The following is a 275,596-nucleotide window of genomic DNA, read 5'->3' on the forward strand; positions in this document are numbered from 1 at the left end:
TACAGAGATGCCATTAGTGTGGGCCAGGCAGTCCCCAGCCATTATCTTAGCAACGCCATCTTGACATAAACATTTTGCAGGCAATAAAAGATTATATGTGTGTGTGTGCGTGCGTGCGCGTGCGTGGCTGTCAAAGAGCAATTACGGTGACAATGTCCTCAACGTGGTTCCGCACGGCTCATTTTCATATCAGAGCAGACCGCGATTTTTCACGATTTGATTAATGTGTTTTCAGAAGGACGCGTGCGGCACGGGGACGTGTTTGCAAAAAAACACACACGCATGACAACACATGTGAAATCACACACAAGCACACAAATGGAGATGAGATGGATGTGAGGCAGCAAATGGCTCTTAATTGATGCACTACATCCTTTGTTTCATTATTTACAGGCTTGCCTCATTATTCTAACATTCCCAACTCTAAGTACTCCGCAGAGCTGCTTCCATGATATAAACAAATAGAAACAGGAGCCAAGAATAGCAGACTCCATCATTATGGGAAGATGTGGCTGTGCGTGTGTGAGAGTGGGGTGACAGAATGTGACGGTTACAATGTGCGGGTTGACCGTAATTGAAAAAGAACGGCTTTTATGCATGAGTGTGTGTGTGTGCATGCTCAGAGGTCAAAGACTATGTTTGCACTAAGCTGTAATATTTCAACAGCACAGATACCTCTACCCTCTAAACTAGTGATTCTCAACCAGGGGCTCAGGGACCATTTGGGGTCCTCGGGAGCTCCACTGGATCCCCAGAAAAATGGAATAGTTCATTTTCACTATTTAAAGGGAAATTTCAGTTTATTTCAACCTGTCTCCTATCGTCCTAAATTTGTTTCAAGTGACTAGTGACATAAAAATAATAGTTAGCATGTTAGCCGTTAGCCTAGATACAGTCGGGGCGCATAGCAGTGTCAGACCTGTTAAAACGTAATTGAACGGGCAACCTTCAAGTGCAAAGTTAGTCCACTAAACAAGCTTTTTTTCCACAAAGACCGCCTCATATCGTTAGGATAAATGTCAGAGAACATATAGAAAACGACATGTAAACATGTTGTCTTACCTTACCGGTGTGCTGCCATGTTTGTTTACCATTTAGCTCTGCTTTCCAAAGCGCGGCTGAAATATCGCGAGAACAAGCAGCGATCTCATACCGTGCCTGAAATCTCGCGAGAACAAGCAGCAACAGCTGGAAGGCAGAACCGGACAGTAGCCTGGAAAGTTCATTCATTTATTTTATGAAAGATTTATAGAATAACGGCTGACTTTTTGCCAGACTTCGACTTTGTGGAGGAGGAATTTGATTTTGCAGAGTTTGAAATTGAAGAACGGAGGAGGAGAGAGAGAGAGAGGCGCAACAGGTAGAGGACGAGAGAGGAGGAATGGCTGCTGCAAGGCTGCGTAGCTCTGGAGATTGGTGGTGTACCTGTGAATGCTGTGCCCCAGTGCCCACAGAAGAGGAATGCCTCTGTTGCAAGGAATGGGACCGGTTGCAGCCTTATTTTCAAGGTCTGGATGTGACCGAGGACGAGACACCTCCACCTGGAGTAGTATCCAGCTGGGCTTTATCTAGAGCTCGCGAGATATATTTCGGCCGCGCTTTGGAAAGCAGAGCTAGATGGTAAACAAACATGGCAGCACACCGGTAAGGTAAGACAACACGTTTACATGTCGTTTTCTATATGTTCTCTGACATTTATCCTAATGATATGAGGCGGTCTTTGTGGAGAAAAAGCTTGTTTAGTGGACTAACTTTGCACTTGAAGGTTGCCTGTTCACTTACGTTTTAACAGGTCTGACGCTACTATGCGCCCTGGCTGTATCTAGGCTAACGGCTAACATGCTAACTATTATTTCTATGTCACTAGTCACTTGAAACAAATTTAGGATGATAGGAGACAGGTTGAAATAAACTGAAATTTCCCTTTAAGCCGCATTTCCACCGAAAACTTTCAACACAGTACTCTGGAACTCTACATAACCCATAAGGACATGTAACTACACCCTAGATCTGTTCAGTGTTTCCACTGCCACTGGACAATAAAGAACAGGCTGGGGTGAGAACCTCTATAGATTGTTTATTTCAAAATAAGGTTTGTGCACTGTGTCCTTGTTGGGCAAGAGCAGGGGTGTAGTGCTGCCGGAGCGTTCTGGAGTGACGCTCTGCCACATTTTTTCTCCAAGTCACAATTTTTTTTTTTTTTTTTTAAAGTTACAATGATCCAATCATCTCTAAAGCATACATCATCCTAGAGAGCCAGTAAAAACGAATGGAATGGTCTGAGTTATATTTAAATGTTTAAATGTTGATACAATCGTGTCGTCAATTCACACACTGAGCAACACGCAAGAAAACATTCCACTTTAAAAGTTGCCAGGAGCCAGCGTTGGGCTTGTTACTCTAAAAATGTAATATATTACTCATTACTCTTACCCCTGCCGACAGTAATTTGTTACTCTACTCATTATGCTTCTACCGTGACCAGTATTTTCCCAAATCTCGACCCAAAAGACGAAAAGACACTCATGGAGCAACATTTTATCCACCACGTATCCAGCCACAAGCTTCATTACCCCTCTGTGTCTGCAGCTGTCTACGAATAAAATCCAGTTTTGGTTGTTTATCCAGTGTAGTGCTACAGCCGACCTCCACAGCCAAAAAGGGCACAGCTTTGGTGGGGTCTATTTCCTGAGCGTCATGTCAGTTGTAGTAGCTGAGGTGTTTCACAGTGGATAGAGTTTTATTACGGCTACCTGCAGCAGCAGTGTTCAAGTCATCGTTCCACCGACAAATATTTCCAGCCGCTAAGGTAAGTGTTTACATTTCCCTAATTGGCTTGCTGCTTTCTGACGTGGCTGTGCAGTGCAGCGGTTACAAAAATCAATCCGCTGATGTGATGGCTGTATTTTGAGTCAGTAGTGACGTGATAACAAAAGTAAACCTTTAACGTTACTGCCCAACACTGCCAGGAGGGGTCCTTGACATGAAAAAGGTTGAGAACCGCTGCTCTAAACTGTTACTACTTTAAAACGAAAGGTGTAAATACGTCTCACAATGCTAATAATGGCTATAATCGGCGTCATTTTCCTGCCAGCAGTCGTCTCGTATAAGTGGCCGTAGATTTTTCCAAATATAAATGTTGCATTGGAAGGAAAAACCTATAAAAACAAATTCAAAGCAAGGTTTTTAAAAAGTGTGCGCTTTTTGTACTGTGTGCGTGATCACATCTGGGCGTGAGTGAGATCACATTGTTCTAACACGAGCCGGTGTGTGTGTGTGACACATCGGGCTTTAATTGAAGCAGGGTGCTGTGCCAGACTGGCCATTATGGGGCTGAATCTTGATCTAATCCGCAGAGTTAGTGGCCTTAAATAGATAATGCTCCTGTACTGGGGTCCTGTCACCAGGGACTCTGAGCATATAGTCAGTGTGTGTGAGAGAGAGAAAGAGAGAGAGAGTGGGTGCATGTGTGTGTGTTCACGTACAGGAGTAGACAGCTGTAACCGAGCCAAAGGCAGAACGGCATGCCTGTAGCATGAGCAGCAAACTTTCCAGAGTAACTGAGACCCCCAGCTGGTCTCTACAGAGCGGTGTAACTTTAACGCCGCTCCGCTCCGCTAACATGAGCTGACACTCTGGATCCAAGAGGAGGAAGGCCTGTGTAGGACCTGAGGAAGATGAGAATAAAGGTAGTGAGAGAGACAGATTGACAGCCAAACAGACTGAGAAACACAGCAGCAGACAGATGAAAACAAAACAAGTGTGAGAAATGCCAAGTGCAAAAAAAAAAAAAAAAAAAAAAAATCAAATGTAGGGAAAAATAGTACCTGCCAGAGAAAACAGAGCGGAAGAAACCCCAGTGTACTCCAAATTGCAGAGCCAGGGCATTAGAGTAGCTTGTCAATCACGACCCCCCTCGACACACACGGAGCAGGTGAGCCGAGGTTTAACTGATACACACACCGACGAGTCAATTACAGACCGGCGAGGCTGAATGTCACGGCCGCCCGGACACTAAACCGACGGCTTAACCTCCTCACACTGCATCAATATGCCTCACCGGAGAGGGAAGGAGGAGGAGGAGGAGGAGTGCCTGGATGCTGCTAAAGACTGAGAGCACGTGCACACCAGGCATTCTTGTTTTAGGCTTCATAACAGAAGAAAGTTCATTTAATTAATAAACAACTTCAACCTGGGCTTTATTTCCCCAACATCAGTTTGGTATCAAAATTTCATCACTTACTTCACTGTAAAAGTTGACGTAGTTCCTGCGAGATGCTGGGAACGCACACACACAGTGTCACTGCCAAGACGTAATTAAAACCTGTCCTCTAAATAGTCACACTGCAGTGGAACCTGACTGATACTTGTGTACACTGGTGCACTACCATGGACCAGTGGTTCTCAAATGGTGTGCCGTGATGCTAATACAGGTGTACAAAAAAATCATGAATGAATTTTTAATTGACTGTATCAGTATGTTGTGTGCACCCATTTCCTAATAAGGAGACATGCCCTAGCTAAAAATGTAATTTAATTTAATTTAAAAAACCTTCTACGGGAACCTGTTTGTCGCCGTTTGTGCATAGGAATTATAAGTGTGCGACACATCAGAAGCCCTGATTGGCAGCCAGTGTGAGGGATGATAACATTTAAAAGCAATGAAAATAAATCCTCTTCTTCCATTGTTTCCGAAATGGCCCAGTCGCCGTCATTAACGCTGACATCCAGTTCAATGACACTGACACTGAACCTAATCTGGGGTTTTGCAGTATCATCCTGTATCAATGTTTTGTTTGGCGAGTGGCTCGTCTGAAATATTACAAGTCCAACAGGAGCAAGCAGAGAGGAAGTGTGAGCTAAAGTATTATCAAAGTGACCCTGAACAGCTGCTTGGAAGTATGTGTTTTAATTGTGTTTCAGAGTTGTCCCTGCCCGTGAGTGTGTGTGTGTGTGAAGAGAGAGAGCAGGCCTCTTGGGAAACCTTGGCCACATAAACCGTTGTAGTGCTGTGATGAATCTTTAAATACACCTGGTATGATATGAATGGGAAAGCACATTGCGAGATTACCAAGGGAGGGGGTGTTTCCGTGATCAGGAAAGTGTGACACTGATATTAAAGTGTTTGCTTCAGGTTTATAAGTAAAACTGTGCTGTTGGACCGAATTAACATATATGCAAGATTCCTTTTTAAAGAGGCTTGATACAAAATTCGGAGCGTATGCGTTGAGTTGAGCCAAGTACTCGGACGAAACGAGTATCCGATACGGGTTATGTGTTATCAAAACAAAATTCTGAAGCTCAATTCCGGGGCTGCTTTGTAAATAGTTTCTGATCAATAACACATATAGCAACTTCTGATCAACCTATAGGAATGTCATGCTTAAAATAAAAACTGCCTATTAGGCCACACCTACTCCAAATTCAAGCCACGCCCACTTTGCAATCAACCCCACCCGTTTCAAGTACAGATATGGAAACATTTAATTTAGTTGACTGCACAGATACAGATAATGGTATACTCACTTATCCCTAGTACGAGTTGTCTGCACATGGTTCTCAACATGGCGGTGGCTGAACTGAGGGCCAACAGCAAACAATGCTATCTCTACAAACAGCGAATGTAGTGACCCGAACTCTGCTGCTGCTGCTTTCTGCCTTCGTTATTTGGATTATTATTGTAAGCAGGGCTGCAACTAATGATTATTTCCACTGTGGACTAATCTGTGGATTATTTCTTCGATTAGTCAACTAATCATTTTATCGAAAATGTGTTAAACTGTTGAAAAATGTCAGTCTGTCTCTCCCAAACTGCAAAATTATGTCATCTAATGTCTTGTTTCGTACTCACACCAAAGGGTTTTAGTTCACCATCATGGGAGAGTGTGTAAAGCTGCCAATATTTGAACATAAGAAGCTGCAGTAAGAGTATTTTTGGGTACGTTTATAGAACTTTTCTATGAAAAATGACTCAAACTGATTAGTCAACTACTAAAATAGTCACCGATTATTTTAATAGTCGATTAGTCATCGATTAGTCGACTAATCGTTGCAGCCCTAATTGTAAGCAATACTTGTATATGCGTATCGCATTACATCGCATCGTATCGTATCGTATCATATCGTAGTGTACCGTACCATATCGTATCGTATCGTATCGTATCCTAAGCCATGGCTACAGGGCTGACAAAGCTAACGGTGTTAGCCAGGGGGGAATGGAGGCTGGATGCTACACTTCTGCAACGTCACTTTCCCGACATCAGTGGTAACTGCCGTGTGAGCACAGCGTAAAGTGGAGGCTGTGAGCGAGCCCGTGTGATATACACTACAACAAAGAAACTTGGGTTACAACTCACATAGAGGTAACAAGATTTCATACTCTGCTCATGACGCCATTACTCTACTTTGTCTTTCCACAACAGTGGTTTGCTGCTCTGAGCGTCTCACACAGAACCTTTAAATCCATTCTCACCGCTGTTTCAACATCTCAGCGCTATGCATTGTGTGTGAGCACAGACTGTAGAGTTGCTAACTTAAGAACAGTGAGTATAAAGGGCTCAAAAAGTCAACCGCAGAGCCCGCAGACACTTGCCAATTTCACAGTGGGACAGCCCTGAGCCCTTCATGGACTTAGCAGGATGACGTGTCAAAGTCATTTGAACTGGGTCAACAAGTCATGTTGTTAGAATGTTACGTTTCTGTAAAACCTGGAAAGAATTACCCCGATAGTCAGTGTTCATATAGAAATACAGGGATTTAACTCGCTGGTGTCCAGCATCAGCGGCGAATAACCACAGCAGCCCGTCCACACACTTCCTGCTGTCAACCGTGCTTAACTGAGTCACATATCTGCTGTCATTGTGCTATGAATCAACACACACACACACACAAAAGAAGACTTGGTATCCATAGGGTTGATGCTCCTCTCTCAAGAGAAGGAACAGCATGTGACTTTCCTTTATGGCCATCCATAGGCCTTCACCCCTCCAGGGTGTCCCTGTATGTCTGTGTTTGTGCCTATGTTTGTGTGTGTGTGTGTGTGTGTGTGTGTGTGTGTGTGCGTGCGTGTCTTTCATGAGTCAAGGCAGCCCAGGGCTTATGTGTGGCCAGACCTTCACCTCTAACAGTAAGGAGTCCGTGTGACTGCCCACACACAATGACGCAACAATGACAACTTTATTCTGCTATAATGCATGAAAACTGGCGTGTTCATGCATGTACGTGTGTGCGTGTGTGTTAGCTAGAATTAAGCAAAACACACAGGGAATCCCCGGCTCCAGCTCCGGCTCACCCCCCACCGCCATCCCCACCCACCCTGTCCTTCTCCCTCTGAAGTGGGGTGGGCTGAGATAAGGCGTGTTATAAAAACACTCTCTCAGAGGGTGGTCAGAGCGAGCAGGTCACATATCTCTGATGTTTACAGGGGAAATCCACGATGTGAGCGTGTCCAAGGAGAGGGAACAGACGTGGGGTTTATTTACTGAACTCTGGCTACATCGTTTTTTTTTATCTATGTTTATTAGGGAAGGAAAGATTGTGGATCACTCAAGGCAACGGTACACTGTGAGCGCAAGGCTGTGCCAGGGAATGTGCATATAAATCAGGGAAGAGGTCAGGCAAGTGCATGTGGGTGACAAGGATCCTGCCCCCTGTAGGAAAAAGTCGGGACTAGCACAAATAACACAAAAGCGAACACTTTGAATTAAACACGAACGATTTAAAACTGTTTTATCTGCAGAGTTTTTATCTACACATTGCGAAAGAGATTGGCAGGCTATGTGTGTGTATGTCACACTCATTTCCTCCCTATCACAGAGCTTATCTGTGGACTGCAAAGAATTGGGGGAGAGGAGTGACAGAATGGAAAGAGGAGAAGGAGGAGTGTGGCGGAGAGAAACAGAGAGACGGAGGGACGGAAAGTCAAGCCGCCGAGTGAGAAGGGCAGGCAGTTGGTATCTTGTGTTTGTGGGAATGTGTGTCGTTGTGGCGGTTCTGCTGTTTCGTCTAGAAAGGGGGCATAATGAAGGGGACGGCACGCTGCAATGACTCGGCAAAAGAAGCTCTCAGCAAACTGCAAAACACTTAGAATGAATAAACAATTACGCACAAAGAAATAACTGGAGACTCCGTCCTGCAGTAAGAACCTCGCATCAAAAAGAAAGGAGAAAACTCCTGCCTGTGTTTTGCTCCTTATCTCCCTCAGGCTGCAGCTCTGTAGTGAACAATTGCCTCAAGAAAATGAGCTCGAGGTGGAATCCAGATGTACAAACTGGTCAAAATGCGCACACGTTTATGGGGAGGCTGGGAGAAGAGAAGCACGAGGAAGCAAGTTTGTCTTCGCTGCAGAAAGCTTCTCAATTAGCCACTAATTGCCTCGACTTAACGAGCAGGACATTTCTTAGCACTAATGAAGCTGGTGGCAGGCGCAGTGTATCTGTGTGTGTGTGTGTGTGTGTGTGTGTGTGTGTGCGTCGCTCCGAGCTACAGTGTGAGGTGCGTGTGTTTTTGAAAGATAGAAAGCCCAGAGACAGAGCGGAGATCTAATGGAGTCGGGTTCGCAGCTCATTTTCAGCGAGCTGTTTGGCATTCTCTGGAAGGAATGCGTGGATGGATTACACTGCTGGCTGCTACAGCGACTTTCCAATGAGGCTCCACTTTGTCTTCACCCTTATCTAATCCACGTCGGAATGACCATCTCTGCAAAATGAAAATGAGGCCGGAAATCAAATGACCTGCCTGTTTGTTGCAGCTGCACGCGCGGACATGTGATGTGAGAAATTAAACTCCACTTGGAACAAAAATGGAGTCGGTGCAAGAACGTGTGAGTTGCATCGCACGCTGGTGTTGATGCACACACGTCAAATGCATCATCCTTTCAAATGTCACCAAAACATAGATATATAGTTCATTAAAGGGCCACTCCACTCATTTTACTTGCCAACGTATTTGTGTTACATAACCAGGCACCAGGAACATTCCACACAAGGAAGTACAAACGAAAGATGCTATTAAGTTGCATCATGGGATCATTAACAGGACACATGGTGTGTTACGTTTAAACTGGGAAGTCGGAATTTACAACTTCCCAGTTGGAAAATTCAACTGAAACGCCCCCTTGAGGTCAGATTTCCAACTTGGAAAGTCAGGGAAACTCTGCCAACCCTGACATCAAAATCCAAGATGGCTGCTCTGCATATCATTAGCAGTAGTAATGTGCTATTTATTAACACTTTTGTCTCATTTGTGTCTCAATAAATCAGTCATAGACACAGTACTGTTCAACTTCTATCTGTTGACATGTTGCTACGGTGTTTGTGGTGCAAAATACAGTGTAATGAAGCCAACATGGAAGTGCCAAAAACTGCAGTTCCTCTAATGGCCACTAGAGGCTGGCTCCAAGAGTGAGTCAATCCCCATAGACCTCCATGTTACACTGCCCAACTTTACAGCAGAAGTAAACGTGTTTACAGCCTGGTACAAGAAGTTTTGGTCCGTATAGCTAATTTCAACGTTCGTGACAACTCTAGCCGGCAACTTGGCCTCACTTTGAAGTTGTTGAAAACTGGTGCCTGATCAGGTGACTTCTGGTGTTAGACATTAACAAAAAGAGACGTCCTTTCATGTTGGCATGGCAGCATCTGGGGAATACACGACGGAAGTCCAAGTAGGACAGGTAGGAGGGGCGGTGGATGCGGGAGGCCGACGTTCACTTCACGTAACATTGTAAAGCTAAACCCTGTTCTTTTTTTCTAAACTCAACCACATGCACCAATTCGCTGTGTTGTACTGACACAGTATGTTTATGCAAACTGTAAATTTCCTGTGACAATAGAAGTGTATTTTGAAAATAGATTGAAGTTGACACGGTGCCCCAGAACGTCAACAACAACCACTCAGTCGTACCTTGCACGTCATATCTCGACATGGAAAGTCCATCACCAAATGTCGATATGGGACGAGGTCAGAGTGAGAATGTTTTGGACGGGGGTCGAATTTGACATTTTTATCAAGTTATACTGAATTAAAGGCGCGCTGCTTTGAGTGACTCAATCAGATCCACCCCTCAATCCTTGACAGCGCCAACCTCTCAGCCAGATATGGTCACTTCTGGCTGGAAAAAAACAAAATTGCGACCGCCAAAGCACTGAACTGGAGGCTTCAAACTGGATTCCACAAATGGGTGACGTCATTGTGGCTACGTCCATTATTTTTACAGTAAACTAGTATTGCTAACAATGGCTTACCTGCTACAACTGGTGTTGTCTTGGTTTTCCGATGCGATCAACTCTGCTGCTAGGATTTTTTATCGTCCTCTTTTCAGTCTCTTTCACAAGTCACCCAACTGTATAGAAAAACAATGTTAAATCACAGGGGTCCCAAATTTTAACTGCCATTATTTTAACTGAGCATTTCTGTTCTGATATTTTCTCAAATCTTAAAGGGCTTGTTTGGAATACTTGTATGGTAAATATGGAGCTACAGCCAGCAGCTGGTTAGCTTAGCTTAGCTTAGACTCCAGGAAGTGACTCCTGGAATAAATGAGATATAATGTGTTAATTGGGGAGCTTTAAACCTGTAATCGCTAATTTTTAGAAAAATAATCAAATATTAATCAAAATTCTGTTGCTGCATTGCCTATTTCACACCTTAGATGTTTTCAGAAACATATTTTAGTGTACTGTTTAGCTGGTACATGAGAAAGTCTGTGACTTTGTGGCCACGTTGAAGACAGCTGAGGCAAAACCAAGCACTGCCCACCAGCCAGAACAGAGCAAACAGTGTCAGGTCTAAACACCCTTAATAATCTTGACCTTTGACCTTTTGACCCATCAGAACAAAATGTCAAAATGTTACAGTAGGTCAAATCTCATACCCTGGGTCATGCTTTTAGGAGATACCCTCATCTTATAGAGAAGCCGATATATCACACGCTGTTTTCAAGCTCTTACAGAAACTAAGCAGTCTCTAATTCCTCTTGGACCCGACTGGGCTCGCTCTTCGCCAAGCAGCCGGGCTAACAGGGACACACGACATATTACCCCATCCTTTCCCTGCCGTTCACAGCAACCCAACACTCCTGACACAAGCTCACCCCAGCACCCCCTGACTGCCAAGCAAAACACCTGGCATCTGTATGAGAAGGGTGCCAATTTCACAGTGACTGCCAGGCGGTCAGCTGAGCCTCTGCCACACACATATTGCTAGCATGTGTGTGAGGGCTGCGGATGTGCTGTGCGTCTGTAAAGACAGCTTGTGTGTGTGTGTGTGAGAGGAGAGCAGGTGTGTGTGTATGTGAGAGACAGAAGTGGAAGCATATGAAAAGTATGTGCCAGAACTTAAAGCAGCTACACTGAGTTTTAAACTGCTTGTGAAACAATCTGATGCCTCTATATGAGCTACATAAGCAAACCAGACCATCACATGACTTTGCTTCTATTAATATTAATAATGTAAATGCCTGTTCTCGGGTCTGATTCCCCATGAAGGAAAGAAAACGAAAAGAACTTGCTAAAGAACAACAACAAAAGAAGGCCCTATACGTCCAATATGACATGCTAACGTACCCTCCTCCGTCACTTTTCGATGTTCAGGGTTGCCGTGTCAATTTCCACTCGTTACATGCATTGTGTCTTTTCAAAACACACTTGCTTTTTCACAGGGAATGCACCTATTGGCAGAACCTTTTTAGGTTAAACAGACCAAGGCGGCCTTCCACAACGGGAGGGGCTGTTGATGACTTGTGGGAGGAGCTGTTGTTGGCGGTGGATAAACAGGAAACAGCTGATAGCAGGAATTAGCGAGCAGCTAGTAGCAAGAGGGAAACACAAACCTGACAGACACTGTAAAGATGAGCAACTGGGGAGACAAGGAATTGCGCGCCCTCCTTGTCCTCGCAAACGAAGAGGCCATTAACCGTCAGATGACGGGGACGGTGAAGAACAGGCCGACTTATGAGAGAATCGCTGAAGGACTGACCAGCCACGGCTTCCCTCCCACGTCACTGTTTACGTCACATGCTGTGCTACACGTTTTGTTACTTGCTCACGCCCCCCATTGCCCCGAAAAAGGCGCATTCTGTATGAACAAAAGTAGGCAGGCGGCATTTTGCTGCACTCCCTGATTTTGTTTTTATACTGCCAATGCTGAAAAAGACTGATTGGGTTTTCCTGCAAATTTGCACAACTCCTATCTAAAAAGGGCTATAGGGAGATACTGGCTATCACTGCATTTGTAGTAGTGACGAAACGGCGAAAACAAACGGCGTTTGAAACATGTGACTTGCTTTATTTTCTAAAACCAGCCACCGACAATTTGACCAGCTGAGTTGCAGGTGACACCATCAGTCTGAGGCGAGCTCAGACCGTCCAGTTCACACCACTGCAACTTTTCTCTCCAACGTTCTAAAATGGTTTCGTCTTGTTGTGTAAGATTGGTCTTTAGATTCATGCAGGGTTTTTCAAAATAAATTTACTACATTAGTAAAGCACTTTGGTTTTATATAGGACTTTATACATATGACATGGCTGGGTCGGAGGGTCTTCCCCCAGGAAATTATGAGCACTCAACACCTAATTTCCTGCCCTTGGTGGATTTTTCTGCACCGATTTACACCTTTTCTGCCTCAATTAATCATCAAAATAAAAGTCCTCTGCTACTTTCATGCTTTTATTGGGGTTGACAAATGCACAAGTTCTTAGTATTGAGGGGGACGTTCCCCCTGCATGCCCCCATCCCTGAAATCCATGCCTATGCATCCTGCAAACAACTGTGTTCAGAAAAGAAAAAAACGAATAAAAATGATGCATCTTGTTTTTCACATGCCAGCCAGATGAACATCTTTACGACACAAGGCGGTGGAAACACTTTTGCTTTGTCCACAGGGGACGTCAAAATCAAGACAAAATGAAAGATCCTTTTAGCTGCTTTAATATACGAGGACATGAGTGTGTGCATGACAGACAGCTCAGTCTGGACTTACACAAAACCGCACTTTGGCAGCGCGAGTCCTCTGGAAACATTTATAACTCTACAGTCACATGCACAACCACAGTGGTGTGCGTTAACTTGCATGCAGATTTGTTCTGTGTGCATGTCAAGTGTTGGACAAAGTGTCTACATATAATTTTATATGGTTCCAGTGTCTCTCTGACAGTGATGCATTTCCCTGTTGCGTGCTTCCATTCCTTGGCTGAAGTTTTGTGTGTGTCAGAGGCCAGGGCTGGTGCTGAAAGCCTGATGGATGGGGTCCAGGGGTCACGGACTTCAGCTGTTGCTGGCCACATCACAACCCAGTGAACCACACTGCTAGCCTTTGGGTTAGCACCAGAGTGCACAGCACTTCTTGGTGTTTTTCATTGTCGGAGCGATGGGAAAGCTGAGAGGGACTGGGGAGATATATAAAGAGAAGGTTTTCGGAGGGCTTGGATGCCGGCAGGGGTGTAAGAGGGTACAGAGGCAGGAGCGAGGCCAGTCCAACAGCTCTGAGCCTCCTCTGCACAGGAAGCAAATAAACAATGCTATTCAGGTGGGAGCCCACGGGGAGCAGGCCGACAAACCATTCAGTGGTCTCAGGCTCATGTTGCATCCACTGGTTTAAAGAAATGTTTAGATTTGACAAGCACCTCAGAAGAAGAGGAAGAAATGCTGTGTGTTACTAAATAAAGGTTTGTATTCATGTTAACTGGCTGCACCACAAGCTCACCACACTCAGCTGAATGCAATGCAGATGGATTCCAGCTGCATGCTCCTCACATGTTACTGGGCACCGGCGTTGTTGCAAAGAACAAAGAGACTTCAGTTGTATTTGATAAAAGATTTTACAGTACATGAGGTTGACCATGCCCCCCGAAAAAAATCCTGCTTTTCTCCATAATGGGATATACGAACCTTTCATTGTTGCCACAACGATGTCATCAGCTCTGAAAGGGGGCTGCTGTGCCAGGAGCGGCGGGCCACGTTGCCATGGCGACACTTGGTGGAAAAGGTTGGTGGTTGGTGGCTTGGCTGTGGTGTGTGGGCAAACGAGAGGCAGCCAGCAAGCCATCATTGCTTTTAGGGTAAATATGGTCTAAATTAACAGCGCTGCCGTATCGACTCGGCACAAGACGAAGAAGAAGAAGAAAAAAGACATTAAGTAAAAATGGATGTCTTAAACACAGCACAAGGTGAAACCAAGCAAGAATATTGCACAGGATATGAAATTATTTCCAATATCAGGCCAACTGTGGAAATTCAATTTCACAGCTCATGAACAATATCAAACAAACATGCTGGCTCAAAGAGCACACTCTAACTTGAGTGATACTGTATCAAAAGGCTACACAGCAGACATAAAAGCGAATGAGATGGGTGAAGGGCAGGCTAACGGGTAACGGTAATCCATAACTCCACCAATCTCCATATTCAGGCCGTTTAAACTGCACATTAGCCACCAGCTATTCCCATGGCCTGTCTCAGACCTGGGAGGGGGGGGCGGCGGCTTTCTAATGAACTGTATAATTAAATGAGAAGCTCTGCTCGGCCCGCTTTGACTACTCTCGATTCCGAGACCATGATGCCATAACGAGGGATGAATTGAAATGAATGGCAGCAGGTGAAGGACAGAAGGACAGCAGGCTAATGCGGTGGAATGTGCCTTTAATGAAGAGGATGAAAGGGGAGGGGGGCGAGAGCAGGCCGAGGTCACTGTGGGCACTCACCCGTACCTTCATTCGGCGGTGCGAGGGCATACAGTCCCCACACACACCCCTCCATCTCTTTCTATCTCTCCGAGCTCTTTTTTTGGGGGAGCTGTGTGGCAGAGAGATAACTGTTTCAGCTCTCCACTTTGCCCTCCCCAGAGCACGGCTTTTGATTGACACATGCTAACAAGCTAAGGTGTTCGACAGGGGCGCCGGCAGAATAGGTAATGCTAAGAGAACATAACCAGGGAATTCTCCCACAACCTGCGATTCATGACAATCGACTGGGGAACAGCCTGTGCTTCTGCATTTTTCTCTTCCTTTTTCGGGAACTGCGACAAGAATTTGGGCTTATGAGGTGTCAAATTAATTCACGCAAAAAAAAACTCATAACACAAGACGAAAGGGTAAGTGAATTTTCAAAAAGAACTGAGCGGAATCGTCAAGGAACTTCAAGAAAAGGCGGATGGGAGTGGAAAATAGACAAATAGCTTTTTAAGGAAGGGTTTGGGCTTCCTGGTGGGAGAGGGAAACTTGCTGATATGAAGCATGAAAATACGTCTGCCAGTGCATCAACAGCCGTGACCGCGTCCAGTCTGAGTGCGTGAGTCATGTGACTCAACTAAAGCATCTAAATGACCATGAACAAAGGGGAGACACTCACAAGACACGCACACACACTGAAAACTACATAAGATGTGTGTTAGAGCCAAGCACTCCTGACAGTGATTTCAAAGCTTTTGTTTAATGGACGTTAAATGCAATTAATTCTTGGATGTTCCGTTTGCTGTTGTTTATTGTCTTTGGCAGCGAACTGACCACAAGCACTTGAAGGAGGCTGTTTACTGCGTAGTTATTCTTTAAAGTACAGTGAATGGCCAGCGAAGCCAGCTTAAGTGCTGTAAGTTGTTTTGCCATCACTGAGAATGAAACAAGACGTGCTCCTTGCTGATCTACAGGAAATACTTTCATATTGTCATTGGTGGAATTCAAGATTCGTCTATAATCGCCTTTACTTTCTGAGTCAAACCTTTTCCCGAGGTCCATTTACTTGCTTATTCTGTAGTTTTATTTTTAAGGAGTTGCTCAATTATCATGTGACTGGAAAAGCCCTACAAAAAGCTAGTAAGTGGACCTTTAGTTACAATTTTTCTATCTTCCTGTTTGTGTGTACGAGGGCCTACCTATTGCTTGTTTTATCGTCTAACAACAGAGATACAGTATAGACTTGAGTCACATGACTTGGACTCAAGTCAGCCCTGAGACATAAATTTGATGACTTTATACTTGACAAAATCAAAAAAGACTTGCAAGCCGATTTGTACTTTAACGCCAATTACTCGTGACTTTACTTGGACTTGAGCCTTTTGACTTGAGAAGACTTGATACCTTCCCCCAAGCCCAAAGATTAAAAAGTATGTTCTTTAGAAAGTGTGCCACAAATAGTTGGAGTGCAAATACTTGGTTTGAAGAAATCTGACAGCAACCAATCGAGTTGCAGGAGAGAAACATTGAGAACTAACATTAGGTTGGTGAGCACCAGGCCCCCAGGAAGAGCGCCAGGTGTTTTATAGTGGCCAAACAGTGTAATTACACCGTCACATGATACCCTGTGGCTCAAAAAGACTTACGTTGCAAAAGTGACGTCTGTAAATCGGTGAATAAATTTTTTTGAGTATCACAACCCCCACAAAATGACTTGTTTCAGTATTGGGATTAATCCAGTCGGTCCGATAACATTTGGAGAGTCTAGAAAAGCTGCATGATTGAATCTTTTGATGCCTATTCAAGGTCACAAAATGCCGAAACCGAAAGTAGCCGGCAGAAGTCTCTTGCGCGCCTGCTCTTTGGGCAACACAGTGTGGAAGCAGTGCCGATAATCCGCGGATCACCTGAGTAATTTCAGACGCTGCAGTCGAACTATTTTGGCTTCATGTGCCACTGAGCGTATCGCAGAAGAATGAACGGGGTCCTGCCTTGGAAGCTGTATCCAGGTCTCTTTATACCTTGCTTAGTCAAGGCTAATGTTAGTGTAGGGCGATAATGCCAAGGGTACAAGAGCCCATTATGACTTGAGGATAGGACTTGAAATTTAAAGACTTAGGAGTTGTCAGTCTTGACTTGGGATTCGATTTTGGACTTGGGTGCAAAGACTTGAGACTCACTTTTGGCTAGCGAAACAATGACTTGGTCCCGACTCTGTCTAGCAAAAGTAATAATTCCCAGCTGATGAAACGTTTCATCAGCTGACACTCAAAGCTGAGATATTAGGAATGTCTTTGAAGGGCACACTAAAGAGTGCTTTTGACATGTTTCATGCTTGCAACTGCATTACCATCACATAATCATGCCATTATCATGGCTTGGTAATGCCTTTGGTGATGGTAAGCCTACGGTACATGTGACTGTTAATGAACTAAAACATGCAGAACGTGACTGAAATAATGGCTCACAGGAACAAAGCTGCAGTGAATGTGTGATGATGGTGAAGTGTTCTGTCATCACAGGATGGCGAGCAGACAGCCGCTGCGTTTCTTCCCTTTACTGTTTATCCAGCTTGTATCTATTCTGGTTTGTTATGCATTACAATGCTGTTTGAAACAATACTATATGAATAGAAATGTGCTGTACGTAATAAGCATTTGTTCGTCAGCCAGAGGGCTCGTGGCTCATCTGAGATAGGTTAGGATCATTGATGTGCTCACTCACTTTATCTGGGAAAGGGTTCATTTTCTTAAAATTGACTGAAACAAAATCACCCGGCCTGTGCTGGCTGATTCGAAAAGTCTATTTGAGCCCAGACAGAAGAGGGTCAAAGTGGTGCACAGACTAGACGGATCAGCAGGGGCCCGGTCCTCGTTGGCCTTGACGTTAATTAAACACTAACTGATAGAAAAAGCCTTCTCCACACTCTAATTATTCCTCATTTCAAGTCTAATTTCACCAATCAGCGCCATCTTTATTTCTGAGAGCAAATTGGGCAGTAATCATTTTCTAGTGGAGTTTTCCCTGTCTCTAATTGTCGAATATGATTTAGTCATTATCAGAGCTCTGGCTACTCTTATCAGTCATCTCACAGGGCAAATTTATCTGGAGATTGTGCTCGGAGAAATTAAGCTGAATATTTTAATGAATTTTTAAAGTGATGACTCACAGTGTTGTCGTAGTTTGACTGAAAATTTTAAATATGCATAGTCTGGATAACTGGTTAAAGGGGACCTATTATGCATTTCCACATTTTGTGTTCTTCATTTAGTTTTACAATTAAGGATGTTTTTATTAGATGTGGCCAAAATTTCACATAATTAAGTAAACATATGTGGAAGAAATCCCTGTGAGCAAAAGCTTAGGTTTCCTACTGCAGTAAATACTTTGTCTTTTCTTCTCTGGCTACAGTATGATGTCATAATGTGCAGGATTTCTTTATAGGGTCATCTGATCCAGGCACGCTATTGCAACTGGTACACTGCTAAATAAAGCTACATGCTAACCTCAGGATAACATGTAACCTTGGTTGCTGATGTTGTAAATTTATCCCTGATTTCAGATCATATTTCTGTTGCAATCGGTTGTGTTTCGAAATTTTTATTGGGGATTTTTCCATGGTGAAAAATGCCGCTATGCTCCGTTACGGTCATTCCTTGGTTGCAAGTACACTGCTACATGTAGCTACATGGTAACATCAGGGACACATGTACACTTTTGTTGCTGATGTTGTAAATTTTTCACGTATTTCAGATCATATTCCTGCTTGAATATATCCAGCTGTGTTTAGAAAAAATCTTGGTGATTTGTTTTGGGTAAAAGTGCCGCCATTCTTGGTTACAGTCATTCTCGAGGTGCTAGTACACTGCTACATACATGTGGCTGCATGCTAACATCATGGAAACATGTAAACTTGGTGTTAATTTCTCGTTTTGTTTCATATTCCTGCTGGAACATGTCCAGTTGTGTTAACAAGCTCATATTGGTGATTTTTCTGGGTAAAAAGTGCCGCCATTTTCGGTTACAGTCATAGTCTGGCTGAAAGTACACTGCTACGTACATGTAGCTTCATGCTAACGCCATGGAAACACATAAACTTGGTTGCTGATGGCGTTAATTTCTCCCTGATTTTGTTTCATATTCCTGCCAGAACATGTCCAATTTAGTTTACAAGCTTATATAGGTGATTTTTCATGGTAAAACGTGCCACCATTCTCAGTTGCAGTCATTCTCTAGCTGCAAGTACACTGCTACATACATGTACCTTCATGCTAATGTCATAGAAACATGTAAACTTGGTTGCTGATGGTGTTGATTTCTCCCTGATTTCATTTTTATATTCCTGTTTCATATGTTCAGTTGTGCTTACAAGCTTATATTGGTGATTTTTCTGGGTAAAAATGGCACTATTTTTGGTTACATTCATTCCCTGGCTGCAAGTATATGGCTACATACATGTAGTTCCATGCTAACGTCAAGGAAACACATAAACTTGGTTGCTGATGGAGAGAGGCTGTTAATTTCTCCCTGGTTTTGTTTCATATTCCTGCTAGAACATGTCCAGTTGTGCTAACAAGCTTATATTGGTGATTATTCTGGGTAAAAAGTGCCGGCATTCTCGGTTACAGTCATTTTCTGGCTGCAAGTACACTGCTACATGTAGCTACATGCTAATGTCATGGAAACATGGAAACTTGATTGCTGATGATGATAATTTCTCCCTGATTTCGTTTCATATTCCTGCTGGAACATGTCCAGTTGTGTTTACAAGCTTATATTGGTGATTTGTCAGGGTAAAAAGTGCCGCCATTTTCGGTTACAGTAATTTTCTGGCTGCAAGTACACTGCTACATACATGTGGCTACATGCTAACATCATAGAAACATATAAACTTGCATGCTGATGGTGTCAATTTCTCCTTGATTTCATTTCATATTCCTGCTGGAACATGTCCAGTTGTGTTTACAAGCTTATATTGGTGATTTTTCAGGGTAAATAGTGCTGCTATTCTCTGTTGGTGACAATGCAGAGACGCAGATATACGGAAGACCAGAAAATGCTAACCAACCAGAGTAGCTTGGGATTTTTTGGCAGGAGGGGGTTAGAAATGGACGGTAAAACTGTATGAGAAAAATAGTACAGGGGAAACAAAGTGTTTTCTGACCATTAAAGCATGTAAACATGTTGAAATGAAAACCTTAAATACAAGTATGAACCTGAAAATGAGCATAATAGGTTAGAAAAAGCATAAAATGATTTGGAGCGGCTCGGAGAGAGAATTCCAAAATATTTAATGCAAAATATTTGTATAAAAAAAATCATGCATTTATTTGACAGCATGTTTGAATCAAACCACCAGTAACACATTTAGTAAGTTTTCAGTGCAGTGATATGTTTAATTAAACCCTTTGTTAGCTCTTTATATACTGTAGCCTGTGTGTGGGTCAAGATTTATACATTTTATTAGAAACACCACAACAATATCACAAACTCACTGCAGTTACACATTTGACAAATGTACAGTAAATGCATCATTCATGTCCACATCCAAATAAAACAAAAGGCAGAAATACAAAAAGTGATAGCAGGATGTAAAGGAAGTTCAAGAGACAAAAACATCAAGGACAAGAGGATACTTTGAAGAGTTACTTCCTGTTTCCTGTTTGTCGACTTCAACTTCCTGTGTCTCCTGGTCTGCCTGGTCAAGGTGATCCCTCTTTATTTCCTTCAGTTTGATCAGCTTGTGCAAAATGCTGGAAAAGACTTCATTCTATACAACAAGTTAACTCTAAATATCTGTGTCATTAATTTAATCAACATTAATTTCAATTCAACAATATAAAATCTATCAAAATAACTTCCTGTTGATATAAACAGCACACTTGTAAATATACACAAGCAAACATGTATAGATATGTACACACACACACGTACACGTACACACACTCACACACACACACAGTCTTTCACGCTTGTTAAATCTGTCTTGGCCTGTGGAGAGAGTTATGACCAGATGGTTCTGTAAATAAGCCTTATTTTAGCCTCCCAGCTTGTCACTTATTGCTTTCAGGGTTCCTGATCAGATAAATTAATATAGCAAAATCTCACTTATTCGCATTGGCAGCTTCGGTGACAGCTGATATTATGTTTCACAAATCTGGAAACACATGAATTTGGAGGTATTTATATTCTTTGTATGACTGACTCGACTTTTGGAGGTGAGATGAGAGGAGTCTGTGACTGAGGAGTACCTTCTACACTGCACCTATCATGGGGTTCTTCCGCCTTGGGTCAGGCTGTCTTTCGTCTCCGTAGCCGTAGCGCTCGGGGCTGGCGTAGCGTTCCCTGGTGTCGGGGTACCTCTCTGGGCTGGTGTAGCGGCCAGGGCTAGCCTGCCGGTAGACGTCCACCCGCCCTCCAGCGGCTTCGTAGTAGTGCCGTCCTCTGCGGCCTGCAGTGGGCGAAGGGGGGACGTCCTGCCTCGCTGCTGCGCGGTGCTGCTGTCCTGCGCCGGGGGATGACGGGTGGTAGCGTTGGTTGCTGGGTGCCTGATAGGATTGTGCGCCCGTCTGGGGGGGTTGCACATGGCCAGGGCGGCTGGAGGCAGGAGGGTCATGGTAGTGGCCGGGGTAGGGGGCTGGTTCTCTTGGCACGGGTCTGGAGTGGGTGGGGTAATCATATGGATCCCTCCTGAAAGACAAAATGGTTGTCAATGAAAAATTAGAAAGTACTGACTGCACCTGATATTAGCCTGGAGCTGGTCTGTGGGACTGTCAGACACCATTAGTGAAGACACACACACATGTACACACACATACATATGTATGCTTGAGAGTACAAAGGAAGACAATATTTAATACTGGTTTAAACTGGTTGGGAGTTCGAGGACGTGCCAGAGATTTGGCCCTCCCTTGCGGTAAGCCTCCTCCTGTTATTCAGTTTACGTGGCGAGGCTGTGGCCTTGGCAAGATCGAGTTGTGGGGGGGACGTGGATGGAGAGATGCCAAGAGATAACAGCAAATGCCTTGGTAAGCATATATGAGGTTGTGTGAGTGTGTTTAGCTGGAGTGTGGTGGAATGTGTGTGTCCCAGGGGTCTGCAGTAACGAGGCAGCCAGCTGGAAGTCTCCGGTTCCCTCCCACTAGCTCTGGGTGATTAGGGGCTAAACCCCTGGGTAAGGCGACACGCGGGCCTCGGGGAGATGGAAGGAGTGAGAGACGGAGAGAGAGAGAAGGAGCTGGAGAGAAAGAGAAAGAGGGGGAAAGAGTGAGAGGAGGAAAGAAAAGGGAGGGCTGCTCACCTTTCACAGGCCCATTCAAATGTTTTCCATCTTATGTGCTGTTTCCAGTGCTGAGTGACACATGTCTCGCTAAAGCAAGTAAGCAAATCTAAAAGTCAGGTCTTCGTCGGCCTAGCTGTAAGGGGAACTCCCCTATTTTTAAAAGTGGTGATCTACAATGAGCCCTGTCAACATCATAAATGATCACTTTTGGCGTTACACTCAGCACCATTACAGTCTAACATAAACCACACCACTGAATCTTTTTGCCATATATGGTAGCAGTTAAGAGTACTTTAAAGCTAAACACACACACCTCAAGGGTCTACATTAGTGAAGGGTTACCAGTGACAACATCAAACACTGGTATGAAACAGGAAGTCCAGTTTGAAGGCTTATCAGACGCTACATAACTCTCCTCTAAGACAGCAATCATATTCATCTTTTCCTGTTCCAAGCTACGAGGCATGCTACGTGTGCAAGTGCACAAACTGGTGTTTGACCACAGCAATGTGTTCCTGGACGACGCTGCTGCACTGTGCTGTGGCAAGGACTGAGACAGGATATACTTACAAAGGATACTTGAGCCCTGTTTCCACAGAGTGGTACGGTACGGTTCAGTTCAGTTCAGTATGCTTTTTTCCCCAAGACAAATCTAGGTATCTCTTATCCCACAACCATTTCAATGCCACATCAATGTAACAAGGTCATTTTTTCTCAACAAGCCTGACAAAAAAATGCCTGAGGTATACTGTCTGCGTAGCTAATATGCCTGTCCTAGGATAGCCAATGCATGATTTACCCTACCCTTCCTCTGATTGACGAGTACTTGTTGCCTTCAGTGGTTGAGTTGGTTCAGATTAGACATCAGGCAGGCCAATTAGAGGCAGAGTAGGGATGGTTATGGCTTCAATATCCTCGGAAACGCAAATTCGTGTCTCAGTCAAGCCCCCAGGAATTGAACCAGGCTTTGAAGACAATTGTCCTAGTGGCCAAACAGTGGTACTGCAATTTTTGGGGTCCATCGTGTGATGCCATTGGACCCAAAAAGACTTACACTTTTGCAAACCTGTGAAAATGACTCGTTCCACTGTCAAGATTTAATCCATTCAGTTTGATAACATTTGGAAAGTCTACCAGAGCTGCAAAATCAAATTATTTGATCCCCATTCAAGCTAGCATTGTGCTAAACTGGAAGTCAGCCGCTCAGCCGGCGGACGTTGGCGGATCAGGCACACTCGCTCCACTGTGCTTGGCAGCTGAAGTCTCTAGTGCACCTGCTCTATGGGCCCAATGATGCAGAAGCGGTGCGCCACTGAGCAGGTTTCATAGGAATAATCGAAGGCCCACCACCAATGCTGTATCTAGTCTGGGTAGCTAGCTAGCTAACGCTACATTGTTATTGCTGATTTGGCCATGACAGTCCCACATTTTGACGTATTTCCATGTTGCATACCCCCCTGCTGATGGTATACGACTCTGAATATAGGTGCAGACCTGCAGGGTAGAGCACAGGTTGCTAATGTTAGCCTACAGAGCAACGCCAGTGGTAATGACGCAGTGTTCTTTTTCCATTTGATCAGTTGAGAGCCAGAAATTTAAGTTGTGAACAAATTGCGAACGCCCATGCTTTTCTACCTCCATCACCTCAATGTCATTTTGACCGTATCATTATTGCCACAGTCACATTTGTTTATGTACTGTTGATGATATACCAGGGTCGAGAAGGGTTTCACCAATTCATTGGGAAACATTTCAACCATTACCCTTGGCACTCTGTTGCAAGGGGTAAAGGGGCACTTGAAGAAGAGGAGTAGGAGTCAAAATAAGAGATGGGATTGGGCCCAAGATAACATTGAAGAAATCATTTAACTGCAGAAAACAACAGGTCATTTAAGTGCAAGTAAACACACATTTGTGATGCTATTGTCGGTCTAAACGCAGCCTGAACAGCAAATGTTAAAGCTGTCGTTAACTTACTACAGTTCATATTCTTATACTGCATCATTCAGCAGCAGACAGCGGCGCACAGATTTAGACGTTTACTTCCCACCCTCCAACAATGGTTCCCACTGTAGTTATTACACAGAAGCCTTGAGCTTAGCCTCTCCCTTGTTCTGCAATCATATCCGTGCGTCTCCTCTGTCCGCTCCCTTGAGTCCAGCTCAGCACCTGTTGACTGGCCAATTAGAATGACTCACTCACCACAGATTAGGTCGCACACAGCTTGTGTTTGTGTGTGTGTGTGCTTGTGCATAAGCGATCTTCCCTTGAGGATATTCGTGGACTGTGGTGATGTGGATTTCTATGTGTGTGTGTGTGTTGCAGATATCAGTAGAGTGTGTTTTCTGTGGGCTGGGAGGCCTGACCACCCAAACAGAGCGGTGGGACAGGATACACAGGTGGCCCCAAGAATGAACAGCACTGCCTTGTCAGTCAGCAGAGCAGGAAAGACGGAGCCGCACACACACACGCACAGATAGACATGCATTGCTACGGCTTAAGATAAGGTAAGGAAGCATTAAAACACACAAAAAAGAGATCTGAGAGGACAGAAAGAGAACAGAGAGAGGGAGAGATTTCATCTGAAATTACAATGTGAGGAGACAGAAGCAGATGTGGAGGGAGTCTGGGTAAGAACAATATATTCAAGCTCGGCGAGGAGTGGAAAGCGCGGGAGAGAGAAAGAGAGACGAAGGTCAGCCTGCTCATTAATCCAGATTAAATGGTGAAGGCCACCAGGGGAGGCAAAGTGGAAAGAAAGAAAGGATGGAGTGATATAGTGGGTAGAGGAGGGGGAACACCTGGGTCCTCGGCCCGATTCAGGGCCACCCAAACAGACAGGAACCTCCGCCGGCTTCCCCGCTCCTCTCTCATCATTCTCCTTAAATTTCCCCCTCTGAGATCTTCAATTTCCACACAGTTTCCACTTGAATATTCATCTTCCTCTCCGTCTCTATCACCTCAGTGACCTCTCCCCTTAATATCTGTTCATCACCCCCTTATGCACCTCTGTTATTTAAATGCCTCTGTCATCTTTGCACTTCCCCTTTCACTCCTTTCTCATTCACAGTGCTATTTTTAGCTTCTCCGAGGTAATAAAGAGGGCAAAGCAGTGGTATGGGCAACAATAAATACACATGTAGAACAATCCTTGAACAGTTTAGTTTAGTTAGTTAGTTTAATCCCTGTAGTGCCATGGTGCACAGGTTCTAGATGACCTTTGACCTTAGCATGACACAGCTTAGTCGCCCAAGTTGCCTTTTGTCTGCTCATATGGGAGTCATTCTGTCTCTTCAGGAAGGTGAGAGTCTGACAGTGTGATATTTTCAAGGGGACCTGAGGGGAGGTTAGAATCTTAAAGCTGGGGTAGGCAGTTTAATTTTGGCGCCATTGGGCAAAAATCCCATTATAACCTGTGAGCATTTTGTAATTCAAGTAGACTGACAGAAAATTAGTCTTCTACACCTCATATTGGCTCTGTTTTCAGGCTTTAGAAAATTTTGCCTGTGACAGCAGACTTTAGCCAATCACAGGTCAGTTCAGAGAAAGGACAATCCTATTGGCTGTGCTTTGGTGAAAGCTTGATTCAATGGCGGAGAATCCCGCAGAGAAAGAAAGTTGCTATTCCATCATTGGCAACAGCTGCCAACACTGCACAACAACCCAAAAAAAGCCAGATGGACTTAGCAAAAAGAGTCTGACAATAAACAAAACTACTAATCGATCGATCTAAACAATTAGCACAGTTTCAAGGTAGACACTAGATTAGTGTCACCAAATCAGTGTCTGAACAAATGTCTCAACTTCTGTTCCTGAGATATGACGTTGAATAATGACCAAAGAAGTGATGTCGCAGTGAATTTGACCTTTGACCTTTTGTATACAAAATGTCGTCACTTCATCATTATATCCTATTCGATATTTGTGTGAAATTTTGCAATAATTAGTGTATGAGTTGCTGAGTTATGGCCAAAAACATGTTTTGAGGTCACAGTGACCTTTGACCACCGAAACCTAATAAGTTTATTGTTGAGTCCAAGTGGACGTTTGCGCTACATTTAAGAAAATTCTCCTTGGACCTACTTGATATATCGCATTGACGAAAATAAGATGGATGCAAGGTCACAGTGACCTTGACCTTTGACCACCAAAATCTAATAAGTTTATTGCTCAGTCTGAGTGGACGTTTGTGCTAAATTTAAGAAAATTCCCTTCAGGCCTACTTGAGATGTCGCATTCACAAGAATGAGATGGGTATAAGGTCACAGTGACCTTGACCTTTGACCCCCAAAATCAAATAAATGTATTGTTGAGTCCAAGTGGACGTTTGTGCTACATTTAAGAAAATTCTTCTTGAACCTACTTGATATATCGCATTGACAAAAATAAGATGGATGCAAGGTCACAGTGACCTTGACCTTTGACCACCAAAATCAAATAAATGTATTGTTGAGTCCAAGTGGACGTTTGTGCTACATTTAAGAAAATTCCCCTCAGGCCTTCTTGAGATATCGCATTCATGAGAATAAGATGGATGCAAGGTCACAGTGACCTTGACCTTTGACCATCAAAATCTAACAAATTTATTGTTGAGTCAAAGTGGATGTTTGTGCTACATTTAAGAAAATTCCCCTTGGACCTACTTGAGATATCGCATTCAAGAGAATAAGATGGGTGAAAGGTCACAGTGACCTTGACCTTTGACCACCAAAACCTAATAAATTAATCTCACCACTAGATTTGGAATTTGTAGTATCTGGTATATCTAAAAAAAACACATTGTATGAAAGCAAACATAAGGGAAGTCCTGACATATTGTGCATTAGAGCCATTGTGTGTCTGTGTGTGTCCGGCCAAGCAGCTGGGGGATTAGGGGGTCCGTGGGCCTCAGTGACACACAGAGAGTTCCCCATCCCTAGGTCACACAGCTGGCTTCAGCCTGGTCGGGAAATAAATGGCTTTACTCTGTGTGTGTGTGTGTGTGAGAGTGTGTTTCTGCGGGTCTTTGCTAACCTGAAATGTCCTCCAACCATAATTTGAATTCTACATAAATTAGGATTTAATGTAGCGGATCCAAATACAACATTTCAAGTGTGTGTGCCTCTGTGAGTGCGTTTGTGTACTCCTAGTGTCAGAATGAGATCTCTTGTTTACTTGTAAACTTGCGTAACTTCATCAGTAAGTTTGTGTGTGAAAGTGGGGAAGCGTGAGAAGGAGGAAGACATATAAACACATAAAAGGAACACACCAAAAAAAAAGGAAGTGCAGATAAAAGAGGCCCAAAAAAGAGAGAGAATAAAGTTCCCCCTCATCATTAACCTACATGTAAAAGATGTGTATTGGTTTACAAGTGAGCTACAGTTTTCCCAAAAACACAACATGCCAAACATGGCAGATTCCTGCCGAAATAAAACACTGGTTGGCGTCGGTGATGACAATTAAAGGAGCTCCGCCAGCACAGCTAATCCGGCTTGAAAAGAGCTTATGACAACAAGAGACACACAGACAGTAGGTGTGTTTTCATTCAGCTGTCAGGCGAGTTCCACGCACACGTTTGACGTGTCAAAATAAAAATAAAAACAGAGAAATCAGATGCAAATGAGATGAATCCATGAGCGATGTTGAGAGGAATAAACAGGTTTGAGTAAATGTCAAAAAAGGAAAGAATGAATTAGTTATTTTTTCTCTGTGTTATTATTTAATGTGCTGGTGATATTGTAATACAGCTATTATTAACACAGCTACTATTACCGCACACAGACACAGACATGGGAGTGACAGCACTAGGAAGAGGCAATTTCCATCCTTATTCACGACTGAATTTCTTAACGTACATTTTTTGGAGCAAATGTTGGAACTTTTTGGTTGAAATTTGCTTACTGAATTCTCATATTTTTACTTGAAGAATGGAGACAAAGAAGAAAAGGGAGTTCCCATGCAGAAAAAGCCGAGCCGTGTTTAGCAGGAGGCAGGCGGAGAGACAGATGCACACACTCGTCTGTCCCTCTGAGGTCTATATAGAGCAGCAGTGCAGGGTGTGATGTGAACCACAGGGACCAACTAGAGTGGAAAGCTGTAATGACACGCCGTGTAATACATCTGACTCACACTTCAAGAACATCAGCACCGTATACCACACTCCCAACCACCCTCTGAGTGTGTGTGTGTGTGTGTGTGTGTGTGTGTGTGTGTGTGTGCGGTGTGGTGAGAGCAAAACGACAGCCTGAATATTACATCCATATTTATATGCGTGTGAATGTGCGTTGGGAGTGTATATGATTACATACTCAACAGTGAAAGGAAAATGTGTGAGTGTGTGTGTCCATCTGGGACTGGGAGAGTGTGTGTTGCCATTATGACAGTGAAGAATTTGTATGGTGGTAACATGGGGAATAGGGGGTGGGGGGGTTACCCTGCACCTGCCCCTAGGAAACGGAAGGAGGAAATTAGTATCCCCCCTCCCCCCCTAAGTCCCAGCTCCTTATTAGAGCATCCTGGTCCCCCAAATACCCCCGGCCCTAAACAGCTGGAAAACAACCATGTGTCTCTGTCAGACTTGAACACAAACACACACGAATACCTCTGTGTGTTCACAGATTTTACATATAGACCTTTAAAACTACGTTAGGTAATGAATATCAGTTAATTATTTTGCTTGTAATGAGCAACATACTGGGTAGAAATGCAGGATGCTACGTCTCATGCACCATGAAAGATTTACATTATTTATATTAAGACAAAAGTGTCCGAGGGTATTCCAATTTTGAGCAGTATAGATTTAAAAGCTTGTAAAAGAGCATTCGTAATATGGAGTCGGAGGTGTAGTAGAGTGCAATAGCCCATCAAGCTATGCAAGTATTCACACCCAAAGATCGCAAATGCTACCTATAAAAAACTTTGACAAATGATGTGTAGACAACGTTAGCAAGTAGCCCGATATTCAGTGGTCAGGTCTACACTAGTAGTTGGAGGAGAAACGTAGCCGGGACACCAGCAGGAACTTTTGTTGCTAATGACGAACTTCACGTTATACGTGTTCATGAACTGAACGTCAAATACCACGACACAAACTCAAGAGTTTTGTGTCTTGAAATCTTAAGTCGTCCCAAGCCAATGACAAGGGCACAAAACCAAAATGTACGAGGCTTTGATTCTAACTGACAAACTAGAAAACTAACGTCAGGAACTAGCTACTATAGTTCAGAGATCAAAGATATAGATGCTATGCCAACATGAATTCTGCTTCTGTTTTACTCTAAAGCCCTATTCGGACGGGATTAGTTTAACGTGGAGACGTGGGGTAAAGTAATTATTACCAGGGATCTTAGTCCTGTCTGAATGCGCCATGTCTGTAATCATTACGGATAATGTCAGTAAAAATTATGGCGGCTTCTACCTTCTGAAAAATGGTCCGGAGAAAATACCTCAGGTAGTATTAATCCCGTGCACACGCGATCCTCTGTAAAAATGCATGTAAATATTTCGTCACGTCCTGTTTACGACGATTTTTTTGCGTTTTTTTGATGATGGAGGCGCTTGAAGAACCATTCGGTGTTGTCGGCAGTCATGATAGCGGACATTCTTCGATTGATTGCATAGCCCTACTTGGGAGACCAATCAAACAGGTCGAGAAGAAAGCACTTTTCAGAGCCCCAAGATGTCCGAACAGTACGTGTCTTCACTCAAGTGGTAGTCAACATGTTTAACAGCTTGCAGACCCTAACAACCGTGATTTAGGTAAAATTAAAGGCTTTCAAGGGACACCTACATGTTCTGTTCGTGTTTTTAACAGCTACTGACGCTGCGAGAACCCATGACGCATTTGGCTTTGTCATGTTAACACAGTCACTTGTTAAACCGAAACTAGCATCCTGGAAAATAAACTGGATGACCTCCGTGCTGCATCACTTTCCAATGGGATTTCAGGGACTGTAATACCCTGTGATTCTGTCTAACAGAGGACTCTGGCGCGAGAGGGAAAGGAGGCGTGTGGTGTGACGGTGGACTTGTGAGCCGCTGTCCTGTTCCTGCTGTGGATCACTGCTATATGCCAGGTAGAGGTGGCTACAATGTGGCGCTGCCTACGTCCAGGAGGAGAGACAATGCGGCTGTCTTGTTGGGGTTTGGGATGTGTGAACAGTTAAATCATTCCACAACCAGGAACCAGAACAATACGGAAACATGGACAATTATTAAGCAGCAAAATAGTACTTTGTTGTGCGAGAGGTATCTTACATGGGCAGAAAAATAAGCAATTAAATGAGACGAAGCACCAATTAGGAGCTTTAACTGCTTCTATCGTACTTCACGTTCTACTGCTAACCTGCTCTGCCTTCTGTTTAAAGTTTAAGAGTGTATGTTTGTCTCCTTTTGTTCACATACATGCATAAACAATAAGTGCAAATGCTTAAACGTTGAACTCATCGCGATTGCATTTGCACATTAATTCATTGATGCCAGAGTGTACAGATGCAATGCAGATGCATATGTAAGCACATCTGCCTGTGATGTGCTCACCTGTTAGTCAACTGACGGGGAACAGACACACGCTGCATGCAAAACGCATTAATTGCTCTGCAGAAAAACAGCTGCTGCGCCTCACTGCCAAACACTCCCACGCACAGACATTCATATGCATGTCCGCACACACTTTACCGGGTAAAATGTTTAATGTGTCATAATTTGTGGAGGTACCAGCAGCGCTGCGGAAAAAAAGTAGCTGGAAATGCCTTCATTTATTCAGCGCAGTGAAACCACTGTCCATGGTCTCTGGATGATAAGTTGCAGCCGGAGCCAAAACAAGTCATCAATTATTGTAAAATTGTTTATTTAAAAGATGTAATATAGTATGTTTAGCAAGTTGACATATTCATTAGTGTGTGATGCATTCTCCAGATTCTCCAAATTCATCCTTGTCCTTACCCCTGCACACACACACACTCACACACTCACATTAAGTCATAGCGTTAATGGTGCTGTGCTAGCTGAGTGCTACAGACACAGAGCAGGCCTGGCTGGCTCCGCAACAGAGGAAACCATTAGCCGCTCTGGCCCCGGCCGCCGAGGCAGCTCTGCTAATCAAACCGGGCTATGTCAACAACAGCGGTGGAAATTGGCTCTCACCTAGACGCATGTGCCTCATCTAAATGGGCCCGTGTTTACACTCTCTGCTACTATATACCGGGCAATGACAAGGAATGTGTAATGCAGCAGTGGCAGGTAGCAGTGGGCCCGGCTGCAGAGTGGGAGCTGTGGGTTAGAAATGAGAAGGTGAGGAGAGACGGGAGGCACCAGGGCAAACAGGCTGTATGTAAACTAAGAATAGGCGCTCTCTCATAAAGCTCATATGAACATTTAATGACTCATTCATCATGTCAGTGATGTCATGCTTCGGACGACTATCAATGACCATTTATTCTACAATATAATCGGTATGTTGTGTAGTAGTAGTGTAAAATCACCTAGAAATAAGAATGGTTGTGTTTTCGTTAGCTTAGAATGAGCCGTTTATATCTACATAGGGAGCAGGTCTTCTTCTATGGAGATCCCTATGTTAGACCACCATGTTTCTACAGTAGCCCAGAGTAGACAAACAAAACACTGGCTCTAGAGAGGGACATTTGCATTTTGCGTCAGCCACCGTAGTTAGTATTTAGTAGTAGTATGTACAAAATGTCTCCCCTTCTGTTCCTGTGATATGACGCTGCGTCATGGCCAGGGAAGTATATTGACCTTTGACCTTTTGGGTGTAAACTGTCATTAATTAATCATATTATCATAGATATAGACATTTGTGTGAAATTTTGTCATAATTATTGAATGAACTCTTGTTTTTTGGGGTCACAGTGACCTTGACCTTTGATCACCAAATTCTAATCAGTTCATCTTTGAGTCCAGGTGGACGTTTGTGCCAAATTTGAGGAAACGAGAATGGGCAAGATGGACAGACAGATGGACAACACAAAAACAAAATGCCTCTGGCCATGGCTATCGCCTGCACAGAGGCATAAAGAGGTTAGCCCACGGTAGCAGGTGCTGGGCTAGTGTGCCAAACAGTGTTGGAGAGACACTGATTTGTAACGTGAAACTGTTTTATTCTGTGTTTTTACTGGTTTAAACCACCAGGTCTGTTTGTTTTGGAGAGGAGGAGACCTCTGTGGATAATTTGGCTCCTGGTAAAAGCTTCCTGAACATTGGGATCCAAAGTAAGGTGAGCACACATCAAGTTATCAGAGGAAAAAGGTGAGTTCTCATTAGCAGGTGCTGGATGTGCAGGCAGTCTGTGGCGTGCCAAACAGTGTTTATTTAGCTTGGAACTGCTTTATTCAGTGTGTTTACCAATTTAAAACACTGGGTCTGTTTTCTTTTGGAGAGGAAGAAACCTCTGTGAATAATTCAGCTCCTGATAAAAACCTCAGAAGAAAAAATTCGGTAGAATGGACTTCGAATCAGTAGAAGTTTCAGCTGGTTGCAATCTGCACTCTCACCACTAGATGCCACTAAATCTCCCTAAATCTGACACACTGTTCCTTTAAGGCATTTAACTGCTGCTCTCATCCAGAATAAATTTAAAAAACTGCAGGAGCACAAAAAGATTTACACTCTCGGGCCACTAAAAGTACATGCAGCCATTACCAAGGAGGTGAAAGGTCAGATTGACTTCTTGGACAGTGCTGGGATAAGTAGAGTAATCATGTAACAGAGACGTGCTGGGGAAAAGCAGTAACAGTTAATGATAGAAGCAGATGGGAAACGCAGAAACTTTCAGGCTCGCCACAGCTCATATTCCATTTCTCAGATTCTTGGTAGTTCAAACTAAGTTCACTGTATGCCTACTCTATTCTACTCTGTGAAAAGAAGAGAACATTTGAATTCCTGCTGACTCCTGCGTCTCCTCCACAGAGCCGCACGTCCATCTGTATTTGCGGACCGAATGTCATGCAGACTTGTACATGACAGTCTCTGTATTTCTCACGGAGCTCATGGAGAGCGCCAACGCCTCAAAGTGTATATCTTTTGTTTTATTTATAAAGCGGTGATTTGGTTTTCCCATACACAGACCTGAGAGACCGTGGGAGAGACGGATGGAAGAGGATGGAGACGAGATAGAAAGAGACGCAAAGAGAGATATAAACAGAAGCGACACAAAAATGCAGACGAAAAGGACTGATGGAATCAGAGGGAAAATGCAGAGAACAGAAAAAGAGGCGTTATTGTAAACAGGTAGAGCCGCTGGTGCCTCAGCTGTGCATGTGGCGGAGCTGGCTAAAGCCTTTTCATTTCCTACTGCTGATTCCATTACATTTTCCCTGTGTCTGAGCACAAATACCGTTAGCTGGACAAACACTGCTGCCTCTGCACACCGGCAGGGCCCGTTCCTTCATAAAGGGCCCGCAAATAAGAAAAGGGTCAGGACACCTCTCGGGAAATCAAACAAAATAATCCACACATTGCTTCAGATGCTCTTATTTAACAATAAAAGACGGGGTCATGTCACCTTTTAAACCAATCACGCAGAGTCCTGGAACGACATCAGCAGCTGTTATGGGACAAATGTAGAAAAACTGTTGCGAAGAAAGACTCTCCAAGACCCGAGAAATTAAATGAGTTACGGAGACAATAACTCTAACTGAGTTGGGTGAGTTTAAAGTGAGTCATTCGACAGCTGGACGGCAGCGGGTGGGGAAACACTTGATCACTTATGAAACTGTGAGAAGCAGGATTGGGTTTTAATAAAGATTGGGCGAGTGCGGCGAAAATATGATTTCTCCCCTGACCTTGAAAAAGCCATCCGGATTCATCGAGAGCTCCAAACTACGAGCCCTAACAATATTACTGCGCTAAAATAATAACAGACCTTTGCAATAAATACAACCATCCAACCGTGCGAGGTAGGAGTGAAATGTTGGGAGCTTATTTCCAGTCGACAAAACCAGACAATGAAGCAGAAATAAATAAGCAAAAATGAGCATTTTAGAGGGGTTTTTCTTTTTTAATATTCCTCTCATCTTTCCTTATTTATTCATCCTATTCTAATCAACAGATTGCTTTCAGTCAGAGGGGGGCTGAGTCATTTATTCTCTTCTATTCGGTGTTGCTAGGTGTGTCCAGTCTGGACATGGCTCATTAGGGGAGACACAGCCCAGGGTGAAAAGGTTCATGTGTCGAGACATGGTGGAGAAAACCAAGTGGCTGTAAGTCTGGGAAGTGCGTGGAAGTGTGTGCACTTTTCAGGAAGGTCAGATGAGAGTCCTTAAGGGACACTTCCCCCACATGCCACAGGATACTCAACATGCTGAGGACAATCAAGATGGTGCCCTCTGTGTTTTTTTTAAGGAGGGGCAGAGAGTGCTTGATATGAGCACTGAGTATTCAGTCACTTCACCTAAGAGGCTTCTCAGAGTGACAGAAAGATGTACGTGTTCTTCAAGAGTCCAAAAGTGGAAGACAGACTGACACTGCCATCTTAAAGAGACGAGATCAGAATGGGACCCCTGGACAGTCAGACCCAGACCAAACAGAAAGGGGTGTCAACACTGGCAGCAGCAAGAAATTGAGAAGCAGCCATGTTTTTCCCGTACTTCCACACTTAAGCTTTATTCTCGTTCATTTTCAGTCACATTGACCCTGAAACATATGTAGATTTTCATGAACTCTTGGAAAGAGGAGATTCTAAGCTTTCTGGGGGGGTAACTCCAATAGGATAGCGAAGGCATGACCCGCCCTAGCCTCCCTCTGATTGGCTTATACTCATCGCCTTCGTTGGATGGGTTTGTTAGGTTTAGGCAAGAGGAATGGGATTGGTTAGGGTTAGGGTAAGAAAGTGTGTGTTTGGCAATCAGAGGTGGAGTAAGGCAGAGTAGAGCCGGACAGGCCTTCGCTATCCTTGGAAACGCAAGGACCCTGCCTTGTTACGATAAGCTTTTCATTCATAATTTCAGGGAGACATACAGAGAAGGAGGGGAAATGGAAAGAAGTATTGAGTAGGATCAGAGTGCAGTTGATGAGTATTTGCTGCTAGCTTGTCATCATGCCTTTACAAGCTTCAAAACTATTTATCGTCTAAATTCGGCGATAAGAGATTCAGATTCTAAAAGCCAAGACTTTGCTTATCTAAAATCAGATGAACCCCCAAATGACCAAAATTGAGATACTGACATAAGTTCATGTTTGTCTAGAAATGAGCCATTGTGTCTTCCAACTGATTTTGATAGAGCACCAGCATATATGGGATCAACCCGATTTGTATCCCATGTCGGGTCTTGTTTACGACGAACCAACACATCTTATGTTCATCTCCATTGTCCAGCTGTGACAAGAGCTTCATGAGGCCAGAATGCTCCTCTGGTTCAAGCCCCACGCTCTCTGACACACCAGCCATCGGCTGCACATTAATCAGCCAATTATCAGCCCCGGCCAGCAACGTTACCTCGCCAACCCGGCCCCCTAATCCAATCACCTTGGGGGAGTGGGTCAGGGGGTGCTCTGATTGGATAACCCGGGGCTGGGTCGTTGCGCCCGTGACCTGCTGCTTTGAATTGGTAATGATGTTAATATTCTCCATATGGCTGCGTGAGTGTGTGTGCGTGCATTTGTGAGAGTCCCCCAAGCATGGAGCCTATCCGCGGGCTGAGCTGCACCCCAGCGTTAATGGCCAAACGGAGAGGGAGGTAAGAGCCAAAGTAGCACTATCACCCTCCCTTGGGCAAACCTCTCGACGCTGCCACTTCCAGCCCTCTTTCCAAATCCTCTTTCCCAGACTTCAGCCTCTCTCGTTGGCTGCTGTGCAGTAGCTCTCGGCACTAAGTCCCAGGCTGAGGTCCATTTTCTTTCCCTGCTACTTTGGCATCCACTCCTTCAGGTCCAAAGAAACTCTTGATTTGAGAGGTGGGAATAGCCAGACAGATCTTGGTATAATAAAAAATTGGGCTGCAGGACTGTGATGAAAAGCGCTTTCCGATAAAATCAAGAAAGTAAGAAGGTAAAGTGGGAACTTTTTTTTGAACTGTGAGAAAAGTGGAATATGCTGTGTTCTTAAAACAACAAAAAGTCCTAACCACTTGAACCTATGGGAGAAAAAAACCCATAACATAAATTTAATAGGCCATACTTGTGTGCCTTCATTATGAGAGCTATAATGTGCATGGACGTTCTGACATTTAGCAACACAACACTAAAAGTGAAATATGTAAAGGTCTGCCTGAATGCCTTGATTCTGCCTCGATTTCATCCTCATCCTTCCGACTCTTACCTCTCCTCTCTCTCCATATGCTCCCATCTGTGAGGTGCTTTGCTACATCTCCTGTACTATCCATGCACACACACACTCACCTCCTTCACTCCCACCCCTCCAGCTGCAGCCCCAGTCGGCTCCACACAAAGGCAGGCCAAATGTATGCTAATGAGAGCCAGGCCAATGGTGGAGCCGCACTCATTTTGAGAGGAAATGGCTTTCAATAATGGCGGCCCCCGGGGGGATTTTGCACAAAGTTCAGCTCCACTTTGAAAAATGCATTCAATTCACTGCTGTGTCTGCTCTCTCTTTGCCTCCTGTTTTTTCCCCCCTCGATGAAAAAAAAAAAAAAAAAATTCCCGGAATATATTTGCGTCCCCTCCTCCTCTCGCCTCCGTATTTATGTAAGGGGAGTCAGAGGAATTTCGGGGACTGAGGACTCGTGATTTATCTTTACAGGAACATCAGAAACAAGAACACAAACATGTGAGTTTGAATAGTGTTCAAACTCTATCTGGCACTTTTTTCTCTGCCTTTTGTTGCTCTTGCCTTTTGCTCTTCTGCTGAGGCAAATGTCCCCAGAAGCATGTTAACTGTACCATATGCATTTCAAACGGATGATATCCTATGGGCCTGGGCCTAAAAATACTTCAAATAGGAGATGAACAACAGTTAAATAACAATGAGAACATTTCTTGAGGTAATGAACATTACTTGAACCTGACTTCTTATCTTCACGTCTAATCATATAAGCCGGAGAATATGATGGCTGCTTATACTTCCTTACTTAAATAAAAAAATTATCTGAACTATCATATATAATATAGTGTAGTTTGGAGAACAATATTCTTATTTGAATTCCTTTTCCTTATCTACCCTCTGGCAGAACTGCAAAGGTGCAGGTCTTAGTAGAAGTTTATTAAAATGCAGGAAGACTCAGTAGGTATTAGAGCAACACTGGAAATACAGCAAGGCTAAAACTAATCATTATTTTCATTATCTACTGATCCGCAGTTTATTTTTCGAGTATTCCTTCTGTCTATAAAACGGCAGAGAATAGAGAGAAATGTTTTTCCCCGAATCCAAGTTCACGTCTTCAAATTTCAACAATGTCAAATCCAATAAGATTCAATCTACATTATACAACAGTTAGTTCAAACCAAGTACTTTTTGGACAGGGGACATCACTAGGACTTTTTACTATGCATGTATCATTCCTTGAAATAAAACACCAGCGACTCAGATTGCTAGGCCATGTCCTAAGAATGGACAAGGAGAGGATACTGAAGGTAGCATTATGATAGACACCACCTGGAGAACGTAAGCCTGGGCGGCCAAAGAATACCTGGCGGAGAACAGCTGAAGGGGAGCTGGAAGAATTGAAGCTTATATGGGGAGAGGCACAGAAAGTAGCACAACACCGAGATGAATGGTGTTGAGTCGTCGAAGCCTTATTTCCCACCCAGGAAGAAGAGGATTAAGTAAGTAGGGCTGCAACTAACGATTATTTTCTTTGTTGACTAATCTGTCGATTATTTCTTCGATTAGTCTACTAATCATTTTATCGAAAAATGTGTTAAAATATTGAAAAATGTTGGTCTGTCTCTCCCAAACCCCAAAATGATGTCATCTAATGTCTTGTTTTGTACTCATGCCAAAGGGTTTTAGTTCACCGTCATGGGAGAGTGTGTAAAGTAGGGCTGTCAATCTTCCCCCAAAATCAGATTTGAATGTTTTTTATGTTAAAAATTCGAATAATATTTGAATTTTTCCTTGGTATGAATAGAGACTGAATAGACTGAAGTGAGACACTACTACAGTTTTTCGCTAACTTAGTAGTTTCATCTTCCAGTCTTTTCGTTGTCTTGGGCGCTCTTCCTTGGGCAACCTGGTTCTTTGGTTAAACTTCCGCCACCGTGCCATCATCCATTAACTAGCTAGCCAGCTACAATATTTCTGTAAAGAATAATTGAGTTAAATTTTGAGCGGTCGTTAGAAGGGAACGAAGGGAAGGAAAGGAGCCAGGGTACTTCACTAACCACAAATGACCAGGCGTGCTCATTTGCCATCAGCCATTCTGTCACCAGCTGTGAACTCCATAGGTGTATTAGGAGAACTGGATATAGCATTGGTAGTGGGGCTCCGTTCATGCCTATGAAAGTTGCTCAGTGGTGCATGAAGCCAAAATAGTTCTATTGCCACATATAAAATTAGTGTCAGTGGCGGTGTCTAACTTCCAGTTTAGCGCTCCAGTAATTTGAATGGGGATAACATGATTAATTCATCCAAATGTTATCAGACAAAATGATTAAATCATTTTGGGGGGGTTGTGACGTTCAAAATATGTATCTACTATTCTACAGATGTCTCTTTCACCATGTTGGTCAATGGGAGTCAATTTTTGGGCAGTAGGGCAACATGCGACGGACCCCGGAAACGGCAGTATCGTCGTTTGGCCTCTCCAAAAAGTGGCTTCAAAGTCAGGCTCACTTCCACACCTACACAAAGTAGCATACATGGTGCTTGTAGGAGTGTTGTATATAACCAATATCACACTGCGGCCTCATGCCCATGATCGAATCACAGTCAGCACGACCTTGGGTTTACTATGGCTTAAATATCAAGCAGCAAATTCTTTCATTCAAGACACTGGAAGAGAGAATGTTCGGTCTGCTCGCTTTAAAATTGATTCAAATGATTAATTGTCAAAATAGTTGTCTGCTAATCATTTCAGCAATAAAATGCAGATTGCAACTTTTATGTCTGCCAGTCTGAATGGCTGGGAAGGTTTCCAATTTTCCGGACTTGCTTCAATATTACTGTGGAGAAAGTTTGGATAAGTGGATGGGCATGAGCTGGAAGTTGTTTTTTTTTTTTTTAATCTGTGTTACTGTACCTAAGTATAGTTTGAGCTGTCAGAGGTCAAGCGAGTCTTCCTTGGTGTGTCTGTCTCCATTTGTGATTGTCTCCACAGTTACAGTTGGCTAATCTCTCTGTCCCTCTTGCTCGGTCATGTCCCTCCTCCTCTATCCTCCTCTCTCCCAGATTCTCCGTGAGTCTCGTCCCCCCTGAGCCGGTGCTGATGTCTGCGCTCCCTGGTGCCTGTCATATCAGGAGGGGCAATAACCCGTGAAATGACTGTTCTCTTTTTCTCACTCTCCTCCTCTCCATCCCGGTGTCCCCCTCTTTTCCTCATTCTCCTCCTCTCACTTTCCTCGCACCGCGCCACTCCACGCTCCACTTAGCTGCCGGGGCCCGCCATCATCACAAAGATGGCGTTTGTTCGGCGTGTGCGTGCACACACTCGCGTGCACGAGTCAGGTAATACTGAGACTGATGTATGTGGGCTGTGGCTCTGCTGGGAAATAGCAGAGGTACACATGTGCCTAATTTGACATGAGAAATTTTAAACACACACAAAGGGACGTGTGCAGTTCAGTTAAACTCACACTAGAGGTTATACATTCTTCATAAGAGCAAACCACCCTCCGTATGTGCGTGTGTGTGTGATCCTCCTCCCTGTGCCCTGCTCTCTGGAGAGCTGAATACTCCTATTCCTGGGATGAGTAGACACTCCCAAGGCAAACACTCCAGATTTAATTATAAGCTCCAAAGAGGATTAGTCTGCTCCGTGCGTGCGTGTGTGTGTTCGTGTGAGTGATGGAGACACAAAGGGAGGGAGTGGCAAGAAGTTATCATCTCATTTCCTGCATTTAGGAATAAAACAAGCACACACACACACACACACACATGCAGGGGTCTCACCTGGGGTGTGTGGGGTATTGTCGGTCCACCTCTTCGTAGCGAGGCGCGGATCGAGATTCAGCACCTCTGGGCACCACCTGTGAGGAGACACGGGACAAGTAATGTCAGTATGTAGACAAGAAATGTCCACGGTTCAGCCACTCAACAGTCAAAATACCCTCAAGCAAAGATCACACTCAGACCTTCCTCAGTGGAAGTCAGTCAGGTAGAGAGATGATGAAAACAAAAATGTGTTAAAGGGTAACTTTAGTATTTTTTAAACTCTTTTCCAATGTTTCTGCGTTTAAGTAATTAATGGGAATAACCATTTTTAAAACTGGTTCAGTACTGAGAGAGACTGCTGCAGCCAACAGCAGTGAAACTGTGTGGCAAATGAAAGGCTCGGACTGTTACTCTAAGTGTCCGACAACATTATGGAAAGGAGCCCTAAGGAGACAGACCCCTTTATCCCTTTGTAAGATCCTTTTTGTTTAACGAGAAACAGCCCTGAAATAGGCATCGTCACAACCAACAAGACTCACAAATACTGCCTTGGCTCCGTTGAAATAAATCCTACATTCACCCAGTTAGATGTGCTGTACGCACTTAAATCACTGTTAATTAAAATTTAAAAGAGTTTGGCGATGCCGATTTTAGGGCTGTTTCTAGTTAAAGGGACAGTGTGTAACATTTTCAGTTGTTTATTGACAAAAATCGATGTCTGCATTCATAAATATGTCATCACTGGTGTACTATTACCTCCACCAATAATCTGACTTATTCTCGTAAAAGGAGAATTTTGGATTTGTTTGTACATTGTGCTGGTAAGTCGTCTGGGGGTTCCATAACGTTTCGTCGTCTTGAGAATACATCCGCCAACAAGGGACATACAGCACTGCCTTCTGCCTTTTCGTTGAGAGCCAGGCCAGCGCTGCGCGACTGAGAAGCCGAAGGAGAGGAGCAAGAGGCCCTTCGCTACTACCCTGGCAAATCTGAAACAAAGTCCCACTCTTTGAGCATAATGCAGGATCATGCATATGCAGCATCACGGGAGACGCAATCCTCATCGCCAAGAAAGCGATGTCTGAGCGATGTCTGAGGTTGACTAGTCAGTTGTCAAAAGACAAGACGTGATTGGTTTGTTTCGATTTACACCCACCCCAACAGTCCTACGTTGTAAACACAGCCAGCACACTCGCGTCGCGTGTGTCAGATGACATGGTTTCATCTGTGTTATCATAGCTTTTTGGTACACAGCGACTACCGTTGTTGCAATACGCGGTTGAAACAGTGAGGCGCTAGAGTGCGTTATCCGTTTGAATGCAAAATATGATTTCAATGTTAGATGGGAGAAATTCCTACACACTGTGGCTTTAAACAAAAATAATCTTACTCTTCGACAAAAAGGTCTATCTCTGTAGGGATCCTTTCATAATGCTGCCTGACACTTAAAATAACAATCGGAGCCTGTGAGTGGCAAAAACACACACTTTAAGTGGATGTGCATTGAAGCTGCTCAATTGCCCCATTGAATTACACTGCAGTCAGTTTTGCTGCTTGCTTGCCTAGCTTAATACCGCACCGATTTCAAATGTTGTTGCTCCGACTAATCACATAGACACAAAAATGTGGGAAAATACATTCCACGTCGGAAAACACTAAAGTTGCCCTTTAAGCTGTTTGTGGATTCAAAGCCTGCTGAAGCAGAACATGCACTGTATCCTCAGGCTATATGTTTAACCTCAGTAATATTTCAAATTCAACTCGCAGCACACAAATTAAGTATTTGCAGCGTGTATGTGTTCGTGGGCAGCCTTGTGGTTTCAGCGGAAACAAAAAACAGGAGAGGGGGGAACTCTGGGAATGCCCCACATGTGGTAACACAAACACACGTACCCACATGTAAGCGGCGTGCCCCTCTGATGAACATGCGTGTTGGCTTCATGCTCAAGAAAAATTACATTTAGAGTAGGTTGCTCATGCTTTCATCCACGCACACTACGAAGTGACTGATTAAAGTGAAGTCCACGCTCAGGCAGGGAAATAAATCTGAAAATGACATTGGTAAACAGAGTCGGGTCATTTTAAAGTAGTGGAGCTAAAGCGTCTTTGCTGTTTTTCTGTCGGCAAACAACTGTGGATTAAAGGTATCATGTGGTAGGGGAGTAGGATGGTTTACTCAGCTTGATCTCAGACCTTCTGATCTTTATGATTACTTACAGATGGGTGACAAATTAAATGAGTGGAGAAACAATGAATGACCGCCATCGCAAAAACACCAAATATGAAAGTGCTGTTTCAGACTTACATAAACTGTTTAAGTAAAGTGCTGAAATGTATGCATCCTTTTTTGGCGTCAAACACACTGGCTCAGTTTGGATCGAAGTCTCGCATGTAGAAAAAAAGATGGAGCGTCAAATTTAGTTGCGCAACTCCAAACATGGTGTGAGGTTACAACAATACACGGGGGTTTGAACAAGGGGTAGACAGAGAGGAGAGAGAGCATACAGTTTCAATTATCCGTAATCTATGGTCCCGGGCTTTGAGTTTCCCCACACAAACACAGGCTGTTTACTCAGCGGACATTTCATTGGTTAAACATACCATACACCACTGCACACACCAGCACGTTGGCCAAACACACCAGAGCAGTCATACATACAATAACTGACATGTGCACATGTGTGCGTAAACACACAATCACAGGTTTGACAGGCGCACACATGGAAATCTAAAGAGGTAAACAGTGTTTGATCCGGGCTATCAACCCCGCGAACGCCCACACGCACTGAATTTAACATCCCAAACACACACACACACACCATAAAGACTCCAAATGACTCCATACAGCAGTTGCTGTGTTTTGCATGTTCGTATGAGTTCAAACTCATCCTGCATGTCAATGCAGCGGCGGCGCATTACCAGATATCATTAGCATGTCTCTGTAATGTAGCGAGCTCTAATGTCTCTGAATGGGAGCCAGGAAGTGAAAGCACATCAGAGGCGAGGCTGGGGCAAGCTCTATTCACTAAAGTGGCTTTGTGCCTGTGTGTGTGTGTGTGTGTGTGTGTGTGTATACGTGTATGGTAATATTGTGGTAGTCGGGGAAGGCGTGTGCGCAGGTTTAATATGATGTCGGGGTGTGAATGCTCCATCTTTGGTGGGGGACATTATGCAAAGAGATGCATAATGTGAGGTAAAGGGGGCATTAGTCTCAGCAAGACGCTGGGACTCAGGTGGAAGACCTTGTGCGTGTGTGTGTGGAACATGGCGTAATACATCTTCTGAGTGTGGAGTGGGGGAGAAGAAAAGATGATGATGAGGGGAGGAAATGTGTGTTTAGATAAAATGAGTGAAATTCTTTGTCCCTTGATTGTATTAACATAACAGCCTGCAGCCATATCTGGGTGATTCCTTTATTAACACACACACACACACACACATGTTATGGATGTCTTATGGATGCCCATTTCCCCAAATTAGACAGCCAGCTTTAGTGCCAGATGATGTGGCGTACACACACACACACACACACACACACACACACAACAAATCTCAGTCTCACCATGGCAACTGGTGAAACAGCAATATGAAAGTCAACCAGGTTTGAGCGAAAATGCAGCGGTCGCGAGCAAAAAGCCTCGTCTTCACAGCTCCACAGGTGGAGAGCGATGACAAGCACTTTGGTGCTCCTGGCACGCAGGTTCACGTCCTCGCCCTGAACCCGGTGACATCATCGACAGCGCTGTGTGTATCTACTGCACGTATGGGGCATGTGTGAGTGGTTATCGGCGGAGAAGTTAATGTCTTGCGCAGACAGTAGCTGACAGAAAGCCAGATTCACTTTGGAGTCCATGCCAGACCACAACACACACACACACACACACACACACACACAACAGGGAATTTCCTATTTCTCATGAGCGTCATGTGGGAAAACTGTAAAGCTGAAAGACTTTGTTAATCTTGGACACGACTGCGGCTGTGTGTAATCTACACCTTCCAATCAGCAGATCTTCAGACTGCTTTTTAAGACTCTGTCATCAGGGACAGCAAACGAGCTTAAATGTATCAGGAACAATCTTTCTTATGAAGTACATCATTGTGTTGAGTCATTGCCGCAATTCACCAGCTGACAAGCGCTCTGGCAGAATGGTTGGCGCGTGTGCGAGTGTGAATGAGCAGAAAGTCACTTTTCCATTTTTCCAAATTAGAAAGCCGTGCCTTGACAGTGCCAGATGATACGCGTTGCAACACACACACACACACACACACACACACACACACACACACCAATCAACTCTAGCAGCACAGCTGTCGCATTCATCACAAAGTATTGCCGGAGCTCAGGAAATGAATTTCTTGGAGCACTTTTGGCTCTGCTGTAAATTTGTGATGCTCATATATACAATAAGCCTCAAATGAGAGTCCAAGTGCTTTGACGCAATGCCTGAGCACGGCTTTCATCCCGTGACTGAGATGCTCAGATTTGCCTTTCCCAAACCGCTTTCCTGCGCCGTCTCTTTTCAAAACGGCATAATTAGCCCCCTGTACTGCCATCTATTTCTCTTCCATCCATCCTTTTCTTCCTCCCTCCATCCATCTCGGGTGCTAATTAAGCATGTGTCTCAGTGTGGAGCCTCTGCCTGGTGCCCCATGCCCACCTCCTGTTGGCAACCTCGCCCCCACGCCCCTCATCCGACTGGCACCATGAGGCGGAACCGTCCTGATATCAACCCTCCCCTCCCTTAAAATCACTATGATGAGATTCTGCTGACTCCCCCATGGGAGGAGAGGGAGGAGATGAGACAGAGGGGGAGACAACTGAGGGAAACTGCAGTTAAAGATTTGGTGTGTGAGCAGGCCAATGCGACACAAGACAGAAGACACAGAGATGTAACCACAGCTGCCACTTGTTGACTGTGAACTGGAAATGCCAAAATACTGGGCTGCCCCTGAAAATGAGTGACTTGTTTTTAAATTTCTCCTGGGGACATTTTGGTGTGGAGTGAGCGCTCTTGACTTTCACGATACTCTTTGGTGCAGACAGCTGCCGACACAATGCAGCAACACAAGACTCTCCAAAATAAGATTATCGTCTCTCTTCTGCTCAGAAGGGGTGAAATTACAGCTCACAGCAACTTTGTACGACAGTCTCCGCCTTTTGTTTCATATCTCGTGTCGACAAAAAATGCTGTTGCGCATTTTGTTAGCACTGTTAGCTTGTTTACTATGTTACCTGAATGCCACTGTCAAACTAAAAGTCCTGCTTAAAAAACGAACTGTCAAATATTCATACTGATTTTAAAGTGCACGAGTTGTCTTGACATATTTATCATCATGAAAATGGCTGAACTGGTGGCTAGCAGCTAATGGTGCTAACTCTATAAACAGGGCTAAACAACAGCAACAGTGCTGACAGAGCTAACTATGCTAACCGGGGGGGAGCGGAGGGTGGGTGCTGTTTCCCAATGACGCCATCTCAATGTCAGCTGTAACCGCTGTAGGAGTGCAGGTGATGAGCTTGCCAGTGGGTTACACATGCACGCGCAACCAGACAGGCTAACCACAACAAACCAAGAAGTCTTCATGCTTGAATAACGTCACTTTTTTCACAGTATTGTGACATAAGGAGGAATATTTATTTTATTGACATGTTAGATTTGTTTCCAGTGAGATATTATTGAGTTTATATCATGACTTTGTTGTTGTAAACATGACTGTTGCTGCCATGGACTGTATAAAACTAAGTGCTGTGTATTTGGAGAAGAAGGGAGAGAGGAAGATGCTGGTAGAGAGATAGAGTGTGTTATTACAGTAGTTACTGTTAGTGCCACTTTTTAAGCTTCTGTGCATTGATAGCTCTTTTTTATTCTGTTTCTGCATTATGTGATGCTCCTCGGTCAGATATATGACTAAATATATTTTCAAATATCATTTGTCATAACCAAAAGCTAAAAAAAAAGTTTTCAATAGGTTGCTTGCTGCTGAAAAAATGTCCATCAACACTTTGTGGTTTTAAAATCCAGCCCAATTGAATTTGTAACTGAATAGCCTTATGACATCACAAATTTGAGTTTTAGCACTTTAGGTTTTTGATGGGAGAGTTCATGTTAAAGGCTCTCTAAGTCTTCCTAAGCTTGAAAAGTTTTTGTCACATACAGCAAACATCTCCTCGCAACACGGTCTTGCGCAAGCACGCACATGTGAGAGGCAGTCAGAGCTACAGGCTACAATGAGGCTAAAAACAGAGTTCATATGACGTCGTTTCAAGCAACTTTTTATGTCGGGGCTTCAGGACACTTGGATCACTACGGACGAGCAGTATGGAGATATTTTGTGGTTTCAATTATGTGTTTTTGGACGTTTGAATCTGGGGCGCTGTAAGCCTCCATTAGGTGGAGTTGTGCTGCTACCCACTCTCCCCTTGGATCTCCACAAGTGATGTGAGGACTCTAAAACTTCACCTGAGCCTCCCTCGGCATATGGGTAAGTAAATAATGGCTGAATTTACATGTTGGGTGCACTATCCCTTGAACAGGTGTGTAAATCCAGGGTAACTAGCAGCTATCACTCGTTGGAGGACCAGGGGCTGACTAAAAGAAGGAGAAAGTAATTAAGCCATTTTCCTACTGTTAAGGACAAATATCTGTATGAAAACTACCTTAAAAATAACAGGCAGGTGGACAGTGTTACCACATTTAAACAGCATTTTCAGACTGACATGGTAAATTAATTACGGTCTAAAAACAGCACAAAATAGCATTTTATAATCAATAATATCCCAGGTACAGGGTCTCCCCCAGGAAAGCTGTTAGCCCTGTTGCGAGCGTCTTTTGACGGAAGCCAGATTTTGATTTTCGTGTTCAGCCATGAGTGTTGAAAACAGCGGGGCAGAACAAGATTTCCCATAGGGACCACCAAAAGCTAGCTGGTGTCGACTGGACAAGACGCTCCTGTCATGGGGGGAAAAGCAGCATGTTGCCAAGGACAACCAGTGATGGAGAGAGCTCGTAGGGGATGTAGAAGAGTAACGTTAAGAAGTTAGTGTTATCATCAGCTAACTCACTGTAAACTTACCATTAGCATCAAACAGTCCGACATTAGGCTGCCTGGCAGACACCCTGAGGTGGCCTCTGGTCTGATTAAGCACCTTCCTCCAACAGAAACTTTCTCCACAAATTTGCAGTATTCCTGTGAAACGGCTTGTTGGCATAGTAACCAACTAATAACCAACCGAATCTGAGAAAGGTCAGTGCACCTCTTTGACGCTAAGCCGTTGGCACAGAGATTATGCTGTATTAGGAGGCTCTGTGTGTGGATCTCAAACAGGAGGCTCACTCGCCCCCTGGTGTACACTAAACACTCCCACACCTGGACCCTGCTCACTCGGAGCTCGTTAGCAGCAGATGGCACACACACACACACACACACGGGGACCAAAGGTTACACACACTCAGACTGGAATGCAGTCTATTTTGGTAATAGGCCAATCTGCTGGTAATTGTCTGCATTGTTAGTGTTTGTTTAGGCCTCAACTCTTGACCTTCGGATGGCTTTTTACATTTACATACAGTTGGCTTCAGACTGACTGTGTGTGTGTGTGTGTGTGTGTGTGTGTGTGTTTGCGGTTTAATCTTCCCATGTGAGGATGCAACAGGTAGTGGGGAAAGACTGTTTAGCTCATTAGCTGCATTAGATAAATAAGAGTTCAGCACACTCTTACTTCCATCATTTGCTACAGCTCCACGCAGACTACTTTATCTGTCCGAATAAATTTGCTCAGGTTTAACCTTTCAAACCGTTTGCATGAACTCTAAATAAATGGTTTGCACGCATCAGCGCACACACTCAAAAGAATGTTTTACACTTTCCCGGAAATGTACTGATGTCACTGGCTCTGAGTGGACAAACAGACACGGGGAAAAAATATGTTTTGCAACCCAAGAGAGTATTTGATTTGTTTAAGTGGCTATTAGCCGCAAACATTTTGCAACTGGGCGATTTATATCACTCCTCAGGATGTCTAAACACGGACTGGGCTGGTCCGTTTCATCGTGGTTACAAGAAGCAGTGACTTCTCAAACTTGCGCAAAAGGGGACCTGCATGTGTGTGCATTTGCAATCAACATGCATCTTAAACCTGTTCCATGTGTGTGTCGGAGTGTGTGTGTGGCCGTGGCAGTGGCCGTGGGGTGTTGTTTATTTACTGGAGCCGTGTCCCTGTTCCTCTACCCCCTCTGTGGGTTTGTTTGCCTCCCCACTGTTCACTGAAATAACATCCAAATACCCCTGTGAGAGTGTGTGTGTGCGTTTTCATTCTTCCCTCTCCAGGTTATGATGCCCCCGAAAGCTATGTCACAGGGTGTGTGAGTAAGAGAAAGGCAGCGCTTGCTTGGTTTATTTTTTATTTACCAAGCTGTGATACAACCGTCGAACAGAGTGTGTGTTTGTGTGAGCCTGGGCACAGCCTTGATGCGCACACACACGAGCTGCAAACACATCTGACAGCTCCCCCTCCGGTTTTGTCGAGTCATGTGTCTGGGTTCTGTGATGCCGCCATCTCCGCGGCGCAGGTGATTCAGTCTTCAGTCGTCCCCTCCTTACAGTCACAGATTTGTGGATGTGGGGGTCGACAGCGCCGCCACCAGTAAGGCTTTGATGACGGACTCCAGCTCTTCATGCCCTCCAATGGCCTGCTGCAAATGTCGTGAGGTCGATGCGTCTGACCTTCTACTTTGATGCAACTCCTGCCAACTCCAGACCCTCCAGATTGAGTGTCATTGGTTTTAAAGGCTCCATTTTCTCCAAATTACCTGCAGTAGTTTGGCTGTCGGAGGCACACAACAAGAAGAAGAGTTTCCTTCTCCGAGTGATGAAGCAGTAGCCTTTCAGTGTAATGGCTCACGGCCTCCAGATGTGTTTTTAAGTATGTAAAAATATTCTGCTGAGATTAATATTTTGTTTAACATGGTTTTCTAACATAAATCTATTTCTCCCTCACTGAGATTTCTGGTTCTGGCCTCCGAAGTGTGGGGATGAGACCAGTGCTACGTTGAGAGGTTTAAGAGTGGTGAGTTAGCATCTTTCAATTGTTTATGTTGTTCGTTAGCTTATTAGCTTGTAACTGTCAGCTGCTGTCGCAGCATTAGTGGTTGTGAAAGACATAATAAAATCTACTAGGGGTGGGAATCACCACAGGCTCCATAATACGATGTATTTTTGGAGCCAGAACTGACCATGTTTGGACGGGAGGGTACGCACAGCTGTAATGCTAGCTGCTAGCTTGGTTAGCACAGTGCATTTATAGCCATGGTTAACTGCGATAATGCTAATAATAATGCTAGTTTTAGCTAGCAAAAAACAAACTTAAAACCATTTACACTAAATGTACCTGTCAGAGAACCTGAATATATAAACCTTATGGTGGGTTCCAGGCAACCCGTAACTCGTGTTTTTACAACCTTCTACTCGTGAAAGTGCACTGGAACGGCAGTCAAACCCGGAACTTATCACCCGTGAACTCGTAGATCGATGTACTCCCAGTTACGCTGTCTGAAGTCACACAGCCCTCTAAACCAATTACTTTACTCCTCTCAGCAGCAAAGGCAGCCCCATGGATGCGGTGTTGATGCAGGTGATACACGGTGAGAAATAGACAAAAAATAACCCTAATGTTAACGCATTATTGGCAGCCGCTCTAACAGCTAGTTTCCAGTGCAAGAATAAATCAATACAAAATACGTTTCCAAACACACAGGTAACGTAAAATAAAAAGTATAATAGCATCTGTGACCTTATGCGCCGTTTCTCCTCCGTTTCGCTCAAATGAGGAAGGAACCGGCATAAAAAAACTTGAACCCCACACGGTCCGCCATGTTTTGACAATTTGGCGTGACTTGCCTGGAACGCTATGAAGTGGTGACTTACGGGCTCAGAAACTTGCCTAGAAGTCCAACCAAAGGCTAGTCAAGACTTTTTTAGGCAACCAAAATGTTACCTTTACCATTAACTTTCGTGAACTCAAGACACACTAAAATAGCGATGCCTACAATTACACCTATACTCTGTGTAGGGCTGGGTGATATGGCCTAAAAAAAAAAATCTCCGATTTTTTCACAACAAATCTGATTCCCGATTTAAATCGATTTTTTCCCCTCCTAGTTAAAAAAAAAAAAATATTTACGGCCTGGTGGCACATACCTGGGGTTGGATCACAACAGAAGTCATTTAAGGTTACCTTTACTATAGAACAGGTCTATACCTTGTCCTTTTATTAAACAAACTAAATAGCCTTATGTTACAGGCTGAGCCTGATGTGTGTGGCTTGTGTGTGTGTGTGTGTGTGTGTGTGTGTGTGTGGAGCTGTGTATATGTGTAGTTGATGTAGGAGGTATGAGACATTAGTGCGCCGGGTGTGGTGTGTGACGTCAGACGGATGCGCCCCAGGAAGAAAGTGAGGCATGTGCTCTGTTGTTTACATTGAGCAGCCACAGTGAAGAAGCTTACGCAGTTCTGCATGCTGTTTTTGAGTTATTTCCCTCTATGTAAAAGTCAGACACTGATGAGAGAGGCTGTGCATCATCCCTGCAGTGCTGAAAATAAAGTGCCGTTCTTTAACACAGAAGAAGTCCCGCTGTTTATGTGTTGTTGCCACAACGAGCTAACATAAGCTAAAGGAGCTAATGGTCTTCGGAGGTCCCTTTACTACGGTTCGGGGGGTCTGCCAGCTTGGCGTTGGTAACACTTATTTATCTTATTTACACAACGGCATGTCATTTCTGTCCCTACACGGTGTGCGCCTAAAATCCTCCTCTGCTGTCTGTGTCGCATGGCGGAGTTCGGCCCTGATGCGCGCACACATACACACACAGGTGAGCACACAAAACTGCTGAAGAACTTGTTCCCTTTCTTGAGAACGAGTTCTTCAGCGCTCGCTGCCATGTTGTCTGTGTATCAAGCGCGCGGGGGTGATGGGTTAGCCCGCACTGAACTACGGGAGCCCAGTGTGGAGCGGCGGTGGCAGATTTAAAATAGAAACTCGATTTTCATTAAAACAAATCGGCCTAAACTACAAATTCGAATTAATCGATAAAATCGATTTATTGCCCAGCCCTAACTCTGTGATGTTTGTTTCTGCTGTAAAGTTGGACATTTTATCATGGGCGTCTATAGGGATTGAGTTGCTTTTGGAGCTAGCCTCAAGTGGCCGTTTGAGGAACTGCAGTTTTCGGCATTTCTGCGTTGACTTTGTTTCACAGCCCCGGATGTTGCTGCTTGGTTTACATCCCAAACCTGTAAACTCTGCCCAAGTCCGCTCTGTACTGAAGGTTTCAGATCTTTTTGCTGGTGATATATCAAAGTCTGTTCCTCTGGCTACACATGTTTCCCAAATTAGAGAGTGGCTGGCTTTCATATAAGTGTCGTACCTAATACATATCATGCACGGATTACGTTCGAGTCTCATTTTAGGAAAATGCACAGACGTTGCTCCCTTCAAACTTTGCGCAGATACAAGCCAGTACGGCAAGGTCAGACAATTTAAATAGTTAAACGTAATTTACATTTTCCATTAGTGCTCCAAAGTGTAAAAAAAAGAAGGGAATTGTAATTTCTTTCCACAACCTTCTTGTATCAAGCATAGGATACTAATGTGTGGTAAAACTGATTCGAACTTGACAGTGTCACTGCAACAAAATGCTCTGTGTATAATTAGCTAAGTAAAATGATTTCGAGCACAAATTCATTTTCTTTTCTTCTTTTGATAAGATGTTTAAGTGTGACCTGAGCAAAGAGACACACACACACTCAGAGCCAACCCCACTGAACCTCCCCTTCTTTAACTCAAACATAGACTGGTGACGAGCTTTGAAGTGAGAGCTGTGCGAGTGAGGAGCAGAATGGGAGATTTCTATCAACTTGCAGACAGATCACACTCTGCAGTTTGCCCGTAGGCCAGAGACAAGCTGTGGGGATAAAGACAGACACCAAATAAGTCCCTGTAGGCCTTTGTTGGCCCAGATGGGGAGGAGGGAGAGGAGGTAGGAAAAAAAATAAAAATCCTCAGCTGGTTGCTGTGCAGCATTGGAATGAAGTGACTTAAAACAAAAGAGAGAGGAGAGAGGTGTGTTGAGCCTCGGGGATGAGCTGGAGAGACAAGGACAGAGAGGAGGAGTCCGTGGACGGAATCGTTCATTGTGACTTTGCAAAGAAAAGAGGGAGAAAGGTGCGAGACGTGTGTGTGAAAACTCTTGATAGCAGTGGGTAGAAACATAATGCCGGAATGAGATGTTCACTCTTGTCTTTGTCTCCCAGGAGTGTGAGCAAAAGTTCAGCTTGTGCCTGAGTCTCCAGTCTTTGTGTGTGTTTGAGGGAGTGAACGGGGAAGTGCTCCTGTGTGTACCAATCAAACGGAGGGGTGATGGCCAGCGGCAAAGAGCAGATGATGTAAAACAACAAAGGTGGTCAGAAAGTATGAAATTATGTCGGAATCAAAGAAATGATTGAACCAAACAACAACCTCTGGGGCTAAAAATGAAGTGAACGTGGAAGTGCTAAAAACTGTAGGTCCTTAAATGGCCACTAGGGGCTGGCTCCAAAAGCGAGGGTTGAATTTTCATACAAGTTACCTGTGTAAATGTTATTAAGGCTTAAACTTGTGTATGATTCAGGGCATGGTAACTTTGAAAGACAAGTGGATGCCAAACTGCGTCCACAGCGTTACCCAAGATTCACAGACTAGCCATAGCTCTCGCTGTTTCAATGTGTTTTCAGTTCATTTAAGTAATTTTATTGTTTTGGTCGCCTAAAAAATGTCTTGTCCAGTGTTTAGTTGCACTAAAAGACCGTCTAAGGAGTCAGATATTTAGTTTCTCTGGTATTACATTTTGTTTTAATTGTTCTAAACCTGGTGTTCATTAGCAAAAACTAGCATTATTACAGTTAACCATAGCCGTAAATGCACCATGCTAATCAAGCTAGCCACTAGCATTGGGGTTAAGTCTGCCTTCTAGTCCAAATATAGCCCAAAAATCCAAGATGACGTCACAACACATTCTCACGCTCAACTTGTCAAATCACAATAGTTGTTAGTGGCCCTACACGTCAAAATATGACGTGCTAGGCAGTGTTGCCAACTCGACAACTTTCTTGCAAGATTAGCGACTTTTTAGACCCTCTTTGTGACTTTAATTCTAACGACAAATTTTGCGATTTATTCAGACCATCAGGGAAAAAGCAAGCAATATATTATGTCGTCAGTCATTTCCATACACGCTGCTCAGAGTAATCTCTGGCTCTTCTGCTGTCATGTGGCTACTGAATCTAATTCGGTAAAGTTTTAATGCTTCCATTGATGCGCAATGACGTCATTAATATGCAGACGACTGCATGATGTCATCTTGCAACTTTTATTGACTTAAGGGGCGAGTGCTAGCTACTTTTATTGGAAGAGTTGGTAACACTGGTGCTAGGTACCCTCCTGCGTCACTTTTGGACACCAAGGGACGGCATCTAAATTTAGACTTAAAATAATCCTTCCTTTTTCACAGGAAATGTACACTTTTGGCTTGTTAAATGCATACAATCTTTTTAAAAATAAACTTAAAAAACAGGTAAAGAACTTCCTTCCGTTCCTTAGGTTTAGGTTACAAAAGTACGTGGTCAGGTTTAGAAAAAACATCATGGTTTGGCTTAAAACAAGTTCGGTTGTTACTAACATCATGTAACATCCATGACTAGCGTAGCATGCTACACATACTAGTATACTACGTTATTATTTAAATACCTCCACTGACTGATTTTTTTTACACAGTCTCTGAAATGAACCTGTGCTCAGTGTCTTTGCCCCTTTTTCTCTACCCTCTTATCTGCAGTCAGTACACAAATGGTGTCAGGTAATTTCACCTGTCTCAAAAGCAATTTTCAGAATATTCACGCAGCATCATATCCAGATAATGTGCCTTTTTCTGGAATGTTTAAAGGTATTAGTGCAAGAAACAATTACATCTGCATTGCAAAACATGGATTATTGCCACCTCGCTGGCAAATACCTTAACCTAAAATTATCTTGCAAGACTGGATATTGGACTAAATGGCTTGTAAAGAGGAACTATCTTTGCAGCTCTGCTTTCATTTCATAATTATCACCTCAACCCCGACATTAACAGAGAGTGGTCTCCTGGAAGCTCTACCTGCTGCCTGCTTTCTTCTCTATCATTTTCCTCCTGTGCAGACGGTTTTCCAGTAGCCGCTCACAGTAGCTTGTTCAGTGTTATTCTGGGGTGTATGATCCAAACACTAACTTGTGGTGGGGGCCTGTGTAATTACACGGGCCAGAATAGCACCGAGCCCGGGCCAGAGAGCCGGGACCAACGGGCAGCCTTTGATCTGCACAGGCTTCGACTGCTGCACTGGGCGAGAGGATCACGAAGAAACCAGGATCAAGAGACGGCATTTCTTGTAATTACTGAATTACGAGATTTTCCTCTAAAAGTTTGCCTGCATGTGCATGTGTGTGTGTGTGTGTGTGCTGCCAGCATGGATTTGGCTGGAGCCTCCTACAGAGAAATGAACTCTGAGAACAGCATTGGTTTGGCCAAAGCTGAGGTTTGCAGCTCTTTGATGGTGACTGTGTGTGTGTGTGTGTGTGTTTTTTATGTGTGTGTGTGCTTGTGTGTATATGTTGCCTTTTCATGGTTGATTGTGGATTGTGTGTTTTTATGTGTTTGTGGTATGTTACCTCTTAAAAGTCTGTTATAAAACGTGTGTGAGCGGGTGTTCAAACTCGTGTGTGTCAGTTTGTGGCCGTGCTTATTCACATGTGGTGTGTATGCATGTGCACGTGCTTTGCGCGTGTGTGTAAAGTCAGTCCAGAATAGAGGCTACATTTCAAAACTTGTGAGCATATTTGTAAAAAATAGAAAGCAGGACTTATTCCAACTTGCTCGGATGCCTCACATGGAGCTTTTCCCACTGGGAGTGTGTGTGTGTGTGTGTGTGAGAAAAAGAAAGAGAGAGAGGGGGGGAAGAAGGTAACACAGACAGAAAGAGAGAGATGTTGAGTGATGGTGTGTGTTAGCCAGTCATCCCTCTCTCTTCCCTCATTAAAATATGGCAGGTGCATCAGTAAAAGCTCAAACCGACACACACACACACATACACACACGGGGCATATGCTAACCTGATTAACACTAACATTAGACTAACATTAGTGCAGCCTCCTTCAGAGAAACACCCCCGGACCAGCTGCTCTCTCTCCCTCACTTTCTTCCATATGCACCAACTAAGCATCTCGGCCCTCCCACGCTCGCTTTCTCCGATTCATCTCCTTTTAGAAATCTACATTTTTAACAGTTTATTTGAGAAAGTTTCTAATTAATTGGACGGCACAGAGTGAAGGAAGGCAGAGACATGAGTTGGAAACAAAAAAAGCTTCCCTAAGGAAGCACAGAAGACGTATTTACAGAATAAATATGTATTCTGCGGCATGTCAGTGGAACTTGAAACTCCCACTAGGAAATTTCCTTTTCTTTTGCACCCTTTTGTAGAGATTTAGGCCACATCCACGATGATACACTTTCATTTTGAAACAGTTTAAAAAAAAAAAAAAAAAAAAAGCATTTTACCACAGTTTCAGAAGTAATCTCCGTTAGAATTAACACACCCCAAAACGCATATCACATGACTATTCATGCACACTGGGCACTGGCATGCTGATGTAAGCAGGAAGCACATTGTCTTCTCTGCGGTTCGTTGCTTAGTTACAGAAAATACTACGGAGATGCTGAAATGTAAGACTAGAGATTTGTTTCCTTGGACAATGAAGAGGTGGAGCTCTTACTGAAAGTAACACATGAGTATAAGGCAGTCAAGGTGGCAAGAGAAAAGATTGAGAGTCATTTTAAAGTCATCCAAATCCAACATTACAGGTGTGAAACCTCCTCTGTACCTCAGTGTGGACCTTGGTTCAACAAAAACAGGTGGTCGCGGTCCAGATCACATTGGACCATGGTTTAGTTCGTTTCTGGTGTGAAAACATTTTTTAGATTGTGAAGACTTCTAAACCAATTGCAGGCAGTTTTGGCAGGTTATCATTGTGTGATAAGAGTCGTGTTGCGCCTTGTGCATAGTGTTTGTGGTCACGCAACGGAGTGAGGGTGATGCTGGCAATCAGAGCAGAGTAAAGTTGTCAAGTGGTGGTAAATGTACACTGCAGGTTTCAGTTTGTCCACGAACAACACAATGTAATAAAATGAGCCACAGCAGCACATGGGAAGAGGCGGAGACAACTTTATAAAGAGCCAGGTAGAAATTAGAATTAATGTTATTATTTCATCATTTTGTTCTCTACTACATGTCATTGTAAGTGTATGATTTTTTTGTTTTTAGAGGTCACAATGACCTTGACCTTTGGCCACCAAAATCTAATCAGTTGATCCTTGAGTCCAAGTGGAAGTTTATGCCAAATTTGAGGAAATTCCCTCAAGGTGTTCTTTGAGATAAAATGTTGAAGAGGATGAAAGGTCACAGTGACCTTGACCGTTGACCACCAAAATCTAATCAGCTCATCGTTAAGCCCAAGTGAACGTTTGCTCAAAATGTGAAGAAATTCACTCAATGTGTTCTCGAGATATATCGTGTTCACAAGAATGAGACAGAAGAGGTCACAGTGACTTTGACCTTTGACCACCAAGACCTAATCATTTCATTGATGAGTCCAAGTCGACATTTGTGCCAAATTTGAGGAAATTCCATTCAGGTGTTCTTGAGGTTTGCATTTACAAGAATTAGAAAGATGCAAGATGACAGTGACCTTGACCTTTGGCCACATCAAGTTCATTATGATAAGAAAAATGCAAGGTATCAATGACCCTGACCTTTGACCACCAAAATTCAATCAGTTCGTCCTTAAGCCAAAATGAACATTTGCTCTAAATTTGAAGAAATTCCCTCAAGGTGTTCTTGGTATATATCTTGTTCACAAAATTGAGACAGAAGAGGTCACAGTGGTCTTGACCTTTGACCACCAAGACCTTATCATTTTATTGTTGAGTCCAAGTCGACATTTGTGCCAATTTGAAGAAATATCCTTAAGGTATTCTTGAGGTTCGCGTTCACAACAATTAAAAAGTGACCACAGTGACCTTGACCTTTGACCATATCATCCTCAGTGGAATAAGGCAGATGCAAGGTCACAATTACCTTGACCTTTGACCACCAAAATTCAATCAGTTCATTAGTGAGTCCAAGTGAATGGTCGTGTCAAATTTGAGGAATTCCCTAAAGGCATTCTTATCATGCAGGGTCACAGTGACCTTGACCTTTAACTACCAAGACCTAATCATTTCATTGATGAGTCCAAGTTGACATTTGTGTCAAATTTGAAGAAATATCCTTAAGATGTTCTTGAGGTTTGCGTTCACATGAATTAGACAGATGCAAGATCACAGTGACCTTGACCTTTGACCACCAAAATGTAATCAGTTCATTCGTGAGTCAAAGTGAATGTTGTGCCAAATTTGAAGAATTACCTCAAGGCCTTCTTGAAATACAGGTTCACAAGAATGAGATGGATGCAAGGTCACAGTGACCTTTGACACTTGCATTCATGAGAACAGAACAGATGGATTGAAGTGGGGCTTACATGGGTAATGATAGCCGGACAAAGGTACGTCATATATAGTTCTTTAATGCACTTTGACTTTCTAGCCTCTAAAATGCAACCGTGGAGTTTTCAAACTAAAACATGGTCAGGTCTCACTAGTTTCAAAGGTCTCGTTTTCAGAGTAGTGTGGACGCGAGGCATAAATGTGGAAATAGATATTAATGGTAAAGATGTGGATGTAGCCTTAATACCATGTTTAAGGACATCCCATGCTTGCTTCAGTCTCAACAACCCCTCTACCACCTGAAACCACCACATCTTTCTCTTCCTCCCCCGCTCCATTCCTTCAGTCGTTTATGTCAATGCCTCCATGTGTCTGTCAGTTCCTCTGTCCCATCTGTCTCCTCCTCGTGCCAATCCAGCTTCTCCCTGCTAGATGTGATATTTCTCATCCGACCAACCATCTTCCCCCTAAGGCGCCTCTTTAAGACTTATTTGCTTTGTCATGTTCTCCCCTCTTCCTGATATCTCCTCTCTCTTCCCCTTTCACTTCCTCTTATTCTGTATTGCTGCCTCACTTCCGCTCCCCTTCCCATTCTCCCTCATTTACTTGCTCCCTCTCTCCCATTCCTCTCCCCAGGGTCCCACCTCTTGTCTTTATAAGCAGCTTTCTGCTGGGCTACAGGGGTTTTTTTGTGGCAGCTTCCCCAACAGTAGGCACACAGCGGGACTAGCCTGCCAGCACATCCATTACACTGCACGCTCTGTGTGAGTGTGTGTCTTCAGGTGAGAGAGACGGGGAGAGCCTGAATTGTTCACAGCAGAAGGTGTGCGGTAAGTGGAGGCACTTGTCGGGTGGAGGCGGTGATGGTCAGTCACTGGGGCACAGTGGGAGCCAACCAATCACACCAGTAAACTAAGCTAAATATCAATGTACCATAAAGGGCCTGCGGACACATTGTGAAATGTGTTACCGCCACATTTGGTTCATAATAACTTCATTTCGAGGACAGTTTCTCCAAAAGTGAGCTCTTAGATCAAGTTCACAGTTGAATACGTGCGCATTCATTAGGACTGTGGGCGCAAAACCCATCGGGGGGCCTTTGCCTGTGGGCATGAGGCGTCCCGCACACATCACCAGCGCCTGTATGTGTGTGTGCGCGCGAGTGTTTGTAGGCCATCTATCACCGTGACAGGCTGGTGCGTGTTTACTTAATGATGTGGGGGTTTATTTATGAAGTGATGGCCGACGTGTGGGAGGGAGAGAGGAGAGTGAGAGAGGGGGAGAGATTGAGACAGCCTGAGGATGTGACATTAAAATATCATCAAGGTGATGGATGTCCACACACACAACATTAGAGGGAAGTACAAAAAACAGCTGCGCAACGGATGACAAGTCCTATCTGGACTTGTGTGAGTGCCTCTCTGTGTGTGTTTTATAATGACTCCGAGTGTGTAGCTGCGCGTGTGGTTTTCTGTGACTTCTGTGTTCATTAAGGTGTCACATGTGCTGCCACTGTTGTTTACGACTCACAGGGTAATGAGTTGAAGATAAGATGCATGAGCTTCTGTGTGTGTGTGTGTGTGTGTGTGTGTGTGTGTGTGTGTGTGTCCTATACCGTGCACCTGTGTGTCTTTATTACAATGGCTAAAGCAGATTCTGGTGCACTGTGGAGTCACATGTTATTCATGGTCAGCTGAAGTGTATGTTAAGTCCATCAACATTATAATAAACATGTCACAGACATGCAGACAGCACTGCAGTGAACACACACACACACACACACACACACGATATGAAGCTTCATAGATGTTGAGCTGTGTCAGAGGGTGGAGGTGAGTCAGAGCATCAGCTGGAGACATCACTGATGTCTGACAATGACCACTAGGGGGCAAATAGGAAGGAAGGAAGGACTAAAGAAAGAAAGAACTAGATGAAGAAATAAAGAATGAAAGAATTATAGAAAGAAAGGAGTAGATAAAGGACAGAAAGAAAGAGGTAAACAAAAGACATGCAGAAAAAGAAAGAACTAGATGAAGAAAGAAACATGCAGAGAAAGAAAGTAGATAAAAAAGTAGAGAAAGAAGTAAAGACAGAAGTAAAGAAAGAAAGAAAGAAAGAAAGAAAGATGCAGAGAAATAAAGTAGATATATAAAGTAAAGAAAGAAGGAAAGAAACAAGGAAACAAAGAAGTGGATAAAGAAAGGAAGAAAGAAGTAAAGAGAGGTAAACAAATAAATAAGTAGAGATAGAAAAAAGAAAAACAGAAAGAAACCAGCAGAGAAAGAATGAAAGAAAGAAAGAAAGAAAGAAAGATAGAAAGATGCAGAGAAGGGAAGTAGATAAAAAAAGTAGAGAAAGAAGGAAAGACAGAAGGAAAGAAACAAGGAAACAAAGAAGTAGATCAAGAAAGAAACGAAGTAAAGAAAGACAAAGAAAGAGGTAAACAAATAAATAAGTAGATAGAAGAAAGAAAGAAAAAAGAAAGAAAGAAAGAAAGAAAGAGGGACAGAAAGAAAGAAAGAAAGAAAGATGCAAAAACAATAAACAAATAAATAAGTAGAGATAGAAAAAAGAAAAACAGAAAGAAACCAGCAGAGAAAGAATGAAAGAAAGACTGAAAGAAAGAAAGAAAGAAAGAAAGAAAGATGCAGAGAAGGAAAGCAGATTAAAAAAGTAGAGAAAGAAGGAAAGAAACAAGGAAACAAAGAAGTAGATCAAGAAAGAAAGAAGTAAAGAAAGACAAAGAAAGAGGTAAACAAATAAGTAGATAGAAGAAAGAAAGAAAGAAAGAAGTAAACAAATAAATAGGTAGAGATAGAAAAAAGAAAGAAAGAAGTAAAGACAGAAAGAAAGAAAGAAACATGCAGAGAAGGAAAGAAACAAGGAAACAAAGAAGTAGATGAAGAAAGAAAGAAAGAAAGAAAGAAAGAAAGAAAGAAAGAAAGATGCAGAGAAGGAAAGTAGATAAAAAAATAGAGAAAGAAGGAAAGACAGAAGGAAAGAAACAAGGAAACAAAGAAGTAGAGCAAGAAAGAAAGAAGTAAAGAAAGACAAAGAAAGAGGTAAACAAATAAATAAGTAGATAGAAAAAAGAAAGAAAGAAGTAAAGACAGAAAGAAAGAAAGAAAGAAAGAACGAAAGACAGAATGAAAGAAACAAGGAAACAAAGACGTAGATAAAGAAAGGAAGAAAGAAGTAAAGACAGAAAAAGAGGAAGAAAAAATATAAGCACAAACAGAGAAAGAAAGAAACAAACAAACAAACAAAAAAAGTAGACAAAGAAAGAACGAAACAAAGAAAGAGAGGAAGAAAGTAAGAAACAAATGAAAGAAGAGAGTTTTCCATCCACCTGACCAGCCCAAGCTAACACAGCAGCAGCAGCAGCAGCAGCTAACATCCAACAGCAGGCTGATAAACAGTCCCTCCATGAGGTGATGTTAGCTGTGTCTGCCTCACTGTGGGCCGACAGGAGGACACCCCCCTCACTTTATTACTATCATTAATTATTATTATTACTATTATTATCATTTAATTGTTGCTAGTAACACAGTAAATGTAGGATTAGTATGAGTATACTTTCTTCTTTCTTTCTCTTTCTTCTCCCCCCATATCTGCCTGCAGAGTGTTGAAGTGAGATCCAGTCACTGAGGTGTGTGTGGAGATTCACTCTAACGCCAGGTGTGAACAGACAAGCCTGTCGCTCGTGGATACCAGGTGTAAATAGGCTCATAAATACCTTTCAGATTTAATGCCAATGAGTTCAGAGACACATTAACGAACTCTTTCTTTAATCAGCCGCACTCACATGACACAAGACACCCTGAACTTTACGGACGTGCTGTATCAAATCACTCACGTATACCTCCATATAATGTCCAGAATAATCCAACTGTTCTTCAGGACTCATTTTACAGAACAAAGAAGTCCCTTTTGTGGCTTAATTGGCCATCAAGACATTACAGAGAGCCCATGATTAGCATATAGAGACAACAGACAGAGAGAGAGAGAGGAGGACAGTGTGATTGTCATAATTACATGTGTGACCTATCCACAGACAGGGAACACGGGGGAAGGGTCAAATTAGAGACAGATAGATAGACAGAGACACAGAAGATGAGGAAGGGACATTAAGTCCTTTCTGAAGACCTGATTTAGCTGCACACACACTTATACGTGGCTTCACACACACACACACACACACACCCACATAGATGGCTCCGCCTCCAGATCATGCAGATAGACGCCCGCTGACAGATAAACACAGACATGAATAGATCGCGTAACCGCAGTCTTTTATCCCGGCTTTTGTTTATGCCAGCTTAGGTTAGCGTGTTACCCAGGATCCTCCAGCTCAGGAGAGCAAATGGACACACACACACACACACACACACACACACACACACACACACACACACCACTCGGAGAGGGAGAATGGTGCTCCTGGCCTTGTGTGGAGAGCTTGGAAGAAAAAAAAAACCTTTTTAACCATTCATGGCTACAGAAATGGCTGAGAATAAAAGAGAAACGCGGCGCTGGTGGTAGTGGCGGCGGCGGCAGCTAAAAGGCTGATCGTACAAGGCCAAAGCCAGTGAGTGAGCGCCCGCTCAAGTGGTCTGCATTTACGCTATTGTCATTCCACAGAGAGAGAGGAAATACATAAATGTGAGGAGTAATGTCCCGGTGAATCGAAAAGGTTGGACACTGTTAACTCCACTTTGTCTACAGCTGAAAGTATTTTATATAGACACTGAGGACACTTCTGTTTCACTATGTCTCACTATAACCTAAATAAAATATTAAGATCAGTTTTAAAGGTCCAGTGTGTCGGATTTAGGGGCATATACTGACGTATAATCAGCTGAAAATAAGAATCACTGTGTTTGTTACCTTAGAATGAGCTGTTTATATCAGCATGTTGCATCCCTACGTTTCTACAGTAGCCCAGAAAGGACAAACCAAACACCAGCCCCTTTCACACAACCTGTTAAAAGCAGAAATTTCACACTCAGTACGTTTACATGCAGATTGAGAAAATGGAATTATTGGCTTAGTCTGACTAAAACCGGACTTTTAAATGCACGTAAACAGCTTAGTCCGACTGAAACTGGACTTTTAAATGCATGTAAACAGCTTAGTCTGACTCAAAGCAGATCTTTAAATGCATGAAAACAGCTTAGTCTGACTCAAAGCAGATCTTTAAATGCATGTAAACAGCTTAGTCTGACTCAAAGCAGATCTTTAAATGCATGTAAACAGCTTAGTCTGACTAAAACCGGACTTTTAAATGCACGTAAACAGCTTAGTCCGACTGAAACTGGACTTTTAAATGCATGTAAACAGCTTAGTCTGACTCAAAGCAGATCTTTAAATGCATGAAAACAGCTTAGTCTGACTCAAAGCAGATCTTTAAATGCATGTAAACAGCTTAGTCTGACTCAAAGCAGATCTTTAAATGCATGTAAACAGCTTAGTCTGACTAAAAATTGACTTTTAAATGCATGTAAACAGCTTAGTCCGACTAAAAATTGACTTTTAAATGCACGTAAACAGCTTAGTCCGACTGAAACTGGACTTTTAAATGCATGTAAACAGCTTAGTCCGACTGAAACTGGACTTTTAAATGCATGTAAACAGCTTAGTCCGACTAAAAATTGACTTTTAAATGCACGTAAACAGCTTAGTCCGACTGAAACTGGACTTTTAAATGCATGTAAACAGCTTAGTCCAACTGAAACTGGACTTTTAAATGCATGTAAACAGCTTAGTCTGACTCAAAGCAGATCTTTAAATGCATGTTAACAGCTTAGTCCGACTAAAAATTGACTTTTAAATGCACGTAAACAGCTTAGTCTGACTGAAACTGGACTTTTAAATGCATGTGGAAACTACATTCATGCTCTGACAGCTAACGGAGCTAAACATTTTGAAGTTTATGGATGGTAAGAAAACGCGAAATGCAGATTTATTTAAAAAAGTTTCTGAAAAAGAACCGCAACTAGTTCAATACGCACAATATCAAAAAGGACACAGCACCGCCCATCAAGGCGGAGTCAGACATACTTGGTCAGAAATTCAATTTTCTTGTCTGCATGTATACTCAGACAAGACAAGAGGTTCGACTTGACTGATTAGCCGAGCTATGAGCTTAGCTCGACCGCTGCGTGCTTGTAAACGTACCAACTGTTAGGCCTGTTTGCTGTTCTGTAAAAAAGGGACAATCATGGAATGGGGGGACAGAGCTGTCAGCCAGCAGGAGTGCGACATTTTGATGACACGTTATGCTTGTGACCCACAGTAGGAGATTTAAAAAGTAGCTGTTAGCAGTTAGCTGCTAACTCAAATTAGAAGAGTGGCCCTAAATGTCTGTGAATGAGGTCCATACTGTTGAAAATCACACACTGGAGCGGCATGATGCTGCCATTGTTCAGTTCTGTGTAAAAATGCAAGGGGCGGCATAAAAAAGGATTCATAGCGGCTCTATAGCGTCATCTCTGTGTAAAAAGGGCAACTGCCTTGAGATAAGGCCATTTGCTTTTTCGTGCTGGTCACTGTAGTTAGCAGCCCCTCCTGCTACTTCGAACCAGGAGAGGTTTCAGCTGGTTGCAATCTGCATCTTCACCACTAGATGCCACTAAATCCCTCTAAATCTTGCACACTGGACCTTTAAATGCGAGGCTCTTCTTAATTTGGTATACATTTCTGTTTATTTTCTTAAAAATCTTGTTTAAGAAACCTCTCGCTCACTGTTATGGTGTGTGTGTGTGTTTAAATACTGCAGACTCAGAGATGAAGGAGCTCCTAGAAAATCTTCAATCTTGTTGGATTAAAATATATATTTTTTTTACAGTAATTTTTCAGCCATCATGTTGTGTTTCCATACAACATTCCATTATCATCTTTTCTTTTCTTTTTTTTTTTTTTTTTTTTACCTCTTGGATGTTCGACTGTTTTAGTGTTTCCATTCTCACTATGTGTGTGATTGTGAGTAGGGTGTTTCATTATCGGGCTCCTCAGGGGAGAAACTCATGGGTGGCTCTCACCGTGGACACCGCTGTCTTTTTTTAGGCTGAACAATAACAAATCAGATCAGAGGTTGCGCCTCACGCTTGCTGCGCTTTAATTGCATCAGCGTTTCGGTACCGAACAAGTCACGGCAAACCGATGGCACAAACACACACTGCACTGGGATGTGTAATGAGTGACGAAGCCCATCGGGCCTCAAAGAAAGCAGCGTGTGTGTGTGTGAGGGCCTAATGAAGACTGGTTCGCTGGGCTCCATCGCTCGATAAACAGACACCACAATAAGCGAGGAAGCGAGCACAGCAGGATGCAGGTTGTGTCAGGTGATTGGGTATCGGCGACGCTGTCAGTAAATCCATCCCATATTTCCCAGATGCCTATGCTCCTTTCTTTGCTCAGTTGTGTCATTTAATGAAAAAGAAATCTAGCTCAGAGGAAATGCCTTCGCAAATTGCCATGGCCAGATTCACTGATTCTGATACGGATCAAAGTGTGATTTTCTGCATCCTTGGGCTCGCTATTAAAAAAATCCCATTTTAAAATGGCTGATAAATGGCTATTGATTTCCATGGCAAGTATGCTGGCTTTGGGAGTGTACGAAGGTAAATGAAATGATTCCTCAGGCTGGATCAATACAAGTTCAGGGACATTTAGCAGTGCAGCTTGGTTGGGAGAGGCAACTACAGTGAGAGATTTCAAGCCTTTGTTGTCCTCGCCAAAATAAGAAAGAGAAAGAAGAGGGAACAAGGACAATAATACCAAGGAGGAAAAGTGGAAAAGCAATAAGAGAGGAGAGGAAGAAAGAGAGAAGGTTGTGGTATAGAGCTGAAAGAAAGGCTGGATGGAAATGTCACCGGTCTAATAGATCTCTCCATAAACTAAATGAGGAGGAGAGCGGGCGCCGCCTCGGTGGCACACAGCACCTCAAAATGTTAACAAGAGAGCTGAAAATAGCCCGAGAAAGTCACTGGGGAAAACAGGCTGAAGTGCTCTGGAGACACATATATTCCTTCATTTAACATTTCAATCTCTTAAACTAGTGTCCAGTGTGGGCGGATGTCTCGCTGTAGAACATGTCATTTCGTGGGGTTTGGATGGATGTTTAGGCCGAGAGGAGGAAAAAGCTCTCACTGCAAACTTATTTCCTGGTGCTAAAAACTGGCTTCCATTTCAGGACTGCACACCAAGAGACATGCACACTCACCCGCTGTGGGTCGTGCTCCAGGACTCTGCGGCGTGCGGCGTCTAGCTCATCATAGCCTGGAGCGGCTCGGGCCTGTTGGTACTCCCTCCGCAGCCCCTGGAGACGCTGATCACTGCAGAGAGACAGAGAGGGAGGTGTAAATGATGGTAGCTGGTTGTCAGAAAGAAACTATTATATAGAAAGGATCCCCATCATGGCCTTAAAGGGTTACTTTGGTATTTTTCAACCAGTGTACACAAGCACAGCGATGCACTCACACAGTTGTAAATCATGCCGTCAAACCCCCTTTTATAGCATCAAATATCTAAATAAAAACAAACACTTGAACAAACACCAGGGCGATAAAAACCAACTAACAACATAGGAACCATCTTTGGGAAAAATATATGACTAGTACTTGAGTTTTTAGTTTGACCCCTGTCCCATCCACTAACATGGAGGGAAGCGAGTTAATGACCTATAATGCAGCCAGCCACCAGGGGGCGATCGAGAGGATTTGGCTTCACCTTTGGGGAGCTGCCATGTCGTACATTTTTTATATACAGTTAGAACAGTGGGGAGACAAATAAAAACTACTGTTTATCTAAATGGAGTCTGTTGGCTTTGGCTTTAGTGATTTCAGGGCTGTTGTGGTTAAACACAAAAGATTCATCTCTGAAAGGATCCTTTCTATACTGTTGTCAGACACTCAGAATAACAATCTGAGCCTGTCAGTGGCAAAATAAGCATTTTCAGTGGACGGAAATTGACAGTGCTCAATTGACCTGACATTGCAGCAAAAAATTGGTGCGATTAGTCCCTTGGATGCAGCTAGAATTACTGCCTTGCATTTGTATGCCTCTGCAAAGCAGCACAAAAGATCTATACAATGAGCACAGTTACAAGGTGGACACACACAATATTAAAGTCACCAATTCAGTATCTGACCAAGTGTCTACCCTTCTGTTCCTGAGATATGATGTTAAGTGATGGCCAGAATAGTGTTTTTGCAGAACATTATGATGTCACAGTGAAGTTAACCTTTGACTTTTCGAATATAAAATGTCACCACGTCATCATTTTATCCTATTAGACATTTGTGTGAACTTTTGTCATAATTAGCCAATGAATTCTTGAGTTTTGGTCAAAAACATGTTTTTTGAGGTCACAGTGACCTTGACCTTTGAACACCAAGTTCCAATCAGTTCATTGTTGACTTTAAGTGGATGTTTGTGTCAAATTTGAAGAGATTCCTGAAAAGTATTCTTCAGATATCATGTTCAAGAATGAGAATGAGACAGAAGAGGTCATAGTGGCCTTGACCTTTGACGACCAAATTCCAATCAGTTCACTGTTGACTTTAAGTGGATGTTTTTGTCAAATCTGAAGAAATTCCCCAAAGGTGAGATATCATGTTCAAGAATGAGAATGAGACAGAAGAGGTCACAGTGACCTTGACCTTTGACCACTAAATTCCAATCAGTAAATTGTTGACTTTAAGTGGATGTTTGTGTCACATTTGAAGAGATTCCTGAAAAGTATTCTTGAGATATCATGTTCAAGAATGAGACAGAAAAGGTCAGAGAGACCTTGAGCTTTGACCACCAAATTCCAATCAGTTCATTGTTGACTTTAAGTGGACGTTTGTGTCACATTTGAAGAAATTCCTGAAAGGTTTTCTTGAGATATCATGTTCACAAGAATGAAAATGAGTCAGAAGAGGTCACAGGGACCTTGACCTTTGACCACCAAATTCCAATCAGTTCACTGTTGACTTTAAGTGGATGTTTGTGTCAAATTTGAAGACATTCACGAAAGATATTCTTGAGGTGTCATGTTCAAGAATGAGACAGAAAAGATCACAGTGACCTTGACCTTTGATCAACAAATTCCAATCAGTAAATTGTTGACATTAAGTGGATGTTTGTGTCACATTTGAAGAAATTCCCCAAAGGTATTCTTGAGATATCATGTCCAAGAATGAGTATGAGACAGAAAAGATCACAGTGACCTTGACCTTTGATCAACAAATTCCAATCAGTAAATTGTTGACATTAAGTGGACGTTTGTGTCACATTTGAAGAAATTCCCCAAAGGTATTCTTGAGATATCATGTCCAAGAATGAGAATGAGACAGAAGAGGTCACAGTGACCTTGACCTATGACTCATGGCCACCAAAATTTAATGAGTTCGTCGTTGAGTCCAAATGGAAGTTAGTGCCAAAGCTGAAGAAACACCCTCAAGGCAATAAATTGTGTGCAGCCACAGTTGTCGCTGGCAGAAGGGCATAAAAACGTAAAAAGAGAGTCCAAGTTTAAAACTACCAATGTCACCCTTCAAAGTCAAATTCTAAGAGGTTTCATTTTCACCACAGTTGAGAATTAAAAAGTGAAGAAAAAGCCAAAAAGCTTTTTTAAATCCACCTGTAGTTTTTTTTTTTTTTTGCTCCGCAGTGACAACCCTTGACAGCACAGGGAGACTGACAGGCAGACAGATAATATCCACAAAGCACTGCCTCCAAGAAGACATCAGGGCCTGCACTGAACTTTCTACAGCTGACAGAGAAAACCAAGGTGGGAAAAAATGGAGCAAAAAAACAGTATAAAAACATTTGATGGATGTGTTCACTTGAAAAGTACAGACAGACACACTGACAAGTGAACACACAAATGGTCGTGCTGACCCTGACCTCAATAAGAAAGTGACCGAAAGGTGAAAAAGAAGCAAAAAACAATAAAAGAAGAAGGAAAAAATTGCGACTGCCAGTGAAGAGATAAGAACTGAGGACAGAATGGGGACAAAACCTAAAGAGAAGCATCATCATGCTCACTGGACCTTAATGCAAGATAAGCTACACACATCTGAGAGTACGGAGGCGAGCGCACATAAACAACGGTATGGACGGACAAAAAATGGCACGACTGACTGAGCACAATCCTTCAGGATGTGCTACCAAAGTACGACATAGTGCTGTCGTTTATCTGTGTTTACTGGCTGCATTGGATACAGGTATCTCATATTGACACTGATATGCTGTTTCGTTTGCTATTTGGTCCTCAGGAGATACACACGGTGAAAAAATATTCAAACAGGGGGATAAAAAAATGTAATACAAGGATAAAAAAAGCAAACTTTCCACCCTTCCTGTGCATCTGTAAAACTCAAATACCTTTAACAGCTACACATGAGGAAGGCCTTTGTCCGACACAAACACCCACACAGCCTTCATCAAACAGGCGTTGTGCCGCACATCCTAATGGTCTGACCCCAAGGCAGATATTGACCGAAATGAAGCGAAGGAGAGAGAGAGCGGGGTGAGAGACACAGAGCAGATAGAGAGCTTCATTAGTGAAGTACATAGCTTACATGTTTAAGTCTCTCTTGTGACCCTGCCTTTAATTAGAAAATCTGGCTGAGACTCGGGAGTGTATGTTTGTGTGTGAAGACAACCTCAGGAATGTATAAACGTGTGTGTTTTTGTGTGGTTAATCCTGGTAATTTAGTATGTGGGACACACTGTGACAGTGTGTTTGTTGCTGCTGATTTAATGCAGCCCTCAGCAGGGACAGAAGGCTGAGTCATACACACCTCTGTGCCAGTATGTTGATAAGGCAAAGTGTCGCTATTATTCTACACAAACCTGTGTGTGTGTGTGTGTGTGTGTGTGTACTCTCACTACAAGACACAAACTCAATCCTGCTGCCACGAGGAGGGAACTGTCCAAACATTTCCGTGCCAAGATGCCTCTTCTTTATAAAGATGGATATCTGAGGCCGTGCTAATTGTTGCTTCTTGAGATTGGTTTAATGGTTGGTTTCAGCACAAAGCTAATCAATACTAATCTCCGCCCCCCCTCTCCAAGTGCTGAGTCCTGCAGACAACCTTGCTGTTAAGATATTCACACTTAATCTCCTGTATTATTCATTTATTCACTTATGACTTGCTTTTTATTACTCTTACTTACCCGCCCACCAGCCTCTCTCCGCACACAAACAAACAAACAAACAGACCCTCAGAGAATTGATGCGCGGAGCCAAGTTGAGAATTTTTTTTTTTTTTTCCACGCCACCCCTCTTCTACCGAACCCATTAGCCAATCCCTGGGCCCGTAATTAGAGCTGCCATTTTGATTGAGCGTGCGTGTCGCTCTCCCAATGAAACAACACTGTAATTATCTCATTATGCCGCGGCCTCCATCACTGACAACGCCAAATATTATCATATTAATAGCTGAAGACAGAAGCTGATTCTGGATAAAACATTAGAGGGGGGTGCACTGGAGGGGGGGGGGGCTGGGTTTGAGGTTTGTTGAGGAACAGTTTGATGGGTTGACAATTCAGCATGCTGCTTTTCGAACAGTGACAGAGGAGGGAGAGGGAGATACATGAGTGTGTATGTGTCTGTGTGAGCAGACACATTTGTCCTGTGTGTGTGTGTGCTTGTACTTGCAAAGTGAGGACCAAAAGACATTTTTAACCAACAGAGTAAGGACACTGGTTCTCAATACTTCAAGGGCCTGTTCGAGGGTTAAGACTAGTGCTGTGTCTCAAATCGCGTACTTCTGTACTCACACTTAATATTTTGAGTGCATAAGTGCGTTCACACTGAGAAGCAGGGAAAAATGCAGTGCACTATGAGTACCAGGATGGTGCACTCAAACGGTCAAGAAGTTGAGTGTGGAACTACGGACACTTCTCACCCTCAATGGTCGCCATCTTGGCTACGTAGCGGAAGGAGAGGGACCACTTTTCAAACTGGAAATGGCGGCCGAGGACTGTGCGACCGTGAACGTCGCTGCATTGTACATTTGTTTTTTGCACTAAGCACCACTATACTGTTGTCGGGTATAAGCCAGCAGTATGTTTACTGGGTTAATTTAGCAGTCTGTGATAATTTGGTACCGCGAACTATAACGCAAATGCTAATGCTAGTTTGCTAACTAGCTAATTTGTGTTTGGTTTGAGACAACACTACCCTGTTGAAATCTGCACACTACGCCAATAAGTACATAGCGCACTTAGTAACTGAAGTAACTGAAGTATGTGATTTGAGACAGTGTTGGTTTAAAAGGTCCAGACACACCAAACTGACTTCAGAGAACTAGTGGCGAAGTTGCACATGAACATAACCCAAAGACTACACCCGACAGCCAACCAGCACATACAGGAATAACTCTCCACACTAGCAGATGGCGGTAGTCTGTAATCGTCATTCAAGAAGGAAAGCCGGAAGATCATTTTGACGCTTGTTAGCCAGTTAGCGCACTGACAAGACAATCCAGTGTTGAAAGAGCGGAGCATATTTGCCTTGCATAAGTGGACAAGAACACAAACCATCATAAAACGTTTCTGCTAAAGGACTCAATGGCTAAAGAAAAAGATTTTTGCCTTATATAACAAGTTTGTTAAGGTCTTTTGGTCTTGTCTGGTCTCTTGACTTTCCTTCTTCCATTTCTCTTCTCCGCCGATGCCGATTCAACATGCTGAATCGGCCAGCTGATGAGGGGCAATGGTGTGGGACACGCCTCACGAACAAGGGCGGCAGATGCTCACTGATGGCCCAATACTGACTGACGACCAACTGTTGGCTTGGTGTGTCAAGGCCTTTGAGTTCAGGTTAGAATTGGGGTAAGGTTAGGCTCAATCAGTTGTGGCAGTTAGAGCAAGGGGTTTGGGAATGCATTATGCCCACACAGGTTGCACAGGTCTTTACAAAAATAGAAGTACAGGAATGTGTGTGTGCTTAGAAGGAGCCTTACCCTGTTGACATCAGCAGCTGATACTGCCGCTGCTTGCATGTCTGCAGACCTCAAGCCAGTTGCATAAACCCAACGGATCTAAGCTTTGGTGATATACATCTATGGAGGTATACTAAGTTCAGAAGGGCATCAGCCTGAGTGTCTGACATGTACATAGACTACAACAAATCAATAAATCAAGTCTTATTTTGCTATATTAGCTCACTTGTTCCCACTTAATTCAGACGTGTTGTTTCCTCCAAGTATCATACTCCATCCATATTTAGAGTACCTGATGATGCGGGCCAATCTGAGAGTGCACTGAGAGAAGAAGAAAAACTGGAGGAGTATGGAAACTGAAGGAAGAGAGGCGGAAGATGAGACACCAGAGCAGGAAATGAAAGATGCATCAGAAGACAGAATGAGAGCAAAACCAAACAGCAACCTAAAGACGGAGACGGGAACTTGGAGAAGAGTGAAAGAAAGAGCAGGGGGAACTGGAGTGAGAACAAAACCGTCTGCTATATGAAAGCGAGCGGGAGAAAGAGAGAGAGTGTGTGTGTTTGAGGAAAGCAACTATCCCGTGGTGTTAGCCAGTGTGGGGGCAGACTAATTAGGAAGTGTGCGCCGCCGCCGGCTGGTTTGGCGACTTCTTCTTGCTGCGGCCAGCTGATTTAAACACAACGCACTGGGGGGAAAAAGGCTCAGGCAGGCGGTTTTTTCCTTTGCTGCCTGCGTGCTGGAGGTAAGCACACATCAAAGTGCACGGTCAGTGTTTGGTTTCCTGGTGTAAGAGAAATTAAGTTGGGCTCCAGTCTGGTATCGGTCTGGTATAAGTCTATAAATATCTTCTAAAGGAGTCAGACATTCAGTTTTCTGCTCAGTGCATTTTGTTTTAATGGTTTTAAGCCTGTTTTTTGCTAATAAAAATTAGCATTAGCATTACTACAGTTAGCCATAGCTGTAAATATATGGTGCTAACTAAGTTAGCAGCTGGTGTAAGGGTTAGCTCCACAATCTATCCACATGTCATTTCTGGCTCCAAAATCCAAGATGGCCACGAACCAACAAAGGCTACATCCATTATTTTATGCAGTGAGTGTCACGAAAATGATGTCTTCCAAACCATCAGCAGTTTTCTCTGACCCCTCCCGGGTAACAACCGTTTTCACTACCATCTAATATAGCAGACACATTACTCACCATGTATCTGTGTTCTGTTAAGTGCACGGCCATAAAAATAAAACTTGATTAACTCACAATCTAACACTAGCTTCCAGTAACAGTCCTCTGTGTTTCTGACCATGAACAAAAGAAAGGCTTGAAGCTGCTTGAATGCAAAAAAGGAAATATTTTAATTGCTTAAACAGAGCGCCGGTAAAAGACGCTTTAAAGGCATAGAAGACAATGACTTAATATGCAGTCTGCACTAATGATGTGTTGTTTTCGAGGGAACAACATCTCCTTTCTCTTTGAGCTCTTCCTCAGGCAGGTGTTGCCTGACAACTAAATCCACAGCAGAAAACATGAGAATGTAGTTTCCATTTGCAATACAGAAATAATGAATTTCTGCATCTGCCTTAATGGAAAGTCTCCTTATATAAGCTTCGCACGCTGTTTGCTTCCTGTCTTTTCTCTCTATAGGGGAATAAAAGTGTGTCTGCAGTGTCGCACTAAAATGGCAGGGAGAAAAAGGAAACAGGAAAGAACATTATTCAGGGTTTGTAAAGGCAGCCAACACATCTACACTCAAAAGACCTTGTAGCTTGTTTTAAAAATGCTTCAACAATTAGTGAAGCTTGTCTGGAGTGATCTGAGAGTTGGACTTTGTCACAGTGTCAAGTAAACTTAAGGCATGTATTCCTCGTGCCACTGCTTGAACCGTGGTAGAAACCTGAGAGCACGCTCACTGATGTGTCATTTACTTTTCTTATCGTACAAGCGCACCTTCATCTTCCTTTTCTTAGCACAACGGTGCATTTTACAGCACACCTCTCCCTCGCTCTTTCCCTCTCTCATCTCGGCTTTGGCCTCTCTCTTTCTCCTCGCTTCTCTTTCATCTCATCTCCTTGTTTCTTGCTCCAGCTACAAAGAGTGCCTTCTGGCTAATAAAATTTGACAAGCATAGCTAACCTTTTTTCTCCACAGGTCAGCCTCTAGCATAGCTCTAATCAAATGTGACGCCCATCACGGCACACACCTGCCATTGAAGGCCTAATGAAAATGTCCAACAGTAAATTAGGGAGACAGCGCTGGAGTCCACTGTTGAGGGCTTTGACAGGAGGGGAGGAGGGGGGGGTGGTGGTTACTAGTGTCTCTCAGTTGGCACAACTATGCAAACACACGGTGGACGCAGCATGCACATTTACCTTGAAAAACATTTGAGTAAAGCTATATTAACATTAAGGCTGTCCCACATGTACAATAAGCACACTTCTCCTCAGCATCATTAAAGCAGTGTAATGTAAAAGATATGTTGTTCCCTTGGAAACAATAAAATTCTTTATTGTTTCCATTTATATATATACACACACAGTAAGTAAGCTTACACCTATGATTTTTATGCAGTGGTATAAAACGCCCCGGACCACACGCAGCATTGTTGCTAGGTTACACTGAGCTTCCTTGTCGAAATATTACATGTGGGTGGCTGTGTGTGCATCTGCTCCTGACCATGTGTGTACATGTGTATGTGAATGAAAGGTGCGGAGGGTTCCGACCTCATGGAGACTTGTGTTTTCACAGATGGGCCGACTTTGTGAATGAGTGCCCTCGTCCAAGCCGCAGGTGGTGTAACGTGAATGGAAATAGCCGGCGATGAGGAAGCATGTGGATGCATGATGTGAATGGGTGTGACCGTGGAATACATCTGAGGTCATCCAACACGGCCACCTACTGCATTTAAAGGGGAATTCTGGTGTATTTCTAATGCTGTACCCAATGTCTTTAAAGCTTCTGTTGAGGTTTTTGAACTTTGAATGTCTCTACTTTCCTGTCCTTCCTTACTTGCCATAGAAAGTAATCTGTTACACTACTAGTTACTTCTGTGTTACCAAAATTATGTCTATATAAACAGGACAGTCAACAGGACGGTATCATGGGTGGCATGGATGTTTTCACGACATGTTATAGGTGTGAATCACCTTGGGAGATTTACAAAAGCAGCTGTTAGCAGTTAGCAGCTAACTCAAATAAGAAGAACAGCAGCAGAAAATGTCCACAAATTGGGAAATCATTGAAGTCCGCCAGCTCCTTAACCTCAGATTAGAGGATGAGAGCCGCCATCATGTACCAGAGAAGGTAAATGATCATTATTGCCATTGTTATTGTTTATGAAGCGCTGCCGACACATACGTTTTATGTCACGCGAGAGGCTGACGCCTTTGTGTTACAGTTTCTTTATGCTTCTGCGTACACTCGACTCAACATGCACACAGTTGCTGTGTGCCTATCATAGTTCTGCGTCCTGTTGGTCTATGTCGCCATGCAATTCCCCGCCGAAGCGCTTGGGGGCGCGGTGTTCTTTTATATACCTACCTAGACTCTTGACGTCTATGGTCGTTGCTCGTTCATTGTTTGTTTATCTTCCGGCTTTGCTCTGGTCACAGTGACGATAGCGACTGAGAGAGAAAGACTGTTGCCGGAGCTCAAAAAGATCGACAATGAACAACTGATGCTTTTATTACAAATGTTACGATGACAACGAAGAGAGAGGCGACAGTGCTGATGGTCTGTACGCCTGCTGAATGGCTCGACTTTTGAAAATGGTATTTGGTGTTTCTACGGTATGACCGTCCCTCTAACAACATTATTAGACAGAGACCTTCTGTCCGTCTTTGTCTCTGGAGACTCCCTAACATACACATTTACCAAGCCAAAGAAGGCTCCTCATCCATCATGCTAATGCTAAAGACTATCTAATATACATTAGGAGGAAACAGGGGACGGAGAACAGACAAGTGACACACCAAGAGAGGGAGAGATACAGCGACAGAGTGGAAGTGAGGGAGAAAGAGAGAAAACAGGCTGCTAATGAAGTACCCACCACTAGTGGATGAGAGCTAAAGTGGTCTAACAGATCTGTCAGGCTGCTAGACTGTGGCTAATTATCCCTCCTCCTCTTTTGTCTGCATCGTCTCCTCTGTCACTTCTTCCCTCCTGAATTTACTCTGCCTATCTAACGCCTTTTCTCTCCCTCTCTCCTTTTTGGCTGCGTCTTTCTTCCCTCTCTTCTCTGCACTCTTTCCCCAGCTTTCTCTTCTCTCTCTCTCTCTCTCTCTCTCTCTCTCTCTCTCTCTCTCGTCCCTCCGTCTGTCACTTCTTTCCATTCCCATCTGTCTCCTTTCCATGTCCAACCTCTCTCTCTCTCTGTTTCTTCTCTTTCTGGATGAGATTGGTGTCTGGGGCTTAGTTTTTGATTTGCAAGTCAATAGTAATTTCTGTCAGAGAGTTTAAGTTGAGGGAAGTTTTAATGTGGCCTGTATTATTTCATACGGGAAATGATACATTTGCATTATAATCCTCTCTAGATTTTCTCCTTTTTTCTCTCGCACATACAAAACTGGCTGCAAGTTAAACTCTGAAATTTCAAAAACTTCAGCTGTAATAATACATTATATGGGCGGAATGACAACACTGTTAAGCAGCGTCTTTCTGAAAGCATTAACCCTTTTCTTACACTGAAAACTCAAAGTTCTGACACCCAAATATTATAATAAATCATAAGTTTTGCCTCCATTCTACATTAAATTGCCCATAAAATACTTCAGCCTCCACAATTCCCGTTTTGAGAGGCGTATGGAAGAATATAACGCTGTTCCTAGGTCAGCAGTGCAGAGTCATGCAGCAAAACAATGATGTCATACACACAGCCAAGGCAACCAAGGAGGTTTTTATGGCCAAACATAATGTTCTTGACTGGCCAAGGCAGTCACATGACCTCTGTCTGCTGAGCATCTTGGTGGTGCAGGGCCTGGCAGAGCATCAGTGGTGAAGGCGGGTCTGACGTCTGTCTGTCAGAGACTTCAGACTGTTATTAACAGCAAAGGATTTGCACTATTACAAATGATGGAGTTTTGTCTCCTAATTAATGTCTAGAAAGGACTGTGGTTCCTTAACTGTTAATCAGAAGTGGATCTTGTACATAACCTTCAGAAAATCCTTGTTAATAGTGATACATCTCTTAGGCCGAACTGAAGTGAACTGCAGTTGTTAAAGTAATTAGCAAACAGCAAGCGAGCCAATTTCCCAGCCCTGGGGTCTGGATGACTAAGATGACAAGACAAGACTGTATTTTGCAATGTTAACTAGCTAGCAATTACTCTGGTATAGCAAATAAACTACTGTTAGCTATCGTTAGCCTACTAAAACCATAATATCAGACCACAAATGAAAAAAATTAGCTCGCTAGCACAGCCCGTGGACCCTCCGCCTCACTTCCCACCACTAGGACACTACTTCTCTGGGAGGAGAGTGGGTGGCTTGGACCACAGGTGCTGTTGAAACTACAATTCAGCCAATGCAGACCCCAGCCCACAAACACAGCAAGCTGGATTAGCGAGACTAATCTGTGTAACGGCAGCAACAGAAAGTTTGCCGATCAGTGGTCTTGCTGTGGCTGAATTTGAGTTAAAGTCTGCCTCTGCAAAATATATATTACAGAAACATAGCAGGTGTAGACTCTGTTGTGGTGGGTAGTGGTTGTGTAGTGATGTTAGACATCTTGACTTCTTAGCTAACGTTTGCTAGTGTTGCGCACTGTTAGCGCTGTAATGGAGCTGAAAAGAGGCAAGGCATTCAGGAGCGTGCAAATACTGCATCCTTTGGACTAACCAGGATAATTCATCCCGCATCCTTTACAAATCGTACACCTGTTTTTCACCCAAATTAGCATGTGTACGCAGGTTTTTTCAACACGGGAAAACTCGCTAAAAACAGGAAATACACTTTTTACTTCTTTTTTTAATAACTCTTCGTATTCAGTGTCTCTTTCAAATTCGGTGCAGACTAATTTGGAATGATGTTTGAGCGCTTCTTGGGAGGAGATGGACGGTATTTTGTAATGGAGCATCATTGCATCACGCCGGTTAAAGGGCTAAAATTAGCATGTTCACATGGGTGCTGTATTTCCATGACTGCTGATTGGAGCCAATTAATACCCGTGACTATTGCAGAGTCATTTGACCTGGGTGTAAATACCAGTTGTAACCTTTCCCATTATATATAAAAGCCAGATGTTGGCAAGTACTAGTGGGTTTTTGTGCTCTGGGAAAGGGGCTGTAGAAGTCAGTCCACAGGCTGCTAGAGGCAACCCAGAAAATTGTGTAAGGTCTTGCAATAAAAATCTGTAAACCATGTTACTTCACCATTTATGCATTCATATATTATTCATCACACGGCGTCGATGAACACCTTAGATCATCATGAGTAATTCCGGTCATATTCATTCTGCATTTATATCCGTTTCAAGAGCTGGCCACTGGTGATTGCACCTGCCTCGAAAAACATTACAGTGCCGAGTGTGACCAATCACGGATACAGCTGGTAACCTGTGGGGTGCAGCAGCTTGAAATTCAAACAACAGTACATTGAAGAGAGGACTGAGTGGAGGCAACCTTGTGCTGTTAGCGATGTGTTCTGCTGCACCTGGACCCTGTGTATATTTGTGTGTGTGCACATCAGTATGGGTTTCACACTGTTTTATGACCCCAAACAAACCACGTACACAGATTCAGATTCATCTGAACCAGTTATTGCTATGAATCTTATGGAAAACGTAAAATCCTGTTTTTAGTGATTTTAAAGATTTACAGAGGTCAAAATGATGCAAACAAAACAGAAGAGTAACATGAATCATGCATGCTGTTACTGTATCAGTGCATGTGGGTGTGTGTGCACATATGAGGGTGTTACTACAGTGCAAGTATGCATTCATGTTTTATGCATTTTCCGGCCTGGCAGTGCATGAATGTAGATGTGTGCAAATACTCCCTCAGTCATGCCGGTCAAGCCACGGTGCGTGACCTTGTGTGCGTACACACCTACTCGCACAACTTTGTGTTTCTAGACGGAACTACAGATGCAAATGCAACACATCTAAAAAGCAAACACTTAAGTATTACAATGCTTACGAGATAAAGTCAAGTGGAAAGTGTAGAAAAATAAGCCCATCCCTTCCCTGTCTCACCTGTCTGCCTGTGTTTGATGCTGGTTCTGCAGAGCAGGCGGGGGTCTGGACTTGTTGACCTTAGCGTAGAGCCCATCCAGCTCCTCGGAGGAGGCCTGAGGCGGGTTAGCTCCCCCTGTCAGCGCCGCGGGAGAGGGTGTGCGACTGATAAATGGCTGGGGCGAGGGTGGCTGGCGGAAGTTGTTGATGCGGGCATAGTTGGGGTCGCTGTCGTCGTCTTCCACATCAGGGAAGGAGGCTGACTCAGGTGTGAGATGGCCGGCCTGGATCTCAGTGTATTGCGGATAGTAGCTGTCAGAGAGGAGGGGAGGAAGTAGTTACACATCAGGACGGGAGAAATAGGAATATTCTCTCTCTGGTGATGTGAGAAACAGCTGTGCAACACATTCCACGAGGCAGTTGGTTTGGAGGACCAGGTGTGTGTGTGTTGCTGCATCGGGATGACTCACAGATTGCAAGGTGAGGTGTTGATCATAACACTGTACTACGACTGAACTCTCTGTTTCTTTCGGCACTTTTCTCTGTTTCCATAACTCTCACTCTAAACTGCTAAAAACCAGCACACCTATGCACCTCAGTCCTGGCTGCGCCACTGTAAAAAAAATGTACATGTACATATGGGTGCAACTTCTGGTGAGATAGTGGAAATTGCATTATGGTAAGTTAGTCACACTCAGAATGTTTACATGCAGCTTGAGAAAATCGAATTATTGGCTTAGTCCGACAGAAACTGGACTTTTAAATGCATGTAAACAGCTTAGTCCAACTGAAACCAGACTTTTAAATGCACGTAAACAGCTTAGTCCAACTGAAATCGGACTTTTAAATGCATGTAAACAGCTTAGTCCGACTGAAACTGGACTTTAAAATGCATGTAAACAGCTTAGTCCAACTGAAACTGGACTTTAAAATGCATATAAACAGCTTAGTCCGACTGAAACCGGACTATCCATAGCTCGACTAACACACCTAGATAACTCGACTGGAGTCAGACTTGGCGTTCTACGCATGCACCACTTTTTTTCCGCGGCTTTCTCCCGGAAGAAGAAGGAGATGAGGTAGCAGTAAATACCATAGCGACCGAGAAGCAGAAGACGCACCTCTGGACGGACGAGGAAACTACATTCATGCTCCGACAGCTAAAGGAGCTAAACATTTTGAAGTTTATGGATGGTAGGAAAACGGGAAATGCGGATTTATTTTAAAAAGTTTCTGCACAAGAACTGGCACTAGATCAATACGCACTATATCAAAAAGGACACAGTGCTGCCGATCAATGCGGAGTCAGGCGTACTTGGTCAGAAATTCAATTTTGTCTTCTACATATATACTCAGACAAGACGAGAAGTTTGATTTGACGGATTAGCCGTCAAGTCGAACTTCTCGTCTTGTCTGAGTATACGTGTAGAAGTTCGACTTGACAGATTAGCTGAGCTATGAGCTTAGCTCGACTACTGCATGCGTGTAAACGTACTGACTGACTGTCTACAGCTGGTCCCAGTGGCTTATCACATCACATATATTTTTTAAACAAATATTTAATTCACATTAAATTAGCATTTTCTGAAATATACGTATAGGTATGATCGCATAAATCCATTTGAGGAGTCACAGTTGGTGTGTTCCACGCAAGCCAACCCCACCAAAATTCACAAAAATCGAACATAAGAGGAAAAAATAAGGGAATGGAAGTTTTCAAGGTACCACCTCTAGTGAACTGATAGGTATGGTGGAGGGTAGTATATGTGGAGAGCATTAGAGTGAGAGATAATGAAAAGGCAAGAGCCATCTGGGGCACATTACAACAGGAAGGAAAAAGAACATTAATTTTGCTAATTGGCACATACTATTCTTTTACTGTTATTCATTATTACAGTTTGTTAGCCATGTTGTTTATTTGTGTTAATTTCTCACTAGCCCTGCTGTTCTTTGTAATAAATACAATAAATATAAAAGATAATAATCCTTTTCCGGCACTTCCTGCCAGCACAGAGATGTTGGATTCGTACCTATCTCGTTGGTCAGCGACCCTGTCCTCCTCTTCACTTAGGGCTTCCAGTTTGTTCTTGGAGGCTTTAGCTGCATCTTTGCTCTTGTCGTCTTTCTTCTTCCCAAACCTGGACATTGCAAAAAGACACACAGATGCAACACGGTGAGTTTTAAACCACCTGAACAATCACAGTCTGCCAAATGTGCTTTCATTTCCAGGGTTTATGCACTTTAATGGAATCTTTTTGGAGACTTTTATGATGAAACAATAAACTTCACTCAGGCAACAGAGCTCACACACGTTGATGAAAGAGGCTCTTTAACTCTCACAACATGCAAACACCACACACACACACACACACTCACACCACCTTGCATCACATTCCCAAATGTTGATCCAAACATTCACACTGCTAGCCAAACTCATTCTCACTCCTGTGCGTTCATTAGTGGCTCTGCCTGGGAAAAGACTGCTTAATGATAGATATGGTTATAATGTCACAGCAGGCACTGACAACTCGCAGCGTGCACATGTCGGTGTGTGTGGGTACATGAAGAAGGGGTATAGTTGTCACGCAGCATATGGAGCATGAATATTTTAACATTTAGTCCAATAAAATAGCTGTTACACCACAGCGTGCTCTGTTTTTCTTATCATCTCCGCCATAACGACCATCATCATCATCATCATCATTATCATTCTGGAGCTCTTGTTCTCCCATTTTACAGGCAAAATATACTTGTCACCTCTGTTCCGAGTTATAATGACTCCACTTCACACTTTCAAGAAATTAACCGAGCCTTTTCCTCTAAATATTTCATATTCCTCCATCTCTCCTCATCGTCTTTCTCACCCTCTCCAAACTCTCTCTCTCGCCTCCTCCGTCTCACCCACCAACCTACTTCTTCTTTGCTCTCGCCCCCTCCTTCCCTCCGAGGTCCTGCTGAGCCAATCTAATGTCTGTGTTTATCTCATTAACAGCGAGGCACTTCTCATCACTGCTACAGGCTGATACGTGGCCTGCATGGTAACCCGCTGGCCTGGCCGAGAGCAGCGCGCAGCGTCGGCGCCGCCGTGAAACCTGGACAGGGATGCCATGTTGGCCTGCCACCATCCTGCAAACCAATTAGTGTTGTTTTCAGCTAATCTGCTCACCTCACTTATACCTGTGTGTGTTTTAACGGTGCCAACAGCAGGTCAGATACTCACATTGCTCATGTTCTGCTGTGAAGGAGGCACAGAGAGGTAAAATAATCAAATTATCTTATTATCCAGTCACTCTGTGTCTGTGACCTGCGTTTAGGAGCTTTATTTAAAGCTCTGAACATGGGTAGTCCACCTACACAGATGTTTGCATCTGTTGCATTAAACCTCCTCTCGTGTACATGCCGTGCTTGATTGACATCTCAGTTGTGTCGCACCTGTTAGCGTGACCCTAGTTCTGTGTAACGCTCATCAAAACACCCACATTAAATGTTTTCCACACCACACAATGGTGGTGCCAGTTCATTCCACTGTCTTACTTTGCTTCGTTCCAGAAAATCGTGTCACATTCACACCCAGGAAACACACATCCCCTCTACAATACCAGGACTACTTCTTCAGTCTGAAGATGTGGACTTCACATGTTACAAACTTAAGTACCAAAGTTCTGATCATTTATAAGCGTACCTCAGAGAACGAGTATCGACTGGAACTGGAATTACTGCCTTGTGGCTGAATGCTTCAGCCAGTCAAGTTACATGTTACATCCATGTCTGTCCAGACCTTTATATTATATGTCGTGAAGACTTTGAAGGCACCATCCGGCCCACAAGCCATTCCAAAGCGTCTGTTTTCACTGCGCTCTGAGAAACAAAGTTCAACCTTCTAAGCGGAGCAACATACATCGCATGTCATGTGGGCAGGAACAACCAATCACACCCTTAAGATATCTTTCCTTTCTCCTGTAAGTGTCAATCTCGGTCAGAAATATGGAGGAGAAGTTCATCAGTATAGTGCAGGGATCCCCAGAGCTTTACATCTGTTCCACAGACAATATTTTGGGTCTAGTACACTTAAGAAACAAACACCTAGCAGAAGCTCTAAAATCGAGATTTCTCATAGGTAGTCTATTATACGGTCACCTAGCAATGTCAGATACAACCTGCCTCTGCACCCCTGAAAGCACCCAGCACCCAATCTCTTATTTTCCAATTGGTAAAAGACGTATCCCATGGCCTTACAAAGGACTGATAGAGCTTCGTCACCTTGTGCAACCACAATCACCTGAAGCTCAACATCAGCAAAACCACCAAGCTTGTGGTGGACTACCAGTTGTTCAAGAGCGAACGCAAAGTTGTAGCAGTAGTTGTGCTTCAAATTCAAACAAACATAAATGACCATCAAGACGCATTGTGATCCAATCACTCAAACCACTTGCTGAGGTGGTCTGGAATGCATCTGACCACATATCTTTTGTAGCGTCAACACTAATGTCTTGACGCCTCTGTGACAAGAACATAAAAGGTAAATACATGATCATTGCAGGGCGTGGTGGTTGTTTTGATGACTTTTGGAGGTACTCACGAGAAGTTGGATGAAGTGTTGCAAGACCATCCACTGTCTCGCCCTACGGTAGGAGGCATGGTGAAATCTGCTTACTGCAATATCTCCATGACCACCTATGGCCATGAGCTCTGGGTAGTGACCGAAAGAATGAGATGGCGGATACAAGCGGTGGAAATGAGTTTCCTCCGTGGGGTGTCTGGGCTCAGCCTTAGAGATGAGGAAAGGAGCTCGGACATCCGGAGGGAGCGCGGAGTAGAGCCGCTGCTCCTACGCGTCGAAAGGGGTCAGTTGAGGTGGTTGGGGCATCTGACTAGGATGCCTCCTGGGCACCTCCCGCTGGAGGTGTCCCGGGCATGTCCCACTGGTAGGAGGCCCCAGGGCAGACCCAGAACACGCTGGAGGGATTACATATCTCGTCTGGCCTGGGAACGCCTTGGGGTCCCCCAGGAGGAGCTGGAAAGCGTTGCTGGGGAGAGGGACATCTGGGGTGCTTTGCTTGGCCTGCTGCCCCCGCAACCTGGCCCCGGATAAGCGGATGAAAATGGATGGATGGATGGATGGATGGCAATATCTCCAGCTGTACCAACACAACCACTAACATGACTAGTATGCTAACGAGAAGCTAGCAAGATTGTGGACAAAGACCTTCTAGCATATGTGACATAGCAAAGACCAAATCTGAACACAAGTGGTCAGTTAGAGACCCATGGTAGACACAAGTGTGAACGGTGATGTGTCTTGGTTGTCTACTTGTGTCTGGATCACTGATACGCATGATAATATTACATATACACAAGCTCATAATGCCTCTGGCCACAGCAGTTGCCAAGCGAATAAGTCCCTAGCATGGGTAAAGCTCCAAAGACACTGGATCTTACACTCCCCAAAGTAAAACTCAACAATGCATTTTCAATAGAACGCCCTGTCTAGGAAATACCCATATCTCTGGTGCTCAACGCCCCCAGTTTGAAACACTAAAGTCGAGCTACGGTTATAGTTCAGCTAGGCCATTTACTTGGACCACTGTACTTGTCCCAGTATACAAGCACAGGAGGGGAATCGATTTATTGACCGAAGTACGTCCGAATATGTCCCCTTCAGCTTGTTGGTATCGGACCTTTTTCTGGTTGACGAACAATCAAGGGTCGTCCAGCTGTTCCGCCACTTCTTGTGTCTCTTCAAGCAAAACCAGCATCTACAGTTTCACCCTGATCTTTGAGCCATTTTTGGAAGTTTAAATCTCTCATCTGCAACATCCTTGTTTCATCTTTATTTTGTCTCCAGGTGACTCGTACTGAGCCCTTGTTGCTGTAATGTCTTTTGCTTCCTAGAGATCACTTGCCACAGAAACAGTGTGGGCGCTGCCGCAGCCTCTTTTCTCTGCAGATTCTTTTTTTTTTCTCCTTGGAACTATTTGGGTTTTCTAAGCACTCCCACATTATGCAGGAGCCAAAAGCAGACTACCAATTACCTCGCTGATAAGCATATAGAATTCAGCATTGTATAAAAGAAACATATCAGCGCCATTCGGCTAAGTATGCATCAATAGACTTATAATTATATTACACATAAATATATGATTATCCAAAAATCCCAGGTTCATCTGGCTGAGCTGGCTGCTTCACCCCGCCTACACACACACACACACACACACACACACACACATAGACAGTGCCTTAATCAACATTCAAAGGGGGCAGAGGTCCACAGTTGGACCCATCATTATATCTGCATTAATTAGGAAAGCCTCCTTTTCTCACTGCATTGTCTGGGAGGAAGACGGAAGAAAAAGGGAAGGGGGGGATGCAGAATGGGTGTGGGACTCCCAATTAGAGACATGTACCTGCCATGAGGGAGGTGTTTTTCCCCCCGCTCTCCCATTATCTTATCCCTTCTTCATCGCCAAAACTCCCATCTTTTCCCACTGCGGCGAGCCAACTGTTTGTTAACGACGTCTCATTGCTTTCCTTTTCTCTCTCTCTCTCTCTCTATTTTTCTTTCATTACTTGCTCTCCGCTCTTTGTTTCGTTTATTAATTCTGTCTCTTCTTAGGACAGTTTCTGCTCCGTCACTCTTTCAGAAGCCTGACAGTTAATTTCCTGTTGACTGCTGCCGGATAAAGAACTAAATGACGGAACTATACTGTACGCACAAGCGGAGGTAAGCGAATGCACGAACACACTCACGGACACAAAAACAGCTCTATAAACCCAAGCAATCTGGAAACCAATATATTGCTCTCGAACGCAGGTACCAGCCACACACACTCATGAAGACAGCTATATACATCAACGCGGCGACACACACTCTGTAGGGAACTGCAAACAGTCTCATGGAATAGGACATCTCATTAACTTAGCATTATCTCCCTACACAACCACTCCATCAAACTCTCATTAGGGGGAGGTAGGGGGTCTGGGTGAGTCAGGCTGCTCTGGTGTCCCATTTAATACACTCCCCCACTGTCACAGGAGCTACTGGGAACCATTATTAGTGTGTCGCTGTCATCATTAGCCCGCCGACTCCCGCTGTCGCCCCGGCATCACCTATGCGAGTGCGGCGTCCTGAGAGGAGACGGCGGTGGACTGTTCAGTTGGCATTGAACTCTGGCAATGAGACTTCCTGACAGTATATTTGTCACTATAAATGAAGTGTGCTGGTTCATGTTACACCCAAAATACACCTATGATTAATTAAGGGACTAAATACAACCGTTTTGCTGCTTGCGCCAGACTTTGTGCCCAGATTACGTGCCATTTAACGAGCAAAAGTGGACATGGACACACCCTAAATACACGTGCGCTACAGATCAGAAGTTGAAAATGCTAAAGAAAGATGGCACATCCACAGCCAGTGGCCTTTACTCCTCCTCTTCTTCCTCCTCTTTCCATTTGCCTGAATCTGCAAACCCAAGTCAGCCATCATCAGCGATGACTACTGCACTTTACAAAATCAACACTCTGATTTGGACAGCCAGCCAGTCGCACAGGAAACTCACCACAGAGCCAGCGCCTGCTAAGAAACTGGACTGACTGTAATTACTACAGCTACTGTCATTCTCATTACTGTAGGAGAGGCGGAGAGGGAGGGGAGGGGGCGTCGTGCGTGCGTGCGCTCAGTTAGCCGTGCTCTAATGAGGCTCTATATGTAACATGGAGATCACAGCTAGCCAGTGTGCTGATGTCACCAACCTGACCTGTGCAATTAGCCCTTCAGGAAGGGAGGGAGAGCTCAAACTTAACTATAACACCTAATGTTCTTAAACTGCATCACAGTCCCGCAGCCACAAACTAAACATCTCTGCAGACTAAACAGCGTGACGGCAGCCTTCTCTCCATAAATCTTTCAAGAAATCATCTCCTTGTTTCCGCTCTCAAAATAAGCGGCGCTTTGTTTTCTGCGATTGTGACAACAACTCCGACGGTGTGCGGTGTGAGCTGAGTGTGCGTAGTCTTAATAAGCTTTCCTATCTGGTGCAGCAGGGAGTCGGTGGGTGGTTATCGCCGGCATGAGGAGGGACGTGAGAACGCTGTCTGGCACTGTGTGTGTGTGTGTGTGGAGGGAGCAATGTTTTCAGGACAAGTATTTAATTGACGTGTGTGTATGTGTGCGTCTCGTGTGTGAGCTCACACGCTCGCAGACTTGATGAAACTTGTGAACACCTTGCCATACAGTGTTTGAGGTGAGGCACAAACACACACAAGCGAAAGCTCGCCACAAAGTGAAATACACGACGGCACAGCAGAACATGAAGGGCCCTCTGTGAAGAAGCTGGTTGAACATGGAGAGGAGATGAGAAGTCAATGACACAGGTCGAAACTTTGACCCCGTCGTCACATTCGTCACCGACTTGGAGGAGTCAAGCAATGAAACTTTGCAGCCCGAGCACGAGGTGGCAGCCTACATCGAGTCCAAGACACCCAAGGAGGATCCTTTGAGGTTTCATGGTGGAAGGAGCGTGCTGAAATGTTTCCTACCATGGAATGTTTTCGCCATCCCGACGACGAGCACAGCCAGTGAAAGAAATGTCTCCTCCGTTGGGTTTGAGCCCAGCTTAATGTTAGTGACTGTAGCCTGTGTGTGTTTAACCACAGTTGCAGGTGGGTGCGGCTTTGACGTAGACATAATGATGGGTATCGTAGACGAGGGAAAATATTTTGAAGAAAAACTGTCGATGTTTTTTGCCTTGATTTTCACTTTAACTTAGAAGTAACCTTCACAATGAGGTAGGCACATGCAACATAGTCTTGGTGTCTGAAATTTGGCGTGCATCTTATCTTAAGAATATCTCTAAGGTGATAAAAACATACTGAAAAGTTAAACCACTTTTAAACAGAACACAGATTTCTTGCAGCAGGCTCAATGTGTTCAAAGGAAGACGGAGGTGGAAAACAGCTCGGACCAAGTGAGAAAACAGGCTAAACATCCTATTTGTCTTGGAGAATGAATGCAAGTAAGACACAGAGGCAAGAAGAAAAGCAGCGTGTCTGAAAAAGAAAAGAGAAGAGCTGAAAAAGAATGAGTAAGTTAGAAAAAAAAAATAGAATTAAATGAGCAAGCCAGAGAAAGTGAGAGCAGGCTAAATAGTCTATCTGCCTTGGAGAACAAACGAGAGACACTAAGAATAAGAAGAAAAGAGAGGAAGAAAAAAGAAGTGAGAGAAAAGAGGAGAGATGGATGGGTGAGCCAAAGCTCCCGTGAAAGTGCAGCTCGGCTGGGGAGGAATAAGGAGCTTAGGAATATATAGAAGCAATGCAGCTGCGTTCAGAGGCACGGGGAGAACAGTTAATCAGCCAAGCAGAAATGTTATCGCAGTAATTAGATTGCTCTGTATGTATTTGGAGAGGAGCGCGCACATCTCAGCGGAGTTTGCAGAAAAAAGGGAGAAAAGAGGGAGACGGATAGAGAGAGGGTGAAAAAGAAACAAACCGAGGAGCAGACGGAGAGAGAAATGGGAGACACACAGAGAGAGATTAACACTATAGAGAGTTGTGATGTAACACAGAGCCTCCTTCTCCTGTTCTGGCAACGCAGCGCTGCTTCACGGTGAGACTAGTCGGAAAATATTCCCGGCTTGAAATAGACAGAATGACATTCGCGGCAAAAAATAGACAACAAGCGCTCTTTAAAATTGGTGTGGTTTCCTAGTGGAACTGGGGATCAGGCTACAAGTCGACTGTCACCGAACAACAAGGTCAAGCCGGGCCGCTGAAACCCCCCTCCTGTGACTGACGGCGCCATCAGCCAATCCTGGCCTCTCTGCAGAAAGCCCCATCTCATAATGAAAACAGCCAGCAGGTCCTGAGTTTTCCCCACTGGGCATAATTAAATCTTTTTATCTGACTTCCTCTCCATATGCCCTGCGCCGCATACCAGCAATTTGGCCCAAATCAGCTTCCATTAATGGCTGATATTAGCAGCCACAGGACTAAAAATAAGACGGAGAGACTGTGAGAGATAAAACTGCAGCTAAGGAAGATCCACCCGATGCTAATCGCAGTTAAAACAGCCTCACTTAGAACACATTAATAATGTAGGGAGGTAGATGTAAGAGCAGGATTCATCCGTTAGTTCTTATTTTGATATTCAATTCTTGAAACTCCTTCAACTCAGACACGCACAGCAAGTGCATGAGATGATTTGCAGAGGAAGCACGAGCCTCGCTATGGATATGTAACGGTCAAAAAGGGAGGAATCGGTTTAATTTCCTTTTTAAATGACTCTGATGTAACACCTGGAGGAGACAAGGTGGAGGCAGACAGGCAGGTATGAATACACAGCAGGTTGTTCTCACGGGAGCACGGAGCAGATATGGAAAGCCCTTCTTAATCAACGCCTGGCCAGTCCCCAGAGTACTGATCCTTCAGTCAGACAAAAGAGTGAGTGATAGAGGGAGGAGGGAGGGAGGAGCCAGGAAAGGGAATAGGGAAGGACTGGATGGGAGAAAGAAAAAACAAGGAATAAAAGGTAGACAGACGAGTATGGGAGAGAACAAGCTGATGCAGGAGGGAGGGAGTGCTGTGCCGTCCAGGGGTGCCTGCTGAAATATGGGCTTCCCTTTAATCGTTTGCATTCTGATTTGTGTAATATTTTAGCAATTCCACAAGAAAAAGAGAAGAAAAAAAAATCCGTCGCCACTGGCAATTTGTCTTGTCTTTCCTCTTCCCTTCGCCTCTTCTGTCAGGGATGCCATTAATATTTAACGAGACCGCTGGGCTACACGCTTCATTCTCACACTCTGCCATTGTGGAGGGTGGCTGATGTTTTGTCTGTGTGAGCGTGTGTGTGTATACAGTCCAAAAAGAGCATCAGCAACCGGGTGGTAAGTACAGTGACTCCTCCACCCATCTGGTCCCAGCCCCAACCCTAACTCCTAACCCTACCCCTACTTACTGTGGATGGGGGTTAGCAGCAGAACGTATTTTAGCCGCCTAAATAAAGGCTGTATCACTCTAAATGGACGCTATATTGAGAGTATTTTTCAATGCTTGACTTTCCTCTGGCACTACATTTTCTCAACTGTAGAATTTCTGTATTCCTACGCATAAGTGCAACTGTTCAACACACTGCAGGCCGGCTGTTTGGATCAGACATTGAGTGGTTTATGGAGGATAAAAATGTGACAAAATGCTGTTCATTGTGGAGACCAGATGATACCTTGAACCAGAGGATAGGGAAGAACTTTTGAAGGCAGTGACTAAACAAGCTGAAAGAGAGAGAGAGATGCGTACGAATACAGAAGTTCTAGGGTTGAGAGAATGTGGCACCAAGGGAAAGGGGCTGTCTGACAGCAAGGTTAAGTGGTGAAAATATTCTCAGTATAGCATACACTTTAATTTAAGGTACTGACTATTCGGGGTGGGCCTTTTGTTAGGTCGCTAAAACCTGGTCTCATTCCGAAGTCGTCGAAAAGCGGCATTTGGTGAGTGATTTGCAGCATCAGACGCTGACAAATAGGCCATTCATTAAAGTCTGCTGGTCGCTGTTATTGTTTAACAGTGCCCGTGGCATAGGGGGGAAATGTGACGGGACAACAATGAAAGTTAAGGGGGTGGAAGTCCGAGTAGGGCAGCCGGAAGGGGTCGTGGATGGGTTCAACAACTTTCATCCGGGAGATCGGTGTTCACTTCCAACTTGTAAAGCCAAACCCTGTTCTTTTTTCCTACACTCAACCATGTGCTTTGTTGCCCAAACCAAACCATGCAAACTGTACATTTCCTGTAAAAATGGTGGTGAATTTTGAAAACAGATGATGCGTGTAAAAGGCAGAAGTTGACACGATGTCCCAGAACGACTACCTTCGACGCACTCAAGGGACCTTGCGCATAATAGCTCACCATGGAAAGTCCATGACCACACGTCGATATGTGACGAGGTCAGAATGAGAATGTGTTGCTAAAATACATTTTGCTTCAGACCAGGGGTGAGTCATACCACAATACAAGAAATGCACGAGTAAAAAGGTAAAAGGTCTACTTTAAATGTGGGGATTAACAGGAGGGGGAAGGGTGCATGATGAGCACAGCCAAGAAGAAGAAAAAGACTGGAAGAAAAAGAAGTACCACCTGTCTTTTGACCACGGTGCACTTGACGGAGGATGCACTGAGGTTCTTGCTTTTAAAAACTCCTCAACTCAATGTTAATCGTTGACATTATCATACATCTACTGTAAGTAATACACTGACTATGGGTAAGTAGCTCATACAACTCCACTTCAACAACTCTTAAGTACCCTTTTAACACATTTAGAGTGGAAAAAGTACACACATGCATTTTAATTCATGTAGATAGTTTAGGATCCAGCAAAATTAGAGCTTTTAATGCGAGTGGAAAAATGTTTTGACACCATAACCGCATAGTGTTGGTGTATTTACTGCTGAAAAATCTGTGTACTCTGCAATGCTTTTTCAAAGTTCTTAACATTTTCCCAGCTGGAGGCTGGGGAAAAGGCTAGGTCACCAGATGAGAGCCATTGGCAGACTGGGAAAGGTTAGACTCTTGGCTCCTCCGGCCCTCCGCACATCCTCAGACAAGAAACACTTAACCTTCTCCGTCTGGAAAGCAGAGGTCACGCTCTGTGTGTGTTTTAGTGGGAGACGAGGAGGCAAGGAAAGACACCAGTGTGTGTGTTCTTGCATGTGTGTGTCATTAGACATTAAATGGCAGAGGAAGCCCATCCATCACTCATGGCATGAAGATGACTGAATAGGACATAACCGCCATTGGAGGTGTAATCGCTTCCTGGCGCCCTCATGCTTTGAGTGTATGTGTGTGCGTGAGTACGTAAGATCAAATGCTAATTGGTCATGACTATTTCCTGTGGCCACATGAATACCTTTAATTGGCCAGTGAGTGATGGGCAGTCGGCCGCTAAAATGCCGCTGAGCTGTCTGGCCGATACGAATGTGTCTGCACTTCAAAGCGTCCCTCCCTCAGGGTCAATTCAAATGTCATAACTCGATAGGAATTGATGGATCGTGAAACTGATCAACACAAATGGAAGTCTCGGCTCACTGTCTCATTTGATAATTACCTTATGGGCAATAATTCACTGTACAAATGTGCGTATCATGTTCCTCGCTCGAATGAGTCACAGACGTTACCGGTAGAAATAAAAATTTTCTAAATGAGATCCGGGCCATTTGAAAAATGTGACAGCCACAGGCAAAACTCGAGAGGACATTACTGAGTGATTAGCTTTCTGAAGATTGCTCCTTGCATAACAGAGGATGGAAATCAGTATTAATAACTACAATTACCACCTCGCAGTTGTGTGCCGCCATGAACCAGTCAAGATGCACTTAGAGTTTCCAGTCATGTCTGTGAAAACGCGGATGCCTCACACACACAGTTCAATATCTGACCAATTGTCTCTCCTTCTGTTCCTGAGTTATGGCGTTGAGTTATGGCCAGAAAAGGGTTTCTGCAGAACCTTATAATGTCACCATGAAGCTGACCTTTACCTTTTGGATAAGTAATATCACTTCATCATATTATCTATTAGACTTTGTGTTAAATTTTGTCATAATTAGGATATGACTTTTTTTAAATATGGCCCAAAACATGTCTTGGGAGGTCACAGTGACCTTGACCTTTGACCACCAAATTCTAATCTGTTGATTACCTGAGTCCAAGTGGTCATTTGTGCCAAATATGAGAAAATTCCCTCAAGGCCCTCTTGAAATATCGCATTCGCAAGAATTTGATGGCTGCAAGGTCACAATGACCTTGACCTTCAAGATCCAAATTCTAATCAGCTCATCCTTGACTGGAAGTGGACGTTTGTGCCAAATTTGAAGAAATTCCTTTCAGGTGTTCTTGAGATATTGTGATCATGACAATAAGATGTATGAAAGGTCACAGTGACTTTGACCTTTGACTATCAAAATCTGATCTGTTGATTCTTGAGCCCAAGTGGACGTTTGCTCTTAATATATAGAAAATCCCTCAAGGTCTTCCTGGGGGTCTCACTCATGTAGTGGTTAGAGCACTCATCTTCCAGGTCACAGGTTCGAATCCTGCTGGGGTCGATGTCAGCAGAGGCATGCGGTCCCAAGAGGTTCCCACCGCTGAATCAAGCACGTCTCAAGCCTGTTGTAAACAGGAGGTTCCAGACGTAAAAAGCTGAGTCATTCCTCAAGGTGTTCTTGAGGTATATCATATGTACAAGAATAAGACGGAAGAGGTCACAGTGACCTTGACCTTTGACCACGTAGATCTAATCGGTTCATGGTTGAGTCCACGTCGAAATTTGAGCCAAATTTGAAGAAATTCCCTTAAGGTGTTTTGAGATACCAGGTTAATGAGATGGGGAGAGATGGAAGGAGGGAAAGCCTGAGAACGTAATGCCTCCGTCCACGGCTATAGATAACGTTGTGGATGAAAGAAGTTAAAAATAAGAGTGCCAAAATTAAATCCTCCAAAACTTCCAGGGAAACTCCAGGAGAGGAGGGGGTAAATAAGCTGTTTGAAGCCTATGAATAAAGCAATTAATTCTTCAACTGCTCTGGTGGAGCCACGTCACGGTCAAACTGCAGAGGAGTGAGTCGGCATCCCCGCCCTCCCCCTCCTCTCCCTGCTGAGGAGCGGAGCTGTAAATAAGAGAGAGCCAAACGGTGTGGCTGAAGAAGAGGCAGGTGTAGCCACGGCATGAAAGACAAGGAACATAAAAGCCTTCTGTGCGAGAAGAGAAGGGGGGAGATTTCAAGGGGAAGCGTGAGTGATGTAGAGAGAGATGGAGAGCGAGGGAGGGAGGGGCGGGGAGGCCTGTTGTGACTGCCCCTTTATCAGCTGATATATATGCATGAGGATTTCCTCATCATCTCCGCCGTCAATTCCCCATCCCTCTGATATTTGACTGACAGCTCACATCAATGCCAATAAACCCGCACATCATTTCAGGAAAGCTGCCCATCGCGCTGGATGGAGGGGAGAAAACGGAGGGAAAAAAGTTAATTTGTTTTCCGGCGGCTGCCGACGGTGATAGCGCCCGTGTCTGTTTGCCTCCATGGCAAAGTTGTAAATTAGAATTATGCCTCAATAGAGGGCACAGGAAGCTGCCTCTGCTATGTGAAAGCTCATTTTCAACGACTGGAAAAATACTTGGCAGCTTTTTATATTTAGGGCGGCGGGAGTCTCGGAGGGAGCAAATTGGGCACAAATCTGAATTATGAAGAGAAAAAAAGAAATAGCTGTCATCTTAAGACTACCTTTTCTCTATGAAGGGTGATTCACTGCTCGCTGTTAACAGTATTTCAATGTTACGGCACATTCTGGGGGTTGAGAGATTTGGTAGGAGGACTGCATTTAGGAATTGTAAGGGCAAGATAAGCTTGAGAGCCATAATCACTCCAGAAAAGGACTGACTAATACAATTTGAGAAAACGTACAAACACAATGAACATCTGATTCACACTGTGTATTTAATGTACATCTTCACACATACGCAAACAACTCCGGGTTCCTCTAATTGCAGGTTAAAGCCAACAGCAGATAAGAGAGGCAACATTAACCCTCCGCGGGATTTGCATGATTACTGTCTCCATTTCAATCATTCCGGCGTTTACAGGTTTTACACGTACAAGTGCATGAATGCACGTCTGCACGGCCTCGCCGTCCCTGGGAACGTGCCCTGATTAGTAAGCCGCAGCCGTGTGCTTCACACATGTCAAGTGTTGCAAAGAAAGTGATTTGTGGTTTGGCATATATTATTTATGGAAAGATAAAGAGATGAATAGAGATGAAGTGAGAGAGAGCGATAGCGTTATCCACAGGAGATAGGTTTGTCCTGTGTGCAAAATGTATGGCCTTATGCATATTTTACAAAAGAGAATACTAACATTAATACTCTTGAAGACTCCATATTCCATATCGGCGCAGCTAACAGCCCTTAAACGCCAGATGAGATGGTGGATCAAAGAAATCCACCTGCAGAGCATTAACCGACGCTGGGATTAGGTAATGCACCTCCAATTTACCCCCGTCGCAGCTTAGAGTCACTGCTAAGACACCCTCACAAACATGTCACAGGGATTTTGGTATGCCTACCAACACTTTTGACAACCAGGGCCCATTCATATAGTTGTCTAGTCTTCCTTCCTTTCCTTTCCTTTCCTCACTCTGCTGGGTTTAAAGTCACAGTCTGTGACACTGCAAAGGTGTTTCGTACTCAGTGATTAGTGCTACAGCCAGCTAAAGCTTTTACATTTGCAGTTATCGACGCCCATTACCAAGCTGATCTCTCCCTAAAATATTTTCAGACGCGAAGGAAACTTTTCTGGTTTGTTAGAATAAAAAGGGTCCTCATTACAAGAATATATCCTAACTGCTTGTCCTCTCTTAACTTACCTTTCAAAGATAGAAAAAGTAATAGGAGCAGGAAACTCTCCTATTACAGAAACAATTCCTTCTTATCCTCTCTCAGACCTCCCTCCTTAACTCAAGAAATCCGAACTACAACTGAATTTGATTGTTTAGAATAGGGATGTCAGTTTCGGTTCATTTTGCTTTCAATAGCCTGACACTCATTAACTGGTAACTAGCTAAATTTCAAAGAAAAAAGAATAAGGCCTATCCTTTTCATCCAGCAGTCCATCCATTCAGTAAACTTTAGCACCACATTTCAAAGCCCTATCCATTTAGCGGTGATGAAATTTTAATGTTTTGTGATGTAAATGTTAACGTGTGGAAACATGGCGCCCACTTTCCACCCTCCTATCTCAACTGGTTGGCCGCTCTGCACCGCACCTAGGTCAGGGTGCGTGGCAGTTAGCTAGCAGCACTACTAATTCACCAATTACTGCGTGTAACGCCGTCTCAGTGACGGTGAGGTGTTGCTGCGGTGCATAATGGCCACCGTCCAATCTCCCCCCAGGTAGCCACGTTGAGTCAGTTGAACTGCTTCAGCGCCACTAGCCGTGCTGATGCTGCTAAACAAGCTAACAGTAGTTATTAATGCTGAAGGGGGTTTGAAGCTCAAAACTGAGTCACTTAGGTTGCATTTACACTGGCGCTATTTGGTCCGCTTTAGACGAACCCTGGTCGGCTTCCGAGGATAGTTCGGTTCATTTGGAGTGGTGTGAACGCTCATTCGAACTCTGGTGCGGACCAAACGAGCGAACACTGGTCCAACTGAAAACTGGGGGTCTTGGTTCACTTGCAAGTGAACCATGATGCGGTTTGCTTACAGTGGGAAATGCAAATGGACTATCCAGCAAACCAAAGAGAGGAAGTGAACCAAAGAGAGGAAGTGAACCAAAGAGAGGAAGTGATGTGTGAACTGGGAGAAGCAGAGGTAAAAAAAAAAAAAGAAGTAGTACGGAGGTGCAGGCGCTTATTGATATATGGTCATATATGGTCATATATGGGCTCCATTGTTTCTGTGGTGACCAAGCCAGCTGAAGGGGATGGATTTCCATTTTCGGTCCTGGCCAATCGATGAGTCAGGTTTTCTTCGTCCTCACGCTTTTTTTCTTCCTGGTCAGTGGTCGTTTCCGGCAATACCGCCCCCAACAGGCAGCTGTTGTAACTGCGTGACATTGGTCCGCTTTAAAAAGTGCAGTGTGAAAGTGAACCGAACCAAATGAAGGTGTGACATTTTTCAGCATTTCCCGCCAAATCGAACCGAGTCCCCCGGACTATCCTGCTGTGAATGTGCCCTTACTCACCGGGGCGACCTGGAGGTAGACTAATAAAGCGGGCCCTTTGTTACCATAGCAACGCTGTTGGGTTGGGATAGTATTACAAGCAGAGCAGTAATGATCGAATGAGCGGTGCCACTAGCTGGTACTAGCCCCTATCAGACCTGGATGATGCATAGTGCATCAAACTGGAAAGCAGAAACATTTACCTAAAGGCTGAAATGCGAAAGTGCTCAAAAATGTTCTAGGCGCTTAATAATGTATACAGATTGCCTGTACCTTTGATTAAAATGTATCAGTAGCCTACTTTCAATGGACAAGCCATGATATCAATGGCTTTTACTTGTCATCAGCTACCTAGCTTGCTACTATGGACCAAAAAGATGGACGTTCAATTTCAGCTTCAAGTCCGTGACACTGCTTGTGTCGATAGAGGAGAGGAAACCCCACCTTTTCGGGAAGTTTCCCTTTCACTGTCATTTCCGTTAAGACCTGACAACAGTGCTGCTGCCATGTCTTTGCCATCTTAACTCATAATTCCCATCTTTGGAAATCCCAAAGTTAGGTCGGTTCTGTAATATCTGAATTCCCACTTGAAGAGAAGATGGCGGCAGTTAGGAAACATGTTCCTGTCATACCAAAAACCCTAATGTCATCCTAAACTTAGACGAGATAGGATATCAAGCGTAGGAAGTTTCTGTTATGAGACCTCAAAACAAAAACTGGATGATTAATGTCTGCCAAGCCATGACAGCCATTAAGGCTGAGCATTTACAGGAAAGAGAACAGACAACAGACTCTTCACAAAGACAAGAATCCAAGGGACAACACGCCTTGTGCTTGATTAATTGGCAGGAGGTCTCTGGGACCTCACAGAGCTCATATTAGCACACTTAATCATAGATAATCACAAACTTGTGTGAGTTGAAGCGGGACCAGAGAGCTCGTTTTTTCTAATGTAGCCTGTTTAAATCAATACTTCATTCAAGGAAATGGAGAGATGAGATGGGGGAAGAGGGAAATTATGAAGGACGTGATGTCGGAAAGAGGGGAAGTAAAGAAAAAAAGGGGCCTCATCATGTCATTAAAAGAGGAAGGGTGCAATGGTTCAAGGAAAGGGAGCAGTAATCCATCAGAAATCAACATGCAGTTTGACAACAAGGCTTTGGCTCTGTGGCGTACAGCCCACCAGTGACTACCTTTCAACCCTGCACATCCTGCTGCTCTGCGATAGGATAAAAGCGGAACGGACGGCGCTAATTGGCTTGCTTCCCTGTCGGATTTCTCCAGCGCTGCAAACAGAGGAGTGTGGAGGGGAGAGGATATATCATGTTGTATGTGGATTTGTAAACAGCAGCTCAAAACGCCAGCTTTCATGTCCCTTAAATTGGCGGAGGGGTGTTGGTGTGCTGTCACAGTGGGACGTGTGCTGATAGCTGACAGCTCAACATTGATCCTGACTGACTGAGTGAGTGATGGGATGCGGGGACAGACGGGATGTGTCAGTGCCCAGTGGGGCTGGTAGGGGCAGTTGAGCGATGACACACCCGATGATTGGTTACACGCTCTCAAGATGCAGATGGAGTCACATGAGGGATAAACATCGTAAAAATACACACAGCTCCACCATTTAGCTGAGTGTCACTTGGGAGCGACACCCGCTTGATGATTCAAGAGGATGTTAGTCACAAGCTATATCCTTCAAACCCTGACCTCCTGATTAAGTCATGTTGGATCAAACCATAATATGTCTAATCCGCACAAAAACAAGACCTAGTGTGAGCTCAAGCATAAGCTGCACACACTGGAATTAACGCCACCATCAACTTCCCAGGGAAGAGAAACTTGTGAAAATATGTGGTGCAGAGCACAGGGAATCCTATCCTGTACTTTTTTGAGAAAATAATATTGCTGGCGAAAGTTTTATTAAAATGAGAAAGCGTAATGTAAACCTGCTCGTTTGATAAAGACATCTGAAACCCCTGACCAGACTGTCCTCTTTGTTCTACAGGAGCATGCGGATGTGGCAGCGGTGTTGAGAGAAAACAGCAGAGCAGCCCCGAGTTCCAGTGTTAGTCTTTCTGCGGTCTGTCAGTGGCGCAGCCCCCGAGGCTATGTTACAGGCAAAGACTTCACTGCTGTCTGCTGAATACAGACAAGACAAGCAGTCAACCTCTACTGAGGAAGGTCTGAGGGGCACTGCCATTTGTCTGGGCTTATTTAGCAATCAGGGAGACAGGATGAGGACGGGGCTTTGAGAGCCTGGTGATGAAAAAGAGGAGAGAACAGGATGGTTAAACTTCAAAAATCAGTGGGTTTCAATCATATAACATGATCAGCATCAGCAGATAGAGTTTGTCGAATTGTCAAGGAACTCCAAATGTTAACTTTTATTTTCTTCTAAGCCCTGTAAGCCCGTTCTCACTCCCAGGTCATCATGTGCCGATGCTTTGTCAAAGGCAACCTGTCGACCAAAGGCTGATTTATAGTTGTGTGTAGGCTTTTATGCAGAGCACACACTAGCCTAGCTTCGTTGTGAGTATTTGTACTTGTGTGCTGGCGTAGTGCTTTGCAATGACACCTCTAAAACACTAGTTAGCAGTGGGGTTTTTATGCCACTGTGTTGAGTTGGGAAAGTGCAGGTATGTGTCTACGCAGAGCCTACGTAGCCAGGGCGTCCAAATCTGACCCGGAGAGCAACTGAAGTAGCATAAAGAGCAAGGCATGTGGCATTGGGTGGGCAGGAAGTGAGGTGGATGGGTCATAAAAACACACCCAGGAGACCACTGTTCCAAAACTCAACATTGTTTTAATGTAACCTTACGTAAGTCACATATTTGCTTAAATTACTGAAATCAATGGGCCTATATTAGGGACAGGCCTCTTTATGAGACAGGCCTTTAATTCTGTTTACACAAAACTGTTGCTCAGTAAACACGGGGAAATGCAATTAAATAAAGGAATAAAGGAATATGAATAGCTTACAGGGTAACTGAGAAATGGACACATAATGTGAGGTAGCCAACACCCCACTTTTATACATCCGAAGAACCTCTATCCTTGGCAACCAGACCAGGCCTATAATTGAGACAGGCTTTTATTTGTCAAACTGTGCAGCCAAACCAGGCTTTTAATTGAAGTTTTATGGTAAGTACATTCAATGGGAAACCAAAATTCAATGTTTTTTTAATGTAGCGTCAGTGGTGTAGTGGTAGTTAATAAGGTGGGTGCACTACTAGGTAGATATGATAGACTAGCATATGTCCTTTATGTTCCAATAGCTTTTTGGCTGATTGATGGGTACACACTAGGGATGTTCCTGGTGACTAATTTCCCTGTCGACTAAATGAAAATTTTAATTAAGACTAGACGACTCGTCTAAAAAAGGAAAATACTCAGAAAACAGTCAAAGTATCTGAAACATTGTCCCAAAAAATATTGCGTGCATTAAGAGCCCTTCGAAGCCTTTAATCACAATCTTCAACAACCATGTCGGATTTTAAATGCCGCTGAAGTACGAGACACTTTCAGGCTCAACATATTCCATTAACTTCCTGAAGCTTTTACCTTCAACAAAGTTAAGTGGAAGCATATCTTGCGAGGTCATTGTCAAGATGAGCTGCGTTATCTCCTCAGACCAGGCGGGATCACAGCATCTCTGGGTGAATGGTGTCAACTTGGTCTGAGTGTGGCTCGCACCGCTAGCAGCAGCAGCTGTCGTTCCGTGCAGGTTAACATCCAAATGCTTGAGTTGAATGTGGTTGCGCACTGCTCCAGTTGAGTGATTATATGCCAGTTTTTTCTTACACAGCCTACATGCCAACGTGTTTTCATTTTCTAGATCAAAGTGCTGCCAAACTGCGCTGGTTTTGCGTGAGGACATCTCTCCAATTTCCCACCATTTTGGAGGGGGACTGCTGTCTCACGGCTCTGTAGCACCCACTAGTGGTGGGCGGCTGCATGACAGTTAAGCAGCCTTTTACGTGAATAAAACACTAATTGGTTTAACCAATTTCTGGTGCCGACTAGCGAGGGGGCGGACGTTTAATCACTCAGACTGCTAATTGCGGCCAACCCTAGTGTATGGTAAACTGCCAGACAAAGAGGTGGGTATACCCGCTATACCTGTGCATACCCTCCACTACACCACTGCATAGCGTTACATAACTGACGTAGGTATTTGAGGCACTACTACCAAAAGGTTACACAATTATTTTAACCAAGAACATGATGTTTTTCCGAACCTAACCAAGTATATTTGTTGCCTAAACCTAATCAGACCATTTGACTGCGTATTAACTACCTGCTGGAGCGTGTTTCACCCAGGAAACAGCTGTGTGTCATACAAAATAATGCCTTGTGGGTCGGTATGAGACGCTGAAGGGGCGTGACAAAGCATTGGTATTTGACGACCTGGGATCTAGAACGCGCATCAATGGTCGTCCAACATCTATACATGTGGCAAATATAAATAAAATCACATAAAAAATTTTCAGCAGCACGAACACAACAAGAACTTTTATTTAGTTAATTCATAACTACAGTTTGCTTTAGATCATTACTACACACACACAATATGATCATATCATCATGATACAATCCAACAAAAGTCAACAGATGATGATATTAAACAATCATCCATCCCTGATTACAGCACCTTGATTAGGCCAATTAGAGTAATTTGAAATGACAGCTGGATATGTGAAGCAAGTCTGATTTCACGTCTGAGTGTCACGACCTTTGACCTTTAACTGAAGCACTCTCATCGTGCCAGCAGGTGTAATAATGTAGAACAATGACAGTCACACCAGCTGTGCAGAGACAGGATACACTGTATGTAGAGTTCATCTAAAGTGGATCACATATGGATTGAGCAAAAGAACAAATGTTGCCACAACAAATGGGATCTCCAGAGGTCACCTTACATCCAGCTGTTTGCAATATACCGCCGCCAAAATCAACTCGTTCTTCAAACACTGGCGCAGCTAAACTAAATATTTGTGGCCGCTGAAAGGACGGGGCTGACTTCCAACATTTGTTGTGCTAGCTGCTGTTGCGCACACTTTCACTGCAGAGGTAAATTGAGGTCGTATGTTTATAATTTGCCCTTTTCCTAATGCTGCCATTGGAGTAAAATAACATTTGAGAGCTGCAATTAGATTGAACCGTGTAATACTCCGGCTAATTAAGTCATATTTCAAGTTCAATAACGATCAAGTCGGCCAGATAAAGGCCAGGGAGAGGAAGGCTAGTGTGTGCAGCAACAATCTGGAAGCTTTTTACAAGACTCTGTGCTATTGTTGAGACAGAGATGCAGTCAGCCTCTGTGTTTGGATCAACAGTGGGCTGGTTCGCAGTGTTTCTTGCTATTGTTGCCAATTCAAAAGGATGACTTGGCAAACGAGGGAGAGGAGAAGATGTGTCTGTGTGTGACTACATGCATTGTGTGTCAGCATTAACAATTGTGTCATAACATTAACAGAAATTAGCATGGGATAAAGATTAGGGCTGTTCCTAGTCGACTTTGACTGAAGGGTTCCTTTATTTTATCCATTCGGTTGGTTATGTATTTGGGTATAAAAGCAAGTTTTAAAGGGCGGGTCAAATATTTTTTTTTTCTTTTAGGTTTTTATGTCATTGTCCCATGTGACCTGACGTAGGTTTCTGCATGATGATGTTGCTAAGTATAAACCCCCTTGCGTGTGTGTTATCAATCTTCCAATTAGCTATATTCCTCTGATCCTCTAACCGTCCCGGAGGCGAAGCAACGTTCTGCTATGGACACAACGTCAGTTAAGATCTGAAAGTCAAATACCACAAACAAACTAATTGATCAAGGCAGTGGTGGACCAGCAACTCCCAAAAATCTGTCATAGGGATGGCCAAATGAAGCCACTGAAAATCTTGAGGAGGCAAACCAAAACCAAAAGCTATGATTGTGCTGCTGCAGTATATGTATATATAGACGAATGATGTTAATGTGCATTAAGGCATCCTGATATACTTTGTTGTATTGTTTTACAGTTATGTTAATAAAATAACACAGAAAACTGCACAGGATTAGTTTAAAGTGGGCATGTCTGCACCCTGAGAGCCGGTTTCATTCACATATCTTGAGGTGAGAATTAAAGTATTAAAATAATTCAAATGAAAAGCAGGAAATCTATTTATATTTGGGAAGCTGGAAAAATGAAATGTTTTTACATAAAAATATAATAAATGTTTATTAAAATAGTATTAAAAGTACTCAATGTAGAAATAGGGCACCTGTGAGTGTTATTAGATTGGTATTATTACTCATGCAATAATGTAAAAGCAGAATTCAATTGTTGCAGCTGGTTGAAGTGGAGCTGATTTTTAACTGTTTTGTATCAGACTAATTTTTTTTAAATTATAGATTAATCTGCAGGTTATTTTTCAATCAATCGATGGATTAAAAATAGTGAAAAATGTCGTCACAATTACCCAACGTCCAAAGTGACACCTTCATGTTGCTTATTTCATCCAACCAGTCATAAAAATCAAATAAAATTAAAGTTTTAAAATAATTAAAAATGAAAAGCTGGAAACATTAAATGTTTTTGTACCCCTGTGAAAATGGCCATGCTAGCTTCTCCCTCGCCAAAACTTTGCCCAACTTTGAAGCACTACTGAGCCCCCTTCATGACACGGCTGGCAACAGTCTTGCTCGAGTTGTCCAATTTTATAAGATACCACTATCTTTGCATAAGCTCAAAGGCATGCCACAGCCTCTTTAAGAGAGTATTGTTGGCCATGGACCCTCCTGGTCACCCCTTGCGGCACCACTGGTTCTGTGAGGAAAAATGTTTTTGTTAAAGGCGTCTGGTGGCTTTAAAGAAAGCAATGAACCGCTTCAGGTCCCTGTTGGAAATGGCTCTCTGATGGCAAGGTAGGGTGGTGAAAAAACTACACTTACTATGGATAAGTACCTCATACAACCCAACTCCAAAAAGTCTAAACTAAGCCTTTGAGTTATTATTATTATTATTATTATTATCAAGCTTGGCACCATAAACTGCTAACTGAGCGGGTGTTTCCATTTGAAAAAGAAAAAAAAAGGAGATGGACACAGATGGAATAATCAACATTATATATAGTGCACTTCCATTAAAACACCAAACCTAGAATTATGACAAATGCTGTAATAGTCATAAACCACACCAGAGCACTTGCAACTTGCAGAGCAGCTGTCACATAATTACCCCTTGTCCACCAAATTAGTTCTGCTTCTTGAGCCGGCTCCGTTCACTCTTCTTAGTACCTTGGTGCTATCTAGCAAATCAGCTGATCAGCTGATGTTTCCACTAGTTTTGCATTGACACCATTGAAATCAAGGATGTGTTATCAATGGGGGGCATTGCGGAGCACACAACAACTGCAAACCTTTGTTGTGTTGTTACAGATATTTGTTGTTATCCAAAAACTAATGTCTACACACTAATGTCGCCTTAGTTCGCGTTCGCCCGGCATGGCCTGTCCCTTTAACTGTATGAGCCCGAGCCCGGTTTAAACCCGAAATTTCTTTTAAGGATACAAACGTGGACATTGAAGGCTGACTCTCGTCTCTCTTTCCATGGCAAGCCTTCATCTTGTGTCTCTTAAGTGTCGAGGTCCCCGTCTTCTTGCTGTCATGTACCAGCATCGTGGTGCACTTGGTACACTCTACGAAGCCGACACACACGTTGTCACCGTCGCCAACTCACATGTGCACGGCCAGCTGTGGTGGTTAGTTGGTTCCATAGCCTAGGACTATTACGAGGAGCCCGACCCGTCCGAGCCCGAGGATGGTGGTGGGAAATTACGGCCCGTCGGGTTCGGGCTGACAATCTATTCTCAACCAATCTATTTTTGGTCAGAACACTCAGTTTAAAATAGGCTGTGGGAACTGAAATGGTACTGGTTCCATGTTGGTGGAAACGGGGTAAATAAGTTCCTACAATGCCGACATATAAAGCCTCCCATTCTAGCTCTAAGACTCAGACTTTACTGCTTTTACATGACCATCATCTGTTCTGTGAAAACTTCAGGCTCCAGACACAGAGTCAACGAAATAAAAAAGTGCACATCCCATGTAAAAGTTGTGGCCTCTTTTCCTTATTTCCAGCACAGTTAGGTTAACAGTGAGGTCATTTAGCCCATGTGTAAAATGACCCCACAATAAAAAAGTCTGATCATCCAACTTGGTGGCTACACCTTTCAAAATAAGGGTAACCAAAACAGGGACACTCAAAAAGACTGTAGAAAGAATAAATAAGAAAGAGGAGAAACAAAAATCCAGGCACCTACATATAAACAGAGATATGAGGAGAAAAACTGGAAAAGGTTCTGCGTGCTTGTGGAGTATAGATGCAGAGATTACCTCCCAAACATATAAACACAATCTGTCACACAGCTAGCAGTGTCAGCTCCTACATATTCTGCTGCAGGGAAACAGCACAAACTTGATGCGTGTAAGAAATGGAACTATAGGAACATTTATTGGGGGAACGAAGCGCTGGCTGCACTGGATTTTAGGCAGCTTTACACTCAACTACAACCTCTCTGACATGTGTTCCTGTCTGTAGCTCTGGCTCCCTGTGTGTGTCCTTCATCTCGCCCTTCTCTCCCCTGCCCTACTCTCCACTACCAGCCTAACCATGTGAACATCTCTTCCATTACTGCCCTTGACACTGTGGCCGATTGGATTCTTATCTGCCATCTGTAGGCCAACGCTCAGCCTGCGCTATCTCTCACCACAGCCTAATTGAATCTCAAGTGTTGGAAGTGCAGTGATACACTGACCACACCGTGTCACTGCCAATAGATAAGGATTGGAGGATTGGACCACCACAATCACGATGGTGACAGGTTGATAAAGGGGTGACAAGCGGCTTGCGTTGGTACTGTGTCGGTGGGACTTTGCTTGGATTGAGAGATAATGGATACCCTCCATTACAGCGAAGGTTGTGTTCATATCCAATAATCCAATATCCCATAATCCTGCTGGGCTCAGTGGGTAATTTGTTGAAACTTAACCAAGGGAAAGTAGGGCAGCTGTTTGCCACTGATTTCTACATAAACTCTACTGTTTACAGGAGAGATGCAAAGGACATTTTGTTTCCTGACCCAACCTCAACCTGAGCAACCTGTGCCACGGCAAGACAGGAAACTAAAATAACCAATCAATTCTCCTCTGAAAATCTGTTCAGTTTGGGCACAAACACAAAAGTAATCACAGTTTTGTTGATGCTCCAGGAAAACCTTGAGGTTGTGGAGTAGTGATGAAACACAAGCCTCATTACCTGCTCTGTTTTAGCTCACTCATTTCTTGTTAAGCAGGTGACCTTCTAAATTGGGAGACTCAAGGTAGCCTCATGGCCGTCTTTGCTTTGCTTTATTTATCACTGACTAACCAGTCACAACGAGTCATCTTGTTGCTAGGCAGTTTAATATACAGAAAACACACATACCTTAAGAGGCCAAATCCTCTCTTTTTGGTCTTCTTCTCTGGATCATCCACAGATTCGCCAGCTTTCTTCTTCCCCTTAGTCTTCTTCTCTTTCTTCTTCCCTTTGACTTTCTTCTTCTTCTTTCCATCCTCTGTGTCCAGGCCCTGGCGCGAGGAGCTGCTGACGGGTGTTTCGTGGCCGGAGCTCTGCTCCGACAGGTCGTCGTCTGAGGAGGAAGTGGGGCAGAGGTTGCAATATATGCGTGGACTCGGCTGGAATACATATTCACAAACGCAGCTGCATGTATTACGTTTATTATTTGATTCAGTGTGCGTGTACGTTTCGCTGTGCTGTTGAGACAGCTGCTCAGTAAGCTAGTTAGTCCTCTATTAGGCAGCCTCTCTCCCAGTGCAGGGGGCTCGCCAGAGGCAAAGCTCCACACCTGGATGGGCTCTACTGGCAGCCATATCACTTACTATGGGAAATTAAACCTCCATGTAAAAGCCAACTCAAGAAAAAATAAAAGGAGTTAAAGGGACAGTTCATCCCAAAATCTGAAAACACATATTGCCCCTCTTACCTGTAGGGCTGTTTATCAGTCTAGATAGTTTTGGTGTGAGTTGTAGAGTGTTGGAGATATCAGCTGTAGAGTTGTCTGCCTTCTCTCCAGTATAATGGAACTAGATGGCGCTCGGCCTGTGGTGCTTAAAGTCCCCAAAAATATATTTGAAAAACTCAACAGCAATGTCTCTTTCCAGAAATCATGACCTGGTTACTCAAAATAATCCACAGACCTTGTTGTGAGCAGTTTCATGTAGGAACTATTTTTGAGCTCGTCCATGAGACGATGCACACTTCCTTCTGCAATTTGATCAGCTGGTGGCTGTAGTTCCGTAGAAAGGAAACAGTTCCTTATAAGAACTTTTTTTCTTTTTTACCATGCTCATGACAGAGTGAGATGCAAACATTAATTGCGTTCTTCTCGGCTGAGCTGTAACATGAGCTAGCTCAGTGATGCTAGGTGAGCTGGCAGTAGATGCACGCTTAGGAACTAGGAACCATGTTACGATTATTAACAATTATTTTCATTACCGATTAATCTGCTGATTATTTTCACAATTAATTGAATAATCTTATTGTCTACAGAATGTCTGAAAATTGTGAAAAATGCTTATCACAATTTCTCAGACCCCATCATGTCCACAAATTGCGTTTCTTGTCCAACCAACAGTCCAAAACCGGACAACATTTTCTACCATAATTAAGCAGCAAAGTCTAACATTTAAGAAGCTTGAACCAGCAAATGTTTGACGTTTTAACTTGGAAACTAACTGAACAATTCACCAATTATCAAACTATTGGCAATTAATCTTCTTCTTAATCGACTAACTGTTGCAGATCAACGGCCATATCACTGCACAGAAGGAAGCGTGCATCTACTGCTAGCTCACGTTACAGCTCAGCCGAGAAGAACGTAATTAATGTTTGCATCTCACTCTGCCATGAGCATGATTAAAAAAAAAAAAATGTTCTGAAAAGGAACTGTTTTCTTTCTACGGAACTACAGCCGCCAATTGGTCAAATTGCAAAAGGAAGTGTGCATCGTCTCATGGACGAGGGGCTCAAAATGAGTTCCTACATGAAACTGCTTGCAACAAGGTCTGTGGATTATTTTGTTGGCACTTAGAGCACCACAAGCCGAGGCAGACATCTCGACAGCCGATATCTCCAACTCTCAGTAACTCACAACAAAACTATCTAGATTGATGTCTGCACTACAGGTAAGAGGGAAAATGTGTAGTCTTGATTTTGCCGTGAACTGTCCCTTAAAATGATTTTGTTTTATGGCTTAATGTTTTATTTAAAGTATCAGAACACAAATCTGGGGGAAGACAGAAAACTGAATTTTCTATACACATTTATCTTGTGCAATTGCCATTCTGTGCCAAATGCAGTCAAAGTCACACTCCTCATCCAACACGACCGCAGACGGGTAATTCTTCACACTCCAGATTCTTCCAAACATCATTAGTCAACATTCTGCATGAAGTCACTCATTTCGGCTAACACGGAGGATAATTTCCCCGGTAATCACACACTCAACATCCAACATGTCTGTGGGTTCACGGGGTAGAGCATTAAAAATATGCTGCTGCAAGATATAAAGTTGCTCTTCCTAAATTGCTGAGTGGATAAAATCATGTAGCATTTCATTAAGGTACTTAGGCTAAGCACTGTCCCTTGGCAGGCCTCTGGCTCTTCTTGAGTGCCAGTGTGTTATAAAGCCTAAGGGATGTGCATTGGCAGTGTAGGCTCCAATCTAAAATGGATTCAATGTCTAGGAGAGAATCCAATATCACAGCAACAGCGACAACATTCTTTAAAGTTTTCTTGTGTCTCTTTCTTGTTGGCAGCAGCTCTACGACTCATAATGCTCATGAGAAGTCTTACCATCTTCAGAAGGTCCATCGTAGGACTTGTCGATGGCAATGCGGAAACTCTGGTTGCACCCGCGCCCTCGGACCATGTGTGGCCGCGGGCGGTGAAAGGGCACCTGGGCTTGGCTGCGACTCTGCTTGGCCTCCGACATGGCCGTTTGGAGACTCTCGAGCGAGCTGGACTTCATGAGGCCGAGGGTCGGGCCAAGTGCTCCGTCATCTGAAGGCTCTGAGAGACATAAGAGATGAGAGAGGGTGGGAGGGATTGTGAGCGATGAGGTGGACAGACGTTGAAGAGAGGATGAGAGGGAGGGCAGGGGAAATAAAAGAGGCCTGGGTGATGGAGGAGGAGGAAACTTTGCTCCATAATAAGATATGCTGCCACTGATAAATGACTCTGGGCATTGAGATCATAAGCTCTTAGCTAAATTTACCCAACTGCTAACAAAACATTTCACTGCTGCTCATCTCCTATATTAATATTTTCTTGTTTAAAGGTCTTTGTGAAGTATTAATGCTCCCTGAGATTGAACAGAAGTTGAGATCAGCCCATGCAGGAGGGGAAGAAGGAGCTGGGCAAAGGAAGGCAGTTCGGATGAGTTACGGGAGGGAGCACTGGAATGAGTCCATACTTGGTCCATTTGTGCCAGATTAAGTCTTATCCAGGGTAAGGTTGTGCATTGTGTCTACTGAACCAGAACCAAGGCTGTGCAAAGACATACCTGATCAGTCTGAGAAATCCTTCACATGTTTTAGTCATCTCTGAAGACAATTTTTTGTCTTTTTTTGCTCCCCCTTAATTCGTGTATCTTGCAGAGGTGGGAGTGAGGACTCATTACGCTCAACATTAGATACGTTTACAGACATGGAGGGAACCTTCTGTCCATCCGTATTTGTGCATGTTTTCGTAAAGCTTATGGATGCAGAAGAAACGTAGCATTACCAGTGGAGATCATGGAGGCAGTGTAGCGTAGTTCACTAAAGATACATCCAGGAGATGACAAAGACATTTACAAAATGGCGGAATGGAACGAAATGGTAATATAGTGAAAATAATTCTCCACCCACGTGTCGCAATGTATATAATGGTTTCACAGACTATTGCAATCTAGAACGTTGCCTCCGTTAACAGTTACATTATTAAGACCTCTTTCATTATCTCCTCGTTTTGACTCCGCCCTCTAGTTCCTATCTATTGGCTGTATCTATGCCAAAATAAAAGATGCACAGAATAATGAAGGCGTACCTATTTTTGTATGTAAAGTGAGTATAAATGAGCCTTAAGTCACGAGAACAAATCACAATTAATTCTCAAGTCTTAACGTTAAAGTCTTACGCAAGTTCCAAGTTACTGTGGTCAGAATGAAGCAAGTGAAGTCATATGAAATTCTGATCAGTAAAAAATCAGTAAGCTAAAAGGTTAGCTGAAAAGATAGTTATGTTCCTCTCTTTGAGGGTTCTTTACTGCCACATGTTTGATGCATGTCAGTGAAGATTCTCAGTCATCCAGGTCATGGTAATCATAAGTGCTATATCGTAGTCAACTGGACTTGCTTGCGTTTCTTGAAGACGTTTCGCCTCTCATCCAAGAGGCTTCTTCAGGTCTGAGGCGAAACGTCTGAGGCGAAACGTCTGAGGCGAAACGTCTTCAAGAAACGCAAGCAAGTCCAGTTGCCTACGATATAGCACTTATGAATGTTTGATCCATGCAACCTCTGTGGCTAAAAAAAAAGGAGCCAACATGGAAGTGTCAGACCCCCACATTAAAATGTCCAACGTTAAAGCAGAAATAAACATGTCTACAGCCTGGTACACAAACGGTTTTGGTCTCTATAGCTGATTTCAACACTGTGTCAACTGCACAGGGACCTTTTGGTGGCTTTCAGTTACATTGGTGTGCGGGTATCTCCTCTGCCATCCTTCGTTAATGTCTGGATAATGTTTGACTATTGTACCAACGCATCCAAGACAAACTGTTTTGTGACTTGAGTCCCCCACCTCCGGTAACTTGTTTTGTTTGATCTTTGATTGTATTGGCAGCTAACATTTCTTATCTTATCTAAACATATGAGGAATAAGAAGATCGGGAACTTCAAAGAGAGACTGTAAGAACAAAACACAAACACATATTTTAAGGCAAGGTCAAGCTATGTTTACTGAAGCAGGATTAAAGATTATTAAAGATCTACTTGAGTCTGGACTGGACCATAATCATGGACTTTTTCATTTATACATACATATTTGATTATATCTATATATTTAAAAAATATATTAAGGATATTGACGTCTTGGCATGATTCTTTTAAGGTTTAGATGTAGACTGAGTCAGAATAAGATCACCTGATTTTAACCTGCGCGATCAGAATCAGCTCACACACCTTCTCCCTAATGGATATAGCTTTTTGGAATGAATCTCAAAAAGGTTAAAACCCAGAAATATAAAGCTATGAAGATGAAATGTAGAGAGAGAGGGGGTGGAGGGAAGCAGAGCAGAGAGGAGAAAGGGGGGGGAACAGGCTTGACAGAAATGAGGAAAAAGTCAGAGTCCTATAGGAGCAACATAAAGGAGGGGAAAAGAAACGATGAATGAGGTGGAGTGGTACAGGGACAGGTGAGGAGCGGCACTATGGGAACTGACAGGCTCATGCATAAGCAAGAGAGAGCGGGAATAAATGAACTGCCATCATACTGTACTCAGGTATGGCCTCCAACTTGAGAGAGGAAGAAAGGGGCAACGGAGGAGCAGGGAAGTATTGAAGGCCACAGCTGATTCAGCAGGGGATCGGAGAGGAGGGGAGGAGGCGCCGGGAAAAAGGAAGATTTGAGGAAATGCAGAGCTGCAAGAAAAACGGGGGGAAAATGAGACAAAGGAGAAGAGAGTAAATGTCATGCTAAAGGGGAACCCGCCCTACGTGAGGACTTGAAGGACGGGTGACCGAGAGTGGCGAAGGTAAAACCCACAGCTACACACCGATCCATCCCAGTCGTGCATCACAATGAAACGGTGACAAGCACTCTCCAAAGAAGTTACAGACAGGTTGCAAGCAGTGTGTTTTCTGTCGGAAACTTTCCTGTAGGGATGACTTTCCCGCATCATGGCACTCACTGCTTAAGACGTCATTTTAGAGGCTTCAAAGCTCTGAAGTAGAGCGGGGGAAAAGGGGAAGTGAAACTGAAGCGGCGATAGAGTCGGAGGAGGGGGGGGGGGAAGTAAGTGGAGCGTGGCTGCCTTTTAAGTCCTAAATTGACTTTCTGAGAGGAAGTGGGATTTATGGGGAATAAGGGGTTATAAATAGAGAGGGGGGAGCGCTCAGGAATAAAACGCTCAATTTGAGAGGCAGGATTTGTGTCACAAATGTAATTACGGCTGTCCAGCTCGCAGCCTGATAGAATTAAGCTCCTTGCCAGCACACTGCTGCACTATACACAGAGAGACTGTGTGTCTGAAAGCGTGGGCATGTGTGTGTGTGAGCGCTACAAAATGTGGGAATTTTGGTCCAAGAAGAGAAAAAATTAAAAGTCATGATACTGCCTGTGTGAGATAGTGGCGTGTGTCCTTGACCGCCTTAGATGAAATAAGAAAAGACATGGAATTTACGTTTACTGGTGTGTGTTTGTGTGTTTGTGGGCTGTGAGTGCACTCATTCCATGCATGTCAGGCGGTTGAGGCTGGAGGTAAATGAATAATGAGGGTTTAATAGGATGGATGAGCGGGGGAGAGGTGGCTATCATCGCCAGCTCGATCCAATGGAGGGTGAAATCAGCGTTTATCACATATCGCTACCCGCTGTGCCAGCAGATGCTCTCACGGATCCGTTCGCATCACGTCTGCCTGATTGCCACTGATTCAAGCTGGTGCACATATTTGACAAACAGCCTAACAGCCAAACAGGCCAGGACGATGGCGATGCCCTTCACAGCTGTAACACTCCTCCATCCAAGATCAAGCAATAATGTCACCTCCTCACACTCTGATTTGCTCCTTTTTATCTCTCTATTGGCACGTGAAGAAGTGGCAAGACTTATGTCGGGGGTCAAGGTTTCCAAAGTAAGATTTTGTGCAAAGACGATGTTTGGCGACGGCAGTTAGGGCAATTTAAAAGACTGGACGGACTTGAAACTGAATCACTAGTACAAAAGACGATTAGCTGTTCTTGGACAAAAAGTTCCTTAAAAGTAAAACTAAACTTCAGGAGAGACGTCAAGTATAACTCAGGAGGTGCATTTCAGTATGTAATAACCAATTACACAGCCTAAAAGTCTGATGAGTGAAGCTAAAGATCCTGATTGCATTCAACATTTCCTACAGATCTGACAAACACCTCTGACCAGCTTCCTTCCACCGCAACGCCAGCCGATGCCTCGTAACTTGCGTCTTTCTTTCAGCTCTCATTAGGGAGTCATTGTCTCCCACTGTCACTATAGCGGCACATGACAAAGATGCGTTTGGGCTATGTTTACCAAGCTGGCATATGATGAAGTCCGTAGTGAAACATCCCGATAGACGATGACGATGAATTACACTAGCACACTTGTCAGCACTGAAGACTGAGAAAAGGACAGAGACAATTAGGCCTGAGTGCCACAGCACTCTGTGTGTTGGAGAGAGAGATGGGGGGCTAGAGAGGGGAAGAGAAAGTGGAAGGTGGACTATTGCGTGCATTGTTTCTGTAGGCCTAAGTATTAATAACTTACTTGGATTTTAACCCACCTGCCAGAACCCATGATATTAAACAACAGCGACAAACCTTGTTGTCAAAAAAGTGCCACTTCGCCTATCTGCCAGCCCTTAGTTCATCTTTTCGCTAAATCAGAATTGTTACTTTTTAAATGCATTGAATGCAATTATTGCCACTGCAAACCTAGTCTCTTACACAGATGCCGATGACGTCAGCACGCTGGCTGACTCTGTCGTGATTGGATCCAAATCTGTGTACTTCTGTACTTCCTCGACCAACGGCTGATTAGCTTTGCCTTACACTCGCCTACACTACATTGCTGTTCCCTGAATTGTTGTCCATAGTACAACAGAAAAGGAAGTGTTCAGTGCATCACAAGAAGAGATTAAAATGGATATGATTTCATTTGATTCAGCTATATTGCAGAGCTGCGACGTCTCTGTTACATGTAACACACGTGCCGCACCTATGGCAACGCCGTCACGTGGTCTAGATATCCCCGCCCATTTCTATTACAAAATGAAAGACGAATGTCCCCAGACTCCCATTACGAAGTAAGGGAGGCTGGTCACGCGAGACTACTGCAAACCACCCTCAGTGGTCGATGACCGACAACTTGTCTGCTTCAAATCCCATAAGATTGGTGGAGCTAAACAGCAGAGATAAAGAAATCACTGACCACGACAATTTTATTTCAAGTTCTTTTACGAAGTTGAGTGAGAAACAAAGCTGACACAATTAAACTGATGACCATAACATAAAGGCACCACACAGGGTCTGTAAATTATCTGAGATAAGACTTCCAAATCATAATAGAGAGTAACTTCTGTGAAATGCGGCACAAGAACATCCTTGATGCCAAAAAAATGTTGCTGAAAACAAAGAACCTGCCAATTGCCACTTCTAAATGGTGCTCGGATTTCACACTAAACACTCAAGTATCCACAAACATACCAACACTCCAGCAGGGTGTCTACAGGTATCAGACACTTCGATTTGATGCTTTTTATGAGACAATTTTTAACCAAATTCAAGGCTGATTTTTTTAGATCAATCATTGTTTTCTTATGTAAGCACTGCAGCAAGGTATAAAGGTAGAAATATGGTTGTTAGAGTGAGTTAGGTCAACATGTTCTCATCCCAGGTCATCACGCTCCTCAGCATCTTCTAGTGACAATCAATTCACACAGCTGATATGTTTCAACCTCTGGTTAATCGTGGTTAGGTTCAGAATAAAGATCATCTTTAGTTAGTTAGTTGGTCACAGGTAGACTTAATCAGTTTGCGTCTGAACGTCTGGTCAAGTGTGGTTTGACGAGGCAGGCTGCTAGCGCTAGCACCAGAGGCTGTGCTGGCTCAGACCTCCGGGTTTGCTGCTAAATGCTTTGCGTTGAAGCTGTAATTTAGGCTTGTAGTACTCTGATGATCTCTGATGATCCTATCAACAGTCCCATCTGGGTGGTTTTTAAACGTAAATGTTTCATTAGTGGGGCTGAGCAGCATCGTCTCATCTGCCTCTATCATGTGACAAAACCATGGTGGCCTTCAATGACGCACCGGGTCAAAGGGCACCACGGAACACGATAATCAGCGTTAATTTTTTAACACGTTATCAATCAATCAAAATTACCACCTTATTTTGACAGCCCTAGTAAATATATTATGTGAGCAAAGTCAGCGCAAGACGTACTTAAATTATGTTGCGCAATGTTATAACAACATTGGACACAAACTGAGGACTCCTGCATGGAAGTCCAGTTTTGATTGACCTATCCATCTCCACTCTCTTCCACCCCGACACATACTTTCTCGCCATTTACACTTCGCCAGTGGCTCTCAGCATCAAGTATCGTCACAGATGGGATTATACTAGAGTTAGCTGGATGCCTGGTGCATCTCATAGAGACGCTAAAGGGTGCCTTTGACATCAATATCATATGCCAAGGGCAAAGTGGCGGTATTTGACATCCTGGGATTGAGAACAGGCTGATCAGGGTTATTCTATATTTTGCTGAGAGTAAAGTAAAATGACCAGGGAGAGGTACCAAGACCCGGTGTTAAACGAGCCCCAGGGCTGAATTATCAAAGACCGTAGGATTGATAAGCTCCGTTATCGGTTCCTTTCCTGTACTTTGAAACATTTTGGTTTAATTCATTTTCACCCTGCAGCCTCTCACCTGCGCTGACCTCCTTCTCATACACACACACATCCACACACACACCCATATGACGTAAAGTAAAGCGAGTGAACAGCAGAGAGGCCGTGGTGGAAACCAAGTGAAGATAACCGTCAGAATTACTTGAGTTTACAGCGACTACGCTTGTTACTGTAAGTGCTATTAAAGCTTAGCCAGTAAAAAGCCAATACTTCATTAATACACGTGTTCACAGGCATAAACATGTCGACATGCAGACAGCGGTAGTCAATATGTCTCTTATCCACCACTGATAGCATTTCTTACACACAGTGAATCACATCAGCAGAGAGGGAGCAGGACAGAGGACAGGAGGACTGACAAAAACTGAAGTTCTAATATTTATTAAACTGAATTTCAGGACCTGCAGACGCCCTGTCAAGAGCCTACACCGTGCTGCATACTGTAGATGCCACCATCCACCTGCACACATCTCAATGCGCTATGTATATTGTGACTTAAATACAGGCTGTGGTGTGTGTATTGAGCAGACAGCAGTGAAGTCGTTGCCTGAAACGTAGCCTTGGGGTCCTGCTGCACTGACAGGCCCTGCAAGGACTAACACCGCTCCATCACGCTGCTTTGTACTTTAAAAATGCCTGTGACACACCTGCAACCTGTGACGAATGCACATGGATACAACTCATACTTTAAAGTCATGAAGGTCAAAACATTATCAATACTGAGAATTTGTGTGAATGATTAAAAAGTAATTGTTGGAGTCTGGCTCGAAAAACGCCATCGCAAGCTATCAATTCTGAATAAAAGTTGTCTGCACACAACTCTCTAATTATTTCACTCAGTGAACACAAGAATAAATGAACTCAGAAATGTCCAAATTACAGGCTTTGCCATACAGACGCTGTGTGCAGTACAGATTTAATACAGCAGCCAGACACACACACACACACACACACACACACACACACACACACACACTGCCTCTGTGTCCTACCTATTACACCACCCAATCAACCAGCAAACTATTAAACAGGATATTGTCTTATTTATATTAAATCTGACATTGTTGCTCCAGTCACAACCCACAAACAAGCTCACACACACACTCACACACTCACACACACACCCCAATAAAAACCCTGGCACGCTGCTGAACCTCCCCACAGTGTCTCAGCAGGGTCCTAACACTTACCTATCAACTGGACTACAATGTGCTCCACAGCAAGCGCCTTTTCAGCACACTGGCTGAAAGGTTGCCACGGTTACAAGAAAGTGCCCCCTCCATCAAAACCGCTGGGGGTGGCGGTGGTCGTACGGAGCAGGTGTGTGTGTGTGAGTTGCCAAGGAGACACTTGAGCCAACAGTGGAAAAAAGGGGCTTGTTGCTTCTGGCTATAGTTCTTTAAATCAGCTACACACACACACACACACACACACGACAGTGTTCACAGATATGCTTATAGAAACACACATGTAAGTCACACATCCACACACACTTTTCCATCTAGTATCCAATCTCAGGACTGACCAATAAACCCTGCAGCCATTTTTTCTAGAGACCTGTAAAACAGGCTCTGACCTGCGCTCTGCTATAAAAACACATGACACACACACCTGTAAAAGACCAGCCTGCTCTCATGTCACCCTTTTCAATAAAGGTTATTGAATTTAATCCAACAGAAGAATTAAATACACTGTTACAGGGACAAGAATGGACCTTCCTGTGTTACACTGTTCCAATAAAAATGATCTAAATCAAGAGAAGCCTTTAAAATCTTGACTTACAATAGACATTAACAAACCTCATCTCAATAAATATTTACATTTAAGTTCTTTATACTGCACAAAATGGACAGAACACACAAAGGTCTCATGACACAGACCTTCATTGCTTCATCTAATATTAAAAGTCGTGAATCACAACCCATTGCCACTGAAATTGCAGAAATATCTCAGCAAGAAAACCCTGGAAAAGGAGCAATGGGTCACTAAAAAACACCCACGTTTGGGGGCTAAAAAGCTGCTGGAAATATAGCGACAGGTTGCTGAAAAACATCCATTTATGGGGACTAAAAAGTAGCTGAAAACATAGTGATGGGTCACTTAAAACACCCACATTTGGGTGCTAAAAAGCCAAAGGAAAAGCAGCAACAGGTTGCTTAAAAAACACTCATCTCTTGGGGCTAAAAAGCTGCAGGAAACAGCAATGGGTCAGTAAAGAAAATCCACATTTGGGGGCTAAAAAGCTGCAAGAAAACATAGTGACAGGTTGCTTAAAAACACTCATATTTGGGGGCTAAAAAGCCAAAGGGAAAGCAGCAACAGGTTGCTCAAAAACACTCATATTTAGGGGCTAAAAAGCTGCAGGAAACAGCAATGGGTCAGTAAACAACACCCACATTTGGGGGGTAAAAAGCTGCTGGAAATGTTGTGACAGGTCGCTTAAAAACACCCACATTTAGGGGCTGAAAAGCTACAGGAAACGTATTGACAGGTCACTTAAAAACCACCCACATTTGGGGGCTAAAAGCCAAAGGAAAAGCAGCAACAGGTTGCTCAAAAACACTTATATTTGGGGGCTAAAAAGCTGCTGGAAATACAGTGCCAGATTGCTGAAAAACACCCATGTGTGGGGACTAAGAAGTAGCTGAAAACATAGTGATGGGTCACTTAAAACACCCACGTTTAGGGGCTAAAAAGCTGCAGGAAACAGCAACAGGTCGGTTAAAAAACACCCACATTTGGGTGCTAAAAAGCCAAAGGAAAAGCAGTAACAGGTCGCTTAAAAAAACACTCATATCAAACAAAGCTGCTGGAAACAGCAACAGGTCGGTTAACAACACCCAAATTTGTGGGCTAAAAAGCTGCTGGAAATATAGCGACAGGTTGCTGAAAAACACCCATGTATGGAGGCTAAAAGAGCTGCAGTAAATATAGCAATGGGTCACTACTCAATACAATACTCACATTTGGGGGCTAAAATGCTGCAGGGAACACCAACAGGTCGGTTAAGAACACCCATGTTTGGAGCTAAAAAGCCAAGGGAAAAGCAGCAACAGGTCGCTTCTAAACACTCATATCTGGGGGCTAAAAAGCTGCAGCAATGGGTCGGTAAACAACACCCACATTTAGGGGCTAAAAAGCTGCAGGAAACATAGTGACAGGTCGCTTAAAACCACCCACATGTGGGGGCTAAAAAGTAGCTGAAAACATAGTGATGGGTCACTTAAACACCCACATTTATGAGCTAAAAAGCTGCAGGAAACAGCAATGGGTCGGTAAACAACACCCACATTTGGGGGGTAAAAAGCTGCAGGAAATATAGTGACAAGTTGCTGAAAAACACCCACATTTGGGGGCTAAAAAGCCAAAGGAAAAGCAGTAACAGGTCGCTTCTAAACACTCCTATCTGGGGGCTAAAAAGCTGCAGCAATGGCTCGGTAAACAACACCTACATTTAGGGGCTAAAAAGCTGCAGGAAATATAGCAATGGGTCGCTAAAAAGCACCCACATTTAGGAGCTAAAAAAGCTGCTGGAAACAGCAACATGTCGGTAAACAACACCCACATTTGGGGGCTTAAAAAGCCAAAGGAAAAGCAGCAACAGGTTGCTGAAAAACACCCATGTATGGGGACTAGAAAGTAGCTGAAAACATGATGGGTCACTTAAAAGCCACTGACATTTGGGGGCTAAAAAGCTGCAGGAAACAGCAATGGGTCGCAAAAAACACCCAAGTATGGAGGCTGAAAGGCAGGAAGAAAAACTGTCACGGGATGCTAAAAAACGACCATGTTTGGTGCATAAAAAGCTGCTAGAAACAGCCATGACTTGAATTACAACCAGTTTTGTTGTTTGTTGGTCTCAGTGGTCTGCAGGTTGGCAGGCGTCTACCATCAACTCCATCTCTCGATTATGAAGTCAGCTCACTTGCTTGCTTACTGAAGATAAATCTTAAAGACTCTTGTTAGTGGGATCAGTTTAGAGCTGGTTTTGGTCTCTTCATGGGGTTTGTTAACAACAAGAAAGATGACCACTGCCAGCCTTCCCCTTTAAAGAGTGAAGCATGTCTCAGCACAGCAGTGGGAGAACAGTCTGCCATTAATGCTCCCTCTTCATGTTTTCTTATCATATGAAAACTTGACTTCAAACCAAATCACTTCAGACAACTGTATAGCCAGTAAAAGCAAATCCAATTCATGTTATGGCCAATCACAACTCCACTCCAATTAAAGACCTGTCCCATCATTAAGCGTCCCTCCATCACTATCTGAATGCACTCAGCTATATCAGAGGCAGAGGATGAAGCTGGATGCAGGCGCTGCTCTGGCAGTAATTGGGTTTAGCTGTTTAGATGTATGAGGGAATGGGGACATATGGGCCGTGTGTATTCAGCCCCTGACTAGATGAATGGCTTTAATAACTGAAGGGGACTTAAAAGGCCATTTCATAATTACTGCTTACCTCTACTGGATTACAGCAGCACAGGGGGTTGGCAGGGTATGGATGCGGGCTGGAGCGAGCTGTGTGGAGCGGGACGTGTGCCATTTGTAAGCGTGTGGGGGATACAAGTGCTTGTGCGTGTAGGGGGAACTGTGGAGTGCATAAATTCACACACACATACCTACAAAAAGCCAAAAAATTCTGCATGTTCATTTTACCGTTGTGAGCTCGAGGTCTTTATGTGTCAACGCCAGGCACACTGCAACTTCTAAAAACTGCATTTTAGCCTTGACAAGAACAGAGAAACAAGACACACTCGCAGACACAGACTGATAAATCAATTCAAATCGCCACAACATGGTGACTCTGAGCTTAAATCAACAGCGACACAGTGGATGCAGAGAACGCAGCGAGGGAGGAAAGCAGAGAGAGAGAGAGGGGGAGCGAGTGAGGTAAGGAGGCAGAGTTACACAGCGCCCGAACAAAGAGTGCGAAAACAAAAGCAGAGGCTTCAGTGCTGGCGGGACGCCGGCTGGTTTTAAAGTCTCATTGTGCGGGGAAGAAACAGCGGTGGACTAATGGGTGCCACCGCTGGCCGTGTGGCCGGGGTAGCTGTTAGCTTGGCAACAGTAAACATCCAGACGACAATAGATATCTTAAGTGATCATGAGAAAACACACACTATAGACAAAAACAGACGTGTGTGTGTGTGTGTGTGTGTGTGTTGGATGAGCTCCCAGGTGTGTTGTAAGAGTTCAGCCCGCTGCCAGGGTAGATGTTAGACTCTGAGGGAGAAAAATGGGGGGATGAATAAGGGATATCTGTCCAGTACTCCGGCTGTCTGTAGGGTGCTCACACACACACACACACACACACACACACACACACACACACATGCACAAAACACACAGGCACTAGTGTCAAGAATACTGCGTAATCGATGCGTATTGATCCGGAAGGTTTTCAAAACTCATTTTCTGCAGAATCAGTACACCAATATCAGCTGTTCTCACTTCTTCTTCTATCAAATATCAATATTTTACAAGACACACACACACACACTAGCAACACACACACACATACATACATTCTGAATTGGTAGAGGAAACTCAGACACTGGAGCATGTTCGCCATAATCACATAAGGCTGGAACAGACACAGCTGCAGAGGACGGAGAGAGGAAGAAAGAGAGGGAGAGGCCTGGAGATAACTGAGAGCGAGTGAATAAAAAGGATCAGCCTGTTGAGACAAAGAGAAAGAAAGCGATCGTACAGAGAAAGTCGGATGGAGGGAGTAAAAAGGAGAGGCAGGGATGACGCTGTGGGATTGAGAGGAGACTAAAAACGGGGATGAGCCTGGCGACAAAGAGCAGGAGACGGAGGAAAATCAAAGAGGGACTGAGGAGAAGTGGGAAGCAAAGATGAAAGCAGAAACGAAAAAACAAGTAAAAGCTTTACTGAAGACTGGGAAAGCAAGGGAGGGAGGGTGAATGGGACAATGTGAGTAAGTGACAGAGCGATGGATGGAGCGAGAGAGAGAGAGTTAGAGGAGTGAGGCGCTCCTCGTAGTGGCTCCAGCCAGAGAGAAAAAGGGTTTTAGCCAGATTAAAGAAGCCAGGCAGGCCTCTTAAGACCATCCGCCTAATGAAATATGTCAAAGCCCATAAAGAAACACTGAGGCCATTTAGGAAGGAGGGTGGGGTTGGGGGGGTGTAGCGCAGGAAGCTAGGCAAAAACACTGCGTCAGCAAAAATGAAAAACACGAAAAAGCCCTGTCAATACACATTAGCTAAGACGTCGGGGGAAGGGGGGATGAAAAAAAAGAAAAACAAGAAAGGAATGCTGCAGCAGAGAAATGGATCGCTTTATATTTCATAAGGGTTATGGGTGCTGATCAGAAATGCCAGGAAAATGATAGCATAGAGGAGAAGGGGGGAGAGGAGGAGGACGGAGGAGCCACTTGTGTGAATGCTGAGTATGGGGGATTTGAGGTCACCAACGGTGCTCAGGACATTTGTATTCCACCTGCAACAGGCTTAGTGGGCTTGTTGCAGCTGGATTTAAGAGATCGGTGTACGTGTGTGTGTGTGTGTGTGTGTGTGTGTGTGTGTGTGTAGAGGAAGCCAGACCTGTCTCTCAACATCAGGACTAAAATGCTGGTCATGATTCTTTTCTTATATAAGCCGTGCTGCCATATTAAAATACAGCAGGTGCTCTGAGCTCAACGTCTAAAGTCATGGCTTAAATCAATCAATCAATCAATCATTTATGTGTCATATTAAATAATGATTTAACTGTAGTTTTGCGTGCAGTGGCAGTATGTGGCGGCATTTTTTTAATTTCAAGCAACTGCCGTAGCGTAAAATGCCAAAGTCTGCTTTGGATGGGCCTTGACGAACGCCGGACTTTCACCCTGGAGACCACTGTTTGTGTCCCGTATATCACCTGGTATCAAGCTTACATCCACACCTTTGCTAGCTGCTCTGAGGGATCAATGTTACTCATGTTAGCGATTGTGTCAGTACAGCTGGAGATAAGAATCCAACATGTCTTCTTCGACAGGGCAAAACTATGGATGGTCATGCAACACTTTGACCAACGTGACAGAGTATTAGCACACAGTTACCCAAGCAACCGATGACATCGCCGCTGTCTGGGACACATCAGAGTGTACCCTACAAAAGACGTGGTCAAATGTGTCCTAGACCACCTCAACAAGTGGTTTGAGAGATCAGATCATGATGCATCTTCGTGGTCAACTTGTATTTATCAGGTACACTTGTGATCAGATTACCAAAGACACATATTAATAACAGCTGTAAATAGGCCCATAGTGTGCTAGCATGTGTAACATGCAACTGTAGTGTAGCTTTTGTTGCTTAAATCTAGAGGTAAACCTAAAATCAAAATGTTTTACCTACATTCTTAGTTTATTTTGAAATGACTGCATGAATTTAACAAGTGGAAACTGTACATTTCCTGTGAGAAAAGAAGTTTATTTGGAAAAGACCAAGTGTCTGTACTTTTAAAGTTGGGAGTGAGAACGTGTTGGTACATTTGTTTCTGTTGTTTTACAAATGAGATCCACCCCAGACTCAGTGAATTCATAGTTGTTATCGGTAACGTCGGCAGTGGTGTTCAGGAACGTGCTCAAGACTCTGATTGGCTCACTGGGGGCATGCATCGTAGCGTGTGTACATATCTTGACCTGAGCAGCAACCCTGCTCTGCACCCGCCTCCAAACAGCGCGCTGATCCAGAGTGTTAACTCCCCTTGTGGCGCTGGGCGAGCAGGAATGGGACAGCACCTCACATTATCACTGTCACACCAGTCCTTATTCACCATAAAGCCCATGCCTCCTCTGCTTCTGTCGCCACAGTCTCTGCTCTGTCAGACCGGCATCTCCTTGAATGGCGCTGTCCAGGATTTAGCCGAGTTTGGATGAAACCACAGATATTACAGGCCCTGATATCCCATTGGAAACAGATGCAGATTGGGCATGGAGGTTGCCCAGCCCACCATCCATTGCCTCGAGCTAGCTGCTAGCCAGTAATATTATGTGAACTGTTGCACTCTGCTAGCTGCTGTCGCTGTGCGTTTCACTCATTATTTCTGTTGTTTATGCCCTTGGATACAACATGCTTGTTAGTTAAGGAAAGGCTGTCATTATATATGGCACAGTTTGAGTGCTTCTTACCTCCGGCTAATTGCTAATTGATATAATTGATAGCTATTATGTTCGTTAGCTATTAGCTCTGTATGCAAGCTGTTGTGTAGATGCCTATATCAAGTCTTTACTGTGTGCTACATGATCTGTTCCTAGTTGGTCTGCTTTATTGTTACAGAACCACACACACATTTTTGCACCTGCTTTGAAGTTCATCTAGATAAACAGCTGAGATTCAGACCTGGTGCACTAGAAGGATGTCAAGGGTGGGGAGCGTTCTCACAGGCTGCATCGCTGATGGATTTTATTTGCAGTTAAAGCCTGAATTACATATCATAGTGAGCATGCTGAGCTCTCTAATAAATTAATGTAATCAAATTCATCATTAAATATCATCAGATAGCAAATTCTGCTGCTTCTTTCATAATGTCTGACAAGTATCGAATGACAATTTGGGGATTTTAATGTCTCTCTGTTCAGACTTGTGTCGTGCCACAGGTTTTACAGACATGTTACAAGTCAGATTGCAGTCAGGATTTCTATGTAAAAATGACTCCGGACATGAGACTGACACGTTAAATTGCCATCAGATTTGAATAACGAGCTGCACGTCTGAGTGGGGCTTCAGTCGGGGCTAATTCTAAACCAACACTTGTTCCCGCAGTCAAAGTGCTTCAATCCTTCTGAGTGAATTATATATAGTGTGAACCATGACTGTGTAATGTCACTCAGTGAAAGCAAAAAGTAAAACTGGCTTTATATTTTACCTTTAACTAGACTTTTCTCAAATAAAACAAGGCGGAACTGAGTGTGGAGGAAGAAGTGAGGCAGAGGCCATTGTAATGCTATACGGCTGCTGTCAGCTGGGCGAGGATTGAGCACTGTGGGCCTGCTGACCTGCACGGCTATAAAGCAGCGAGAGCTCAGACACTAAGTGCTTCACAACTCAACTTTGTCAGCCGGTGGAGTGGAGAGGACGGGAGGGGAGGGGGAGCAAAGGAGAATAAGGAATAAAGAAATGTTAGAGAATATATTAGAAACTAGAATTATTGTATGCCTCCGTGAACCGGTCAAGTTGCAGTTACAGTTCTATCACTGCTTTCTTGAGATATTGCAGTCACAAGAATGAGGCACATGAGGTCACAGTGACCTTGACCTTTGACCACCAAATTCTAATCAGTTCATTCTTGAGTCCAAGTGGAAGTTTGTGACAAATTTGAGGAAATTCCCTCAAGGCATTCTTGACATATCACGGTCTCAAGAACGGGACAACCCAAACACATAAAGCCTCTGGCCTCGTCTGTAGCTGGCTTGGCCCTAGAAATACCCACTTGCACTTGGTTGTGCGCATTCACATTTAGGCTAGAGGTGTCCCAAAACAGAATTGAGGTAGTGGAAGTGGTTTCCAACACTTAAAACCCGCCCTAGATTCCGAGGGAATCGAAGTCAGCAACTTCGGCAAGTTTTGGAAAACAATTTGTGACTGTACGATCAGAATGTAGGCTACACAAACAACAGATGGTTGGATTAGTGTGAACTCATAAACAACTCGGTTGAACATAGCGTCAAAATATTTAAACAAATCAGCTTACCCGAACAAAACTGATCAGAACAAGAAGACGTCGCATGCGCCTCCTGTTTTCAGCATTTCTTCTCTGTTGATTCATCAGATGAAGAATAAACATAGCACACGCCACGACACAAGCACTGGTCACTGGTCGCTACTATGCATGACGTATGCCCGCACGTCAGCTCATTTCTTAGGGAAAGATCTCTACGCTAATATTTCTCACTTCCCTCATCAAGGGTTATCTCGCAAATGCGGGCACTCAGTACCAAGTGGACGATTTAAGGGGTAGAAATGGGATTGGCCCAAAGATGGTTCATTCATTTTTGTGTGCTGACGAACTTCACTGTCGCACTACGCCAGAAAAACAGAAACATGGCACACTGGTGGATCAAAAACAAAAGATAGAACCATTTTCATGCCTTTATGCGTATGTTTAGATTGTATCAAAAACTTACCGTTTCTCTGCCTGACCAGTGATCCCACGTTGCTCTCGTCAGCCACTATAACACAACAAAAAAAAACAGCCAAATTACAAATGCGTGAATACGGAGCAGCTTTGTGCTGCTTTGTAAATGGTTCCAGTGGTATCCACTGGTGCTGGCACATGCTGTAAATGACTCCCTGCAGAAGTATCACACGGCGGACGAGTGAGAGACAAAATGAGACGGACCCGAAAGAGGAAATGAAAAAGCAGCAGAAAGAGTGATACTGTGTTTGTGGGAGAAAATGAGAACAGATAGAGGTGAAGACAATGAGAGAAATAATAAAGGGAGGAAAAGGAAAACAAGAAGAAGCCCCCACCAGCACCCCACCCACCGCCACCTAATCTAACTAAACAGGATTGCGGTCGGCCAGCAGCAGCCGCCACGGGCGGTGCACCATGGGATACAATAATAGGTTTTCATTACGCTGCTATTTCTCTTAAATAATCCTTTTCATTTTTTATGAGGTCAATTTTCCTGGTGGACAGATGGGTGAGGGAGAGAGAAAATGAGGAGAGGGGAGAATATTGAGGGGATGGAGGAGAGTGGAGCAGTGTGAAGGAGAGGAGGGACAGATGGAGGGTGTGTTAGAAAAACTGAGATTAAGAAAAACATCTGTAGCAACTGAGACACAGAAAGAGATATACCTAATTTACACATTTAAAGTTCGGGGGGGAAAAGCCGATATGACCCTGCCAGATAATGAAAAGCTGTCTTTTCTCTGCCACAGTGGGAGACTTAAATTGTCCCTTTTAACCTCCAGTCCGCCATTATATAGTGTTTATATATGTGCTCTCTATTACTGGATACATAATTTAAGTGTTCTTATACAAACCTGCAGAGGTATGCTGATACTATACTGTTGGGAATGTCGTTTATACAGTAGGGAGGTGAGGAAAGAGTACTGAAAGAGAGAAAATGTAGGATTGAGTGCAAGAGACAGAAAGATGGGGACATCAAAGACAAGGAGTCGCAGAAAAGAGGGCAAGGGACAGAGAGAAGGTGCAAGAAACTAAAGGTTAGGAAAGACAAGAGACAGGGTGATGTAAAAGCAAGATTCAGAGAGAGAGATGGATCAAGAGACGTGGTGAGACAGACAGCGAGCAGCTGAGAGAGAGGCACAGAGTTAATGAGACACAGAGAGCTGTGTGTGTGTGTGCACGGTGGAACTGTTGGATGTGTTGTCATGGGTTTTCCTCCACATCCAGATTTGACCTCTTGGCCTCTGAAAGTGCGAACGTTCTTCAGAGGCGGCTGAGTCTCCGTTTGCTCTTTTGTGGATCCATACTGTACGCCTGTTGCAAACAATATACCTCTGACGCTGCTGAGTGTAATGTGTTTGTTTCTTTTTTTTCATACACTAAATATTTCATACACTACTAAAGGGAGACGCTACAGGTGAATAGAGTATAACGTTTAAATTATAAATATCACAATGAAACTTCTGCAGTTGATTACGTACATTAAGACAATTATATTTTGCAGTAGTTCTCTAAATTGTTTTGTTTAATGATGCAATTAAATATGTACTTTTTGGAACGTTGGATAAAGGATTAAAATTCTTGTTTTATGTGATGACATATTAAGAGTCAAAGGTTTTTACAGACGAAATTTGGGATCTTTTCGTCACTCCATACATCAGAAAACAGCGTCAACATCCATAAAAAACTAATTTATGTCAAGTTATATGAATAAAATGTTGTATAAATAAGGCTATGAATGATGTATGAACAAACCCCTCTAAAAACTTTTAGAACATAGGAAAGAAACTGGAAAGTTTGATGTATGAAGTGAATAACATTGATCATCTTGTTACAGTGCCATGTTCTGTTGGGAAACTCCTGGCATTGATGTGGATGCTACTTGGCCCCAAAGCTCCCAAGACCCCAATCTGATTGGTCTGCAATGGTGTTTGGGTGGGTGGAGTCTATCAAGTAACATCCACATGAATGCAAGGACCAAAGGTTTCCCTGCAGAACAATGCACTGTAACAAGATGATCAATGTTATTCACTTCATTTGTCAGTGCTGTGAATGATTTGAAAAAAAATATTTTGACAAATAGGCCATTAAAGATATGTATTATTAAATCCCATACAATTGTAGACTAAAAATAAGACACTACAGGTGATCAGTGTAAAAAAAATGAATGGAAATTAGGCACTATCTAATCAAATATGTTCATTTTGCATACATTTCCAGAACAAAAAATGTGACCTGAAAAAACCCTGAATGTGTGTTTTGGACAAAATCGATCAGTGTTTGATATCACCTGATGTGTCATCCATTAAATTTATAATCCTTGCGATTTTTATGAAATTGCACACAACTTAAAAACTCTATATGGTCTGTAATTTTCTGAAATGGCCATTTAAAATATTAATCTTCAGGAATTTTCTCCCTATACAGCAGTGGTTTTCAAATAGTGTGCTGCGGCACACTGTTGTGCTTTGGGATTTTGCGATAACCACACACTGTTATTGCAATATTCAAAGTTATGAATGAATTTTTAATCGACTGTAACAGTGTGTTGTGTGCACCCATTTCCGGAGAAATGTATTTAATTTAATTAAATGTGAAAAACCATTTGCACAAGGGAATTATAAGTGTGTGACATCACATTACCTCACATTATTTTCCATTTAAATTGATGTGTTACTGGTGCTTTAATGTACTTTTAAAATGTTTAAAATGAATTCTTGAATCATTTTGTCAGTAAATATTTCATGGGTAATAGTTGGTTCTCCATTGTTATTTGATATCAGTAAATAAAAACAACAAAAATTATCTTAGAGACTATTGTGCACAGATATAAATACAGGTGTGCCTTGGGCGCAACACATAATTTAGTGGAGTCTGTGGATTCAGCTTGTTCTTCCTAAGTATGACAGATTTGCAGGAAATGATGCAAACACGTAATCCAGTGCATTGTCATCCCATTGGTATCAGCCTCACTACTCACTGTTCATCGTCTTCACACCATGTCAGGCCTGTATTTCTGCGAATGCAAACGGAACATTTCCTACGCCCACAGCTTCACATTCGAAGCAGTTCGGGTGGCTTTTATTGTGAAGGAGCCACTGAAAATACATTTGAAGAGCTCGTTACCACCTCAGCTGTTTCTTACTAACTGACCCAGAGGCTCCAGTGGACGTCAGGTACAAATGCTTCTTTATATTCAGTGACTCCACTCATGTTTCAGAGAGCCTCAGTCTGTCTGCAATAATCCAATTACTCTATTTTTAATTCTAAAGGGTCTAATGTTTTGATGCACTTTGAGCCTCTCAAAGCCGATCTGCACAAAACGTTTTCCAAGACAGACCATAGCTTCTCAGACTAATACATGCATTAGTTTCCCATATTGCTCTTTCAGTGAAAAAAATCCACTTGTGGAGATTTACTGTCATTGTCTGAATCCATTACAGTTTTTTTTAATGTCAAAGTAATAGTTGTAAGAGAATGCAGATGAGAGTGAGAACTCTTCCTCCTGGTGTGTCCAGGTACCTGCGGCGCAGCTATAGTGTCAGTGGCTCGACTCTTCAGTCGGGCATGTGCAGGCGGCGTGTGTGAGGATTGCTGTAATGTGAGTGGAAGCTCTGAGTCAACAGACTATTTGCTAAGGCATCCAGGGTCAATAAAGAAGCTCACCTCCTTCTGTCAAGTGGTGTTTAATAAAAGCTAACCTGCTCGGCGCTGCGGTTAAAGCTCATGTGACCGCAACGACTCACATGTGGGAAACTCTCCAGAGGAAGAAAGGGAAAAGCACTTGGCTCTTTAAATACAAAACGTGTAGACAGGGTCAGCATCTGAGGTCTCGGAGCTCCTGCCATCTTTATACACGTACACACACGGAGCTCTGCTAACTACCTTGTATCAGCCCTGGGCACTTTGGAGAGGGAAGGGATGAATAGAAGCGGAGAGATAACACACACAAAAAAAAACGGATGGAAATGGAGGATGGCCAGAGATGGAGATAGGAGCCAGAGAGGGGAGGACAGAAAGCGGTGGGTATTGGAGTGGGTCCTCAGTGGGATAGAGTGTGTCTGAGTGTGCACAGCCGCATGTGCAGACCACCCTTGTCCATAATGAAAGCCAATCAGCTTGGGTGGCAGAGGCGTGCGCTGCAGGAAGAAAGCCAATCCACTGAACCTAATGAACCACGAATGGAAATCAGGGAGAGGCAGAGAAGAAAGAGAGATAGATAGAGGAGAGCAGGAGTGATGAACTCGTCCGCTCTGGGTTGAGGAAGAAAGCGCCGAACGGGAAAAGAGAAATAAATAAAGATGGAGGGAAAATAGAAATAAAACAAGAGATTTGGGGGAAGAAAGGAAAACAGATTGCTGACCTCATCCCGATAGTCAGGGATAACAAGAAACTTGAAGGAAAAGTGTCAGACAGAGAAAAGTAAGAGATAAAGAAAGATGAGATTGGAGAGAGACAGAAAGAGAGGAGACGAGAGGCGGAGGTCAGCCTGGGTTAATACGAGGAAATAAGCCCCTTCGTTCTCGCCTTCCACACACACACACACACACACACACACACACACACAGCAGGCCACGAGATTGGAAACCTCACGCCTTTCATTCACACACAAATGGAGGACACACACACACGTGTGCGCACACAATCACACACCAGACGGCGTGTTCATCCAGTGTGTTGGAAAGCCCCTGGGTTTATGAGTTCAGGAGGTCAAATCCCCTCGGGCTGGGGATAATGGGAGAGAGCTACATATCACAACAAAGAAATGTAGTGATAAGAGGCATGTGATAGCTGTGTGTGTGTGTGTGTGTGCGTGTGTGTGTAGTCTGAGTCTGTGATTAGACTCCTATGTTTGGTTGGTTTGTGATGGCTGAGACAACAATATGGTTTGTGCTGTTTTCGCCCCACAAAATGCGTCCAATCTGTTGGGAACTAAAACAACGGCTTCTTTCATTGATGAACTCTGCGTGTGTGTGTGTGTGTGTACACTCACCCAGGTCCATGCTCTTGGACGCTCTGTTGCGAGGAACATTGTCCTTGTCGTTGAAAGCCGCAGCCAGGTGGGGCTGCTTCTCAAATTCACTGCAAAACGACAGATCGCACTTTGATTAATCAATTGATTTAAATTTACCCTTGAACCAGTGCAGCAGGAGGGCAGCACCAGAAAGCGAGATCAGTGGGTTAACGAGGTACGTTGAGCCTAAAACTAGAGTCGTCTGTGTGACAAGGTAGGGAGGGAGGTAAGTAAGCACATACAGTGAGCAGTAGCCGCACTGACTGTCCAACAACGGCACACCGTGAGGACGGAAACAGAGGGCAAGCAAACACGCCGTCTGTGGCCATTTTGATTCGACAAGCAGACTTCACTACAGAAATTAGTGACGTTCTTTGCGTTCTTAAACCAGCTGCTGGTAATTTAACCGGCTGAGTTGCAGGTGACGCCATCAGTTGGCTTGAGTCGAGCTCGGTTCACACCGCTGCAACGTTCTAAAACGGTTTCATCTCGTCAAAACTCTTTGGTCTAGAACGGGCTTTAGTTTTACCATTTGATCTCAGTTAGTTTAGCCTCCATTTTGACCATACAGGACATAAGATGGTGCCCACTTCCTGTTTACAAACTTTCATATAACAGCTGAACAGTGCACTAAATATGTTTCGTAAGCCACTTTAGGCAAGAAACAGGCAATACAGTGATAAAATCTGAGTTTGAGAGAAAGAAACAAAGAAGGGCGGCTCTCTCTCTCTTGATCCACTTCTATATGGCTGAAATACAAAAATGTGTTTGTACAATCATTCAAGCAACAGCCCTAGAGCTGGAGAAAATGCATCAGATGACGCCGAGATGAGCCGGGAGATCTGGGTGCTGGTAAGATGGAGAGAAGTTCACCACAGTTCACTTACACACACACACTGCCCACGTTATTAGGACACAACGCTGGTTGAAAATCGGCAAAGATCGACTAATTTTACGAGTCGAATGAAGCACCGTACGGGTCATTTGACTTGTTTTATATGGACGCACACTGAGTTAACAGAGCACGTTGTCTCTGGTTGAGGTTTTACAGTTTGTCACGCCAGCTAAGACAAAAAGCCTGGCTCTGCCAAACTTGCGTCGTGGTGCACCCCTGAGGAGCACAAAAGTCTTTCAGTGACTTGTTAGTTACATCACCCGAACAAGAAGGAGTGAATGATATTTAAAATACACACACACACACACACACACACACACACACACACACACAACAGATCATTCAATTTCCTCCACGCCAGATGGCACGATTCACCGAAACAATAGCACGCACTGTCTCTATTAAACTTACAGGGAAACAAGTCTATTGATGCCAGACTCCGACTCTGACCACATGAGATACTGTACACACACGCAGATTCTCAAACATACTCATTCAGAGGACTGTTGGCAGAACGTTGCAAAACACATGACACCCTTACATTTATGGGATTTCAGAGTGCTGCTGTTGTCAGTGTGGCAGCAGGCTGTGCGGCACAAATATCATCGCTCTTTTTAAGCCTTCAGACTCCTACAGAATTTACTCTATTATGCTATCAACATAATTACTTATGCATAATGCAAATAGGCTATTGCAATTAGGCTGTATAGTCTAAATAATGCATATGAGCCTTGTAATATTTAGTGTAATGGCTCTTCTTTATCTCATAACACAGTGCCCCATATTAAGAGTGCCATTAGAATATAATAACTCCATGTGTGTAGTTTCATAGAGTGCTGATGGTGCAGTGCACTGGAGATTATGTGTGTGTGTGTGTGTGTGTGTGTGTGTGTGTGTGTGTTGGGGTGGGGGGTACCTGTGGCGTGGGGGAGTTAGTGGCAAGTCTCTATTCATTTCCTCCACAGCGCCTGGGGAGGGTGGCGGGGGGAAGCCTTCCTCAAACAACTCATCACCGTTGCCGTAGTGACCGTGGCTGCCGTTGGCGGTCGCAGCGGGATATGGAGCTGAGGAGAGACAACAACAATACAACAGGTAAAAAAAAAAAAAAAAAAAGGACAAAGACTGGTTTTGTTTATCAGGGTGGAATCAGAGAAGAATCTGGAGAAGGGGCCAATTTTTTTTGTTGGTTTAACACATTTTCAGTCGCATTGAATATTTTTTGGGTTATTTCTTCTAGTTTTTAACTGAACTAGATTTGCTTTAATGTCAGTCCTGAGGCAATTAACGCTTAATAATTAATGAAAGTGTGTGTACAGTTTTTTAAAAGGTGTTCTTTTTCTATATCAATCAGCAGCACACAGAGGGATATTCAAATGCAGACTTCAGACACATTGAGAACCAGTGTGTCCTTCATTTAAGGATCAATACTATCAATAAAGAGCTGAGTGAGGTCAGGCATTTAGAAAGCATAAACTCTGCACTATCAAAAATAAAGGTGCTGACTGGAATCATATAGCTTTCTTTGGCTTGTCTTTCAGAGGGCTCTACCTAGAACCCAGCATAAAGGGTTATACCCAGGCCCCTTGGAAGCCAAGTTTCATAGCAACCAACCTACAGGTCCGTCACATTTTCCCATAGACTTACATTGTGTAAGAGATGTTTGTACATCAATGGATACATTTTTTAAACGTCACAACCTCCCCAAATGACTTGTTTCAGGATTTGATCCGATCATTTCAAAAGTCTAAGAACGCATTCACACATTCAGCGAACCCTGGTTTGCTTCCACGGATAGTTCGGGTCATTTGGAGTGGTGTGGACGCTTATACGAACTCTAAAAACTCACTTGAAAACTGAAGTGAACCCTGGTGCAATTCGCTTACAGAAGGAAATGCAAACGCACTATCCAGCGAACCAAAGACAGGAAGTGAACCAAAGAGAGAGTGTGACATAGAGCACAGTGCATTTTGGTGAGTCCTGGCCAATTGATGAGCTCCTCATGCTGTTTTTCTTCCTGGCCAGTGGTCGTTTCAGGCAATACCGCCCCAAACGAGCAGCTGTAACTGCGTGACGTTGTCCAGGCGGTTTGGTCTGCTTTAACAAGTGCCGTGTGAAAGGGAACCAAACCAAATGAAGGTGTGAAATTTTTCGGCATTTCCCGCACAGTCGAACCGAGTCCCCGGACCATCCTGGTGTGAATGCGCCCTAAAAGAGCCATGCCATTTCATGTTGACCCCTTTCAAATTAGCGGAGGGCTATACAAAAGTTTGCTGTTCCCAACAGACCCGGGTTATTTCACACCTGAGAAGATACAATTTTTTGGCCACTGAGCAACTTTAACAGGAATGAACAGGGCCCTGCCTCAAACGCAATACACAGTTCTCTTTATACATCTGTGGCGATACCAAGAACCATGTGTGAAAGAGGTCAACCCAGAACTCCCTATGAGAGATTCTGCAGAGAACCCTTTTAGAAACCTCTCTAGGAGTTCGATCCAGGACCTTTCCACCTTCTGAAGGCTCATTTATACTCCCTTTACGTCCATTTCAAAGGTTGTAATCTTCTCTGCCCTCATATTTCCATGCATCCTTTATAACAGCATTGACACAGCCAATAGATGGCGCTAGAGGGCAGAGCCAAAAGTTATATTGGATCTTTATACGAAGGCAGCATTGTAGACGACGGTGGTCAATGAGGCTTTAAAATACATCCTGACATATGGACAGAGAATTCCTTTCATCAATTTCATTATACATTACTATATACTACCGATTTCTTCGTCGTCTCCTACAGTCATATCTTTCGTAAACTACACTACACTGCCTCCACATTCTCCAGTGGTTCTGCTCCGTTTCGGTTGTATCTGTAAGCTTTCAGAAAACGTGCACAAATACGGACGAAGGGTCTGTTTGCCTCCATCTCCATATCTAACGATGAGCATAAATGAGCCCTTCGGGTGCTACCTAGCACCCACTCAAGGTTGACCTACCAAGAACAATTTTGTACTCCAAAGGTTTCATCTGGAACCCACCCAGGGGGGCTCGAATAGTTGCAACTGACTGCGTTACCCTTACCCTTTTTAGCCTGCAACTTCGTACCAGTCATTTAGAACTGAAGAAGCTTCTTGGATGAGAGGTGAAACGTCTTCAAAAAACGCAAGCAAGTCCAGTTGCCCATGATTAGCACGTACGATTACCATGACCTGGATGACTGAGAATCTTCACCAACATTACCCTTAGATATTTCTCCCACTAATCATGATTTTAGTTTAACAGATGATGACGCTTATTCCGACGTAGGAAGTGCTGTGAACAGCCGCGGTCTGGATTATAATGTTTTTGTTGTGTGCACCTTTTCCTGGTTTTCTACGAATCCATTAGTGCAAGAAACAGCGCTCTGGGACACGAAGAATGCGTGATATGTTAGTGTAACTCGTTCGGTTTTATATGCAAAAGGAATTATTGCTCTTATCTTATTTGGTTGCGATTCTACCGGCATTTAAACATAGCTCCCGTTGGTGTTAGCATCAATGCTTTCAACAATCCCTGAAGAACTCTTTCTACCAAAAAGAGTTCTTTGAATGAATCAGATTCTTAATGGAACCCTTTGTCTCGCGAAGAACGCTTTCTTTGGATGAAAAAGGTACTTTAAGGAACTCTTAGTCTTACAAAGAACCCTTGAGGAGCACACTTTAGAGGCAGAACTTTTACCCTTCAGGAAAAACCCTTTTGGAACCCTTATTTATAAGAGCGTGCACAAACACAAACACACAGAATACTTATTTCCATACAGATGCCTCATTCTACCTTCCCTGCATCACTCCCTCACTGTAACGCCTTTGTGTTGAATCCCTCCCCCCGCACAAAATGACTGTAACTGTACCGCCGCTCCAGTCTGATGGAGAGCTGACAGAGAAAAGCATCTCCAGCTCCCTGCATCCCAGGGGGTGAGAGGGGGAGACAAGGGAGAGAGATAAAGAATGAATTTAAAACAGTTTGTTAGTCTTTTCTTTTCTTTTTTTTTCTTTTTAACACCGCAGCACGCTTGCCGCACAATACCCTGTATGCAAATCCGGCCCACTTAGAAGCCGTTTCATCAGCATAATGATTCCAAGGTCAGATCTTTAGCACATGAAAAGCAAGTGTCGCGCTCAGAAAAAACATAGTTAATGACTTCCTTTTCTCCCGCTATAAATATGCAGGGGCGAGAGTGAAGAGAGATATAAAGACAGAGCTGGGAGAAGATGTGACAATTCTGTAGTGCGCTGCTATAAAGATGCTCAGGGTGGCTGCGACACACAACAATGTCAGGAGCCCTGGGTGGGTGTCATGCTGTGCAGCTATGGCAAACACACATGGATGCGAGCACACACACATAGGCTGACAAACATACTGTGTGTACACACTCAGTGGCAGATAACGGGAGTACACAAACACTCACAGCCTAATGTTGACTATCTGACAGTTCAAATGGACAAATATTGCACGCTGTGTGATTTGCTCACCACTTCCAGAGTGGCTGTACGCGTAGTTGTTGCTCGTCATCGGAGCGTGACTTCCATTCATGGTGGGCTCCGTGGGTCTGGAGGGTCCTGAGGGCCCCTGGTATGCACCGTGGCCCCGTGGCTCCTGTCAACAAAGAGATGAAGAGAGATGATGGTTTTTGAGGGCTCGTATGCAAAAATATGTGCCACATCCAAGCCAAAAATCATGAAAAATTGATGATGTTGCCTCACACATCAGAAGATTAAAGTCTTTTATTACCCAGCAGGATTAATGTCTTTTTTTATTCCTTTTGTGTGTTGCTTATCAGCCAGTGTTGTCCACTGCTGGTGTATGCAGAGTACATACTGTATTTTGGCACACAAATATCAGCGAGCAAGCCAAAAATCTGCGATTATCCAATCCGATTTTTATTTGACATGTTCTTTAAATCTGGTCCCTGTCACACCTGTGTTCCCTGGTCCGTCTTGTGTTCCCGCTTATCCTGTATCTAGCAGTTTTCTTGGGAATACAGTAATTACATTTAAGTCCAACATATACTCCGCGAAAAAAAAAAAAGCAGGATTTTACATTAATTTCGTTGTAGTCACATCTTGCAACCGATCAATTATGATTCACCTCAGATGGCGACGCGGGAACAAAGCTTTGAGGAAACAGGAGCAGATTTAGAACAATCCTCAGAGGGCTTGGAGGAGACGTGTAGCGTGGGTGACGAACAAAATATCACAAAGGAGTCAAGTCGATCATAATTGGGAAAGAAATTTGTCATCTATGCAGATAAAGAAAGATGTTGTCTTTGCTTAATGGCAGCAGGAGGATGCTCTCACAAGTTAGACATACAGCACTATTTTGTTGCTGTGTCTGACTTAAAGGGTAGCTTCAGTGGTTTTCAACATGGCTCTATTTTCCCATGTTTCTGTGTCTAAGTGACTACAGTGACTAAATGGGAACAACAATTTTTGAAACTGCTCCAGTACTGACATAGAGCGCTGCAACCAGCTGCAGGCTGCAATGTAAGTACTTGGGGCAATTGGCTCCATCAACTTAAGTCCAATTAAAGTGCTTTTTTTGAACATCAGATTATTACTCTAAAAATGAAAGGATCCCTACAGAGACAGACCGTTTTATTTAACCAGGACCAGCCCCAAAATCGGCATCACCAAACCCAGAGTCTATTTAACCCTTTGTGGTCAAGGCCGTTTTCGACTACTTTTGATTGCACCTTTAAATTTCACCTTAAAAACTGTTCACCTTGCCTTGTTTGGTGTCTTTTTTTTCAGCAGAACTTCCCCTATGTCACTTTCTAGTAATTTTTTTTCATTTTGACATACTGCATTAACACATTGGACCTAAAATCATGCAAAACGCCACCAATATGAAAGCACTTTCAGTTTGCGAGCACTCTAGCCGACTAATCGATGACTAATCGACTCTTACAATAATCGGTGACTATTTTAGTAGTCGACTAATTAGTTTGAGTCATTTTTCATAGAAAAGTACAATAAAAGTACCCAAAATACTCTTATTGCAGCTTGTTACGTTCAAATATTGGCAGCTTTACACACTCTCCCATGACGGTGAACTAAAACCCTTTGGCGTGAGTATGAAACAAGACATTAGATGACGTAATTTTGGGGTTTGGGAGAGACAGACCGACATTTTTCAACATTTTAACACATTTTTTGATAAAATGATTAATCGACTAATCGAAGAAATAATCGACAGATTCATCAACAATAAAAATAATCGTTAGTTGCAGCCCTACTTTCGTTAGAATAGCCCATTTTTACAGTTTCTTCTTGCACCAAAGGACACCAAACCCGACGCACTTTCGACACAAGTTGAAACAGAGACTTGACGAGGCTGCGTCTTGCTGCTACGGCACCTTAAATCAGTCATGTGATATAGACGCACCGGCACGTCTGTGGACTCCAGAGGGTTAAATAAACAGCAATTTTAGCATCATAAAACATACGTCGTTCAAAGTCTACAAAAACAAAATAATACTTGCAAACAACGTCTTGGTTCGTCTTTCTGCTGCTCCAACAATCACCACCTCTGGTTTGGTTGAAATAAACCCTTAGTTCACCCAGTTAGATGTGAAGACATGCTGGTTTTATACACACTTAAAATGCTGTTTATTTAAATGGAGTCTGGTGACGATGGCGATGGCCATGACATTTCCAACTCTTTTTTTTTTTTAGGTTAAAAAAAAAGGATCTTAGGCCTCATTGACACCGCAAGTGATGCATTCGGGAAGCGGTCCACAAGCCGCTGTCGTCCTGTCAAAATACAAACCATACCTGAACAGTTGGTGGCCGTAGTTCACCGTGTTTGCAAATCTCCACTAAACCCCAAAGAAGAAGTGAGTTTGGACCCAAAGCCCAGGTTGGACAGGTTCCCGTGCCGGTGATTATTCCAGCACGTTGAGAATTAATATTTAGCACTACAAATCGGTAAGTAGTCGTTGTCTGCTTTGTATTACTATTAAACACGAGTTTGTGTGTGTTGTGACCTCTCTCAGCCACCGTAGATGTCAATTTTTTGTTGGATACTGCGACCATTTCCTCGTGACTCGCGCAAAAAAAATCAGTGTCTCTTCTATTTTCAAGCTTGCTCGCGAAAGCAGCACGACTCAAGCAGCACGTAGAACGGATGCGGTGTGAATGCTCTAACCTGTTAACATGATCTCCAAGATTAAAACGTGAGTAAACAGCGACCGTTCGTGAGCGGTACGCGAACGCATCGCTTGCGGTGTAAATGAGGCCTTACTCTTAAGAAAAAGGTGGGGATCCTGTCCATAATGCTGTCAGACACTCAGAGTAACAATCTGAGCCTGTCAGTGGTTAAAACAAGCACTTTTAGTGCACTGATATTGACGGTGTTTCACGGCTGCTGGCAGCAGAACTCCCACTCAGTGTTGGAGCAAGTTCAGAAACTGTTTTTCTCAATCAGTCACTGAGACACAAGAACATGTGGAGACAGCGTGCAGGTTGGAAAATACTGAAGTTACTCATTAAGCTGTTGGATCAGGTAAGAATCTGACCTCTACCTTTACATTAGCAGCAACTGTTTTACTTGAAATCTTTCATCAGGAAAGAGGAAAATATCTTGTTATGGAACATGAACGACAAGAATAAAATAAATACATGTGTATAAATAGATATATATATATTGATCGCCTTTGGCAGTCCTTTTGAAAACCGACTTCAACGATATATGACTGCAAAAAAACGGTCACTTTCTTCATGTGCACAAATGGAAAAACAGTAATTAAGACAATCCGGAGAGAACTGACAGGCATGTTATCGAACAGCCCAGCACTACAAAGGCCCCCCTCCACCCCCACCCCACAGATGGAGATAGGGACTTGAAGTGCTGGTGGGAATCTGCGCTGGTGGAGGATGAAAGACGCCTTTTTCTGGTCAAAGAGACGGGAGCTACAGCTGTCACACACACACATACACTTATTTAAGACAAAAAATAATCCTTAGAATAATAAAAGGTGTTCGTGGTATCAAAGCATTGGGTGGGGTGTGTGCACAATGTCATGGAGTCCCTGGGGTATCATTAGTACCCACCATACATGTTAAGATGTTACCACATCAAGTCTGTCAATCACTTTGAGCTCATATATGTGCGTATTATGCATTTGCACACACTGACAGCTCTTACGCATGTGCCCATGAACATAAATCATATCCATCTTTCCATCCGTCTCCACAAACTGTCGAGTCGCCGGAGGCTTTTGAAGCAGCCAGGCAGACAGGCAGTCAGATATCTTAATCCCACAACAATAAGTAAACAGGAGCGGGGGGGGGGGGGCTTCATCTATCCAGCCGGCGTCAACCTACAGCTGCATACAATAGGTTCTGAGAGGCTTAGCCCTGCCTCACCCTGCTGTGTCACCCACCCCACCTACGGATCACTCGCCTCGGGATGGAGAGCAAAAGAGAGACAACAATATCTATTTCTAATATAATTTTATTTAAGGTGCTTTGAGCTGCACTGATCTTAACGAAAGGCGCTACAGAAATATATGTTTCATTAGAGATGGTATTGTGGCAGTCGAAAATCTTCCAGCGTGACTGTGAGAGAAGAAGAAAACAAAAAGACACAAGCTGCTGTCGTCTAATTTCCAGTGAAGTGTATGAAAATGTTTGCCAGGAATAAAACACGGCTTTCCATCACACGAGTGGAAGCAAAATAAAAAGTTTCTCGCTTGTGAAAATAAAATAAAATCAGTCAGAAAAAAATACAAATCATTCTTTTAAAGAACTGGTTGATATGGACGAGCTGCTCATAGTCTTTAGTGTTTGCTAATAATGGCCAGATGTTGATCTCTTTCCAGATATAAATACAAAAACAGATGCCAAGTCGGGCACGAGTTAAGTCTCTAGTCCTTACCTTTAAGTTTCAAGTCCCGAACAAGTCCTTTGCTACTAGGGATGGCCGCGATTAGGGACGCACTGATCCAATATCTGGATCGAATATCGACCCCGATATCATCAAAATAGATGGATCGGGTATCGGAAAATTCAACCTATACCTGAGGCGATCCTGTCCCTTTAAATCTATTGTGACGCGAGCTACGTTATACGTCATGGAGCGAAGGAGAGAATCTGCTGTGTGGAGGTATTTCACACTACTTCAACTGCTGAAAATAAATAGTTCATCATTGCATTAATCTGTTTCACCTTGTTTCATTTTATCTTAGGAAAGAACTGTGTAGTCATTAATGCCTGATGCCTCTAGTCTTTGCTGTTCTACATGTAAAGGTATACAGCTTTTTAGGTCAACCATGGTATCGGATCGGTATCGGCTGATACTCAAAGCCACAGCATTGGAAACTGAAAAAACCTGGATTGGTGCATGTCTAGCCGCAATTAGCCGTCTAAACGATTAAACGTCCGCCCCCTCGCTAGTCGGCACCAGAAATATTAGTCACAAATGTTCTGTCGTAAAATTTCTGTCATATAATCTCCAAGGTTCAATGTGCCCCACATTTCAGAGGCAGTTTATTTATTTTAGATGTTATTTTAGTGGTTAACTTTTGACTGAGTTGCCGTTATGTTCACATTCATGCACGGCGCTGAGTGTCTCGTACTTCAGCGCCATTTAAAATCTGACACGGTTGTTGAACATTGTGATTAAACACTCCCTCCAGGATGTCGCTGCAAAAAAAAACAACTTGAATTTGTGGCCAATTTTGTCAAAAATTGTGATGAAAATTGCATTTTTTTTTGTGATTTTTTGTGGGAAATTGCGGCAAATGACAAAAGGAGGGAAAAAAGTGATTTTATTTTGAAATACTACCTCCAAAAATAAGTCATGTAATCACTTGCTATAATAATCATACCGAATATTACTAAAATAGCTGCAAATGTTTTTTGTAGTTCTCTTCTTTAGTTTTATTTAATTAGTTTCAAAACATGGACTCCATAACATTTAATACATTCAACACATATTGTGTGCATTTAAACAGTGCAAATTCTTATGTCAGTACAGAGCGTTTCTCCATACTGCAATGCCATTGCGCATTCGATGATGCATCTGATGAAGTTTCAGATGACTTCCGGTCGCCCGGAAAATGCGGAAAAATGCAGAAAAATGCGGAAAAATCGTGGGACTTTTGAAAAATTGCAAGCCTCCACAAATATTGCCGACTTTCGTTGAATTTGCGTTAATTATTGCGATCGCAAGATGATGATTTTCTGGAGGGACTGAGTGAAGGCTTCAAAGGGCTCTTAATGCACACAATATTTGGGACAATTTTTCAAATACTTAACAATAAATTGTGCTAAAAAAAAATTGTTAAAAGTGTTTCCCGTTTTTAGACTAGTCATCTAGTCTTGATTAAAATTTTCGTTTAGTTGACAGGAACATCCCTAGTTGCTACGAGTCATCCCTCCTCTCCCTCCCACCTTTCCTGTCAATAAAGGCCAAAAAGTTCTCTCTCCATATTGTCTTAAAAAAAGCATAACCAAACTTAATCATAAAAAATGTGGTGCTAACACTGCACTTTCATCGTATATGGCACTAATAACCAGGAGCCTGCTACTACACTTTGTGTGTTTCTGTCCTGTGTTGTTGTATTTAACTCATTTCAGATTGGAAAAATGTCTGACTTCTCCCAAAATGGCTTGGGTGAATGGATCAAGTGTTGTCAAGTCAAAAGGTTCAAGTCCAAGTGAAGTTGCAAGTCACTGAATTCCAAGTCCGGGTGCAAGTTATTTTTGATCTTGTTAAGTCTAAAGTCATCAACTGACATTTTAAAGCTAACTACTCTGAGCTCAATGCTAACATCAACATGCTCACCAGGTCTCTTACCAACCTGAATTTACTCACATCACCATGGTCAATAAACAGTCAGAATCCCAAATAATTGGTACATAATCATGGTAGTGTTATCGTGATTAGGATTTAAGGTCAGCCCTAAAGGAAAGCAAGCTCCAGACAGAGACAGTGAGAGAGACGAGCGACGCTGAGGGCCTCTGGGAGATTTGCTGCTTTATCGCACTGCCCCACGGTGCCACCAGACTGGCTGTGATGAGACTATTCAGATATATACTGAACTTTGAACTGGATTTGATAGCATTTATCTGCAGGCTTGGATAACTAACACACACACACACACACTGATAGGAGTGTGGTGTAGATGAGATGGAAACGCCACAATAGGCAGGTCAACGCCAGTCAACCCTCCCTCTCTTACACACATTATCACCGCGCATCTGCTTTGACTGCTGCTGAGCATCTCCATAAGCTTTTAAAATGATCAGTCACGGGTCAGCGTGGCGCTGAATAGACAGACGTAACTAAGAAACAGCTATTTTTCCACCGTCTGTCGTGCTTGATGTCTTCATCAGTGCGCCATTTGTGCTGCTTTGCAAGCACTAGTCGAACACAACTTGGTGTTGATTGACTCTAATGTTTCTCGCACGTTTCCCACCAGGAATTAAAGAAACTGACACGGCAAAGTGAAGACATTTTTTTGGGAAACATTAAGACGAAGGCACAAAGGAGAAAGCGGTAAAAATAAGCAAAAGGTTAACACGTTCCATTCAGGCTGATTTTTAACACATTTATCACATCTGAGAGGGAGCGTGTTCACAGCTGGGAGCATTCATGGGCACCGATTCTCCACTTTTCATGAGGCATTCCTGAAATATGTTCATTATATATATGGCTGTGAATGTGTGACTCCTGGTGTGTGTCACTTTACAATTTCGGTGTGTTAAGATGAAAGAATAAATCACGTGATGTATCTTGGTGTTAATTCTAAGTTGTTAACGTCTGCGTGGAGGAGAGAGGAAAGGCAGAAAAGAAAGAGGCTAAAACGGAGGGAGCAGGAACCCAAAAGTCAGGTGGTGCAAAGGAGAAGGCAGCCAGTGACACAAACAGACAGGCATGCAGGAGGCTTCAGATTGGCTTTATTCAACAGAGGAGAAACAGGCAGGCGAGACAGAAAAGCAGGAGTACATTCCCTTAAAACAAATGGAAATTAAAAAGGGAAAAGTTAATAAAACTTTATACAAAGAGACAAAACAGGAAGGAGCAGATTAAGCCTTTACAGTGCGAGAGAAACTGTGAGAAAATAAATTTTAGAGGGCTAAAACCAATGTGACAGAAAGGAGGCCGTACACAGTGAGAAATTGAGTTTATGGGTAATATTTTAAAGCTAAAAGTTAATGCTGTGACAGTTAGAGGAATTGGCAAAAGGGGAAAGCTCTCAGCGAGATTAATATGCATCCACACCGTCGATCACTAAAAATTTACTGTATTTACACATGGAGGATTTGGTGCAGAGGAGGAGGAAGTGGCTAGAGGTGGTGCGGTCTGGTGAGAGCCCGGTTGTGTGCACAGTTATGCGAGTGTGCATCGAGATATCTGTCTGCAGATGTGTGTGTGTTTCTGTTGGTGGGTATCCTGCTGTGCGAGGGCGGCGGGTCACCGTACATCTGCCCTGCCATCGCTCTGATGTTCTCCGTGTAGCTGTTACTCTGAGGGCCGTCCTGCCTGTGAATGGTGTCCAGTGTGCGGCTGCGTGCGTGCCTGGATTTGTGGCCGCGTGTGTTATCAGGCGCGGCGTAGCCCTGCATGTCTGCGATTGTTCTGCTATGTGTGTATCCATACTCAGCTGGTCTGTTGAAGCTGCTCAGTGTGTGACTGTGCGGGACAAACCCAAACTGGTACCTTGTAGCAGGTGTGTACACGTCTTTCTGCGCATACCCCCGCTCACCATCCACGTACTCAACGTCTCTTTGTGTGAAGCCGAACGTGTACCCACTACGCCTCTCCCTCTGATTACAACCATAGGTGTATCTGGTGTGCGTCTCCCCTGGCCTCTGTGTGTAACGCTGCCTGTGGCTGTGCGGCAGCGGCTCGGACGCTCTCCTCCTCAGCGTGGGGAGGAGGGAGGAGGAGCGTTGAGGCGGAGGCGGCTGCTGCCGGTTGCAGGCGTCACTCGCTCGTACCTGATTGCTGTAGCCGGCGTGGCTGCTGGGTTGATGGGTGGCGGACCCATTTGTGGCCGTGTTTGCTGCGGGGTTGGCACTGCTCATCTGTGGGAGAAAGAAAATTTACATTCACGAAACTCATTTAGGTCAGCTGCTGCTTATATGTACAGTAGAGCATCTCCTAATGTGGACGATACGTGTCATTGATTCTGCTGTCAAACGTCTGGTAGCTACTTATGAATCGTCTTTGAACAGATCAGGCTGTGCGGAGCTTTTCATAATGTATAAGGATTCCTAAATGTTTCATGGAACCAAATTCATCTGACCAAACTCTGCGAGAAAAATTTAACAAGCTGCCCCACATCCAGCAACGATTCAAAAGGAGCAAACTGACAGGAAGTGAATGTCAGGAATACAGACTGTGGTTATAAGGACATGCAACAACATGTATAGGTTTTAAATTTAGATCGAAGCTTTTCACAATCAAGCTTCCGCACTTTCATGACCTCAAACTGTCATTCTCTTCTATTAATGCACAAGTCTGGTTTCCAATCCAGCTGGGACAACACCGTACCTGTTTGGGTGCTCGCAACACCACCAGCTGGATGGTGCCCCTGGCGTTCCCCTCTGACGACATGGAGCGTCTCAGCGTCTCCATGGCGGTGTGGTTGGAGCGTCCGAGCAGCGACTCACCGTTTACTGCTATCATCTGGTCATTGACGCTCAACCGGCCGTCCTGTTGGGAGACACACAGAGAAGTTATCGGCATTTCAGCTCTGCTAGCCTCATTAGTAGAAAGTAGCTGATGGCAGTTAGCAGCTAACTCAAAGAAGAAGAACAGAGGCCAAAAATGTCTGTGAATTGGGAAAACAATGAAGTGCGGGAGCTCCTTGCTCTCGTAGCATGGCATAGGATCAGCTGCCATATAACAGAGACAGGAAGTGAGTGTTATTGCCGCGTTATGCTCCTGTCACGCCTCTTTTGATTCTGTGATGCCGACTTGCTGTCTAAAATCACACACTAGGGTGGAATGATGCCACTGTTGTTTGGTTCTGTGCTAAAATGCAAAGGCGGTGTAAAGCAGGGACTTCTTTGCGACCCATATAGCGCCGTCTCTGTGTTTTTCATTCTATCTAAAGCAGTTGCACAGGAAATAGAGGCATTTTAAATAATCTTTTTTTATTCTGAACTATTTACTAATGTCACTTATGCTAATGTCTCATAAAAAATAAATGATATGAAAATGCTAGGGCGGGGGAAAAGAGAGAAGCACTGAGCGCGAGAATAAAATAAGACACACATGACTGGTCACCAATAAAGTTTTTAGTGAGGAGAAGAGAAATTGGGAGAGGTGTGAAATGTGTGTGCGTCTGTGTGTGAGAGAGAGAGAGAGAGAGAGAGTGGAGTAGAAAATGGAAGGAGGTGAAAGGCAAGAAAATTGTAGAGTTAGCAATCTACTGAGAGCGGGAGAGCCATGATAAATACATAGAGCAGCTAATGGAATAGCCTCCGTGGGCACTAAATCACTTCTAAGTGTTTTAAATAGCAGCCTCTCATAGAGAGGCAACACAGAATAGTACCCTGGAGGGAAAGAGGGAGGGAGAGCGGACAAGTGAGTAAGGGAGGGTGAGGGGGTGGGATCAAATGAGGGAAGCAGTGCAGAGGGTAATATTTTAAAAAAAGGACAATAAAGATTAGGACACCCTGACACACACTGACGATTCTCTTTGAGTGTGTGGAGTCCTGATTGGTCCGTTAGGGTCAGCCCTGCCCTTTGACCCCATCTCATTAACAAGGCACCGTCGGGGCTGACCTCAAACACACATGCTCGCGCACATTCCTCGCTCAAAATCCGAGGACGTCATCAAAAATTGATGCCAAAATCGGCGTGTGATATTACCCATTAATATCTCCACTCTTTGGGTAAGCAGCAGCAGCAGCACGCTACATGTAATTTTAATTTGTTTTCTTTAGCTTACGCTTTGATATGATCGCATGACAGGATCAGGGATAAAGTCAAAGAGCGTTTTTGTGATATAATTGAGGCCCCCGGCCCTGACAGCAGCCAAAACTCTTTAATGGAAATAGGTTAGATCTCTCCATGACTCTTCCACGTCTCCTCCCTTTTTTTTTTTTGGCCTGCTGTCTGTGTGTGCGACTCAGGGGACGACCCGGCTTCTCTCCTCTGCACCGGCCCGGCGCTGCAAAGTCTCATCAGGCCCCTTAGCTGCTTTTCATTAGCATGCATCAACATCGAGGAGGAGACACTCACACAGACACACACACCCTCATGTATTGTGTTCCTGCTGAGTGTCTGCACTTTTCAATTTTCCTTTTTTCTCCTCTTATTCTGCCTCCTTTCCGTCTCTCTATTGTTCGATACCGCTCATTTCTCCCCTCTTAGATTCCCTCCATTCCCTCAGTCGTTCACCCGCTGTCTTTTTTCAATGGGTTCCCTCCCTCCCTTGCTACTGTCTGTCTCTCTTCCTGCGTGTCTTTCTTCCTCTTATGTGGTATCTTGTCCCAGAAACCTGTTTTGCATCCAGCCGGAGATCTTACTAGGCTGTTCTGTCGGAGCGCTATCCGCATCGGCAGCTGTCGGAAAACTACTTCTGAAGGCACTTCGGGGAGCCGCTGTCTGGCCGCCCTGATCCCAGACCAGCCGTTTATCTGCAACGCCACACTCGTCTCTGTGCCTCCTCATCGTGCAGTGCTGATCTGGGAGCGGCAGCGAGGGGGGACCAGGAGTTTTGGAAGAGGGGGGGTGGGGGCGCTGATATTGAGGCCAAGTGGAGGAATCTCCAAAGTGCTGAAACAGGATGTTTTTTTTTTTGTTGTTTTTTCCAGATGCACTCACAACTTGAAGTGAGTGATACAGATAAGATGGCTGTAGTGCTGATGTGTCGAGGCCACTTGAGGTCAATGAGAGTCAAAGGTCAAGGCCTCAGAGAAAGACAGGAAATGAGATGGAGCGGTGACGAGTGCAAAGGAAGAGAAGATGAGAGGACACCAAAGAGAATGAGATCATAAAGACGAGGGGAGTTTCTGCAATGCTTCTCATGTTTGATGTATTTTTAAGGAGCTCTCTAAAGCACCAAACGGGTTCTGTAGGGACTATTTTCTTCCTACCTTCCAACAGTATCGCCACACAGAAGGACGAGTGCATCTACTGCTAGCTCACCTAGCACCAATGACTTTGCTAACATTGGCCTAGGAGGAGGACATTAACGTTAACATCTGCTCCTGAAATAGTTCCTACATGAAACAGCTCACAACAAGGTGTGTCAATTATCTTGAGTAACCGGGTCATGTTTTCAGCACAAAGACATTGCATAGGGTTGGCCAAATGCATTGTGGGATGAGCTCTTAGCCCGCTAGCCTGTTACAGAGATGGAGCACCGTTGCTTTCACCAATACTTGAAAGAAATGTCAGTGTTGTTTTCACACACAGCCAAGGTGAGCAGCAAGGCTCTGCTGCGGATCACCTAGAGATTCGGCCGGCGTGTCGCCTATTTTCTACACGTGACGCCTGTGATTCTCAGCAAAGACAGTGAAACACTCTGTGAACACCTGTGTGTGATCCCCACCAAGACTCGGTAGCGCTTCTACTCCATTATCTTCACAGCAACATATCACCTTTCACGACAGTTTCGGTGTCTGTATCTGCTGAATGTGTCGCAGAGATGAAAAAATAAACAGGCCTGTTTATTTTTAACTCAACACTTCCTTTTGATAACATGGAAAACAGAGACTGTGTGTTTGCTTTTGGATGTTGGGCCAGTAGATCAATGGTTTGTCAGACACTGGAAAGGGCTCCAAAAATGGCTGCTCAAGGCCTTGTGGCACCGAGCGCAGACATAAAGCTCCTCTCTACCTTATAAGCAGCCCCTCCATGGATGATGGACTTGATGAAGATGCCCAAGTCCTCTCCGGTCTCTCTGGACTTGTTGCCCTTCAGGCTGACCCCGAGGCCTGCTGAGCCTGATTCATTGAGGGGGATCTCGTACATGAGCTGCTCCCTGCCGTCCTCCATCACCAGGCTGCCGTCCTCTTCACCTTTCTGAAAGACACAAGAAGACTTTTGCAGCAGCTTCCACTTTAGACAGGAAGAGCCCATTCATACACACTTCTTTACATAGTAAGTGCTGTGTATGATCACTGACGATTGAGGTAGGAGCACCATATCTAATGCTCTGACCGATAATGCCTGCTCCTACACCACGCTGATTATACTCAACACCGAAAGGAGTGAGAAGGAAAGAGGAGTGAAATGGATTAAAGATAGAAGAGGGCTGCGGGGAAGAAAACAGAGAGGTAAAAAGAAAGGAAGAGAAGAGCAGGTGTTGTGTACTGGAAAGAGAGATGAAGGTGTAGTGAGAAAAAGAAGAAAGCTACAGTAGAGAGGTTATTCCATTTGGAGATGAAAGGCGCAGACGGAGAGCGAGCCATTTCTAAAGGAAACATAATAACCTTTTCATACCTCCTCCTGGAGCACAGTGGGGGAGGACGGGGGGAGGAAGAGAAGCAGAGGGACGAGGACGGGGGCGCAGAGGAGCATTTAAAAGTAATAACCCTTCCCTGAGGTATACCCGCTTCTCTTATCCACACTCCCCCTCCTCACTCTTTACATTTCATCCTAATCTCTCAATCTGACTGTACATCTCTCCTCTCAATTGCTCCTCCCCAGACTCCTGCTCCATCTCTACTTTCTACAGGTCCCTCTACATCTCTCACCCACTCACCCACTGCCATTTAATGTGAGGAAAATGACCGTGGTGGCAGCGCGGGGATGTAACGTGGGGGAGAGTGAGACAAAAGGAAACAAAAGAGAAAAGGAAAATGTCTGTCATTAGAGGGTGGTAAAATGGAGAGCAGGAGAGAGATGCCAGGTTCAGTCGCCCAGGGGAGAGAGGGCCTGAGGAGGGGAGGCGCCTCGGCACCACTTCACTCCCGAGCCTTATTTTCTTTACAGATGTAAGGTTACGAGTGTGTGTGTGTGCGCCTGCTCTACTCTGGTTCATTCAGATCAGCAGCTACGATAAAAACAACAGACACTGAAAAACTCAAAAAGCAAGATAGGGAATATGCGTATACGTTACAGCAGCCATACCAGTCGTCACAGCTTTAAAGATCTGAGTCCCCACACCAGGATTGCAGGAGCCTTACATCATCAGGCACCTCGCCTGCGACTGAATCAGAAATCCATGTTCGCATTTCCTCCGCCATCGCCGCACAATGTCGAAGGATGTGGGAGTCAAATTTGTCCTCCAGTTTAATATGTTGGGAAAATTCACAGGCTCTCAGCCTCGCTAAGATCCTCCAGCCCTCACATGTCTCTCTGTCAGCACTGCTCGGCGCTGCTACGTCTAGGTGCTTAATTAAAACAACAGCCTGTTAAAGCCTGCGGGCCAGGAGGGGTGCTCCGCTCCAAAGTGTGAGTCAGAGCTCACAGCCCGGTAACGGGAAAGAAGCTAAACCTGGAAGGTCATCTGTGTCGGAGTGAGGGAAGGTACTGTAGCACACTGATCCAAGTCCCTGCTTTCACTCTGGAGTTAAACTAGACGACAGCTCGGTCCCTGCTAATTAGAGCCCGCAGATATTACATACAAGGCGACAGTTTGTCAGTACCTTAGAAAACACTTACAATGCTTCAATTTTTAGCAGCGCATACTGTTAAAATTTAAGGGAAACACCACCAATATCAGAATTCTAATATGTTATTTCCATGGCCTAGAGTTCAATCAATAAATGTGAGCATGAGCTACTCTCTCCTGTGTGTCAGTCTGCGTCTTCTCTCTAAATTTGGAGGTCTTTGCAGGTCCGTGAATGCAGCGCAGGTGGAACTCTTCATAAGCTCCTTTATATTTCCACAGCAGCAGTCTGGAGTTTTACTCACGGGGTGGATAATTGATCAGTCGATCCGCCCAGAGCCGATCACATCGATGGAAGCACAATGAACAGTCAAGTTTTGCTTTCACTGCGTCTTATTAGTATAGTTATTAGCGGGTTCGATGGAATTGTTTAACAGCTGCTGCTGCGTTCGCTCGTGCTAAATTGTCAGATGCTAAAGTGACTCTGGCTCTGGGGACAGTTCGTTAGATCCGAGTCTAACTTGTGTAGCAGCAATAGAACGTTAATATACAGCGGGGAGTTGGATAAGCAAGGACACTGGATCTCAACAAACATTGAGGACACACTGAGTGCTTTCACATCTGTACTTAGAGCTGTCCACTTGTAATCCGATCACCTGGGACACATGTTAATGCCAGGTGTAGACAGGGCCTAAGTCTCAAACTTGTTCTCAAATCTGAAACAGAACGTGTACCCATATACCCAGAACATTTCCCCGGGTGCTCTCCATGTCATCTTGAACATCTTCCCAAATCATCGTCCTGGAGCAGCTCCACAAATTTAAGTTTTAGCACTCTAGTTCAAGGATTTGGCAGAGTTGTTCACGGGTTGTTCGTGGGTGTAGCTCCCCTTTAAATAATTCTGTACACAGACTATAATGAATACTCTCATGTTTCTATGTCTCCTCTTATTTCTTGTCATCCATCAGCTGTCACACTCTCTCATAAAGGCATGAAATACTCCCCAAAACGACATCTACTCCTTCGCCCACTTTGAAATAGTCAGAATCTCTAACTATGCAAATGGTTCAACTGTTGGACACAAAGATGTCTCCTACTTTACTGAAAAGTCCTCAAGTTTTTGAGTTGAACTTTGGCCCCGCTGATTATCACCTTCCAGCTGGGGCTCGTATTCACTTCTTTGATATGACGATAAGTTAAACCAAGAAAAACGACTCCTTCAAAACCCTGGATTCTATTTTCTGTTTCAGCGTAAGACTTTCAGTCGGGGCTTATTTTTATCAACAAGACATTTCAGAGTGCTGTTACTCAAAACCCGAGGAATTACAAAGACAATCCACTACTTCCTGCGTGAGAGACACTTGAGACGACTCAGGTGGCAACCTGGGAGGTTTTAAATACCTCTGTGATGTAGCTGCAATAACACATGAGGTGCAGGTGGGCGACTTGGAGCACAGCAGGCTCTGGAGCGATATTGAAAAGTTATGAAAATGTGACGTTGCATAAAGTGTTTATTTATTGGATCTGATTGAAATCTATTTGCACAACCAAGTGAATCTCAGCGGTGGTCCAAACACACTCTCACACACTCTAATATCCCCTCTAATGCTCCTTCCTTGGGGGCAGATTGTGTCCCCAGGGTGGCGGAGACCCTTTGCGACCCCCCTCCTCCCTCCACTGTTAGCCTAAAGCAATGGCTCTTTAACAAGCTTTTAGCCAGGAGAGAGACCACCCTCTTCAACACCCAAATGAGGAGACAAAAAGGAGCTTTTTCTTACCCCAGGGTGGGTGGTGAGGAAGAGGAGGGGGGTTGATACACAGCGATTACACACAGAGCCTTTTGTCGCTGAGGATTTCTAAATGGGGGTTTCAAAGCGGCGGGATTAGCGGTGAGAGCGACATTCAATTAAGATGAGATCTCGCTGCGCTCGACGGCGACGATGGAGCTGCCAATTAATCGCCTTAATGTCTGCCTCTTCGCCGCTTTACACCTTTACCTCACAATGAAGAGAAAGGAAAGTAAAATGACTGATTGAGGGATAATTCTGGGGAGTTGGAGCGGGGGGGAGGGAGGATAATGAAAAGGAAAGACGTGAAGCTCCAGCTCCAACACAGAAAGGTAGAGAGACAACCAATGAAAAGACGGGGAGGACAATGTGTCTGACAACCCCTTTTCCTGTGAGCTGGCCTAGGCTGCTGGCGACAGAGGGTCAACCATGTGCAGCGTGACCCCTCCATCCTGTCCTTGGCTCGGCTCACTCACACACACATATCACGCTCCCGCCGAAACACCCACAAGAAACTCTCTAATCTCCACCCTGAGACAAAACGAGGCCCCGTGATATAATGAGAGCGCCGAGCGTCGGTGACGCAGAAATGCTGACAGGAATGAAACTGTGATTAGAAGTTATCACTTTTTAATTACTTGGAGGGTGTGTGAGAGGACGGGAGACGGGCTAGAAAATCGTCATCCCTTTGTATCCTAATGACGAGGCTAATTCACACGGCTTTGCTGTTATTCTTTGGACTGAAAGAGACCAGTGTGCCTCGCAGCGCCGCCGAGTGCTTTAACAGAAGCGCACGCTGCTCATGAAACATCAATACCCTCTCTATTGAAACTAATCAATCAGCGAGTTCCTCTCAAAGTCTATTTTGCTTGTACAAGGCAGATAAAAGACTATATGAATGCTGGGGTGCACAGTATAAATCTTGTAGGTTGGCAGCAGGATGGTGCAGAGAGGAGAGAAAGTTGCCTTTTAACAACATGACCCGGGTTCAAACTGCTGTGTCAGCGAGTGTCTGTTCTGCTGAAGTGTCCTTTGGCAAAACGCTGACCCCTGACCAGCTGCGAGGTTGCTACCGTTTGGCATCCCACAGTCAAGTATTCGCATTGCTGAGTGTATTTCTACAGATATCAGCGCAGCACATGGAGACTCCCTCCTTCTGCGTTTATTTTAAGCCACACTAGTGACAGAACTCTGGGGACGGCGATGTTGGCTGTTCGGCCGCTCTGACACTTTGGTCCCGACTGAAATATCCAGACTAATTTTGGATGGATTTCCATGAAATTTAAGTCCCTGCACATTCGTCAGAGCATTTCAAGCTGTGATCAAAACTGAGTACTGTAAGGCAAAACTAGTGTTTTTGGGCACACTACTGCAAGTGATTACATTCGTAGCGGACACTGCTACATGACGCTACATGCTAACATCAGAGAAACACGTAAGCTTCGTTGGCGATGATGTTATGTTCTCGAGTTTTGGATCAGATGGGTAAAAAGGGGTCAAAAGTGCCGCTATCCCCTTCCGACTCCGCTCCCCTAACAAGTGGAAAGATGCTGATGCCCAAGAAGAATCGCCTTGCTATCTATGAGCTCCTCTTCAAAGAGGGAGTCATGGCGGCCAAGAAAGATGTCCACCTGGCCAAGCATCCGGAGCTTGCCGACAAGACTGTGTCCAATCTTCATGTGATGAAAGCGATGCAGTCCCTGAAGTCCTGTGGTTATGTCAAGAAGCATTAGCGCCATTTTTACTGGTACCTCACCAACGAAGGTGTCCAGTACCTGAGGGACTTCCTCCACCTTCCCCCTGAGATTGTGCCCGCCGCCCTGAGACCGCAAGGCCCAGGCTCAAGGGAATGGAAGGAGAGAGGCACGCCCGCCTTAACTGTAGCGAGGCTGACAGAGATGCATACAGGCGATCTGCTGCACCCCCTAAGAAAGCCGAGGCCGGTGCTGGAGCTGCCACAGAATTCCAGTTCAGGGGAGGGTTTGGACGCGGCAGAGGACAGCAGCCTCAGAAAATTTCACCACCTTTTTCTGTACAATAAAGAAGACAGAGGATCCTCCGTTACAGTTGACTGGGCTTTGTTGGAAGGGGGCGTCTCAGACAGAGGTTGAATCCAGGTAGAGTGTTGGTTTGCATCTTGTGGAGGCGCTCCAAACGGCAGCTATCATGTGGATGCAAACCCGTGGTGAAAAGCAAGCACATCTCTGGCCTAGAACTGACACAAGACACTGTAGCCTGCAGAGGTTCCTCTCTGCTCTTGTTGGCAGGGTCAGCAGTGGGAGCACACACTTTCTCTTTACAGTGTGAATGTGTCTGAATTTTACCGACAGTCTTCTGCTCAGCTGTGAGAGCAGACTACCTTGGAATTTTTTTCCTGGTGTCGGAGTCAGGTTTAGTTGGACTTTGAATTGAATTATTTTGAATACATATCTGGCCAGGTGAGACACAGGAGACTTTTCCAGAAGCCACTGCACCACCTGCAGGCACACTCAGGAACAGGTGAAGTAAGTGAGCCTCACTCAGTGATCATATCACCCCAGTGTGTTATAAATGGCCCCAGATATCTAATCTGATACTGTTTTTTAATTAAAATAAACCAAGCATCTCATGTCATGTGAATGCCTTCAGTTGGACAAAATGTTCCTGTCGACAACCAAATTAAACCTTGATATATGCAATAAGCTGATATTGGGGATTCATTATCTGTAGCGGCAACAGTGAGGTTAGTCAAGGAAAACTTAGAATTGTTTTTCAGCCAATTAATCTCAGCAGCGGCTGAATGTAAAACTGCGATAATGAACTGCTGATTTGCATCTGATTATTTTTTAAACAAATATGACCGTAGTGATGCGGATGCTTAAAGGCACTTTTTACAAGATAGTACAGCCTCTAAAACGCCGATGAATATTCATGAGCACCCACACTGAGTCAGACAGACGTGCAGACAGACACCTACGCGCGAGCGTTTTCGTCGTACGACGGGAGAAGCAGATGGCAGCGTCGACTTAATGCGTCTCCATAATCATTACATCTTTTGTGCGAGCGAATCGTTGCGGGCCGCTCCTTGCTAGTGCTTCACATAAATTTCCACCACAATTTACTACTTGAGAGCAGCAGGAGAGAGAGGAGAGCAATTAAAACCTGCAAGGGAGGAGAAAGACAGAGGAGGAAATATCTGTCTTGGTTTTGATTCTGCAGAAGGGTGTATTCTGTTGTTAAGTACAGCATGTGCTCATTTGGCTACTTTTAATTACGACCTTTTTATCCGTGGTAGTTTCTGCATCTGTGTTTTTATGTAATCCTTCTTGAGAGTCTGTAAATCTAAATTTAATGACGCAGCCCCTTTAGCGTGTGGTGTTGTGTGTGTGTGCTTGTAAATATGTGAGTGTGTGTGTGTGTGTGTTTAGGGGACATCAAACCGTCTTTGAGGTGGAGGACTGTGCTGGAGATAAGGGCCAGATCTCACGGGGCACCAACAACTTCAACAGCCTCGACAGAGACAGGAGTGAAGGCTCTCTCTCATTCTCCCATTCCACACACCCCCCTCACACACACACACACACAACCTCTCTCTCTTTAAGTCTCTAATGCCCAAATACAAGCAAGTGTTAGATGAAGACTGTAGAGGCTCTTCAAAGTGCACTTGTTATGCCAAGACTGCTGGGCCATTAATGAGGGCAAACTATTTTCGGAAGCAGTAACTTGGCTGTTTAAAGATTGTGTGATGTGTTCCTCCGTGCGCACATCTGTGTGTGTGTGTTGGAGAGAAAAAGCACTCGTGTTCAAGTTTTCATCAAGGACTAGGTGTTTAGGAGTTTGTGTGAGAGAGTGTGAGTGTGTGCGCAGCCACTCTAGGTGTGAATATGCATCAGTCACTACAAAGCCCTGCGCGTTTTTCTCACAGCGCTTTGAAGTAACGGAAAGGGAATAATCAGAATAACCGCCGAGGACAGAGGGGAGAGAATAGAAGCGCACGAGCGAAAAAACATTTACAGAGAGCGGGTGACTTTCAAGGGGCCACCTGGCTGTGTGGATATATGTTTAAAAGTCTGTTTATTGATAAAGTGTCCCCGGTGAAACGCAGTCAAACTCTGTCAGCTGCACAACGCTGATCTCTGACCCCGTCAGGCGCTGCAGGTAAACGGTCACTTAACACCAGCGGCGTGTCAACACGCGCAGACATGCTTGTAGTTTCCTGCGGGGCTGCTGTGGCTTGTGTGTGTGACTTCCTCTGGCATCGCTGTGTCAACAAAGCAGAGTGGGACAGGAAGACCGGAGGGTGCTCTGGGTGTGTGACCGTGCGGGGTGTTTATAGGGAAAAGGGCAGTGACATAAAGAGGGTCAGTGAGAGCGAAAGAACTGACACAATGTGAAGAAAACGTTTAAAAAAAAAGATGAAGAGGAGGAGCACATATGAAGAGAGGGGACGCTGTGTGACGGTTCAGTGAGGACATGGATGCACTCTCTTACCAGTTCCCGAGGCAAGAAGATGTCCTCCTGCCGTGCCACCACCACACACACGCTCTCTCCCTGCCTGGTGCTGCGCAGCATGGCCACGAGTTCCTCCTGGCTACGGCCTGTCATGTCTATTCCGTTCACCTACACACATGCAAAAAAGAGCAAACACACACACACACACAGGAGGACATTAAAGCGAAGACTTTCATCCACGATTTCACTGTTGCAGTCGGAGTAAATTCATTTCTTTTATATCAGACAAGATAAGGTTTGTTTAACCTTGACATGTTTCCACGGGTGTCTTCCTTCTTCAGAAGCGTCACCAGATGTCATTGATGACGTGCCTCATATATCAGCTGATGTTACGGAGGGATGAAGGAGCATATACGCTGTCACATACCTGGAGCGCCGCCCTCGAGGAGCGACCTGACAGCAGGAGGTGTAACAGGCCTCCGTAACATCAACTGATATAAGGCACGTCACCAATGACATATGGTGAGGCTTCTGAAGAAGACGGAAGACACCAGTCGAAGCATGTCAAGGTAAAACAAACCTTATCTTGTCGGATAGAAAAGAAAAGAAAAACGCTAATCTAAGACTTAGACAGAATGAGCTTCTACGGATTAATATGTCAACAAGTCAAATATCGCAGGATCAGGGTTTGAATCCGCCGACCCTTAAAGGGAAATTTCGGTTTATTTCAACCTGTCTCCTATCGTCCTCAATTTGTTTCAAGTGACTAGTGACATAAAAATAATAGTTAGCATGTTAGCTGTTAGCCTAGATACAGCCGGGGTGCATAGTAGCGTCAGACCTGTTAAAACGTAAGTGAACCTTCAAGTGCAAAGTTAGTCCACTAAACAAGCTTTTTTTCCACAAAGACCGCCTCATATCGTTAGGATAAATGTCAGAGAACATATAGAAAACGACATGTAAACGTGTTGTCTTACCTTACCGGTGTGCTGCCATCTTTGTTTACCATCTAGCTCTGCTTTCCAAAGCGCGGCCGAAATATCGCGAGAACAAGCAGCGATCTCATACCGTGCCTGAAATCTCGCGAGAACAAGCAGCAACAGCTGGAAGGCAGAACCGGACAGTAGCCTGGAAAGTTCATTCATTTATTTCATGAAAGATTTATAGAATAATGGCTGACTTTTTGCCAGACTTCGACTTTGTGGAGGAGGAATTTGATTTTGCAGAGTTTGATGGCCGCCCTTATTTATTTGAGCCAGAATACACTGACGAAGAGCTTCGTGAAATTGAAGAACGGAGGAAGAACGGAGGAGGAGAGAGAGAGAGAGAGAGAGAGAGAGAGAGAGAGAGAGAGAGAGAGAGAGAGAGAGAGAGAGAGAGAGAGAGGCGCAACAGGTAGAGGACGAGAGAGGAGGAATGGCTGCTGCAAGGCTGCGTAGCTCTGGAGATTGGTGGTGTACCTGTGAATGCTGTGCCCCAGTGCCCACAGAAGAGGAATGCCTCTGTTGCAAGGAATGGGACCGGTTGCAGCCTTATTTTCAAGGTCTGGATGTGACCGAGGACGAGACACCTCCACCTGGAGTAGTATCCAGCTGGGCTTTATCTAGAGCTCGCGAGATATATTTCGGCCGCGCTTTGGAAAGCAGAGCTAAATGGTAAACAAACATGGCAGCACACCGGTAAGGTAAGACAACACGTTTACATGTCATTTTCTATATGTTCTCTGACATTTATCCTAACGATATGAGGCGGTCTTTGTGGAAAAAAAGCTTGTTTAGTGGACTAACTTTGCACTTGAAGGTTGCCCGTTCACTTACGTTTTAACAGGTCTGACGCTACTATGCGCCCCGGCTGTATCTAGGCTAACGGCTAACATGCTAACTATTATTTCTATGTCACTAGTCACTTGAAACAAATTTAGGATGATAGGAGACAGGTTGAAATAAACCGAAATTTCCCTTTAAGAGGATAAGCAGTTACAGCTCATGAATGAATGAAATCTAGTTATAGTCTGAAAAATCGTGACCCTGCAAGATCCCCAGTCTCTGCAAACTGTTATAGTGTGTAACTACCCTCTCATATTGTCTTTAAATGTGAGAGGATGTCTAGTGTGTACACATTCTGAACTACACTTGCAGAGTGTTAAAGTAAAAAAAAAGAAAACCTCACATACATCTTGTGGTAGTTCTGATTTTATTCGTCTATGTGTTGGTATATTCATACAAAAACAGTCTTGAGATTCTGCCTCCGCCAAAACATTTATAGGGACTATTTCTTTGGGAAAAAGTAGCTCCAGGAGTTTGTCTCATCTGTCTAGATTCAAGGGAGAACTCTTTCACCTGCAGTGATCTCTACAATCACTGCATATCACTGAGAAATCTATGTTCATCATGCTAATTAATTCTGGGTAAGGTCATCTTGAAGTGAAGTGCAGGTACTCAGTTTAACCACCAGGGGTGCCACAGGAGTCAAACCCTGCTCCTGCTAATGATGTTGTTCCTGTAGTTGACTGTGTGTCTTCAACTCTGAGGGGGCTCCTTACCTCCAGGATGCGGTCTCCAGGCTGCAGGCGGCCATCTTTGACTGCCGCGCCACGTGGCAGGATGTTCTTCACCAGGATTGGCCCTGGCCCGTGGACTGAGGAGTCCCGCGTTACCACGGTGAAGCCAAGACCCTCTGTGCCTGCGGGAGCAAAGCAACCTGCGTCACCGTGTGCAACAGGGACATCAATCCCCCTGAAGGTACGACTTTATGAATTTTATTACTTTTAATTTCATTTTAATTGAATTTTCCCTCTCGTTTCCCTGCTCTGCCTCTCCTCTCCACAGTTTTCCCTCTCTCCTCCTCTCCTGTCCTGCTGATCCTGGTCTGCGGTCGGAGCATCTTCCTTCACATTAACTACTGTTTAAGTGCCTGTTTTCCTCTGGGGGTTTGTTGCCTGGCTTAGCCTCTGAGCCGCCGGGAGAAGGCTCCTCTCCTAGCCGGATTAGACAGACTCTGCCTTTAATTTCACGTGTGAGCAGGCCGAACGGTGGCTGATGAAGGGAGGTAGAGGGAGAAGATGGAAGGAAGGTGGGGGCGGAGGGAGGAGAGAGAGAGAGAGAGAGAGAGAGAGAGAGAGAGAGGAGAAGAACCGGAGAGATATTATTCCCTTCTCTAGCTTCCCTCCCTGGGGATGCAACGTGATTTCCACAAAGATTTTCCTCGTGGGTGTGAGCCTGCGTTTATCTGTGTGTATACATTTACAAGTGTGTGTGTGTGTGTGTGTGTGTTTCTGAGGCCACACACACACACACATGCATGAGCCGTCAACCCCTAGAGCCTCCACCCTCTCCCTTTTTCACGGCCTCACAAGCCCCAAGCCATGAGTGAAATGTGCCACGCTCCGTGTGTGTGGGTGTGTGTGTGTGTGTGTGTGTGCGAGGAGAGCAAAGCCGGCGTGGCATACTAAAGGCGGTGAGCGATGCTATCTGGTCTCCAAGCTAAGCCTCTGCCTGCCCTACATTAGCGCACCTAAACCTCACCACCTGTCAATCACGGAGAGAAAGAGCCTGTTGCCAAGGGAGAGGGTGTTAGAAACCCCATAATATCCTCTGCTCTGATCTTGCATCAGGTGAAAAGGATACAGGGAGAAACAGACAAAAGAAGGATGGAGGGAAAAAGGAGGAGAAAATGGGAGGGATGAAAAACGTGCTGGGGAAAAGAAAGACAGTAACAATAACGCAGCGGTGAATGGAGCTTTGAGCCGGAGATGGAGAGTGTGGAGCCCAATTTCTCCTCTCCTTTCATCCAGATATCTCCTCGCCTTTCTCTGGGTACCTGTAGCAAGTGTGTGCATGCAGCCCAATTACAGCGCTCCCTTTCAATGCCCCATAACACTACAGGTTGCTCGAGGAGAGCCTATTCACAGGCCTGCAAACCTATTCCAGTGCTATCAACACATCAGCGCTCCAGCACTGATGTGTTTTAGAGGGATAATAGATAAGGCAGCCAGGGAGCCAGACGGATTCAGTCTGGGTTAAAATCTAAAAGCAAAACAAGCAGACAGAATGTAAGCTTCTCCTGCGAGATAAAAAAAAGAAAGTTACTTTCAATATGTACAGAAAATTTGCTTTTAATGGTCCAGAGCTTTATAAAGGGTTTTAGCACTTCCGGTTCCCTCGTCTCACACTAAGTGGGATCTTTGAATGGGATTTTGGTTTGATGCCTGAAGTAAGACTTTCATGTTTTGTTCTACAACATTAAATATGTCACTAAATACCCCACTTGTGATTTTTTTAAGCTTAAAGTGTCGTAAAAAAGGCCATTGCTAACAAGGGGTGCAAAAACTCAGGCCCAACCCAACATGAAACCACTTAGTTTGTGACCGAGCCTGATTCAAAACATTAATTTCTGCTGGAAAAAAAACATTTAATACCAGCTAATGTATTTCACTTCCTGTCGTCCTTCCATTATTCGGGGTATCCACAGAAGATTACTGTACCAAATAATTTCATTAGACACGACAAAACTCCATGACTTCCGTAGAACTTTCCACTTTTAATTGTGGAATTCGATGACCTTTTCCAGGTTTTCCATGCCTGCTACTTCAAGAGTTGGCGGCAGTGCTGCATCTCACCCACGGTGATTTGCGCAAATCATTAACGCTGCTTTTATTTTAGATCAGGAGCCAGAGCCAGGAGGCAGACACTGTCTCCACATTTAAGACTAGACTTAAGACTTTCCTCTTTGATAAAGCTTATAGTTAGGGCTGGCTCAGGCTTGCCTTGTACCAGCCCCTAGGTAGGCTGACTTAGGCCTAGTCTGCCGGAGGACCTCCTCTCTCTCTCTCATCCTGTTACTACGTGTCCCTAACTCGGCTTCTTCTCCGGAGTTTGGGCAGAGGATCAAAGCTCTACTTTACAACATCGTTGTCGTAGTTAAGTTCACGCAACAAAGGCATGTGACCGTGTTGTAGTTTGTTTATAGCCTGACTTGTAGCAATTGTATTTACGCTTCAAAAATCAGAAAAGTGGCATTCTTTCATAGACATTATCTTGCTGAACAAAACGTGTCAGCATAAACTTTCTTCCTGCACCAATCTAAAATCCAGTGGAGAAATACCATAGGCTGTTTTGACAAGGGAACCGAGGCAATTCTTCCGGGCTGGCCTACAAAAGAAACATCATCGCTGCAGCACTCTACTCTGAATCAGAAATTCCAAACTCATCCTTGTGCTGGTGGGGAATAAAACATCCGTGACTTTCAAAGCAGCTGCTCATCAGCGTTGAGTTCAGCTGTTATTACATGAGAGAAACAAACCTAGAAGATAAAAACTATAAATAAGCACGGATGTCCTCAAAAGACCACGCACACATGTAGCACAAACTTTTTCTCCACAAAGCATAATGTCTTGCTACAACATGGGAGCAGAAATCCTTCAACTTGATGCATATATTCGGGGGACTGACAAGAGACTTCAACAAACTCCAAAAATCCCACACCTCCCATAATGCAGCTCAATATCAGAGTCATGGACAGGATGACACCCACAGGTTGTAATGCTGAAAGAAATGAAAATAAAATGGGCCTTCACTCCATATTTACCTTTCTTCAGGTCAATTTTTATCTTCTTGCCTCCCTTCCTGCTTGTAAGGTTGGCCAGGCCGGGCACAGGGCTCCTACTGGCCTGGGGGCTCTGGCTGCGGGTCCTGGGTGTCGGGGAAGAGCTTGCCGCCCTGGCAAGAGGTGTCGGAGAGACTCTCTCCAAGGAGCTGTGCCCAGACTGGAGCTCCGCTGGCGGCGTGTTCAGGGCAGCTGGATCTGGGGTCCTGGCACGCGCGTCTGGTCGCCTCACTTCGAGTTTGGCGGTGGTTTTGGTGTCTTGTTTAGGTTCAGGCTGGGGGTCGGTTTTAGCACGGACCACCATCGGACTCTTTGTTTTTGCGGTGGAGTCTTTGGCGTCGCCGGTGAAGAGCTGACCTATGAAGCTCTTCTCGTAGCGCAGCTTGTTGCCCACGGGGAGGACCTCCAGGCGCACAGTGGGGCAGGTCATGGCCTGGCGGAACACATCCTGTGACCTGGGGAAAGGAATTTTTTTACTTTACATATGTGATTGTGGAACACTAAGACAGACCAGACCAGTCAGAGAACACAGACGACTGGAGAGCAGAGAACGAGGAGGCTGAATGAGGCTTGTGCATCGTTAATGGAGCTGTATTTCAAGCACGGAGCGACTCCTCCAGCTGGTTTGGGACGCTGTGGCCCCTGTCAGATGGGGGGAGACCCGACAGCAGGCTCTTATTGCAGCTTTAACAGACCACCATCAGCACAACATTCACACAACACAGACGACACAGTGGGACGCAGTTAAATGGACCTATTCAGCTCCACTGCAGAGAGGACGAGAGAAAATGGAGAAAGAATGAGGACAGGAGGTTTTAGGTGTGTGTGTGGAAAAAATAAGGGACAGAGAGAGACATACACATGCACTCCTTTGTGAGAGTAGATGTTGGGATGAGATAGGAGAGGCAGAGAATGAGGAGGATTTGTCTTTGGCTGATAAAAGGAAGCAAACTGAGTGATGGGTGAGGTGTTTCGCTACAATGGTGGCAGAGTGTGTGGGAGTACACACACACACACACACACGAACGCAGGCACACACAAACAAAAAGGATATTACTTTTCTGCTGTTGTAGCTTTTGTTTCACCTCCTAATAACACCCTCGATGCTTAAAGACGTATTTCACTGCTGAAAAGATGTTAGTCGGCAACTCACTTTAAAATTAATAATTGGGTTTAAGTTGTTGTTTTAAGGAGCAAAAAGTCAAAATTTTCTAATTCAAGCTTTTTTAAATGTGGATATTTTCTGGTTTCTTTCTTCCTCTGTGAAAGTGAACTGAATATTTTTGGATTGTGGACAAGACAAATCATCTGAGGACGTCATCTTGGGCGTTTGAGAAACACTGATCACCATTTTTCACCATTTTCTGACACTTTATAGACAAACAATGAATCACTTAATCGAGAAAATAATCAACAGATTAACTGACAGTTATTTGTCTTTGTTATTTGTTGATGCAGTCGCAAGACACAAATACATTGGAGGGTGACAAAATGCAAGTTGCTTTTGGCCAACTCGTTCTAGAACAATATAGCAGACAGCAGGTTACAAACAATCTTGTATTACAGCTCAACAGTACACTAAAACATGTTTCAGATAACACTTGAGGTTATAAACGCAGTGACAGAATCTGGGTTCATAATTGATGTGATCATATTTGATTGCTTTTTTCCCCCTCTGTTTTCACAGTACAGAAAAAACCACGGCACCAACTTTCTCTTCACCAACTCTCACATTACAGCTAAGCAGTACAATAAAATCAACCCCGAGAAAGCGCGCCAGGCTTTGAAGCCAATTTTCACAATTTCATTACATCTGTCACATAAAAAAAACTTTTTTTAACCCTTTGAAACATGGAGCGACATCACTTTTCTTTTGCTGCTTTCAGACGCCTTTCCCAAGTATTTAAACCTTTGAACCCTGAACTAAAATGTTCCACAGACTGCAAAATAAATAAATAAATAAAAAAGATAAAGAAAATAAATTTAGAAAATTTAAAAAAAAAAAAAACCTAGGAAAAAAGAAAAAAGCTAGGGCAAAACTATTTTTATAATAATAATAATAATTATTAATATTATTGTTATTATTTTATTTTAAAATTACGTTATACAATTATTAAATTCTTAAGCACTCTTTCTAGGTCCTTGTTTGTTTTTAACTTTCATTCTTCTTTTTTTTTTTTAAACAATTTTCTTGTTTTTAATTTTCTCTTTTTACTAATTTCTTGCTAATTTCTAGGTCATTCCTTCTTTCATTGCTCATTGCCTTCTTCCCATAGCCTGGAAATCCAGACCCAAATCTAGAAAGATTTAGGGTCTGGCTATGAGTAATGAAAATGGCCCAACTCGAGGGGCAGCACCAAGCATGCATTTGTAAATATCACTGCACGCAACTGGATAACACTACGACCAATCAGAACAATACACGGGGTGACGTATCCAGAGTTTAGCTACCAGCGGAGCTAACTGGTAGATTAGACTCTTGCCGTATCCGGTCGGCAAAACAGCAAAAATGTCCTTCTTGCGAAGGAAAGATTCGAGCGCTGTCTTCTGTTCCTCTTTTAGAGAAAAAGCCAAGTCTAACTTGTTCATTGTAGCAGCCAAAGCCGTTTCAAACAACTGGTGTTCATCCGTAGCCATCTTGCAGTGTTTACTGACTGATTCCGGACTCCATCGTCGCAGTGCTGTCATCATCTGTTTAGCTCGCCTCTGGCCCGCCTATATCAGATACACAGATGTGATTGGTGCAGCTCGGCTCCAACGGCATGGGTAATGAGCATCATTACTGATTGCCAGTGGCTCGGTGAGCAAATTCAAATTGTGCTCTCGCGAGAACTCTGGATTTCCAGGGTATTCTTCCCATGTTCTTAAAAGAAATCAAGCCAATTTGCTCAGGTTTCAAAGGGTTAAAAAAAGACTTTCTTGACCAGGTAGACATCTGTAAATCAGTGGATAAATGTTTTTAAGCGTTACTGGTTTCACTATAAGAATTTGTTCCATTTGGTCAAATAAAATTTTTAAAGTTCAGAAGAGTCACATGATCATTTTATCCCTATTCAAGTTAGCACAGCGCTAAACTGGAAGTAGCCACTGTAACCGGCAGAAGCAGTACCAATCATTCGGATAATATTATATGTGGGGGTTGAACTTTTTCGGCCTCATGCACCACTGAGCATCTTTTATAGACATGAGCGGGGCCCCGCCTCCTTTTCTGAAAACACTCTAGGTCAATAGGCAATACTGTAATAAAGTCTTGTGCTGTGTCTCAAATCACATACTTCCGTTAGTACACTTTCATGTAGTATACTATGTGCACTATGTATTGGTGTAGTGCGGGAATTTCAACAGGGTAGTGTTGTCTCAAACCAAACACGGCCGTTGTGCACTTACCGGAAATGACGACCGCAAATTAGCTAGTTAGCAAACTAGCATTAGCATTAGCGTTATCATTTGCGGTACCAAATCATTACAAACTGCTAAATTAACCCAACAAACACACTGCTGGCTTATACCTGACAACAGTATAGTGGTACTTAGTGCAAAAAACACATGTATTTGTACAATGCAGCGACGTTGACGGTCACACAGTCCTCAGCCGCCATTTCCAGTTTGAAAAGTGGTCCCTCTCCTTCTGCTACGCAGCCAAGATGGCGGCCATTGAGGGCAAGAAGTGTCCATAGTTCCACACTCAACTTCTTGACCATTTTGAGTGCACCATCCGGGTACTCATAGTGCACTGCATTTTTCCCTACTTCTCAGTGTGAACGCACTTATGCACTCAAAATATTAAGTGTAAGTACAGAAGTACGTGATTTGAGACAAAGTTTTGGTTTGTATTTGGTCAGAACAGCCTGGTTTTACTGTTTGATCCAAGTTTGAGAGAGATAGGAAAAGAAGGAGATGGAGGGGTGGCTCTCTCTCTTGCTACACTTCAATAGTCTTTGTGCCCGAGGTGATGGCAGGCATACAAAAATGAGGAAGTACAATCTGTAGTTTGAGCAACAGCCCAAGAGCAGGTGGAAATCCACAAATGAGCAGGGGAATCTGGGTGCTGGCAAGATGGAGGAAAGTTCTTTTACACATACTAGCGACACTGTCATGACACAAAGCTAGTTGAAAATCAGCGAAGTACCCCTTTCAAGTTCAAGCTGGATTGCTAAAAATCTAATTTAGCAGTTCAGGTGATGACAGATTCATAAAACACTATCAAACCTCTACGTCACCCCTTTCTCATCAGACATTAGAATCTTATTGCCGAGATGTCTGTGTTGGTGCTGATGCTCATCCCAGCATACTTACTGTGCGAAGGTCTTGTCCTGAAGTGGTGTGTCATTGATTTGGACGATACACTCATCCTGCTGGAAGAGATTCTCATTCATGGAGCGGCTGTTTTCCTCGATGCCTTTAACGTGCAGGCCCAGGGTCCTGGCAAGACACACACACATACACACACAGTGTAGGGTGAATATGAATTCATGGAGGTAAACACATATATGATTACATGCCAAAGCTTATGCATTTCTATGAGTCAACATGGCCATCTGCCTTGCCTATGAGTGTTTGACTGATTACAAGAGGAGGGAGGAGAGTGTGTATTTGCACAATATGGATGCATCTGTGTGAGTGTGTGCTTACCGTCCACTGAGAGAGGAGCAGTAGGGGATCACATGGATTCCCAGGGGTCCCCAGTCACCTGGAAACTCCACTGAGCGTGTCAGGGTGCTGTCAACAAAACACACAGTTGCCGTCAGAAACACACACTCACAGACATCTTCAAAGATACTGGGAGTCAGGATGCACATAATGTACTGCATGCAATCACAGAAACACTGATGCAGTGATGCACAGCTGCACACGCAAACTCCAAACCTTTCTATGTGCAAGCTCTTCAAAATAAATTAGCATTTTCCTCCGGGCTACACAGAAAGGGATACAAATTAGCTTACAGGTAGCCCTGCCAAACATCAGAAAAATGTGTGTGTGTAGGTGGGTGGGTGTTTGGGACGCAGGTGGCTACTTCAGCCTTTATCTACCTGCTTCTCAACCACCCAATCTAGCCGCTGGACAAAAGAAGAGAGCAGGAGATAAAAGAGAAATGCAGACAGAGGAGCAGATAGAGATGAAACAGAATGAGCGTCTCTAATAATCTCCGTGGAGCTCTGAACTGTGGCTTTTAACAGCAGATAAACAAGGACAATACTCCAAAAGATAAAGAGGAAGGGAGCTGCTTTTGATACCGGATGGCTGAAAGAGAGGACCTGCATGATGGCAGCATGGAGAAGATCACAGGAGATGAAGGGGAAAAAATCCAACTTTGTTTGTCATCAAGAGAAGTCATGTTCTTCAAGTCATGTTTGCAGGGTGCAAGGTTTATGTGAAAGATTTTGTGCACACAGCTGTTTCAGTACATTAAAGGGGACCTATGATGCTTTTCTTTATTTTCTGTCACATTACATACACTGCCACTATAGCTTATGTCATGAAAACATGTAAACATTGTTGCTGAGGTTGGTAATTGCTCCCCAATTTCAGGTCATATTCTAGCTAGAAACATGTCTAGTTGTGAGGATTTCAGTTTAGAAGCTTTGAGTTGTGATTTTTTTTTTCATGGCAAAAAGTGCTACCAGACTCTATAACAGTCATTCCCCAACTGCAAGTACACCGCTACATGTAGCTACAAGCTAACGTTTGGGAAACATGTAATCTTGGTTGCTGGTGTTGTCAATTTCTCTTTGATTCCAGATCAAGATTATGTTTAGAAGCTTGCATTTGTGATTTTCAACAGGAAAAGTGCAGCTGTATACATTCAATACTGGCTGCAAGTACACCGCTACATGTAGCTACATGCTAACGTCAGGGAAACATGTAATCTTGGTTGCTGGTGTTGTTAATTTCTCTTTGATTCCAGATCATATTCCTGTTGGAACATGTCAGATTATAATTAGAGGCTTGCATTTGTGATTTTCAACAGGAAAAGTGCCGCTGTATGCAGTCATTACCGGCTGCAAGAACACTGCTACATGTAGCTACAAGCTAACATCAGGGAAACGTAATCTAAGTTACTGGTGGTGTTAATTATTCCCCGATTTCCAGATCATATTCCTGATGGAACATGTGAGGTTGTGAAGATGTTAGTTTAGAAGCTTTTATTAATTATTTTTCACAGTAAAATGTGCACCTACTTCGTTACAGTTATTCTCCCGGCTGCAAGTACACTGCTACATGTTCCCTTGACGTGCTAATGTCAGAGGAAACATGTAATGTTGTTGCTGCTGTTGTTAATGTCTTCCCAATCTTGGATCATATTCCTGCTGGAACATGTCCCGTTGTGAAGATTTTGCTTCAGAATCTTTTATTGGTGATTTACAAAAGACCTGAAAATGCTGACCAATCAGAGCAGCCTGGGCTTTTGTGGAAGAGGGCCTTAAAGAGACAGGCACTTAAACACTTAAGTGTTTCAGACAGAGAGTGAACAGAGGTATATTCGGGCAATTAGTCTGAGAAAAATCAAGTATTTTTTGAACATTAAAGCAAGCTAATGTTCTCGTAGAAACCCAAAATACAGGTATAAACCTTAAAGATAAGCAAAATAGGTCCCATTTAATGATAAATGTGAAATATTAAAACACTGATTGAATGGCTCTAATCTGCCTTTAAAACAAGGATTCTCATTACTTCTACCTATGGGAGGCCAACCAGGAATGTTTAAGTGTCAGCAAGCGTGATATTGAACTCTAAATTGCTCCTGGGGGGGATATTGTAGGTCTCTTTGGTGAAGAACTTGATAAAAGGCTGACTTCACATAGTTAAATGAAGTGAAAACATTTGCAAGAGATAAGAAAATGTCTCAATCTCATCCAAGAACAAATCAAAAGGTTTTCCGATATCAAAAGTATATCTGCCTGATTTTGTCTCCATGAAAAATGCGAAAATGTATTTCTACAAACTTCCAAATAAGAAGTGAAGAAGAGGCACTTTATAAAGACTGGGACTTAATCCAGACAGAGCATGATTAAAGACTGAATAATGCATGTCCTATTAGGATAAGTAATAACTGGCTGTGTGCACGACATCACAACTGGCCACTTCATCATGAGAAAAGCTCATGTGAGACATTCTCTGCATTGTCATCTACTTTTCTCCTTCAGCCTCTGAACTAACAGCATGTGGGAAAGTGCTGACGAACGGTCCAAAAACAGTGATCTCAGGTGGAGGCCAAGAACATGAAGGTTTTGTTTGCTCCAAAGTTTCCCCGCATCGCTTTCGCAATCCAGAAAAAAGAGTGATGAGGTGTCTGCAGACAGCAAGAAGAAGGAAAGCGGGGAAGTTCAAGGTTTATGTGCTTCTTACGCGTACACAAGCCCAAGGACTAGCTGGGATCATTATAACACACTCCTCTGTCACTGTCACCCCGCTCTCGTTAACCTCTGCCACGGTCACACACGTACTGTACACACACGTCGGCACGCGCACACATCCAATTTGCATTCTTATTGCTCCATCTATTGCACGCTCACAAACACCATCAGTCACATTCCTCTAAATTGAATTCACGTATACACACATGCATCAAATTTACATCTATTAGAGAACACAGTTACATCTAAATTACATATGTGCACAAGGATTGCACGCAAACACACACACACTTACACATGCTGTTTGAATTTACTTCCAATGATGGTAAACAATCAGAGCAGGACAGGACATACATGCACAGGTACAAAGCTGGTCCTGAATGATGTATACGCATTCACACAGTGTGCATGGAACAAACACACGCGCACACACACACAGCTTCAGCCCATTTACATTCATATAAAAACAAACGGCAGCACAAACAAGCTCATCAGAGGCAGCCGTAGCTTGTTAGCGCCACACTCTAATATGCAGAATAGCTCCGCTCACCCATTTTAGCATCCCGCTGACACAAACACAAACACAGTCATTCCACTGGGGGGAGAGAGAGAGAGAGAGAGAGAGAGAGAGAGAGAGAGAGAGAAAGAGAGAGACGAGGGATAGTGGGGTGGATGAAAAGAGCAACGAGGAGTGAGACAGATGGAGCTCCCACTCTTGGTTGACTTCCTCTACATCAACGGAGGCCGAGTGCCTAACAAACTCGCGGCCGGGACTCGCTGAAAGTGTGCCCTCGCTCGCTCACCGCAGCTTCCTCAACCGCCAACCATCTGTTGCCATGGCAAACTATCTGTGAGAGCTGTGCCTCCATTGTAACACAGTGCTGTCAGGACACCACTGCACTGTAAAATGCTGAAAAATCACCATCTGCCGCTGCGGCCAAGTCTTCTTCCTGGGTTATTTTTAAAAGAACAATCTCCTAAATCGGAAAATCGCTCAGCTGCGGAATTATCTTTTTACTTTTGTCACGGACTCGCCGGGCAAACTGAGGTGAGAGGCTGCGATGGAGGGGTTAATCGTTGCCATAGCTACTGCATGACTGACAGCCCGGGGAAGTGAAGATAAAACTCCCATCATGCCGGAGGTCTGCGAGTGACGTGCCCAAAAACAAAGGTGGAGGTTGCCATGGAGAGATGTCTCTGCTCACCCACGTACTGTACAGTGCGCTCATTTACCCGACACACATGTGCGCACACACATATTTGACAAGTGAGTCTAACTTTAACAGGTCAGACAGTAGTGCTGCTGCTGATACACGAGGAAGCACAAGGTTCTTTTAGCTCACATCTCAAATAAGACAGAGATAATAAAACTCTCTCCTTGTGCTGAAATTGAGTATTAAAAGCTATTTGTTAATTGATTGTTTAAAGGGAAGCATTCAATACCGCCATTTAAATACATCTTCCTTTTAACTGCTCTAAAAGTTTCTTACCAGTTTCAAATGATCCATCCATTTCCATCCAGAGTTTGAGACTTGTTCAGGGCGACATTCTGACATTCTGAGCTAATACGTGCTCACCATGCTAACAAACGATAAGAAATGTGCGAGTTCTTTGCCCACACCAGATACCAAACAAAAGCCACTGCTCGGCAGGAGGCAGAAGATAACGTTATCCGTCTCACTGCCTACACTGGACAGCAGCGTGAAAGCAAGGAGCGCTCACTCTGCAGCTAAATTTGGGGGCCAAAGCGTCACCAGCAGCAAAAAAACCCTGCTTGACTTGAAGGTGTCTCAGTCGATTGAGGGGTCTCATCTGTCATTAGGCAGTAGTTAGTTAGATAGTTGATAGTTGATATAATAACAACAGGGAATTCTTTACAACCTCTCCCCCACCTTCAGGAGAGTTGGACAAAACTGAACTTGATGTTTCAACTTGATGGTTGCAATGCAAAAAACTGAGGGGTTACAGCCAAAAATGGTCTCTCATTTTGTTCACAAAAAACAGAATGACTCGTACGTACACTGACAGTGAGATAAACCAGTCACTGAGTGTGACCTTCAATGGTCAACGATTCAGCGATATGATCTAAGGAGCCTGATTCGACTGCCAATCTCAGTCCAATCGTTGCAGTTGAAAGAAGGATCATTCTATTTGGGCTATAGGGGGCTGCTAAATATCTGACTTCACACAGATTTGCTCACTTTCTCCAAGTAATTTCCATACATTTACCTATTTGTGGCGGCCCACTACAGTGTTGGCATTCGCCATCCCATATTGATCATCTATTTTTGAAGCTGAACCATTCATTTGGAGCAGGACACAAGCAGAGCAGCAGAACACTAGGCGCAGTGAAGGTGAAACTTAAATGTTCGCACTCAAATTTTAGCTTCGTTTATCGCTTTTCCAGCATACTTCCGATGCGTTCCCATGGAAACGGCACACTCCACAAGTCCAGGGCTGGGTCTATTTTGTGTGACTGCAGCTTCAAACTTTGCTCTCACTCACCTCTGCAGCAGCTGCTCCTTCAATCCATCAGTCTGATCTGATTCTGTTGGATGCCTATTTTGGTCTTAATTTATTAACCAGAGCACTAACATAAAAACGTTTCTTCCTCTCTCCAAGAGAAAGTCAAAAGTTCTATTTACAACCACAGGAAGCAGGAAGCGAACTAAGTGATGTGTTCTGTCTGTGTGTCTGGTTTACTATCTACTGATCTCCACTGCTCCTTTCAGTACTGTGGACAGCGCCACTGCTACACACACACACACACCTACATACACACCCCCAACACACATCTAACAGCGCTGGATGGAATGCATTCGACTATCAGTCGACGATAGGCAAGACTTGACAAATCTGATTTAGAGATCTAAGTAAGGGACGCCCCCACCAATCACATATAAGCCTCACTCAGTGGGTGGAACTCTGGCGTCCCAGTGGGACCCTCAGAGTTTGATTAATCAAAGGAAAAACCAACATATTAATCAATAATGGAAATCACGAGGTGCAGCCCTGCTACTTAACATATTCACGGTCCTGACCTTTCCCCATCTGGACCAAAAACACAGCTGAGTATGACTGCTTTACATTTTCAGAACTCCTTTTAGACACTTTTCTGATCCTGTTGTTCCAGTGTCTTCGTCCTACGCTGAGGCACTTTGAACCTGTGTATGAAATCTGCCAGACACGTCAGACGTCTTGTCATGATGCAGACAACTTTCACACTAATTAGAACAAACACCACTCAGAGTGTCGACACAGCGGAGTGGAGGAACGTCCCTCCAACTCCTCTTCAAAATTCACCTTTGCTCCAGCACATACAGATAAGAGCCCACCCACCACACACACACACAGACTGTCACACACACCCGTGGGACTGTTTAATCCAGTCAGTGTCAGGCTGTCAAACAAAGACTGGAGCGTTAATCCCAGACTCCGACACCGCACCGCATCCAGCTACAGTAGGATCTGTCTGCTGCCGCTAGGACATCTGTAAACACACAGACACACACCTGCACACACTCTTACCTAAAGTTTACTTGGCTCATCTTGGCGGGGGGGGCGTCTGTGCGCAGGCGGTCCAAAGCGCCTTTCAGTACATGGTTGATTTCCTGTTAGAGGAAAAACAGACAAATTAATTCAACATGATAACAGCTACGGTGACAAATTAACATCTATGCTCACACACACACACACACACTAAACAAACAGGCGAATACAAGGAGGCCCGTCGCCAATTAGCAAAACAATCTAACGCCGCCATCAATCACCTCTGCAGACAGCGAAGAGAGAACGACCGCCGGACGCTGAGCTCCTACCACACGCCGCTGTCCTTCCTTCACTCTATGTACATTTCTATCTGTCTACCTCTCCCTCCCCCCTCCCTCCATCCCTGCCCTGTGTCAGGCAAGGCTCTATTTTTAAGTCGGCGAAATCAACAACCCCGGGGCAAACGAATAAAAAGCAAGAGAAATGTGGAAGGAAAGGAAGAGCACGACGGCGTCAAACTGTTGCGAGACGCTCAAACACACTGGGAGAGAATTTGCCCCAAATGGTTAAAGACAAGAGGGGTGCAATTAGGTCCTTCTGCCTTGTCACTTTCATTGTGTCACAAATACTAATGGCTAAAACGCCCCCGCCCACCAGCCCGCTCCTTAGCAACCCCCTCCGCCACACCCAGCTCCCCGGTGGACCCTCTGTCACACAGCGAGTAAATATATGCTTCAGAACACGCACACGCTCCCACGCATACGTTCCCTGCAAATATAACCCAGCGCTGCAGAGCTGCAAACATAAAAATGGAGTCTTCATGAACACACACACACACACACACACACACACACACACACACACACATATATATGCTGCCTGTACAAATACTGACCCACTTATCTGGGCAGGGTAAGATTACCCCACAATAGAGCGCATGTGTGTGCGGGGGCAGAAGCTGGAGGCTCCATTGTTGCTGTGCATATTCCCGCAACGCCATTAGCCAACACACACAGGCTCCTCCACTACATACACACACCGTCGCCACAGAGGAAGGTACTGACACACAGCCTTTAGGAACACGAGGCTGGCAGGTGAACACATGTATACACTCAGAAACACTCTCACACATGCAGCTGTACACGGATTTTACCATGTAACTGAACGCACATGTGGTTCAGTAACATAAAAGCCCTTGTTTGTCTGACACACTACAGCTACAGCATTAAGATAAGGCATGTTGGGATGCACACACAAACACACACACACACACACGAACCTGCCTTTCCTTAATGCCTTAAAATTAAGGGATCACGCCATAATGCCCAGTGTGAATCTAATCCCTGATTGAGAGCACTCCTGTTTATCTAGACATAAAAACAGCAGCCCTCCTCTTTCGGCACCCCGCTGGTGCTCAGCCAATCAGCTCGCCTCACTCGCTGCTCGGATCTCAGTGCACAAAGAAGAAGAGTATGTCACCACTGCCTTTACAGTGTGTCTGTAACAGTAAAACCTTAACCTCACAGTGATCTGTAGCATTGTACAGTATGAATGTGATTATCACTGCTCTGACACAAGACACCATCTCTCGCTTGTTGCACCACAATTTTAAACTCCTGCTGAATTATCTCAAGATGTTGTTTTAGCAGGAAACTGAACATAAACATTGGACCAACTGTCAAACATGGCAGTGGGAAAAACCCTCAAAACTGTCTTCCAGTTGCTGTCAGGCAGGCTCTCCTGTCCTCAGTGTACGGTTCTCGAAGGAGGCGAAATTAAAGCCTCTTGGCTGAGCCATCATGAGTAAAGTTAGGCCACTTTTCAAACTGGAAATGGCGGCCGAGGACTGTGCGACCGTGAACGTCGCTGCATTGTACAAATACATGTGTTTTTTGCACTAAGCACCACTATACTGTTGTCGGGTATAAGCCAGCAGTGTGTTTATTGGGTTAATTTAGCAGTCTGTAATGATTTGGTACCGCGAATAATAACGCAAATGCTAGTTTGCTAACTAGCTAATTTGCGGTCGTCATTTCCGCTAAGTGCACAACGGCTGTGTTTGGTTTGAGACAACACTACCCTGTTGAAATTCACGCACTACGCCAATAAGTACATAGTGCACATAGTATACTACATGGAAGTGTACTAACGGAAGTATGTGATTTGAGACACAATGTAAGATTTGTTTAAGGAATAAAGAGCAGCCGAAAGTTAACAGTTTTCTCTTTCTTTTATAGCCTAATTACAAGGTCTTGGAAGCCAATAAAATTTAATTACTTATTTCAATTTACATGAGAAAGGATCTACACATTGATTGAACTCTATTAAATTTTCGTTTAGTACTAAGGTGGAAGTCGACAACTTTTCAACTAGCTAGACCACTAGATTATCAAATGAACAATGGATCGTAAATGTTTGTTTCTGGTTGCAAGCATTAACTAGCGTGCTAGCGAGCCTCCATTATCCCCATATCATGCATAGTGGCAGAGAGAATTGACAAGTGAAAGCAAAGCCAATGGAGAACCAATTAAAAAGCATGGTTTATAATGCTCACTGTGTTCAAGAGAGCCCATATAAACTCTCCCCTCTTTTAGTATCCATGACCTCGTAAGTGGAAATTTCCTGAGAGCTCAGAGTTCACAAGTCGTGACGTGTTTCCCAACGTTATGTTTCATTGGATGGTTCGATAATACATTGTGATTTAAGTCATATAGAGAGAGAATTTTATAGTTTGTCTTAGGAAAATGTTGATATTTCCAACAGTCTCTTCTTTTCCTCTTTCACTGTTTGTTTGCGTTGTCTTGTATTACGTGACCCCCTCGCTTGCTTGCTAAACTGTTAGCCTCAGTAGCTTCTAGACGCTGACAGTAGCGTCCATGTTGCTGTAGCCTAGCAGTGGCGCTCACGAGCTCATGAGTCCCATTTAAAAGCAGCATAACATCAACAAAGAACATGCTTTCTTGCAGTTAGCACGTTAGCTAGCTAGCGTGCTAACTAGTTGAAAAGTTGTGTACACTTTAAGGATGCTTTCTTTCGCTTTAACATATGTACATACATTTATCTAAATTTCAGAATTAAATATAATGTACTCAAATTCAGGTATTGTGCCGGCTCTCGTTAAAAAAAAAAAACCACGACAAAACCCTGCTTTGCTAGTGTGACAACTGCTCCTGCTTCATCTCACACTTTGACCCCCACCTGTGCTCACACATCGGCTGACACTTCAACTTCTTGAACTCATATTTGAGCTGACGAATTCTTTCAGCTGACACTTTTAAGCTCCTGACGGGCCGACACCTTAACTTCTAACACCACTTTCACTTTAGTTATGTAACTTATTTCAGTGTCTTAACTTTAAGTGCTTTAACTTAAACAGACATTTCAGCTGTTTCAAATGTTTTGCCTGTAGTCTTTTAGTGGTAGTAAGCAATTTCCCCTCAGATATATTGTAGTTATGTTTTATATAATCTCTTCACTGGGTGATTTCAGTGTGGCAGGCTCAAATAATTTGCGAAACCTGTCTGGAACCCGTCTGAGCACGACTAACAGGTTGTCTGCTCTGTTATTGTGCTGCACGCCGTCATCCATGTGTTTTTGTATTTTGGGTGCCGTTTGTAGTCTGAGGTGTGTGTGAGTGACGAGGCGGTGTGTCAGAGATATGAGAGATGAGGTGTTTGTGTGCGAGTGTGTGTTGTCAGGCGGATGATTAACAAGGTGTGTGCTTCTTTTGTGTACTTCCTCGGGGTGCTGTAGTCGTCTGTGTGACAGCCCTCTTGACTTCCTGTTTGGGCTGTCTCTCCTTTTTGTTGGGGGAAACAGGAAGTGCATCAATGATTATCACCTGTGCTGCTGCTGCTGGATTCAGTCAGTGTTTCCCTCCCTTTTTTGGCGTATGGTTTGAGACTGAATGTTCTCGCTATCATGCTTCTTATTTTAGATCTACTTAAACAATCACACAAACAGCAATCCCCCGCGGCCATTCACAGGATGTCAGTTTTGAAAGGGTTAAAAGTCATGTGTCGTCCTCTGGTTTTAGTCCTTCCCCTAAGCTGGGCTGTGACATCTGCTACACATCAGGCTGCTGGCGAATCGAGTGTGTGAGTAGAAGACAGATTGTTTGTATGGATCACAGCGTCAGAGTGCTAGCAAGTGCTCCTTGGCCTTTGTCGCATCCATCATGTCATCTGAATGCCGCAGTCACATTCTTACAATACTTACAATCCTCAAGGGACGACAAACAGACACAGGAACATACTCTGTGTTTAGTTTAGCTCGCTAAGGTGTCAGCTTTTTACATCAGGACAGAAGTGAAGCATATAAAAGTCCGACTTTCTGCTGTGTTAACGTGTCTTGCATCACCGCACCTAGAGGTGTTGAAATTTAGCCAAACGTGTGAGAGGCAAAGGAAAGAGGGAGTGCATAACAAGGATAAGGAAAAGGAGAGTGATGGAGGGGAGGAGAGTGAAAGAATCCTGTAGCTCCTGCTGTTAGCAGGTAGCATTAAATGTCTCGTTTATGAGCTCGGAACATGGCAGGAAGTCCAAATCAATTACGGGGCCGACTGCATATTTAGTACTGTTCAGCCTTTTGCTGGTTTCATTAGCTTGTTTGATAGACAGAAAGACTAAGTGCGACGTGTTCATAAACTATATGCGAATCAAAGACAGAGAGAAGCGGGCCAACCTTGGCCTTCGCCATAGCAGGCAGTAAAATCAATTAAAGGGGCAGGGCACATATTTATCACTGTATCAGCCTTAATTACACTTTATCTAGCTTTCAATACCTCGTCCAAGACAAAAAGGGGGAACAAGTGTGTGCGTAAGTGAGTGTGTGGAGATAAGGGGGTTTGCAGAGGAGCTGTACAGTGGGTGAGTGAGGATGAAGTGATAGCGTATTGATCTATGGAAGTCCATCAGGCCCAGGACTCAATATGCCCAAGAGCTGTGACGGCCTACTAGCCTTTCACACACTTATAAACACACACTCTTTGTCCTCCTCTGTGTGCTTGTGTTATTTGTGGATTATACAGTCTGGATGCCATATAATAAAGCAGAAAACACTGTAAACAGTGACATACCAACATCTGCTAGTGAGCAGCTGTCTGGGTTTAAACAAGGCTGCTGAGGTCGACGCAGGGCTTCATCTGTCAGGCAGCGCCGAGATGTAGATTTTTGTTTTAAGGACATCTTAAATCATCTATAATGAGCCTGCTCACTCCGGTCTGTTTGAAGGGTATGAGGCCTGAAATATGGGCTCTGTCATTGTGTGTGCTCGCCGTCCGCTGATGCCTGGGCGCTGCTTAGTCACTGCTGTGTCGAACGTGGCGGGACTCTCTCTCTACCTGTGCTCCCCTCACCCATGCACACCACTGTGACCTTACACAGCCTCTGTCCTGCCCGTCACACACACAAACACACACACTTATCCACAGAGGGACAAGAAAAGGCAGCAAACAAAGTCCTCCTTAATGGCGGCCTGTTTGGAAACGGAGGAGAGCCAGCCCTTTCAAAGTGCAGCCCGGGGCGCGGAGCTGAACCACAAGAGGAATATTCACTGGGCTCCTCTGTCTTCAATGAAGAGAGCGGCGCACACCACAGAAATAAAAATGTGATATATTCATCTGTTATTTATTTACTCTCTTTTTACATTTTTCATATCGTCTCCATTGTCTGCTGCTTTGGTTGAAACATGTTGCTGCTTTTGAACAGCTACTTTGAACAGCAGGAGTTCAGCCGCTGGAAACTGAACGTTTTGTCCATTCTTCACTGAAACACTGCGCCTCTGTCTGTTCTTTTCCTCTTTAAAAAGCTATTAAACAGAGGAGGAAGTCAATGTGTTCTTCAAATAACATAGACGGGAATGCAATTCATCCAGCAGGCTGATTCAACTTAGTTTGGGTGAAAACCTAGCATAGGTCTGGACCATGAATGAGATGATGGCTTGTGGTGGCATTCACTGACATAGCTGGGCCCTCTGTTGCAGTCCAGACAAAAAAATAATCTGAATTCATGTTAATACACTCACTTTTTGCACATTTTAACACAACCCTCCCTTCTTTAGCTCTGGCCAGTGATGTAAAGGCTGATTTATAGTTGTACGCCGCAGCCTACTTTAGTGGCTTCTATGGTAGTGAGCATCTTTACTTGCTCTGTAATTACACCTCCAAAACGTTTTTGTGGAGTGCAGTTAAGTTTAATTGACTCAACTAACACCTAAACACATAAAGCATGGCTTGATAGTGACAACATTAAACAAAAGTACCAAATTACAGAGGGTGAGCAGACAAAACAGTTGTCTTTTTGGTAGACATGTTTTCCTCACATATACAACATGCTAACATTAGCCTTGTCGCTAGCAGGCTTTTCCTCTACTCACATGAACAGGGTTTTCCCTGGGTTTTTTCGAGACCAAGGTGGCAAAGGTGGGGGGCATCTTGACAGCTGTACTTTTAAATACGGTCGCCCCCCTCTATTAAATATGAAAGGAGGCCCCCACATGCTTGAGCTTTAGGGCCGTTTCATAGTCGACGCACGCAACGCGAGCAACGCACTTCCTTTCATAGTCAACACATTGAACGCAAGCGATGCAGGTGACATTTGAAATGCAATACATCACTTGCGCAATAGGGGGGAGCAGAGTCACCGGTACATTCCGACTAGCTAGTACTGCTATTTTATCAGAGTGCAGGGCACTAGAACTGTCATATAAACGGGTGTGCCCATACGAGTTCTCAAAGTTTTTCCTCCTCGCCTGCCATATTTCATACCTGCTTCTTCTGTGAATAACAAACAGTGGTCAATTTCAAGTACGTCGCTTGCATTATCACCCCTGCTGGCAACGCATGGTATTACACGCGTCGCTGCGTCGCATAACAAAAAAATGGACAACACATTTTGAGATGCAAGCACGCATCATGGTGGCCAATGCATCTCGCTGCGTCCCAATGCGTTCGCATCTGCGTGCCTCTGCGTTAACTATGAAACGGCCCTTACACTGCTGACTTGTATAATCAGAACAAACGTGTCCTGTGATTTTCAGCCTTCTATGATTATATTTACCCTTTACAGCAGGCACATCCTGACAGCTGTCAGGTATTGTCCCCCCTCTATTAAATATGAAAGGAGGCTGAAAATCACAGGACATGTCTGTTCTGATGATACAAGTCAGTGGTCCTGAAATGTGTGTTTCTCTTCTATAATACACATTCTACATCTCGGAGGCGCCGTCTTTCCACATACGGGCTTCCTTCACCTTTCAAACAGGGCAGAGCTCCACGGGAAACAGTAGGAGAGACACACCCCGAGGTGGAACCGGGATCTGACACAACACCGGAGGGAGAAGCAGGTCCATGTTGCTTCGGGTTGTGAGCTTGCATGACACGTGTCTACATTGAAAGTAATGGGTTTGTGCGCACATAAACACTACATCTGAATGCCCCCCATGCACACACACATGCTTTAACCAAGGCGGCGGCCAAAATCACCCAGGCGGTCCGCCTTTGTCTTAGACAGGCAGGGAAAACCCTGATGAAGCCAGAAACAACAGCAACATTTTGAAAGATAATCTTACAAAATTCATTCATTCATTCTGCAGTCCAGCCAAAAACACTATAAACTAGCATTTTTAGTGTAAACTACTTAACGCGACTGTGGCACTTACCAGCTCAGGAGACCTGTTGCCATTGTCATCAGGTGAGGCTGTGGGTCTAATCTCAAGGGACGGGGCCAAGGCCGGGTCACTGCTGCTCCTCACCAACAGAGGTGTGTCTGAGAGGTGAAAGACAGAGTTAGAGACACAGAAAGAGCAGATGCCGATGGTCTCAGTTGCATCATTTGCTGGCACTGTACTGTATTTTATTTGAGGAACTTTTGCATCATCATCATCTTATATTTGATTTCTCAACCTCCAAACACACTGAGGATCATCATCACGAGGAGGGGAGAGAAAAGAGCGAGGGAGGCGAGAGAGAAAGGAATGAGAGAGTTTTCTTTTGGCAACTTTCAAACCCAGCAGCTGGCCTGCATCCTGCTGAAATGAGCATCGGGGAGGCTCAGAGGGTTAGACGGACCCCTGAGGCTCTCTGAGCTCTCCAACAGCATTTGACACCAAAGCGGTGAAAAAACAAAAAAGTTTAGGCCGCCTGTTGGCATTTGAAGATGAAAGCTAATGGAAAATCTGGGAAAAAACGGACACAGGAAACAAGGATTAGAAAATAGCACTGAATACAAACAAATCAGCCTCTGAATGGTAAATAAATGTACAATTAATGGCTTTAATTAATTTCAAGATGACTTCTAAACCCTGAGAGTGGACCAACAATCACCAAACCTCTTTCAGCAATACACCCAAGTCCCCAAACCCACAGCACATTTTCATATGACCAGCTGTTGCCTCCCAAAACACACACATGCACACACACTTGCCACCACCCCTACGCTAGGAGAGGAAACATGGGCAGGTCTGAATCCACAATATAACAATTCAAAAGAATCTAATTTGGACCTTTGTGCCGCCTCTTGCTTTTAATATCCACCCCCAAAGGATGCACTGTTATTTGTGGATGTAAAACCCGTAGCTGGGTGTTTTTCGAATTTAACTCGACAGAGGAGAAAATAAAGACAGGGGAGAGAAAAAAGGAGAATGTGAGATAAACAAAAAAGCGAAAGGGAGAGCTGAGAGATAGTGACATGGAAGCAGGGAGAAAACCTCGAAAACTGAGACGCACAGAAAGGGAAGGCAAACAAAATTCTCTCCTTCCCTGTAATCAATCTCTCTTTGGAGGGTCAGTGACAGGGTCCTGGTCTAACGTGGTCAGAATAGAGAGAACAGAGTCAGAGAACATGGAGGAAAGACGGAACGGGCAGGGGTCTCCATGTATGTGTGTGTGTGTGTGGTTTATGATTGTAGACAGATGACTAATGGTCATTCCAACCATACCAGACACACATACAAATATCCTTTATGGCTCAAACAAGCTCCACATGCTGAGCTTAAATATGTCGACCTAATAATCTTTATTAATGAGCATAAATGATCAGTTGTTCTCTGCTGGACTGGTTGCAAGTCCCAGCCTCACCCTCCGTCTGTCTGTGTTTCACACTTTCTTCTCGCTTCTACGAACAGTGAAAGTTAAAAGACACAATGCTGACTAGCTATCACCAACGTGAGAGAATTCAAAGGTGTCGAAAAGCACAAAAAGCTTCACAATGCTGGTTCCTTTTAATGAGGGTTTAAATCTCCTGCTTTTCCTCAGCCTGAGTTTTTGCTGTACTGAGGAAATCAACAGAATGTGGTCTAATCTGATTTAGAAAAGCAGAGCTCATGTACAAATGTTAGGCAGAAACTACACAGGGAACAATATAATTTGCAATACTGAAATGTACTTTGATTTAACACAGAAACATCTGGGAAATAAAGGTACCTTCTCAGAGCTGGCATCAAAAGGCATCAGAAAAATACATAAAATACATCAGACAGCCCTCTGACATATCATCTTATTATCTATTTATCTTGTGAGTATCTAAAATAGGTCAAACCATGCAGAGTATTTTGTTGAAGCATCTCTTAGGATGCTATGGGATCTATGCAGAACGTCCGACCAGAAAAAAGGCTGTGTAGTTGTAGTAAGGGTGCCAGTTTCTTTTTCCTAGGATGGCAAAGTCATGACCCACCCTTCTCTACCTCTGACTGGCTAGTACTCGTCTACTTCTTTTGTTAGATCGGTTAGGTTTAGGAATGAGGAGTCAGATTGGTTAAGGTTGGGGTAAGAATATCAGTGTAAGCCAATGAGAGGCAGAGCAAGGCAAAGTAGGAAGATGGATGGGTCAAACAAACCTAGGACTTTCCCCCAGGAGACTGCTGTTCATGTCCTGTGTGAAAGCAAAAGTCAGTGTTGACTTAGGACGCATTCACACTGGCGTGATTTGGTCTGCTTTAAACAAATTCCACGGATAGTTCGGTTCGTTTGGAGTGGTGTGAACACACTCGAACTCTGGTGTGGCCCAAACGAGCCAACCCTGGTCCGCTTGAAAACTGGGGATCTTGGTCAGACATTGCGCTACACTTTTTCGTCGCCGGTCATTTTGACCGACAGGGTCATAAAAATCCAGTCATAATCTATTTTTACCGGTCATTTTAATTTTCATTTTTAAATGATAATAAAGATATTCAAAGACATTTAGTTTCATTCATTCGTTTTTAATAAATCCAACAAGCAAGTTATAAAGTGTGAATTAATAAGGACATGAACGAAAAGATGAACAGATATCCACACACCCGTGCCATTAGGCTTCGCCCTGGACACACTGGACGTCACTAACGCATCACTAACGCGTCCGGTGCATCCAGGGAGTTATGTAGTTATGCCTGTAGGCTCGGTGACACAAAATTAAAATTGTAATGAAGTGATTAGGGTATTGAAAAATGTGTTTGGTTATGCACTGTTGTGTTTTTTTTAATTATAAACACGGCATTATTGAAAGGAAAGAACAGCTCCTTGAAAAAAATTGGGGTTCTTTGGTTCTTACATGATGTCACTTAAGTATGTTTCAATGCCTAGGTTAACTTACGTACATAAATTAAAATAGGTTAGCAATGATTTCTGCATTCGCACAGGACAGGAGCAGCAGTCTTCTGGGGGAAAGTCCTGGGTTTGTTTGACCTATTCATCCTCCACTACTGCTAGTCTTTTTTCACAGGGTAGCAAAGGCACGATGCACCCTACTCTGATTGGCTTACCCTGATGTTCCTACCCTAATCCTATCCAATCTCTCTCATCATGCCTAAACATAACCAATCCAATAGATTATGTCAGTCAAGTACACTACATAGCCTAGGTTAACATAAGTATGTAAGTCAAAATAAGGACGTTTTCACACCAGGATAGTCCGGGGGACTCGGTTCGACTGGGCGGGGAAAACCGGAAAAGACGGCAGAGAGCGAGAGACTATGACATGCTGCTGTGGTTAAACAGACGCCGTCACTTCCTCTCTTTGATTCACTGGATAGTCCATTTGCATTTCCCACTGTACCAGGGTTCACTTGCAAGTGAACCGAGACCAGGGGTCGCGTTAACCGGATATTCTCGGTCATTGACCGGTTTTTTACAACAATGACCGGAAAATCTGAAGGCCGTCGGTCATTTTGACCGGTTGCAATTACCACCCCTGCCCACTTGGCGGCGGAGTGCACAGTAGGTACTGCAGAGAAAAAGTCATTCATCTGCTTCATGTAGCGTTGTTGACATAACGCCCTGGACACACCGGACGCGGAACCGAAGCGCAGCGCCTAGCAGCGGAGGCAATTTTCAGTCAGCGCCCATGTTAACCTATCTGACTGTCCACACAGGTCACTGAGCAGAGCAGAGCGCCCGCGGAGGCAGCGCTTCAGTTCGGCGTCTGGTTTGTTTTTCACGGGAGCCGCGAGTGCTTCTGTCAAGCTGGATAGAGTGGATCGTACCAAACAGGAAGTTGGACATAGAAAAGACAAGAGAATCTGGCCAATTTTCAAAATAAAATAACAGCGCGCACTGAGGAACGTGAGGAGAAAATACACTTGATCTTTCCAAAGGTAGAGTTATGGACAATCCTTCAATCCTATTAATGAGCTTTGGTTTACCAGTCCTCTTCCAAGACAGTTAGATAACTCTTTTTGCAAGCAGGCAGAGATCTGAAGCAGCAACACCGTTCTTGGGTGAGAGATGCTTATCAGATGTAAACCTAGAAAACAAAACTTTGGGTCAAATGTTAAACATATGCCGAATACATTCTCCAGAACTTGTTTCATCTCCCTCCAGAACTTCTTCACTTTATCGCATTCTCTTACACAGGTCTGGGATAGCACTACTGCTTTACCATATGCTGCTTCCTAAGGGAAATCCTCTTGTGAGTCTTTTCTACTGCCATTACAGTTTAGTATAAAAGACTCGGGAGGCCTCAAAAACGTACTTCCTTCACCCAAACCACTGGTGTGTTCATTCCGACAACCTCAGAGAACGCTATTTCTATGTCTTTACATTTTCCAGACCAACACATGTAAAAGTTCACAAGTTTGGAGGGCCATGTATAGAAAGCAGTTAAATTTAATGAATGGTTCTTTGCTTTCCCTCCTGTACCCACCTGTCTAGTATATTCATGGGAATGCAGTGAGAATACAGACAGGAACAGCAAGCAGGTTTTAAAAAGGAAACACACACACACACATATCCATATATTTGTTCTGAGCCAGGTCTGCTAAGGTAATACTTGAGATTTTCCTCCACCATATGGGAAAAGGTAACACCTGTTCTTACACAGGGATGAACGACACCACATTATATCAAACTGCAAGGACAATAGGTACAGTACATAAAGTAGCAAAATACCTTCACTACCACAAGGCCAGCCGGACTAAATAGCCGCACCTGTTTAACTGGATTCTGTAGATTTTAAAGATACTGAATGATGGACTGTAAAACACTTATTTCCAAAGCGGCTACAATGGATTTTCAGAATGAGCTCTACAAATAGGCCTCAGCTTGTGACAGCACGCATACTTCACCACAATGTCAATGATGCAAGTTTGTGAAGTGACCAAGGCCGCTTCATGGTCACAGTCAGGGTCCATTAGCCAGCGGTCAGCCCCATAAATCCTCCTCCATTTATCCAGTGGAGTCAAATCCACCTCCATCAATCCTCCCACCACTTAGAGCCCCAGAGCCCGGCCATGTGAAGGAACCTGAGGGTCACTGGCTTTGACCTCTGACCTGCGTTGACCTACGGAGGGTCAAACGGTGTCACAGAGGGTCAGAGATATTGATGAGAGTGACAGTTTTAACTCTCTTAGGTCAGCCACTGTTTGGTGGGTTATAAACAAGATTGGCTCGGAGCCATTACTAATCAAAGGTGACTGGGCTGCTGGAAATAGGCTTTAGCTTGGGTTAAGGCTTTAACAGAGTGTACCCTTTTACATGCCTGAAAAATAGTGCCATATGTCCACATGCACCTGCAACTAACTGAACTACTTATGTGGAGTGGTATCTCCATGACAACAGCATTTTTAAATGTTGGCATTCATAAATCTGGATGGTGTTTACTGAGAGGAATTTAATGAGATTTAAGTAGGGTTTCATACATCTTCTATTTGTACATACAACATGAGTGTGTCTGGCATATAAGACACTTCCTTGGTTGATACTGTCGCAGACAAATTTCCCAATGTCGGAATAAAATCATAAGAATTGTACTTTGGTGCACACTTCTTGCACACACTTTGGTGTAAGGTGGTCATAAAGCTCAGTCAGAGCTGTCTTAAGACAATCTTTTTCTCCTCTTAACATTCTGGGCAAAATCCAAAATGTAAAATTGGCAATACTGTCGACATGTGACAGCCTTTATCTTGTGTTTCTACAGTTATATGTTTTTGCGGACATGTAAGGAATTGTTAACACGTCGTATTTATTAAAGGGTATTTGGTGTAACGTTGTTTAACAGGGGCTAGACAGGAAATGACATCAAAAGGAATTTCGTTGTAGTCTTGCAAATGGGAACCTTGCAAGATCCCCCGTTTTTGTGGAAATCTTTTATCGTGACTAATAACTCGCATTGTCTTCAGCTAGCTGACTTTATACTTTTCAAAGTCTTTAAAGTCCTCTAGTGTATGATAGGCATTATTCTTTGCATTCTTAAAGGGATAGTTTAGATTTTTGGGGTTGTATGGTCAGTACATTTAATACAGTAGATGTCAGTCGGCACGCCCCCAGTTTGGAGAAGCAGACTGGAGTCTAACATGGAAGCTAAGTAATGTACTGCTGTGGATGGGGGCCAGCAACAAAAAGCCCCACCTAAAAAAATCTGAATCAGTTTAAGTTAACTCTATATTGAGAGTATTTTCACTGCTTAACCTTAATGTCAAACAGTGATTTCCAACCAGAAAATGAAGCCTTTATATTGCTCTCTTCACAGCCAGACTCCATTGAGAAAAACAGTGATTTAACAGAGCTGAACACAGGAGCTGCTGGTCTACTGCTGCCTCGAATAGTTCGTAAATCTGTGTAACTGTGTGAATTTGGTGCTTAAAATGGTTAATAAACATTAATCACAATCACACACTAACTAAAAAACTAAGCAATTGATCGAAGCAGCAATAGACGCAGCTCCCATGTTCAGCGAGCTAAAATTACTGTTTTTGTCAATGGAGTCTGGTAGCTTTGACGAGAGTAGATGTAGAACCGCAGATGTTCACGGCTACCCCATCGGAACAAGCTGTCTGACGAAAAAGGTTTAAGTGGTGAATATACTCTCAATATAGTATACACTTAGACTGATTTTGATTTTTTTGGTGGGACTTTTTTAGGTGGCTAAAATATATTTTGTTGCTGGCCCCCATCCTTACATATTAGACTCCACCGTCCCTGCTTCTCCAAACTGGGGGTGTGCCCACTGATATCTACTGTATGTAATATACTGTTTATGGATAAGAACCTCATACAACCCCACTTCAAAAAATCCAAACTATCCCTTTAAGGTCAAAAACAGAGGTGTTCCACATCTATGGTGCAGAAATCACTGGCTTTAGATGATACTTTGTTGAATCTAATAGTGCTGCTTGACCAAATTGTTTCTGATCTAAAACAGGTCTTGTGTTTGATCAAATGATAAAAACAAAATCTGTGGAAGCTACAGAGAGACTTGGTCTCTAATCAGCAGTGTGGCATCCGTCGCCCTCCGGAGCTGAACATTTCATGCCCTGTGTGCATCGTGAGCAGATTTTTCATTTATTTTAAGATCACAGACATTTTCTGACTCCAACATGCAGTCTTCTGCCAAAAGGGTGGAGAGGAGGTGGAAGCACTATAACTTTGGGTGTATTTTAGGTCGGCTAATTTGATGCCAACTGTACAGCCGCAACCACAAGGTACCCTGCAACTTTAAATCCACGTCACCCACCAAACTCATCTCGGCGACCACTTCAAGGCTGGAGAAACAAACGGTAACACACTGAAACACACCCCGGTTGTGTTCCTCCCTTATCTTACTGTTGAGACTCGTGTAACTGGAGAGACCCTAAAGAGGCCGTGTGAACTTTGCCAATTCTGTGTTTACATCTTCTTTTGACTCTCCATCTGTGACTCTCTGCTTAACGAGGCTGCTTATTCAATTCTGGGAACACAGATTTATTTTAAGAATTTTCGTCTTGTTTTCAGTTCTGTGAAAGTTCTGCGGTGCTAGTTCACTGCCGGGGCAGGATGGAAACAAGGATGCATCATATTTCTTTCTGACTGTGTGTGTCACGGTACACGTTAATCACTGTGTGTGCCTTTATGCACATTTATCACAAACAGTGGCTGTGCTTCTGTGTCTACTGTTTCTATATTTGTGTGTGAGTGTGTGTGTGTTTTCATGCCTCAGGCCAGGGTGGTCTTGTTTCTCTCCCAATCGATAGAGCAACCCAGCTCAGGCTGCTCATGGGATGATGCGATAAGGACTCTCTTCCTAGAAGTGTGTGTGTGTGTGTGTGTGTCCGTGTAGCAGCGGATCAATGCAGGTCTAATCATCCCACTGGGGCAGTGTGAAGTCCAATCACCCTGTTCAAACAAGCAGTCCAACCTGACACACAAACACTTTGATGCCTGACTGATTACTGAATTACGCCTCGTCCTGTCCACCACCACTCAGTGCGATTAGATGCACACTATAACCAGATTATTGGGAGTAACTCGATTAAGGTGATAGTGTGATTAAAGCGTTCACATGGTTTGGTAACCCCAGTTTACACGATTTGTTGATAAGTGGGTTAATGTCTGGGAGGGTGTTGTCGCCATAGGTGCATATTGTTAACTGGGTTATTTTGTCACATGAGCAGAATAAAGTTCTGATGATGCCACAGATGCTGTTATTTTTAATACTGTGGGACAAGTCTTAATTTGTTATTAGTAAGGCAAGATCTGAAGCTATGAGGAGCACCTTATTCATGTGACGACAAAGCAAATTTAAAGACAGTTAGACTTGATGGACACTAGAGACACTGCTGGCACTGGAAACAGGCTAATCGGGGCTAAACAGCTAATCACAGAGTATGTTTTTGACCAGCTATGCATTTCCGTCTATTGTTCAACGTTGCTACTTTTACATTTAGTAGAACAGTAGTATGACTACTTTTCTGTACCGCAATAAAGCCAATAAGGTATTGAAGCTACATTGGTTAGCTAGCTTCTGTACTCGGCACCACCCTGGTGGGTTGGGAGATAGCTAGCTAGCGTCACTGCTCGTTCAGCAATTACCACTGGTAAGAGTCCCAACCTCTGGTGGGGTTGCTGTGGGTCCGTCCCAATACTCACACTTCCCCTCAAATTTGGCCCTAGCCCTTGTTTTTGCATGTTCCCACGAAGGGCTAGGGTGTCCCGAACTTCAGGGAAGTGCTTTTCAGCCCTTAAAATCCCCATTTAATTTGAAGGGCCGTGCAATGCACACTTACGAACCCATCTCAACTGAAGGGAAGATTGGATTTCCCAGGATGCATTGCCAAACTATCCAGCCAGGCAAGTTTTCCAGGAAGTTGGCAGCCTCCATGAGAAGCCATTGCACAATTTTAAGTACTATTTTCGCAAATAAGCATGTACAAATTCCGAGCCGATACGAAAATCTACAGAGTTCTCCATGCAAGAAGCCTACGTCGACAATACATGTGACGTAGGTGAACACGTCTGTTACGCTAATTTACATGAAGTGGCGTCCCAATTCGTATGTAAAATGCCCGACCACTCAACACTACCCCTTCGTCGTTGAATCTTTCTGGCGAGTGCACTTGAAACCAAGGGGTAAGGTTAAGGGAAGAGAATTGGGACTGGCCCATTGTGTCCATCCTCCAGTCTCCCCGAAGGCTGCCCGCAGCTTAATTTTGAGCTGCAAAACCCCTTTAGCATTGTCAAGTATGTTATCACTCTTAGCTCTGTTACCATCCTCAGCAGAGTCAGCATGACTTATTCACTGGGGTGACCTGGGGGGACATCAGAGAGGGGGCAGTGGTGACTATATTTTCGGCTAGCCGTCTGTCTGTCAGCAAAAACTACATAGTATGAAATAAATTAAAAGCCGATACATTTACAAGACAAAGTTTTATCAACTCTAAATGGACAGCACTTCGAAACGGGTCCATGTCATTGGTTCGACATCCCATTAGTCCGACTGTCCGCGGTGCTGAACGGCTCGCGGCGGGCGTATGGTGCGCCGCGACCAGCTTGAGGCGGAGCAGGCTCACAGCTTATGAGTTTGTCACTTTCTTTTTCATTTTAACCCACACCATGATCTTTTCCTGACCCTAACCAAGTGGTTTTTGTGCCTAAACCTAACCAGACCTTAACCACAGGGCATCATGATGATTTCAGAACGGACTTCGGAACAATGAGTTTAATATGATCGGAACAATGGGCTGTCGAACCAATGGGCAGTTCCCCTTCGAAACATGGTGCTAAAGCTCATTGACTCAGTGGGGTGCCTGCCCTGAAGAAAAGCACCTCTTGTAGTTCACTTAATTTTGGGGTTTTTTCTTAAAAATTAACTGGTTAGTTATCAGTTAATGGGTGTCCGGTCACTGAAAGAAAAATTGCCTGATTGAAAACTACCTGACTATAATCATCCCTTTGTTACAATCATCCAAAACTGATGTTATCACAAACAGTCCGCATACTAGATGTGATGAAACACCCACTTAACCAATCTTGTTGCAGCAAACACACACAGACACACACTCCCCTGAGACCAGCAGTGGATGGGCGACACTGGTTCGGGGTTGGTTAACTCGCATGCTGGGGTTCTTTTGTCAAATTGCCTGTGTGTGCATGCATGTCTGAATGACAAAAGCCTCCTTATTGCATGAGTCTGGCTCTATATGAGGGGCGTCACAGGGTCACATCATAACTAAGTTAGTCAGGGTTCAACAGGGGTGGAGAGCAGGGTGGGAGGGGTGGAGGCAGGAAGAGGTCCCACTGGGTTAAAGACAGGGTGGGGGGGTTGAAATTAGTCCATTCACGCTCGGCTGGACCCTGGGCATGCTAACAGGTTACAGTGCTAATCTAGTTAGAGCTGGAAGCCATGCGGAGACGGGAGGTATCGGGTGGGGGTGGGGGTGATGGGTCAGAGTTGAGAGCGCCGGGTGGTAAGCCGGATGGCAGGTGGTTGAAGCTGAATAGTAGAGTAGGTGAGGAATGACTGGGTGGAGTGAAGAGGGGGCAGATAATGGGGCAGAGGGCAAATGTGGGCAGAGGGAGAGAGATGGCAAAGGGCAGGTGTGTGTATGTGTGTTTGGTGGCCAACAGATGGAGAGAGGAAAATGAAGGGGTGACTGGGTGGCCCGGTGATTAGACAGACCCAACCTCTCTTGTAATTCAAGACTTAATCAATGCAAGGCACTGACGTAGAAAAGACTGACATGTAGAGTATTTATATTTACAGTAAAATGTATCTATAGCCAAAAGAGACTGACGCCCAGACACAGCAGATATTTCCCCAGAGGCTCCCTTTGCTTCTGACTGACTCGTCTTGTGATAATGTTTCCCACTGGAGAGGCACTATCCCAAGATGGTGGGATGGCATTGTTGTGGAAGCGCGGTGGCGACTCCCCAGTCTACCTCAGCTAGCCTTGGTGAGTAAGCAGCCTTATTTTGAGCTACAAAAGCCTTAACTAGCGTATGTTAGCGCCACTAGCCATGCTAATGCTCAAGTGGTGCTAACAGAGCAAGCAGGGATAACATGGTTTAACAATGCTAACAAGGTTTTGCAGCTCAAAATGTCGTAGTTAACTCACCGAGGCAACCTGGGAGGAGATCGGACAGTGTTTCCACAGCGAAGCCGTCCCGCTATCAGGAGTCAGGACAGCGCCACCGGAGGTAAACGCTAAAGAAGCCGGGTCATGAGCTAGCTCCCACCCTATCAGAGCAGAGCTGCAAAGGCTAGCTAACCTGTATAGCATGCATACCTTTTTAGCTTTGTTCTTAATGTGGCACAACAGAGTGCTCGTACTGCTACTAACTGAAAAGAAGTGACATTAACCGATAGACCAACATGCTCAACTGGTCAAAAATATTCTCTGCTGGTAACTACTGACATCCCAATCTTTACAAGAACACACTTGAAGTCCTAACCTTCCTGCAAGACTTATATAAACACAGAAGAAGACACGTTCTCCCACAGACATTTCAGTCTTTCTTTAGCATTCAGAGAGAGAACTGACATCACTCTGATGATATTTTGAACCTCTAGTAAACTGAGTCAGCTGTCATCTTTGATCAGGGTCAGCTTTTCTAATTTTAACAAGGTTGTTCATCATCACTCTCTTCTCGAACTTGTCTTACCTGAGCTCTCACTGCACTCAAGAGAAGTCTATGCAACGATGGGGCTGGCAGATACATCAACACTGTCAATATCGTGATATGGGACTAGATATCATCTTAGATTTTGGATATTGTATTATCACAAGTGTTGTCTCTCCCTGGTTTCATTCCCTGCTCAAGGCGCCACTATTCCACTATATATCTTTACATCGCAAATAGCAGTTTAGAATATAGAACAGTGGCTAGACAGAAGTGAATAGTGGCACTGAGATAAGTCTCTCTCAGACATTTTAGCTAAACGCTTTTCAGTCCTCATTATACGTTATATTAAAAAAACACCCTGCAGCGCCGCATTTGTGGCTCTCAGTCTGAGCAACGTGTGAAAACAAGAACAAACTAAGTAAAGAACGTTAAGCGAGGATGACAGGAGAGAACGCTGCGTCAACACTGCATCTGTTTTCACACACAATCAAGTTACAGGCAAAAATCTCTCCTTACACAGTAGGTTCAGCTTACAGCTGTTCCATAATGTACTTTTCTGACTTTCTCTCTCACACGCCTACACACACACACACGCGCACACACCTCCGGCTGTCTCAGCACGCTACACTTTCTCACATGCACAAAAATGGCAAAGTGTTGATTGAGCTTTAGTTTGTCAGGTGTTTGAGATTTCTGCAGAAACATCTCTTAAATTTAAAACTGGAACCTCTGTTGTTCGAGAGAACACTGAATTATTCATTTGAAAATATTTTCATGAGATGAAGCTGAAACCTTGTGCAGAGGAAAACAGTTTGACATACTGCGTTTGAGGATGGCCTCGTTGACTTCGATCTCTCCTGTGCCCGGCTCCTGGAACTCCAGGTGGGGATAGTAGTGGAGGGGTTCAGGGCTGGGGGCGGCACTGGAGTAACCATTGGACATGGTCTCTCTGGGACTGTCCGTCCTCTCGCGCTGGACGTCAAACACTGCCACCAGCTGGAAGAGACACACAGAGTCAAAGATATTAAACGTAATGTTCACACGATCTGAAATGAACAAGCTTTCCTCAAGATGAGCGTGACAGTCTAAACAATGCAATTTCTGGCACATGAACAAGCTGGAAACAGGCAGCCAGGTTATATAGCGTCTCCACTGTGCCATGATCACAGAGAGGCTTTTATGTGATTTATCTTGCCAACAGTGGGGATGCAACCTGCTTCGTTCTGCCAAGTGTGCAGATGTGTGTGTGTGAGGCGAGCAAACAGAGCTGGATTCACAGCTCATTCGCTCTGAAACCTCTTACAGTGCAGAACACGCCAGCAGATGCCACTTCAGCGACACCATAACTTTCTTTGTTTTGAACAAAGGACAGAAAAAATCTGACCAGCACAGGCCGGTTCAGAGGAGTTAACACGCGAGGCGAGGCAAGGTGTGTATGTATGAAATTAGCAGTCAAATGAGATCTGACACGAGAATGAGAAGCTGTCAAACACAATGACACGGCTGCCACAATGAGGCGGCGGGAAGAGATGGGGGCGCCAAATGAACAGGGGATGGAGGGCAGAGGGACGACAAACAATCCTAATTGAGACAGGGACATGATGGCAGATAGAGCGAAGAGGAGTGAGTGTGTGCCTGTGAGTTGACTTGCGGGGCCGTGCCATCGTGGCTATGTGGTTTGATAAATGGGCGCGTGGCGGCGTGACGCTCTCATTAGACGGTGCGGGTGAAGGAAATGACCACTTAATGAAAAGCAATAACTGCAATGGAACAAGGGATGGAAATAAAACAACAGATGAGTGGAGGACGTCAATTAAGGACGAAGGAGCACGAAGGCTGTGTGTGTGTGTTTGTGTGTGTGTGTGTGTGCGTGTAAGTGTTTAAGTGTGTATAAACAATAAGCACGGAGGAGGCGGCAAAATATGTACCATCCATCACGCTGTGACGCCGCCTCTCACCTCAACCTCCCATGATTCAATATCCTCATGACACCTGGTCGACGCCATGCAAAGGAGATTTGTTTGCTGTGTGTGTGTTTGCGTGTGTGTGAGCATTACAGAGAGTGAGTGAAAGAAAAGATGAGGAATTGAAGGGCTGGCAGACGCAGAGAAAAGAGAGAGAGAGAAAAGAAAAGACCGAACGCCAGGAAAACAATCTGATTGGCCGCTTGATGGATGCTTCTTGAGCTCTTTCTCTCTTCTTTATCTGCTTTCCTCTTTCTCTCCTTATCTCCTTCCCTCCCGAGCCTCTGTCTCTTTCTCCAAACTCGCTGACAGCATCAATCAAAGGAGAAGTCTCGGAGCGTAATGTGATGTGCGCGCACACACGCCGGCGAGCGCGTACGGAGACACAGTGATGAGCTCCCCTCAAAAACCATTTATTCGCTTCGAACAACAACAACAACTTCTTTTAATGTGCGGAGGGGTGATGATGATTTGCTTTCCGGGAGTTTATTTTTTATGGCTGACACAGGCAGGGAGTGATGCAGATGAAGGCTGCCCTGCTGCTTCCACTCATCACTCAATCAAACACAAAGTATCAACAAAATGAATCATGCATTGCTTCATTGGGAACAAGCTGGAGTATAGAAAAATGGACCTTTTAAAGGCAGTGTATTTTAGGACTGCATTGATCACATACTTTGTAACCTGTCACCTTTTATTTGACCCGCAATCTAGTTTGAAATCTTCCGAGTCAAAGATCTATCAGATACAAAAACACAATTTACTAATTCATTAAACAGACAAGTAAAACTTGTAATGCTGAAATGGACCCAGGTCCGTATGGACTAACAGGGTGCCAACTTAGCTGACAGCTGATGGGTGCTGATGAGGGTCAAACTGAGGTGAGACAAAGAGTGTCAGTGTGATAAAAGGCCGATAGCGGATCTTCACTTATTGAGCGACCTGTCACTTTCTGACAAGTTTGAATTCAAAGCAGCAAATGCAGTTCCACAAAAGAAGAAAATGAAAGCTTGCAGATGGTACAAAGAGGAAATAAGATTGCTGTTGTGTGCCTCCAACAACCAGTCTAGTTGCAGTTTAAATCCAAGTCTGTTCAGACTCATATGTAGCCATGACAGTGGAGAATGCTTCCAGTATGGATGTTGCTGCAATACGTTGATGATTCACGAACATCTGCCCCCCCCCCCCATTATGATGTCACAGGTAAGTTGACCTTTGACCTTTTGGACATAAACTGCCATCACGTCATCATTTTGTCCAATTAGACATTTGTGTGAAATTTTGTCATAATAGGCGTATGAATTCTTGAGTTATGGCCATAAACATGTTTTGTGAGGTCACGGTGACCTTGACCTTTGACCACCAAAATCTAATGAGTTCATCCTTGAGTCCAAGTGGACGTTTGTGCCAAATTTAAGGAAATTCCCTTTAGACTTTCTTGAGATATAGTCTTAACGAGAATGAGATAGACACAAGGTCACAGTGACTTTGACCTTTGACCACCAAATTCTACACAGTTCATCCTGATGTCCAAGTTTGCTCCAATATTTAATCAGTTAATTAGTGAGTCCAAGTGAATGTCCGTGCCAAATTTGAGGAAATAATTTGAGGAAAGTACGGGTTCACAAGAATGAGACGTATGCAGGGTCACAGTGACCTTGGACACGTGCCAAATTTGAAGAAATTCCCTCTAGGCATTCTCGAGATTGCGTTCACAAAAATAGGACAGATGGACGGAAGAGGGGCTTACATGGGTAATGACAGTAGGACAAATTTGAGGAAACTCCCTGGAGACTTTCTTGAGAAACAGTGTTAATAAGAATGAGAGGGACACACGGTCACAGTGACTTTGACCTTTGACCACCAAATTCTACATAGTTCATCCTAATGTCAAAGTGGATGTTTGACAGCAAGCCAAACTCCAATTCACAAAGACATCAGAGTCAGGATGTAACATTCAAGCTCCTTTATTTATTGCCGACTCAACTTTGTGACCACGGAGTGAAACTAAAATAACAAAAAATATATTGTTGAAAAGTCTATACAAAGGGAAGGCATCTGCACAGGCATGGTTCGCTTAGCATAATTAGCATTAGCATAATTAGCATGCTTGGTTAACATGAACAGTGTTAACATTAGCATCTTTAGCATTAGCACTGTTAGCAGGAGCATCGTTAGCATTATCGCTGTTAGCATGGCAAAATCATAGTTAGCACAGTTTTGAGAATAAACCAAAAAGGAAACTAAGAGATACCACAAGAGTTTATTTTCACAATATATATATTAAGTGGTTCACAGCATGAGGGTTAAATGCTTATCAGTGACAAATCAACATGGCTGAATTAAACTCCACTCGAAATCCACTTCCTCCAACAACGAACACAAAAAGGTCTCACAAATACTGGTTGCTGAGATGGTGGCAAAGGGATTCGAGCTTACAGTCAATGCTTTCCGAGGCTAAAAAAAAAGATCACAGCAGACAACCCTCTGATGGCTGGAATGGTATGATACTGAGGCCTGAGGCCGACAGAGGCTTTATAACTTGCTGTGGGTAGGACTGCCTGTCGATGGGACTTCCTGTTGGGAAGTCTACGCAATTCAATAAACTGCCAAAGAGGGCACCAAAAAGAAGGAAATGCCTGAATGGCAGAACACCCTCAAAGGGTTTCTGAGATATGTTGTTCATAAAAATTGGACGGACAGACAGACAGACAGACAGACAGACAGACAGACAGACAGACAGAAAGATGGAAGGATGGATGGACAGACAACCCAAGACCTAATGCATTAGGCCATGCCTGTAGCCAGCACAGGGTCATAAAAAGTCTGCAGGGTAAAATATCGCTAAGAGTAAAAGAGAAAATGCCTTTTTTTCTTTTGTTTTGCTGTAATTTGAGTGAACTGACCCTTTAATATAATGAGATTTACTCCCTGTTGTTACAGAACTGCTTTGTTTAATGTACGACTAAAGAAGCTGGTTTCAGAAACCTCATTAGAGAATATATTCTAGCTATCAGCCAGACGAGACTACAATCACGAGCACTGTGAAACACTACAGTGGTGGAGGAAACTTGGGAAAAGCATATTTTTCAGTGGTTTGAAATTCAGTCCTTCAAACGAAGCGCCAACATGCTCTTTTGGAGGACCCTGTGCCCCAGGATGAAGAAAAACACCTTGAGTGGCTCACAGTGTGTTTACTTAACACGCAGGTTTCTCTCCGTCCCCCCTGACTGTGATTAGTATTCCAGGAAACAAATCGCCTTATTTTTCCTGCTGCGTCTGTGGGGGGATATTGATATGGACCTGGGGAGCCTGCATGTCAACTACTGCTGAATAATGTGACCCCTTTGTCTCATTTCCATAACACACACAAACACACGCGCTCACAAACACACACCGATACCCGAGCCAAATACAAATGGCTGAACCCTTTATATTGTCATGTTATGAGCGTCTGTAAATTGCGACGCGCTGTGTGTATCCAATGTGACCAGACTAGCTGGGAAGACTGTGTGTGTGCTGCAGAGCCAAAGCGATCATGACATACATGAAAGCCATTTACAATAACATGCATGAAGCAGGGAGCGAGATAAACACTGTGTCTGTGTGGATTCTTGTGCTAATGCACCGCCCCGGGCTCAGAGTTATGAAATGTTGGAATGTATGTGCCCTGTGGTCGATAGATGCACTCTTATTTTACTGAATTTCATAGAATGGCAAGCATACACCCACTCTACATATTATTATTTTTGTTCTATTTTGATAAACTGAGGCTCTTATTCAGAACGTACTGAGACATTTTCCAATGAAGCCGTGCAATTTTCTTGTTGTTTAACCTTCTGTGATGGAGTAGGCTTAAATGAAAAAGGAAGTAAACCTAATTTTTCAAGAGCGATACTGACAGTCCTTTGAGAATGGGGGTAAAAGCAACACTTATCACAGTACATTAGTGTCACAATCTTCACTGACTTCACTGTCGCATCGAAAGTCAGCTAATGTTGGCAAAAATGCTAACACTAGCTGCATCAGGCAGAGTTCGTCTAATATCACATCAGAGATATTTTGAAGATGCATGCATTATCATTGGCCAGAAAATATCAACGTTCCTTTGTTTATGTTGTTGCTGTAAGGCTACATGTCACCCGCATTTCGATATACTTGGATATACCTAATGTCTAGCATCAACGTTTTCCCCCAGAAAAGTTGCTGACAAGGGTCTTTTGACAGGGGCTGGCGTCCAAGAGTCTTTTTTTTAGGGGTGGAACGGTGTACGAAATTCACAATTCAGTATGCACCTTGCTTTGGGGTCACAGTTTGGTACATTTTTGGTGAATCCGCTTTTACGTCTGAAACCTCTGGTCTAGAACGGGCTTGAGACGCGCCCTCGTTAAGGACTTGTCTCAGATTCCGGAGGTACTCTGTTATCCTGAAGCCTCCTTAAGAAGTCTGATCCCGTTTGATTCGGCAGTGGGAACCTCTGGTACCACAGGGAAAACAACAAACTTGCCAAAAATGCTTGTTTTTGTCTGGTTCCACTTCAGGCAATGCCCTTGTAAATGACATGTTCGTAGCCATCCTTAGAGCTTGGCCTCATAACGTAATGATCACAGAATTACAGATGGAATTGCAGAATTGACATTATCCCCAAATGTCACGCAGGAAGTATCAGTTACTGACAGTTTGGCTAGCTAGCTAAGGTTAGCAGGTAATGTTAGCTTGTCATAGTTGGAGGCGTCAGGGTAAAGAACCTGTCGTTTTCCTTTTGTGCATTTCTGTTTCAACCAACAGATGTCAGGGAAATGTTTCCAACTGCAACACTGTAACTGTAGTTTAAAAAACATCTTCATAATATATAAAAATGCTGATGCTTAGGCCAGATGGGGGTCAACGTAGGCCCGGCAGCCCGCCAGGCTTGCAATACACTGCTTCATGTTGTATGTATCCTTCCATCTCAAGGCTCAGGCAGACGTTCTGCACTGAACGTCCGCGGAGAGACACACAGTGCTATTCATAGTACAACTGACAGTCCTGTTTCGGCCCCCGGCAGTGAGAGGGAGAACTGGGAGGTGAGCTTACCATCCTCCCACTGCCAACATCGGGTCAAAGTGAAACAATGCTGCTGGGTCTAAAGTGAAAGTTTGTCAAATATCCAATTTAAAACTAACTTCACTGTTTTGGACTTGAGTAGAGTGGGGAGCTTTTTGTCAAGCTTGTCTGACCTAGTAACAGTAACTAAGGAGGGATGGATTTGGGGATTGGTCCATTCAGGACCACCAACCCTGCGAATAATGGACGACCCATTCCACCTGCTGAATGCCACAGCTGTGGCTCTAAACCTTCGAATCACAGGATCAAAAGTATTATGCTTGAGATAAAGTAGTCCCTGATTGATACTGTGAGGTTGTTAAAGGGGATGAATTAACTCTTAAGAGGAATTGTCAACTCATTACACTCCGTTTCAGTCAACGAGCTTAGTGTAGCGGGTGGATTCAAAGGCCTGGACCAAGGCAAACTCTTACTAGTCACACCTTTGCTTTTACTGCTATGGCATGTTAAAAAAGGTCTGTTTTCTGAGGGTATCAGGTAAAATACACCATCACGCCAACAGCTGCTTTTCAAAAGTATCTCAGTAAAGTCTGTGACTTCCTGTTTATTACAGTGGCTTCCTAAAAGCAGCAGGATGGAGTGAAGTCACGGCAACCTTCCACCCTGCTGACGTGACCTTGTGTGGGGCACCGACTCCCTCACAGCCTCCAGGTTGCTGTGCTGTAGCCAAACCTGACCTTTAACCTCCCCATCACTACGAGAAGAACTGATTTCTGCACTGTGATCGATAAGCTTACACATTATTGTGATCCCTGTGAATGAGACTGCTTTCCCACCGGCTGTCAGAGCCAATCAGACGCAGAGTTTGCATGCGTCATGGTTACAGTTTTTGAATTTTTAATAGCCGGGATATGAAATGATCCCAGCTGCTGTAAACAGTAGACGGTGTTTACATGTTGCGACTGACAGACGGAACAGTTGAGTGTCTTAAATAATTGATGTACTTGCTAAGAATTAATTAGCCAAATGCAGCACGTCCTGTGTGGGATACACTGGGGAGGGACACACACACACAAATAAATATATAGATGCAATCAGGGGTGTTCACGCACTGTATAATGTCATTATTTAAAAATACACACCACAAAAACACAAATGATTCAGACAAGTGTGGAGATGCACACACTTGTATCAGTTTGAGGATGAACAGTGCCCCCTTGCTTTATTCAGCTGCTACTGCACACTGGTCCCACTCAAGCCTCTGGTCTTTACATAAGCATCAGCAAAACACACACACACAATACTCACAAACAAATATACACACTTCCCTATTTCATCCGCTGGTACTAATCAACCCATTTTTCTTCTCCTCTCTCATCGCTGTCTAGCACTGCTGTGTGTTTTTGTGTTTGTGTGTGTGTGTGTGTGTGTGTGTGTGTGTGTGGTACCAGTCTATTGAGATGCTCTGCTTTTGTGCTGTTGTCATTTATCTTACGACTGTCCCCCCTCTCCTCCGTTTTCTCCCTCTCACGCTATTCTTCATTCTTTCTTTGAACGAGAGATGCATAATTCAGAAGGAGTGCGCGGCATCCTGACAGTAGTATGGTAACCCAATCATCTCTCACACACACACACACACACACACACACACACACAGGGGCACTCATATATACAGTACACACACATGTCTGACTCGCACACACTTTCTCCACTAAAGTACAGGTTTACAAAGACTATTTTAGACATGTGCTTTTTCAAGCGCTAAAATCTGAATCACAGAGAATAAACCTCCCACTCGCAGTGTCTTGACTTGACTGCAGAAAATGAAAGCCTTCACCACCCTACCATCTGACTTGGCGTATATGTTTCTGAATGGCTCACAGCTAAGTGCGGTTCAGTTTCAACCGATGGAAGTCAAAAACAAACACGTTCTCCATACTGTACGGCTCCTAACATTCGTGCATGTGTTGTTCATTCTCTGAATTTCAAGCAGCTGAGGTGTGAAGAGGCTGGAAAAGTCGAAATATCCCCTCCGTGCACGAATTAGATGTTCAACAAAGAGCAGATAAGATGTGTAGAGAATTGCTTTCTCCGTGGTTGTGAAGCAGGATGAATATTGACAGTGCGCAGGTACAGAGGGGTGAAGTGTCTCTTGATATCCATGGCATTGTGTGAGAAACGGCAATCAATTTGAAACAAGGTGTAAACGGTTATTTGCTTTTTTAATGGACTGGCGTACTCTTGTGTATGAAGAGCACTGGTGTTGAAGTTGCAGCTGCTGGCTGGATATTCTAATGTACAGCTGATGTTTCAGTGTTTGAAGTAGATTACCCTCTAATAATGAACAACTGGCAGGACACAGGGATGCATCAGTCACACTCAAGGTATCACAGTTTGTTCCATGTGGGACGTATAAATTTATTATATCGCAAACGCTGAGAGTAATTGTTATGTCATGTTTCATTGTTATGTCGGCACAAACATGATACATCACACACACTTCCTGCCTCTCCTGCACTTATTTTATTATAAAAATTCTTTACTTAACTTAATAACAATTATGACAGTACTTTATTTAACTTCATTATAATAGTACTTTATTTAACTTTATTATGACAGTATTTTATTTAACTTCATATAACAGTACTTTATTTATCTTTATAATGATAGCACTTTAACTTTATTAAGACAGTACTTTATTTAACTTTAAATAACAGTACTTAATTTAATGTTATTATGACAGGACTTTATTTAACTTTAACTTTATTATAACAATACTTTATTTAACTTTAACGTTATAACAGTACTATATTAAACTTTATCTAACTTTATTATAATAGTACTTTATTTAACTTTAACGTTATCATAACAGTACTATATTAAACTTTATCTAACTTTATTATAACAGTACTTTATTTAACTTTAACTTTATTATAACAGTACATTATTTAACTTTAATGTTATCATAACAGTACTATATTAAACTTTATCTAACTTTATTATAACAGTACATTATTAAACTTGTTTTTCACGGTTTTATGACAGTACTTTATTAAACTTGTTTTTAACTTTATTATAACAGTACTTTATTAAACTTTAACGTTATCATAACAGTACTATATTAAACTTTATCTAACTTTATTATAACAGTACTTTATTTAATTTCATATAACAGTACTTTATTTATATTTACAATGACAGTACTTTATTTAACTTTATTATAGCAGTACTTTATTTATATTTACAATGACAGTACGTTATTTAACTTTAAATAACAGTACTTTAACTTTATGACAGTACTTTAACTTCAAATAACAGTACTTTATTAAACTTTATTTAACTCTATTATAGCAGTACTTTATTTAACTTTAACGTCATCATAACAGTATTATATTAAACTTTATCTAACTTTATTTAAACTGTACTTTAATTTCATTATAACAATACTGTACTTACCTTTATCATAACAGTACTTTAATTAACGTTTTACTTATTTTTTTTCTTTAACTTCATTATAACAGCACGTTAAATTAATTATAATAGTACTTTATTTAACTTTATCATAACAGTGCTTGGGGCAGCAGTAGGTCATTGGGGTGGTCGTAGCTGAGTCCCTGTGGACCTGGATTGAACTAGACTGTCACCATTTCAAGTGCCCATATGAACCAAACATGCCAATTTGTGCACCTGGGCACTGCCGAAGTGCCCCTGAGCAAGGGACCAAACCCTGCATTTCAGGCGTCTGTGTGTATTATCTAGAAAATAACAACAGAGTGAGTAAACTTTTCCCCCTGAGGAACTAATACAGGAATGCTTTCTTTATTTTCGTACTTATTTTTTTTTCTTTAACTTCATTATAACAGCACGTTAAATTAATTATAATAGTACTTTGTTTAACATTATTATAACAGTACTTTATTTAGCAGTTTTATGGTAGTTTAGAGAATATTCTAAAAATATCAATATATATATCATGTGTCCTGATGTAGTCTAAAAATAGAGATATTATTTCCAGGCCATATCGCCCTGCGCTAAATGCATCTACTCAGTGTAGCACAACGAAAACTGCAGGCAAACACCACACACATATACACTTACAAGTACTCAAACATGTACCAGACACTGATCCATGTTCAAGGACATACTGTACACTAAATACACACATTTACACACATACACACCATCAGAGGAATGCTTGTCCCCAGTTATTTAAACAAGTAGAAAATTGGTTGTGTTACCGGTGATCGCAGGGCTAATCCTGCTTCTACTCCGGCCTGAATCTATACAGGACACGACCAAATGTGGGATTTTACCTCTCAGGAACACACACACACCTGGCTCTGGGCCTGTACACACACACACATAAGATTAGAGAAGCAACCACAAAGACACACTGTCTCCCACTCGTGAACTGAAACACACAAACAGACACACAATCCGACTTGTCAAGCCCGTGGTGAGGGACTCCTTCAAAATAATGAATCATATACAGAGACATCCCTACTTGAACCTCTAAATGTTTCCGTCTTTCTGTTTGAAGAGATGCCAGCACCTCCAAATAGCAGCTAGTGCTTCCACATTGAACATAACGTCTCTTTGATGCTACTGACAGACTGATCTAAACACTAACACACCAAAGTAAATTCCTCAGTCTGTTGGTGCGGCGGTCTGCGCATTTGCATTCATTCAAATTTAGCAAATGATGACCCAGATCTCACACTCAAAAATAGCAGACGGGAGGGGGGGGGACATGAAAACAATGTCCAAGATGTTTTACTTATTTCACACAGACGGAAAAACAGACTTCTTCCTGACACAACAGACCCTCACTAGCACTCCTCTCTCAACACATATAATGCAGTACAATATGAAACTAGACAAAATATTATAAGAAATCAACCAGGAGAAGCCGGGATGTAGGTCATGTGTATTTCCAGCCGTGACAAACCAAAATTGCTTTTGGAAAAATATATATGGCCTATTGGCAGCTGGCTGAGTGCATGGCTGATCACTTTTTTGGGCAATTTAAATGGGCAATTTTGTCATCTTATTTTGCTAATTTAATAGCCTGCCTCCAAAGAATGAGTAGGAACCGCTGCTTAGTGGGCAGTGACAGCAGGGAAAAGAGTTGGTGCTTCTCCAAGTCAAGGAAGGATCCTTAAACAGCTGAATTTCAAGGAGGCAGCGTCATCGAATCAAGCCGGAGGACTGTTCCAATGTCAAGGATCCTTTGAATTCTACCAAGGATTGAGTCCTATCTTTAGAGAATTTTCAAGGAGGCATGTGTGTATCCTCAGCAGGCGTAAAGTACCCACAATTCTTTGCCCACAATTTGCTGGAATTGAAGGCGCACACCTGGGCACTTGCTAGCCTGTTCCAATGTGTTTACCGAATCTTAGGAAGGAGCCTTGCCTAGCCTCTATAGGACCTGACTTGGAAGGACTTGACTTTCAGAAGCAAAGTAGAGTTGATGATTTCTGGAACAGTGAAAAGCTTATCTGAGATGATTCTGTTGAGTTTACGATTGTTTCTGTAAAGTTTGAATGAAGTGTTTTAGGATGAGTAAACAAGGCAATTAAGCTAACGTTATTCTTAGTTTGGTAAAAGAGAAACTTGAATTAAGTAGGTGTACACTTGAAGACAGAAAATAGGTGTAAGAACTTTTAGTTTTTAGACATTCTTGGTTTATTTAGTTTATCTATTAGACTAAAAAAACAACAATTTTTTTTAGCTTTTTACACCATTCCCATAGATAAGCATATGCGTAAATGCGGCCCCCTTTACACCTAGCATCAACATGCGTTCTTTGCTATCGGATTGCAGTCGGATAGCGCTTGATCACGTACATTTATATCTGGTATTAATATTCGTCTCTGGTGTCCACATCCAGATCCGTTTGCTTTCCGATTTTGACATCACATCCTCCTCTTTTTCTTCTGCAAACATTTCCAGCAGCAGACTACAACGTTATATCCTGTGCGCCGCAATGACAACAACAACAAGATGTTAGCCACCCCTGAAGTCGTGTTATTGTATGGACACTTTTGTCAGACCAAATGGAGAGAGAGACACTTCGTCTCACTGTGACTCCATCCTCAGCTATCATCCGTGTTGTCTTTTTCTTGGCAGTCGCTACCTGGTGAGGGTTTTTGTTGTTGTCCAGCTGGCACACTTTACTTGCGCATTTTCGCCCACAGAGTTGTTGCATGTGGATGGATTGGACACGCATTTACATTTACACTTGTGTTCGACATGGTCACAGCGTCTCTGACTTCCTTCAGAAGTGGCTTGGCAGATTGGATAAAAATCCGTCTTCGATGCGTTTTGAGTGTATTTACACCTGTACATTCATGTGGTCAAGAGCAATCCGATTGCAAAAAACGCATGCTAATGCAAGGTGTAAAGAGGGTATGTGGGTTTTGCTATGTAGAATAAAATAAACTTTATCTGGCACATCCTCTTGACTTTGATCAAGAGGGTCAGTGGCAATAAATATCATTTGTACATAAGCACGTGTTCATTAGGGTTACAGATTGGAAATTTGGATTGTGGGACTTCATGGGAATTGTCACCAAAATCTGTTTGGTTTGTCTGAGCAAAAAAGAAAAATGCATAGCATCCGTTCTATCAGAAGTGGTACTGAGCATATAAAAAGTTTGGCACTGAAGGCTTTTCTTGATGGACAAGATGTTTTCACTCCTCTCTAGACTGGAAAGAGTTTGATAGATGAATGGTACATCTCGTCACCTGCCAAGTACTTTTTGTGTCCCCTTATCCAAACTTTTCCAATAATGGCTTCTCAGATAGTTCTGTGCAACCATCGCGTCAGGTTACGTTGAAAGTGGTTCAATAAGACTTGCAGACCTGTGTAGAACATTCAACAGGTGGTGTTATATGTATTCTGAGGAAGACATCAAACCCTTGCCCACCTACACCGACAGCTAACCACTCACCAACAGGTAAACAAAGATAAAACTCGAGCAAAGATTTTGGAGGAAAGAAAAATTTGCTGACCGAACAGCTTATTGTTCAGGCACACTGCCAAAAAGGTCTCTCTCTGTGCCTCCACACACTCACATCTGTCGCATCAGCCACAGTGATGGAGCACATGTGCACCAACTCAGAGTGCACACACACACACACACACACACACACACAAATAAACACACACACAAAGTGAGCCACCAGCTGAGATATTGCGGTGCCGGCTATGCACTGTGAAAGGCCACATTATTATTTATGCACACTCATAAAGGGAGAGGGTAAACTCTTCATAAATCACACATGCCCAAGAGGCCGAGGGAGAGACGGAGGAGTGAGGGGGAGATGTGGGGAAAGAGGGGGCGAGGGAGTGAGGGATGTGGGTGACAGGGGAGCTCCAGGCCTCGTATTTCTCAGGCCAGCAACACAAATATCAAACCGGCTCGTTCATCATCCCCGCACTGCAAACACATCAGTGGTGGTTACACCAGTCCTGTTCCGCATCTGTGGACATGACACACTGACACATGCACGGGAGCGTGTGCTCCCTCGGCGCGTAGGAAGTCATAACCTCTTTTTCATAAACACGCAGAAACACACATTCCCATATACACACAAACACCAGCTGAAATCGCACAGCTCTTTCCCCAAAAGTCGGAGCCTAATAATCAGCTTTCTTTTCCCTGTGGCCATCGCAGGGCCAGCTGCTCCCTCCAACCTCCTCCTCCCCCTCCATCCTCCCTCCTTCCTTCCTCCCGGGATCTGACAGAGAAATAGAAGGAGTGATTAACTCAGAGCTGCGAGGCTTGTGCCCTCTCACCTGTGGCTCTCTCCTCCACAGGCTGCCCCTCCCTCCTCCTCCTCTCTCCATCTGCCCTCCCTTGACATTACACTTTCATACCATACGTCACCTCTTTCTTCCTGCAAGCCTCCCTTTTTGCACGGACGAAGCTTTGAAGTGACGTTAAGGATGGTTTAAAGAGAAAAATCTGTACTTGTCATTATTATTATTCACTCACTTATTAACTCACAGGCTCTCCACTGTGGCCGTGATATAAATTCTATCCATTTGGTTTCCATTTCTGGGTCAGAGTGCCTCCATGACCTAAAAGTGCTTCTCCTCTGTGTATTGCTGATGGTGTTTTTCAGCTCAGATTACTTCTTTAGGGGTAAACAGTCTGCTTTCCTCCACAGTTGAGCCTGCTGATATATATATCAGCTATACATTACTGACATCAGTACCTGCCGTTGCCATGGAGAGCCAACATCCCTCACAGCCTGAAGGTGTACGGGAGAAAAAAACAAAACAAAAGCACCACCCGCAGAGTTTCCCTACACCCATCAACATATGTGCTCCTTCCCACACGCTTTCTTAGATAGTTATTGACTCGACATCAAAGCCTGGAGTAGAAAAGTAGGGTTTGTGCTGCGTTACATGTCTGCGAGCCTCACAAGTACAAAACACCACCTGACAGCACCATCCATCAGTATATATGGAGGTGAGGGGGCTGGAGCTGCGGCTGCATCGTTACCTTTTCACTAACATTAGTCTGAAAGGAGACGTACAAGTATATAATGTGTGTGCTGTATAATCTTATAGAGCAATATAATGAGCTCATTAACTCAGTGTATAATAGCTTCTAATTAACAATCAATGCAAAGACAATTACAGAGCTGAAACAATAAGTTCATTATTCCATTAGAAAATTAACTATCAGCTTTCCCTCTATATTAGGCATAACACCAAATTAAATACAGCATTAGACAAAGGGAACAGAGTATATAGCTGCTGCACAATGGTGAGGGTCTGTCGGCAGAACTTACAATAACTTAAAACTCAAGAAATTAAAATATCTTGGAGATCCTGCATCTCTAATCCACACAGCACAATGTCTGAGTTAGCATTAGCATGTTTATTCTGCATCACACAGTTTCCGAGGAGATGCAAATCCTAGTGGTCTCAGATTTTTTGTTTTTTTGTGGCGTCAAAGTTTTTGAGAGCATAAATAGAGATGTGTTGAGCTTTTCAAATTACAATCAGAGAGCGTGTGCTCGTAAATCACCCCTTAAACCTGTTGAAAAACTGCTGGAGAAATGAGTTTGCGTAGAGAAATTGTTTGTAGTTGCAGGAAAAAAACTGGAAAAAAAAGTGGAATTTTTATACAACCTGTCACTTTGATTCTAATTTCTGATACATGAATTATGGTGCGTTCGTTTTGTACTCGGAGGTCGGAAATTCCCAGTTCCCAGTCGGAAGTTTAAACTTGAACGCACCCTGAGATCGGATTTCCAACTTGGAAACTCAGAGCAACCGCATCAACCCCGACTTACGAAAGCAAGATGGCTGCCGGTCACATACATAGTGAGTAAACACTCTGCTAAAGTACTGTTCATAGCAATTTTATCTTATTTGTTTTACATTAGGTCAGCCATACCCATAGTACTGTTCAATTTTTATCCGTGGGCATGTTGCTACCCTGTCTGTATGTGCAAAATACCACATAGAGCGTTGTTATCAACTGATACTGCCAACAGTGGCTGCGGCTAGCCCAACGGTAGAACGGTAACGTTCTTGTTTTTTCCCGACTTGTTTAACCGTTGTCAACTAGAATGCAAAAACTGTTGTCACTTCCGACTTCCGAGTACAAAACAAACGCACAATTAGCCTACCTGGATTAGTTTGGAGATTAAAAAAAAAAAAACCCATAATGACTAAAAGTTGACTAAGGCTGCATCAATTTTTCTTGTTTGAAACATTTTGAATTTTTGCCAACTTAAACTACACTAAATCTGTGAAGGAATAATAAGCATTTCCACCTCAAGACCAAGACTAAATCTAAAATAGTTGTCGAAATTAACACTGTACATGAAGATAGAATTCAAAAATGTACTACAATACTGAAATTTACCACACTACCTCTACCATGTTGTCAAACTTTGGCCGTTTTCTCATGAATATTGGAGACTTATTCAGCAACAATTGGCAGTAGCGGTTTAGTTTACACTAAAACATTTTAATGCATTGTAGAACACAGTCTGAAAATGCTGTGCAGCAAATTTGGTGCCAATGAAGTGGAAAATGTGGGAGGAGTTTTAATTGGTTTTACAGTTCTTGAGAAAAACAGATTGATGGACTTCATACTTCCTGCTGGCCTGGAAATCCAGACTCAAATCTAGAAAGATTCTGAGTCTAGCCCTCACAGATATACCCTTCCTACCCAATGGGCGGCACTAGCTGAGGCATATTAAATGCCGCTGCATGCAACTGGATAGCATGATAGCCAATCAGAGCAAAAAACAAGGTGACGTATTCATTGCACTAAGCCCCATTTGTTTGTATACCAGTGGGGCTAACTGATATATTAAGCTTTTGCCGTATCCCGTCGGCAAAACAGCAAAAACGTCCTTCCTGGAAGCGAAGACTTCTAGGGCAGTCTTCTGTTCCTCTCAAGGAAAAAAAAAATAGGTGTAGTTGGCTTAGCATTTCTTCCAAAGCTAAATTGAATGGATGAGGATGTTGTTTACTTTTCTACAAAAGTGCAACCATCAGGACTATTAGCCCAAAGTGTTTTCTGAACAAACTTGGCATAGGACTAGACCTATTAGAATGTACAAAAAAAAGGGCAGATTTTATGGTCAGCAGAGAAGCAAAAGAAAAAAGAACAGCAAGTACAAACAAGGGAAGATGAAGAAGAATTAGACGAGGACAAAGAAGAACAACAAAAGCTGCACTGTCCCTAATAAAGAGGATAGAAAATATCAAACATAATTAGATTGTGCTTCTCAACTAAGTCATGGAAGGATCCTTTAAATTCTGAATTTCAAGGAGACTACGTCATCAAATCTCGCCAAAGGGCTGTCAAATTCAAATACTACCAAGGACCGAGTTTTTTTGCCAGAATTGAAGGCGGGGCCTCTTTAATGATGCACACCTGGGCTCACACTGGCTTGTTCCTATGTGTTCACCAAATAATAGGAAGGAGTCTTGCTGAGCGTCTGTAAGACCTGACTTGGAAGGACACGTCCAACCAATAAGCATCCAAGAGTATATGACCACATTTGGCGACCAGTGCAGATGTAGAAATTCTTATTGTATATATTCCTTGTAAATATAATGCAGTTTTCCATTTCATTTGTAACGTTAGTGCTTCTTTAATAAAGTTCTGACAACAGACCTATTAAATGATTTGTTATTCAAGGAATTTACAAGGCAAAAATTAAACTGCGTGTTCGAGCTTGCTGCTTTGCTGCTCGTCCGTTTCCTAATATTGTATAGAGAATATTTTGGGGTGGACAAAGACAATGAGGCTGTATCTAAATCAGGATTGTCCAATCTGATTTAGAAATGATCATCATCTGTTATGTGAAAACAAGTAGAAGAGCCGCTCCTCCTTTCGATATGCCCCTCCCCTGTCAAATGTAGGCTGCCTAATAATTCAAGTGGCCTATTCAAACACATTATCGTCCACAGGGCTCCATTCATTAGCCCAATCAGCTAGTGATGAAGATGAGCGGTGGGGAAAATGAATGATAACAATAGTGTATGCGCATCAAAGTGTGTGCATGTGCAACACAATGGACACAGATGCAGTTTCAGCTGTGTAATTGCACCAGAAATCATTAAATACTTAACCTAAGTGAGCTGGATTCAGCATCACAAGCGTTTATCCTCTAGCTGCAGTCACACACACTCACATATGCCCACACACACATCCTGGAGTGTGACTTTCTGCTGATTTGAGTTATTAGCAGTTGGACTGAGCGCAGGGAAAACACACCATGCGTTCGCACACAACACACACGTATACACTAGTCTGGGGCAATGTCATCGAGGAAAACAGATGGTGTGAGGCTGGTTGGGTCAGAGAGTAGATTTGCTGCAAACAAGTTGATCTATAATAGACCATTAGCTGGATGTGATTAGCTCCTCTGCAGGCTGCTGTGCCAAAATCACTGCTAACTGATAAAGCTAACACTGACAACAAACACAAGCTGCAGCTCCACAACGAAACCAATATCTGTGACCGCTTTTCCGACTGAAACTCATATTTCATGTCTTGTGGTGTCAGGGATTACACACATAATTTGAAACACAGGCAACTTTTCCACATCCTCACGCCTCATCTTCTCCTGATTATGTGCACGTGTCATGAGGAGAGTGAGTCCACAGAGCGCAGTGCACCTCTGGCCTCCCCTCCAGGTCCCTCCTGCCACACCACAGCAGGCGCAGGCAGGTCAGGTTACAGCCTGACCGTCTCACTCCATTAGGAGCTAATGGGTGGTGTGATGGTGACACGGAGGGCAACATGGAGTCTGTGTGATTAACACAAGGAGAAACACCAAAGGACAAGATCTGAGGCTGTGATGACCTAGTGTAGCCTCTGTAAGTCACACACCTACGCAAAGAAAACAGAGACAGGCCTTATCCTGACGGAATCCCACTCTTTTGCTTCACTGAACTGACAAATGACTTTGGAGAGGTGCCATCATTCAAAGTCGAAAGGTAGAGCAATGGATCATTTGAAGGAATTAAAATGCCAAAGTGCAACTTTATGAGAAAACTCAACGTGCGGTTAAATGAAAAGCAGACGGGGACGGCGAGAATTCTTTCTCCTTAAGCCTTCCTCAAGTTCTTGCATCGTAATTACAATCAAACAGGGTTTGAAGAGCGTGTGTGTGCGTGTGTGCGTGTGTGTGAGGGTGTATTGTTAATTGAATATAATCAGATGAAGAGCCGTCGTGGTGCTCACACGAGGGGGGGGTTGAATCAAGGTCGCGGCTGATGAGATATGATGAAATCAGCTCAAGTGACCAAATCCCGCCGGGCGAAACGTTCAGCCGCTCTGGTCTGATCTGATCTGATCTGCAGGCTACGGAGATAATCTCACTTTATTCAATATACTGTATGTTTACTGGAGATTTGAATATATTAATGCATCACCGACGTTCAAAAGAATGCATAATGAATACAAGGTGAGGACAAAGCAACAGGAGCACCTCTTCCTCTCGTTTAACTCAATAGCTTTGTAACGGATCCTGTCTGTATGAAGGTTATGCTATTTATGAGCAATATAGACAACAAACATCACATTTCAAGTCGTAAATAAGTCATTATGTCAGAGAACAGCATGAAAGACTTCACCTTTCTTCTTATTTAAGATATTTTGGTTCGACATGACCTTCAGCTGGAGCACTAAAGTCATCAAATCCATGGCACTCAAATGGTATATAATAAAACAAGTCTGTTTTCTTTAGTGTATATTCAACTAAAAAATAAGAGTCTTTGTGTTTTCGTTACCTTAGAATGAGTCGTTTATATCTACATAGGGAGCTGGTCTTTATCTACCACCATGTTTCTACAGTAGCCCAGAACAGACGATTCAAACACTGGCTCTACATAGGGCCATTTGCGTTTTCTAATCAGCCACTGTAGTTAGTACCCACCCTGAAACGAGCAGCATTGGAAAACACTGATTTTTTTTTTTTTACGTCAAACTGCTCTACTCAGTGATTTTCCCGGTTTGAATCCCTGGGTCCACTTGTTTCGGAGAGGAAGAGACTTTGGTAGATAATTCGGCTCCCAGGAAAAACCTCCACAACTGAAGGAATTCTCACCAGGAGAAGCTTCAGCTGGCTGCAATGTGCAAATCCTCACTACTAGATGGACTAAATCCCCCAAATCTTACACACTAAAGCTTCAATATTAAATACATATCTATGTGTTTGTTTGGTAACACTTTACTTGAAGGTATCTACATAAGGGTGACACGACACTGTCATAACTATGACATGACACTGTCATGAACTTGTCGTAAGCGTTTATGACTGGTGTCATTAAGTGTCATTCGGTTTTTGTAATGACAAGTTTGACATTGTTTGGGTTGTCTTGATTATGACAACTTGACATCAATAAAAGTGACATTACCAGATGTTGTCTTTGTCATGACAAGTTGACATTAAATTTGTTTGGGATGTCCTTATTATGACAACTTGACATTAACCAGGATGACATTACCAGAAGGTGTCTTTGTCATGACAAGCTGACATTAGATTTGTTTGGGATGTCCTTATTATGACAACTTGACATTAACCAGGATGACATTACCAGAAGGGGTCTTTGTCATGAAAACTTGACATTAACAAAAAAATGCACCTCTTGGCAAGTTGACATAATGATTATTACAATTAGATGTCCAAGGTTACAGACCGATCACTCGATGACTGACAGCCAGTCTTACCCTTTATGATATCTTAATGACAAATCAAATGGTACCACTTTACTTGAGGTCAAAGAATTTATTCATTACACTGTAATAATGGTGTCATAACAGCCAGTTTTGTGTCGTATCCTGCCAGACATCTATCTGACCGAGTGTTAGAATCGGTCTGTAACCTTGGACATCTAATTATAGTAATCATTATGTCAACTTGTCATAAACACAGAAAGAGGTGCATTTTTTTGTTAATGTCAAGTTGTCATGACAAAGACAACTTCTGGTAATGTCATCCTAGTTAATGTCAAGTTGTCATTAAAAGGACATCCCAAACAAATTTAATGTCAAGTTGTCATGACAAAGACATCTTCTGGTAATGTCATCCCAGTTCATGTCAAGTTGTCATAACAAAGACATCTTCTGGTAATGTCATCCTGGTTAATGTCAAGTTGTCATGGTAAGGACATCCCAAACAAATTTAATGTCAACTTGTCATGACAAAGACAACTTCTGGTAATGTCATCCTAGTTAATGTCAAGTTGTCATGATAAGGACATCCCAAACAAATTTAATGTCAAGTTGTCATGACAAAAGACAACTTCTGGTAATGTCATCCTAGTTAATGTCAAGTTGTCATGATAAGGACATCCCAAACAAATTTAATGTCAACTTGTCATGACAAAGACAACTTCTGGTAATGTCATCCTAGTTAATGTCAAGTTGTCATGATAAGGACATCCCAAACAAATTTAATGTCAAGTTGTCATGACAAAAGACAACTTCTGGTAATGTCATCCTAGTTAATGTCAAGTTGTCATGATAAGGACATCCCAAACAAATTTAATGTCAACTTGTCATGACAAAGACAACTTCTGGTAATGTCATCCTAGTTAATGTCAAGTTGTCATGATAAGGACATCCCAAACAAATTTAATGTCAACTTGTCATGACAAAGACAACTTCTGGTAATGTCATCCTAGTTAATGTCAAGTTGTCATGATAAGGACATCCCAAACAAATTTAATGTCAAGTTGTCATGACAAAAGACAACTTCTGGTAATGTCATCCCGGTTCATGTCAAGTTGTCATAATAAGGACATCCCAAACAAATTTAATGTCAACTTGTCATGACAAAGACAACTTCTGGTAATGTCATCCTAGTTAATGTCAAGTTGTCATGATAAGGACATCCCAAACAAATTTAATGTCAACTTGTCATGACAAAGACAACTTCTGGTAATGTCATCCCGGTTCATGTCAAGTTGTCATGATAAGGACATCCCAAACAAATTTAATGTCAACTTGTCATGACAAAAGACAACTTCTGGTAATGTCATCCTGGTTAATGTCAAGTTGTCATAATAAGGACATCCCAAACAAATTTAATGTCAACTTGACATGACAAAAGACAACTTCTGGTAATGTCAATTGATTAATGTCCAGTTGTCATAATCAAGACAGCCCAAACAATGTCAACTTGTCATTACAAAAACTGAATGACACTTAATGACAGCAGTCATAAACATTTATGACATGTACATAATGTTCATGACAGGTTCTTGACAGCGTCATGTCATAGTTATGACAGTGTCATGTCACCCTTATGTAGATACCTTCAAGTTAAGCGTTACCATTTGTTTTTTCCAGCACAAATTCAGGTTGTCGATTGGGCTTGAGCCAAAAACTGCTGCCTTGGTTTGGCTCGGGACAGACTTGGACAGACTCTGTGGGTTCATGTGGTGTCAGGCCTGATTTTTTTTGGGACCAATCAAAGCTGCAACTTGTTCCACATTTTGAATTAATGAATTGTCAATATCAGACGGCAGACCTGCAAAATGGACAAACAATGCTTAGAAATATAATTTCACATAATGAGAACACTGGAGCTGAGACTGAAAAACATTTCTAAAATAAAATACCCCTTTTCCATTATGCACTTTAGCTGCAGACAATCAAATCTCGAATGCTCCGACATGTCTGGAGCCTCCGGGCTTCGACAGCGATGGCAACCTTAAGAAATAAATGTTCTTTTTGCGAGAATAAAATCAATTAGGCAGACAAGAGATAGAACATAATGACTGGCTACAGGTGAACTACACCTCATTCATTTTATACAGCAGGCGTGTTCTGAATCCGTGCAAGATTTCTAATTAATACTCGGATGTGTCAGACAGACACAGGTAAGGAGCTACGGATCATGATTAGAATGTGAGAGGGGAAAGATTTATAATATTTGAGAGATATCTGAAAATCTCTAAATGGCTTAGAAGCAAAATAAATCTCTGGCTGTCTTTTACTACATGAACCCTGACAGCCTCTCAGGTCACCTGGCTGTTAACTTAACATGGAGAAGCAGCGTTCACAGTAATTAATTGACACCACAGAAATGGAACAAACTTCCGGAGGATATTAGACTTGCACCAACTTTGACCGCCTCTAAGTGCAGGTTAAAAACTCCTTCCTCACCATCTTATGTCTCTGTTCTTTTTAAATTTTGTCATAAAGGTTTATGCTGTTTTTCTTTCTTATATTTTTAACTTATTATATAAAGCACTTTGAATTGCCTTTGTGTATGACATGTGCCATAGAAATAAACTTGCCTTGCCTTGACATTTTCTAATCAGCACACTTGAACCTCATGCTCCCGCTCATCACCGGCCTTTCAGACAGAATGCACAGTTATATGACTATTCAGGTGCCAATCAAACGCGGCTCGCCATGGCGGTGAATGAGAGAAATGGAGGTGAGGGAGCGAGATGTCACGAAGCGTCAAAGGCTAATCAGCACGTCTGCGCCTCGCAATCACGTCCCATTCACTAAACTTTTCCTCCAGCGGGTTAGCACGTTTTAAGTAATGCCTTATTGTCGCCTGTCAGAGGGGCTGACATCTGACTTGTTATAAATGACTTCAGGCAAATCACCCGACATAACTTACAAGAGAGTTCTCCTGGAGCTGGTGGGAATAAATCTAAGGCAGCATTATTTTATTTCATTGGGAGTTTTAAGATTTGTACTTCACAAGGCTGTATGTCTACATATCAGTCTGTAAATGGCTGTTACGTACGGTATACTAACAGGTATTTGCTTGTCTGTAATTTAAAGCTCTTGCACACAAATGCACTTAAGTTTACAGTGTTTGTATCATTTAGGGATGTAAAAATACCACAAACCCATATAAAGATATTACCACAATACGAGCCACGATACGATATTTATCATGATGTTAAAAAACAAAGGTAAATGATGACTTGGAAAAATGTCTTTGAATAAATAATGAAGCCGATTTGTGTTTTTCAAGTAACCTGCAGGGCTGAAAAATGCAGCCAACATGAAAGTGTGCCTAAAACTGCAGTTCCTTGAATGGCCACTTGAGGCTGGCTCCAAGAGTGAGTCAGTCCTAATCAACCCCCATGTTTGCAGCCTGGTACAAAAAATGGTTTGGGTCACTATTGCTAATTTCCCCATTTTTTTTTCCAGTAAGTAGATTTTGTTATGGTTTTAAGCCTGTTTTTTGCTAGCGAATATTAGCATTAGCATTAGAAAACTTAACCGCGGCTGTAAATGCACCATGCTAACCAAGCTAAACCAAGCTCGTCCAAATATGGTGACATCTGGCTCCAAAAATACAAGATGGCGACAGCCAAAATGCCGAACTTGGGGCTTCAAAATGGGAGTCAACAAGCCAATGGATGATGCTGCGGTGGCTACATCCATTGTTTTATACAGTCTACGGTGTTATTGCCATTTCCTCGTTGGATCTGAGCATGTGTCTGTGAGTCTGTCTCTGCCACACTGTCCGAAACACAGCCTCTAACTGGTCAACAGACTCAATACATGACATCATGGATGGTTAGCAACAACAATAACTGTTTTCAACACAGTATTATGGATAAATAATAGTAAAGGAAGATAGTCGTTGTCAGATTTAGCATTATGGGCTTACTTTACAAAGTCGCTAAAAAATATGCCACAGTTTAAGACTGGATTACAAACCTCTGGAAAGGGATACTATCAAGCAGCATAATTTTTAGCCTTAATGTTATTTTGTCGCCTTCTGGGTTGGGTGAGAGTTACTGCCTCGAGTGAGGGAGTTCAAGAATCTCGGGGTCTTGTTCATGAGTGAGGGTAGAATGGAGCCTGAGATGGATCGGGGGTTTGGTGCAGCTTCTGCAGTGATGTAGGCGCTGTGACGGACCGTCCTGGTGAAGAGGGAGCTGAGCCAGAAGGCAAAGCTTTCGATTTACTGGTCCATCTATGTCCCAACCCTCACCTATGGTCATGAGCTCTGGATAGTGACCGAAAGAATGAGGTTATGGATGCAGGCGGCCGAAATGAGACAGAAATGCCCTTCGTGGGGTGTCTGGGCTCAGCCTTAGAGATAGGGTGAGGAGCTCGGACATCCGGAGGGAGCTCAGAATAGAGCCGCTGCTCCTGCGCATCAGAAGGGGTCAGTTGAGGTGGTTCGGGGATCTGATCGGGATCCTCCTGGGCGCCTCCTGTTAGAGGTGTTTTACGTCCCACTGGTAGGAGGCCCCGGGGCAGACCCAGAACACACTGGAGGGATTACATATCTCATCTGGCCTGGGAACGCCTCGGGATCCACTGGGATGAAAATGGCTGGATGGATGGATGGATCAATGTTAGTATGACAATGTCAACTCAAGAGTTAACATCAATATTGTCCAGTATATATGATTTTTGTCATCAGTCCCAGTCATCACCAGTCATTATCAGTTTTTAACACGACACTGTGATAAAAACATTTAGAAACCCGGACTTACATTCATGTTAACATCGGCTAGCAGAGGTCTGAAAATCTGAAATCTTCCATTACTTGTGCCAATTTCACCGTCTGATACCTCAGTCTGAGAAATTCTAACAACAGTGAACAGGGTAAAAACAAGGGAAAATGGGGTGTCATCATCTCTTTAAAAGCAATGAAAGATGCTCATGACCACAGAACTGCTTTGAATATCATATTTCCAAGTCATGGATTCATTTTTCTTGCACTGCATCCTCCACTGTGACATGCAAGCAGAAGAGATGGATGATGGGAGATGGCCTCGTAATCAAGCGGTTGACATTTCAGAGGGAGATCAGTGGGGATATGCACCCTTACCATTTACATTGGAGCCTGCACGGGAGGTTCACAGACGCCTCGTAGGCTCAGTGATTAAAACGAGCTAATTAAAGAGAGATGGAGGAAATCATTCCAGTTTTTTTTCCATTAAATTTCCCATGAAATTAGATTTCTCGTTTGGCTGCGTGAAATGGAAGGTTGACTTTTTTATGTGTTTCTTTCACCCTCGAAAACAAGGTCCGCACGGAGCGATGTGTATGTGTGTCCGTGCACGTGGAATGAGGAGTGACAGTCCACTTATGAGGAGACGTCATGCTCCCTGAGTTTAATTCCCATTCTGGAGGAGATCGGCGTGACAAGAGAGGACACTCGCACATGTTGAACATTCAAATTTCAGCTGCAATCACGAGAGGAATAATGGGAGATGGCCTTCTAATCAGGCAGCATCTATATGGAGTTTTATTTAAGTTGCATCCAGCAGAACTCTGCTCACAAGACAGCCAAATATCTCCCCTGAACACAGGAGACAGCAGCAGTATATGCTGTATATATATATATATAGGAGGGCTCAGTTGAAACCTGGTGTATAGCTTGTATGTTAATGGCATGCTGACATTGGACAGCCTGCCTGACAGCTCTTGCGTACCGTGGAGACGTACGGGAGTAATGGCCGCGGCTAATGCAGGCTCCCAAAGGACTGTGAATGGGAGAGAATGACAGCTCTGGTTGCTGTAAATGGGAGAACATGTAGAGGTAAAGCACTACATCTGTTAATAACTGCCTTTGAAAAGAGGGAGAGCAAAGAGACGGAGGAGTGAGGGCGAGATGGGGGAGTAAAAAGGAGGAGAGGTAGAACAACGGTTGGAAATGTCTGTTTTTGGCAGAATTAATACCAGGAAAAAAATCAAGATATTTTTTCACAGTGATCCTTTATATCAAGTTTTGCCAGTGACGGTTGACATATCATCATATTGCTCGACCCTACAACCATTTAAATATAAGCTTGTCATGCTAACTACTTTAGTTGGACGATATATTGTCCCAGAAATAAATGCGATTTAAAGATATTGTCATTTTAAGACCATTTACAAACATTCAAACATTGGAATTGGAATATGTCAAAAATGTACTTTTTCTTAAAGTAACCACCATTTGTTAAAGCAGTCGCCAAAATTACTTAGTCTGAGACTCCAACAATAACAAAACCAAGTGATGCATCTTGCGGCTAACAGAAAGCTTAGCAAAGCTCTGAGAACACGAGTTACCTCCATAACATGGCTGGTATGCTGCAGGGATGAGAGCCGGGCAGTTTGCAGAATGGACGATGAAGTCGAGGATATAACTACAAACAACTGACTTTTTGGCGCATTGCCAGGGGTTGGCACGCGATCAGGACAGTGCATAATCCACTCCAAAAGCGCAGCTGCACAACTGGTAAGTTACACTGTGTCGTCTTTAAAGAGTCTTTCTTCAGACTCCAAGTAGGCAGAGGTGGTGAGGATCCAAATCTTATAATAGTTGGGAAAACCTTGCTGTTTATTTGAATGTGACGTTGGCTGAATGTTGGTGACATTCTTCGCAAGAGCTGCAATTTTTTGATAAAGGTACAATAAGTTCCAACATACCATTAAAAACGAAGCATTGTAGTGCTACAGAGATGCATCGTCTGCAAATCATGTTCTGGACTAGGGTTGCAATGGTATGAGATTTTCACAGTACGATAACTGTCGCAGAAAAAGTTAGTTTCACGGTATTACAAAATTATCATTATTAGAACGACCCTTAAAAGAATTAAAACAGAAGGGTTATATTTGGCTGAACAAACATTTCACAAAGTTCCTGCAGACTTTTTAAAGTCAAATTTAGACATTTTAAGACCTCAACGAAGAAATATTAACACCATTTAACACCAACAAATGGCATTAATACACGGCAGCAAACATCACGTTCACATCTCATCAGTGCTCCAGTGCTTTATGCTCCCAAGATTTTCAGTGTTATCTTTTAAGTTGCCTCGATGTTGTTACTTGTGACCGCATTACGAGTAATAAAGTAATAAAATCATATAACTAATCATGTAACTAGATACAGTAATAGGCAGATTTGATTAGGTATTCAGACATGTCTCCGTTTGTCAAAGTTTCATCTCAACATTTAAGACTTCTCACAAGTAAAAATAAGACTTTTTAAGACCTTTTATGGCCTTAAATTTTCAAAATCAAATGTAATACTTTTTAAGACTTTTAAGGATCTGCAGGAACCCTGATAAGCAAATGGACACAGAATGATAATCGTCAATTTTCATATCATGGTATTCCTTAAAACCAGCTTATCGCTGCAACCCTATTCTAGACTTGAGGGAACATGTTTGGCACAAACGCCAGCAAAAATCACATTATCATAGTTTATGTTTTTTCCTGTCAAAATGAAATGCAAAAATACCACTCCTACATAAATCCTGACATGTATCACAATTGCAATATCCAGCAACGGGCAATATCGAGGTCAGCAAAATGATCAAGGTCATGTCCATATGATAAGTCAATAACGTATTATCATGACATGCCTGGAGATGGGGAAATAAAAGCAAAGAAAAGGTAGATCAACTGATAGAAATGCCAGTTTTTGGCAGAATTAATACCTGACAAATCGAGATACTGACCCCACAACCACACACAAGCCCATGATGTGCGTCAGTGAGTGAATAAAACATGGGCTGATGGGGGATAAAGTGGGTTAACTAGTCTCTAAGCTGCAGTGATTTGACCTCAACAGTGTGACAAAAGAGAAATAGATGGCAAAGCTGTTATGTGTGCCCACTTCTCCTCACCATTAACAAAGTAGTGGGGTATCTGACAGGTCAATGACTCCACAGCCCGTACCTCCAACTGTCAACTGAGAGCTGCAGGGCACACACACACACACACACACACACACACACACAACACATCCACAGGAAAGGGTCAAAGTAGAGGAGAGCTTCATAGAGTATAATAGACTGAGCCGTGCGTGACCTGCTCTCTTTATACAATGGTCTTTTGTGTGTGTGTGTGTGTGTGTGTGTGTGTGTGTGTGTGTGCGGTGTATATGTGGTCACACCTAAGCCAACACCCCACGGCCTTCTTCACATTCATCAGATTGATATTAATATTCATGAGGAGGCTGGTGGCCGGTGTCTCGAGATGGGGTGCTAATGAACGGAGCGTGTATGCATGTCGGTGTGTGTGTGTGTGTGTGTGTGTGTGCGCATGTTGCAGATGCAGGGGGCAGAACTGTAATCAAATCACAGCCGCCCCCTCATCTCCGCCCTCATCAACCACCAGTAGCGCTCCTTCCGCAGACACCAATGCTAACATGCTACGCTACTCGCCTGCCTGGGGTTCGGCACAGGCGGCGGGAACAACAGACGTGTGTGTGTGGGGTGTGGTGTTAGTGTGTGTGTAATAATGGTCGGGGCTGGCCCAGATAAAGAGGTCTGGACTCGCGGCAAAGCTAACCACTAGGCGTACAAATAGCTTACCATTATCTCTCATTAGCATCCGCGGCTAACACAGAGCCCATGCTGTGCGGTGGAGGGCCCTCACAATGGGACCACTCCTGTATGATTGATGGTGAAACAGCGTCGGCCACAATAACAGAACAAAAAAAGAAAAGCACTAAAGATAGAATCTGTCGGCTGCAGCGAGGTAATAAAAACGTAGACAAACAAAAGGAACTCAGACTAATCAAGAATGCCAGGCACAGCTCATTAATCTATGAGAGCCGACACTGTTTGGAAGCCAGCAGATAAGTGGGATGACTGGCACGTTATGAGGATCACGTGCGCCCGTCCTATTCCGCCTGCTATCTTTTCATCAGCAGCAAAAACAAAAGGATAAAATGAGAAGTGAGATGAAAGCGGGGAGGGCGTTCGGAGAATTGGGTGAAAGCTGCGAGAGTAAAGAAACAAAAGGTAAATTAGACAGTTCCTGTGCGGCGCAGGTTCCAGTGAAGCGTTTGCTCAGCAGAGCCCGTAATCACAGAGAGCACCGCAGCCACGGGAAAGAGAACGCCGACGTCAGGGTGACTTGTTAGCGAGGGAATTTGATCAAATGCCGGAGCGGGATTTGATCTGTGACACTTCATCATCACTCTGAGGATGCGGAGAGAAAGCGGGTTTAGGTTGGAAGGGAAATGACTCATTTAAATCTAGGACTCACCCTCTTATGCACAAATAAGACACAGATCTTATGATTATAATTCCATCATCCTGGAAAATGAGGCTTCTGTTCTCGGTGATTGCAAAACAATTTTTTCCGCAGCTGAAGATTCCCACTGAGTTTACACATCTATTATTTAGTCGTGTCCCCTTTTTTCACAAAGAGTATTTTGCCAAACTTGCAGTCCTACATGCACACACACACACACACACACATGCTCTATTGTTCGTGCAGCTTAAAACACCAATTGTTATTGCATGGTACAGGGTCGGCTGAATATTCCATTTTCATTTCATTTGGCCTTCTTGCTGACTAAGTGTTGATAATTCATCATTCGTCTGGGCCCGGGGCTTATGAATATGGATTTCGGGTGGTTTATTAGCACATCTTAGGAATGCATTATGGGAAATTAGCAAGAGGAATGAAATTTGCTCTTTATAGAAATTGGGTCGCCGTGTGTGTGTGAGTGTTTGCGTGCTTATGAAACGCAGTGAACTTCAACTCCCAGCCCGATTCTGTGAAGTTACATCACTGCCGTTTCGGAGAACTTCCCTTCCCTTGATTTGTTTCAAATCTGAAATGCTGTGCTTTCATGTGTCTCTGTAAAAATGAACATGACAGCGACATCACACGGCACCGTCACCACTCCTACTGCTGCTTTCTAAAGAACCAGAGTTGAAAACGTGTTCATTTTCTCACCAGGCATGCATCGAGCAAAGCAACATGCAATCAAATCCAATCGGGGGTTTTTTCGGCAAAGCAAAACTCATTTTGTCATGTTTGTTATTTAGCTGGTTTAATTTCCTAATAACTAGTGACAAGCTAACCAAGGTTTGGATTTACAAACACCTTGTTTATTGGACATCCTGTCATCCTGCCAGGCTGGAGACTTTACCGAGGGAGTCAAAATAAATCCGCTAGCAGGCTCTAAGCTCTGCTAAGAATGATGGATTCTCTGCTGTAATTTGCTGCACCTCATACCAGGTAAGAACAATCAGGAAACAGCTTGCCGTCCAAATCACAGTTTGTGTTGTTGTGCAAAGGTGCCCAACCATGAGAAGCTGCTGTCTATCACACGTCAACGTGTCGGAGTGTTAAAGGCTGGATGACGATAAGACAAATGCATAAATATAACAAATCAAATTGTTGCTATGGTTTGAATCACCATACACCCTGTCTATGGATTCATCCTCACCTTGTCTCTGTCTTCCACTAGATCACTCAGCAGGTCGTCCATGTCCAGGATGCCTCCTTCAGTGTACTCCAGATGGTGGGTCTTCACTGAACTCTCCCCATGCTGCACACAAGGTAAGCAAAAATTAGAAATTCACAGAACAGAGCAGACTGAAATACCAACATGGACATTTCCTCATAATCCCTCATTTAAATACATCATCACAATCCTGTACTATGTAACTGAAAATGACTACAACAACCAACGACATCTGGGTTAAGAGTTTAAAGAGAGAGAAGATGAGAGAAGAGGGGCAGTATTTTGTATAGGAAGCTTTCTTTTTTCCGTTTGTAGTCCAAGAAGTACGTATTGACCAATCACTGTTAAGCAGGCTTTGGCTGCCTTCAGGTAAACAGTACGTCTAGAGAGCAAAAAAGGCAATACACATTGGCCGAGATGCAAACCCGCAACCCACCAGCTATCGCCTGATGAAAATTTAGCTTTCTGTTATCTGCTATCTGTTTATAAAGATGCTCATCAGACTGGAAACACTCAGTATGTTTATATGCAGCTTGAGAAAATCAAATTATTGGCTTAGTCCGACTGAAACCGGACTTTTAAATGCATGTAAACAGCTTAGTCCGACTGAAACCGGACTTTTAAATACATGTAAACAGCTTAGTCCGACTGAAACTGGACTTTTAAATGCACGTAAACAGCTTAGTCCGACTGAAACCGGACTTTTAAATGCATGTAAACGGCTTAGTCCGATCGAAACCGGACTTTTAAATGCATGTAAACGGCTTAGTCCGACTGAAACCGGACTTTTAAATGCACGTAAACGGCTTAGTCCGACTGAAACCGGACTTTTAAATGCATGTAAATGGCTTAGTCCGATCGAAACCGGACTTTTAAATGCATGTAAACAGCTTAGTCCGACTGAAACCGGACTTTTAAATGCACATAAACAGCTTAGTCCGATCGAAACCGGACTTTTAAATGCATGTAAACATTTCAGTTCAACAGGGACGCATTCGAGGGAAAACTGGCAGAGCAGGTTTGCCTGTACAGACATCTCTGATAATCTCTGATATCAACCCTTCATTGAGAGACCACAGGGACAGTTAAGTGGCCTTAATTTGTTGGAATAAAATAGCCATCACTTCGGGGAAAGAAGAGGCTTTTTGTCGCAAGGAGATGGCTGTAAAAACTAAAAAAACGGTCTCATGGAAAGAGCGGAGATCCAATGGGAAACAAAGCAGTATGAAATCATTTTGACTTTGAGGAAAGAGAAAGTTATAATTACAGTACACAAATGCAATGTTTGGCGATAGATGGGTATACATTTCTTGTAACATTCTTCTGGTAACACTTGATGACTTCTTGCTTATCCATAGAATATTCTGTTTGTACACCACCTGGTGTTACGGAGCATATTGTAACGCACATTAGTGCTGTGAATAAAGCTTAAATTGTCATCAGACCGTTAAAATAATTAGGCCATTTTACCCGGTATAAATGTATTGTATACAGCAAGAAATGGGGCACAATACTAAGAGTCAGTCAACATAATAATCACACACATATATCCAGAGCCAACAGCAGGTTTCTCTGTTTGTTTGGCAGGTACAGCAACAACAGATGACCTACATCCCACTGTACATGCACAACACTTAGTTCACAGAGCACAGCTTGTACAGAAGAATGCAAGGGTGAGGAACTTTTCCAGTTTTGCTGCTCTGTGGGGAGCGGTGGTGGGCACATTCCACACCGGTTTCACTGTCACCATGAAGACAGAGGTCAGAGTGAACACACCCTGAGAGCAGGAAGTACCCCGAGCCCAGCGCTCCATGCATTGTCAAAGGGAACAAGGACTTTGGACTGAGTTGCAATCTGAAATCTGTGCGCTGTTAGTGAAAGAAGTTCATGAACAATAGCATCTTCCCCTTTTTGTGTCAGGGCGATTGTGACCTCTGAGAGAAAGTGCATCTATTGACAGTGTCAGTTGAGGCGACGATAAATGGCGTAAAATACGAAGTGAAACAAGATGTAATACCAACCTCCTGGATGGGTCACATTTAGCCTTGTTTAATAAATACTTGCATTTCTTTTCACAGTTTCTATTAAAAGTCATTTCTAGAGTGAGAAAAGAAATCTTTGACAAGCCTTATCTTTTCTAACAATGTGTGCAGTAGAAAATGGCCCATTAGGAACTGCCCATACCAATAAGCAATCTGTCCAGAGCAACACAAGACTACATCACCAGCTAAATTAACAGCTATAGGCTATAAGCCTCGGAGGCTGGAATGAGTTTGGCTGAGACCCAGCGAGCGGCTCCTGCTGTATCACTGAGACCCGCTCTGAATGGGGTCCTTCTTGCTCCGCTGCATCCGAATGTGAATTATGGGGCACGGAAAAAAGAGGGTGTCTGCTTTTCACAATGGGCCAAGTCCATTCTCTTAAAAACAAATGGTTGGGAGAGTCTGGGATTTCAATCACAGGAATAAAGCCAGAGCCTCCCTTTCTTCAGAAGTGCCCATAATGCCAGCGCCAGAGCTGTGAGAGATAGAGCAGCAAGTAATCTGTAACTACAACTAGCATACCAATAAATTGGCTGTGGTTTTTCACACAATGCAACAGCCTGTTGATATGCAAACAGCCGTGCACTCCAGTGATCCAGGGCCAAGAGCATACTGTCACTGTAACACTGTTTGAAGACAGCTTCATGATAACTTGAATACAAAAACCCAACAGTAACCTTACAAAAGAACTCCGGTATTTTTCAACCTGCACACTATTTTCCTTTTTTGTGTGTGTGTCTAAGTGACTTATGGGAACAACTATTTTTGGAATTGATCCAGTATTGAGCAAGAATGCTGCAGATAACAAAACAGGCTACGCTGTCACTACCTGCTACATCAATTCATGTCCATTTTAAGTGCTTCTCTGTACCCCAGACAGACTTATCATGGAAAAGATCCTATAGAAAAATGAACGTTTTTTCCGTTGCTCTCACTTGTTGAGGTCTGTTTTGTGTCAAAGTCTCACTAAAAGCCATGACATCAACCCAGTCTCACTCCCAACACATTTGATACTGATGCTTAGTGAGTGGCCCTCAGCATCAGATATCAATAGAGCAACAAGACACACCAGCGGCAGCATTTTTTTACACTACAAGCAACTGCCATTGTATAAACAGCAAGGAAGTCCGCATAGGGCGAGCAGGAGGGGAGGTGGAGGTCAAACAAACTCCAGACTTTCACCCATGAGCCCGCTGTTTGTTTCCCGTGTTAAACCAAATGTCAATCAAGTTATTTTAATAACAACGTAGTGTGCTAGTATGTGTCGCATACTACGCTAGTGAGGTATGAACCTAACCACCTACTTTTGTTGCTTAAACCTAAGAAAGTAAACCTTAAAACTTTTATGATAGTCTATGATAACTTTGTTTCGTAAAAGACACATTGCATGTAACAAGTGCAAACTGACAGGCCATCCCTGTGCGTCCAAAACCAGGACTGAAGGGTTACCAAGAACGCCATAGCTTGACATGTAAGGCCATTGTCCAACCACTGGTGTTTGCCGAGTTTGGAGTGAGCAATTGTTGAGCGTACTAAGAATCTTTTAGATAGGAGTAAGATACACTTTCTGCACTCCAACTATTACCGGCTACAAGTCACCTCTCAAGGGATTTCAGAACTTCCTGTAAGCGAGACTTGGACACACTTTCGGTATGGTACCTTTGGAACCAGAAGTACCCATCAGACATGGTACCTAGAGTCTAGCGTTTCCATCGCAAACAGTACGCTTAAATGTGGGCGGGCTTGTTGTTACTCACTGCTCCGTCCAGCACTTTGCATTTCCTCATTTTCAGTGACACAGAGGGAAGTCTGCATCTCGTTTATTGTCCACAGCACATCTGCTACTGACCAATAAACGGACTGCAGTGTTCACAGCTTCACCTTTTAGTACCAGATCTGTCTGCTAGGTACCCCAACAGAGGGGGACGAAACATGGGAATGGTACGGAACGGTTCCGTCGGATCCATCCACAACTTTTCACAGAAGAAACGGAAAGAAAGTGTACCGAACTGAACCATACCGTACTGCTCGGTGGAAATGGGGCACTGGAAAACAGCGTCCAGGTTAAGTCCCCCTTTAAGACATGGCCCATTTTAAGCCTGTGTTGAGTATGTGACTTGTATCTGGAAACATTTCAGGACTTGTGATCACAGGCTGGTACTTTTACACCTGGTATTAATGTGTTCTCGTTATAGATCTCAACATGAATATGGGATAGGTGGACATAGTGTACATTGTAAATGCTAAAAGATAATTTCATTAGAACTATTATGAGATTGTGCAGCACTGAAACCAGAATATATTTTACATCACAAATGTTTACTACAGGGCAGCGCAAAGCATTTACATCTTGCCAGAAAAACTGGTCCAACCCGAACGACTGCTGGCGTTCTCCTGCCTCTCACTGACACTGTTTACAGTATGTGTGAGAGAGAGTGTGTGTGACAGCAGAGGAGGGAAGCACAGTAATTGGCTCTCTTGTGGTGACATCACATCACCAGCATTAAGACACACACCTTAATGAAATAAGAGGTATTAGTGTGATTTTCAGGGGGGGAAGGATTAATTCACATCAGTGGATTAGAGCACAACAATGCCTAAGTGTTAATTAGCGTCACCTCTGCAGGCTGTGCCGGAGCACACCTGGCATACTAGTGCTTCTGTTTCCTCAGCCAGAACTCCAAAGGCCTGAGAAAACACACACTCCTCTCTTTCTACCCGGTGATGAAAAGGGATGAATGTATGACACTTCAGAGGGAAAGTAATCTATAGAGAGGAAAGAGGGGAGCAGAAAAAAACTCTTCAGAAGTCCCTCATTGTCAATCCCTTGTAATTCCCCTTTGTATCTTGAACTCTTCCCATGACATAAAAAACAAAAGGAGTCGGGAGTCAGTCAGTCAACATCGAGGAGAATTACCGTGACAGTTAGAAGAGTAAATTCCCCGCAAATTACACCATTAAGTCCCCCACCATTTAAAGCCATATCTCTCCCTCTCCCGCTCTCCCCCTCTTTGGTAGGCAAACATGACACCACTCGAGAACGGTGAAGCGCCGGGGCGATTAGTGGAGCTGCAGCGGTTGGTGGTGGTGGTGTTGGGGGTGCTATTTCACACTTTGATCCTGAGAAGAATGTGTAATTAAACAGCGGCAGGAGCACGGTGTGGATTTAGCTGTGACGAAAGCAAAATGTCTTTAATGAACGTGTCGATGAAGAACTGTCCTCAGGTCGGATCCGTCAGTGCGAGTGAAAGGAGAGCTTTCACTCTGAAGTAGGAAGACAACTTGACCTCAGCAGAGCTTGACAATACAATTACAATGATAAAAGCCAGTGGTAATGTGTGTCAACATAGTTATAATTTCTGCCAATATAATGCCCTAAATCCTCCACAATGGACATGTCAGTAGTTTTCAATACATTTCTGAACACTTAAATCTGCCTGTGAATGATTTGTACATGTTTACAGTATAATCCCTCAAAACTAGCTCCTCCTCCTGCACCTCCCCCCGTTCTAAGCCCCTCCCACAAAACAACCACAGGCATATGAATGCACTTCATACAGTAACCCAGTGTTTAACATGTAGAGCTACATTCAACTCATTCCCTTTTGGCCCAAATTTGGTCAGCAAAACCCCCCAGTGCCAGATGTCACAGCCCCAGTTTAACATATGTAAAGGCAGCAACAGAAAGTTTGCTTATCAAGCAAGGAGTCTGGGCTGTCCGGTTCACCCTGGCGCTGGGGTTTGTACTGGCTGGAGCTGAGTTGCTGCAGCTGCTCCCAGAGCTGCTACCCGCTCTCCTCCCAGCGTTGTGGGTTGTAGCATCGGGGTGTGATTCAAGGCTCTAGCTAACGTTAGCTACATAAACGTGACCCTGAAGCCGCGGCTGTGAGCCTTTAGCTCCAGTTAGCAGAAGGCTAAACTAAAAGCAACATTTTTTCTCCATCTCTGAAATACTTCGCTGACATTGACACGTTTCTTTTGTTCACTGTCAGACTCTTTTTTACGCTCTCTTTTCTCGGGTTGCTTTGCAGTGTAGTCAGATGTTGCCAATGCTAGAATAGCAACTTTCTTTTTTTTCTTTTTTTTTTTTTAAAGATATTTTTGGGCATTTTTAGCCTTTATTTGACAGGACAGACAAGCGTGAAGGGGGGAGAGAGAGAGGGAGTGACATGCAGCAAAGGGCCACAGGCTGGATTCGAACCCAGGCCGCTGCAGCAACAGCCTTGTACATGGGGCGCCTGCTCCACCACTAAGCCACCAACGCCCCGAGGAATAGCAACTTTCTATGAGGATCTACGCCATTGAACATGCACATGCATCTGCATTTGTGGAACAGCCAATAGGAACACCGGGATTTTGCCCATTGACACTAAAATCAAACTTCCTACCCCAGCTTTAATATATTCTACGATAAACTTGTATTAAGCAGTTTAGGACAACTTTTTTTAACCTTACTTATAAACAAACTCCTTGTGAAGCAAGTCTAGTGTCGTCTAACAATGCTAGATTTTTGCAGCAGATACTGATGAGTTAAAATAGAGAAAAGAACGTATCAGTCAATATTTTTTTTCATAAATACACAATATAAAGACACGTTTTTGATAAGAATCTATTAAATGTGGCTTCCAACAAGCACGATAAAGTATCTGACAAATTAAGACCTTGGTTCATGATTCATTCATGTCTCATCTTCTCAAACATTTTTATAAAAACAAAGGACTGCTTATTTACTTCCTTCCAATTGCAATATTTAAAAAGCCTGGTTTTTGTCAGGTACTTTTAAAGTTGAATAGAAAATTTGAATGATCAAAATTACTTCAGCATGCTGCTCTGTAGCTTTACAGTTATTTGAACTAGGTGGAGTATTTTCCCCTCGGAGAATAATAGAGCTAACACAATTTAAATTCACAATACACATCTAGAGACACAGTCTGATGAATGCAAACTATTTCCCCGAGCACACTGACAGCCAGCCAGGTCTTACATCAATGACACAATCAGCCTAACAAAAAGAGAAACAGCAGGTTTGAACACTTACGTTTAACTTGAAAAATGCCTTTTGCATAGCGGAGTTGTGATGCACATACCAACCCACACGGGACAACTCCTCGCACTCCCACATTCATAAGAAGGAGGGCAAAGTGCTCTCAGCTTGTTTAGTGCTCTGTCAGGTGTCAGCACTGAGTTGGTATAGGGGCTGTAATCTGAACTGCACCTGCAGCAGACAGACCATGAGACGGAGAGAGACAGCTCCAGTATCTGGCTGTTTCCCCTGAGAACATACAACACTCACAGTCTACATGCTGGTCCCCCAGGCGATAGTCTTAGACTAATACACAGGGATTATTCAGCTGTTAGCAAGACTCCTCACACCTGTAACTGTGGACTACATACTGGACCTTAAAGCAGTGTTGCAAACTTGGCGACTTAGATTTCACAACTTCTTAGACCCTCTTAGTTTTTAAGAAGCAACTGGCGACAAATTTAATGACTTGAATTTGTGTGTTAACTGTTAGCAGAACGAAATTTTCAGGTATTTTGGCATTCATCAAGAAGTTAGTAGCTCCAATCTTTTCGTAGGCACTAACAAAATCTACACCCGCTTCTGACTTCTCGTAGTGCTTGTGTAAGTAAGATATTGCACATAAATAATCCTTGTCGTTAGTAGAAACTATCTACTTAATACAAAATTGGAAAACGCTGTTCTTGTTCTTGTTTATTTAATTATCACAGACATGACATGGGAGACGTAAATATTCTTTCAAATTAAGTTTTGGTTTAAAAAGACTGGTGGACGTGGGAAAGCAATTCGGGGTCTGTCTCCGCTCACACCGGGCAGCTGGTGAACCCGAATCTGTCAGAAAGTTTGGATGGAGACAGCACGCTTTTCGCCAGACTATCTCTCTTGTTGTTAAACTAAACCGTGGGTTATCGCCGACATTAGACTGCCTGTATTAAGATGATTTAATAGTGGTTTCTTTTCACAATGGAGACGTCATGCTGCACTTCAGGGCGATTGATTTGCGTGCAGCATTAAGAAAGCGCCTTCATTTTAAGGGTGCAAAACCTATTTAGCATTGTTAACTATGTTAGCACGACTAGCCATGCTGACACTGCTAACAGATCTAACAGTGCTAACAATGTTTGCAGCTCAAAATTTGGCCACTTACTCATCAGGGCGACCTGCAGCAAGACTGGAAGGCGGGCACAATGTTTCCACAGCAGCCATGTTGGGATAGGATGATGTTACAAGCAGTAATCGCACAATGAGTAGCACCGCTAGCTAAGGTTAGCTCCCACCAGACCCGGGTGGTGCACAGTGCAAAATTAAGTATTTTCTGCGTTTCACCAGTTAAAAGATTTGACATCTCTATTCCAGTGTCTCAAATGTGAGAATTTGCTGCTTAAATTTACTTCTTGAATTCAATATTTTTGGGTTTTGTACTGTCTGTGGACAAAACAAGTAATATCACAGTCATTTAGGGGAAATTGGGATTAGCAGATTCACTGTTTTTTTGGCATTCAAATCACACCTAGTTTTTCCTTTATTGAGTAACTATATGGATGACAGATGGAAGTTAAGATTTAATTTTAAGTTAAGCAATTATATCAACTCTAAAGTCTTAACACCTCAGGTGCAAATCTTTACACAACTCCCACAGTCTTCATTACATGCCACAAAGGCAGTGATAGAATAAAGTGTGGATAAAAAAAAAATCTTTTATCACCATCACAATGGCACTCCTCTTTTACAAATCGCACTGTATAATGAGCAGTCATTTCCTGTTTGCCGTTAGTTAGAGGCTTTATAACTTAACACAACTGTTTTCACAACAATAGATATGAAAGCAGCTGAACACGTACAGAGTCACAGCTGAGATCACATTAAAATAACCCGCTAATTAAGAAGGTTTACGTGCCATTGCTGCAAGGCACCGAGACTGTGCAGGATCCTGTTCGCCATGCATAAACCAACACACACACACATTTGCAGTGATTAAACCCAGGTTTTTGACACTGTCCCTGCTGTCAGCGGTGAGGCAGAGAGTGGAGAAATGTGCGGTTAATGTGGGCACTAAGTGGATTCTGCTGGCAGGAGCAGCCGGCTCATCCGGTCACATCTATTCGGCCCTCTCTGGCAGCTACAGAGCCGGACTGTCCTCGTGATGATCTGCCTCTATTAAGAGAAGGCAACAGACTGCTGAGTCAGCGTCTAGCAACGGCTCCTAATTAACATGCTCTGTGAAAAGCAATCAAAGCCTCGGTGCATTCTAATCACACACTCACATTTAGCCTACTTCAGCTTGTGCACCGCAGCGTGTCTCGCAGAGGATCAACAGAGGCCGCTGGGCAGAGTGGGCATGGCTGTGGCTGTCAGTGGAGCAGAGACGTGACAGCTCAGGGGACACTGAGCTAGATGAGCTCCTCTATGTGTGTGTGTGTGTGTGTGTGTGTGTGTGTGTGTGTGGCTACCTAGGTGTTTGTGAGGAAGCAATCCATCCTGCCATACAGCCACCCCATCGGTCCTTCCATCCCTGCATCCGCGGCCTCTCGCATCTCCACAAGCCAGCCTCTCGCCTCGCCGAGAGGGAGGGTGCGTGGGCGGGCTTAGGGGGGCCAAGCCAACCGATAAGACCGGGACCTGTCACCAAACCTAATCCCCAATCACTCAGAGGACAAAGCCTCCTGTCCGCAGCGCACATCCCCGACTGCGGCCACATTGAGGACATCAAACGGCAAACTTCCACCTGCCCGCTGAGATACCAGGGCTTAAACAGGCAGCTATTGTACAGTTAAGACAGGCGGGGCTGCAGCCAGCGCCACTCACATCCTCACACACATCAGCACCCTATCACGCTGGGACAGCATGCACATACGAGGCAGCTGATTAATAAAAGGTCAGTTCTGTAGGATGATTAATGTTGAAGTGATTGCAACATCAGGGAGCAGAAAACTGGGGTTTACATCTTTGTGTATATGTGGGACGCTCAAAACAACAACCTACAACAACGGTCTCTTCTTCTTCATTTTCTAGAATGAACTTCAACTGTAGGGACGGGAATAGAGAACCCATCACAGTTGAGAGCCGGTTCCAAATTGTCCAATTTCCAAACAGGAAGCTCCCTTCTTGAGCTTATCAATTCCCATCCCGATTCGACTCCCATCACAACAGGTATTAACTTAGTGCATCCACATGTGTAAGACATGGAGGTCAAGAGAGCCACCACATGTTTTTGTTGTTGTTTTTCAGTTGAGGCATGTGACCCTCACACCCCTCACTCATAATCCAAAAAAAAATGTCCCAGCTGCATTGCATTCTGGTCTATTGAGGCCAGCTGCTCATCTCCTGTGATGATTTCTCAATTTCTCAAACTTAAAATATTAAGAGTACCACTTGTGTGAGCAGATGAAATATCCACTCTCTTACAGAACAGAGTGTCTACATGTATTAAACACTTTTATTTCTACTTTTAAAGACTTTCAAAGATAATTTAGGACTGATTTTTTTTTTTTTTAACAAATCATCTTACTCTTACTCAAAGCATTAAGTCCCAAGCAGAGGTAGCTTTTCTGTAGTAATACGGTTATTACAGTGAGTTAAGTAAATCTATATTTTGGAGACAGGTAAATGTACGTATAAAAGCATAAAGACAGTATTAGGTTCAGTGGTGTGTTTAAAGATTTGTGACATCAAAATGTTTGACTTTCAAGCTGAAAAGTTTGACTCACTTTGACAAAATAAATTGAAAGGTGGGTGTATTAAATTAAATGTTTGCCACAATTAAGAGCTCACAAATTCAAATTTAGGGCCTACTATTATTTCATTATTATTCCAAAATGTAATTTAAGGCATTTTAAGACTTTTTGAGGACCTGTTTTGTTTTTTGTTGTTGTTCTTGTGGGGGTGTTTTTGATGGTATGGTGGATTAATCCTGCAATTTAAGGTGGTTCAGCAAAAGGTCCAGTTTTATTTATGTTTTATGTTAAATTTGGTGACAACCACTATTTTAAAAATTGAATTTAAGGCATTTTAAGACTTTGTAAGGACCTGTTTTTTATTGTTGTTCTTGTGGGGGTATTTTTGATGGTATGGTGGATTAATCCTTCAGTTTAAGGTGGGTCAGCAAAAGGGCCAATTTTATTTATGTCATATATTTAATTCTGACAGAAACCACTTGAAAAGAATGCAAAGAATGCCAATACAAGTTTCAGTGTAAGCTACCAACACCCAAAAAACCTAAATAGCAGTCAAACTTTTCTATAAATGAGACTTATTGTTATTTGCATGACATGTACAACTCCAGAAAAGCAAACTCAACTGTAATTAATTAACAAAATAAATCAATATCTCAAAGCAAAGACTACAACTTCTGTGTCATTTAAGCTAGCTGCTAGCTTTAGCATTGTGAGCACAGCCACTAAGTGGTCACGTGACACACACCTTGGCCAAGGTATGGCAGTTACTCTTGTAAAACATGAAGAATGAGTGGAATAAAACACTTTCTGTGTTAAATAACAAGGTGTAAAGGTGATAAAGGGGGGAATAAAGTGAGTGGAGGTATGAAGGGTGTTTACCTGCTCCAGAATCCTGAGGTATCTCCGCGTGGCTTGGTCGACTAACACCCGGACGGTCCATCCAGCCTTACAGGGCACCACCACCGCGGTGCCCCCGAAAGTTACTGTTACCTTCATGGCAGCTGTAAACACAAATATGTCTTTCAAAACACTTCAGTGATTGATTAATCCAAGTTTCGGTGTCGTCTCGCCCGGAGCTGCTCCCTGTGTGAGCCGGAGAAAGTTGCACCTGTGTGTGTGTGTGTGTGTGTGTCGAAACTGGAGCAACAGGTGTCTCAGGTCGGGATGGAGTCACGGAGGAGTCACTCGTCCGCTGTCACCGAGCTCAACTCTCGTTTAAAACCTCACAGGACATTTTGTTTTCAGCCAAGCCGACATGAAACAGCAGCTACAGCCACACAGAGTGACTTTGTGTCATGTGGAGCCCAAACAAAACAAACTGCGCGAGGAACCCGGAAGAAATCACAGCGGCTCCGGCACTCCAGGAAACTACATTCCCCACTGGCACACGCCTCAGCAGACTTTAGTTAACTGTTTTATTCATGTGTGTGTGTCATTACACACCCCACACTGTTTCTATACACATTCTTTTATGTGTTCGATGCAGTTTAAATACGAATATCACGTTTTTTATAACATAAAACAAAAAGACAGGGGCGGACCTGACACATTCAGGGCCCCGGGCAAGCTTCCCCTGGGCCCCCCACCACCCTAAAATTTTGCTATTAAATAATTATAATAATTAACAAACTAAAAAATAATACTGACAATTATTTACCTAAATATAATAGCCGACACATATTCTGCATTTTAAAAATAAGGAAATAAAGGAAAAGAAAACAAATGTATGAAAGAAGGTAAAAATAGTTACAAGCTGTATGCAATTTATCCTTTTTAATTTATTGAGTGGGAAAATACTCAACAAATATGTCTCAAATACTAAAAATTTAAATGGATTTTTTTTAAACAAATATGGCTCCAAAACTGTAAAAAAATTAAATGGAAATTTTTAAACAAATATGTCTCAAAAACTAAAATTTAAATGGATTTTTTTAAACAAATATGGCTCCAAAACTGTAAAAAATTAAATGGAAATTTTTAAACAAATATGTCTCAAAAACTGTATAAATTTAAATTGAATTTTTAAACAGATATGTCTCAAAAACTGTAACAAATTGCAAATGATATTGTTAAACAAATATGTCTCAAAACTGTAAAAACTTAAATGTGTGTTTTTTTTTTTAAAACAAATATGTCTCAAAACTGTAAAAATTTAAATGGATTTTTTTTTAAACAGATATGTCTCAAAAACTGTAACAAATTTAAATGGAAATTGTTGAACAAATATGTCTCAAAAACTGTAAAAAAAAATTCAAATGGAAATTTTTAAACAAATACGTCTCAAAAACTGTATAAATTTAAATTGAAGTTTTTAAACAGATATGTCTCAAAAACTGTAAAAAAAAAAAAATGTAATGGAATTTTTTAAACAAATATGTCTCAAAACTGTTAAAAATTCAAATGGAAATTTTATTATTTGTCCCATTTCTCTCCCCCTGAAATTGTCCTGTCATTAAAGGCAAAAAAACCCCACAGATATTTAACATTCAAGTAGATTTAATCGACGACTGTACCGATTCCTAGTTACTCTGTTAAAAATATAATAAGTAATGTCACAAATTTTAATTACTTCATCAAAGTAATGATACTTATCACATTTGATCACTTTTTATTATTTTTTCTTACATTGTTTTAAACTGGGCAATGAAGCTGAAAAGTCCTAAAACATAAGAACATAAATGCTGCACTCAGATTTGTCGTCCGGAAACAATCCTGCACAGCAAGAAGATGCAAAGCAACAGAATGAATGTTTTATTGTACATATAAACCTTTTAATCACAAACATTTTGATTAGTAACTGTAATTTAATGACATATTTTTTCTTTATGACTGTGTCTGATTACAATTATATTCATTTTGTAATTTAAATACGTAACTCTGCTCCTCCCTGACTCCCTTTGAGGTGTCTGAGCTTTGCTTTCCTACATTTTATATGGCGTTATCCATAGGCGTGGATTTCAAGGGGGATGCAGGTGACACGTCCCTCAATAAAAACACGAAAGTAGCAGAGAACTGACTTATCATTTAACAACCAATATTGATGCACAAAAGGCACAAATTGGTGCTTTAAAAAATCACCAGAATGTGTTTGACGCTCGAAATTTGCTGGCAGAGGCCCTCCAAAACTCACATATGGATTTCATGTATATTTCATATGAATCAAATTAAAACCTACGCCCTTGGTGATATTTTAAATTTAATCCCAACAGTTATAAAATATGTTACACTGATTCAGATCAAACTTAGCTCAATTTTCTTCCACCTTAATACTTTTGTAAAAATGATCAAATTTTAATATATGAATTCAAATATTTCATAGACTAACATTAATGGTGGTCATTTTACTCAATAGGAAGGCCTACTTATACTTTAACTCATTTGTTTTGCAGATGATGTTCATGTTTTTACTTAAGTAAGACTTTTATATTACAGTACTGATACTACTCAAGATGGGAGTACTTCTCCTACTACTTGTTAATGATCCAAAATCAGGCTTTTCATTGGAATTTTGTGACATTTTGACCATGAAGAAACGTTCTTGAAAATGTTCTTAAATAATGTCGTAAGTGCCAGATTTTGTGTCTTTGCATGCTTCTGTAAAGTCTCATATTGTAGAGGACAAACCAGATAAATAGTCCACGTATTTGCAGAGAAATATCAGCCTGACTCATTCTCTACTCTAATCCAACACTCACACTCACACCTTTCCTCACACACACATCACACATACTAATTACCTCACTGTTATTGTCTGTCATTTTATGTCATTAGGTGTGTTGTGAAATTGCCTTTATGGATATTAATGGCCGCTGACACGCTCCTGTGCCTTATTCCCGCGCATTGTTTGGTTTTGCTCTCGGGAATTTCCTCCCCATCAAATCAGAAAGCCACCGCGGCAGATGGATTCATAATTGGGACAAGCAATTATTTCCACCGCCACTGTAATTCATCCGAAATTTACGGAATGGAACAATGAGGGGGCTTGACAGCCTCTTTTGCCTCGTGTTTCATCTCACTCCTCTCATTTCCCCTAAAAAAACACAAGGTGAGTATGGCGGCAGTTAGAGAGCAAGGTACGAGGACAGAAAGCAAATAGAGATGCAGAAAGAGGACAAATGAGATGATACCTAATTAGCAAATCCTGCAGTGACTTTGTTCATAATCCCTCGGCTCTGATTTTTAAGAGAGAACATAATTTCATACCTGGTTTAACACTGTGTCTGCAGAGCCCCTGGGAGGATGTGATGCTGGTTACGTTCCCCCAGTGTGGTGATGGCAGCTGCTGACTCATCAGTCGCTGCAACTTTGTTGTTGCTAGCACATGGCTGCAAAATTGTGTGTTTCCATTCAGTGTGAGCTGGGAAAGTGAGAGGTTACGCTGTGTGGTGTTAGTGTTTTAATCCTGTTCTTTAAAACTTTCTTTATCCAAGGCCCAACATTCAAACTGTTGGTTAATGACAGACTCTGCCACAGCTGTGTATGGTTAAGCCTCTCGCTGAGCTGTTGGTAAAGATGCTCATTAACTTTCCACGGTCACCTGCTGGTTACACATGCCATTTTCCAAGTCCCTTCATCAAAGCTGCACTGGGCAACTTTGCACTTTAGAAATGACGATGAGAGGCGGCTGATTGAAATGTGAAAATGTGCTCTTTGGAACAGCAGGTGTCGAGGCTGGGAAATATTTTTAGATGATGTTTGTGAGTCCTGATTGTGAGTGCAGGCCACTGCACTCACAATAGAACGTTTTATTGCACACATGCACATTTTATGAGATTATTTTGGGGCATTTTGCCTTTATTTGATTATGATAATAGAGATACAGACAGGAAATGCAATAAAGGTCCCCAGCCACAATTGAACTGGAGACACTGGGCCATCAGACACCCCGACCCATGCATTAATAATGCTTTTAAAGTTGTTGTCATCTCAGTTGTATTCCCATCCCATAATGCATTTCTTCATCATCAAAACTTTCCTACAGCATCTTATGATTCTCATTATTTCATGATTGGTTGCAGTACAGTAGAAACAACATATACAAAACTCAAGGTTTCTTAAGGCCGCATTCACACTAGGGCTGCAACTAACGATTATTTTCATTGTCGACTAATCTGTCGATTATTTCTTTGATTAGTCGACTAATCATTTCATCAAAAAATGTGTTCAAATGTTGAAAAATGTTGGTCTGTCTCTCCCAAACCCCAAAATTATGTCATCTAATGTCTTGTTTCGTACTCACGCCAAAGGGTTTTAGTTCACCGTCATGGGAGAGTGTGTAAAGCTGCCAATATCTGAACGTAACAAGCTGCAATAAGAGTATTTTGGGTACTTTTATAATACTTTTCTATGACAAATGACTCAAACCGATTAGTCGACTACTAAAATAGTCAATGATTATTTAGTCTCTATATACAGACTCTAGATTCAGTGAATCTAGAGTCTGTAGGCAAACCCCGGAGATCTTGCCTCCGGAAGAAGAGAGGAAGAGCCCTTGTTTCCAGTTTTAGGCTGTTTGTAGTCCGCATGATATTGACCAATCACGTTTGAGCCGGCTGCAGTTGTTGCCAGGTTAAACACTCCGTGCGGTGAACTAACGAGGCGGAACATAATTGGCGTCACTGCAAACTCTGAATCCATCACAATGGTCCAGCATATTTATTTATATATAAACAGAAGTCGGAAATGGAAATTTGCCTCTTCCACCAAAATCAAACTGGAATGCCAAAAAATCGGGGGTCTGCCCCCAGAGGCTGTATCGCCGTCTGCGGGAAGTCAGACGCCGAATACAGCCGATGGGTTCCGAGAATGCTGATTATTTTAATAGTCGATTAGTCATCCATTAGTCGACTACTCGTTGCAGCCCTAATTCACACCAGGATAGTCCGAATGCCGAAAAATTTCACACCTTCATTTGGTTTGGTTCACTTCCACACTGCACTTTTTAAAGCGGACCAAACCAAACTGGTCAACGTCACGCAGTTACGACAGCTGCTCGTTTGGGGGCGGTATTGCCCAAAACGACCACTGACCAGGAAGAAAAAAACCCGGCTCATCAATTGGCCAGGACTGAAAACAGACTCTCTTTGGATAGTCTGTTTGCATTTCCCACAGTAAGCGAACCGCACCAGGGTTCACTTGCAAGTGAACCAAGACCCCCAGTTTTCAAGCGGACCAGGGTTCGCTCGTTTGGTCCGCACCAGAGTTCGATTGAGCGAACTATCTGTGGAAGCGGACCAGGGTTCGTTTAAAGCGGACCAAATAGCCCCAATGGGAATGAGTCCGAAGTAGCTTTTTCCAGAGCTTTTGACCATATCGCACTGCCTTCCTCTGACCTATGTAGAGTTCCATACAATTCTATTTGGATTATAGATTTTTGTTTCTTTCATATTTAACTGATTCCCCCTACAACAGTTGGTTATTATAGTAATTTAAGTGACAGTAGCAGCAAATTCTTAATATTACAATTATTATGACTGTTATGTAATGCTTGTTTGGTTTGCTATGTCTTTTATACACCTTGTCAAGTTCTGTACGTCACCTTGTTTTCCTTGTCTGTCCTTTTGTGCGTATATACATGTGTTTTGTTTAGTATCTATACAGTCAACACTGTTTTGCACCAGTAAAAATAAGACTTTCATATGGTTCAAATGCAAAGAACTGGTACATACTGAACAAAACAGCACCCATGTATGCATGCGTTCTACACACACTAACATACTGGCTTATGTGGGAGTGCTGCCGAGAGAAGCATCTCTGTTTGTTCAAGGTGGCTCCTGCCTCTCTGCTCCCATTTATGTAGCGAGACAAACAACAGAGTGTTTTGTGCCACATGACGGAGGCCTCAATATGTCGTAACATTACAACATGTGAAAAGAACAGAGCGATAAGATGTCAGCAGCATGTTGTAACAAAACAGTGAGAATCTGATTGTATCTGTTCCCACGTCAGGCTGAAGGAGCTGCTGTCTGACCTGAGAGCAGACAAGTTTGACAACAATGTCTTGCTGCAGTGTTTGCACAGTATTTCTGCAGCCTGTGATGTCACTTCCTCTGTGAATAGTCTGCTCTTCACCTGTTGGACTTTTGAAGAGTTTGTTGTTGCTTTGGTTTACAGTCATCTCAGAGCTAAAGCGCCACTGTAAAGTTCCATACTGTATGTGTCTGAACGGTCTATCAAACCTTTCTTTTGAGTCTTTTCAATCTTACCCACGTCTGGAAGTAAGGCGTGCTAGCCAAAGTGTTGGCCATCAATAAAATCCCAGTGATGGTTTTTGTTGTTTTGTTCAGCTCTCTGAGTGCAATTTACAGGGTTGGGTTGTCTGGGTCGATAGCCGTGTTGATTTGCTTTCAGTCTTCAAGCAGTGCCCCTTTTCTAAAGAGCAAAATTGACATGTTCTCAGCGGCAGTGCCACCACCCCTGTGTTTTAGCTCAGTGTGAGACTGAAGCTGGTCAATAGCTGAGACTTGCTTCACTTCCTGCTGCGCGGCTTACAATTACAGACCCCGAATCAGTAGCAAGGATTACTCATAAAAACCTGCTCTCGGTCCCTGCGAGTGTGCGTCTCTATGTGTGTGTGTGTGTAGCTGCGCAAGTAGGGCAGGAGAGATAGTGCTCGCAATCACAAAATATGACTTTCATTCAGCATGAGGATTTCATTTCAGACCTCAGGTATAATATTCATGCTGCAAAATTGCATTTCTTTTGTGTGCGACTGCTGAAAAGCTCCAAATCGAATAGCTAAAGGCGCTCGCCTGTGAATTACAAGTGTTGTCAAAGTTGCCAGAATTGTTGTCTGGAATCACAGTTATTCAAAGCAAAACAGCTGTGATCTACAGACGCACGCAGATGCATAGTGGACTTTGGAGCTTATTACACTTCTACAACTTAGGGAGATCTTTGTCAGGCGCTGCTGGCAGTCCACTTCCTTATGGACTCTTTTGTGTGAGTGTACAGGTAAAGTATAAGGAGAAGTGTGTAGCATTGTAAATGTAAGAGGAAGGTAAATAAACTAACATGGTAAATAAACAGTGCTATATTTGCAGAATGTGGAGAATGTTCGGCATGTGACCCAGGAAATACCCAGCTTTCAGTTTTAACCCCAAGCTGGCAGAACTCATGGTCAAAATCAGGGCTCAGCTGTGGGTCAAGTTCAGTTCAGTTGAGCATTTAACCCATTGAGCGCCCTGCTGTGCACCGTGTTAAACACAGGGCTTCAAGTTTTTAACATGGCTTTCACTTGGTCTGTGTGTCATTTACACCACAAATTAATGCAAAATTGGTCCATGAAAATTCACCAGAATGCAGGAAAATAAGTGGGTTTTTTTCCTGGTGCAGGACCCTAAATCCTCACATATGATTCTGCTTGTGGCATTTACAGTAAACATATAAGAATCCATCATTAAAGTGACTTACTGCATGTGCCACTTCAAAAACATCCATCTGGATTTCTACCAAAACCCTCCCACATTGTGTAGGACTTTATCCTTTATGCAGAAGCACTTCCTGTGTGAGTTAAAGGCAGACAATGTAGAAGAACTTATCAGGCTTTTATTTTGCTGTCGTCACACTGCAAGTGAAATGTTTGCAAAGTCCACTGCGAGACAGGAACATAACAAAATGTGCATTGTGGTTTTGTTGTTTGGAATTCTAAGGATTCACTGGAATGCCGTTGAACCAGGAAGTCCTGCTCTGTCATTGCATAAATTCCCCCAAAATATGCCAACATGCAAAAGGTCTCCAGCTAACCGACTGTGTTCAGATTTCGTTACTGTCTACGTCACGCTAGAAGGTCAAAGAGTCTTGTGCACAGTTATTACATCCATACTTCGCCAGCTGCTTGTGGCAGCCGAAACCCCAATGTCCAAAAAATGTCCCATTGGATCCATTTGTCCAATAGCCTATTTTCCGGAAACCAAACGTCCATTGCTCCAAAAATACATACACTTCCTGTCATTGTAAAGATTCATGCTGTGAAACGAGTCAGCCTTGGGCCAAAAAAAATTCTACTATGGCGAAGGACTAACCTGCCCTACTCTACTCTACTGCCTTTGATTAAACACCCTGATATTCTTACTTTAACCCCAACTAATCTCACTTCTCATGCCTAAACCTAACCAGTCCAACCAACGAAGGCAACAACTACGAGCCAATAAGAGGCAGAGTAGGGCAGGTCATGCTTTTGCCATAGTAGGAAAAAAGAAGGCACCCAGGAATGTATGGTGATCTGCAATGGGCATTTGTTTCCAGGATAAGAAGCTGTTGGACAATTGAGCTTTTGATCAAATGGGCCATTGGAACAGTCCCCATAGCAAACTTAGGGCGTTTTCAGACCTGAAAGTCCGGACCAAGGTTTATGTTTTTGTTACGTTGTATACATTTGGTCCCTTGGTTTTGCATTCACATTGCAATTCTGTGAGCGGACTAAAGAACTTTACGTTGCGTCACCTTATATTTGACATCGATTGGTTTATAAATGAGCGGGGGTCTGACATCAAGTAGGCGGGTAGAAACCCCCTCAATGTTTACAAACATTACCTCACAAAAATGGACGAACCGATTCTAATAATCACCAGGCTACTCGTACTATTATGGCATTGCTATCACCTGCAGCACCAACGTAGAGCACAATACTCGCAGCTTCCAACTTGGGAGCGACCAGTGTCAAGGTGAGTGACCATAGACGGATCATTTTTGATGGTGGACTTGACCTCTCTCCTGGCGTAAATGAACAACCGGCGCACCAGAATTCCCTGTCAATGGTCCGAAAGTCCGAACCATCCAAAAAATGCTTTCACACTAGTAACGGACCGGACCATGGTTCCGTTTGGTCCAGACCTAGACCACCTCTTTTGGCCGGGCCAAATTTCGGCCGTTTGATCCGGACCGCGGTCCGGGGGTAGTTTTCACACCTGCCGACCAAACTGGAAAGTCCAAAAGTCCAGACGAAACAACCAAGGTGTGCAAAGGCCCTTAGTCACATTAGCGAATGTGTCAGTACAGCTGGAGGTATCGTTGTCAGCAGAACACGTCTCCTTCCATAGTGCAAAACGATGGACGGTCACACCAGTTGTTGTTGTAGAGTGACTTCCACATCCTGCACTGATGACGTAGTCCTTGTCTGGTTCACATCAGGACGCATTGGCATTTACTCTACCAAAGATATGTGGTCAAATGTGTCCCAGACGTCCTTGGTAAGTGGTTTGAGTGATCAGCTCCTGATCAGAAACTGTCACCTGAATGTATCTTGTTATACATGACCATGTTATGCAAGTTTCCGTGGTAATCATCTTCTTTTGGAGCAACTCCACTGGCAAGAAACCAGGGACGAGTTATTATATCATCAGCAGCATTTAAAATCATAAAACAGATTAGGAAGGAAGAAATCAGACGACAGGTGATCACAGTCAGAGGCAGGATGTGGATTTGTCGATTACATCAACGCGTTTGCACATATTTTCACACTCTTTTCAAAGAAGAAACATATTTTCTCACTTCTGCTCACAAAGGAGAAGCCATTCCATCTTTGACTGTTGCACACGCCTCATTAGACTAATTAGATTTTTCTCAGCTGAAGCCTGGAGTTTAACAAGACACGACTCTCACCCTTTGCGCCAGGCTCCTTGATGGGTGAGAATGAGACTTTATATTCACTAGGCAGGTAGCACATCACACACTCTCTCTCACACACACATCCCTTAATGGATCAAATTAGCGCTCTGGCACATAAACCCTGTTTTTCACCCGTTCTTTCGCCCCCTTGCTTGTTCCCTCTCCTCTCCTCTTCTTCCTCGTTCCCTCTGTCAAATACAGTGGCTGTGTAATTAAAATCTACATTGAGACAAAAGTTGCTTTAATTTAAGTTCATTATACCGTGCCATTCTCTGGCTTTGCGGGAGATCTTTTTTAGAAATCCGCTGCCTTGAAACCATGGCAACTGGCGCATAACCTCATTTTCCGCCTAATCACAGCGAGAGAGACTGCTAAACATTGATTTGGACAATTATGGGGCTGCATTCGCCACAAAAGCAAACAAGGCAGAGGCAACTGTTGGAAAGGTGAGGTGGGGAGGGGGCCGAGTGTGACTTAAGTGCTTACAGGGAAAATGAAAGAGAGAGCAGGGGAGAGGGGGCAGCTTGGTGCATAGCTAGATAGTTTAATGGCTCTAAAATGGCACCTTTTCCTCTGTCTGCAGCTCGTAAATGTCCTGGTGATGTCACTCTTTTCAATCTGACTGACATCCCGTGGCTCATCCACACAACTCCGCCTCATGAACTTTTCTTCTGTGCTTATTCAGCTGGGTAATTTGACCAAGAGAACATTTATATTTACAGCAGGCACATGTAACAACCAGTTACATCCTGTAGTGTATGTGTCTCTGCGTTTAAAGGGCCAGTTCAATCAGTAAAGTATCCATATTTCCTTTTAATGTGCTGATGTTTTGATATGTTTATGGCGCAGAGCAGGGATACTCAACTTGCTTTGCCTGGTGTATGCAGGGGCGTTTCTAGGATCTGAGGATCTTTAGGGCTTTGCCCAGACCTCTGTCGGGGGGTCCTCCCCAAGTACAAACAAGCTCTATTTTTATGCTCTTTATGCACTCCGAAGTACAAGAAAAATCCCAATGTGAATTTAGTTTCACTGTGAATTTCTAAATAGCAGGTGAGCCTTCCAGCACGCTAGATGCGGGCAAAATATAGTTGAATGTCATCAGCATATACGTTGTTTAGAGTAATGGCACCAAATTCAACCAACTAATAAAAAATAGTTTTAAAAAAAGAGTCTAAGATTTAGAGAGGGATATAGTGACATCTAGTGGTCAGGACTGCACATTGCAACCAGCTGAAACCTCTCCCAGTTAGAATTCCTTCAGCGTTCATTGTTCAGGAGGTTTTTACTGGGAGCAAAATTATCCACAGAGGTCTCGTCCTCTCCAAAACTAAGGCGATTTAAACCAATAAAAGTACTAATAAAGCTGTGTCACGTTACAAATCTGTGTATCTCCTACACTGTTTGGGATGCCCCAGATGGGCTGCTCGCCCAGTACCTGCTAATGTGTGCTCAACCTAACATCTGGGGACACTTAAGGCTTAATTTCTCTGTAGCTGAGGGACTTACACAGTTCCACAGAATCCCTGAAAACCCATGGAGATTGTTTGTTTGCTCACACTTGTGACGCCTGTTATTGTCTCACAACGTTGGCTTATAGTTAGTGAAAAAATGGCATAAGAAAAGAAGAAAGGAAAACCATATTGGTCAGAGGAGGAAAAGATTATACTTCTTGAGAAATACAGTCAGAGAAAGCACAAACTACAAAGAAAATTTGATCCTCAATTACCAGGAAATAGAAAACAGTTGTAGGAAGAAACTGCAACGAAAATTTGCTGAACAAAAGTTGCTGAACATTTCTTGGAAGGTGTTAGTTTTTATCATTTATTACCATAAACGGTCATGTTGCAGTTAAGATAGAGTCAGAGGTACTCTAAGTATTTTTTATTTACCGTGCTCTGGTTGCTCAGGTCTTTCATGCAACGGTCTAGGGATTCTTTAGGTAAAAGGCCAGGACAAGGAGAAAATCTTAAATACTTAAGTGAACATTTCAAGGAGAAGACTCAAGGGTGTTTTGTGCAATTTTATTTTGGGGAAACCTTAAGTAGAACTTTAAGTCCTTTTGTGCAACCTGCCCCAGACGTTCAGGAGGTTTTGACTGGGAGCCGAATTATTCGTCTCCAAAACAAAGGGATCAGGTGATTTAAACCGGTAAAGACACTGAATAAAACACTTTAATGTTAAAAAAAAATCAGTGTTTTTTCTGACGCTCGTCACAGAGGGGCTGTGTACTGTAGAAACATGGCGGTGCAACATGCCAATGTCTGTCAAAGAGGACCCACTCCCTATGTAGATATAAACAGCTCATTCTAAGGTAACAAAAACACCATGATTCTTATTTTTAGGTGATTATACCCTAAAGAAAACAGACTTATATTATCCATTTCTGTCAATATATCCCCCTAAATCCTACACACTGGATCTTTAAATGAAAAATATTCACCACAAGGTCCAGGCTGAACTGGCACTTTAATAAATGCCTGTTCACCAGCAACAAAGGCTTCAACCTCTGCTCAGCGTCACACTGCGAGCAAACAGCCTGGATTTTATTAAAAGCAAAAGAGGCCGTCAGCTTGGCTGTGGCCTCAGAGGTCAAAGGTCAAAGAGTGAGAAAGTTAAGAAAGGCTTTACTGTAATAACACCAACTCATTATGGGGGGGATCATTATCTTTCCGGCAGGGTCAGACATTTGTTTTGATTGACCCTGCTTCAAAGGGACGCGGTCAGGTTCTGTTGCTGTTATGTGACCCCGGTTGAATTGTGGGGATTCTGGGTAATTATGACCGGGCTCATACTGAGAGGAACGTAGAGAATGAGGGATAAAACACTGAGCTGCTGTGTTGTGTCTGTGCATGTATGTCCACTGGTCGTCTGTGGTGGACAGGACACCGTCATGATGGGAGAACGAATGACAATCCACCGACCAAACACACTCAATTAAGTTATGCAAATGCACTAATTGCAAATGCATAGCCGTCCTGCCTCATCACTTAACCCTCTGTAACCTGTTTAAAGGTTTCCATACCAGCTTACAGTTTGGCTCATAAGATGGATTCATCTCTGGCATTCAGCGGTGGATGAATAGAGGGAGGGCTGGATGAGGAGGGAGGAGGGTGTGCGCGTACATGTGCAGGGGCAAAGAAGAAAAGAGAGATCAAAATTGCCCCTCTGCCAATCAAAAAACCCAATTATCATTCTCAATCAGCAGTGGAAAGACACAAAGAGCCGCTCTCATACAATGGATCAGTGGTCTAGACCAGAACAATCACCGCATAATTAGTTCATCAGACAATCCCAGATTGATCCGACTTTGATTTGCATGCAGAATTGGGTCGGAGAAAAGCCAGGCTTTGAGCGTGCACAAGATGTTCCCATCATACCTAGTGAGGCTCAGGCTGTGCCGGCGACTGAGAAAATGGGTATAAATGTCAGAGAGAGGAGCAGTTCAACAAGGCAAAAATGACACGGTGAGAAAATGTCTCAGTCGAAAAATTGAGCTCCATCACCCTGTTATCCGCGTTATTGGAACTTTTGCACTGCCTCATACTTTTGGGAGAAGATGGAGAATCAGGGAGTGGAGAAATTACTTCTGCACCCCTTCAGCTAGCACAGCATGGAGTGATGAAGCTCTTTTTAACCTAAATGCCCCCAATTTGAATCTTTCTCCATAAGTGAAGATTTCGGTGATGAAGGTGTCTCTGCCGTCATTACGGAGCAGACTCTCTGCAGTGCATGATTGCGAGACAGAGGTTGTTATTCACTTGACCAGCCTGGACCTGATTCTATAGCGGGGAGGCGCTCCGTGCGGTGAAAGGAGCCCCGATCAATGACAAGGAGGAGGTGGAAAGAAGGAGAAAGTAGTCAGCTTGTCACGGGGAAAGCTTCATGCTGCGTTTCTTTTAAAAAATCCAGGCTCGATCACTTTCTGGGAGAGAAAAGGCGCCCTGCTTTCTGCAGATTGTGAATAGGCTGTGATTGCCTGTGATACAAAGGGACGAGGGGTACAGGTAATGACTGTGTGGTTTTGACAGACACCACCCAGCAGCAGCGACATAGCTAGCTGCTCCACCATTTGATTTAAGAGAACCGTTGCTATGGCGACCGCACTAGTTGATTGGCGCCCTGCTTTTTTTTTAGGGGTGGGGTGGTAAATACAGCATTTTCTGGGGAAAAGTATTACAGTGCACCTTATTTAATGGGGCAGGAGTGAATCCAAATGTACATACTGACTAAAAGGTGATTAAAAAGTGAATTTGTGCTGAACGAATTCATCAGTGGGCCTGTTTTAAGACATAATATGTAATATTTCTGTATTAAAATGTCTAGAAAAGGAGAGCTATGTTAAATACTTACTTGAGTTGTGTACTTACATTGTTCCAAACGTCTCCAACAATGTTCAGACTCAGAGAAATCTGTCATATTATTCAAGGTGTGTTTTATTCAGTCAACTGTCAATGGTGTCACATGACCCTTTTCCTCTCTAGTTGGTCTAATGTGTGGGGAAACTCAGGAAAACATCAGATATGTCACTGTAAATCAAACCATGTCACAGAATTTGACTCAGTAAGGGACTGTCTTTATGAGACACGAAGGGGTCGGTTTTAAGCACTGTTTTGGCTCAGGGGAGGGGCATTCTAATCTACATCATTGCGATTTCTATTTATTTTATATCTGACTATTAAAGAAAACATGCCCTCCAAACCCATTACACCATTTCTCATATCCAGAAACTGTAAAAACAGAAATTACTGTTGGACGATCCTTGGACGCATCATGTGTGACGAACGCTTCAAGGTATAGGAATGACTGGGGTCCAGGGTCCGTGGAAAGGAGTGGAGGAGGCTGAGATGAAGCTGGCACTGGCAGAAAACACAGAAAAATGGAAAAACCACGAGTAATATAGTTTAAAAAATAATGTCCTCATTGGCTGTGAGGTCTATCTACCATCTGGGTTGAACAACGATCTGGTAGAGAGTGGTTGGAGAACTGGATTATAAACACTATGTGTTGATGAGCTGATGAGGCAGGTAGGAGTGACGAGTATTGCCGGGAGCCAGGGATACCAGGGAGGGGGACCACGCCCATGGCGGCACACAGACAAAACCTAACAGAGAGGAAGGCAGACAGGAACACAGGGAGGGGGAGGAAACAAGCAGTGCCATAACAACATCAGATCTGCAGCTTTGGGGAGGGTCCACCCACCTCTTCCTCTGACAAATAAAGAACAGTCCCTAACCATAATACAGCATTTTTTCATTAACATGCCACTTTGCAACATAGTAATCCAGTAGAGAAATAATCCATTGATAAAATATTTCAGTCTTGATCCAATATATTACAATGTACTACTATGTCAAGTGGCTTTGCCAGCTACCAAGCTAATGTGTTCAGTAAGCTTAGATGCACAGCAACGTTATAATGTTACAACAGTCCTTTTCATGAATTGATTAATTTGACCACCATACATTGATTTTCTATTTCCATCCCCTGCCTTGCCCTGCTCTCACTCTCTCTATTAGACCACAAAGGAGACGAGCTATGAGACGAGCTAAATGAGCTAAAGCACTCCGCAGTCCCTTTGCCCCGCCGCCCGCCTACTTCACTGGAGGAGACTACTTGGATAGGGGAGAGCAGCGCAAACCTAGTGTGAGGGTTCACAGTGGGCTGGTGGCCAGCTGGGTCTGACCTGTGCGATGGCAGCAACAGAAAGTTTGCCAATCGAGCTGGGAGTTTAGGGATGCGGGATGAGATTCCCAGCAGCATTCAAGTTGGTATAGGGTACTAACTGAAGGCTGGTGTCTGGGGCGGCTTGGGAATCAGAGGGTTGCTGGTTCAAGTCCCTGTACAAACCAAGTATGGAGTCGCCTCCTGGGTACTGCTGCAACTACCTGGGCAGCGTCCCCAAGTCCTGTTTGTGCATGTGTGTGTATGTCAGGCCAGTGTGTACACTACAACAGAAGAAAGAAATGGAGAGAATGATGGCGTATATAGATTTAAATGTATATAAATGCTAGATATACATGTTTTTATTTCTTACTTCAGCAGTCCTCCTCCCTTCCCATTCTCACAGCACGGGGGAGGGGTGAGGGCTGCTTCTGGGGGACTTCCTAAAGTCCTTAGTACAGCCCTGCCTCTTTTCCTAAAGTCAAGGCCACATGTTACCTTGAGACTATCAATTTCCTTTAATCTCAGGCCCACGTATCCCCATTAATTCAACAATACCACCTTGTATCTTCTTCTTCCTCATCTCGCTAAATCCAAACCACACTTTCCCAAGGAACAGTATAAATATGGATGGAGCAAAGCATGGAAATAAACTCTTGACTCTCTCTCGTGATTCTCAGGTCGATGGCGGGGGCTAAGTCCAGGCTTACAGCTGCTTCATCCAGACTACACCAAGGTTGAGGATGAAAAGGAAAACCTATTTCTGTCCAGCTCTCCTTTGTAATTAGAGAGGAATCCATACGGCGTAGTTTCTCAACCAAGTCTACAATTCTGCCGAGCCATAATTTACTTAATTACCCAGAGACGCCTCTTTGATTCAGTCAATATCAAAAAAGAGCTTTTCTGGAGGAGAGGTAGGGAATGATAGTAATTTTGAGACTGTTTGGCTCCCGTTCGCTGCCGTAAGTAGGACTGCTTTTTTATTTCTTGTGAGCAATAAACTGATTATAGATGAGAGGCTGTCAGATATGTCTGTTGTGCCTTTTTCACTTGGTGACAGTCATTTAAAAGTGAGGACTTCAGTAAAAGTACACTTTAAATCCCATAATGGTGGAAAGAGCTAATATTGATCCTATCTTTCTGTCTGCTTAATATCTCTCAGCCATTGTGCGGACCCGAGATGGGTGCGATTAACTTCAAATCTATTTGATTCAAAAGGTAAATTGAAAATAAAACTCAGACAGTAGAGACACAGCGTATGGTAATGCTTTGACAGGAAAATACACCAAGTTCTTGAAATCTAAAGAAAATAAGCTTGAGTTGAAAGTGAATTCCACCCAAACTTGCTCCACTCACACACACACACACACACACACAAAAAAAAAAAAATCCCCAAACATCTCCACCAGAGTTAAGTGAACCTCGGGGATTTGTAAGACCTCTCTGTAGCATCCTTGAGGCGAAAAAGGTGGGGTGCCACTTACCTGCTGGAAGTATTTTTTTCCTCTAACCAGAGGGAGAAAACGCCGGCCTTCCTTGAAAGCCTCTCTCTGCAGGGCTGAGATTAGAGGACATTCCTTTCTGTTCCCACTCATGTAGGGTGCCCGTCAGTGGTCACCGCAGCCATGATGTAACATGCGGTCTCCAGCGTCTTTGAAGTGGCTGGATAAGCTGGCCTTGGATGCCGGGCGAGTTCAAAAGGGCCCACGGAGGGATTTTGAAACAGAGGGAGGAATCCAGCTCTTCCTCAGATCATTTCCAGCCTCATTTCCCACCGTGTCAGCAACACTCAGAGAGGGGAAGGGGAAAAAATCCTGGACGGTTTGAAGACAGCTGAGTGACTCAGACATTTTGGTTGCTTGATTCTTGTGGGGGCAGGGCAGAGACAAAATCTTGGAACGGTTTCCTTATTTTGACGTCTTTTTGTCTCCAAACTTTTCATTAGTGAGCAGCTAGAGTTGAGGTTGAAAATCAAAAACATGACATTTTACATCATCGTTCTGTCATGGTTACATGCATGTTGAGCAGTTTATCCTCTAAATCTACACCTAAATAGGTGAGAAAATGTAATGATACCCAACAGAAAGGATGGCCAAAACTGAACTCTACAGCCATGTTAGTCACTCTAGGAGGCTGTGTGGCAGCAACGTGTCCTATGACAATGTATGTTATCCGAATTTGCGCCCCACAAATGACATTGTGACGTTTCTTAGCTAAGTAAAGTTAGGTAGGTTAGGTTATTATGGTAATTTTAAGAAAAGGAACGTGGTTGGGCATTATCACATTACATACTTAACGCAAAGTTAAATACTTGATAACGTACTTTATGTAAAGTTATATACTTGACATAATGTACTTTAACGTAAAGTTATGAAGGGTAGGTTTAGGAAAGTAAAGTTACATAGGTGAGGTTTAGGAAATGAAACGTGGTTGGGCATTGTCATTACACACTTAATGCAAAGTTAAATATTTGACATAACGTACTTAATGTAAAGTTATGTAGATTAGGTTTATGAAAATTAACATGGTTGGGCACTGTTACATTACATACAATACTTGATAACATACTTAACGTAAAATTACATAGGTTAGCTTTACGAAAGTAAAGTTATATACGTTAGATTTAGGAAAAGAAACATGGTTGGGCAGTGTCACTTTATATACTTAACGCAAAGTTAAATATTTATTTTTTTTATAATTATATTTTATATTTATTTACATAATATACTTAACAGAGAGTTACGTACGTTAGGTTCAGGAAAAGAATCACCGTTAGGCATTGTTACATAACAAAATGTAAAGTTAAATAACGTACTTAACGTATTAACATAAACTTGCATACTCGACATAACGTACTTGAAGTAAGGTTACATATTGTAGGTTTATGAAAAGGAACATGGTTGGGCATTGTCACATTACGTACTAAACACAAAGTTAAATACTTGATAATGTATTTTATGTAAAGTTATGTACTTGACATAACATATTCAACAAAAAGTTACGTAGATTAGGTTTATGAAAAGAAACATGGTTGGGCATTGTCACATTACATACTGTACATAACATACTTAACGTAAAGTTACGTAGGTTAGTTTAGGAAAAATAAGATGGTTGGGCTTTGTAACACTTTACACAAATTAAATATTTGACATAACGTACCTAACATTATGTACTTAAAATACTTGATGGAGAGTTACGTACGTTAGTTTCAGGAAAAAAAATACTTAAAGTACTTAATGTAAGATTGTGTACTTGCCTTAACATACTTAACGTAAAGTTGCATAGGTTAGCTTTAGGAAAAGAAACATGGCTGGACACTGTCACATTACAAACCTAACGTAAAGTTAAATAACGTACGGAACGTAAACTTGCGTACTCAACATAACCTACTTAAAGGTTACATAGGTTAGGTTTTGGAAAAGAAACAACGTTGGGCATTGTCACATTTCAAACTTAACGTAAAGTTAAATAACGTACGGAACGTAAACTTGCGTACTCAACATAATGTACTTAAAGTAAGGTTACATGGGTTGGGTTTTGGAAAAGAAATATTGGACATGGTCACATTACATTATGTAAAGTTAAATTCTTGATGTATGTAATTTAAAGTTATGTAGGTCAGGTTTAGGAAAAGAAACATTGTTGGGCATTGTTACATTACTTCTTAACCTAAAATTACATATTTGACATAACGTACTTATGGGTAAAGGTGTGTAGCTTAGGTTTGGGAAAGATAAGTTACGCAAGTTAAATTAAGGAGAAGAAACACGGTGATGACGTACCTTAAAATTACTCAAAGCTTCTTTGGTTTTACACGAGACACAAACACTGCCCTCCAGTGGGAAAGTCCTGTGTTTGTTTGAGGCAACCACCACCACCACCACAACCTGCCTCCTTATGCGGACTTTTGCTCTTTATACTGCTTTCTTTGAATTTTGGTGCAACACTTTTTGGAGAAATACGTATGAACAGCGCTGATGAGCAGCCTGAAAGTGGCACTGGAAGTGGATCAGTATGCTAATAGGCTCATAATGACAAAGCAGTACATTTCAGTCCAAAGTGTTGGAGCAACTGCAAGCATGGCCAAAAACCAGACATTTTCCTTTAGGTTTTTCTTCTTTCTCCTCATCCCATAATGCCCATCTGCCTTCTGTAAGCCACATCATGCTGCTGTCATCATTTAGTTCCCTCAATCACTGCAGAAAGTGCTGACAGTCAAAGACCAGGTGGAACCAATGTAGTGTAATCACAGGACGGAGTTGACCAGGCCCACAGAGGACAAATCTGACTCTGACCTCAGGGAAAAGTCACCAGCCATGTTTCCAGCGCCAAACAATCTTGCCAAGGTCTGGACAAGCTTAACAGGCTTTTCTGGACCGAAAATAGTCTTCAGTTTCCCTTCAAAGTTAGAAAAACATATTCTGTGTGTGCTGCATATCACAAAAAGGTTATAGTGAAATATTAAAACCCACGAGACACTGCACATGGCTGCTAAAACAGAAAATCCTGCAGTGCACGTCTTGTGTGTCATTGTACACACATTTCACTGTAATTCAGCCTGACATGTTTGGTATCTTTGGAAACGTCAGGATCTTGACTAGAATTCGAAATGAAGTAAAGTGGGTCTGAACTAAACTTGGCTGCGCCCAGCACACTTCACCAGTGGACCCACCGGAGGATCTGTGTGGGTTGAAGAGGTGAAGCCACAGCCAAGCTTGGCAATTCTTCTCTGCTGGAAACAAAACGTTACAATAATCACACAAGTGTTATTTTTGGGAGGGTATATGAATAATGTGTCCTGGCTAAAGCTGCGGTTCGTGCTGGAGACAGGACAGTGATTGTATCTGTGATGAAAAATGACCTTGTGTTAAACAGCTTAGGTATTGTATCAAACGCAAAGGCACGGACTATTATTTAAAAAGCAGTCTCCTTTAAGATAAATTGAGACAACTTTTTTACGCAGGAATCTCCAGTGGTTGTCATTTATTATTAGAAAAACACCCTGGTAATGAAGCACATTTAAAGGGCCAGTTCGCCAAAAAAGACACTACTTACCACTTTGGTGCCACATTGGTTTCTTTTAACCGTCATCTTTCCCAAACGTTAACCTCTTAGTTATTATAGTAACCATGACAACAATGGTCTCCTAACCTTAACAAAGATTTTGTTAAGACTGGGGATCTTCGATTATCACTATTTGAAAGACTATAACTAGATTCCTTTATAGATTATTTCCCATCCTGCTTCAGGTGTAAAATATTACGCCAAACTCCCCTTAAGTAATACGACATTTTAACAATTTCTTATGTTTTTGTAAAAACACATAACTATAGAAACATGAAAAAAAAGGCGTCATGTGTTGAAGGTACTTTTGTTGATTCGCCATCAATATAATCCATAAAGAGAAAGTGGATTTGTGTACGAACTTAATGTTTTGGATTTGTCGCCTAAACTTGCTATCAGCCTCCACTGGTTAGCTGCACTATTTTAGTGAAGGGAATAGGAAGAAAATTGTCCACCTGTTTCTCCTTCTTCTCCACACCACGACAGAACCAGACTTGTTCATGTTCTTGCTCCTCCATCAGAGCTTTTCAAAGTCAAGGATGCTTCCTTGGTAGGATGGGCTCTTCCAAGTCGGGTCCTACAGAGGCTAGGCAAGAATTGTGGGTACTTAATGCCTGCTAAGGCTACACACATGCATCCTTGAGAATTCTCTGAAAGAAGGACTCAATCTTCGGTACAATTCGAAGAACCCTTGACATTGGAGCAGAATCCTTCGGCCCTCCTCGTCCTCGCAAACAAAGAGGCCATTAACCATCAGATGACGGGGACGGTGAAGGACAGGCCGACTTACGAGAGAATCACCGAAGGACTGACCAGCCACGGCTTCCCTCCCATGTCACTGTTTACGTCACACACTGAGCTACAGGTTTTGTTACTTGCTCACGCCCCCCATTGCCCCGAAAATGGTGCATTCTGTATAAACAAAAGTAGGCAGGCGGCATTTTGCTGCACTCCCCGATTTTGTTTTTATACTGCCAATGCTGAAAAAAGACTGATTGGGCTTTCCTGCAAATTTGCACAACTCCTGTCTAAAAAGGGCTATAGCATTCTTGAAATCCAGACGTAAAGCCGATCCTTCCTTGACTTTGAGAAGCGCTTCATGTTTCTTGTCTACCCAGTTCTCTCTTCTCAGTGCTAGAAAGAGTGCACCTACTGTTGGTGAAAATGTTCACATCACAGACTGAAAAGTTCCAATAATATTAAATGTGTTTGATTTAGTCCAAATGTTAAGACCGGTGACATCACTTGATAAGTCGTTTGGTGTAAGGCCGACATAAGTCGTTCTGTGCCCATAGCTGCCCCATACTATTGTTTGCATTACTCTGTCATTCAGAGTTGTAGAGATAAACCGTTAAATGGAAAATGAAAAGCTTTAACTGCATTGCTGGCTCTGATGGCCCATTAAGTTTATTATAAAGATGTTGCACTTGTCTTAATGGACTTTATATTCAAGAATACGCAGATTAGAGTCTTTTCTAGTAACGATGGAGCATTACAAACACTTCATAATGACCATACGCCAACATAAATCAGCCACTAGTTAATGGTTACAGTTACAGCCCTTCAGCAGTGGCTACCATTAGACTACTTACTTTTTGTACTTTGGGCGAACATTTCGGTATTTTAACATCCTTGTCAATTATCTTGTGACAGCTCATCAAAAGCGTTCAATGTTCACAAGCATGTAAAGCTCATACTGAAAGAACTGTGCAGAAGTGAAATACCTACAACAAAGAAGAAGCTGAGCCTTGGGGGGAAGCAGAAGTGAGTGACATTAGGTTCCCGTTGCTGCCTTCACTGGCTGCACCGCAGTGGCCGTCAAGTTGCAAATCCAAGTCGCCCTGAGCCAGCTGCCCCTGAGCAAAAACCTGCTCCAGGTGAGGTCTGATCCCTCAGTGTTGCTCTGCTGGTTACCACCACATGCTGACCACCTGCACCAGTGGAGCTTGTACTGAGCTTTTATGCATTTGATACAGCATACATTTCCTCCTCTCCACAGCGTCTCTGTGCCTCTCTTCACTGGCCTGTCAAATTGCCTGTTGGAGGAAAAGATGGTGGAGCCTGAGCTTTTTCTTTCTTTTTTTTTTTTTTAAACCACGGACAAAAAAGAACCCACAGGTTGTCTGTCCATGTCTAAGTGACAGGTGTCCAAGACTGTGTGTGTATGTGTGTGTGTGTGTCTGGTCAGACCACAGATCCTGCTAATCCTGTCCGTCCCAGAGGACAGGCAGTGTGACTGGGTAATTGGCCACTGACTGAGCAAGACCACTCTGGAGGCACTGCTTATTGAACCACTGTCAGAGAGAGAGGGAGGGAGAGGAGGTGGAGGCATAACGAGACTGGAGAGGAATGGGAGAGAAGGTAGAAAGAAAGGGAGGACAAAATCAAGAGAGAGACGAGGGGTAACAAGAGCAAAGAGGAGTGATACAGATTGAAATAAATAAGTGTGGGGCGGGGGGTGCGGGGATGGAGAGAGTGTGGGTGGGTGGGAGAAAGAATAAAAGTGAGAGTGAGGAGTGGAGAATTTTAGAGTGACCCTGAAGCCACCGCTTCCTCTTCTCTCAGCTGAAATGTGACACTTTCATGATTACACTGGACCCCCTTTTTTTGGGGCCAGCTTAATCTTAAAAGGATGAGCAGGCGAGGGGAAGCAGGGGATGGGAGGGAGGAGGAAGGTGGAGGGGCGGAGGGTGGAGGGGGGGGGGAATGGGCATGGTAATGGAAGTCTAGGTTAATACTTCCCTCCTCCAGCTGGCCACCTAACAAATTGCCTTGTAAAAGCAGAAACGATGGATAAATAAAGAATGGAATAAAAAAAAAAGTATATCCCTCCAGCAAATTGGCTGTCATTGGATTATCCCCTATAAAGCAGGATTTGTGTGTGTGTGCTTGTGTGTGGGTAGACTTTAGGGTATATGTGTGACCATTTTCTTGCATCACATAGATGTCGTGTGTGTGTGTGTGTGTGTGTGTGTGGTGTGTGTTAAGAGATGGCTGGTAGTATCAGGCCCAGGCAGAAAGGAGTAGAAGGCGAGAAAGGATTGGATGAGCGATCATTGCTTCATCGGCTCCATTAAACACACCAATGGCCTGTAAATCAGGCTGCCACAGAAACACTCCTCCACACACACACACACACACACACACACACAACGCCCAGTGACAGGCAACATTATGATATAGGTGAGTTGGCAGAGTTATATGCTAGCTTAATTTTGAGAGTGTATCCTATAAAATGCAAGATGTAAAAACTAAATGAAACTACAAACTAAAAATGTTATATATACTCCCAGTAAGAAGTTAATAACTTATGTCTGCTCGGCCAGTTGCCATGGCAAACATGTTAGCAAACATTTGCCTTTTAACACATCTAACAGACGCCGAACAACATTAGCATTTATTCTAAGTCATATTTATGGCTACCTGATGAATGCCAGTCCATTATTCACTCTATTTTTTGCTCCGTTTTGGTCTGGCACTCCTGAGCATTGCTGGCCCAAAAACCAAAACAATGAGCTAAAAGAGGCTAAAAAGCTCTGTAGGGTATTTGTGGGGATACAGGGAGTACCCACCTCTTTTTCTGGCTGGTTACAGTCTACCTACTAGGGTTGCAGCATAATACCAGTTTCAAGGTATACCCTGATATACCCTGATAAGGGGAGACTTTACACATACTAGTCATAAAATGTTTGTTCAACCAAAAGTAACGCTTCCATTTTTATTCCTTTAAGGGTCATTGTGACCGGTAATAATATAATTCTGTAATACCATGATCCCGCAATATTTTTCTGACACCGTTGTCGTACCATTGCAACCCTAATACCCACCTATCAGCCAAAAAGCTGTTAAAATTTACAGGAGAGTATACCCACTTCCTCCTCAGCAACCTACCCATCTACCACTATAACACTGGATCCATTGTTGATATAAAAATGCTAATAAGTGCACTTTTATATTTCAACGTACGCAACCTACGAATAAGCGGCCATTTCTGTTAGAAGTTAAATATTTGACAGAGAGTTATGTACGTTAGATTCAGGAAAAGAAACATGGTTGGACATTGTCACATTACATACTTGACACAAAGTTAAATACTTGATAACAAACTTAACGTAAAGTTACGTACTTGTAAGAATGTACTTAACGTAAAGTTACGTACTTGACAGAATGTATGTAACGTAAAGCTATGTAGGTAAGGTTTAGGAAAGGAATCATGGTAGGGCCTTTTTGCCTTACTTAACATAACACAACACCATGTTATACAACTCTACGTAACGTAACATAATCTAGCATAATGGTATATTACATACTTAATGTCCGATACATACGTAACATAAGTCAGCATTGAGTTATTTTAAGTTACACATGTGACATCACGTCACAAAACATTATATATGTAACTTGAAATAACTCAAAGTTGACTTCTGGTTTCAGTGGGACACAAACACTGATCTTGTACTTAATGCAACATGACTCGTTACTTTAAGAACGTATAATCAAATAACTCCAGCTTGACTTCTGGTTTCACACAGAACAGAAACACCAGCCTACCAATGCTGTGTCTCAAATCGCGTACTTCTGTACTTACACTTAATATTTTGAGTGCATAAGTGCGTTCACACTGAGAAGTATGGAAAATGCAGTGCACTATGAGTACCCGGATGGTGCACTCAAAACGGTCAAGAAGTTGAGTGTGGAACTATGGACAGTTCTCACCCTCAATGGTCGCCATCTTGGCTGCGTAGCGGAAGGGGAGGGACCACTTTTCAAACTGGAAATGGCGGCCGAGGACTGTGTGACCGTCAACGTCGCTGCATTGTACAAATACATGTGTTTTTTGCACTAAGCACCACTATACTGTTGTCGGGTATAAGCCAGCAGTGTGTTTATTGAGTTAATTTAGCAGTAATGATTTGGTACCACGAACGATTACGTGTGTGATTACGAATGCTAGTTTGCTTATTACCTAACAGCTGCACATTCGGCATTAAAAGAAGAAGAAGGAGAATTTGAAATTTGCGGTCGTCATTTCCACAAAGTGCACAACGGCTGTGTTTCGTTTGAGACAACACTACCCTGTCGAAATTCGCACACTACGCCAATAAGTACATCGTGCACATAGTGTACTACATGGAAGTGTACTAATGGAAGTATGTGATTTGAGACACACAGCAGGTCAGAGTCCTGTGTTTGTTTGACCCAACCATCAACCGGTCACCTCTCCATGTGGACACTGTTGCTCTTTATACTACGTACAGTGATGTAGTGGTAGTTGATGAGGTAGTTACACAACCAAGTCCATGGGTAGGTTACCAAGGAGGAAGTGGGTATATTCTCCTATATATTCCAATGGCTTTTTGGCTGACTGGTGAGTATACTATCCCATATACCTGCATATACCCTCCACAACACCTTTGACTATGTCACTTGACTTCCTCCTTTGCCCCCAGCAGCCTACAGCTGTGAGGTCACAGTTTCCCGGCTCATGATTATGTGGGTTATATAGTAATTATAGGTACTTTTCATAGGTATAAGTACAGTGAATGAGCCTGAACCCAGGTCATCAAAGGTGATGATGTAAAAACAGTAAGAAACTCATGTAGTCCCTCCACAAATATGCATTTCGTCTGAGTTCAGAGTGCCACAGAGGCTCCAGTGAAAAAAGTCAGTGTCCTTCTTGATTACTTCAGCAGTACTGCAGTGAGTCCAGCTGCCCTCCAGGTGATCCTAGATTGAACACACTGGTGGTGCAAAGGACTGATTCAGCAGCTTTTTCTGTTATCTGATATCCTCTCTAACTCCGGCAGTCACGCCTTGAGAGAGAGCAGAAACTGAAGAAATCAAAGAGCTGTCATGTTTGAGAAAGTTTAGAGATGAAAGAAACAGAGAAAGAAAAGGTCAGAGAAAACATTAAAAGATAAGAGAAGCATCAAGAAAAAAAAAAAGTGCGGAAGGTCGTGGAGTGGTTGGAGGAGGAACAGCTTGTCCGAGCCGAAAAAATCAATAAGTGCTTGAGAGTCAACAGCGCGTGGGTGGTCAATGGCATGATTCAAGCTCATTAGCACAGCGTTTGACTTGGATGTTTGACCTTATACCCGACCGCCCCACTCTCACAGTTTTTAGCCTATATGGTAGAATTTCTGACCGATAACGAGCTATGCAGAGGATGTTCAGTTGAGCGGACTCATCTGTTAATTAAGACAGTTTTTGACACATTCGACGGTAGCGCAGCAAATTAAACTTGACAAGACTTCAAAGACAGCAGGAAAAACAAACACTATTGTCACTACATTACAGTGAATCAAGCAAAATTGAAGCTTACTCATTACTTGGGTTTATTCGCTTCAGGGGGGAAATCTACTTTGTTTTTTCCTGTAGCTCCTCTCCAATACCCTTCAGAGGAAAAACAATATACTGTCAAACAAAGAAATGTCCCAGTCAGTATTCCATCCTTCTTTACAGTCATTTAAAATTAAATTAAAATGACTGATGGCAACCAATCAATGGTGGTAATTTCAGCAAATGATGCAGCACTGTTTCAAACTGTAAGGTATTGATTCAGCTGCAGCCTGCAGTAAGCCATTTATCTTCCATTAAAAACAATCTCTTGTAATTACCTTAAACTGCATTTTAGAATTACGGCAGGAGAAATAAGCCAGAGCTACTGTGTGTTACAAATTACACATCATTAAAATAAAATACATTAATGTATGCGCTCATCTTGAACTCCTGGAGGTTTTGAATAAAGCCAAGTACTGTTGACGCTCATTTTAAATTCCCCGAGGTTCCTGTTGATCACAGCAATCATAAAGATCAGCGTCGACAGTTGGACTGTGGTGTGTTTTACTGCTTTCAGTATTTGCTCATGTTTACCGTGTTTACGAGAAGAGCTCATATGGACGCAACTCTCTTGTGGTATTCATGAATTTCAGCCTGTTCTTACTCCCAACTCGTGACATACCACCGCTTTGTCAATGGTTTCAACGCCAGATACAGACGCCAGATACAGACCCACTTTTGACATCACTGGCCAAAATCAAACTCATCAAACATCGCCGCTTTGTCAGTGACCAAGACATTCTTTGCAGAACTATAATATCCACCAAGCGGTGCGGTTAAAACAAACACAGGACTTTCACCCAGGAGCCCACTGTCTGTTTCCCATGTGAAAACAAAAGAGTTATTTTGATAGCAAGGAAGTGTGCTAGTATGTGTAGCATGCTTCAGCAACAAACATACTTATTTCAAGCCAAACCATGATGTATTTTGTTGTCTAAACTTAAGGAAGTAAAAGTCTTGACCAATGTTGACTGTTTGCACGTAAAGAGCAGAAACTGTACATTTCCTGTCAAATACAGAAATTTATTATGAAAAGACAATGCATGTAGCTAGGGTCAAGTGAGATGCCGTCCGTGAACGTCCAGATCTGATGCAGGAGGCTACCTTGTGCACCATATTTCAATGTTTAGGTCCACTGACAAAGCCTTGGTATTGGACCAGTTGGGAAGAGAACTGGTCCAATAAAGTGTTGATATTTCCAATTACACCTTTGCATTTCCTGCATTGCATTACCTGCTTAGTAGCTTGTTAAATTGTGAGCCCTGGTGGCTCCCAGACCAGGGCTCACAGGAAGTGCGCCAGGTTTTGAAGCCACTTTTTCGTACAATTACATCCGTCACCTAATGCCCTGTGGCCAAAAATGACCTTTTTCCTGTTGACTTACATCATGAAAGAGAAGTCTGTAAATCAGTGGATACACTTTTGTAAGCGTCACAACCCACATGAAATGACTCGTTGGTCCGATAACATTTGGAAGGTCTAGAGGAGTTGCATTTTATCCTCATTCTAAACCTGAAGTAGCCTGCTCTATGGGCCACACAGTACCGATGCAGTGCCAATCGTCCAAGTAATTTTATACGCAGTAGTTATCATGTCCATGACTTCCCATGTCCAAAACACAAGCTCACAAATTCCATTTGAAGGCAGCATTAGCTTAGCTTGGAAATCCAGACCCAAATCTAGAAAGATTTAGGGTCTGGCTATGAGTAATGAAAATGGCCCAACTCAAGGGGCGGCACCAAGCATGCATTTGTAAATATCACTGCACGCAACTGGATAACACTACGACCAATCAGAACAATACACGGGGTGACGCTTAGCTACCAGCGGAGCTAACTAGTAGATTAGACTCTCGCTGTATCCGGTCGGCAAAACAGCAAAAACGTCCTTCTTGCAAAGGAAAGATTCGAGCGCCGTCTTCTGTTCCTCTTTTAGAGAAAAAGCCAAGTCTAACTCGTTCATTGTAGCGGCCAAAGCCGTTTCAAACAACTGGTGTTCATCCGTAGCCATCTTGCAATGTTTACTGACTGATTCCGGACTTCGTCGTCGCAGCGCTGTCGTCATCAGTTTAGCTCGCCTCTGGCCCGCCTATATCAGATACACCGATGTGATTGGTGCAGCTCGGCTTCATGGGCATAGGTAATGAGCATCATTACTGATTGCCAGAGTGACTCGCTGAGCAATTTCAAATTGTGCTCTCGCGAGAACTCTGGATTTCCAGGGTAGCATTAACTCAAGATCTGCACTCAAATATCAGCAAACATCTGCCTCTCGGAATTGCCTTGAGAAAGACACCAAATGCCTCCATATTATACTTGTCATTTTGATGTGGCACGGTGGTATAATGGTTAGCACTTTCGCCTCACAGCAACAGGGTTCCTGGTTCAATCCCAGGAGGGAGCCGTTCTGAGTTTGCATGTTCTCCCTGTGTCAGCGTGGGTTTTCTCCCAGTACTCCAGCTTCCTACCACAGTCCAAACAACAAAGAGGTTGGGGATAGGGAAAATGCTTTCTGGGCTGCAATACCGCAAGTGGCCACTGGGAAAAATTTGTTGCAAGGCTGAGCTGCTTTCCTGAGGGCCTGTGCTGAACATCAGGTGTTAGTATTGAGCTCAAAGCATGCTGTGCTTAAGTAGCTACAAACTCAGAGATCACTGACATGTAAGTGTGTGTAAACCTGACAATGGATGGAACTGGCAACTTAAAAATATTAGCATGAGGCTACAGAGTCAGCATCGGGTCTGCTTGTTATTTTTTGCAGTGCTCACACAACTTTGGCTCCTGCTTAAGATAAAAAGTCAAATGTCTGTGTGCTCCCATGATGCTCTGTAGCTTTTAATGTTGACAAAGTTTGCAGACCTAAATATTCACTTTCAACCCTGCAAGCACAGACCTGACCAACTTTCCAACTGTTTGCAGGTACAAACTTGGCTTACAAAACTAACACGGCAAGTACAGAACTCTTTTTCAAGTTAGGACTGACCACTGAACATTGGTAAATAAATTCATATGCACACAAAGGTCTGTCACTTCCTGGTTTGATACCTTCACAAACTGTAGCCTGGCTCAGTGGCTCTCAGATAAACTCAATCACTTCAATTCAGCTCAATTTAGTTCGACATGCTGTCCTGTAACAAGGCCATTTGGTTCTCTTTGAAGACACACTGACAGTAAAAAGCTATAATCAAAGTGTATGTCAACTCCCCGCAGCATAAAATGGCTGCTGATAGGACCACACATGGGGGATAATTGCATAAAAAGTTTCATCATGTCAATATAAAGTTCTTACATAAGCGTCAGAAATCCCATTTCTGTACTGTAGTAATGAGTCCCTTGTTGATGAAAGCATCAAACAGCCTTTAAAATGTGGGACCTGTGCATGGCAGCCATTTTTTCAAAGATTTCAGCTCCTGTCTTGCAGCAATATCGTCACCGCTGCTGCTAGTTGCTTCATCCCAGAATCGATCCAGCTGTCTAACATCTTCCGACTAACATGTGAATTATGCTCCGGGCCGGATTTCTGCTTTGATAAGGAAATCACAGCCTCTCTGATGACCGTCGAGGGCGCCCCCCGGCCAGTTAGAGGTAGCGGGCGAGATCTTTTCACAAGGTTAACAGATGATCAGTAAAGAGTGGCTCCCCCGTGGCCCTCCCGTGGCCCCCCGCTCCTTCCTTCCTTCCCCCTCTGTATCAATCAATATCTGTTAACAAAAGCTCTGCGGGGCTCCTCTCCACTCTCTGCACTCTTATTCATATTTCAGGATGTTATTAGAGCGTGCAGCGAAATGTCAAGATCTTTACAAGGTAAATATCTCTCCGAATGTCGCAGGGAGAGTCGAGAGGACGGGGGGGGGACTACTTTTCTTCTCTGTTTTTTGCTGTCAGAACTGCGAGCTGCCGACATTAGGGCAAGAATGATTTCTCTGCCAGCGGCTCTTTCACAGAGTCGTTTGTTTCGGCCATGTTTTCAATGATCATATTGGCGTGGGTGTTTGCATTTTAATGGCTGAAGAGGGGGAGCCGCTGGTTTCTAATGCTAAAGGAACCTTTGAGATAAACACAAGGACTATCAGAGTGGAGCTGGCCAGACAGCGGGGTGGAGAGGAGTGTGAAATGTAAGTGCATGTATGCGACTGTGCTTTTGCACATGGCCAGTGGCCACTACAGTCGCCTGAGGACAACTTCCTCCTTTGTTGAGCTCAGCTGCCACAGCAGCAGAAATGAACTGACAATCAGATGAGGCAATGAGGCAATGAGGCAATGAGGCCGCCGTCTTTCCCATCTACACGCTGCCATCTCGTCTCTACGGCCGGTAAATCAAGTAGATGACAAGTCGTGTCTGGAAAAATATAGATGTGATCAAAAGGAGTGTGATAAACACGGCCAGCCTGCCGGTAGGAAGCATTTGTAGCCAGTTCGGAGGACAAGTTGGAGCTCATTTGAAATCATGTGAGGTGGGCTCAGCTGCACGAGGGGCCTGTTGATCAGAGAATGAGAGTGTGATGCCTCCATCTTTCTTCTCTGTTTTACACATCAGCAGTGACAACAACAACCGCCTCACCCAGGACATGAAATGTGTGTTTCTACCAGGGATCATGTCTATTTTTGAGTTGTTTGTTTTTTTCTTTCTCTCACTGAACATCTGTGTGACGCTCCCGAGCGACAGCTTCGCCTGCCTGATCAGCCGAGCAGAAAGACGGAGAGGAGAACGAGGGAGAGGGGGAAAGAGAGAGGAATGGTGGCGTCTCAGGTGATGACAACACCGTAGTCTGGGATTGTGGGTAATGAGGCTCTCATGGGGAAAGCTGGGCGCCGTTGCCAGCCTGGTGATGTCACAGTGCCAAGATGAACAAGCGCAATCAAAGATTCATTTGACAGGATGCAAGGAAGCGAGAGAGTGTTGCTTCTTCCGGCGAGCGGCGACAGCTCCTGACTGACCTCGCTTGTCGCCGCCTCGGCAAGGAAGATGTCTGTTTCCCGCGTCTGACAACCTCTCGTCTTCGCGTCACATTTACCAGCTGCTTTTCCCGCCGCAAGCTTTTCACTTTTTGCCACACACACGTGGGCCATCTGGGTAATTATGAGGTACGGCTGACAAAGCTATACCCTCCATTTTATTTACCACTCGGCTTGTTGACAGCACAGACGAGTTCTGTCTGTTTCCACCACACAGTTCCCCGTGCATAATCACCGCTTTATATTTTAACTATACCTGCAGCACCTGGCGAGTCAAAGGATGCAATTGTCCAGGATAAATTGCAGGAACCTTGCGAGAAATTGCCAAAGCAAATTATTCTGTCCATTTACCATCTTACCTCAGATCCCAAATTGATCCTTTTGGCAACTTGAAGGCCTTCATTTGCAACGCCGCTGTGGCGAGAATACACCGTGTCATTCCGTCTTTGTGTTGAAGAGCACCAAGCAGGGATAAGGAGGAGCCGAGATTCAAGAACCAGAACAGCACACCTCATTTTTACCTACCGCCCTGTACTTACTGGATTGTACTTGTGGTTTGTTCTTCTCTAAGCTGCTGCAAGCATGAAGTGTGTGGTAAACTTTTGGTCCCACAGTGCCACCTATTGACCAGAATAAGTGGAAGACTTCAAGTGAGATGTGCAGTGGGTCATTTCAGCCCAGCATTGTCTTTTTTAAAGCTTTTTACAGCCAGATAAGTCTGGTTGATATTTCATGTTTGCAACACAAGATAATTCTTGCTCTAAAGGTAAAAAAAGAAACCACAAACAATGACAATTACCCCTCTAAACATGTTCTAATTTGCTATAAAATCAGCCTATTTTACCCAGAAAACTACCTGATTTGTCTCCAATGAAAAAAATGTTTGGCGGGGTCACCACAGGGGGACTTCAACAGAGAAAAAAGGAGTCAGCTCGGAGCGACGCAGAACAAAACTATTAAATCTTTCATCATTTCCCACTCTCCTATAACCTCGTTGAGCTGCTGGAACTGAGGTCTAGACATTGTGGAAAGGCAATAGCCATCCATCATGTCCGATTATGCCGTTTAGATGTAATTGCAAACCCTTAAGGATTGCTCCACCATCCTCATCCCTGCACACGTAATGCACACGCACGCACACGTACCACGCGGCGCGTGCACAAACACACACCTGCAGGGGGAGGAAAGGGTAGAATATCAGTGCTGGTTGTACAGACAGAGCGACGGAGGGAGAGAGAGAGAGCAGGCAGCCACCTCCATACGCATTTCACCGACAATCAAATTAGAGCTGGCGTTCGATACATCACTGACAAATTGTTTATTAAACAAAAGGCTTGAATTGCAGCATAACTGAGAAAGATTCAAGCGACGAGAGGCAAGCAGGGGCTGCGAGACTCTTATGTGTGTGTGACTGTGTGTGCCCATGTAAGGAAGGCAGGTTTTCATGTTGCCCTCATTCGCACAAACACACCATTTATGTCCTTCTCTACAATAGCACAGTCACGGCTATGATTATAAAAATGTGTGGATATAAACAGTGGAATAAAACAATGTCAATGAGGTCAGGAGCCGAGCATGGTACTAACACTGTTAGTGTTTGATTCCCAGTGGGGCCACCCACATTCAAACGGCACAGTGAAGCACTTTGGTTAAAAGCGTCCACCATATGGTATGTTAATGTGCTCAGATCATTTGTTTCCTGTCGTCTCTTATATTTAACAGTGTAGGTTGTTCAGATGCATAATACTGTACATATATCTTATTCTACAGCAGGCATTTTAAGTGGGAAACTCCACTCAAAAGACTTGGATGTGTACTAAGATGCATATGACTATTAAACAGCATATATCACTTCATAAATCCCCCTCTGAAAAGGCACCACGGTGGAATAGATCTCAGGCTATAACGAAGTACAATAAATTCCAAAGCTGCACCCAAAGAGCATGTTTAGTGATGTATTGGTAAAACAGTGATCAGAGGTAGCTTGGGAAGTTTCAATGGATATATCAGGCTGTTCTCAAGGGCGAAACTTTGCATGACAAGATAGGTAAGGATGGTGGATGAGTCAAACAAGCACAGGACTTCCCCCCTGGGCACAGGGTTTGTGTCTGGTGTGAAACCAAGTGAACTTTGAATTTCTTTAAGGTAGGTCGTCACCATGTTTCTGTCCTGAACCTTACTTCCTCCATTACGTAACTTTCCTAAACCTAACCTCGAAACTTAACTTTATGAACATATTTTTATGTTAAGAATGAAACATAATGATGCCCAGCCATGTTTCTTTTCCTAAACCTAACCTACTTAACTTCACTTGCCAAAACCTAACCTAAGTAACTTTACGCTAAGATGTATTTTTAAGTTAAGTACGTAACATGATGATGCCCAACCATGTTTCTTTTCCTAAGTAACCACCTAAGTAACTTACCAAATCCTAACCTACGCAACTTTACATTCAGCACCTATTTTTACTATTAGTGCGTGAAGTGACAACACCCAACTATGTTGCTTTTCCTAAACCTCTCCTATTTAATTTAACTTACCAAATCCTAAGCTACGTAGCTTTACATTAAGAACATATCTTTACGTTAAATACAAAACATGACGATGCCCAGCAGTGTTTCTTTTCCTAAACCTAATCCATGTAACTTAACTTGTCAGAACCTAACCTACGTAGCTTTCCTTTAAGAATGTACTTTTACGTTAAATACGTAACATGGTGATGCCCAACCATATTTCTTTTCCTTAACCTAACCTAAACAACTTTACTCTAAGAATGTATTTTTACGTTAAGTACGAAACATGATGATGCCCAGCCATGTTTCTTTTCCTAAACCTAACCTAAACAACTTTACTCTAAGAATGTATTTTTACGTTAAGTACGAAACATGATGATGCCCAGCCATGTTTCTTTTCCTAAACCTAACCTACGCAACTTTACATTCAGCACGTATGTTTACTATTAGTGCGTGAAGTGATGATGCCTAACCATGTTTCTTTTCCTAAACCTAACCTACATAACTTTACTTGCCAAAACGTAACCTACGTAACTTTAGGCTAAGACCGTATATTTATGTTAAGTATGTAACATGATGATGCCTAACCATGTTTCTTTTCCTAAACCTAACCTACATAACTTTACTTGCCAAAACGTAACCTACGTAACTTTAGGCTAAGACCGTATATTTATGTTAAGTATGTAACATGATGATGCCTAACCATGTTTCTTTTCCTAAACCTAACCTACATAACTTTACTTGCCAAAACCTAACCTACGTAACGTAACATTATGAATATATTTTTAAGCTAAGTACGAAACATGATAATGCCCAGCCATGTTTCTTTTCCTAAAACTAACCTACTTAACTTAGCTTGCCAAAACCTAACCTACGTAACTTAACGCTAAGAGCGTATATTTACTTTAAGTACGTAACATGATGATGCCTAACCATGTTTCTTTTCCTAAACCTAACCTATGTAAATTTACGTTAACAACGTATTTTTGCGTATACATCACATGATGATGCCTAATCATTTCTCTTTTCTGAAACCTAACCAATTTAACTTTACTTGCCTAAAGCTAACCAACACAATTTACGTTATAATGTAAATTGCGTTTGTTAGCATTTATAAATGCATATTTATACATATATACATGATGATGCCTAACCATGTTTCTTTTCCGAAACCTAACCAACATATCTTTACTTGACTAAACCTAACCTACGTAACTTCACACTAAGACATATTTTTAAGTTAAGTACGTAACATTGATGATGCCTTACCATGTTTCTTTTCCTAAACCTAACCTACATATCTTAACTTGACTAAACCTGACCTACGTAACTTCACACTAAGACATATTTTTAAGTTAAGTACGTAACTTTGATGATGCCTAACCATGTTTCTTTTGCTAAACCTAACCTACATATCTTAACTTGACTAAACCTAACCTACACAATGTGACGTTATGAACATATTTGTATGTTAAAGACGAAACATGATGATGCCCAACCATGTTTCTTTCCTAAACCTAACCCAGTATCTTTACGTTAAGAACGCATTTTTTATGTCTCTTTTCCAAAACCTAATTTACCAATTTACTTTGCTTGCCTAAAGCTAACCTACATAACTTTACATTAAATACATATTTTTACTTTAAGTATGTGAAGTGACAACGCCCAAAAATGGGTGACCTCGTGGGGTCACTGATAACAAGTGCAAAAAGACTCTTGCTCTAAGGTAATGACTTCCCTCTTGAAGGAAAAATGGATTCATAAGGTATGACAAAAAAAAAGCATCAGAATAACAAACTTACTTGTTTTAGAAGCTTCAGGTCACATTTGTGGCCTTCCTCTGTACATGAAGTTGCTCGGTTGTCATGAGACGGTTTAGTTGTTATCACCTGACATATTATGTACAGAATTTCAGTCATATGGAATTTATTACAATGCACTGTAGATTTATGCAGCTTCAAAGTGGAAACAGACAATTTCAAAGTGGTATTATTGTTGGCACTGCTGTCACAAAAACAACTGGGCGCTTTCCGTTTTCTTCAGAGTCTGACAACAATCACAGTTTCCACAGTAACTTAGGCTGTTTCACCGTCCACCATTTCCGCTACTGGGGATAGTAAATGCAAAGAGATACTCTTCGGTGACTGGGGATAGCTACCAGGAAAAACAAAAGCACTACTGTCTTCCTGTTTTGGTTGCAGTGCTTTTTGTTCTGTGAGTGGAGTTGTCATTTTTCCAGGAGATTGTGCCTGGTGGAAGAATCTTTATAGTTACAATTGCGCTCAGTCTTCCAACAAAAAAGTATGAAGTTCAAAATACTAAGCTCTTTACACACCTAAAGCATTTGCAGATCACACCATACAACACGTTAAAAAGTTAGCGCGGCTAACAGACGGCTAAATATCATCAGATTAGCTTTTCCACAGCGCTCAGATCAGATAACAGGAAAAATGAAAAGTTGCTCCCTTGAGAGAAACTTTGGAGCTCACGATGTCGAGCAGGATGGAGGGCTAAAGGTCAGCTCCTGATTCCCCCGCCACCGCATTGTCCCTCTACACGGGGCGATGACACCTGTCAATCAACCCGCACTGAAGACCTTTATACCGCCACAAAAGCTGCATCCAGGCTATTGAGCGAGACGGCGGTCCCTTCATAAGAAATGTCATGGATGTTGTGATAAAAACGAGGCCGGCCGTGTGTGGAGTGCGAGGGAAGAGAGTGTTTTTGGCTGGAGCTCTCCACTGGAGTGTGTTTGTGTCATTGTGGCCTCACCGTGTCACTGTGGCTTTCTCGCTAAATGATACATCAGCTGTTATTGCAGTGCTGGGAGATCATTATCCCGTCGGAGTGTGTGGGAGCGCTGTGCAGATGTGCGAGTGGCTTTGTGTGTGGTCGGTAGGTGCTGTGGTGTGATGCATGTCTTCAATAACAGCCCATTAGCTCTCTGCATGTGTGTCTCCTTTGTATACGGGCTGGTATCTCGGCGCGCTCGTGTGTGTTTGTGCATGTTCCCACGTGTGTGTGGAAACAGGACGTGTGTCCTTGTGTGGAGATGTGTTAGAAATGGCCGCTGATGGGCCGTGAATCAGAGCCCGGCGTGCTGTTATTTCACGTTGCTCCCAACGGGACGGGCCGAGCACCAGCCGGGCTGCTGTCTGTTAGCCCTCACCCCGAGGTTCACTGACCTCAAGCGTATTTTTCTTCTTTCCCTCCTTTGTTTCCACCCTCTCACACTGTGACTTCTTCCTCCTAGCTTTCTCCTCTCGCTCACACTTGCCTCCCTCACATATTTCATCTTTGACTTCACCCTCCTGACACATCCACATATTTGCTCCCTTTTAAAAACTGCCAACATACCAAGATAGTTTAAAGCAGCGGCACCACAACTGATGCCAGCATCTAAAGACACATGCCAGGACATGTTGCATGGGAGGAAAAAAATCTCCCTCAGAAATATCTCCCTGTCCCACGCAAAATCTATTCACCGCCGCGCGAACGCTGACAAAACGCATAGAAATCCGCTGATCTCGAACGCTGCTCGCCCACCACAACAGCAGGCTATAACTAATCCATCTCCCACTACATGTTTTTAATGAGCCTCCATAACTGTTATCCGTATGGCGCAGTGCAGCACCGGCCAAATCGAGCTGTTTCCGTGACTTTGTGCTGTCAGCAAAACGTGACAAGGGACGTGTGTGTGTACATTTGTGTGTGTTACTGTCACTGAGCATCTGCGTCGTCGGCGTGCCATCCTGGTTGTCAATTTTCCATCTGGTGGATGTGTGTGTGTGTGTGTGTGTTTATTGTCTAAACAGAGGACTGGCCTATTTACCTGTTTCATCCTGTCTGAAAAACGCACCAGGATTATTGGAAACAGAAGCTGATGGGAGTGGCAGCAGTATGTGTGTGTGTGTGTGTGTGTGTGTGTGGTAGAAGCTGCCAGGCCCCCTTTCAGAAACCCCCACAGGGGCCACATTAGGGCCCTCCGGGGGCCAAATTAGAGGCAGCTAACCAAGTTAGAGATCGGCAGCAGAGGGGGCCTGACTGGCAGGGATGGACTGATTTCACTCTAGCCTGGTGAACTAACGCACACACACGCACGCACGCGCACACACACACACACACACCTCCTCTCTTTGTTTTGCCGCTGATCAGCAAAAGATAAAAGCCAGTTCCTGACAATAGCAGCCTCTCTGTCGGGGAGTCTGCAGGGAGATCCTGACAGAGAGGAAGAGCCGTAATGTATTCCTGTAGGTCAGCCTGGATTAGTTTGTCTGTATCAAGAGGAAGTGATTTAGACTAAATTAGTCTTTAGAAAAGGACTTTCTTTTAATGAAATCTTATTATGTTTTTTATCCATATGTTCTTACTGGAAAAGGCCCCGCAGATTAAAGGCAGAATCAGAAATACTTCATCGAGTCCCACGGGGAAATTAAATACAGCTGTGGATGGATTTTAGACCCTTTTTATACGTCTAAAATTATTTCAATCCAATTGAAACTTTTTGTTTTAAAGAATAAGACTCTTAATAGACTCTTAAAAGACTTAATATTTTTCTTTATCTATCCATCCATCCATCAATCTAGCAAGCTAGACGGCTGATACAAATACACGAGTTTCACAGAGGGTCACACAGCGGTCTTGATTTTAAGCAGTGTAAGAAAAGTTTTTCAGAATAACCACACTGTGCCTATGTTTCAGCATTTTATATATTTATGTAAAGGAGACTAAATAGAATTGATATTCTCAAGGGTCATACATATGCTGCGTCTTTAAGTGCCTGGAAAACGTGAGGTCGGCTTGTTTTAAATCTCACAGGACACGGTGAACACCTAAACACAAGCTATATTTTAAAAAGCCTTTATTCTCTGCTCGGCAGCCTTGTCTGAAAAAATAAATAAAAATAAATAAATACATTTAAAAAACCATAAAAAGTTCCTACAAATATTAGGGAAACTCATCTCTGATGCAACATTCGTGGGAAATTATCAGCTCAAAATTCATCATAATCACTCATTTTGTGTACTTCCTGCAGTTCAGTATTTGGGTGAACTGTACAGTTTATCAGTTGTTCTGCACTGTTATTGTTATCCATTATATAATATAAAGTATCCATAAAATATGTCACTCATGGGTCATCAGTTTACTTAGTTATAGAAAGGCGTACCTCAAGGAGCAGGGTTGGGAACACTGTTTTAATGGGTTTAGATGACGAAAAGGAAAATACACCAGATTTATCCTGAAAATTACAGTGGAGATCCAAAGTTTTAAAAACAGAATACAGTTGCAGTAGGCTGAATTTATATTTTCACCAAATGACATCATATACTGTGACATCAGAGCTTCGGACCAAGTCATTGTGTTGCAAGTCACAAGTCAAGTCCCATGTTCTAAACTTTGAGTTTTAAGCACATTTCAAGTACAAAACCACGGAGGCCCTTTAAAGTTTCTAGTTATTTGTTAAAACAAGTTTGTCAATAAGTTACTTGCTTGTTAAGCTAACATTAGCTTAGCATTAGCTTGCTAACTATGTTAGCGTTAGCCTTCATCTTGCTCTTTGGGCTGCTTCAAATGTGGAACAAAGTTGGAAGTTGTTGCGTTTCCATCTGTATTTTTGACCCAAACATTTTGCATACAAGTTTTTCTTGTTTTTTATTACCTCTGCATCATTTGTGTACACAAAGAAATTGTCTGGTATAATTTTTCCAACTGGCACTCAGTAACGTAACGTTAGCTGTTCTGGTGCTGTCCTGCAGCTTGACTGAATGCTCTTTAATTAAGGGTGTTTTCACTAATAGTCCTCTTTAAACAAACTAAACTCAGTCCTCTTAGGGTGTTCCCTCACTTGGTCCTTTTCAGCCCTCTAAGTGGACTCGGACTGAGCGTTATTTGCCCAAATGTGAACACTCCAAGAGAACTCAGACCCCTCTGAAGCGAACCGAACTCTGAACTGAGTCCCTTTTCTGTTGGTCTACTTTTTGGTGCACTTTAAGATGACTGAGTTTGGTTCATTTAAAAAGGACTAAATGTGAAAACAGCCTTAAAGTGCACCAACAGAAAGGGGACTCAGTTCTTCTTGCGTTCACATTGTCAGTTCATTTGAAAGAGGACTCAGTTCTCTTTCTGGTCCACTTCAGCTCTGATGGGCCCTCAATCCTCTTTCTGTTCACACTATAGCCTATATTATATTGACATAGTTTTGTTTTTACTTTGACGTGGCACTGCAGCGTGGTTATGAAGCCTCTCACTTTCAGATGAACTTAAAAATGAGGGAAACCTTTGTGTTTCGGTGCTGTAGACTGTTGCCATTGGATATACCAAACTTCTCCTCATCCTGCATCTTTGCAAGCATCACAGGCTGACATGGTTTCGTCTGTTTCTTAAGTATCCCAGTGCCACAGCATG

The 275,596-nt window shown here is 43.4% G+C and overlaps 1 protein-coding gene and 1 pseudogene across 2 annotated transcripts; one reads left to right on the forward strand and one right to left on the reverse strand.

The window, feature by feature from the left end:
- Positions 1-19,942: 19,942 nt before the first annotated feature.
- pard3ba (par-3 family cell polarity regulator beta a) lies at positions 19,943-235,400 on the reverse strand. Of its 2 annotated transcripts, XM_033616106.2 has the most exons (24): positions 234,931-235,400; positions 223,295-223,396; positions 192,437-192,611; positions 179,987-180,093; positions 172,367-172,449; positions 166,116-166,202; positions 165,780-165,905; positions 161,466-161,938; positions 158,422-158,561; positions 155,919-156,047; positions 147,945-148,130; positions 144,645-144,806; positions 144,089-144,175; positions 135,614-135,737; positions 132,026-132,173; positions 130,194-130,282; positions 125,193-125,237; positions 108,240-108,455; positions 105,810-106,014; positions 80,670-80,777; positions 78,661-78,951; positions 65,759-65,870; positions 39,947-40,023; positions 19,943-21,356 (listed from the first exon to the last, which is right to left on the reverse strand). In XM_033616106.2, exons 1-24 carry the CDS (start codon positions 235,045-235,047, stop codon positions 20,921-20,923), a joined length of 3,825 nt encoding a protein of 1,274 aa, XP_033471997.2. In that variant the 5' UTR covers positions 235,048-235,400; the 3' UTR covers positions 19,943-20,920. The 2 variants fall into 2 exon arrangements, with proteins under 2 accessions (XP_033471997.2, XP_033471998.2); XM_033616107.2 differs by lacking the exons at positions 179,987-180,093; positions 192,437-192,611; positions 223,295-223,396; positions 234,931-235,400 and adding an exon at positions 172,609-172,716.
- On the forward strand, positions 152,979-153,493 carry LOC117250099 (small ribosomal subunit protein eS10 pseudogene; annotated as a pseudogene).
- Positions 235,401-275,596: the final 40,196 nt, after the last annotated feature.

This window comes from Epinephelus lanceolatus, chromosome 24 (genome assembly GCF_041903045.1).
Source record: "Epinephelus lanceolatus isolate andai-2023 chromosome 24, ASM4190304v1, whole genome shotgun sequence".
NCBI classification, from domain to species: domain Eukaryota; kingdom Metazoa; phylum Chordata; class Actinopteri; order Perciformes; family Serranidae; genus Epinephelus; species Epinephelus lanceolatus.

Bases quoted from the DNA above. Each gene is read 5' to 3' on its own strand.
- pard3ba (XM_033616106.2), bottom strand. From the start codon at position 235,047: ATGAAGGTAACAGTAACTTTCGGGGGCACCGCGGTGGTGGTGCCCTGT. The intron at 192,612-223,294 runs GTGAGGATGAAT...TGTCTCTTCCAG, and splicing joins TAGTGGAAGACAGAGACAAG to CTGGTGGCAGTGTTTGACGT. The intron at 21,357-39,946 runs GTGAGACCCCTG...TTTGTCTTTCAG, and splicing joins CAATACCCCACACACCCCAG to GAGGGATCCATATGATTACC.